Source organism: Vulpes vulpes, chromosome 12, assembly GCF_048418805.1.
Source record: "Vulpes vulpes isolate BD-2025 chromosome 12, VulVul3, whole genome shotgun sequence".
In the NCBI taxonomy this organism is placed as follows: domain Eukaryota; kingdom Metazoa; phylum Chordata; class Mammalia; order Carnivora; family Canidae; genus Vulpes; species Vulpes vulpes.
This window is the reverse complement of record NC_132791.1, coordinates 127,013,026-127,301,383: the sequence shown is the minus strand read 5'-3', so window position 1 is coordinate 127,301,383 and position 288,358 is coordinate 127,013,026. Positions and strand designations below refer to the sequence as shown.

The window sequence follows — 288,358 nt, the reverse complement described above, 5'->3', positions numbered from 1 at the left end:
GGTGAGAAGACAGGAAGAAATGAGGGCCCTCAGATTCATTCAATTCATGTAACTAATATTACTGTGATCAAAATAGACAAGAGATAGTGGAAAACAAAACAAAACCAAAAAAGATATTGACTATCCTGAGCTAAGATTTGTTGCTAATTTCTGCTCTGAGTTCCCCAAATATATTTTTCATTATGTGCATCTCTATGTTTGCATAAAGCTAATGAACGGACTTCATGGTGAGCAGAAGAAAAAACAAGTGAGTTAGAGATTTGGGGGGATCACAAGACATTGTGAAAATTATTATGAGATGAAGGAAAGCCATCTTTACCCCCTGTATGTGTTCAGGCAATGAGCAGAAGTGATGGGTGCAGTGAAGGCAGAAGCAGATGTAACAGAAGTATAATGGATAGTATTTACAAATGTCTTCCATTTATAAATTAGTTTGACATCAGACATGCATGATATGACTTGCTAAATAAAGATATAGTGTCTTCTATGAGAATCAGATAAAATAATCTCAAATAAAAAATGAGATGCATATTAACATATCATTTTTAATATAAATGCATAAACAGGAATAGAAGTTAAATTGGACACTGAATTAATAAAATATGTAGGTACCATGGTGTAAAAAAGAGACAACATAATACAGTGGAAAAGATACTAGGTTTAAAGTCTGTTAATCTGGGTCCAACTCAAATTCTTTCTCTCGTTATCTTTCTAATCTTTGAAGAAATTCTTGAATATATCTGGGTCTCTGTTTCCTAGTATTAGAAATGTGGGTATAATAATACACATGATAAATAATAATAATAATGATCATATTTACTATAGAGTGCTATTTAGATATATATTAAGTGAGGTAATACATTAGAAAATCTTGATATTAATGATCTTTATTTTTTTAAAGATTTTTTTATTTATTCATGAGAGGCATAGAGAGAGAGAGAGAGAGGCAGAGACATAGGCAGAGGGAGAAGCAGGCTCCATGCTGGGAACCTGACGTGGGACTCGATCGCCAGTCTCCAAGATCACACCTGGGTCTGAAGGTGGTGCTAAACTGCTGAGCCACCCAGGCTGCCCAATATTAATGATCTTTAATAAATATCAGATCTCTTCTTTCTCCTTCCCACTAGTTAGAATGCATAGCATTTGGTAATGGGAATATTCACTTTGTAATGAAAATGGTATATCGATAAGGGTAGAACTTCAATCATGATCTTGCCTATACTATAATTAGAAATCACATCTGAGAAAAAACAATAAATTATGATGAATCTTCTTGGTGCTATCACTGGTTTTAGTGTAATTGCTCATTAAGGCTTTAAAATTATTAGACCTTGTTAATTAAAAAGACTTTCCTAAAATGAGGACGCTTATTCATGTCAAATGATTTACAGTGAGATCCTTTCTAATTACAGATGTTACAGCTTCATTTGCATAGTTGGGATAGTTAGCTGCAGTCAGTGTTCACGATAACATGAAGAGGCTCCAGCACATCATGAAATGTGTTTTGGGAACCAAAACAAAAATTGGTAAAGAGAACACTGTTGGGATAGTTTTGTATTAAATCTTAACTACAAGCAAGCTTATTGTTGAAAGAGAACACAGGTCTCAGAATCAAGCATTTTTGATTTTGCTACTGGGGGCATTATCTCTTCCCTCCCAGATGGAGAGGAAAGGGTGAATAAGAAAACCAGTGTTTAGTTAAGGCAAATGCTGTGCTAAGAACTATGTTAAATAATTTTTTTTTTCAGTGTAAGAACCATAGCAGACAATCTCTTACTAATTTATCTGATTCTATTATTCAGTGATGCTTTTAAGAGACTTTATACCCTCATTTATAATTTTTAATGAAAAACTACCATGGTAAATGGGGCAGTACATACACTGACTATTGAGAACCTCTTATCTACCAGGGACAATAAATCACAGAATGGGAAAGGAAATCAAACTTGGGTCAAATAAAAATATTCTGTTTTATATAGAGAAAATATAAAAAGCAAAAATAATTTTCTAATATAATAAATGTTAAGAGCATGCTATTTATCGTACTGTATAAAATTATATTTTCAGGATAATATTGTATATCAAAATATATAAATATCCATTTTTTCTATTCAATATGTAACGGCCTAGAAAAAAAATATTTTCTACTGTATAGAGATGACTAAATACCAGAAAAAGTCTAACAATTTTAGAAAAATGAGAGATTTTATCAGGAATATAGATCTGGTCTGAATAATTTCAAGGTATGAATAATTTCAAGGTATGAAAATAATCTTAAAAGAATGTTAAAAACAATAAGTCAGTTCATGATATACCTTATATATCATATGGTGAAGGATCTGATATATATATATATACAGTGAAAGATCACAGAATCATTTTGCAGTTTTCCTGACAAGAGTGCATGATCTTAATATAGTAAAGAAGAAATAATTAGACAAATCAATTGAGCATCAATTTTAAAACAACTGCCCTGTACTCTTCAAAAATGATCATGTCATGGAAAACAAGGAAAGACTGAAGAATTATTCTAGCATAGAAAAGATATGATAGCCTCCATTTCTTCTCACAAAGGAATAAAGGACTGGATTTAATTTCCTGTCTTAAACAATTAGAAAACTTGACAAAATGTATGAACCAACCACCTTCACACATGAAACAACAGAAATCATAGGATCATGATTCCTGAAGGGAAACAAATGAGTTGAGCCTGATGACTACACTGGCTTTTTGCCCAGAGGCACATTCCCCAACAGGTGGCAGAGAGGGACATTCCAAGTAGTTCATAGTGGTCTTCTGGGGTGAGATGGGGATCAGAGATCAGGGAGTTGGAGTTTGAAGCAGCTGGAAGTTGCAGAGCAGTATTTTGGAGAAGAAGAAATTACACAGGAAAAGAGCTCCATAAATCTGCTAATGCATTTCTATGAATTTTGTTGAAAATGAAGAAATGAGGCAATCAGATGAAACTCTATGAAGCTGGAAAATAGGGTGACTGAGAAATTGTGAGCTGAATGGTACAGAACTCATGCAGGAATGGAAATCATTCGATTTTTTCATTAGCCAGAGGAAAGAGTCCTTGTTGACTATTTGCAGACATTCAGTAAAGGCCTCAGAAGAGCCCTGCTTCAGTAGTGGGGTTAATCTATACTTAAAATAAAGGACACTCTATAACCACCTTAAGAAAGCTTAAAACAACAACAACAACAAAAACAAACAAAACAAAACAAAAAGCTTAAAACATCCTTGAGCCCCTTAGTCTAAACTGCAAATAACTTTACTGCTTATCAGAAAAGCCCAAAACGCTTTAAATAAAAACAACACGGGCAGCCCGGGATCAAGTTCCAGCTTAGTTTAAACTAAGCTCAGGGGATCCCTGGGTGGCGCAGCGGTTTGGCGCCTGCCTTTGGCCCAGGGCACGATCCTGGAGACCCTGTATCAAATCCCACGTCGGGCTCCCGGTGCATGGAGCCTGCTTTTCCCTCTGCCTGTGTCTCTGCCTCTCTCTCTCTCTCTCTCTGTGTGACTATCATAAGTAAATAAAAATTTAAAAAAAAAATTAAAAAAAAAATAAACTAAGCTCAGCAGTTTAAACGCCCCCTTCCGCCCAGGGCCTGATCCTGGAGACCCGGGATCAAGTTCCATGTCAGGCCCCCTGCCTAGTCTGCTTCTCCCTCTGCCGGTCTCTCTCTATCTCTCATGAATAAATAAATAAAATCTTAAAAAAAATAAAAATAAAAACAACACAATCCATGAACTAATATAGCATAAAATTTTTAATGTCTAGCATTTGATGAAAATATCACTGGACATACTAGGAGGCAGGGAAAAATGACTTTCATTGGAGAAAAGTCAGCTAATAGGAATGGGCTCAGAAATAATGCAAACAGTAGAATTAGCAGAAAATAGGAGGATAGCAAGGATAGTAAAGGTATGCACACACACATCACATAAAATGAAAAATTAACAGCAGATTAGACTTGGAACACATCATCAGTAAACTTCAAGACATAGAAATAGAAACTTCCCAAAATTAAGCACACACAGAGAAAGAGACCAAAAGAGATGAATAGAATATCAGTGACCTTTCAGATAAGCAATCTAAATATATGTAATTGGATTCCAAAAATGATACAAGGGAAAAATATTTAAAGAAATAATAAAAAATCTTTGCAAATTTGATGAGAACTGTAAACTCACAGGTCCAAGACACTCAACAAACTTAAGCAGGATAAACAGCAGTAAAACCATAGATAGACACATTTCCGAAAAACATTGATAAAAAAATCTTAAAAATGGCAAGAGAAAAATGACATATTACATACAGAAGGACAAAGAATTACAGCAGAAATTGATAAAAAATTATGCAATCAGAAGATGGAAACCCAGTGAAAAATGTCTTTAAAAATAACAGAAAAGTATTTTTTTCTGAGGTGAAAGAATTAATTTCCAGCAAGATTACACTAAAAACTTGTTAAAGAAATTATTTAATGCAAAAAAAAGTTAGATGAACTTGGACAGAGGAACAAAAAGAATCAGAAATGGTAATCTACTGGTAAATAGTTTCTCCCTTAATTATTGTATTTAAAGTAAATATAATTCAGTGCATTGTTAGCTTCACAACACATGTAGAAATAAACTTTATTATAGCAGTAACATAGAGAATAGAGCTAATATTAGTTGTAAAAGCATTTTAAAATGTAAATGCAAATGTCTATTCCAATTAAAAGGCAGAGATTGTCAGATTGCAGAAAAAAAAAGAAAACACAGGGGATCCCTGGGTGGCTCAGCAGTTTGGCGCCTGCCTTTGGCCCAGGGCATGATCCTGGAGTCCTGGGATCGAGTCCCACGTCAGGCTCCGGCATGGAGCCTGCTTCTTCCTCCTCCTGTATCTCTGCCTTTCTCTCTCTCTCTCTCTCTCTGTGTCTAAAATAAATAAATAAATAAATAAATAAATAAATAAATAAATAAATCTTAAGAAAAAGAAAAAAGAAAATGCAGCTTAAATATAGGATACAGATAAATTAAAAATGAAGATTTGAAAAGGATATACTCTACAAATGGTAATTATAAAACAGTCACAGTGGGTATATTAATTTCAGACAATGTAGACTTTTAGAATAAGGCATAGTACCAAAGATAAAGAGAGGCGTTTTAAAATGATAAAAAGTTCAATTTATAAAAAATGTGTAACAACACTAAATGGTGTGAACTGAATCACAGATTTCACAACATATGAGGAAAAACTGATAACGTGGAAAGAAATATGGATAAATTCATGATTACATTTGAAGACTGCAATGATCCATTTTAATAATTAATGAAACATGTAAACAGACAAGTAGGAGGAATATAGAAGACATGAACAACACAATCAACCAACTTAACCTAAGTGACAGTTATATAGAACGCTTTACCAATGGCATTGCATATTCTTTTCAAATCTATGTGGAACATTTACCAAGATAGACCGTATCCTGGCTGATTAAACAAGTCTCATTAAATTTAAAAAGATTGAAATCATACAGATTATATCCTCTGGCAATAATAAAAGTAAGTATTAAATAATAGAATACCTGTATAACACCAAATATTTGTAAATTAAAGAGTACACAGCTAAATAACTCATGGGACACAAAAGATATAACAAGAAAATTAGGGATCCCTGGGTGGCACAGCGGTTGGGCGCCTGCCTTTGGCCCAGGGCGCGATCCTGGAGACCCGGGATCGAATCCCACATCAGGCTCCCAGTGCATGGAGCCTGCTTCTCCCTCGGCCTATGTCTCTGCCTCTCTCTCTCTCTGTATGACTATCATAAATAAAAATTAAAAAAAAATTAAAAAAAAGAAAATTAGAAATATTTCATATTGAATGAAAAAAAACACAGCATATCAGAATTCCTAGGATGCAGCTAAAGTTGTGCTGTATGAAAACTCGTGTCTTTAAATGTATTTATTAGAAAGAAGGATCCAAAATCCATCATCTACACTTTCACGGTAGGGAATTAGGAAAATAATTCAATTAGTATAATCCACCATATTACCATCTAAAGAAAAACCACGTGAATATATCAATTGATTACGGAATGTAATTTGACAAAATGCAACATCACTTCATGATAATAGTTTTCAGTATACTAGGAATGGAAGGAAATTCCTCAGCCTGATAAAGAGCATCTAAGAAAAACTCACAACTAACATCATACTTAATGATGATAGACTCATGTTTTCTCCCAGGTGGATGTCTAGTCTTGCCACTCTTCAACATCATACTAGAAGTCCTAGCCAACAAAGTAAGGAAAGTAAGGAAACAGACAAATAAACAAAAAAAGCCTCACCCAATCCAGATTGGAAAATAAATAAATAAAACTGTCTCTATTCACAGAGAAGATAATTATTTAGGTAAAATATTTCTACCTACAAAAATATTCCTAAAATGAACAGTGAGTTTAGTAATATTGTAAGACACAAGATGAATACATAAAAAGTTGTACTTTTCTTTTAAAAAAGCAATGAAAACCTTGAAATCAAAATTTGCAAATGATGCCATTTATAATAGGTACTTAAAAAAAGATAGAGGAAGGACCCATATGCTGATAACTATAAAACACTGATGAAAGAAATAAAAGACCTAAATAGTTGAGGAGACATACCATGTAAATGAATTGGAAGTTTCAACATATGTAAGATGTCGTATCTCTCCAAATTGATTTTTCATTATTAGTAACATCCAGTAGATATAAATGAGATGATTCCAACATTTTGTGTGAAAGAAATGGAACTTAAACAGCTTAATCTATAAAGTTGGAGAAATCTAGTCTAACTTTAAATCAATACCAATTCTTCTATAATGACCATTTGCATAGTATATCTTTTTCAAATCTTTAATGCTTGGGTGCGTCTTGTCCTACTGTCCCTGCAGATTTAGATATCATACAGATGAATAGGCCTTGGAAAGACCACAGAGTATATATAATACTCTCATTTTTCAGATGAGGAAACTGCTAACACAGATAGTTAGTGGTTAAAATGAGACAAAAATGCTTTGTACACACTATGATGCCTTTAAAAGATCACATTGTTAAATGCAAAATTGGGTGGTATTGGGTGAATTCCAAAATCATATCTTAATCAATTTGTATTACAAGAACCATATTTCCTTCTATGCTTGAAAATAATAATAATGAGGCCTCTTTATACTTGTATAGCATTTACAATTTATAGGAAACTTTTATTTTTAGAGTGTTTGGTGTGAGCAGTGAGGGAGGGGCAGAGAGAGAGGGAGAGAAAGAATCTTAAGCAGGCTCCAAGCCCGGTGGAACTTGATCCCACAACCCTGAAATCATGATCTGAGCTGAAATCAAGACTCGGGCACTCAACCAACTGAGCCACCAGGTACCCCATACAATTTATGAGAAATTTTATGTATGCAAGCTTGCACAATGACCATTTGTAATAGGCAAGGATTGTTACAGATAGGAAAATTTAGGCTTAAAGAGAAAGCATTTTATCCAAATTAGAATGTTAGTAAATACTGATAATAGGAAAACTATCTTGGATTGTTTTATACTTAATTCCAGGATCCTTTTGCTATATTCTTAAGCACCCCTATAATAAAAAAATTGACTCTGATAAAAGTTGTATTAAAATATACATCAGAATCCACTGCTTAAATGGTTCATGATATAAGTTTTGAGATCTCTGTAACCGGGTAGCTTATTAAGACAGTGAACTAGAAGTTCTAATGTGTTCAGCCAGTCTCAAACCAATTATGTTGTACCAATTTAGGGACCCATGTTTGCCTTACTTTTGTAAGATGAAACGCAAGACTTGTTAATAAATAAGGTCATTGGATCAGGTAAATGATATTCAACATTGCTGTTTCTTTATATGTTTAAGGTATTCTGGAAATATCCTTTCTATTTAAACTCTCTATTCTACCTTGACCTTCTAAATAATTACTTATATGGAATAAAAGATGATTAGAATATTCCTAGTACACTTAGTTAGCACCGCTGATCATGTGTATGGTGTGGTGCCAGACACAGCGTTTCACTCTAAATTTGAGTGCCCTTGAAGGTTTTTAGAGGCTACTCAGTAGAAATTGCACCAACACACACACATATGCACACACATATGCATGTGCGCGCACACACACACACACACAGTTTAGTGGTCATACTGGCTTCCTTTTAATGAGGGGCTAAGAGAGGAAGACTATAATAAACTCCATTCGGGAAGAAATAATATCTTTCCTGCTCCCTGTTATATTCCTAGCTGCATATGCCTTAATAAATAGCTAGATTAATCGATGCAAATATGTAAAATTAGAGTCATTTCCTATTGTCAGTGCAGATCCTTTACGACTGTTTTAGGGGAGGGAGGAACAAAACAGAAAAGACTGAATGTGAAAGGATTAAATGAGTCATGTATATACAATGGCGCTACATGTAGTGCCTTGTATATGTAAAATTGCTAGATTTAAAAATACAGAATGCCCAGTTAAATTTGAATTTCAGATCTTTTATCTGAAATTGGGCATACCTAACTTAAAATTATGCATATGAAATGGAAGATACACTAAAATTTATTCATTATTTACCTAAAATTCAAATTTAAATGAGCATCCAATATTTCATTTGGCAACTCTGGGCACAGGCTAAGTGCTCAGTAAATGTTTGACAATGTTGCTTATGCTGCTACCATCTTGCATCCTGGATTTTATTCCCAACATACTGAAGAATTAAAGTGGTAAGAGATTCACAACCTTTTGAAGACCTTGTGAAGCAATTATCTTGGACCTTCCTGGGTCCTCTGATCTTCCTCACCACTCTCTGTTGCTGTTCTTTTTGTGACAGCACATTGTTTTGATTCTCTTTTGATGCTCTTCCTACCTCTAACATACTTAAGGTTCTTCTTTGACATTTGTTTTTTCTTTCTCCAAGCAACTGCCAACTAACTCTAGGCATTGGCTATGGCTCAGGCTTTGTTTATTCCTTTCGTTGCTTTCTCTTTGAGGAGCACAGCTTCTCCTACAATTTGAGTCATCTCTTTTATGTTGAGTTGTGTGTCACCTAAGCTCCTGTCCTGACCTCTTCTTTCTGCCCTGCGCCTGCATGTCCAGCTCACTACGAAAATGTCTGTGTGGTCAGCCCAAGGGAGTTCAGACCCACAGTTTACAAAACTAAGCAGTTCATTATGCATCTCAATGGCTTCTCCTTCCAATTTCCTGAGTTTCATGATACATTATTAGTTTTGACTTCTCTTTCGTCCTTAACATTCATAGGTAATTGGGCTCACTCTGTATTGTTTCTTTCAGGAGTGGGATGAAAACAAATACAGTCTAAAAATAAAATGTAATTAAGAATAAAATGTAATAAAATGTAACTTGCTGCTTCTGCTTTTTTAGGCTTATGTGTGAGTTTAGGGACAGACTGTGGGGAGAGTAGGCACTATTTACTTTGGGGGGAAACTAAACATCTGCACTGTCCCCCTTTATTTACAGGGGCTTTTTGGATATCTCTGGAGAGGAAGAAACAACCAAAACTGTACTCTCTGGCAGTATATCCATGTCTCAGAATGGATAGAATGGATGGGCCTTGATTTTAATGGGCTTTAGTAATGAATGTGTGGTTGTGCAGATACAGGTCCAGGGCTGAGCAGCAGGTGAAAATGTGACATTTTCTGAAAAATAAAGTGAAGGAATTGAAGGTAATAGAGGCTCAAGGGAGAAAGGGGTCCCAACTATATGGTGGAAAGCAAGAGTCTCCAGAGAGAGCTTCCTCGGGAGGAGCTGCTGAGGAACTTACTAGAGCACAGATGTCCTCACTCATTTAATCAATTTAAATGGCTTGCTTAGCAGCAGTTTATAACATCATTATTGTAAACCTTTAGCAGAGTTTGTAAAACACAAAATGTCTATATCTGTTGGTATGGAGAAGGTAGAAAGGAGCCAAGGGTTCCGAGGCAGGAAAGAGATTTCACTTGAAACAGAAGGGAGCCAGGAATGGAAGTCTTTCTTCCCTCTTGACCACCCATGCACAGCTTCTGTTTGGGTTCTCTGAACTCTAAGTCTGAAGGTCTGTTGCTCATCAGCTGCATGACTGATTGGATCGTTCTGTTTCCTTTACTACGACACGGAAAAACGATAGAGTCAATTCCTGCTTTTCAATATTATGAATTTCTGTAAATGATGTGAGTCAGAGAACAGCTACGTACTGAAAACTGTTTTTCTTAGTTGAAGCCATGACTTTACTGTTTATCTCCAGCAGATGGGGCCAGGGAAAGGATTTTGCCAAGTTCTAAACGTTTGGTGAGGTTTCCTAGAGCCAGCTGCTTTGTCCCAGGTTTTCACATAATCCTTAAAACAGCCCTGTGAAGTAAGAATTACAATCCCTCTTTTATGGATGGGAAAATCGAGGCTTAGAAGGGTTAAGTAATTTGACCAAGGCTGCCTGAACTACTAAGTAGCAGAACCAAGATTAGATCAGGAGTCTTTCTGACTCCAATTGTCACTGTCATGCTCCTTCTAAACTGTGTTTCTTCCCCAGAGAAGGAAAATGCTTATTTCAGCTATGTTCCCCAGATAGAAGAGCCTTGAGCTTTTTTTTTAGATTGCAGGTGAGCTGATGATTAAGCAAATTAATCAGCAAAAAATGAAGTGTAAGGATTTTAGTGAAGTTGTGTGAATGCATCGATGAAATGCAAAGTGACAAAAATCAGGGACTCTGTCCTTGCCTTTCTCAGCTCATGGAATTACTGTGAGAATCAAAAGAAAAAATGGGAAAAGCCCAGAGAGAAATATAAAGAGTGCTCTTCACATATGAGGTTTTATGACTTTAGTTATTATTGTTTTTGAAATTATTCTTTGGGCTCCCATTTGTGTGGTGATTTCTTTTATAATTGAGTTTTTTAAACAGCCGATTAGCCTTCCCTGGGGGGTGTTGACCAAGATCCTACACCAGGCAGTGGCAGGCAGGTGCAATGCATGGTAGCAGCAGCTTTGCAGTAGGGCAGCCGCTGGGACACTGCATGGAGGTTCTGTGGAGATGGGACCTGCAGAGCTACATTTGGGACCCGTCCCACAGGTGACAGGTGGAAGGTGCACGCATTGAAGTCTGCATTGTAGGTAGCACATTTCTTTCTGTAGTAACAACATTTTGTGGTAAGAGCAGGGGAAGCAATCACCACTGAACTCTGTCCTTGTCAAAATCCTGCCGTGTATCCAATGAGAGGCAGAACAAGATTGGGCAGCTCTGGGAATAACTGGATATTGTGCAAATAGATGCAATTTGAAAGTGTGGCCTTTTTTTTTTTTGTAAAAGTAACAGACATTTATTTTTATGAAGCAAGGAAATCCATTCCTATTGACTGAATGTCCCATTCTCCAATTGTCATCGTTCCCTGCGTTGCTGGATGGAAGATTTGATAGGTATTTTTCTCGCATTTCAGTTTATTTTCTCTCCCGCCCTAACTATATTAATATGTTCATAGAGTAAAAGAAACAGATTTGAATGCCTGAAAAAGTAAATATGTGTTTACTATAATTTATTATGTATATATAAACACAAAAACTGGACTCCTACTGTAATTTTTCTAATTTCTGTTCACTTTCCTCTGCGGTGAATGTTTTTGTATGTTAGTATATATTCAGCCCTACTTCATGGTAAAATCAATTTAAAAAGCTAATTTTGAAATAGTGACAGAGAAAATACTGAGTAATACTTTTCAAGGGTTGGAAAATAACGAAGGGGAAGAAAATGAGCAGGAGAAATGACAATGCACAAATGGAATGAGTTGAACAATTGTTTCTCTTTGTCTCTGCTTCTGTCCTATACTCTGCTCAGATGTGTTTTATTTACAAATATGAAGAGCCTCAAGGATGCATGTTTGAGTTCAGTGATTTTTTTGGATGTTTAGTTGTTTGAGGGTTAAAGAAACCTTCATGTAAAGGTCTTAGAGAACAAGAAATAAAAAAGAACATGTAGGAAACAGAAAGCCAGCAATTTTTTTTTTTCTGAATAAGGCCTCTTGCTAGAACCGACCAATCTGTATAGGGGTTGCTTTAGAAATGGGATTTATTCATGTTACTGCTATTGTTTTGCTCACAGTTGAATGGAAAAGCATACTGTGAATTTTGCTATCTAAAAACAAACAACACTGCTGGAAGCATTGGGCATGCAGTGTTTCTACAAAAGGAAACTCCAAATAATTTCCTTAGAGGGAGGAGTCATGATCTCTGACACTTTCTTGATGGAGCTGGATTTAGAATTTCTAAAAGATCCTAAGAACAAATGTAACGTTAAAAATAGTTCTTTGAGAAGGTTTCTGCCTTGGCCAATGAAACAGTCAATTTGAGTGCTTTTTCACTTTCTACTCCTGGACATAACTCTGGAGATAAGATTGATGAGACATTGGAATTACCAGTGTGATAGAATAAATGCCACTGGCCCCTCTAAATATAGCCTTCTTGATTGCAAGCCCAAGGCCAACTGTTTCTTACTATCCACCTTCCAGTAATTTATTCCCAAGGCACTTCTTTAATATATAACACAGCTCTCAAATGGAGACATAAAGAAATGCATCAGGCTAAGAGTTTTCAGACACTTAACTGAACCAGTAGGGGGTGGGATGGACATGGGGTGTGGCTGACCAACAAAAAACTCCGCCCACCAGCCAATGGGCCATCAAATCATCCGTGCCCAGAGAGTACTGAACAATGTAGCTGCAGAGAGCAAGCTAGTGGGAGAGGAATATTTTAAAAAGTCCAACAACTACTTGAAGACCAATGGCAAGATATGGGATTACAGAACATTAATTTGTTTTTCTCTTGTGGTGCTGGTTGTGGCATATTGATTCTCAAGGGGCCTCCAGGATCTTTGTCTCTGCTCTTTTTCCTTTTGCCTAGTCCCTTCCTCTTGAGTGGGAGAAGGAACCCGTGACTTGCTTCTAAGAGAATTCAGCAAGGGGGTCAGGATATCTGGGGGTTCCTCCTTGTTGGCCCCGAAGACCACAGTGCCATCTTATGTACTTCCCTGTGGAGAGAGCAATGTGGCAAGGAACCAAAGGTGATCTCTGGCCAGCAAGACGCTGAGACCTTCAGTTTGGCAGCCTGTGAAGACCAGAGCTCTGCTAATTACCATCTGAACATGGAAGTGGACCTTCCCCAGTCCAGCCTCAGATGAGGCCCTGTTCTGGCCAACATTTTTATTGCAGAGAATTCAACAAAGCAATGGCTGGACTTTAGACTCATAGAAACTGTAAGATGATAAATGTGTGTCATCTGAAGATGCTAAGTTTGTAGCAATATTGTAACATCAATAGATAACTAATACAGGGAGACCTAAAATTTATAGTTTGGTTATCTGATAGCATCTAGTTGTAGCTCATGAACTCTGCCCACAGGGGAAAATAACGCTAGGCTTCATACTAAATTCCCCCACCACCAGCTTAACTTATTTCTGTCTTGTTTGTTTAGAGATACCCATTTTTTTTGTTCCTCTTCTGGGATTAAAAAAACAAAAACAAAAAAACCTACTTGTAGCTCTGGTGGTTCTGTGATACTATCCACCCATGTTCAGGGATGATGTTAGCCAGAGAGGTGAGATTTTCTTTCCTATCCTAGGCATACATATATTTGAGGTGTAAAGAAGTCTGTAAGGCTGAGAATCTGGAGCTGAAAGGTAGCAGAGTGAACTGACATAAGAGTGAGTGCTGAAGAAAATCCATGAGTAAGCCTGAGTTATGGGAGAACGGAACTAGGGCTGTTTCGATGTGGCTGGCCTGCAGAGAGGAGATGGAGCCAGACACAGAAGGAAGGAAGGTGATAGCCTATCAGACAGACAGAGTAGGACTTGGGGATTTTCCAGTTTCCATGAAGTCTGTTTTTTTTTTTTTTTTTTTCAAAAGAGAAAGGAAAGGGACTGGAAAGATTCCTCCTTTTTTAGACAGAGAGAGTGAACAAGGAGAAGGGCAGAGGCAGAGGGAGAGAGAAAGAATCTCCAGCAGACTCCCTGCTGAGCATGGAGCCCCACATGGGGCTCGATCTCAAGACTCTGAGACCATGACCTGAACCAAAATCAAGAGTTGGGTGCTTAAGCGACTGAGCCACCCAGGTGCCCCAAGACTCCCTCTTTCTTTGCAACAACCCTTTCTTTTCTTAGTCTTACAATCAAATTAAACAGGACCAAGATACTATGTTTACTTTTCAAATGTGTATTTTATTTACATAGGGTTTGAATGGGTAATACACAGTCATTGCTTAAGAAATTAGAAAGTGGGCAGCCTGGGTGGCTCAGCAGTTTAGCGCCGCCTTCAGCCCAGGATATGATCCTGGAGACCCGGGATCGAGTCCCACGTCGGGCTCACTGCATGGAGCCTGCTTCTCCCTCTGCCTGTGTCTCTGCCTCTCTTTCTCTCTCTCTCTCTCTCATGAGTGAATGAATAAATAAAATATTTTTTTTTAGAATAAATAAAATATTTTTTAAAAATTAGAAAATACTTGGGGCTCCTGGGTAGCACAGTGGATTGAGCATCCAGCTCTTGGCTTCAGCTCAGGTCATGATCTCAGGGTCCTGGGATGGAGCCTCACATTGGGCTCTGTGCTCAGCAGGGAGTCTGCTTGAGGTTCTCTCTCCCTCTGCCTCTGCCCCTCCTGCTCGTGCTCTCTAATAAATAAATAAATAAATAAATAAATAAATAAATAAATCTTTTTTTTAAAAAATGCAAAAGGATGGAAAATAAAAAGCCTCCCTTCTAATCCATTATTGATCTATATTGTCCCTGCTCTCCATTCCTCTTGAAGATTCCCAATGTTCTCAGTCTCATAAATCTTTCCAGATATTTATGCATATTCAAGCAAAAATATTTTTCCTTCCTTTTTTTCTTAATGTTGTTCTGTAATCCTCTTGTAAAGTTAAGGACTTGCTGTATCAGTGAATAAGTGCTTCCTCATTTTTATAGCTATAGAATTATTTTACAGTAATGTACTCTGCTGAATGTATCTGTTCCCTTATTGACAGGTGTTTTGGGTTGTTTCTATTCATTTGCTATTACAAATGACGTCTCATTGACTCACTTTGTACTTGCTCATTGTTTCTGTAGGCTAAATTTTGTAGAAATGGAATTGCTGGATCAGAGAATACATTTATTTGTAACTTTTATGAATACTGACTAATTTGCCATCCAAAATGGTGTGTCAGCTTTCACTTTCATAAGCAATGATGAGATGGGTTGTTCTCAAAGCCTTGCCAAAAAGAGCACGGACCTTTTAGATGAATATACAGTGACCACTGTGGGTGAAAAATGATCTTTCTGGAAATTTTGATTTGTAATCTTATTATCTGTGAAGTAGAGCACCTTGTCATGTGTTTGTGCATGGTCTTTGATGGCCTTCCATGGCCTCTGCCTATTTCTCTACTAGATTTTTAGTCTTATTGATTTGTAGCATATCTTTTTTTTTTTTTTTTTTTTTTTACTATGATTACCCCTTTGTCTGTGATATGATTTGCCAAAGTAATTTCCCCCTAATTTCTTGGATGTCTTTTGGCTTTATGTCTTTGCCAAGTATAAAAATTTGTATTTTGTGAGCAAATTAATCAAACCTCAAAACTTTATTTTCCTGGCATTAAAGTCATATAACAAAGTTCTTCCCCATATTCAGATTAACAAATGTTTTCTCTCTACTCATTCCAGTTCCCTAAGGTTTCATTATAATATTACATCCACTTCAAATTTATATTATAAGGTATGAAGAACAAAGCCAACTTAATTGTTTTCCAACACAGGGCTTGAGCTCACAATCTTGAGATCATGACCTGAGCCAAAATCAAGAGTTGGATTCTTAACTGACTGAGCCACCCAGGCACCCTTCATTTCAATATTTTAAAGGTACCTTTCCTTCTGTCATGGCTTCCATTATTTTGATGAGAAGTCAGCTCTAATTCTTTTTTGTTTTTTTAACCCTGACTTTAATGTGTCTTCCTCCCATCCCTGATTGCCTATAAGATTTTCCTTTTACCTATAATACCTATAATACACTTATGTGCCTAGGAGTGGAATCTTTCATTTATCTTGCTTGAGATTTGCTAAGCTTGGCAGTGTGGTTAACATCTTTATCCTGTTGAAGAGATTCTCCACCATTACTCCTTCTTATTTATTTTGGGTCTGAGCAGTGCAAGTCTGTAAGATCCTTCCCTGTCTTCCAGATATGTCCCCATGCCACTATTTACTCAGCAAGTTCTTGTAGAAGACAATTGGTGTACAGGAAGCACCAGGTCTGGATTTCTGCTCCTGCCACACCTAACAGTATGTAGCTCTTGAGAGTTAAGGAGGTTTCTGCTCCTTTCCGCAAAGGTAAAAAAAAAAAAATCTTCTACGAAGCTCCTCTTCCACTTCTCCATGTTTCCACCTCCACAGAAGTAACAGTGACTTGCATCTCTGCTCACCTACAGAAGGCTGGTTCCTTTTTATAATTTATTTAAAGATTTTATTTATTTATTTGACAAGGAGTGAAAGAGCACAAGCAAGGGGAGGGGCAGCAGAGGGAGAAGCAGACTCCCCAGCTGAGCAAGGAGCCCAGTGTAAGACTCGATCCCAGGACCCTGAGATCATGACCTGAGCTGAAGGCAGACCCTTAACCAACTGAGCCACCCAGATGTCCCTGATAAAAATCTAATGGATCACAGATCTTCAGTGACTTTAAAGAAAAATATGTTTCCACCCATTTATCTGTGTTTTCATTTTCCCCCCATAGGAATGATGGTCTTTTTCAGCCTTTACATTCTAGGTGGAAATGAATCTTTTTTTTTAACTTTGTTGCATTTATGTTTTATTTTGCATGATTTTATTTTTTCTATACTCGTTGTCTTCTACTTTGCTTTAATTATTGATATCCTTCTTTCTATCTCTCCCATTTCTGTCTTCATTTCTGTGATGGTTTAATTTTTTCTTATATATTTTTTTTCCTGAGCTTCATCAGTTCATGCTTTATCTCCCATTGCTTTCCTCCTCTTTGTTTTCCCTCTGCTATTGCTTTATCTTAGTTCTTGAATCTTGATTTCTTCCTAAATGGTAATATTTTGTTAATTTAAAAATGTATTGTGTAAGATGTCAAATTTTCAACTGCTCTGAGAATTTATTTTTCTTTTTTTCCTTTCTTTATTTGGCTTTTTTCTCTCTCTCTCTCGATTCTATTTCCATTTTTGTAGTGGATTTGAATAGATCCTGTGCTGATTCCTTTTCTTTCTTTTTTTTTTTTTAAAGTAGGCTCTACACCCAGCATGGAGCTCAATGCAAGGCTTGAGCTCCTGACCCTGAGATCAAGACCTGAGCTGAGATCAAGAGTTGGATGCTTAACTGACTGAGCCATCCAGGTGCCCCTAGTTCCTTTTGATTATCGATTTTTGAAATATGTGAGATTTTTCATATGTTTGCCCAAAATTCATCCTGCAGAGGGCCAGAACTCCATTCCAGGTCAGATGAAACAACTGTTGATGCTTTTGTGTGTGTGAGTTTGTTCTCATCAATGGATATAGGGTCTGTGATATTTGTACATAGATACATTTTCCACAATGAAAAGCCTTTTCTCCCCCTCTGTCCCTGGTTCCTACGACTGTGACTTGTGTCTATGTGATTCTCTGTCACTTGTTCATCCTGTTTCTCTCATCACAGGAGCATTTTACACCCCAGGGTGTGCTTCTTTCCTTTCAATTCCTTTCCTTTGAAAAACTTGTTTTTTCTTGTTCTTTCTGTTCCATGTTGGCTTTTCCCCTCAACTTCCTCCCACTCACATGTCTGCTCAATCTTCACTGTTTTTGACAGCTTATATACCTATTTTGACTCTTAGGATTTTAGCTTTTTCTTGTTTTTCACACACACACAAAAAATGGGTTAGTGATTTTGTTTTCCTCATAGGAAATGATTGAATGATTTCCAAGGAAGAGAAAAAGGAAGTGCCGCCTTCAAACTTGTAGTCATTTTATTGTTTATGAATGTCTTCCATATGTCAGGTTCTATAAGGGTGGCTGTTGTAATATGAGTAACAAGGTGTTTGCATTCTGGAAGAATCTGATCTGGGAAGGCTTCTTAAACAGGGTAGCATTTTGAATAATAAGGTATCCCAAATGACATAAAGGTTCTTTTAAAAAGAGAGATGAAGAGCACAGGTTGGAGGCAAGCAGAGTGGGGTACCTGGGTGGCCTTGTGAGTTGAACATCAATTTCTTGATATCAGCTCAAGTCATGATCTCAGGGTCCTGGGGCTCTGCTCAGCAGGGAGTCTGCTTGAGATTCTCTCTCTTGCTCCGTCCCTCCCTCAGCTCCTCCTCTGACTCTCTCTCTCTCAAATAAATAAATAAATCTTAAAAAAATCTTTACATTATGCTGCTTGCTTTGAGAATCATTGAGAAACTACCTATTGTTTCTCTTTAAAAAATGAAACCATCTTTGCTCTTCTGTGCTTCTGTTGGGTTCCTTTTCCCCACCTTTTTGAATAACTTTATGATAGAAAGCATCACTGTGGAAGGGCCTGATTAGTGTTCCTAAACATTGCTTCTTGTTTCCAAAGACTGTTCCTATTTACATGTTCTGCACGTGGGATCTGCCTTTTTTACTGTAACATGGTTTTGTGAACTCCTGTCTAATCTTTCCATGGACCACTCTTTCCTGGGTCCCCTTTCTGCTCTTTCATAAACCCCTGCCTCCCATTTTCTTTCCCTCTGACTCCTTTCAGCTTTCCAGTTCTTTGAAGAGGCCATTCATACCCATAAACACTGTGTGAAGTGTGGGTACCCTGTCATTCTTCAAGGTAAACATATCTTTCTCATGTTGGTTCTGACCCCTGGTTGGAACATAATCCTGGTGAGTGGTGATGCTAGCAAAGTCCCTTATTCACATCCTCCAGAGAAGCAGATGGCTGGAAGGTGGTATTAGGTGTTGTAGGAGATTTACTGGGTAAAGTCCTGTGAGGATAAAGGAGGAAGAATAAGCAGGAGGGTCTTTGGGCCATGACTGAAATCTGAAACCCATGAAAGAAGAGAGAGAAGAGTAGACATGAAAAGTCTCCATCTGCACTGCCATTCTGAGGAGGTTCTGGTCAGGCCAGCTGGGAGTCCCCTCATCACATTTGCTGTTGAGATGATCGTATACTGGGCAGGAGTGGGACAGAACTCATTTCCCTGCAATGCTGTGTCTCTGGCTGCAAGAAGTGTGGCAGGTGCAGGGCTCCAGGGATCACCGGGAGCAGCTCTGGGCAGCCAGTCCACCATGCTTCTTTCAACAGGCTCTTTGGAAGGTCATCTGACTGGATATCTCCCTGGCTGTCATACCACTTCCATCTCTCATCCAAAGATGCTCTAATAGAAATAGACTGAGAGAAGACTAAAAGTTAGGAAATACATGAGAACTCCATCTTGTCTCCTTTGTTTAACTGAAATCAACCCATTTTCAAGTGGATGATTACACTTAAATCCAGAGACTTGGGCGTCTCTAGCATTGTGAGTCCAGGAGACAGGAAATGAGGTTTGGTTTTCAGGAAGGCATTGGCCCAGCACTCCAGTCTAGAGGCAGCATCTGTAACTGGCAGGGCTTAGTCTCTGGCTTCTTGTTTTGTTTTTGTTTTTATTTTTTAAAGTTTTTATTTAAGTTCTAGTTGGTTAACATATAGTGCAATATTAGTCCCAGGTGTAGAATTTAGTGATTTAGCACTTCTATACAACCTCTGGAGCTCATCACATACCGTCCTTCATCCCCATCACCTACTGGACCCATCCCCATACACTCTCCCCTTCAGTGTGTTCTCTGCAGTCAGGAGACTGCATCTTGGTTGGCTTCTCTTTTTCTTTTATTCCTCTTTGTTCATTTTCTACAATCAGTTAGTGCCCTGAGTACATTGGGAAGTTGAGACAATGAGGAAAAATGTAGCACTATCAAGATTAGAATCTATAATCTGAGAAAGATGAGCCTTTATTTTTAATTTTTTAAAAAAGATTTTATTTATTTATTTATTTGAGAGAGAGAGAATGCAGTGTCTGAGGAGGGGGGCAGAGAGAGAGGGAGAAGCAGACTCCCTGCTGAGCTGGGAACCCAATGCAGGGTTTGATCCCAGGACCAAATTCTCTGAGCTGAAGGCAAATGCTTAACTAACTGAGCTATCTGGGGGCCACTGCATATATCTTTTCAAAATAGTATTTTAATTTTCTCTGAATAAATACCCAGAATTGAAATTGCTGGATCATATATATTTTTGATTTTTTGAGGAACCTCCATATGGTTTTCCATAGTTACTGCACCAATTTACATTCCCACCAACAGTACAGAAGGGCTTCCTTTTTTTTTTTTTTTTAAACAATCTCACCAATACCTTTTATTTCTTGTCTTCTTGATTATGGCCATTCTGATAGTTGTAAGATGATATCTCATTGTGGTTCTGATTTGTGTTTCCCTGATAATTAGTGATGTTAAGTGTTTTCTCATGTACCTGTAGGCTATTTGTATGTCTTCTTCAGAAAAATATCTATTCAGACTCTATCCATTTTATTTATATATTTATTTTTAAAGATTTTATTTATTCATGAGAAGCAGAGAGAGAGAGAGAGAGAGAGAGAGAGAGGCAGAGACATGGTCAGAGGGAGAAGCAGGCTCCATGCAGGGAGCACGATGTGGGACTCGATCCCGGGACTCCAGGATCACGCCCTGAGCTGAAGGCAGATGCCCAACTGCTGAGCCACCCAGGGATCTCTGACTCTATCCATTTTAAAATTGGATTGTTTTAATTTTGTTATTGAGCTGTATGTATTCCCCTATTGGATATTCTTACCTCCTTTGTCATAAATTAAATAACCATGTATGCATAGGTTTGTTTCTGGACTCTCTATATTGCTCCATTCATCTATGTGTTTTGATTACTGGGGCTTTGTAATATAGTTTGAAATCAGGGAGCCTGATACCTCTAGCTTTGTCTTTTTCCCCACGATTGCTTTGGCTATTTGGGATTTTTTTGTGGTTCCATGCATATTTTAGGATTGTTTGTTGTATTTCTATGAGAATATCGTTTCGTATTTTAATAGAGATTGGATTAAATCTTTAGATTTCTTTGGGTAATATGGACATTTTAATAATATTAATTCTTCTGATTCATGGGTACAGAATATCTTTCCATTTGTTTGTGTCATTTTCAGTTTCTTTCATCAGTATCTTCTAATTTCCAGTATATAGGTTTTCACCTCCTTGGTTAAATTTATTCCTAGCTATCTTATTCTTTTTGATGCAATTTAAGTGGGATTGTCTTTCTTAATTTCTCTTCCCGATTGTTCATTGTTATTGTATAAAAATGCAACATATATTTGCATATTGATTATGTATGCTGCAGCTTTATTGAATTTATATATCAGTTCTAACAGTTTTTTGGTGGAGTCTTTGTGGTTTTCTATATATAATGTTGGGTTATAACAAGTAATGAGTTTTACTCCTTTTCTTTCCTATAGCTTAATTGGGTTATTTTTATTTTATTTTTGCCATTCAGTTATATGAGTTCCTTATATATTTTTGAAATTAACCCTTTATTAGTTATATGGTTTGCTAATACTTTCTCCCATTCTGTAGGTTGGCTTTTCCCTCTGTTGATTATCATCTTTGTTGTGCGAAGCTTTTTTGTTTGGTGTAGTCCCACTTCTCTGTTTTTATTTGTTGCCTGTGTTTTTGGTGTCATATCCATTAAATCATTGCCAACACCAGTGTTTTTCTTCTATGTTTTCTCCTTAGAGTTTTACAGTTTTATGTTTACGTCTTTAATCCAGTTAGAGTTGATTGTTGTGTCTGGTGTAGGATAAGATCCAATTTCAATCTCTTGTGGATGGATATGCAGTTTTATATGGATATGCAGTTTTCTCAACATCATTTGCTGAAGAGAATGAATTCCCATTGTCTTTTCCCTGTTGTGTATTCTCGGCACTCTTGTTGAAGATCAGATGACTGTACATATGTGGGTTTATTTCTGCGCTTTTTATTCTGTTCCATTGGTCTGTATGTTTGTCTTGATGCCAATACACTGATCGTAGAAATTAAGTAAGACAAAAGTAAATGGAAAGACATTTGTGTTCATGGATTGGAAGACTTAATCGTGTTAAAATGCTCCTGCTACCCAAAGTGATTTACAGATTCAGTGCTGTTCCCATCAAAACCCTAAAGACAGCTTTTACAGAAATAGAAAAAAAACCTATAAAATTCATGTAGAAGCATGAAGGACCAAGAGTGGCCAAGGAAATCTTGAGAAAAAAGAACAAAGCTGGAGGCATCACACTTCTTGATTTCAAAATATATTTCAATGATATAGTATTTGAAACTATATATTTGAAATATATTTGAGTGATATAGAATAGTACTGGCTATCTATTGATTCTGAAATGTGCCAGAACTAGCATGATTGATACCAAGGTATTTTGTCAGTATTAAGCCAGAGGGATAAAGGTTAAAATTTTAATTTAATTTGCTGGAGGTTCATCCTAGAAACAATTTTCACTCAGGCTGATTCATTGTATACCTTTGCTGAGATGTGAGTGGACACCAGAGCATAAAGTTTTATCACTATCTATCTATCACTATCATTTCTCCTTGTTAAAAAGTGAGGAGGGAATTTAATAGAATCCTCCAGAGAGGAACATTCTCCCATGCCCTCTTAAAGAATTTGTGTTATTTTGTGATCATTAGAGAATCTGACTGTACCTATAGCTAGGTGTGGAACTTGAGCAAGTCATATCTTTGCTTGGGCCTGGGTGTGTTCATCTCTGCATTCAAAGGAACAGGAATGATATGTTTTTAGTTTTAACATTTTATAATCTCAGGGCAGCAGACACTAAGGAGGTGGCAACAAAGAGCTGTCTGGGAATAGAAGCAGAGAATCCATACAGGCAGCAACCATGGCCCTTTCTCTGCATGCAGGGCTGAGCATACAGCCAATCTCCAGGTTGATAGAAGATATCCAAAGGTGTTTTTAAAAATGTATTCATGTAAGTTTCTCTTCCAAAGGCTTACCAAAATGGTCAGAAGCTGTTTGTCCCCTTTCATGCCCTGGTAGGCAGAGATAAAATAAATAGAAATAAAATAAACCTGGAGGCACATACAGCAGATTTTTATCTATGGTTTGTGTATTTATTATTTGTTCTGTTGTCTGGTTTCCTGGCTCATGCTTCTGTCAGCATGATACTAATTTTAATACCAATGATACTGATACTAATGATGATAAATACTAAAATAGATGGAAAATGAACCAAGTGCCAGACACTCTTCTGAATACAGACATGTCTCATTGTATTGCACTTCCCCTTATCGTGCTTCACAGATACTGTGTTTTTTACAAAGTTTTACAAAGTTCAGAACTTCAGTGGAGGAAGTAGTTGCAGGCGGGGTGGAAACAGCATGACAACTAGGATCAGAAGTCTAAGGACAGGGCTGATGGGCTACAATCTTGCGATCAAACCTGAACAGATGAGGAGTTGCTTCTTATGGATGAGCAAAGACACGAGTTTCTTGAGAAGACATCTACTCCTGGTGAAGATGCTGTGAAGATTGTTGAAATGACAACAAAGGATTTAGAGTACAGCAAACTTAGAGTTGATAGAACAGCGGGCAGGGTTTCAGAGAATTGACTCCAAGTTTGAAAGAAGCTTAACTGGGATTGAAATGCTAAAAACAGCATTGTGTGCTACAGAGAAATTGTGAAGGCCAATCAATGCAACAAATTTCATTGTTGTTTTATTTTAAGAACTTGCCAGAGCGACCCCAGCCTTCAGCAGCCCCCACCCCAATCAGCCGGCAGCCATCCACACTGAGCTAGGACCCTCCATCAGCAAGAAGATGGTGACTTACGGAAAGATTGGATGATGGTTAGCAGCTTTTAGCAGTAAAGTTTTTATATTATGGTGCATATATTATATGCACATTGTTTTTACATACTTAATAGACTACTACACACTTCATAGGCTATAGTCGAGTGTAAACATAACTTTTATATGAACTAGGAAACCAAGAATGTCATTTGACCTGCTTTATTGTGATAGTGGCTTTATTGCCATGGTCTGGAACCAAACCAAAAATATCCCTGAGGTATGCCTTTTCTTTCCACGAATTATCTCAGTTAATCTTCACAAGAGTCTTATGAAATAGATATTTCACTTATTTTAGAGATGAATAAACTGAAAAGCAGAGAGTTTGAGCAATTTATACAAGGTCAAACTCTAGCAAGTATAAGTTAGACCTAGGTTGTGTGCATCAAGAGCCCATGTAACTCCACTTCACCCTGCTTTCTCCCTGAGTGACTCCAGGCTGTGGGGTTGGCATCTTTTAGTTTCTTGGTTTCTGTACTTAGATGTGACCCAATTATCAATTTTCATGGTTGCCGGCATCCTGCCATTTCTCCCTTTGCAAACTCTGTCCTTTTTTTTTTTAATTATTTTTAATTATTTTTTAATTAATTTTTTTAAACTGTCCTTTTTATCAACACATCGGTGCATGACATATTTCGTCAAGTCACAGTTCTTCTTCTGTTTTTACCATGACGGAACTTGAGTTACAGAGATGGTAAGTGTGTGGTCTGTTACTTATCCATGGCTGCTGTCACAAATGACCACAAACTGCATTGGTTAAAACCCTGGAAAGGTTTTTTCTTGCACTTAGGAAGTCCACACGTCTGAAATCAAGGTGTTGGTAGAGCCATGCTCCTCCAGAGGCTCCAGGGGTGAATCTGTGCTTGGCCTTTCCCAGCTTCTGGTGGCTGGCAGCACGCCTTGACCTGGGACTCCAATCTCTGCCTCCATGGTTATGTTGTGTCTTTCTCTTTTGTCAAATTTCCTTCTACCTCACTCTTTGAAGGACACCTGCCACTGGGTTTAGGGCTCACCCAGATAATCCCAGATAGAAGACACTTCTCAAAACCCTTAATTTAATCACATCTTTTGCCACAGAAGGTAATTTCATTCTTTTACCATATAAGGTAATATTTGCAGGTTCTTCAGAGTAGGATGTGTACAGATCTTTTATGGGGACACCATTCAATCCACTATACATGGCAAGGCAGCAGTCACTCTTCTGCATAATTAGTAATTGTGTCCTAAACTCTGATAAAGCTTGTACCTCGACTGAGTACAGCATTCTAGGCAGCTACTATCAATCGGCTGGTATTTGCTTTGGACATAAAATCAGTGTGTTATTCATAAGATGATCTGTAATGCCTCTCTCAACCCTTATAATTGCTTTTCCAGTACTTTTTTGCAAACTAGAAGCCAACATCAGGTTTTTATATAGTACTTAGAAGGGGTCAAAATGCTTCATTTCTCTTGGATATTGGTAGGAGATAAAAATAATGTAAAGATTTTAATCATTGCTGAGGACAAAAATATTTTTACATGTTTCTAGAAAGCTTCTTTCCTGAATTTGGTGAAAGAACAATACTGTCTTCTCTAGTGCATTTCCTACTGTTACTCTAGATTATCAGGCTACAGGGATCCCAAAACCTGCCCAAGGTTCAATTCATTCTATTCAAATAGAGTGTGGCCTTCACTCTATTTCCATAAAAACAGAATAATAGCTGCTAGAAAACAGAGATCATAAATGTAAAATGTTATTTTTCACAATTTATTTTGGTTCCTCATTTACATAATCTTTCCTTTTTTAGTTTTTGCTTATGTGGTATTGCTTTTAGTTTCTTGTTTTTAGTTGAAAAAATTCATACACAATCTTTTGATAATATAGGTAGATTGTTGTAGGCAAGGAATGTGGTGTGATACTTTGGTATTCAGACAGATGTGAGTGAAGTCTTGACCCTGTCACTTAGTGCCTGGGTGACTTTAGGCAAATGGAACTTATACATCCTCTAGCTTGTGGTGGTGAGGGCCAGAAGTGACATAAATAAAGCCCCTGAATACAGTTCATTGCATGAATGAGTGAATACTCTCCAAGTACTTTAGAGGTAAAAGAACAATAAAAATTTCTTTTGACTTCATAGAACTGAGTGTTTTGAAAATAGAGACACCTACATTTCCATACTCAGTGACAGCAAGTTAACGCAGGGTAAAGCCTGACTATCAGCCAAATGCTGTCTGAACACCAACAAAGCCCACTTCAGCTTGAGTAGCTGTGCCCTATGATTAAACAGTGCCATCACTGGGGAAGAATAATTCTGGGGATAATTGCGTTATGCTGAGATATTTTTGGAAACAGAAATGGTAGAAAACTCATTCAGTTAAAATGACTTTATAGGAATTTCATCGGCAGTAAAACAGTTTGCTCTGTCAGTAGCTGGTTTGTGGGTGATTTTTGTCAAAGCATTACTATTCCCATGTTGACTGTCTCAGAACTAGAACACTCACCTATGTGAGGTGATCAGCAAAATCCTTAATAAATGTGTATAAATCTATGATCCTTTAAAAGACAGACAGTGATGTTTGAACTCATACATTTTCCTTCTGAACTGCTGTCATTCTATTATATTTTCTTATCTCTACGTTTTGCATTGTATTATATTATTTCTACTCCTATTTTCATATTCTCCCCTGTGTGTAATAAGAAGGGACACTCACAGGAAGAACAAAGCTGCATACCTATTTTATTTAGCCTCTGGCAAACTATTTGGAATCTGTTAGGGCACTTATGAGGTACTAACTGCTAATGCTGAGCGCATTGATGTGCTCCCTTAGTGGGAAATAAAGTGTGGTTGTGCCTGAGAAGAGGTGCCAAGCTACATCTAGAAAAAAATCCTGGGCTCTGAAGCCCGCAGACCTGGATATGGACCTTGGCTTTGCTACTTAGCATTGCTTTTCAAACTTGAGAAAGCCACTTACTCTCTGAGTTTCTATTTCTTTATTTTAGAAATAATTATAATATGTGTTGACAGTTGTTTTGGAAGGAGCTAGATGATATTGTGTTTGATTCATGGCAGATGCATATAATCTACATATCCTTCTCCTTCCTTTTGGATAGAAAATAACCACGCCAACACATATTCCTAAAACAAAATAAAATGAAACCAAATGACCTCATATAGGTATTTAGATCTTGCTGTTCACCTCTCTGTGATTTTTAGAAAAAAATTTAAACCCATGTTGCATTTCCTTTCATAATAGAGAAAAAAGAACAATGCAAGGACCATTTGATCAGGTGGCAGTACTGTTTGGTACTATCCTTCAGTGCAGCATCATGCTTTCTGGAATGCACACTCTGCTTGTTGCTTCCTACTCCAGTTTGCTTTATAGGAGTTGTTTGAATAATTTTATGTCCAGGGGATATGTTAGCTACACTGAGTCATTTTAGCCATATGATGCAATCACTCATTCACCACATATGGTTCAAAATATTTGTTAAAGAAACAGAATTGCTGAAAGAGATCCCAGGTAAGTAATTCTGAAAGTAGATTGGATAACATGGTTTTATTCTTCTATCACCACCCTTATTCGCTCTTGCATTCATTCAGGTCTATTTGCATAAGCTGATTAATTAATTTAATACAGATTTATTGTACATGTATGATGCACTAATCACAGCTCCAGTTGCAACGAATAGAATTATAAATATATATTGTATATATATATATATACACACACACATAAATAGACACACGTGTGAACACATATAGACACATTCAGGTATATATCCATAATATATATATTGTATATAATAATATATAATATATTCAATATAATATATATTGAATAAACAAATACGTTTTTTATTTTTTATTTTTTTATTTATGATAGTCACACACAGAGAGAGAGAGAGAGAGGCAGAGACACAGGCAGAGGGAGAAGCAGGCTCCAGGCACCGGGAACCCAATGTGGGATTCGATCCCAGGTCTCCAGGATCGCGCCCTGGGCCAAAGGCAGGTGCCAAACCGCTGCGCCACCCAGGGATCCCAACAAATACATTATATATATAATTTATATATATAATATATATTTATTTATATATAAAATTCAATTGTCCTACCCATTTGGAGAAGGGGCTTGAGGCAGCTTGTAGAAGCTGAGTGAATGACAGTGCATTCCAATGAAGCAGTAGCTACAGTCTCTGGAGTCAGACAGACCTACCTTTGCTTTCTGGCTCTGCCTGTTCTGAAAAAAGTAGGAAATCTATTTGAAGCCTCTCAGTTAAACTACGTGGAATATTTACATGCTTGAGCATGTGTGTGTATGAGTATGTGTGTGCCTGTGGCTGCGTTTCAAGGTTGGAAGTCAGAAGGAAGATTTGGACTCCCAGAGCCAGGATCCCGTGGTATCACTTCCAGCCTCCTGGTTGTCTTCACTTAGGATGACAGCTACTTTACCGAGTTAATTTTCTTTAATTGAAACTAGAGCCTTTGTAAACGTGACCTTTGCTTTGTTTTTGTTCTTACTGGCTCCTCTATGCTAAGTCCCAGCATGACATACAGACAGGCTGGCTCCCGTCTCTACAATGTGCCGTGGACGAATATTACATTATAGAATGAAAATCTGAATGTTGAATTGTATCCTAAACCAGATAAAGGAATCAACTTCTGTAGATGGGTTGAAATGCTGTATTTTGGAGGGATTTCTTGAAATCTATTGTCCACATTCTGATAGAGACCTCAGAGCACCTCATCATGTATCCTCATGCTGTGACATCTTTGCTCAGAAAGGTGTAAAAGTAGATCTTATCCAGAGAGCAACCATAATAATATCTTATTTTTGGAGAGAAAATGTTCTCAAGAAAATTGGGATTTAAAAGAGTTTAGTATTTTTCATTAAGGCAATAGAAAAGCAACTCAACTTAATTCAGCATCTACCAAGCCCCTGCTGTATGTCAGATATCTTAAAAAAAAAACAAAACAAAACACTGGAAAACAAGGATGAATAATACACAAACATATCTTTTGAAAACTAATAATATAGAGAAATAATCCTCATATTTCCTATTTTAAAGTATTCCCCAGGGTATCCAAATAGTCAATGAGAAAGGATTTCTCTTTATAGGGGTATTTAAGCTAATAAATGATAGTAAATGATAACAGGGTCAGAAGATCACATTTTACAGTGCTTTTATGAACTCAGTTGTGTCTCCCCCAAATTCTCATGTTGAAGCCCTAACCCCCAGTGTGACTATATTTGGTGATAAGGCCTATAGGAGGTAATTCAGGCTGAATGAGGTCATAGGCATAAGGCCCTAACCTGATAGAGCTGATGCCCTTATAAGAAGAAAAAGAGACACCAGAGCTTTCTCTCTCTCTTTCTGCCATGTGAGGACAGTGAGAAGGTGGCCTTCCGTAAGCCACAAAGAAAGTTCTTTCCGGGCACCCAATTAGCTGGAATGTTGCCTCTTGGGCTTCCCAGGCTCCAGAACTGTTAGAAGAGAGATTTCTGTGGTTGAAGCCACTCAGTCTATGGTATTTTGTTATGGCAGCCCTGGCAGAAAAACACAAGAGCTTAGTGAAGTAATGATTCCAGGCAGTGATCATCAATTACTGCTAATATCACAGAGAGGACCAGAAAGACTGCATCTCATAACAGAGGTAGATATTACTGCCTTTGAAGTCTTGTTGCCAGCAGCTCTTACCTGTTTCTATTAAGCTTCTAGACCTGATTTATAGAAATACAAGGGGTCAGGGAATGTTTTATATGACAATGTGGTAATAGTTAGCGAAAGCCTGGCTGTGGGAACCTCTTCAAGACAGATAAGACAGTTTCTTCAACACACAAATTACAGGGAAGAAAAAAGAATAGAAGGGAAAAGAAATTCTATGGTTTAAAAAAGAGACGTATTTACTGACTTCAGTTTATGGGCTTTGTGATAATCCTCATTAATGAGCAGTACAACATGTTCCTGAAACAGAGAAATGTGAGTACCAACTGGACATTGAATGAAATTAATGAATTACATAATTACTAGCAGGGATAACAGAATTTTGATTATATTTTATGAAGATAACTACCTTTTAAAGATTCGTGTGGACATATTTGTGGATGGAATGGTACTGATGTCCAGGCACTGTTTCAAAATAATCCAGAGGAGGGGGCCTGTAGGAACATGGACAAAGCAGAATTGGCCTTGAGTTGATAATGGTTTGAGGAGGGTGATGGGTGAGCAGGGTTTCGTGATATTCTCCTCTCTACTTGTTTGCAGATGTTTGAAACTTAACACCACAAATACCTTCATAGAAAGTTAGAAAATGAGTATAACCCCAATCTTGCCCTGAAGGATCTCAGAATATAATAAGATGGGCATGCATGCGTGCAGATTATTGCGATAGCACTTGAAGGACAACCAAATGAAGGTGCAGACAATAGCGCAGCGAGGCTGTTCGTTACTAGAATTTCAGTGTTTTTCCAGCTGGAGGCAATGTGTTCTGCTTGTTGATTTGTGCATTTGCCAGCTAGAGGCAAATTCATAAAGATGAGAATTTTCTTTGAAAAATTTACTTAGCTATTTTCTGAGTTTCAGGAAACTCATAGGAAACTGAAAGATAGTTTTTTCCCCTCCTTCCATTCAATTCTTTGCTAGTGAATGATGTTCATGAAAAGTCCACACAGCAATGGTGGTTTTTCTGTGAAATTGTTGATTAAGTATAACCTTTGGCATCTTATGGTGACATAACCATATTTCATTATGCCCAATGAATGGTAGTTTGCTGAATCTCCTGTCATTTAACCTTACTGAGCCCTGGTTTCTTCATCTGTAAAATTGAAATGATAATGATATAAGAATATTTTGAACATGGTGTGATAGATGTTAGCTCCTCTGTCTCCACAAGGATTGTTTTTTGTGAGCAAATAGTACACTCTTGCTCTTTTAGGAAGGAAGAAGTAAACCTAAAAAAATATATTAGGTAGTCATGAAATACATTGAAGGGTCAGGAAATCAGTCTGGAAGCTAAGCTGAACTTTCAAAATCAACCCTCAGAACCACACTGCAGAACTGGCACGATAACAAACTTGCCTGCCATCACTACTCTTCCCCGTGCCCTGGAAGCCAAGAACCTGACATTGCAAATGGGAGACAGGTGAGGACAGCATCTTCACTGTTCCTGTCACTTGTGTCAAAAGGATGATGGCCCCTCCAAGTCTCTTGCTTCACGCTACTCACTTACAAATTGAAGTTCTGCATAGGTGTTTACAGCAGATGAAAGCTAGGCGTCCTGCCTTCATTCTGCAAGGTGACCAGGGGCCAAAGGAGTCTGGATTCTACCTTAGGGGCAGAATGAGGTTGGGGCTCTCAGAGAGGGGAAGAGTTGTCAGAAGATGCCAGGTTCCTTCTTTCTGCTCTTCCTTAGCTCTAATTACAGTATCAACTTTTCTTTTGTCTACATTTACTAAGTACTTAGCAGTGGGCTGAATGAGACTACAAACAGCCCCACATTGCAGATGAGCAAGTGGAGGTGCAAAGAGATTAGTTTGCCTTTGGTTGGTTAGTGGCAGAGCCAGGATCTGGACCTCCGGACCTCTCTCTGACTGACTCCAAACTCCTAATGGGAAATCCCTATATGGTACTGTCTCTCTGAAGGCTCTTCCACTATTCTTAAATCCTTCAATCTTGCCCTAAGAGCTGTTAAACGTCTTACCCTATCAACTCTCTTCTAGTGCTGTTCATTCTAAGCCAAGCCCACCCAACAGCCCTCCCACCCTGCAGAAGAGGTTTGGGAAAGTGAATCAGATAAGCACATAGACTCATCTGAGGTCCTAATGACCAGAGTATGAGGAAAACCACTTTTGTGTCATAGTTCCCTTCGAGATGCATTAATATTATAGAAACTCTCCTGTGTTTCCTGTCTCTTTTCCACAGGGTTGTGTAGTGTTGAGCAGAAGCAGGGAATGCACCTCACTTTCAGAGTTATGGTACATATGGTCCATGAGATATCTTGCTCCCTCCCACCACCATCCCCCCATGAATCTTAGCCTATTTTGTAGAAAGCAGAGTCTGAGATCCAGCAGACCTGCTAGCACTTCACTGAAGCTGCAGGGATGTTAGAGTAACAGTAACAGGCAAATGAGGCAGGATGGAGGGAAAGCAAGTATAGGAGATGTGTTAGCAAGCTGGCCAGAGCTTCTCAAAACATGCTGCTGGTCCCTCAGCCCCACAGGACACTTCCAGAGAGACCTTGCAGAGCTACTGACCCTCAGAGCAATTTTTCCAGGAAAAGAACAGCAAGCAGTTTAGCAGCTGGATTCTTGCCACCTCCTATTGCTTGTGGATCAAAATCTACCCCCTGAGACATTAACCACTATATTCCTCTGGGATGTGTGATATGGTCCCTCTGGGTAGACCCTGGAGAAGCCAAGTTGCAACCTGGGTATCAGAGCCACTGAGCCTTCTTCCTTGTTGGGCATTCTTGAGACCATGCCAAAGCCCCACTCCCACTTTGGAAGGGGGAATGTGCAGAGACCATGGTGGTCAGAGGTCTGGAGACAGTGTCACTCTTTGCTTTATGTTCACAGGAAAACGCGAGCCCTTCTCCACCTGTTGTCAGAGAAGTGAGGCACATGGCCAGGATCTATGGCCATGCTGAGCACATCAGGGTGGTATAAACTGGGTCAGAGACATTGTTCTGGGGATTAGCTATCTTTGGGGTCATAGTGGAAAGAAGCACTGACCCCTCCACTGAAGCTGGAAACCCTTTCTCAGTCATTCCTGTTGTTAGGGTGTAGGAAGGCTGGATTCTGAGCTATGCTCATGAGAGGCACCCACCCTGGATTCTGACTCAGGAGCTATGATTTGAAGAGAGAAAGGCTGCTCAGAAGCCATTCTGATGTGGAGAGGGAGCCTGAAAAGCTACATCAAGTTCCAGGAGCCCTACTGGCAGGTGCTCAGCAGCAGAAGCATCTATGCCCAGTGTGTGTGTGTGTGTGTGTGTGTGTGTGTGTGTGTGTGGCGGGGAGGGGAGTGTCTTCATGGGATAGGCCAATTTTGTTGTGAAATTTTGAATGCCATTCCTAACATTTCCACACTCCAGGTCTGGTTCTCCCAGCCTCGCTGGAGATCCTGTGCGCTTCTTCTGTCATGTGATACAGTGCCTTCATGTTTAAATTAGCTAGGATTCTTGTATCTAAAATCCTGAGTGACACAGTGATGACAGGAGGATATGGATGAGTGGTAGGGTAATATTTTTGAAATATTAACCATTTTCCCAATTTGCTGTAGTCTCTTTCCAAGCATGTATGTCATTGTGCCTAACTTTTTTGGGCAGGGGTTTGATAGGGATGCAATCATTAGGGAAAAAAATGATAATTTCTGGCCTCCAAGGGCTGGTAACCTTGGGGAGTGTAACAACAAAGCTCCAGCAGACAAAATATTTGAGAGATATCACAAGAATGAGAGAATTGAGTTTCTCTTCTCCTTTAGGCTCTAGGACAGGAACAATCTTTCCCCAGGATAGATAGACGGAAATATGAGAAACTCTTCAAGCTGCCGGAGATGACATCTCTGCCATTTCCAGAGAAAGGGCTCTCAAGGCAGATATGAACTTTGTTATCTGGGAAAAACTAAAGATTTCTGGTACTGGATTTTTGGCCTGAAATTTATCTATGTTACATGTGTGACAACAAAACAAATCCCACAAAAACTTCCATCTACCCCAGCAGAAGCAAGATGTGAGTGCTTCATGAGCAGCACTGTTTTTAGATCACTTATATCTTGTTCGAGATGGAGAAATGCATGCTGTGCTCTGTCTAGTTAGTGAAAGGAAGTGGAGGTGCCTTGGGCAGTGGTGTGTTCTATAGGGAGAGAAGCCTTAATGCTGCTTGGGAATCTCAGACACAGAATCTTGCTAAGTGCATTAAATCAATACCATGCTTGGTTGAAGGGAAAAAACCCAAACCACTCTGATGAATAGCCCATCCTTTTTGTCCTGTGGATTTGTACAAGATGATCACAACAGGCATCTGCTGCTGGACCCCATTTCACGTTTATGCTAATCTGGAGGTGAGTGTTAATGGAGTCTTTAGGGTAAAGCCTATACACTTGACTTGGCTTCTCTGAGAATAGGAGTCTGACCCCAAAGTACATGTGATCCAGGAAGATAATGTGCTTCTGAGACAGAGGAGAAAAGACTCCATTTTGTTCCACACTGCCAATCTGACATGTATTCTAATATTCACTAGGAGAAGTTTGTCACAATATTGTTTATAAATACGAAGGCAGAATGCTTAATTTTGGCATAAAGCAAGCTGTGCGTGTTGGCTTTTGTGCTCTGATGTGGGCTGTTGCCTAGAATTTAAGGAACATTTATAATTTATAGTCATACAATGAAGTCTGTTATTCTTACTTGTTTTTTAAGGATAAATGAATTTTATGCACCCTTCCATAGATCTGTTTGGGTGTTGAAGAAAATAAATGTTCCTTGATTTACCTAAGTTAGGGTAACCAAGAGGCTCCATAGCCAAAATGGCAAACATGTTATTTTCTGTGTCATTTTAATTTAAATTATTTTAATACAACTTAACTTTTTGTCCGTTTTTATTACTCTAATTTAATTTTACCCCTGTAATTGGACTTTTTTGTAATTAAAAAAGGAATGTTTACTTTGAAGACAGCATGGATATTAAATGATATTATGGAACCATGGTTAATTTTTTCAGTGTGGCAACATTATTGCAGTTAGGTATGAAGATATCCTGAGGCAGTCCAGGTTGAAGGATTCATGAGGTCTCATTCTGTCCACAAGTGATTTTCAAATGTTTCAACAAGGAAAATACATAGCAAGAGAGAAAAAGATTAAGCAAATGTGGCAAATGACCATTCTTAAATATAAACAGAGGGTATATGGACATTCATTGTAGAATCCTTTCAAATTTGGAAACATTTCTATGTTGAAGACTTTAAAAAACTATTTAATTGAAGTAAGGGTGGGATATTAAACATGATTATCTTGGCATTCAGTATTATAAAGTCTTTGGAACTTCTGGCTTTCTGATGGGAGATCCCACTTCTCAAGAGGGGATGGAGCCATAGTAGTAGCTACTGTATACCGATCCTGTGCTGAGCACTTCTATGACTGTTTCTTCAACAAATGTGAGAAAGGCCAGAATAAATATAAAAGACCCATAAACATGGCTCCAAGATGAATGAACTCAACATATTGGAGAAGCCTCATAGGGTGCTTCCTTGGGAATGGGAGTCTCAGAAAAACTTGGCTGAGAAATAATTTGCCTGTCTTTATCTTTGGAAAATCACCAGTGACTCTGACAAGTATAAATTAGCTGGCCTGTTTTGGTATTCAGAGAGGTTTATCTAATAGAGTGTAATGGAGAGGTTCAACAGTCAGCAAAAATGGCAAAAAAAAAAAAATGTTATTTTCTTTGCGATTTTAAATTAATTATTGGCTGTTTTTGTTACTCTTATTGAATTTTGCCACTGTAATTGGACTTTTACTTTTTTTAAGGCATAGCCACTCTTAAAAACTTATATTTTCCAGTGAACCACTGGGAGCAGTGAGATGTGGGGCTGCTGCTGCTTCTCTTTGTTCATTTCTGAACACATGCATTCTTTCTGTTGAAGACACAGCATGATAGAAAGGTCTTTGATTCAATGCATATACCTGCATGTGGAAGATGACGCTCATTCCTGCAGAATATTGCCTCCAAAATGGCACGGCCTCCATGCTTTTGCACAGGAGGTCCCAACGGAGGCTGACAGTTTCTGGGTGGCACTGTATGTGATACAACCAGTGAATGCTAGAATTATGGGCCCACTCTTGCACTTCCTTTTGCTGTGAAGTGGGTCCTCTGGTCCGACGTGATGTTATTTGGGATGCTGTGACATTCCATAAGCCTTAGGACAGTGGTACTGGCTGAGGCCTACAGGGCAGAAAAGGCAAACCTATAACTGAAATAAAATTAAGTTTTCTCTTTTTTAATATTAAGTGCTGGCTTTTGCAAGCATGGAATGGGACACTAGGTGGCCACCAACTGGTTCTTTGTTCTCCTTGAGGGAAAATAGCATACTGAGGACTCCATGTTAGTTAAGTGTTGTTTGCAGGTTGGATGTTAGGCAGCAGTAGAAACTAAAGATTGGAAAAGCAAGACTTCATGCTGTTGGGCCCATGTATAATCTCTGCTGCCACAGTGGCTTTGTTCATGTGTTCACTGTGCCATCACTGGTGTTGCCAATGATAGAAGCTGGATGACATCAACTGGCTGAAACATTTTGTCTACTTGGTCATTTAGCACCTTTTCCATGCTCATTGTTTTCTGTGCCCAAAGGCAGATGCTCAACTGCTGAGCCACCTAGGTGCCCCTAAAAATTATTAACTAATTTTTGTTTTTATCAGATGCTTTTGGGGCATCTATTGAAATGATATGTTTTTCTTCAATCTGTTAACATGAAGAATTTCAACAATTTATTTTTTGATAGTAAATCACAATCATGCATTTCTAGGATAATTCTTAAGTGATCATAAAGTATTATCTATTTTACACCTTATTGGTTCTCATTTAACACTTCGTTTAGGGTTTTTGCAACATTGTTCTTAGGTGGTATAAACCATGAAAAAGAGAACATTACATTAAGGTCTGCAAACACTGAAAACATAACAAGAGGATATTACTGATGACCTTATACCAATAAATTTGAAATGTTAAGGTTAAATAAACAAATTACCAGAAAAAATATGTAACTCATGAAAACCAACTCATGAAACAAAATTACTTGAATTTTGTTAAATTAACTGTTGTGCTCTGTGCTGTTAAAGAAAGTGAGTCAGTAGAAGAATATCTTTGTATAAGAAAATTCCAAATTCAAGTGGCTTCACACTGAATACTTAAATACACTCAAGAAACAAATATTTTAATCTTACTGAAATAATTCCAGAGAACGGAAAAGTAGGATCTTTTCCAATTCATTTTTGAGGCTAACATTTTAAAGCTGGTGATTTGAGAAGGTACCTGTGGGACAGTCGGTAGAGAAGAAAGATGGTACCCCACGACAGACAGAGTGCAGAATAGGAGTGTCACCTATGTAGTTTGGGAAAGCTGAGCTCCAATATTGCAAAAATAGAGCAAAGAAGAGTGGGTTTTGGAACTAAAAGACAGAAATCTGACAAGGACAGTATATACTTTATACAATCTAAAAACAGTATTTCAAAAACCCTAAATGAAGTATTAAGTCAAAACCAATAATGTGCAAAATAGATAATACTTTATGATCATGTAAGAATTATCCTAGAAATGTATGCATGAGATTTAATATCAAAAATAAATTGTCGATGGGATGCCTGGGTGGCTCAGCGGTTGAGCGTCTGTCTTCAGCTCAGGGCATGATCCTGTGTCCAGGGATCAAGTCCTGCATTGGGCTCCTTTGGAGGAGCCTACTTTTCCCTCTGTCTGTGTCTCTGCCCCTCTCTGTCTTTCATGTATAAATAAATAAAATCTTAAAAAAAATAAATTGTTGAAATTCTTCATGTTAACAGATTAAAGAAAAAAATGTCATTTCAATAGATGCCCCAAAAGCATTTGATAAGAGCCAAAATTAATTAATAATTTAAAAAACTGTTAGCTATGAAAAATGGAAGGAACTGGTTATTTTCGTATTATTTCCTTAAGAGGCTACTTATCTATAAAGGATTGTTTAATGACACATAAAATGTTGCACAGATGTACTAATATGCATGTTACTTAATGCTTTGATGGGATGCAGTTGAATTCTGTCCAAAGTTAGAATTCAGAGACTTACTAGCTTGTAAGTCTTACAAGGCAGCTGGATTGAAGAGAAAGATAAAGAGGATACAAAGTGAAGAAGACATATGTCAGGGTTTGGGTAGGCTGGCTGAGCTCAGAGTGTGGAACCGACATGAGTTAGGCTCACCGACACTATACCAGTAACTTGAACAGAGAAAGCTTACTATCAAGAATTAACTAGGTAAACTATGTAAACGATGGTTAACTTTAAAAGGTGGAAAAGAATGGGTGGGTATGGTAAAGGTGGCAAGTACAGAAAGTAGCTACTGCCTATAGGACTGAATGAAAAGTAGATGAAGATGGTACTTACAGAGAGAACGTTCCCTGCAAAGCTGAGACCTCTCAGCCCAAGGTGTGGCTGCTGATGCAGAAACATGCCACCTGCCCCTCTAGGGAGGAAGAAGCTTGTTGAAGCTTCTTCCCTGCTTTCTTGACTTCTACTGGGACTAACTCATGATGACCCGTTTGATTGCCACACACAAAATAAAAGGAGAGAAAGAGCGCTCTTTGCTTCCTCCATGCAGGCTCACCCTAGGCTCACCCTTGTGGCAGAACCCAGCACTGACCCAACTGGCAAAGGAAATGTAATTGGCTGTCTGAGCTCCAGAATCAGAGTGAAAAAGGGTGGCGTTTGGAGCTGAGAATCAATAACTTAATACCCGACGTGGTTCGCATGCAGTTTGAAGCAGCGCCTGACTAGCCACCTACTCAATTCTGCAACCTTCTACCTGGACTGTTTATGCAGTCTGGAAAGGAGAAGGCTATCCTGTAAGAAAACAAAACAAAAACGAAAAGGTGTCACAAGAGAGCTGAAGGTTCTCCTGAAATCAGCACTTTTGGAACAAGTGGTCACATGACACAGTAAAGCCCCTTCTGTCAGAGGACGATGGAGCAGTAGGCGTTTGCATGAGATGGGCAGCAGTACCCACAGCACAATGCAGCGGCAAACAAGTGCTCTAGGAGAGGCTGCTAATGGTTGACGAAGGTAACGGTGGGAAAACATGGCAACAGCAGTCAACAGAGCAGAAAGAGGCAGCCCAGAGCACGGAGACTGTAGAACACCAGGCAGCAGCTCCGATCTGCAGCGAGACCACATCCCTTGGCACACAGGCATGCGGGGTTCGCCCACACACCACACCTGCCACTTTCATCCCACAGCACTGCTCTTTCCCTGTACAGCTAACCTGCTCTGAGCACCCTGCCATACTGGGCTGTAGCAAACTCAATCCCAGTGACTTTATAGTATTTCCCTCCACAGGTCTTAAAACAAACTCAGGCTTCTTTTGTATCACAAACACGATGTCCATTGAAGTGAACCATCTTTGAGTTTCTCCTTCTGCTACTTGACATTGCTCTCAGACCCTGGTTCTTAAGCTCTGGTGAAAGATGCTGCTCTGGGAATACTCGGATATCCTGGTCCGAGGAACACACTGTTGGCTGCAGACTCTCCTCCAGGTTATTTACCCTTGCTACTCATCTATTGGCATGGGGTCCAACCTCTGTACTGTCTTATAGTTGCCTCTCACTTAGGATATAGGAGATAAATGCAGGTTGGGTTCCATGTATCACTATTTCCTGGAATCTGGTAGTAAGAGAAGAGATCCCAGGAAATTTCACATGCCTTCTCAGATTAACTCATATAGTTCAACTTAGACTTCTCTCCACCTTCAAAACATTGGGTGATTACAATCCATTGCATGGCCAATAGTTTGTGCTTTGAACTCTGTGTCACCCATGTGAGTATGCCACTCAGATCTCCCTTCAAGAAAGAATGTGATGCAAGGTGAGGTGATAGCTTTCAGCGGCAATGCCATCACATCCCACCCAGTCCTATATTCACACCAGTGTCCTATGCTCCTCAGGCTGCTCCTTGCCAATAACTGAGCATGGTAGGGGTACTAGGGCTAGGCCCTTGGTGCCCTGTGCTGGAATTCTCCAATGGGCAGTATTTTTCTGGGATGTCCCACTGGCTTAGGTAAGACTCCTATGAGCTGCTGTGTGGTCTGAGACTCTTCTCATCCAATCCTCCATCATCCCTTTCTTCTTCTCTTCTCATGTATGTCAGACTTGCATTGCATTCTGACACTCTCCAATTTACCTCTACGTCCTCTCTCCTTTATCCTTTACAGGATAAACTTGGACTTGGTGTCTGCATTCCCGAGGATCTGAACCACCGTACTCTGTAGTATAAAATTTACAATCCTCTTACCTCACCTGTCTCTGCAACCATTCCTCAAAGGTGCAAGCCATTCACATTCCCCATCATAAAGCTTGGCTACTATCTTTTACTGGGGGACAAAGTTAGACTACAACAGTGAAAACAGAAATCAAATTAATATCTCATTAAATCATACTGCCAAATAGGCAAATTTAGTACATACTCACAACAATACATGTTAAGACATATAAACCAAGGTAATTTTTACATTTTTATGTGGAGGTGGGAGAAAGAAATAAGAGAGACAATGGGAATAAGAAAATATTACACTCAGTCAGTGAATGTGTGGTTTTAGAGAATCTCTTTCTCTAACAAAAATTAATTTTAAATTGAAGAGATGCGACAAATAAATATCAAAATGAATGTTGAAAAAAAAAAAAAAAAAACAAAATGAATGTTGATAGTCTGAATCCTGTTATAACTTCTAAATGATGTCATTCTGGCAATAACAGAAGAAATGTCAACATTTGAAATTTATGAAAATTATTCATGGGACAGGAAACAATGAAACAAAGTACAAAGTCATATAGAGACAGAAGGAAAAATGAATAGTATTATAGATAAAAAGTGTAGAGTGATCCAATAAGAGTGACTGATATTTACTTCAAAAGGTACAAAGCAATTGAGAAATTGGGGACAAGATTAAAAGGGTATGTATCAAGGGTAAATAGATAAGGCTTATCAATCAGATTCTTTTTGCCAATTTACCTGCATAACAGTGATGCACGGCTCCCACAATAGATAAACCATTTCATTGGTGGTGGCACTCTTCATGGCACTACAGGGTAACAAGAAACAGAGAGGAAGCTCACATTTCATTCCCAAGGAGGGATCTGAGTTTACTTCTCTGTCTAGCTGTTCTTTATGTTTAACCTTTAACACCATCAGCAGAGAAAAAAAAATCAGACAAAGGATACATTTTAAATTCCGAAAGCTCCAAATGAAGCTTCTCTTTCTTTGGGAAAGAGAAGAAGAAAAATTTTAAAAGCCAAAAAGGAAAACTTACAAGAGGATGCAGAGAAGATGGCAGAGTAGAGGGGTTGGGACAAGGGCTGATCATAGGAAAAATAGAGGGGTATGTGAAGGGAAATAAGGGGTAGTGGACAATACGAATATTAAGGGCTGCAGAGAGCTGATCCGGGATAAAGTGAGTGTGCCATGCCCTGTGCCTTACCTACATGGCCTTAATCAAGGTCAAGATCAAAATCTCAGGAAGGAGAGATATAGTCTTTCCCAAGAGAAGGCCATTGGAAGGAGGAAAGCCAGTAACACACACTCCCTGAATTACTCAAAACAAAACAATTGGAATTAGTTAAGTAGGATTATGTAGGACAAAGACGGAACAGGTAGAGTTAAGTGAAGAGCCTTATGGCCCTTAGATTAAGACAAGAATGAGCAAAACTCCAACTTGGGAATTATGACTTTCTGGAAGAAGGGACACATGGAAGTCTGCAAATGTATAAAGAAAAATAAAATACACAGCTCAAAGATACCTATAATGTACAATGGTAAACTGTGTTAAGTGAGAGCAATGATAATTTAAACGTTTGTAAGAAATGGATGTTCAGTATTTGTGGAAGTTTAGTTGACATCAAATCCTTAACAGAGTCTGAAAATGTTAAGGGGAAAAAAACCCAAAGCCTCCCAAACAAATCCATATAATCCAATAAGCTTTCTACTCTATATAACTGACTCAGTTTTGAGTGTCCAACAATGAGAGTCCAAGATGAAAGTCACATAATATTTGAGGATGGTATGTTTCACGCTCTGTACTGAGGTGTATCACTTTCCTATTGCTGCTGTAACAGATTGCCACAAGTTTAGTAGCTTGAGAAAACACAGAATTGTTATCTTATAGTTTAGAAGTCCAAAATGGCCCCAACAGGCCAAAATCAAGGTATTGGCAGACATGTGTTTCCCTGGAAAGAATCCATTTCCTTCCCTTTTCCAGTGTTTACAGCCTGCATTCCCTGGCCTCTCTCCATCTTCAAAGCAGGAATGGCCAGTAGCATTTCTCAGACTGCATCTCTCTGACCCTGACTCTGTTGCCTTTCTCTTTCACTTATAAGAACCCAGTCCACCCAGACAATTCATGGTAACCTCCCCTGTTTTAAGGTCAGATTATTTCAATCAGCAGTCTTGATTCTCTCTTGCCATCCCACGACAGATTCACAGGCTCTGGGAATCAGGACATGCACATCCTTTGAGGCCATTCCTCTACTTAGCACATGAGACAATTCCTAAGATACAGTGTGTGTGTGTTGGGGGGGAGACGGAGTATTGATTTATTTAACAAATATTTATTGACCACAGAGTAAGTGTGCCTGGCATGCTTTTGGCACATAAACATTGCAGGCTTCTTCATTCTTCATGTAACAATGAGAACTTTTGGAAAGTTTTATGTGAGGAAGCGATGTAATCAAATCAGCTTTGTGTTTCAGAAATAGATTTTTATTTCAATGCATAAGACATTAACAATAAAGGATAGACTGGAGATACAGAAGTCAGTTAGGAAAGTATTGCAATGGCATAGAACAAGGAGGTGAAGTAGGAGCAATAAAGAATAAAAAAAAAAATAAAGTAAATTGGGAAGTTCAGTTTTGTCCACGGGAGGACATATGGAGTTTTATATAACCCATGGGATGTCTAATCAACAGTTTTCAGTACTTGCCTTTATCTCTAAGTGTAGACCAGAAATACATTTTCCTTTAGATTGATTTCTAACAGAGAAGGAAAATGGAGAATACCACTAGTAGCTCCTTTGTATGGTCCTTCTAGCTTTCCCTCTGTGGTCTCCCTCCCAGAGAAGGGAGACTTCCCCACTGTACTTGCAAATGCAAATCATCATGTTGTATTGAAAATATATGTTTCCAAGTCTGTGTCTTTCCCCTGGACTTTAAACTTTTGTAAGTCAGTGATTGTGCCTTATGTGTTGTGGCTTTTTTGGCATGTAGCATAGTATATTACTCAGAGTAGTTCTCTGGACAACATTTTAAGGAGAAAGAATGAATCCAATACAAGATGGGGCTCTGCCCCATTTACATACCATTTAAAAGAGAGATTGAGTAGAGCAAAAGCCAATTAGGCCTAGAGTTACAAGAAAATGAATTATAGAATATCCTGAGTGAAGAGATACTACAAAGAAGTTGGGATTGAGTGGTTTCATTATCAGCTTCCTTTGGAGCATCTAAAAATAAACAAAGAACTCTTCTAATTAGTTTCATGAACATGTCTTGAATATCTGGATGGATGTCATAGGCATTATGTCAAAACTCAAATTCTGCAATCTAATGTTTATCAGGAAATTAGACAAGATCAGGGGATTTTAAGTCAGACTAGAATTTGGACTCTTACAAGAAATCCACATTTGGAACATAAGATGATCCTGTAAGCAAGTTAAGTGGATTAAACAGCTGTTTGTAGAATAAAAGGAATATAATCATTGAGCATTATTCATCTGTCATGTAGCTATATCCTCAAATATATTACAATCATGTCATGACTAACTAATGGCACATTAGATTTGTTTTGAATCTATATTTTCTAAAACAGCACTAAAGAAATCGCTGTTTAAAGATAAAATTACATAATCTCTATGTATTCTGTGGGACTTGCCCACTATTTTTGCAGTGACAGAATTTCTCTTAAAAAAATAAAAGTACTTCTGGGAGCATGTCTTCCTTGTGTGCATGGCATAAGGGAGTCTGCAGTCCTTTTGGATATCAGTAAACCATGGACGAGGCCTGTTCCGGAAGGTTCCCCAATGTGTGTGGTAGCTAAGATGCAGATTGACTTTGAAGAAGACAAGTAATAGAGTCAAAAGCTTTCCTCCTATTCACTTGGCCAGGAGAATAGTGGTCAGGATTCAGTTGTCACTGGCTGTTGCTTCTGTAGGTGAGTCGGTCTGTCTGATCATTCTAGTCAACTGAGTCATGCTAGAAAGTCAGTTTGCCAATTGCTTGAGCAACCTCGCGAGGCCCAACAATGTGTTGAAGGAGTCTTCATTGCTTTGCTCTATGTGCTCACCCATGTAAACACAATTTCTGTTTTACAGCCGTAAGAGGAAAGGAGACACTTATACTTTTTTAAACATTTTAATTCTTATCTCTCTACAATAAGATGAAGAATGTTTTGCAGTTATGCTCTGGCTCATCCTTGTCCAGCTTCTACCAATTAGCAGAGAAGTCTAAACAATTCTTTGTGCTTTGGAAGTTGTGATGAATCATCATCTTTTCGTTTTCTTGTGTTATATATACTTTTGGTTGTCTTCTGAGTCTCTTTGAGAATAGTTTCTGTGGTGTTTCAATTTCAGTGGAAGATTCTCAAAACCATACCGTACTGGGTGGATCAAGTAGAAAGGGGGTTAAACTTACTGGTTTGGGCTCTTAAGAACACAAATAGTGAGGTGTGTGTCAGTTCATTTTGAATTAAATTAAGAAACATGTATTGAATGGCAATTATATGTTAGCTAGTCTGCTGTGCCTGGAGATACAAAGATGAATAATAATCTAACTCCTCTCAATGATTTTAAGGTTTGGTAGGAAAGTCAAGCAAATTGAACAATAGGAGCATAATGAGATAAAAGCTTCTTAGAAATGTCCACATGACACTATGGAAACACACAGACTGATCAAAAAGTAATATCTAGTTTAAAAGTTCAAAGATTATTTTTCCTCTATGATTTAATGATATCTATCCCCAAATCGGATATTCTTCTCTGTAAGAAACTTGATCTCCTACCACTGGAGATCTGCAAGTTGAGATTAAACTGGAAGGATAAAAAATGGGAAATGGGATGGGAAATGGGTCAGCTGGGACATTGATGATCTTTCTAAGTCTAAAATTCAGGATTCATTCAACACCAGGGCAGGGCTGAAGTTCAAGTAGTAAATCCCTGTATAAACTCAATAGACCCCTCAATGAAGTGGAACTCCTCACTGCCTGGTAATCCCACTCTCACCCCCACTCACCTGCCATAATACAGCTAGCGATCATTTTCACCAAAGAGAGCTTTGAGGTCTAGAGCATTCTACTCCTGTCTTGTCACCTCTTCTACTTCTAAGGAGTCCCTGACTGAAATTCCATCACAACAATCTTGTCTAGAAACACCTTTCATTGCCATATTCACAATGATTCTATAATCCTCTTCTGGGTATTTATGCAAAGAGGATGAAAACCCTAATTTGAAAAGATATGCACCCTTATGTTCACTGTAGCATTATTTACAAAGGAGATTACCTAAACATCCATTGATGGGTGAATATATAAAGAAAATGTGGGATATATACATATACAATGAAATAATATTCATCCATAAAAAAGGAAATCCTACCATTTGTTACAATGTGGAAAGAGCTTAAGGACGTAATGCTAAGTTGAATAAGTCAGAGAGGGAAAGATAAATACCACATGACCTCACTAATATGTGGAATTGAAACAAAACTCAAAAACCAAAATTCAAACTGAGCTCACAGACACAAAGAACAGATTGGTGGTTTCCAGAGGCAGGGGCATGGGGGAATGAGTGAAGCCAGTAAAAGAGGTCAGAGGGTACAAATACTTCCCGTTATGAAATAAAGAAGTCATGGAAATATACAGCATGGTGACAATCGTTATAATACTGTATTTTATATTTGAAAGTTACTAAGAGAATAAATCTCTAAAGTTTTCATTATGAGAGAAAAAATTTATAACTATGCGTAGGGATGGGTGTTAATTAGACTTATTGTGGTGATCATTTTGCAACCTATACAGAGAGTGAATCAGTATGTTGTACACCTGAAACTATTAAGATGTTACATGTCAACTATACCTGAATTTTTTAAAAAAAAGATGCAGTGTGTGTTAACATGAGAAAATACTCCTGTACCCTATATTTAGGCTTTTCACTTCATATCATTTACATCCAAAAGCAGTAGGGATTTTTTCTTTTTATGACATCCTCAAAATTCAGCCCAGATCACTACAGGTCTTATTTTTTTCAAGTACAGGATATTGCTTTGAGATAAAAGTTAGTCCCTAAAACAGCAGTAGTATTTATTGCCAAAGGGGGCTCATAAATAACTCTTTTAAATTAGGTTTCTCTGGCTTTTTAATAAGATACAATTTCTGCCTCCTATCTGTTTGCTCCTGAGACTTTTGATGATTTTAACTCAGGCTGACAAGGGGGAGATACAAATCTAGATTTTGTTCCATAGATTTTTCTTACAATGTGCCTGAGATAGAACAGAATGAGGAAGGGGGAGGGGAACAGCAGTTTTTATGGAAGAGGCTTTGGCACCTGTGGGAAGTCTGCATCCATTCCTTCATCAAGTATTGACTGAGAAAACTTTATGTGCGAGACTCTACTAAATTCTGGCCAAGTGTAGGAAAATCATGGTTCCTAGTGCCTAGAAGTTCACAGTCTAGGCCAACACAGGCTCTTCTTCCTACATACTTCGTAGGAAATGAAAGAAAAGGACTGGAGCTGGTACATTTCAATGTCAAGTTAAGATATGAAGCCTAATGATACAACTCAGAATGGAGAAGGAAAAAATTGCACACTAAAATCAAAGTATTAGTTCATGAGAAATACAATATTCCCCTACCATCCCTCTATCCACAGAACCAGAGCTCATCCCTGACTCTCTTCCCTCCAACCCTTGCTGCAAGACACCATAGACTAGAGCCAATCTCTCTGCAGAACAGCAGGAACTGGGCGGAGGAGTAAATCATTGATGTCCTGCAACTAAGAATGAATATTTCATAATATATAATAAAGAATCGGTGGAAACTTGATTAATTTTGCAGGAATGCTTAATGGAAATTGGGAATAAAGACATGTAGAGCAGAGGGTAGGAACTAGGTTTATAGGGATTAGCCTTTCCCAGTAGGCAGAAAATCCCAACGTTGTGTAGTGGTAGAGATCTAAGTAACTAAATGCATGACATGATGCTGGATTAACTCTTCCCCCACTTGCATCCGTTCTGTGAAGAACAGCTTAAACCACCATTGGTATCCAGAAACTACTTAATTCAGAGAAACACAGAAGAGGAAGTATAAGGAATATCCCACTGGAGAAAGAAAATAATCTATTCAGAGACCTAGACTCAACTGAAAGAATTATGAAATGATGCCCTAAACAACTCCCTTTCCGGGGAATGGGTAGGGAAATGTCCTGTAGGATTCATGTTTATGTTTGAAGACTCAGCTCAGACATCACTTCCACCGGGAAGCTACCTCCAAACTCCCCAAAGTGTTAATATTAATCCTCCTCTGAACTTCCATGGTACATCATCTATAGTGCAGATTAATGTGGTTGTACTGGTAGGTTTGTTTACCTGTATCCTATTCATTTGTATATCACCAGAACCTGGCACAGTGCTTGATATATAGTTTCTGCTTAGTAATTATTTGTTGAATGAGTGGATTGCAGGAGTTGAAGGATAGATGAGAAATGGAGATACTGGACACTAGATGTACATAGAAGTCAGGGCAGTTAAAAAAAGTTCTCTAAGTGCAAATTGTGATGGCCTGAACTAGAAATGAATGTGACAGAAATAGGCAAGGCAACAAATAAATAAAATTTGGCAGGCCATCGTTATGGGAGAGGAGAGAAAATGACCTGGCAGACAGAGAGCACTCTGAGGTTGTGAGTCAGAAGACTGAAAGGCAACCAGCCTCCAACACACAGACATGCAAACTTGTTTGGTGGGAAAGCTGTGTTCAGATTTGATTTTGCTGGGTTTAGAGTATTGTTGCAATGTTCAGTTGTATGTGTCGCAATCGTGTATGTGGGACTTGAGCTTTAAGTGCATTCATGGTGAGTGATGAAGATTTGGTAAACACCTGTTAGGATATGGTATTGGAAGGCATGAGAATTTATGGATTTGCTGAATAATAAAATACATACCAAGAAGAAAATGAGGTCAATGATAGTACTTTAGGCAATTTGGGCATTTCGTGGATTTGAGGATAAAAAAAAGACCTAGAGGAAGTATGAAAGAGGTCTAGAAAGAACTAGAATTTATTTTGATTAAAGACAAAACTAAACTTCCTCAGGCAGGTAAGTAGCCAAACAGGCACCAGCTGGGCAGAGGAGGGGTTAAATCTCAAGATTCAGTCTTCTTTCTGTTTTGCACTTATTGGGAGAAATTTTTAAGTCTTTAAGCAAAAGAAAAAGACTAAACTCCTGAGGAATCATAGGTATTTCTTTCTAATGGTGGTAAGAATTAATTAATTGCTTACTAAAGAATCCATTTTTTGTTACATTTATATCAGGCTCACTCTAAGAACCACGGAATATTGGAAAGATTATTGGCTGTGATGCCAAATTTGCCAGGGCTTGAAATTTCTCAATACTAATTAGTTATATGACATCAAAAAATTTATTAAAAATATTAAAATATTTTTGAATCTCATTTACTCATGGATAAAATGGAGATCATAATGTTTACCACGCATTACTGTTGTGAAAATTAGATTGTATATATTAATTACCTAGCATATCATTTATAGTAAATGATAAATAAGCATTAGTTGTCAATCCTTTTGCTTCCTGAGTCCCAAAGTCATTTAACTCTCATGGAAAATCTCTGAAAACACATCTGCATGCTCTCTTGCCTGAGTATAGAAAACCACAAAGAGCATTAATCAGGACTTTATAGAAAGATGCTGGAGAAATTTTCAAAAGTGAAAGACAGATGAACTCTGGAAATGTGCCTAGTTGGAATCTGCCATTTCCCGGTTTCCAAGGGCAAAATGTGGTGTGCAGAAGGAATGAAAAGTCTGCAGAATGGGAAGAATAAGTATTTTTCAGGAGCCACTTCAGCCCTCCCTTAGAAAGACTAGAACCAGGGACATTAGTACTTATAAGATGCTTCTTCTCTTTTATCTGTGCTCATCTGTACTTGGCTTCATTTGCTTCTACTATAAGTGAATTTGCATTTAAGGGATGTGGTTGTTTGCAGCCAAGTTAATTACCTTCTAGCTCTGCTCTGTGAGTAAAGAGCCAGCATTACAAAAATACTGTTCTTGAAATCTGAGTGTGCTCCTATTTTGTGGACAGACCAGAACTCTGGTTGTTAAAGCCTTGACCACAGGGTATTTTGTGGGAGAAACAGGATTCCTCCACCTTCATAATAGTTCTATACAAATAGATTCCTGTCAGTATAATGAAAGATTTCTCTCTACTCTCTCATTGTATTCCAGATTCTGATCGGTCCTCATAAGGGGTGGAGAGGTGAGCATGAACTTGCTTGATCTGTAAGTAAAGGGAATTGAGGCAGGCAAGAGCAGTCTGGGAACCTCTGTGTAAAATAATGCTGTGTTAAAATAACACATTGATTCTTTTAATTCCAGTATAGTTAATATACAATGTTAATTTCAGGTGAACATCTATTAAAAAATTCTTTTTAAAAAATATTTATTTATTTATTCATGAGAGACACAGACTGAGAGAGAGGCAGAGACACAGGCAGAGGGAGAAGGAGGCTCCATACAGGGAGCCCAATGCGGGACTCGATCTCAAATCCTGGGAAGCATCCAACCACCGAGCCACCCAAGCATCCCTATTAAAAATACTATATGTTACTCCCTCCTCAACGTGATGTGTAGTCACCATCTGTTACTGTAAGATGTTAATACGGTATTATTGGCTATATTCCCAATGCTGTAACTATTCATCTCTGGCCCTTGGTTACTTTCTAACCAGAGCTGGCACCTCTTAATCCCCTTTATTTTCACCCTTCTCTCTACCCATCTGCCCTCTGACAACCATCAGTTTTCTGAATTTGGGAGTCAATTTGTTTTTTTGTTTTGTTTTTTTAGATTCTGTACATATGTAAAATTCTATGGTATTTGTCTTTTATCGGTCTGACTTGTTTTACTTAGCATAATACACTTTCACTTCATCAATGTGGTTGCAGATGGTAAGATCTCATTCTTTTTATGGCTGAGTAATATTCCATTGTATATACACACCATGTCTTCCTTATCCATTTGTAGTGGATGGGCACTTGGTTTGCTTCCATATGTTGTTATTGCAAGTAATGTGTATATCTTTTCAAATTGGTATTTGGTTTTATTTAGTTAAAGATCTAGTAGTGAAATTACTGGATCTTATGGTATTTTCATTAAATTTTTTTGAGGAACTACCATTCTGTTCTCCACAGTGGCTGCACCAGTCTGCATTCCCACTAACACTGCACGAGGGCTCCTTTTTCTCTACATCCTTGCCAACACTTGTTATTTCTTCTCTTTTTGATACTAGCCATTCTGACTGGTGTGAGATGATGCCTCATTGTGGTTTTGAATGGCATCCCTGCTTAGTGATGTTGAACATCTTTTCATGTATCTGTTGGCCATCTGTATGTTCTTTTTGGAAAAATGTCTATTCATGTCCTCTGTCCATTTTAATTGAATTATCACATTTACATATTTTAATGGTTATTGGTCTGCTCAGATTTTTTAACTCTATTAATGGATTTTAGTAGATATATTTTGTAGATAATAGCCTTTTGGTAAGTTTTTTTATGTTAACATAAACTTATTTATAGCATTTATTTTTGGATTGTAAAAGTTCTTTATAGTTAGTTTCTGTTTTCCAACCTTAATATTGTCTTTTCTTCCCTTAATATATCTTCCTAGATATTTGCCTATTTTATTTTATTTGATATTTTAAAGAACCAATTTTTTGTTCTTCTGATCATCTGCATTGCTTTTGTTTTTTAAATTATTTCTATAGCTTTTAGCTTTTATCATTCTTAGATTTTCTTAATTTTCTTTGTATTTTTGTTAATTTTTCTTCTTTGAATAGAAGCATAACTTGCTTATTTTCAATCTTTCTTGCTTTCTAGTATTTTTAAAGCTTTAGGTACCACATTAGCTGCACCCCCAAGGCATTTGATATGTACTAGGTTTGGTGTCTTTCTTTTTAAAAAAAATTTTAAAAGATTTTGAGAGCAAGAGAGAGAACGACAGGTAGGGAGGGAGAGAGGGAGAAGCAGACTCCCTGCTGAGCAGGGAGCCTAATGTGAGGCTTGATCCCAGGATTCTGGGATTATGACCTGAGCTACCCAGGTACTCTGTGCTGTCATTCTGTTTGAAATCTTTTGTACTTCCCTCTTCTGATGTCCTTTACAAAACCATGGCTGAGGTAGAATTAATTTTTTTGGTTTGTAAATGTATAGGATTTTGAGGTTTACTTTTTTTGATGTTTATTGATAATTGTGCCATGATAAGTGTTAACAATTGTGATTTGTTGAGATCTCCTTTGATATTTAGTACATGGTCAATATTAATGATTTTGCTTGCTACAAAGCATGTATATTTCCTATTGGGTGTCTATGTATTTTATTACATTATTAAATATATTTGTTTCATGCTTTGTCAATTTCAAAGAGGTAGTTGAAAATCTTAATTTATTATGATCTAAACTGTGTTAATTTGGTTGGTACTTTTCTAGTTTAACATTTTCCAAAAAAGTGTCCTTTTGTTTTGAGTATTTTTCTCTTTGTGTGTGTGTGTTTTGGGGGAGAGAGAGCACACTAGCATGTGAGCATGTGCACAAACAGAAGAGGGGGCTGTTGGAGATGGGTTTGGGGCAGGGGCAGAGGCAGAGAGAGAGAGAGAGAGAGAGAGAGAATCTCAAGCAGACTCCGCAGCGAGCAGGGAACTTGATGTGGGACTTCGTATCACAACGAAGATCATGACCTGAGCCAAAATCAAGAGTTGGATGTTTAACTGGTTGAGCCACCCAGGTCCCCCAAAATATTTTATTTTAAAAGATGCACTTAACACTTTAAAATATGTTATGTGTAGTGATAAACTTGGCTTTCTACCATCATATTTTGTACCCTGTGATAATTCTTTTAGTCTCTTCCTGTTTTCTATCAGACTGCTTGAACCTTAAAATAAAGTTTGTACTTCCTTTTTCCCTTTTAAATAGTTTAGAAGTTAGATTTTCTTTAAACTAGAGGCTATTTAAGCCAGGGTAATATTAAAAAAGAAAACCATATCTGGGGGCATCACAATGCCAGATTTCAGGTTGTACTACAAAGCTGTGGTCATCAAGACAGTGTGGTACTGTCACAAAAACAGACACATAGGTCAATGAAACAGAATGGAGAATCCAGAATTGGACCCTCAACTTTATGGTCAACTAATATTCGACAAAGAAGGAAAGGCTATCCACTGGAAAAAAGACAGTCTCTTCAATAAATGGTGCTGGGAAAATTGGACATCCACACACAGAAGAATGAAACTAGACCACTCTCTTGCACCATACACAAAGATAAACTCAAAATGGATGAAAGATCTAAATGTGAGACAAGATTCCATCAAAATCCTAGAGGAGAACACAGGCAACACCCTTTTTGAACTCGGCTACGGCAACTTCTTGCAAGATACATCCACGAAGGCACAAGAAGCAAAAGCAAAAATGAACTATTGGGACTTCATCAAGATAAGAAGCTTTTGCAAAGCAAAAGAAACAGTCAACAAAACTAAAAGACAACCTACAGAATGGGAGAAGATATTTGCAAGTGACGTATCAGATAAAGGGCTAGTTTCCAAGATCTATAGAGAACTTATTAAACTCAACAGCAGAGAAACAAACAATCCAATCATGAAATGGGCAAAAGACATGAAGAGAAATCTCACAGAGCAAGACAGACATGGCCAACAAGCACATGAGAAGATGCTCTGCATCACTTGCCATCGGGGAAATACAAATCAAAACCACAATGAGATACCACCTCACACCAGTGAGAATGGGGAAAATTAACAAGGCAGGAAACCACAAATGTTGGAGAGGATGTGGAGAAACGGGCACCCTCTTACACTGTTGGTGGGAATGTGAACTGGTGCAGCCACTCTGGAAAACTGTGTGGAGGTTCCTCAAAGAGTTAAAAATAGACCTGGCCTATGACCCAGCAATTGCACTGCTGGGGATTTACCCCAAAGATACAGATGCAGTGAAACGCCAGGACACCTGCACCCCAATATTTATAGCAGCAATGTCCACAATAGCCAAACTGTGGAAGGAGCCTCGGTGTCCATCGAAAGATGAATGGATAAAGAAGATGTGGTCTATGTATACAATGGAATATTACTCAGCCATTAGAAATGACAAATACCCACCATTTGCTTCGACGTGGATGGAACTGGAGGTTATCATGCTGAGTGAAATAAGTCAATCGGAGAAGGACAAACATTTTATGGTCTCATTCATTTAGGGAATATAAAAAATAGTGAAAGGGAATAAAGGAGAAAGGAGAAAAATGAGTGGGAAATATCAGAGAGGGAGACAGAACATGAGAGACTCCTAACTCTGGGAAACGAACTAGGGGTGGTAGAAAGGGAGGTGGGCGGGGGGTGGGAGTGACTGGGTGACAGGCACTGAGGGGGGCACTTGATGGGATGACCAGACCACTGGGTGTTATTCTATATGTTGGCAAATTGAACACTGATAAAAAATAAATTAATAAAAAAATTAAAAATAAATAAAAAATAAACTAGAGGCTATTTAAAAAATATTTCCTAACAATGTCTGAAGTTTGTTTATTCTGAATAAGTTAAAATCTTCAGCTTACTTTTACTCTCTTTGAGCTATCTCTCCAAAGTTTCCAAGTAAATGAATTTTAAAAATTACATGCCAACCTGCTGTAATACCTCTGAAAATTGTCATTCATTTTATATCTTATTTCTATTTTGTCACAGATTATACAGGTTTGTTACAATTTTTATTGTGCATTTTTCTTGTTGAATATATTCTTCTATAGTTATATTGTTGGGGTTCGTGGAAGATAAATTGAATTTTTCAGTCCTGAAATATCTCTATTCCTCATTCTGGGAATGGCTATTTCGATGGATATAGAGTTCAATGTTCTGAACTATTTTTCCCACCAATTTGAAGATAAATTTACCCATCATCTTTTGACATCTAATTTTGCTGGTGAAAAAAGCTAATATTAATGTGACTGCTCTTCTTTGAAGGTAATCTGTTTTCACTCTCTAGTTATTTTTATGATTCTCTATTTTAAAGGTTTTACCATAATGGGTCTCTCTCTCTCTCTCTCTCTCTCTCTCTCTCTCTCTATATATATATATATATATATATATATATATATATATATATATATACTGGAAAAATAATCCTCCTGGTATTTGAAATTTTTTCAATATTTAGGACTTGGGCTTCTTCTATACTGGGAATTCTCAGTATTTTTCTTTAAACCTTGCCTAACTACCACCATCCTACTGTTTCCTGATAGTTTTACTAGTTATATTGGAACACTTGGTCTTGTTAACTTGTATTTTTCTCTTCTTACTCCTGTTAAAAAAACAAAACAGGGATCCCTGGGTGGCACAGCGGTTTGGCGCCTGCCTTTGGCCCAGGGCGCGATCCTGGAGACACGGGATCGAATCCCACGTCGCGCTCCCGGTGCATGGAGCCTGCTTCTCCCTCTGCCTGTGTCTCTGCCTCTCTCTCTCTCTCTCTCTCTGACTATCATAAATAATAGTAAAAAAAAAAACAAAAACCAATGCTTCATTCAATTTTATGAAAGACTGCCTCAATTTAATTCAACAGTTTGGATTTGCCATTAACTTTTTATTGAATGGATCTGTGGCCTTTTACTGATACTTAAACTTCTGTTGAAAATGACTCATTTCTAAAAATTTTTAATGGGTTCTATAAAATAATCAATCATTCATTTTCATTATCTATTTTTTCATTAGCCTTCTGTTTTCTTTTGTTTGCTTGCTTCCCATGGACTACTTTCTTTTTTCCCCCATGGACTACTTTATTTTTTTAATTTTTTTCCCCCATGGACTACTTTAAATCAGAAAATGTTTAAAGTATTTATCCTAAAGTTTTTAGTGTTCTTTATTCTGATTTCCTTGAGTTTTAAGTGCTCATGTGTTAGGAAAATGTTATTTGATTTTTATGGTGCTACTTTTCTTTGCTGTTTGGTAATTGTTTAGTTTTAAGTTTATCTTAACTGAAAGGTATATTCAGCATGTGCCAAGAACCTGCAATGGTCTTAGGGATTTTAGCATCCAACACATGGAGTATGACCTCAACTAGCCTTGGGTGTGTATCTTAGCTTGAGGTTTCTGATCTTTAAAGATGACCTTTTATTCCTACATCAAGTGATTCCTGTGTTCCTATTCATTTATTGCTGGGTACAAATTCACTTTTCATGGCTTCACCCAATTTCTGCCATCTGCATCAGCTGAGGACTGGCTGGGACATCAGGTCTCTACTCCAAGCCTTTGGTCCGATTCTTTTCCTGGTCCACTGTGAAACAGTCAGCATTCATCTCTTTTAACCACAGTGGCTTTAGGTATGACCACCCCTTTTTGGGAACAATGACTTTTCCTTGTTTTTAGGAGAGCTTAGGTGTTGTAAAGTAACCCTGTGATATTAACTTTGGAATATAACTTTTAATATTTATATTTAAACCTATTACTCATTAAGATGTATTTTATATGCTAATATAGGGATCTAGTTTTGTTTCCAAGAATGGTGTGCTATTTGACCAGAAACCCTTCACTGATTAATCCAAGACTCCCTGAATGTCAAGTTTATTAAACACTCCTATCTCCTTATTCTCTTGGTCTCATCCTTTTCCTGCATCACTTGGCAATCTCTATGAGAATTTATTTGTTTTGACAGCATAAATAATAAAAGCCCAGCTAAAATTTGTATGAAAAATAAGGAAAAGCTATCTTCGTATAATATATTGAAAGGCAGAGTTCTAGGGTGAATTTGGTGACTCAACTCTGTCATGGAGTATGCAAGTATAATCTGTCCTGCCATCTTGTCTTTGCTGGGATGTCATGCCTGATGGTGGCAAGATGGCTATGGTAATTTCTGTTATCACTTAAAGGCTCAACCACCTCTGGTAATAAGAAAAAGTGGGTTTCTTTCCCCATACTATTTTGTTAATGAGAAAAATCTTTCCCTAAATCTCAAGCAGATTATTTCTCATTGGCCAGGATATTATGTGTTCACCTACAAATTCACCCATGGGAATGAAAAGCAACAACTCTGATAGATGCTAAACTAATCCTGATTTACTCTATGAAGCTAGGGATGGTGTGGTAACATTCTCTGAGCAAATAAAAAGGTGAAGAACTGAACCAAATGAGAGTTGTGTCTATTAAAAACAGGGGCAAGGGTGTAGAATGACTGTTGATAGGAAGTAATGTGTGCCATAGGGTGTTCCCACCTCTGTTTTTTCTGCAGAGTTCATCAATAGACATTGATTTCTCCAAATGCCTTTAGACAACAACTGAGCTTATCATACCATCTTGCTCCATTGCCTTTTGATAGGGAAAAAAATATTCTCTAGAATTGAACTTTTTCCTTTCTTTAATGAATCTAAATTGGTGATTAAAGGTAAGTTAAAAATTTCTCTGGTTTATATTTGCAAGTTAGTGTATAAAATATTTGTAAGAGTGTCAGCATCATGACAGCATAAGATAGCCATCATTTTTTAAACCTCTGAACAAAAATATGGTATCCATGCACAGACAGCTGTGACTGAGGGAGCTGTGAGATTCAGCACCAAACACTAAGGGACCAGGAAGAATCTTGCCCATTGGAGTATTTGGATAACAGGCAGACAGACCTTGGTCCTAGATGTGGATTCTGAAGTGCCTATTAAGCCAGCTCCAGGCACTTTTGACTACAGTGCAGGTGCCCCTGGAAAATATCACCTTAAACAATCACCCATGGACAAGAGAGCCTTGTGGAGTTAATTTCTAGAGAAGTTCCAGCACACCACGGGAAAAAAAAAACATGAGTTGGGGTGCATTGGAGTCCATGAGAGGAACAGTTTTATTTTGCCCACATCCTCCTTCAATGTTAGAAGTTATTTGGACAGTTAGGCAGTCAAGGCCAGGGTACTTAGAAATAAAATGAGTCAGGACAGCTAAAATAAAGCAGCACTAACCTTCTCTTCTGCAGCTTAGACAGGACCATGCTAATATTCTGCTTTTCAGCCTTTCCAGAAATCACTTCTGCAAAGCATCCTAAAATAAAGCAATTAACCACAAAGCATTTGTCAATATCACGGCAAGGGATAGTTAAGAAATAAGCCCCCAGATATCAGCAAAAAAAGACCATCAGCACATTGATATTAACATAATAGGTAGAGAGATACATGACCAAAGCTCTGATTGGCACAACTCTGCACACCCTAATTGCTTATGATAGTTCTGTAGAAGAGCTCATAAAATCCCCTAAGCTTAGCAACTCCAAGACAACCCTCTTGGCACCCTCTCCCTCTCCAGGAGCTTTATACTTTTGCTCAATAAACTTTGCTTTGCTGCCTGCCACTGTTCCTATGGTCTACCTCTTCATTATTTGAAGAGGTGTGACCAACAACTGTGGGCACTAAAGGTAGAGAAATCCAGCAACACCAACACAGAAAGGTTAAGGCCAAGAGCGCTCTTCTGCCCATGATTCCTCTCACAGGGGGAAGAGCCCATGTGAGTACCCAGCCTCCCCCTTTGTGCAGGTTGCTCCTGAAGGGGCTCATTCCTCTCCCCTTCCATCCTGAGTACTGCATCATGAGCTATGTGACTGGAGGGAGGGAAGGAGATGGGAGAGTGGCAGATGGGATGCTCAGAAGGCATTAAAGGGATGCAGATCCTACCAACTGCATGCCAGACTTCCATCAAGAAGTTGCCAGTGAGCCTCACCATGTGTTTCACTCCCATTCTGTGATAGTCTCCCTGTGCATGGTCCCAAAGGCAGTGGGTGAGAGTGAGTTTTGGTATGCAGTTGTTAGGCAAACACAGATGGCCTGAGCCCTGGCCTGGGTCAGGGCACGAATGCAAGCTACTTGGACTTCAGACTAGCTTATTGGAAAACAAAAGAGAATCTCTGTCAGCATTGGATTGGTGCATTTTATCTTCCAGGGAAGGCATACAAGCTTAAGAATTCTCCCCCATGAAGGAGGAAGTGTGGAGTACATGTTACTCATAGGAGATCTGAGATTGCCTCAGAATCATGTTAAGGCTGACATAAAGTGTTTCTCTCTGAAAAGGAGTAGGTAAAAACTGAAGGAGGGGACTACTTCAAATGCAAAGATACCAACACAACTTGGAGAACATGAAATGGTGAAAGGAATAGCACCTCACCAAAAGATGACAGTCTTTCTCCAGCAACTGAACCCAAGGACATGGAGATTAGTGATTTATCCAATGAAAAGCTAAAAATAATTGTTTTATTTTCCCCAAGATTGATTTATTTATATGAGAGAGCACCCACATGAACACATGAGTGGAGAGAAGGGGGCAGAGGGAGAGCGAGAATTTCAAGCAGACTCCCTACTGAGCATGGGGCCTGATGTGGAGCTTGATTCCACAACCCTGAGATCATGACCCTAGCTGAAAACTCAAGGGTCAGATGCTCCTCCCACTGCAACACCCAGGCATCCCCAAAATAGCTGTTGTAGGGAAACATGAGAGGCTGCAGGAAAATACAGAAAAGTAATTCAACAAAATTAAGAAAACAACTTATAACAAAAGGAAATTTTACGAAGACCTAGAAATGATGAAAAAGTGTCAAGGAAGATCTGGAGATAGAGCTGCTGATCTGTCCTAAGACATGGGCAACTCTGGTTCAGCCCTCCCACCATGTTGCCGGAATAGGTTTTCAAGGACAGCTTGATCTGCGCTTCCCAGATTATTAGAAGCAGAGAACTGCCCAGAAACAGAAGATGACTCCCCACAGGACCATAAACACTTAAGGACAGGGAAGAGTTACTCTGAAGTCAGTCTCTGAAGTTGGTCCTTTTCAGAGATTTGCCAAAAAAGAGCAGAGGAGGAAAAATGATCAGTTGCAGTGATTCAAGTGCTTAATTTCATTTTTTGTGCAACTTGAACAAAACAGAAAGGTAGAACTGCATACAATCAGCACCCAGTATTCACATATCAGGGAGGCAGAGTGGAGCCACAGAAAACTAAGGCAGCATGGAGCAAATGGTTCAGGGATAGTGTTTTGTGTTGAAGGGTGTGTTTCCTAGGGCTGCCAGGTCAAATTACCACAAGCTTGAGGATATAAAACATCAGGGATTGATTCTTACTGTTCTCAAGGCCAGAAGTCTGAAATTCAGGTGTTGGCAGGGCCATGCTCCCTCAGAAGCCTTTTGGGCAGAGTATTTCCTTTCCTCTTTGAGCTTGTGATGGCTCCTGACATTTCAGGGCTTGTGGCAGCCTAACTCCAACCTCTGCTTGTGCTGCCACATGGCCATCTTCCCTGTGTCTGTGTGCCCTTTACTGTCTTTTATAAGGACATTGTCCTTGGACTCAGGGACTACTCTGATTTAGTATGATTTCATCTGGATCCTTACCATGACATCTACAGAGATCCTATTTCCAAATAATATCCTATTTTGAGGTTATAGGTGGACATGAATTTGGGAAGGACACTATTAAACTTCCTACAAAGGAATTGCTAAGATAGAGTCCACTATTCTGTAACTTGAATTTTTTTTTCAAAACATAACTAGTTTCTCTGCTTTAAGTCTCCTGAAACAGAAATTTAAAAATGTGCTGAACTGAGCACTTTTCTAAGGTTGCGAGGAGAATCCATTTCCATGCTTATTCAGGTTGTTGGCAGAGATCAGTGATCATGGTTGGTGGAATGAAGTCCCATTTTCTTGCTGGGTGTTGATTGGGACTCCTTTTCTAGAGGCTACCTGTGTTCCTTTGCTCCTGGTCCTATCCTCGCATCTTCAAAGCTACCAATGGCAGAGTGGGTCCTTCTTACACTTTGAATTTATCTTCTGGTATCTGATCTGTCCAAGTTCCCTTTCCACCATATGTTTCTGCCTCCTCCCACTGCATCTGTCACTCCAGTCAGGGAATATTCTCTACTTGTAAAGCTCATGTAATTACATTGGGTCCACATAGACAGTTTAGGGGAGTGTTCAACCTTGATGATAATAGAAAATCTTTTTTGCATTAGGATGGATCTGTTCAAAGTGTCCAGAGGATTAGGGTGTGAATGTCTTCTGGGGAGCAGAAGGCATTCATTATTGGTCTACCATAACCTATTAAAGTATTTTTGTGGTTTTTATAACTACATATATTTTTAGACTTCATATTTGTAATTAGACTTTTGCTCATGGAGTCCCCTGATTTTCTTTCACTAAAAGCACATTCTGAATATTGATAATACCTTTGCTTTTCATCTTAAGACCTTTTTCCTTCCCTTTGCACCAGTAGGCCTTTAATGGACATTTGTGACTGAGAGCCTGTAATAGAATATTAGTAGCCCTCACTTACTTCTCAGGGGTGCTTTGAAGCTTCATGCACCATAAAAATTCTAAAAGAAATTTTTAATTACAGCACATATGTGAATTAATGAGATTGGGCATCAGATATCCTATTTAGCTAATCCACTAGATTTCCCTCCCAAGACCATAGGACTAGTCATTTTCTTGCCTGAGAAAATCCCACAATATACAAATTTGATGTAGTCTATTTTTCTGTGTATTGAACAATGTGAATGAAAATACTAAATATTATTTATAATTATTAGAAGAATTATTTTTATTTGTGTAAAAACAGAAGAAATTCAAACATCTACAGTATAGATTTGGGGCTTATCTTTGCTTGTTTCCAATGACTCTGTCCACTATTTCCACAGGGCATGACTCATATGGGATATGAGCCCAGTTCACCTGCAGTTAGTAAAATGTACAAGTACACTTGCTCAGTAGTACAGGCTTTAATTTTGGACTTTATTATGTCTATTTCAAAACTTACCAAAAGCGAGTTTGTTCAGTTAAACCCATCATAAAACCCAACTCTTAAAAATAAAAGTTGGATACGAATATAGCGGGAATCATTATTGCTATATTTTTAAAACCATACTTGGCATCTAAATGTTTATTTGTAGGACAAATGCTTAAAAATTGGTATAAAATTAGGAGCTGGAACATTGCTGTATGAAATTCCATTTTTATTAACCTCCCCCCCCAAAATTTTTTTAATAAAACCTACTAAGTACATGGAAATTGAAGAATGGGTCAAGTTTTATGTCTGGCTTTTAGGGAGAACTTTCACTTTGTTTGTGTCATGTTTCCAGGAAGAATGCCTTCCATTGGATAACACTGGCTCTATCCAGGGGCAGAAGAGTGACTTACCTGGTAGGTGAGATGGAGAGAAGAAATGCATTTAAAGTCTTCTGGGTTCTCTTCTTATTTTTCTTTAGAACCAATCTTCCAGCTCTCTCATTTAGTAAACTCACAGAGAAAGGCTGGGAAGAATGGTGGCTTTTGATTTCTGAAGGTGACTTTTGATTTGTGAAAGATGGATTTTAGAGATAATTAGTAAACACATTTGGCTCTAAAGACCCTTTCTACAATAAGCTTTATTAAGCATTGTAACTGACATTTTGACATCTGTCTTCTCTAGGTATCAAGTTTCCTCATGTGTCCTAACCAAGGAAGGACAGATGTGATCCATTACTGTGTTTTTAAGGTCTCAATAATAGGCACTGTTAGATGTATCAAAGAAGAAAGCTAGAACTCAGGGGCTGACAGGGCTTTGGGACTGTGAAACATCCCAGGAATTCTGAGAAACTGTCAGGGACGACTGTAAACTTAGAAGGCTATGGAAGTGAGGCTTAGAGGCAATTTTAATCAGACTTTGGTCAAGTTGCTTAAACCTTAGACAATCTAGTTTACTTATCTAAAAAATAGGAATAACAGCACCAAGCACAAAAACTATATATACAGGCACAACTTTGGAAAGCAAGTGTTAGAGGTCTACACTGGTTATTTATTTGGATTATTATGATTGCTATTACAAGATCAGAGAGGCTTTCATTGGTAGCTACATTGCCCCCAAATCTAAAAAGTACAGAAATATTAATCGACATTTATCAGTTATATGGGCAAGCACTGAGTGCATCTGTGAGCTTTTCTGGCAAACTGGCAAACTGGCCAGCATTGGGTTATGTAGCTATTGCCAGAGAAAGAACTAGCACATGTTTTCTAGAGATAGTGTTTGATTTCTTTGGCATAGAAGACACATTTTCTATTCTGGCAACAAAACTTGGTCAGACTATTTTTGGTGAGAATCTCAGGGCGATGGGGGTGATCCCAAGGATCTTATAGAACTAGTACATGCATGGTTCTGAAGGATACCTTTGAATACTCCAGCTAAGTTGGTGAATGAAAGGCATAGTTACCAGAAAAAGTGTTGTGTATCCAGCTGGGAGAGGGGATCACAGATAGCAAAAAGGCAGGAGGATAGGTAGAAGATTTGGGGAAAAGAGTAAGATGTAGATCAGATGAATTGAGACTATTCAGGAACAAAATCTAGACACTGGGAATGAGGTGGGATGTTTCTGGTATGCAAAACTTACAAGTGTTTGCCAGAATGGCAACAAATCCTTGATGATACAACATGGGCTTTCTGAAGAAGACGAAAATCTTTTACTAAGTCCCTCTTTCTCCTTCTCTCTCTCTCTCTTTTTCTTAAGATTTTATTTATTCATGAGAGACAGAGGCAGAGAGAAAAGGAGGCTCCCTTCTCACTCCCCGCAGAGCAAGGCACCTGATGTAGTACCCGATCCCAGGACCCCAGGATCACGACCTAAACTGAAAGCAGATACTTAACCAACTGAGCGATCCAGGTGCCCAGGTTCTAGGTCTCTTAATAAAATATGCATTCATTTCCCACTAAATATTCACTGCTAGACGCTGTGCGGATGTTGGTGAAGCAGAACACAAGTATATTAGGGGGTGACTAGGTGGCTCAGTCAGTGGAGCATGTGACTTTTGATCTCAGGGTCATAAGTTCAAACCTCACATCACATATGGAGCCTACTTTAAAAAAAATCAGAATACAGGTGTATTAACCTTCAAGTAGTTTAGTTCAGTTCTACATTGTCTGAATGTCCTATCACTGATTATGTTTTGTGGGGAGCACAAATAAAAAAAACCTGTTTCTAATTTCCTTGGGGAGAAAAGCACCTGGAAAATCAGGTCAGCCATTGATTTAGCTACATCAAAGTTGAAATTAGTTTTTTTTTGTAATATTTGAGAGGAAGAGCACTTAATTCTCAAATTAAAGGTAATTACATATTTATAATATAATTATAGTAGCTAATATGTAAGTATACACTACAACATATAATTTTAGTATAATATATTATTAGCTATTATAATTATATGTTAAACAAATATAAAAATATGTATATGATATATAAAATAATGAGTGCACTTGCCACAATGAAAAATGTTTCTACAGGTTGCTTTCCCATGCTGTGGTGCTTCTGTGCTGCCTTTATCATCCTTGGATCTTGATCTTAAGACCTAATATAGTCTTCCAATGCACACATGAAATAGTCTACAGAACTTGTACAGACTTAAAATACTCCACAGAAGCTGAATATGAGCTAAACAGCATGGTAAGTGTTATGTGGCATCTCGTCTTTTGTTGCTTATTTCCATGAAGGGCTTGCACTCCTCTCTGAGGTGTGAACTGACTTGTGGCTTCCACCTGTTCCTCCCCTTGGGAGGCATGACTGGCACCCAATAGGTCATGCAAGCCAAGAGGTAGGGCCATTCTATTGTAATGTGGGCAAGATGCCATTGCTCTTGCTTTGTCAGTCCTGCCTTTATTCAAAATGGTGTGTGTTGTTCTTGTTCCTTGAGATGGCAGATGAAATAAGTCTCCTTTTTGGCTGGTCAGCTCTTTTTCCTTTTTTTCCCCCCCCACTCTCCAGCTGGTGGAGACTTCTATGTCCTGTGCATTGCAAGGCTAGGCTTATGGAGGGGAGAAGGAGGCCCCACTGTGCTGCTCAGTTTAGCTTTGTGAGCAACCGATACTTGTAAATATATTTTGACCCACCTGTTTTGTTCCTGGGGTTTATCTGCTCTTCGTTAGCATCTAGGTGGGGGAGAGGGAGTGATGGGTTAATAAGTGTCTCCTGCACTTCCAGCACAAAATATAAAAGAAGTTTTAACCTTGATTCTGCCCATGCTGTGAGATGTTGGACAGGTTACTTATAGGCCATGCTTATTTACTAAAAAATAGGGCATGATGCAGGTGAAATGGCCATCCCAGGCAGCAGCTCTCAGTTTGATGTTCACAGAGATGGGGCTCCCTCTAGCTGGTGTTCCTTTAGCTCTTTCACTGTAGAGGTACCCATCCAGCCTTTTGGTGAGTGAGCTCTGGTTTTCAAACTCCTCTTTGCATTTAGGAATGATCAGCTGGGAAAAGTGATGTGTTTCAGGTCTGTCTGCAGTGCCAGGCACATGAGAGGAAAGATAATCCAAAAAACCAATAACAGTCCCCGACTATTCCTTAAAAATAAAACTGAACTCAATTCCAAGTTTTTGACATCTTAAAACATTTCATTATTTTTACCCCCAAGCTTCCTAGGGTAATTCAGCACTTAAATTCTCACAATAGATGAATATGATGATATGTAGGTGGAAATCTTCCCTCAGCTGGAACCAGAAAGTCATTGAAAGCTGATGTAATAACTGATTTGTTGTAAGCATTGGATCTTTTTGCTCTTTCTCCAGAAATGAATAGTTTAGAAGTTATTTTTCTGCAATAAAAATACTATCATTTTCTCTGCAACCACAATTACATTGTTTTTCTAACATCAGGATTGAAAACATTTTACTTAAAACCAGAGATTAATTTCATGGAGGGAGGCCTAGGATTAAGTGCTGTTTCTCAATTTAAAAAAGTAAGCAAACAAATGTATGGATATATTGGGGGATGGTTTTCTTGGGGTAAGCCTTCTTTGTCTGAAAGATTTTATATATTTTTAAGATTTTAATAATTCATGAAAGACACATAGAGAGAGGCAGAGTCATAGGGAGAGGAAGAAGCAGGCTCCCTGCAGGGAACCCATCGGGGGACTTGACCCCTGGAAACTGGGATCCCACCAAGAGCCAAAGGCAGACACTGAACCACTGAGCTACCCAGGCATCTCAAAAGATTCCATCTTTAATTATCAATGTATCTAAACCTGTCCCATTTTCCAATACTAAATAAGAACCCATTTCTTTTTTTTTAAAGAAAACTACTTTATTTATTTTATTTTATTTTTTTATTATTATTTTTTATTCAAGTTCAATTTGCCAACATATAGCATATCACCCAGTGCTCATCCCATCAAGTGCCCCCCTCAGTGCCCCTCACCCAGTCACCCCAACCCCTGCCCACCTCCCTTTCCACTACCCCTTGTTCATTTCCCAGAGTTAGGAGTCTCTCATGTTCTGTCACCTACTCTGATATTTCCCACTCATTTTCTCTCCTTTCCCCTTTATTCCCTTTCACTATTTTTTATATTCTCCATATGAATGTTTGTCCTTTTCCGATTGACTTATTTCACTCAGCATAATACCCTCCGGGTCCCTCCATGTCGAAGCAAATGATGGGTATTTGTCAATTCTAAAGGCTGAGTAATATTCCATATTATACATATACCACATCTTCTTTATCCATTCTTATTTTGATGGACACCAAGGCTCCTTCCACAGTTTAGCTATTGTGGATATTGCTGCTAGAAACATCAGGGTGCAGGTGTCCCAGCGTTTCACTGCATCTGTATCTTTGGGGTAAATCCCCAGCATTGCAATTGCTGGGTCATAGGGCAGGTCTATTTTTAACTCTTTGAGGAACCTCCACACAGTTTTCCAGAGTGGCTGCACCAGTTCACACTCCCACGAACAGTGCAGGAGGGTTCCCCTTTCTCCACACCCTCTCCAACATTTGTGGTTTCCTGTCTTATTAATTTTCACTATTCTCGATGGTGTGAGGTGGTATCTCATTGTCGTTTTGATTTCTATTCCCTGATGGCAAGTGATGCAGAGCATTTTCTAATGTGCTTGTTGGCCATGTCTATGTCTTCCTCTGTGAGATTTCTCTTCATGTCTTTTGCCCTGATTGGACTGTTTGTTCCTTTGCTGTTGAGTTTAATAAGTTCTTTATAGATCTTGGATACTAGCCCTTTATCTGATACGTCATTTGCAACTATCTTCTCCCATTCTGTACATTGTCTATTAGTTCTGTTGACTGTTCTTTTGCTGTGCAGAAGATTTCTATCTTTATTAAATCCCAATAGATCATTTTTGCTTTTGTTTCTTTTGCCTTCACGGATGTATCTTGCAAGAAGTTGCTGTGGCCAAGTTCAAAAAGGGTGTTGCCTGTGTTCTTCTATAGGATTTTGATGCATTCTTGTCTCACATTTAGATCTTTCATCCATTTTGAATATATCTTTGTGTGTGGTGTAAGAGAATGGTCTAGTTTCATTCTTCTGCACACGGCTGTCCAATTTTCCCAGCACCATTTATTGAAGATACTGTCTTTTTCCAGTGGATAGTCTTTCCTGCTTTGTCAAATATTAGTCGACCATAAAGTTGAGGGCCCATTTCTGGGTTCTCTATTCTGTTCCACTGATCTATGTGTCTGCTTTTGTGCCAGTACCACACTGTCTTGATGACCACAGCTTTGTAGTACAACCTGAAATCTGGCATTGTGATGCCTCCAGCTATGGTTTTCTATTTTAATATTCCCCTGGCTGTTCGGAGTCTTTTCTGATTCCACACAAATCTTAAGATGATTTGTTCCAACTCTCTGAAGAAAGTCCATGGTATTTTCATAGGGATTGCATTAAATGTGTAAATTGCCCTGGATAGCTTTGACATTTTCACAATATTAATGCTTCCAATCCATGAGCATGGAATATTTTTCCATCTCTTTGTGTCTTCCTCAATTTCTTTCAGAAGTGTTCTGTAGTTTTTAGAGTATAGATCCTTTACCTCTTTGGTTAGGTTTATTCCTAGGTATCTTCTGCTTTTGGGTGCAATTGTAAATGGGATTGACTCCTTAATTTCTCTTTCTTCAGTCTCATTGTTCATGTATAGAAATGCCACTGATTTCTGGGCATTGATTTTGTATCCTGCCACATTGCCGAATTGCTGTATGAGTTCTAGCAATCTTGGGGTGGAGGTCTTTTGGGTTTTCTATGTACAGTATCATGTCCTCTGTGAAGAGGGAGAGTTTGACTTCTTCTTTGCCAATTTGAATGCCTTTTATTTCTTTTTGTTGCCTGATTGTTGAGGCTGGGACTTCTAGTACTATGTTGAATAGCAGTGGTGAGAGTGGAGATCCCTGGCATGTTCCTGATCTTAGGGGAAAGGCTCCCAGTGTTTCCCCATTGAGAATATTTGCTGTGGGCTTTTCATAGATGGCTTTTAAGATGCTGAGGAATGTTCACTCTACACTCTGAAGAGTTTTGATCAGGAATGGATGCTGTATTTTGTCAAATGCTTTCTCTGCATCTATTGAGAGGATCATATAGTTCTTGGTTTTTCTCTTGTTGATATGATCTATCACGTTGATTGCTTTACAAGTGTTGAACCAGCCTTGCATCCCAGGAATAAATCCCACTTGGTCATGGTGAATAATCTTCTTAATGTAATGTTGGATCCTATTGGCTAGCATCTTGTTGAGAATTTTTGCATCTGTGTTCATCAGGGATATTGGTCTATAATTCTCCTTTTTGGTGGGGTCTTTGGTTTTGGAATTAAGGTGATGCTGGCCTCATAGAATGAGTTTGGAAGTACTCCATCTCTATCTTTCAGAACAGCTTTAGTAGAATAGGTATGGTTTCTTCTTTAAACATTTGATAGAATTCTCCTGGGAAGCCATCTGGCCCTGGACTTTAGTGTCTTGGGATATTTTTGATGACTGCTTCAATTTCCTCCCTGGTTATTGGCCTGTTCAGATTTCTTATTTCTTCCTGTTCCAGTTTTGGTAGTTTGTGGTTTTCCAGAAATGCGTCCATTTCTTCCAGATTGCCTAATTTTTTGGCCTATAGCTGCTCATAATATGTTTTTAAAATTGTTTCTATGTCCTTGGCATTGGTGGTGATTTCTCTTTTTTCATTCTTGATTTTATTAATTAGAGTCTTTTCTCTTTTGTTTTTAATAAGGCTGGCTAATGGTTTATCTATCTTATTACTTCTTTCAAAGAACCAACTCCTCATTTTGTTGATCTGTTCCACAGTTCTTCTGGCCTCTATTTCATTGAATTCTGCTCGAATCTTTATTAACTCTCTTCTTCTGCTCGGTGTAGGTTTTTTTTTCTTTCTTTTTTTTTTTTTTCGGTGTAGGTTTTATTTGCTATTCTTTCTCCAGTTCCTTTAGGTGCAAGGTTAGCTTGTGTATTAGAGTTTTTTCCAGTTTTTTGAGGGATGCTTATATTGCAACATATTTCCCTCTCAGGATTGCTTTGGCTGTATCCGAAAGATTTTGAATAGTTGTATCTTTATTCTCATTTTTCATGTATCTTTTTTAATTCTTCTCTAATTTCCTGGTTGACCCTTTCATCTTTTAGCAGGATGGTCTTTAACCTCCATGTGTTTGAATTCCTTCCAAATTTCTTCTTGTGATTTAGTTCTAGTTTCAAAGCATTATGGTTTGAAAATATGAAGGGGACAATCCCAATCTTTTGGTATCAGTTAAGACCTGATTTGTGACCCAGTATGTGGTCTATTCTGGAGAAAGTTCCATATGCATTTGAGAAGAATGTATATTCAGTTCGTTTGGATGTAAAGTTCTGTAAGTGTCTGTGAAATCCATCTGGTCCAGTGTATCCTTTAAAGCTTTTTTTTCTTTGGAGGGGTTGTGCTTAGAAGATCTGTCATTTACAGAAAGCACCATGCTCACGTTTCCCAGTATAAGTGTATTATTATCTAAGTATGTCTTTACTTTGGTTATTAATTGATTGCTATACTTGGCAGCTCCCACATTAGGGGCATAGATATTCATGATTGTTAGGTCCTCTTGTTGGATAGATTCTTTAAGTATGATATAGCGTCCCTCTTCATCTCTTACTACAGTCTTTGGGATAAACTTTAATTTATCTGATATGAGGATTGTTACCCCTGCTTTCTTTTGAGGACCATTTGAGTGGTAAATGGTTCTCCAACCTTTTATTTTCAGTCTGTAGGTGTCCTTAGGTCTCAAATGAGTTTCTTGTAGACAGCAAATAGATGAGTCTTGCTTTTTTATCCAGTCTAAAACCCTGCATCTTTTGATGGGATAATTTAGCCCATTCACGTTTAGAGTTACTATTGAAACATATGAATTTAGTGCCATCATAATACCTATTCAGTCCCTGTTTTTAAGCATTATTTCTGTGAGTGTCCTCTTTCTTTTACAGGGTCTCCCTTAATGTTTCTTGCAGAGCTGGTTTGGTGGTCACCTATTCTTTCAGTTTCTGCCTATCTTGGAAGCTCTTTATCTCTCATTCTATTCTGAATGAGAGCCTTGCTGGATAGAGTATTCTTGGCTGCATGTTCTTCTCATTTAGGACCCTGAATATATCTTGCCAGTCCTTTCTGGCCTTCCACGTCTCTGTGGAGGGGGCTGCTGTTAATCCAATATTTCTCCCCATATAAGTCAGGGATCTCTTGTCTCTTGCTGCTTTAAGGATCTCTCTTTATCTTTGGAATTTGCAAGTTTCACTATTAAATGTCAGGGTGTTGGATGGTTTTTATTGATTTTAGGGGGGATCTCTCTATCTCCTGGATCTGAATGCCTGTTTTCCTCCCCACATTAGGGAAGTTCTCAGCTATGATTTGTTCAAATATGCTTTCTGGTCCTCTGTCCCTCTCAGTGCCTTCTGGAACCCCAATTAAGCATAGATTTTTCCTTCTGAGGTTGTCATTTATTTCATTTAACCTTTCCTCATGGTCTTTTAATAGTTTTTCTCTTTTTTCCTCAGCTTCCTTCCTTGCCATCAACTTGTCTTCGATGTCACTCACTTGTTCTTCTATCTCATTAACCCTCATCGTCACACCTCCCCAGTTTGGATTGCATCTCATTTTACTGATTTTTAATTTCGGCCTGATTAGATCTAAATTCTGCAGTCATGAAGTCTCTTGATTCCTTTATGCTTTTTTCCAGAGCCACCAATAGCTTTATAATTGTGCTTCTGAATTGGCTTTCAGACATCCAATTGTAATCCAAATTCTGTAACTCTCTGGCAGAAAGTACCATTTCTCATTCTTTCTTTTGTGGTGAGTTCTTCTTTCTAGTCATTTAGCTCAGTGCTGAGTGGCTAAAAACGAGTTGTACTGGAAAAAGGAAGAAAAAAAAGACAAAAAATGGAAAAACAAACAAACAACAACAACAACAAAAAACAGAAACAAAAACAAAAAACAAGGAGAGGTATCCTCTGGTTCTATATAATGTAAATCCCTCTACCTCTTCTGGAGCTTTCCAGGGCTGCACTGTCATGAACTTGCTCTTACCCTGTCCTTCCAGCTGGTCTTCTGGGAGAGGGTCCTGCTGTGCTGATTCTCAGGTGTGTGCACCTGGGAAGCGCCCTGCCCCCCTGCCAGGTGCATGGCTCAGTGGGAGCTGTTTATCCTGTGAGGCCCCTGTTCCCTGGCGGCCCTAATCCTCCCAGACACAGGTGACACAAGGAGGAGCAACACCTGTCAGCGGCCAGGTCTCCAGCCCAGGAGTCAGCTCCCGCAGTAACTATCGCAGCTCCCAGTCCACAGGGGCCTGGATGCTTCCGCGGTGGCAGGGCACTCACCTGCACAACCTTGGGGGCGCCCGGCGGCAGGAGCGTCCTGGCTGTCCTGTGCCCTCCCGGCCTCCTCCTGTCCCGGGGGTAACGCAGGATCCTGGGCTGTGTCCCCCGACGCCAGGGACCCAGGGGCCTGCGCCGTTGGAATCACACTCCTGGGCCGGGCAGCCCCCTCCGCGGGAGCCACAGCCTGAGCCCCTCAGAGCTGCTCCGGGGTCCCCAGCCGCCCCGCACTGCAGCCCTTTAGGGAGCTCAGGCGCAGGGCGTGGTGTGCCCTCCCCCAGGGCGCAGGTCCTCCGTTAGTGACCTGGGAACCTGGGGGCTCCACTGCCCCTCCTGGGATCCTGCTCGTGTTCCCTGCGAGCACCTTTCCATCTGGGAAGATTTTTACATTTCTTGCCTCTCTAGGGATGGGCTTTCCTGTCCTGGAGGCTCTCGCCACCCAGCCTAGCCCGGCTCCTTGCGGTGGGGGAGCGGGGAGGGGTCCTCCACTGGATTCTTTTTTATTTCGTTTTTCCCCGTCTTCCTAACTTGATAGAAGCACGAACTCTTCTCACTGTAGTGTTCTAGCTGTTTTCTCTTTAAATCTCAGGCCGAATTTGTAGGTTTTCACGATGATTTGAAAGTTACGTAGGTAAGTTGGTGGGGACAGGTACCTTGGGGATCCTACTCTTCCACCATCTTGCCCCGCCCCCAAGAACTCATTTCTTACATGAAACTTTGTCTGATTCCAGACCAGCTGATCCTCAGCTGAATTCCTTTTGAACCTATAGTCAGTTGTACAAAGAATGGTCCAACAGATAATGTACTTCTACAGTCAGATTTGTGTTCAAACCTTGGCTTTCAGTTTGCTAGCTGTGGATCTTGGGGAAAATCAACTCTTGTAATGATTTTTTCAAATACAAAATAGGGATAATAAAAACTATTTTTGGGGAAAAAACTTTGCTGTAGGAATTAAATAATGACATAATATATCTGAAATACCCAGAAGAGTTACTGATCAAAAATGTTTGACCTATTTCATTCATTAATTTCATTCTATAAATACGTGCTAGATAACTATGTGCTAAGTATTATGCTAATAGTGATGCGAAGTTAAAATAGAAAAGCCCTTTCATTCAATAGCTCACCACTTAGTGGAAGATAAATTAGTAAACAAGAAAATTAGAGTATGCTAAAATCTATGTTGGATCTGTGATGTATTATAGATGAACAACTGAGGATCTGTGACAGGTGAATAATAAATGGATACATAGGGTACCTAAGCCAGTATGGGGAGGAGTCAGACAGGAAGAAAGGAAGAGAAGATCATTATGTGTAAAGGGCACTGCTGTATGCCAAGAAAGAGCCTGTCTTATTCTGAGAGAATGGCACAAATTTTAGCATGGCTAGAGCATGGGGAAATTGGCAGTGAATGAGGTTGGAGAGGTAGACAGAAGGCAGTTCGTGAAAAAGCTTAAAAGTCACATTCAGTCTTTGAATTTTATATGAATGAAAAATATTGATGCATTTTAAACTGCAGAGATGGTGTGTTTGACCTGTATTTTGACAGTGGTGAGTATTTGATTGGTAGAGCATTGACTAAAATGGAGCCAAAGGGTAGGTACGGAGATGAAGTTGTTAGGGTTGATGTTTGGATGAGGAGGGCCTGATTTAAGATACTAACATTGGATCAGATGGAAGAGGAGAGATTCAACAAAGAATAAAATGTTGGTGAGACAGAAGGGAGAATAATGAGGGAAGAATGATTGATATTAATGTACTAGATGATGTAAATCAGACCACCAGAGGTCAGCATTATTAACCCTTCCAAATCCCAAAATAAATTCCTGTTGCTTAATTCCAGATGCATCTTGGGTTAACTCTGAATTACTTGCAGTATTCTTAAAGGGAGAGAATGTGCTAGTTGTAGGTGCTTGGGACACAGTGGTGAGCAAGATTCCTGCTCTTAGGGAGCTTACAGTTTAGTGACAGTGCTAAGAGGGTAGGCAGAGAACTGAGTGAAATCGAGAATACTTGTTGACAAAGCTAATAACAGGTAGAACTGGCATTTGGATTTCAAAGTTGAATTTTCACATTGTTGACTAATACTAAGTAGGCAATACAAGCTCAATTTGAACTCCTTATTTTATATATAGAACCGGGGGCAGGGAGAGACCATGGAGGAAGTGACTATAGGTTTATAGTCACTTGGACCTTTCCCTCCCCCAGAGCTGGGCTCCAGAAAAGCAGAGACAATCCCCCCAGTCCTTCTGTGTCTTAAAGCCTCATGCTCTGAGCCTTCCCCTCTGTCTGACTTTTTAAAAACTTGCTGTAGGTGGAAGATGTGATAAACTCAGGCTCAGTAGGATGTTAATGACTGACAAAGCTTAATATACTGGTTTCCTAGGGGTATTTGAAATTTGGGAAATGCAGGAAGTCACAGCTTAAAGGAATAAATCTGTGAATTTTTAGACCTCATTAAGCAGATGGAGACATAATTTTAGGAGGGCCAGAGATGTCTTCTTGTTGACCCTGAAACTATATCACAAAAGCAGCTGCTAAGACTCCCTGTTTTTGGTGCCTAGACTTTAGGGACTGGTCAAGATAAGACTGAGCTGTGGAACTATACAACCTTTGGAAAATCTTTCATGTGTGGACAACATGGGACAAGCCTCTTACCAAAATAGCTCAGAAATCTGTGTCATGCTGTTACAGTGAACACCCAAGAGCCTTCTGCGTAAACCACAGTAGCCTTCTGAGGACAGAGAGAGGAGAGCAAGAAATAGGGTTTATAGCTTTTATGTAGATTGGCTACAGAAAGAAGCTGTCCAGGCTGGGTCCCCAAGGATGGCAGCATTTTTGTGGGTCCCGCATGTTCCAAGCTGTTCTTGAGTTGGTCAATTCCTTAAATTTACCTGATTGATGTACTAGATTTGATGGAGTGGATGTGGTCTGAAAAATCAGATTTCAACTCACAAGGGACTGTTTTACAGCCATATAGAATTGTTTATTTTACAGAGACTATGGTTGGCCAGAGGACCTGAATACTAATGACATATGGTCAATGCATTCTCTCCCTGTAAGGAAAACTTTGTAGGAGGTGCCATAATGGAACTTGTCATTTCAGAATTTGCACATAGTGTTACAGAGCCAGACGATCCTGGCTTTGCAAACCACTTACCTCATGAGCTGCAGTTTTTCATCTATAAAATGCATTTAGAAAGAGTACGATTAGAGAAGAAAAAGGATATATGTGTGCAAAGTAATCTTTAAAATCTATAATGAATCTATAAGAAGACCCAAAGGAATTAGGTAGAGCACCTACATGGTGTCATTGTTCTATAATCTACAGAATCATGCCTTCTAAGGGAAGCTGGTCTTGTCTGCTGGTCAGGTCCCTATCTTCTCTCCCATGTCAAAGACACATTGACCTGTTCCTGCTCATTGACTTCCTTCTTTTGAGCCCCTTGTGCTGACCACAGCACAGGCGTCAATATGTTAAATCAGAGTGTCCACTTTGTTGAATGCCAGTTCTAAGCACATAAAGCCACATTGATTGGCGTTGAGTGGGTCCAGGATACTGGTAAACACCATATTCCCAACACTATCTGAAGCAGAATGATTTAAGTAGTCAAATCTCACCATGGTATGTATGGTCATTCTTAATATTTTTACATACAGTGTGTGTCTGTTTCTGACAAACTCAGTTTGGTTCAAAAGATGGCAATAAGGTTTAGTTACAGATAATAAAAATGGTCCTGGGTAGTTTGAGCAGACAGGGACTTCATACACGATATTAGTTTGCTGTAACATTGTTCAAAATCCTGGAGAAGCAGCCCTTAGGCTGAGCCTCTGGGAAGGGCTGCAGAATAAGAGTGATGCTGCAGAGCTATCCCAGTAGGATTGCTGCTAGCCCTGTCACAGATACAAGACCGGGAGATCAGGAAGCTGCTATTCAAACTGCTGGTCCCAGAGTCATCCTCCTTGGCCAGAATCCAGCAAGCCACTATTGGAATTGTTGGCTCAAGCCCCATGTGTCCACTGAAATCCACACCCCTAAGGAGTGGTTCATTGACTACTTCTGTTTCCATTTAACCCATTTCTAAAACAATTCTTAGGTTATGCCAATAACAAGCAAATACAGAATCACTTTCATATTGAGACAAACAATGGAGTCTGAAGAATGCTGTTAAGCTTTCCAACCTTGCAGGATAATACAAGGAGTTTGGAATAGATGTTGAGTGAACCAGTCACCTGAACACACACCAGACAAATACCTGTGTAAAGTAATAGGTCAGGTATGGAGAATGTAAAGATGAGTAAGCCAGATTCTATCATTAAGAATTATAATTTAATAGGGGAAAGGGGACAAGCCCAACATCTTGATATTATGGAAATGCTTCCTTGTGAACCTGAGAGGATTTCGTTTCTAGGTACTCACAAAGCCTATTTTTCCTATCACGATTTTTCACACAGGATTGTAATTGCTGGTTATCTCATCTGTGAGTTCAATGGGCTGTGAGCTATAAAAGATAGGGACCATATATACCTTGCTTACTGTTAAATAGCCAATGTTTAAGCTTATGCCAATAGATATTTGTTAAATGATTGGATAAATGAAAGGATATTTTAAGTAGGAGCCAAAATGATAACCTCTAAGGATTAAGTGCTCATTTATTCTAGCCTGTTTTCTTCCTGCCACATCCTAGCCTTGTCTGTAGGCTAAACTTGAAGACTTTTAAGCAATAAATTGAACACTGATGTTAAGAGAATATATTTCTTCATTATGATTAACCTGTCCTCAATTCTCCCTAAAGGACAACTATATCTGTGGCTGGAGAAGCTGACTACATTTAATTTCCTTTTGCTATTGTGTGAGAAGTTAACACAGAGAAAACTCTGAGCTACCTGAAAGAAGCCACTTGCTAGTTGATATTAAAATTAATTTCACAGTCAAGGTTTGCCCATTCTCAGTTACTTCTTGGGAACAGGCAATCTTAAATATTCCTGGATCTGGGATGATGTTCTGTTTCTAAATACTATTGGAAATACCACTTATTGCTGTGTCTGCTACTATTAACATTGGAAGTATATAAGAAGGGTGAATCCTAGGGCTTGATACTTGATACTCATGATCTCATGTAACTTAATTGGAAATGACACCAGCTCATGAGGTGAAGTGCTCTTTTACCTCATTTTACAGCTACTGGAACTGAGGCTTGATAACTTGTCCAATATTAATGGAGTTAGTGATTTAGAAAGTGGCCTCTCAAAGTTAGGTCTCTATGATCCCAAAGTCAGCATTCTTTTTTTTTTTTTTCCAAAGTCAGCATTCTTAACTCATAAATGATTTTCATTGCAAGTTTTCCTTGTTCTGTAAGAAAATTCTTCTTATCACAAATATTAAGAATATATAGGAATGTCCAACTGAAGTGATGCTTTTCTGCATGGTAACTGTTATCAATCCTCACAATATCTGTGAAAAGTATTCCTATTTTCATTTCTCAGATCCTAACATGGAAACTTAGAATGGCTAGAGTTAAGCCTTCAGTGGAAGTATTCTGACTCTAAATGCCGATCTTGAGGTTTTTCATGACCCTCCCTCCCACAAGGAACAGTGAAGATCTGCAGGATACCAATGTTTTCCAAATGAGTCTCTGGGACTTTATGTCCACCAGAGCTGATGACCTGATTCTTGGTGACTATAAGTGCAACCATCACAGCAGAAGGAGCCTTGGAGAGGGATGTGTACATTGAATGCCAATTAAAAAAATACGTGCTTCTCTAAAATGACTTGCTGTCTTTTTCATCCTCCTTCTGTAGTCTTTCCAGACTTTCCAAAAAGCTGTTATTTTGAAAGAAATTTGATCTAAATTCCCTTTTTATCATTAATTCATCATTGAAAATATAGAATATCCAGTCACTGCCATTAAATCTCATCTTCTTATATGCTCTTGAAGAAAGCCACCAGTTGAACAGAGCTTGCTCTCTGGGAATGATTTTTGAAAATTTTTTTTAAAGATTTTATTTATTTATTCATGAGAGACACACAGAGAGAGGCAGAGACACAGGCAGAGGGAGAAGCAGACTCTCTGCAAGGAACCTGATGTGGGACTTGATCCTGGATCCCGGAATCAAGCCCTGGGCCAAAGGCCGACCTCAACTGCTGAGTCACCCAGGTGTCCTGGTTTTTGAAATTAAAACACAACTGTCTTAGTACTTTTGAGAATGCTGATACATCTTAAGAGATTTATGGTAGATGGTACTGGTTAGACCAATTGAGTTTTAAGGAATTGAAACTACCTCAAATTTTCTAAAACAGGAAACTATATGAATGCACAGGTATGGGGCTTGAGAAAGAGCCAAACAAACTGAGTTGAGCAGGAGCCTGAGTGTGGTTCTGGGTCCCAGGTGGCTTAAGTGACCTCAGCATTTGGATATATGGGTTTTCATCCTAGGACTCCAACTTAATGTTATACTCCATATGTTTTGGCTTCCTCATCATTTTACATTTTACTTTACTATTTATCTTATTCTCTTTATATTTCTTAACTCTTATGCACGGAAGCAACAACATAAATTTCTTACAGATTTTATCCCAGTCTTAGGCCACATACTCAGTCTTTATCTCCTAATATGCCTCTTTTCCAGTCACCTGGACCTGCTGAGTGGTGGGATTATGGAGAGCAAAATAGGGTGGTCCCTTCAGCAGAGGCCATGGATGAAATTATTTCCATTAGAAGGGGCTGAGGATGGCAGAAAATATGCTAAGAAAAAGGCAGTTGTAAAACACACCCTATTGATTCTCTCTTGCATATAGAGCATGTATCCATTGGCCTCTCTCAATCCCCATCATCACAGCTATAGTTGAAATTACCATCATCTCTTGTTTTGGTGAGAATAACTTCCTCATGTACAACCCCACCTTCTGTGCTGTCCCATTCCTTCCATTTTCAATTCTGTAGCCAGAGAGAACTTTCAGGCACATAAGGCAGTCTGATTTCTTCTGTGCTAAAAGGTCCCAGTGACTTAGGATAAATCACACATCCTCTAACATGCCTTGTGAGACCCGTGCTTGCCTTACTGAAATCCCCAACTTTCTCTCTAAATTCCTCTTCTTTTATTCTATAGTTCATGCATCTTCCCTTTTTTACCTTGGACCTTCTCCTAATCTGTTACCTTGACTTGTAATGCACACCCCCCCTCCTTCACCTGGCTGCACTCATCCACCTTTAGGTCCTGGCTGATGCTTTCCTGATCTCTCAGTCAGGTGTCCTTTCTACCTCTAGCTTCCTGCATTTCTCTGTCATATAATTTAATCTTAATTACCTGTCTGTTGTGTTCTGATGAAGACTCGAAGTCCCCTCATGCAGGGACCATCATCTGTTTACCGGCTTCCCTAGCACTTACTATAGTGTTCCTGGTAGGTGGTGAGTATTCTGTCAATATGTGTTATAGCAGCAGAAGAAAAAGGTAAACATATCTTCCTAGGATGGTGATGAAAATCCTTATTGTGGGCTGTCTCATCTCATCCACACTGTGCTATCCATCTTGGTTCTGTTCTGATTTTCCTCAAATTCTTTGTGACAGTCTTTCTGTGCTGTGTTTACTCTCCTGTGCTCATACTCTTTCCTCTGCCAGGAATACTCTTCTGCCTGGGTGGCTGCCACATACCTCTCAGATTTTAGCTAAGTTGTGGCTCTTTCAGGAAACATTTTCTGGCCTCACAGCCCAGGCTAGATAAAATGTGCTCATTATGTGTTTTCACAGCATCATATAGTTCTTCAAAAGGATCATCCCAGTTTTAATCTCAAATATATTTCTGCAGTGATGTCTGTTTATGGATATTAAGTTCAGTCCTAGCATCACATGTAATAAGAGAGGAAAAATACTTATTTAATTAAACAATTTTTAAAGTAATGCTGCTAGATAAAATCTACCATGGACTTGATGGATAAGGTAATGAGAGCATCAAAAATCTTCAGAAGTCATTTACTAGGTACAGTGAAAAGACTAGTGAGAGTTAGACATCAAGGAGTTGAATCTCCACTCAGCCATAAGCTGGTTTTGTGGCTGTGAGCTGTTGCATCATTTCTTTTAATTTCATCTTATGTGGTAGTAAAATAGAGATGATAATATTTTACCCTTTCTGAAAATTAAAGGAGATGAAACAGGTAAATATCCTGAAAACTGCAGTATAAAGCTTTATATATATGACCTGATACTGTCATGACAAAATTCAACATCCTTCAAGGTGAAGTACAAGGAAGAGATTGAGAATATATATTTCTTAAAATTCAAACTTTGCACTATGGTAAGACAGTAAAAGCTGAGAAAGTGTTTGTTTAAAATAGTAAAAAAAATATGCATTATGTTTTAAGACAACTTCTTTGCATGACAAATCTGAATTATACCATTTGAGTTATTTCAAATGGACAATATAGATGTATTTAGCTCTCTGATAACCCATTTAATGAAGGAAAAAATGAATGCTTAATGAACATTTCTTTGTTATTGAGAGTGATGAAGGGGATCTGGGAATTCTCAAGAGTTTAGGTATGAGTGAGATATCTGTCTTCCTCAGCCCTATTAAAAAATGGTAGACTCTATGAAATTGAAAAGTGGGAATTTAAGAGTAAATAGGTATTTAACATATCTTTAATTTGAAGAGCTCAAAGCACATTTTATATTAATAAAGCAATGTATTGAAAATGCTAATCCTTAAACTGGATGATTTACAGTATTCATGTGGTTTAATCCTCACCAATCCTTAGAAGGGGGTACTATTGTCATTCCAACAGGACATGGAAATGGTAGATGAGAGATGAAATAACTTACCTTCTGTGTCCAGGGCTCAACCATCTATGGCAAGTAGTAAGGAAGAACTTATGTGTGCTTGCCCTGTGTTCACTAATATGAGAATTAAAGAAGTCTCAAACAGCCTCACCTGGAATTATTAAACACTTTTCCAGTCAAATCCTATATTTATGTTGCAGAAGGAGAAACTGAAATCTGATAGGTTCTGTCTATTGACTAAAGTTACATAAAGGTCAGAATGTGCATGTGTCACATCTAGTACAGTACATGGAATATAGAAAGGAATCAAATAGGTCTTAAGTGATGGATACAAATGTATCTTCCTCTTAAGAGAGCTCTGGGATCTGGTGAGAGATGTAGTGCCAACTATCAGAATCAGGGACTCTGGCTCCTGTGTCCTTAGAGTATGTGACTTTCCTGCTGGATTCCCACATACCCAGGCTAATGTCAAACTTGACACCAGTTCCAAATCTGGGCTTTGTGAATCCTCCTTTCAAAATTCTATACAGCTCTGAAGTGTGATGATGGTTTTCACATTAATTAAAATTGGACTCTGAAGTTTTTGTGATGGCAGTAAGGCACACAAATAGCCTTTTGGAGGTGCCATGAAATTTACATTTATCAATGTTCACTGACTAATTACACAGTAAAATTGGGTCCCAGTTTTACATAAATACATCAATCCATTTTAGTAATCAACCTTTTCATTCAAGGAACTCTGTGTGCATATCATTTTACCTTTGGGGATTATGGAGGGGGTGGTAAGTGAGTCTCCTATTCAGTTCTCCTTCTCTAACTGCTGTGTAGCCTTCAGCAAGACTGAGGTGGAATGGCATGGGATGGATGGTAAAGCAGGTGGTTTGTGCAGGAAATGCTCAGGTTCAGTGGTCCACCAGATATCAGTTAGAATCTCCTGAGCAATTAACTTACCTACAAAGAACCTTAGTTCCTTCTCTGAAGTGGAATTATAAAGTCCTCTAGTACTCTGTGGGTTCAGTTAGTTAATCCTATAAAGTCCCTAGCACTTGGCAGGACTGTTACTGAGTTTCTGCTAAGAAAAGGCCAGTATTCTCCTTTCCCCTTTATTCCCTTTCACTATTTTTTATATTCCCCAAATGAATGAGACCATATAATTTTTGTCCTTCTCCGATTGACTTATTTCACTCAGCATAATATCAGAAAGGGAGACAGAACATGAAAGACTCCTAACTCTGGTAAACGAACTAGGGGTGGTGGAAGGGGAGGTGGGCGGGGGTGGGGGTGAATGGGTGACAGGCACTGAGGGGGGCACTTGATGGGATGAGCACTGGGTGTTATTCTGTATGTTGACAAATTGAACACCAACAAAAAATAAATTTATTAAAAAAAAAAGAAAAGGCCAGTATCTTGATGAAGTCCCAATAGTTCATTTTTGCTTTTGTTTCTCTTGCCTTCCTGGATGTATCTTGCAAGAAGTTACTGTGGCCAAGTTCAAAAAGGGTGTTGCCTGTGTTCCCCTCTAGGATTTTGATGGAATCTTGTCTCACATTTAGATCTTTCATCCATTTTGAGTTTATCTTTGTGTATGGTGAAAGAGAGTGGTCTAGTTTCATTCTTCTGCATGTGGATGTCCAATTTTCCCAGCACCATTTATTGAAGAGACTGTCTTTCTTCCAGTGGATAGTCTTTCCTGCTTTATCGAATATTAGTTGACCATAAAGTTCAGGGTCCACTTCTGGGTTCTCTATTCTGTTCCATTGATCTATGTGTCTGTTTTTGTGCCAGTACCACACTGTCTTGATGACCACAGCTTTGTAGTACAACCTGAAATCTGGCGTTGTGATGCCCCCAGATATGGTTTTCTTTCTTAAAATTCCCCTGGCTATTTGGGGTCTTTTCTGATTCCACACAAATCTTTTTTTTCTATAAATTTATTTTTTATTGGTGTTCAATTTGCCAACATATAGAATAACACCCAGTGCTCATACCGTCAAGTGCCCACATCAGTGCCCATCACCCAGTCACCCCCATCCCCCGCCCACCTCCCCATCCACCACCCCTGGTTCGTTTCCCAGAGTTAGGAGTCTTTCATGTTCTGTCTCCCTTTCTGATATTTCCCACTCATTTTTTCTCCTTTCCCCATTTATTCCCTTTCACTCTTTTTATATTCCCCAAATGAATGATGAAGCTTTTGCAGAGCAAAAGATACCGTCAACAAAACTCAAGGACAACCTACAGAATGGAAGAAGATATTTGCAAATGACGTATCAGATAAACGGCTAGTTTCCAAGATCTATAAAGAACTTATTAAACTCAACAGCAAAGAAACAAACAATCCAATCATGAAATGGGCAAAAGACATGAACAGAAATCTCAGAGGAAGACATACACATGGCCAACAAGCACATGAGAAAATGCTCCGCATCACTGGCCATCAGGGAAAAACAAATCAAAACCACAATGAGATACCACCTCACACCACTGAGAATGGGGAAAATTAACAAGGCAGGAAACCACAAATGTTGGAGAGGATATGGACAAAAGGGAACCCTCTTACACTGTTGGTGGGAATGTGAACTGGTGCAGCCACTCTGGAAAACTGTGTGGAGGTTCCTCAAAGAGTTAAAAATAGATCTGCCCTATGATCCAGCAATTGCACTGCTGGGGATTTACCCCAAAGATACAGATGCAATGAAACACCGGGACACCTGCACCCCGATGTTTATAGCAGCAACGTCCACAATAGCCAAATTGTGGAAGGAGCCTCGGTGTCCATCGAAAGATGAATGGATAAAGAAGATGTGGTCTATGTATACAATGGAATATTCCTCAGCCATTAGAAACAACAAATACCCACCATTTGCTTCGACGTGGATGGAACTGGAGGGTATTATGCTGAGTGAAATAAGTCAATCAGAGAAGAACAAACATTATATGGTCTCATTCATTTAGGGAATATAAAAATAGTGAAAGGGAATAAAGAGGAAAGGAGAAAAAATGAGTGGGAAATATCAGAAAGGGAGACAGAACATGGAAGACTCCAAACTCTGGGAAATGAACTAGGGATGGTAGAAAAGGAGGTGGGCGGGGGTTGGGGGTGACTGGGTGATGGGCACTGAGGGGGGCAGTTGATGGGATGATCACTGGGTGATATTCTATATGTTGGCAAATTGAATACCAATAAAAAATAAATTTATTTTTTTAAAAAAGGCCAGTATTCCGACAGAAGGGAGGTAGGGGCTGGAACATTTGGAATGAGATGTCTGGGGGCCTGAGGCCTTCATTCTCTGCTGGATTTCTTGTTCTAAACCAGAGCATAATGCACTAGATGAATGACATTTTATGATATTTTCCCTATTACCCCCTGGAAGCGGAAGTAATGAAGAGCTCTTGCAGTGGTGGGAAAATCCACACTCAAATTTGCACTTCCGGGGGGGCCTGGGAACTCCCAGCCTTGAGGATTCTAAATCACACTGCAGCTTCTCCTGGATCAGCTTTCCCTTTTCCCCACTTGTAGGCAGTGGGATGGGAATAAATTTATCTTTGTCTCTCTTCATACATCATCAATTTTTCCCTTTCTACTGGGTCATTCCTATCAGCACACAAACATGCTGCTATTTTCCCCATATTAACACAATGTTGGTTGGTGATCTCATGCAGTATTAGACTTTAAACACCCCCAATACATTGGTAAACACTTAAACTGAATCTCTCAATTCATACATATGTGAATGTATATATAAATCTGACTCCTCAATGTCTCTACTTGGATCACTGATAAATCTCTTGTCTCAAACTTAACATGCCCCAAATCCAAATCTTGAACTTCTTTCCCCAATTCCAGTCCCCACAGTTTTCCTCAACATTGACAGTGGGCTTACTATGTGTTGGGTTCTATTTGAAGAACTATATATTAGCACTAATAATCATCAAAAACTTCTTATGAGGGAAATAATATTATTATGCCATTTTATAGTAAAAAACAGGGAGAGCTACTATTAACTTGCCGCCCTGTGTCACATGGTGGCAGAGCTGGCAGGGCCTAACCCAGCCTTCGCACTAGCATTCTGAAGCCAAACATTCTGAAATCATCTGTAAAAACAGATTTCTTTTTTATGTCCACTTCTGATCCAACAGCAAATCCTGTTGGCAATATCTTGATCCAGAATCTGACCAGTTAGCTCTGACATTATCATAGTCTTGGTCTCGTCATTATGCCACATTGCTTGGACTATTATAAATATTTCTTTAATTTATCTTCCCTCTACCCCAACACAGCAGACAGGGAGAGGCAGATCATATTACTACGTCTTCTGCCCAAGGTACCCAGGGGTTTGACATCTCACTCAGAGCAAAAGACCGCATCTATATAACGACCTGCAAGGTTTTAAGCCCTCAACTCCCCTTTTTCCTCTCTAATCTCATGTTCTGCTGATCTCTTAGCTCATTCCACTCTACTTGTACTGGGCTCCTGGCCTTTCCTGGAACTTGAACACATTCACTCTTGTTCAGTCATTTCCACTTCCACTTGGCTTTCCCTAGAGTGTTCTGCATTCACATTTCCACATGCCTTTCTTCCTTAGCCCCTTAAGATCTTTTTGGTGAGGGTTTCTTTCTTTTCTTTTTTTTCTTTTTATGACTTTTTTTTTATGGGTGTTCAATTTGCCAACATATAGAATAACACCCGGTGCTCATCCCATCAAGTGCCTCCCTCAGTGCCCATCACCCAGTCACACCCACCCCCCGCCCACCTCCCTTTCTACCACCCCTTGTTCGTTTCCCAGAGTTAGGAGTCTCTCATGTTCTGTCTCCCTTTCTGATATTTCCCACTCAATTTTTCTCCTTTCCCCTTTTTTCCCTTTCACTATTTTTTTTAATTTCCCAAATGAATGAGACCATACAATGTTTGTCCTTCTCCGATTGACTTCTTTCACTCAGCATAATACCCTCCAGTGCCATCCACATCGAAGCAAATGGTGAATATTTGTCGTTTCTAGTGGCTGAGTAATATTCCATTGTATACATAGACCACATCTTCTTTATCCATTCATCTTTCAATGGACACCGAGGCTCCTTAACAAGACAGGAAACAACAAATGTTGGAGAGGATATGGAGAAAGGGGAACCCTCTTGCACTGTTGGTGGGAATGTGAACTGGTGCAGCCACTCTGGAAAACTGTGTGGCGGTTCCTCAAAGAGTTAAAAATAGACCTGCCCTATGACCCAGCAATTGCACTGCTGGGGATTTACCCCAAAGATACAGATGCAGTGAAACGCTGGGACACCTGCACCCTAATGTTGGTGAGGGTTTCTATTTAAATTGTCACACCTTACTCCATTCAAATCATTATCTTTGCTTCCTTGTTCTAAATTTCTCTGCTCAACACTCTGATTTTACCCCCGCCTCCCCGAAAAAAAAAAGTGTAAATTTCAGGGCATCAGAAATTTTTGCTATTTGGGTCATGCATTGCTAAATATCTGGTAATTATGAGCGTAGTGCATATTATGTGCTGAATAGATGTTTGTAAAATATGTAATACCTGTAAACAGTTTTATAAAAGAACGGATAAGCAAATATCTTTCAGAGATGGAGAGATGAAATAATTAGGATTCCTAATAACTTAAGTAATAGTATAATTTGGAAACAGATGGAATTTTGAATTTTATTAGGAACACCTCATTTAACATTGAAGAGAGGGGACCTGCTCAAAGCCAATCTCCTGGCTAAACCTAATACTTCATGGACTGAAGTTTAATTATCCAAGGATGATCTTTGCTGTTCCTTCCCATAACTCTGCTTCTAAAGTTAACATCAGGGTCTCTCATTAAAACAAACAAACAAGCAAAAGCAAAACAAAACAACTTTTAAAACATTTTAAGATAAGCTTATTTAGAGATTACCTGTCATATTTGTCAGTGGATTTTCTCCGTGTTTGTAGTCAAAAATAGCCAGCTCCCTACTGATAGCTAGACCATCAGTTGCATAGCAAAATTTATTTGATAGTCCAATTAGTCCTAATCCACAAAAGGTTACTGTTCTAGGTTACTAGAATTACTAGGTTACTGTAATATCTTATGTTAAATGATTTGTTAAAATAGATTCTGGAAGGAGAGCAGGAGATAGCATATGAGATTTATAGTCTTCAAATCTTTACTTCAAATAAACGAAATATAGACTTCTCCCAGATCTGAGGTTTGACTTTAATTCTAGACTATGAATTCCACGGGCTTCATTAGTTTTAGATATTGGGATTTTAAAATCTAGAGCAAGAACAAAGATCTGAGCCCTTATCATTGCCAGTGTAAGCCTTTCAGTGCTCATTAAGGTTTTTAGATTTAGTTTAGGAAACTAGCTTTTTATGGTCAAGGTTGCCCCAAGTTTGGTGGGCTATAACTGGATGATACAACTTGAAACTATAAAGTGTCACTGTGAGGACAGTCTTCCCCAGATTTTTACTTTCATGTGAGCTTCAAGAGGCTTGAAAACAGGAGTGCCTGGGTGGCTTAGTTGTTAAGCATCCAACTTTTGGTTTCAGCTCAGGTCATGATCTCAGTGTCATGGGATTGAGTCCTATGATAGCCTCTGCCCTCAAGGGGGAGACTGCTTCTCTCCCTCTGCCCCTCTTCCCATACACACACACACACACACACACACTCTCTCTCTCTCTCAAAATAAGCAAAGTATTTTAAAAAGAGATTTGAAAACATTTTAAGTGTATTTTTGTATTTTTATGTAGCATCATATTCTAAACAAAATTGGTCCTCATTCATCTTTTTCCACATAAAATATCACAGAATAATATTTTAGATACATTCTCCACAGTTTGATCTTTCTTTGCAGTTGTTCATTCCCTAAGCTTGATGATCAAACCAGCACTTGTTACATATTTTTTCCTAGTTACTTGTTTTTCTTTTTAGATCTACCTGTAAGATACATATCTACCTATGAGACAATGCTTAAATTCCTCTAAATATTGCACTTTAAGTTTTAGAAAAGTACATGCTGCAGGATTGGTATTGGATTTGCTCCTTGCTTCTGATAGGATCTATCTGCTTTTGTGGAGAGAAGCCTAGACCAGGGGATTGAGTACAGAAAAGGAGTACAGAAAAGGGTTTTTATGGGAATCATCAACCATAGGAGAAAAAAAAGGTGTTTTTTTTTCTTCTGATTCTCATTAATGTGTCCCCAAAGTATATTTTAAATTTAGCCTACTTACAATCTCATTCAGCCATATAGCAACCAAATCAAATAGGTATTTCTCTTTGTTTTAGGTAGACAGGCAACTAAGGTTGAGAGTAGTTACTATAAGCCACATCCAATCTGTGACAGAACAAGTTTTCAAATTCAGCTCAGGTTTTGCTCCAAATGGTAAAGGTCTAATCCATTACATTGTACTCTGTCTTTTTATTGACTTCTAAACTTTCTTTTTAGGTCAGACAGGTGTTTTAAGCTTTATTAACATATCTTACCAATTTTTTTCCCTTTTCTTTGGTTCTAGGTGTCCATGCTTGACACTTGAATGAGTTGGATGGCCCTTTGAGGTAGAGAGACCTCTTGCTTTCTCTGTGCCACTTCAGCACTTTTTATAAAATCAACTAGTTTTAACACACCTAGAATTTTGCATTATTGTTACTTGCATGTCCAAATGCTGCACTTGAATTTGAGCTTTCTTGGAGGCAAAGGATTATGACTGAGTCCTATTTGTGACACAAAGAGAAACCATCAGGAGCCACTATTTGGAAACTGAATTGATGACTGAGGTCATAGTGTTGAGGTGGTATTGTGAATACTTTTCTCATAGACACTATAAGAAGTGATAGTGAGATCATGCCCAAACTACAGTATAACTCTCCCCATTGAGATGAAATTATCTCATATTTAACATTTACTGAATTCTACATCCAAAAGAGATCAAGGGTACCAATGTGGTATATTCTAAAAATAGACCCAAGCTGTTCTCCGCATCTCCACAATAGAGTAGTCCAAGAAATTTTCTGTTATCAGTGTTTAAAAATAGCTACTCACACACAAGTTATTTGGAAATGTAGAGTGTTCGGTCTGGGAAAGACATAAGCATGACCCTATTAACCCAAAGGCAAAACTGAATTCCCAAAAGGCAATTTCTTTGTGATCACACAAGCTATTTATACATTAATCTCATTCCTGTTGTTTCTGGAAAATTTATTATTTTACTATGCTTTTGAAAGTCCTATGGTTTTTCTGGAATCCCCTCGTGGGTGCTAATACTTCCTAATAGGGAGCCTCTATTTTAACTTATTAACAGCTATGGCTGAGCCATCAGAAAACTCTTTCTGATCTTAGTAGATCAAATTAAAGTCAATTAAAAACAGTTACTTTTGTGTCTACTAAGCACTGTGCTAGGCACAGGGGAGATTATAGAGTGGAATTTATTTTAGTACTTCTTGGAGATTGTCTTCTCTCTCCCTTCATCACTCTATTTTTCTTGGTTCTATTCACATTGTTAGATTTAACCTTTTAGAATCTATGTTCTGTTTGAAGTAAAAATCCCACTTCCTTATAATTCCTTCTCTACTGTCTGAGATCTACCACTAACTCTCATTATGATCTTGAACATGTCACTGCAAATCTCTCACTGTGTTCCATCCCCATGGTGGCAGAATAAAAAGGACCAAACACATGATGCTGTCATGTAGATGGATCCTGTTGAACTGTTTGAGGATTACATTTAAGTCTTTGCAGTCAAAATGTTTGTCAAAACAATGAAAACATAATAGAAGGGACACCTGGGTGGCTCAGCAGTTGAGCGTCTGCCTTGGGCTCAGGTCATGATCCTGGGGTCCTGGGATGGAGTCTCACATCGGGCTTCCTGCAGGGAGCCTGCTTCTCCCTCTGCCTCTCTGTGTCTCCCATGAATAAATAAATAAAATCTTAAAAAAAGAAAACATAATAGGAGCTAATAACTCACTAGTGCCGAAGGTACTCTACAGTATTCTAAAGAGAAATGAATATATGTTCTTTTCCACATTCACTCTTTAAAAATATATATAGGAGATCCTGCATCTAATAAGTAGTTGGATTCTTGTCTCCCTGATAGCCTGCTTCTCTGTACTTCTGACTTATATGAAGTCATGCAATCTGTTGGCCCCTTAGTTTTTGATGAAGTAGCAGGAGATAGAGGAAAATTCATGCCATCCAATATCAATTGACTGCTTTACTACTTTGGGATTCATTAGTCTCAGTTATGAAAAGAGGGAGAATTAACTTAACCAAAACAAAATTTAGGGTCAGGTGGTAGGGAGTCCTATTCTATCTAAATATTCTTAAACTTGAGAGAGAACTAATATCTTTGATGCAAGATCCCTTAACCTGGCTGTTTTTTCCTATTTCAGTCTCTATAAAATATTCTTTTAAAGATCAGTATAAATAACAGTGTTATAATAGATTCAGGTGTGCAATATAGTGATTTAACAGTTCTATACATACTCCATTTTTACCATGATAAGTGAATTTAATCCCCAGCACCTATTTAACCCATTTCCCCACTACTTCCTTCCCCTCTGGTAACTATCAGTTCTCTATATTTGAGAGTCTGTCTCTTTTTGCCTTTGTTTTGTTTCTTAAATGTGAGTGAAATTATAAGGTATTTGTCTTTCTCTGACTTATTTCACTTAGTATTACACTCGCTAGATCTATCCATGTTGTTGGAAATGGCATGATTTCATTTTTATGGCTGAGTAGTATTTCATTGTATATGTACACCACATCTTTATCCATTCATCTGCTGATGGACACTTGGGCTGCTTCCATAATTTGACTTGTAAATAATGCCACAATAACACAGGGGTGTATACATCATTTTGAATTAGTGGTTTTGTGTTCTTTTCGTAAATACTCAGTAGTGGAATTATTGGATCATATGGTAATTCTATTTTTAATTTTTTGAGGGATCTCCATACTGTTTTCCAAGGCAGGTGTACCAGTTTGCATTCTCACCAACAGTGCATGAGGGTTCCTTTTTCTCCACATCCTTGCCAACACTTTTTGTTTCTTTTTGAGTCTACCATTCTGACAGGTGTGAGGTGATTTCTCATGTGGTTTTGATTTGCATTTCCTTGATGATGAATGATGTTGAGTATCTTTTCATGTGTCTGTTGGCCATCTGTCTTCTTTGGAAACATATCTATTCATGTCTTCTGCTCATTTTCTAATTGGATTGTTTTTTGGATGTTGAATTGTATCAGTTTCTACATATTTTGGATACTAACTCCTTATTGGCTATGTCATTTGCAAATATCTTCTTCCATCTATAAAACATTCTTGATGATCATATTCTTAAGTCTCTGCCATGTTTTGGCTGTGCTCTGCGGGTTTATATACAATTAGAACTAACATTTCTAATTACTTCCTTTTATCTTTGTCTCAAACTTTCCTCCCCACCTTTCAGGATGCCTTTTGTTTCCACTAAAAGTTTCCCTTTTAGGGTCAGGTGGTAGGGAGTCCTATTCTATCTAAATATTCTTATATAAAAGCAGCGCTTTCACACCAGACATATATAGGACACACTAAGCGAGTTAGTGACAATTCTGGGTAATGGAATCTTTCCTGACCTCCGTACAGCCTCTAGAGATTACTTTCTAGATCTGATGGGAACATGATTTCCCATTGTCTATTGATGTGTTTTGGACTGAGCTCAGTGTCCCACATGGAGGTAATGATGGAGGAAGTGATTCCCAGCCAACATCTTGCTTAATAGCAAAAGGAAAAGAACTTTTAAGACCTATACAGAATTCACTCAGAGTTTGTTAATGCCTTAAAATTCCAAACATTGTTCACTGACACTGTGCCACTGAACTTTTCCAGTTGTGGCAGGTATCCTGGAGTTGGTGTGTTTTTCATCAACTGCAGGAACACCTCACTGTAAAGAAGACTAGCAAAATGAATGAAAAACAGTAGATTTGAGCACATGAAAAACAGTAGATTTGAGTCTACACATTTCTTTCATGAGGAGCTTCAGAGGCACTTGTTGAAGAAGTCATAATCCATTGAGGATGACAGGAGAAAGTCACCTTGATAAAATGTGGCTTTGATGTTCTCCTATCTTCCTGGTCACAGTTCTTTGCTTTCCTTGGCACCAGAGTATCTTCCCAGTGGTTCATTTTAAAATCTTAATTGGTTGTCAAATCCCCAATGGTGTTAGCTCATGAAGGGCTTATCAATACACAAAAATGTGATACTAGTGTATTTTTTTCAAAGTTCTTTCATTTTATCTTATTTACCTTTTGCAAGAACCCTATAAAGTATTTTCATCTACAGTTTAAAGATATGGCAGCTAATGCTCAGAGGCGATTTACCCAAGATCATGATGTCAAATGTAACCCAATTGTTTGAATTCTTATGCACACTGTGTTGTCTCCCTCTTTGGACTACTTTCAGAATGTTTTCATTTCAGAGGAAATACTGAGCCTTGGAAGGAAGCAGTAGGTGTGGAAAAGTGAGGGGTGGGGGAGGAGGAACATCTTTGCCAGCATTCCTTTAAATCTCTTGGGCATCAGCTGACAATGTCTGCCTTTCTCTGCTTCTGTGGCTGGCTCCACCCCTGTAATTTCCATTGGATCTCTTCAGTTGCTGAGGCAGAAGGTAATCAGCATTTTGGGGCCATTGTTACCACTCAAACAAGTCTTTAAGATAATTTTGAATTGAAATCTATTTATCCATGATGGTAAATGTATTTCAACTCCTGGCCATTCCTGATAGATGATTAGTGGTTACCTTCTTGTAAAGGCTCCTGAGGCTGTGTTGAGCTCAGTAGAAGCTTATCCTAATGGATAATTGATGTCTGAGATCTGTGTGGAGGAAGCCATAGGTATCTCAGGTTGTGTGTTATTGCTGAAAAATAGAGACCTAGTATATGAGCCATAGGATGGGTCCCAGAGATCATTAATCTCCCTGCTTTACAAATGAGAGAACCAAGACAGAGAGGGGGAAGAGCCTCATCTCAATCTCACTGCCCTGTTGCTGTGTCATGGAAAAGTATTGTACAATTTTGATCTAGTATTCTAGTCTGATTCCTTGACTTCAGAAATGCTGAAGAAATGCTGGCAACCTTAAAGGAATACATGGTCTTCATCCTCTTAGATTACTTCTGAAGTTATCTTGCTCTACTGATCTTATTTTCATACTTCTTGGATTCCAGCTTTCTAGAACTCTTCTGCCCTTTCCCTCTGTTGCCTGCTTAGATCACCTGAGCTCACTTTTATGTACAATGCCTCCTATTGCTGACCTACATTCCCTACCATATCCATCAGGGCCTATCTCTCTTAGGTCTCTCATATTAGGCCCTTGCATCATACACACATGTATTAAAAGACAAGTGTTGCTTTAATACTTTACTCCACTTGTAGACTAATTCAGTTATAAAAATGGGATTGCTAGAAGCACAATGCTATAATCCTAAGAGAGAAATCCCAAAAGATTGGAATTGGGGTATGAGAGGAGGCCTGTTCTTGAGGAACATGAGATACTTGGGCAGAAAGCCCTTGAGCAGTAGTCATCAAGTCAGGTCTGGTCCTGATTACATAAATATGTCAATGGATTTTGTTTCATCACCTCACATTCGGTGAACCTTCTAAATCTTTGATTCCCACACTTTTGTATGGCTCATAGTACTGCTGAAGAGTTGTCCACCTTTGACAGCTAGAGAAATCAAAGACCTGCAAAAGGGATGATTTGCCCTTGGGCTTTTGGAAAATTAAAGGCAGGGCTGGGAAGGACTGCTGCTTGCAATCACACAGCTGTCCCTCCCTGCTCCTTAGCCCACAGAGCTCTCCTGCTGTTCTTCCTACTTCTGTCAAAAACTGATTTTTCTCATGGGTCTCCTTTACAGAGGCTTAGCACATTTCACTATGATCTGAAGGTATTGTGTCCCTGTAAATGATACTTGATTTTCAAACCTTCAATGACTCTTTAGTAGATATAGTGTCTAGTTTAAGCTTCTACTTTTTATTTAGTCTTTCAACAAAGCCTCCTTCCAATATGAAGACATGTGCTGAAATATAACGTTCTTTGTAGTAGTACTGGAACAAAGTACAAGTGAACAGGCACGATGTTTGCCTGTCAGCCATTTGAACCCCTGTGTAGAACAAGTTCCTGAGTGTGCCGCTGTGATAGGATGTGTGTTTTGTGCAGGGATCACAGACCTTGAGTTAATGTCAAAGATTACCTGCCACAAAACTTTTTCACAACAGAGGTTGTGGGAATGGGATCTGCTAATACTAAGTGTTTATTGGTAGTTGAAGGGGTAAGTCTAGAGCCAAAAGTTATCATTTTAAACTTACAGGGTATGTAAATATAAAAAAGCAAATGTGTAGTGTCCCAAGTTAGATTTAGAGACTCCAGAATAATATTATTTAATAATATCTTCCATATAGTAGACCTTGTAATAGATACTGTTCACATAGATATTTCTAATTCAGATAGCACATCTCAAACTACATATATCTGTTTAAAATGTGAAGAATACAAACCTCAGGGATGTTACATTGATCAAGGATTTATATTACCCATTAAAAACATATTCAGAAAAAAAATAAAAATAAAAACATATTCAGAATTTGAACTCCATTCTCTTGGATCCAAAGTCTTGTTTGTCTGTTTTTTAAGATCCTTATTGATTTATTTGAGAGAGAGAAAGAGAGAGAGAGAGAGAGAGAGAGAGAGAGAGAAGAGGGAGGGAGGGAGAGAGCATAAGCAGGGGGAGGGACAGAGAGAGGAGGACAAGCAGGGCTCCAGTCCAGTACCCAAGGATCATGACCTGAGCTGAATGCAGGCACTTAACCTTAGCAGACTGAGCCACCCAGGTGCCCCATAAAGTCCTTGTTTACTCTGACTCCTACAATCTGTATGCTACATGTTTAATCCCTATGTTAAAAGAACAAAAGAAATGCTACAGTTTCCTGCATTGTATTTTTAAAAATTAATTAATTTCCTCAGCATTCTGTGGGCCAGAATAAGCTGTGAAACATAAATGATGCTGAGCAGGGTTGAACCAAGAAGAAAATGGTGAACATGGAGTTCTGTGTGATTCAATTACCATGGGAAGGTCACTCTTGCCTCAGTACAGCCTCTCCTGTTACCACACCTGGGACTTTCATAAAGTCGACTGCCAGAACTGGAAGATACCTCACATATCGTCCATTTTGTAAGTGAGGAAGGGGGCTCAGATTTCCAAAGTGACATCTCAAGATCCCATAACCACTTAGTGTACAAACAAGAAGTCATGGCTTAATGCATAATAAAGCTTTTAGGTATGTCAGGGTCCTGATGAAAAACCGAAGTACCTAAGATAAGTATTGAAAATAGATTTCCTCCTATGACAGCTCAGATTCACAGGTAATAGCTATTTGAATTATTATGTTGACAAGGATTTGGAGGTTGCATCTGGAATCACTTGGGAAGAGTGCCGTGATTCATAATTGATGTTTGTTCTACCTATAGGAAGTGGAATTTAATAGCACATGTAGGATGTATTATATATTTCTGATTTACGACATGAAAAACCTAGTTCCTTATCAAAAGAGTGGAAAAATTCTAGCCTTAGCATCAGAAGAGCTGTTCTCATGTCCTAATGGGTCTGTGTCCTTGAATGAATCATTCAGTGTCCCTACACCTTGGTTTCCTGTTATTTTAAAATGGACTAATTATTGCTGCTTTTCCTACTTGAGATGATATCCGTGATGATTATAAATAGGTAGTACCTGAGGATGTATGTTGTAAATGTAGGAACTATTCTTTATAATTGCAAGCTGAGAAATTACCAGGCCCAGAAGGAGGGAAAAGGAGCTCAAATCGAAGGCAGGAAGATACTACTTTCAAATTCTATTGCAGGTAGTCATGTTTGCCAGAGTCGATCTGAAGTGCAGGCTTCTCCAAGAAGGGACAGAATTGTGATTGTGTCAGTGTGAAGAATTTAGACCTACTGAAAATGTTCTAAGTTTTATCTGATCAAATAGTTGGAGGAAAAACAAAATAACTCTTTGAGAGGCTTGATTAGTTCTTGAGATTCTTTTCAATATAGACACTAATTTCTTTAGGAGACTGATATTTTCACTCCTTTCCCAAATGGAGGGTGGGGTGGTTGGGATTTTCTAATGCTGTAATTTGAATCAATGAGTGCTCTTCTCTGACCTAGCTGTCCAGGCCCTCTAGTGTCTGCTTCTGGACTTTCTTGCACATCAGTCTGGAGTCCCTTACTCACCAGCCACAGGCTCTTTAAAGAGACCTTTATCTTTTCCACACCATCATCCTTTACTGACGCCCCTCTCTCTTCCTGGAAACCAATTGGTTTTTTCAGAAAACTCAAAGTCAGCCCATTCAAAACAAAACTTACCACGATTCTCTCTCCTCTGCCCTCCACCTTAGATCTCTCCCAGTCTTCTTTTTTTCTGTCAGGAACTTGAGAAAACAGAGCTGCTCTCTATACTACCTCATCCCGCATACCCTTCTGTTCTGTCAATTGTCACATTGTGTTGATTTTTACTACCACTTATCTCTCCTGAATCTGCCCACGTCTCTCAGCTACCACTGCTATCACTGTGGTCCTGGACCCCATGACATGTCACTGGTGTCATAAACCTCATTGGTCTCTTGGCTGCCCAGAGCTGGAGCACTCCTTCACAAAAACAGACTGATGGTGTTATACCCCTGTTGGGTTGGCTACATGACTCTCTGGAAATTGGTTTGACAAGTCCATTCAAGGTCCGTCTCCAGACATACCTGTTAGTACTTCTTCATGCTTTTGAGCTAGCTAGCATTCTGAGTTTAATTCCATTCCTGGAAATCACACGTTCTCCTTCACTTCTGGATGTTTGCATATACTATTTCTTCTGTCTGGAATACTTTACCTGCTTCTCTTCATTTGAGTAACTTCTTAATCTTCAGGTTTCAGCTTAATCATAAGCTACTCAGGTTGGCCTTGCCTGATGCTCTAAAACCAATTTGGTCCTCTTTTTACATTTTCTCAAAGAACCATTTATTTCACTATTGGCATATTTTATTATAATTACCCACTCATTATTGGTCTTTGTCACTTACTCCATTAACTCTATTAGGGCAGGGAGGTATGTGTGTTGGGTTGATCACTATATCCACAATTTCTGGTTGGTTACTAGTATTCAGTAAGTACTTACTGAGTGAGTGAATGAATGAATGAATACCTGAATGAATGGACTCTTCCAAATTTCAGTGAGTCATAATCCTCTTCAAAGTTCATCTTAAAAGTCTAATATATAAACATTTACTATAATTCCCTATCCTTATGTGATAATTATGTAGAATTCTTAAGTATGTGATTATTATTTGTATGATACTACGCCACCCCCCCTTGTTGTTGTTGTTTGTTTGTTTTACCATTTTAAGTGATTGTTACTGTCTGTCTGATTTACCTTGATATATCTTCCCACTGCCTATCTCAGAGCCTAGTACACAAAACATTTAAGGAATACATGATTGCTTAAGTTATCCTCAAGAACTACTCTGGTAGGACAAATTAATGAACTGCATGCATCTTACAGAAGCCAAGCATTTTTAGGAAAATAGTTTTTTAATACATAAACATGACTGGAATTAAGATGATATCGCTAAAACATTTTTCCTGATTTTGGAATTTTCATAACTATCTAAGACAAAAAAGGGATAATTACACTTTGAAAATAGACCTTCTAATATAGAACAGCTCTCTAACTCAAAAAAATCATTTTAAGAATAAGCAAGTACTGTTTTTTTTTTTTTTTCTTCTGCCGTTTAAAGGTTTATTCTAAACATTTCATTTCTGGTAATTTTTCTTCACCTGAAAATGACTATGAACCTTTGTGCATACACAAGAGAGTCCTGTACAGAATATTTTATTGCCTCTACTAATGTGTATCTAGAGACTAAATGAGTCTCTAAGATTCCTTCTAAGAGTCCAGGATTCTACACACTAATTTATTCAAACAGGAGCTACCCTATGCATTTGGAATGCATACCAGAATCAGAAGACAAGAGTTCAACCCCCAAGTCTGCTTACTATCATCTTAATATTGGCTACATTCATGCACTTGATATTATTTATTTTGACACACATACTCTGATCCAGGAGCTGGGGCAGGGCTGTATAGATAGTTTACTGACACAATAACATAGCCTCTCTGAAAATTAGTTTCCTGATCTGTAAAACCAGATTGAAATGACATGTGGGCTGCTCTGCCAGACAATTGGCTAATAAGGCTTTCAGGATAGGCTTACAGATGTTTGGGAATTAAAACATGCAGCTGTTTAGGAATTAAAATAGGGGCTTACTCAGTTAAAAAGCACTGTAGCTGGGTCTATTAGTGTTTTGGGATCCTGCAACCAGTTAAGTTATTGAGTCTTTTTCCCTCCTTTTAAGAAGCATGTCTTTCTCTTTTTTTAAAAAAAAATATTTTATTTATTTATTCATGAAAGAGAGAGAGAGAGAGAGACATAGGCAGAGGGAGAAGTAGGCTCCCCCAGGGGAGCCCCATGCGAGACTCAATCCTGGATCCCAGGATCATGCCCTGAGCCCAAGGCAGATGCTCAACCGCTGAACCACCCAGGGGTCCTAAGAAACATGGCTTTCTTAATCACACATGAACAGAAATCTCACAGAGGAAAACATACACATGGCCAACAAGCACATGAGAAAATGCTCTGCATCACTTGCCATCAGGGAAATACAAATCAAAACCACATTGAGATACCACCTCACACCAGTGAGAATGGGGAACATTAACAAGGCAGGAAACCACAAATGTTGGAGAAGATATGGACAAAAGGGAACCCTCTTACACTGTTTGTGGGAATGTGAACTGGTGCAGCCACTCTGGAACACTGTGTGGAGGTTCCTCAAAGACTTAAAAATAGACCTGCCCTACGATCCAGCAATTGCACTGCTGGGGATTTACCCCAAAGATACAGATGTAGTGAAACGCCGGGACACCTGCACCCCGATGTTCCTAGCAGCAATGTCCACAATAGCCACACTGTGGAAGGAGCCTCATTGTCCATCGAAAGATGAATGGATAAAGAAGATGCGGTTTATGTATACAATGGAATATTCCTCAGCCATTAGAAACGACAAATACCCACCATTTGCTTCAATGTGGATGGACCTGGAGGGTATTATGCTGAGTGAAGTAAGTCAATTGGAGAAGGACAAACATTATATGGTTTCATTCATTTGGGGAATATAAATAATAGTGAAAGGGAATAGAAGGGAAGGGAGAAGAAATGGGTAGGAAATATCAGAAAGGGAGACAGAACATGGAAGACTCCTAACTCTGGGAAATGAACTAGGGGTGGTGGAAGGGGAGGAGGGCGAGGGGTGGGGGTGAATGGGTGACAGGCACTGAGGTGGGCACTTGACGGGATGAGCACTGGGTGTTATTCTGTATGTTGGCAAATTGAACACCAATAAAAAATAAATTTATTATTTAAAAAAAATCACATACGCAAATTCTTTGAGGTAGGGACTTTATTATTTATTTATTTATTTATTTATTTATTTATTTATTTATTTATTTATTTTTGCTGACCCTTGCTTATGTTGAGTGTTTAGTAGATTATCCCATTTATAATAGACATCTAGTACTTGCTGGGGAGGGAAAGAGTGGAATTCTAGCGTGCTTGCAGAACTGGTAGAGGATCTGTCTTCTCTTGCTCTGCTGTGAGACTGACTTCAAACATATCAGGAAGTTTGAGTCTTCTCAGACTCAGCTGTTCTATAGTAGTGTACCTTTTTTTTTTGCTCAAAGAGGAGCAATCTGAGTAGCAAGTCCTCTGCCTCATGACTAGGAGGCAGCACAAAATAGGTTAATCTAGACAGCCCTGGCCAGGGGACTCTGTACCATGGATGGAAGATGGGGATTGGCCAGCTCTGCCTTGAAAACTTTCACCGTGGGACTGATGCCACCCTCACACTTGTGATCACAACTCAAGGCGCACTTTGCCCATGTTCCTGCTTTAGACATGATATGCCTAGATAGGCTGCTAGAAATCTATGCCCCTCAGCAGCGGCCAATTAATTGACATGCTGAGATGGCGTGTGACTGTTCTTGGGGTCACCTAGGCAATAGCAGAAGAATGGAAGCAGAGAGATTCGACTTCCAGTTTCTAGCCAGAGTACTAGAGGCTCAGACTAGGCAATGCCAGGGATCAACTGGGGCACATTGTTTAGATACAACAATATAAAATGACTCCTTTGAACAGAAACAATTACAAAGTGCTGTACAAGCTGCAACGTCGTTTACAAATCTACAACATTAAGTTGAGGTCCATTTAATGGTGACACTGCACTATTAACTAGTTCTGTCTTGATATCCTATCTTACCCTGTGCCTATTTATCTCCTGCCCTCCTCAGGGCATAACTGCAATGATGGACAGACAGACAGAAAGATAAAAGGTCTGTGTGATAAAGAAATAATAAAACCATTTTTCTGGCACAGTTATTAAGGTCATTTCTTTTTCTGTTTCTAGAGTTTACAATGCTTTAGTGCCTCTGAATTTCTAGGCTACCCTAAGTGGTTTAACTTCTGAATGGTTTTAGTTAATCCCAGTTGATTTTAGCTGTGAGGAAATGTATTGACCTATTTCTGTTCCAGTGGTAAAGTAAAGGAAAATGGGAAAATCCTCACATTTGAAGTGAAGTTTATATTTCTCCTACTCCCATTTCTTTCTCTTTTTTTTTCACGTTTATTAGTTTGTGTAATTGTTGCAGCAGTCCTGCTACATTAGTATTATCCTGTTTATTTCCCAAGAGATTAAACTGAAGCCCTAAGGAGTGTGTTGCCTTGCCCATGATTGCACAGATGCTAAGGAGCAGGAGGGAGATACACACCCAGACTTCTAGTCACTGAGTCCCAGGCTTTTTCTGAATCACAAAGTTTTGTTGCAATTGTTCATTACAAATCTACCTCAGCTAGTGAGAGACTCTCCATCTGCTCTTTGCTTTGGCTGTCAGTTTTAGAGTACATGACTTTGTCCATGAGGAAGGAGAGAGGAGAAATCCTGCCAGCTACTGAACCACAGTTGATCTGAGTGTCTGGAGACCAAAGTTACAGGGAAAGCACTCAAAGCTAGCTGTCAACAGCCTGGAAAGGGAAATTTAGGTGCCAGGGTCTGACAGAAACCAGAGAATCAGCAGCATCCCACGTTCAGGGGTGTTGGGCTCTGGGCATGTGACTTTCTGTGACAAGAGAGGGTGTCACTAAACTTCTCTAAGGAGCTTACAAGAGATTAGAAACATGTCAGAAAATAGGGATATTTTAAGTCAAATAAAAGGACTTAGAAAGTAATTGGACATGTATAATTTAAAAAAAAAAAGCTACTTGGAAATCATTTTAATGAGAATTGATCCCATTTTGGAAAATGGCTGTATCTTGAGTTCAATAGTAATAGTAAAATACATCATTTGCTTCAAAGGCATTTGAAATGTCATTTTTTTTTTAGCATGGCATTAAATTAATTTAGGTGGAGAAACTAAAATAATACCTTTTAGTCTCCTTTCACTCCTAACAATATCACGTATCATGAAAAGGAAAAAGATGGCTAAGTTTCAAGGTTCTCCTTCATTTCAAACATAACTTCTGAGTAGCTTCTCTGCATCTTTAATGACCCAGTTTTGATAATGAAGATTTAAAATATTTTTTTAAACCTAGACTCTCTAAATATTAAAAAGTATAGGCAAATTGAGAAAGCACCCTTTAAAAAACAGCAAGGAAACTATGGAAAATCTTTGTGGGAAAGTTAATTAAATAGAGAGGAGTTTTAATCTAGAACTTAGGAGTAGCTTGCAGGAGATTGGCAGTGCTGAGCCCCCATGGGTACATAAATAAAAGGTGACATAGTTTCTGCCATTATATGATTTATGGTCTATTGACATGAGCATGGATATAATTAAAATGTAATGCCATGCAGAACTGGATTACATTTTAGAGAAATGATATGCAGTAGTCAGCAGAGGAGAAGTGGCCATCCTTGGAAGGAGCAGAGAAATGCTTCATGGATCAGGGTGGTTTCAAAAGAATTTTGAAAGAAAGATAGGATGAAGTCAAAGAAAGAAAAGGACTTTTCAGGCAGGAGGATTCAGGATAAGAATGTTCCAAAACAAGTGGCTGGCTGGATTGGCCCAGCCAGTTGGGAGCAGCAGGGTATATATGCTTACGAAGGAGGCACATGGTGAGCCCTCATTATGTATTTGTTGAGTGAATATGTGCCTTATACACATATTCTTTCCTAACTCTGTGTAATTTTAGAAAACTTAAGCTCTTGGTTTCTCTAATTCCTCATTTGTAAGTGAGGATAAAAATAAATTAACTTCATGATGCTATTGTGATCAGCAAATCTACACAGAGTGCTTAGTGCAGCACTCTGGCTCAAAATAAACACTGAACAGTTATCTGGTTCTCTCCTGTGTTTGTGGTCCCACAGAGCTTCCTGAAACTTGCTGAAATAGTTTTATTAACTAAAAGTATTCATGAAGCAAGCAAAGGCAGAGATATGCATATTACAGGCAGGGTGAATAAATTAGTTTGATGGAGGAAAGGGCTCACAGGAGAGGATTGGATCATCAGATTTCAGGGACTTGATTTGGAAGGGCTAGGCCTTGGGCATGGCTCAAGATGTTCATCAAGGACACTGCATTAACAGAAGGAAGGGCAAGAAAGAAATAATCTGACATGGCCCAGAAGCCGGCTCCAGTGACCCAGGAACACGTGAAGAGCAGAAAGATGATGCTTTTAGGTCAGAACAGTGTAAATTGTCTTGGGTATCAGCACTTCCAGAGGTCAGCTTTCCTCTGTCCAGCTCAGGAAGAATGGTGGAGTATGGGCCTGTGAACCTTCCTTCCAGAACAAAGCTATGTTATTACTTACCCCTCTTCCCCACAATTGGGCATTTAAAAATTCCTTCTTGTGACCTACCATGATATTGTAGGCCATTCTAATTATGCAGATTTCAGTGGTTCTTGCTTCTATCCTCCACTCCTGAGCATAGAAATTCCTCGGGTAGGTGTGACTGCTTTCCTGTGTCGTCCTCTGCCTCCCATTCCACACAGGGTGTTTATCATCACCCTTTCCAATAAGATCACCCCTTGGCTCAGAGCACTGCTCCATACCAAGCAGGACCTTGGCATTGGTCTCTTCTGTCAGTTGGCCCAACATTGAGCCTTTCAGACAAGCATTGTGCAAAATGAAATACAAGACTGTCATTCTTTCACTTATTCCACACATTCTACAAATATTAGTAGAGCATATACAGACTTATTTGTGCTGGTGTTGGAAAGAGAATAGGAAATAAAAAGAGACGCTTCTCTATCCTCATGAAACTCACAATCTTGCTGGAGTCATAAACAGTTGAATAGATTGCAATTAAACATAAATTTGCAACTGTAATTCTTTATTAACAATTATAATCTCAAAAAATTGGCTATCCCCAGCCAAATGAATATAAGATTAAAGTTTTATTGAATCCTAAAACTGATTTTTTTGTGTGTCATTCTTTAAATAAGCATGTATTTTGAATTTGAAAAGAGAAATTAATAGAAGTTGATTGGTTGGATTTATTAATCCAAGATTATTCACTCAATTATATTCCAGGCTGTATAAGCACAAATATGTAGAATGAGAAGAGAAGAGGGCCTGCAATAGGATCTCTGGGGTTGCAAGCTTCTAAGGGGAAAGATGTCAAGAATAGTTAGAGAACTAATATTGTATCATGGAAGATGAAAAAGGAGAGCTTGTCCAGATATGAATAAACTGATTTATCAAGTACTATATAAAAAAGTCAAGACATGAACTAAAAAAGTACCATCTAGATGAACAACTTGGAATCCATTAATAAAATAAGAGTATTAACCAAATGGAATTTTTTTGTCTTACCAAAGAGAGGATACTGATCATTGGTTGATGATCAATCAATTCTGATTAGATAAGAAATTGCAACTCAATGATAAGTCAATCACAAACCCTTAAAAAAAATTTCTTGAACAGGATTGCATCATGTACCACCTGTGATTTCTTAGAGTTATTACATAAAACAGATCATGATTCACATTTCAAAAGGACCTATGTTTTAGCTGTGCTGAACATAATTTTAAAAATTATGTCCCTAAACATCTTGTTGATCTACACCATCTTTTGTCCATATTTTCAGGTACCATTCCTCTTTTCTAGTCAAAGCTTCCTTTATGGCAGTGTCTCATGAATGCTAAGGAAAACCACCCTACAAGTGACCAGATCAGTAATTACAACTTTAGAGGAAGTTCTTGCTTTACACTTAACTTGCTTTCTTCCTGACACATTTTAAATCAATTTCCACTGGAGACATGTAGCCTCGTTGTTTATTCTCTTTCTTGATTTCCATAGTTTATCTCCCACATAAGTATGCTATTTGAATTTAATGAGCTATTGACTCCAGTTTCTTAGATGGAGTGACAGGTCTCCCACCTCCTGCACAGTGGATGTTTCCAAAATATATTTGCTCAGAGGGGATGCCCAGGCACACACTGTCTCTTCGTTGTTTTCTGTTCTGTGAATATCATTCTCAGTGCCAAAAATGAATTGTTTGTAACTGCCTGCCTGTCAGCACCTGGAGCAGCAAGAAGTACACATACTCCTTACCAGGATGGTCTTGACAGCATTTCCATGTTAAAGTGATCTAGAAATGACCTCTTGCCTTGAATGCAGAGGAACAGTTCTCTTACCTGGCTTGACTCATGTGCAAGTATTCAGATTGAGAAATGACCTCCAATGCCCCCAAAATATAATAATTATGTTTTCCAGTGTTGTTTGTACTGATATATCCATATTCTACTTCACTATTACTCTTTTCTGCTGCATGGTCAGTGGTCACACCATGAATGCAGCTGGCCTAAATTTGGAGGAAACAGCATGCAAGTGGTGATGACTAATTGGAGGGTTCACCTCTGAGTAGATGAAGAGGAGTAAGGAGTATTAAGCATCAGTGAATCAGTGAAGGGCTGGTTGTTTGATGGTACAAACTCCTATTTTCTCTCCATGACCATTACTCTTTCTCTGATCATGGCTAGAGTCTCATCTAATTGGATGAGACTTCATGGTTTTTATTATCCCATTGCTCTCTGGTTTATCATTGCTAATGGTTACTATCAATCTAAGACATCCAGCCACAACTCATTCCTATTTCAGAGAAAGGAGAAACTCTGAAGTGGAGGCTTCCTTTAGTGTCTGCCACCAAATATACCAACTTATTTGCATTTGTATCCATCCTCTTTTTTTATTTTCTTCCTCCTATAGTGAAACAGCCATCCTTCTTTTGCTTTTTTAATGCTTTTTAAATATTTTATTTATTTATTCATGAAAGACGCAAAGAGAGAGGCAGAGACATAGAGGGAAAAGCAGGATCCTTGCAGGGAGCCCAATGTGGGACTTGATCCTGGCCTGAGCTGAAGGCAGATCCTCAACCACTGGGCCATCCAAGCCCCCTCAGCCATCCTTCTTTTAAATCTCTTTCTCTGTTTTGTATCCCATCTACTTACATCTGCATAAGGAAACATTCAGTGTTTTCCAGGCAGTGTTCTGGGTACCAGAGACAATACCACTGAATGGGACAGATAAGGTTGAGGAAGGAAGCAAACATACCCATGAGAAAGACAATTGCATAAGGTGCTAAGTCTTGTAAAGAAAATAAATTTGCTGCTTTGTATTAGAGCAATAGTTGAAAAATGAGGGAAACCTTTCGTAGGAAGTGACCATTGAAGTGAGACCTTAAGATGTAAATGTGCCAGCCAGGAAACTTGGGGGCAAGGCTCTGCTGGTAGAAGAATAAGTGCCCTGAGTTAGGCAGAAATGAGCTTTTCATGTTTGAGCTCAGAATTAAGACCAGTGTGGCTGGAGTGTACAATGTTAGGGGGGGATTAATAAGCAATGAGGTTGGAGTTGCAGGCAGGGAGGAATGGATTATTCATAAGGGGCTTTTTAGATCATGTTAACTTTTATTTTATTTTATTTATTTATTTATTTTTAAAGATTTTATTTATTCATGAGAGACACGGAAAGAGAGGCAGAGACATAGGCAGAGGGAGAAGCAAGCTCCTAGAGGGAAGTCTGATGTGGGACTGTATCCTGGGACTCTAGGACCACACCCTCAGCCAAATACAGACTCTCAACCACTGAGCCACCCAGGCATCCCAAGTTTACTTTTATTTTAAATGCAATGGAAAGCCTTTAAACATTTTAAATGCCATGTTTCAAGTAGATAAGTGACATGATCTAATTTTTCTTAAAAAAATCACTCTTGGCTTAGTGAGGAGAACAGATTGTAGGGATGGAGAAAACAAAGAGGACCATCAGGTGGGAGGCCACTGCACTTGTCCAGATAAGAAATAATGGTGGCTTGTATAGGGTCATTGTAGTGGAGGTGTACAGGTTTAGTTGTATCTTGTGTGGCAAACCAAAAAAAACAAAAACAAAAACAAAAACAATTACAGATAGGATATTTGGAAAGGAAAGGAAACAGGAAGATAAATCAAGAATGCCATAAAGTTGGCTTTGGGAGATGCTCACTGCTGAGGATGTTCACTCAGATGATGAAACCTGAGGGAGGGCTAGGTTGATGAGTCATGGGATAATAACAGGCCCTGTTTTGGATATATTTGAATTATCAATTAGATAACTCAATGTCAAGTAGGAGAACAACTATATGTGAAAAAAACCTAACAGTTATTTGTACATGTGTTATTGTAAGCCATGGTGGATTGGAATGTGGATGGAAAAGGGAAGAAGGCCGAGGACTAGGACTAGTTTTGGGGTACTCTGTCATGAAAGCCTCAGTAGAAAGATGGAGAAGGACCAGCCAGTGAGGTAGAAGGAAAATCAATACTTGTGGTATCACAGAAGTCAAGAAAATGGAATATTTGAACAGGTTCCGATGTTGCTAAGTCTTCGGGATGAGGATGGCAAAATGATTTTTCATTGACTTGGATGAGATTGAATCCCTGGTATCACAATAAAATTATTTCTGGGGCGTGATGGGGGCAGAAGTGGAATTAAGGTGAACAAGGGGAAGCAAAGATGATAGATCTCTTACGTGAGAAGTTCTATTATGTAAGGAAGCAGACAAATGAAATGATAATTGTAGAGATATGGTTGGGGGGCATAGGTCAACAATCTTTTTTTTAATATTAGAAAGTTCTTACAACTCTCCATGTCCTGAGAAATGGGGGAAAAGAGAAATCGATGAAGATGACTTCTGCTTCTGAAGTTTCTGCTCTCCTCTATATTCAACCTCTTTTTCTCTTGGCACAACATTGTATCAAAATTTAACCCGGAGGAGGGGCAGGATGGCGGAAGAATAGGGTCCCCAAGTCACCTGTCCCCTCCAAATTACCTAGATAACTTTCAAATCATCCTGAAAATCTACGAATTCGGCCTGAGATTTAAAGAGAGACCAGCTGGAACGCTACAGTGAGAAGAGTTCACTCTTCTATCAAGGTAGGAAGACGGGGAAAAAGAAATACAGAAACAAAAGGCCTCCAAGGGGGAGGGGCCCCGCGAGGAGCCGGGCTGAGGCTGGGGCGAGTGTCCCCAGGACAGGAGAGCCCCGTCCCGGAGGAGCAGGAGCTGCACCAACCTTCCCGGGCGGAAAGGGGCCCGCAGGGAGTTAGAGCAGGACCCAGGAGGGCGGGGATGCCCTCGGGCTCCCTGGGACACTAACAGGCACCTGCACCCCCGGAGAGTGCGCCGAGCTCCCTAAGGGCTGAAGCGCGCACGGCGGGACCCGGAGCAGCTCGGAGGGGCTCGGGCGGCGGCTCCGCGGAGGGGGCTGCGGGGCGGGAGCGCAAATCCAACAGCGCAGGCCCCGGAGCACAGGGCACCGGGACACAGCCCAGGATCCGGCCTCCCCCGGACAGGCAGAGGCCGGGAGGGCCCAGGACAGCAAGGACGCTCCTGCCCCGAGCTGAGCAGATCAGCGGCCCCGCCCCGGAGCCTCCAGGCCCTGCAGACGGAGAGCCCCGGAGCTACTGCGGGAGCTGACTCCAGGGCTGCAGAGCTGCCCCCGCCACTGTGGCTGTTCCTCCTGGGGCCTCACGGGGTAAACAACCCCCACTGGGCCCTGCACCAGGCAGGGGCAGAGCAGCTCCCCCAAGTGCTAACACCTGAAAATCAACACAACAGGCCCCTCCCCCAGAAGACCAGCGAGACAGACAAGTTCCAGGGGAAGTCAAGGGACTTAAAGTATACAGAATCAGAAGATACTCCCCCGTGGTTTTTGTTTTTGTTTTTTGTTTTTGTTTTTGTTTTGTTTTGTTTTTCTTTTTGATTTCTGTTTGCTTTCCCCACCCTTTTTTCCCTTTCTTTTTCTTTCTCTTTTCTTCCTTTTTTCTTTTTTCTTTTTCTCTTTTCATTCCTTCTATCCTCTCTTTTTCGCCTTTTCCCAATACAACTTGTTTTTGGCCACTCTGCCCTGAGCAAAATGACTAGAAGGAAAACCTCACCTCAAAACATAGAATCAGAAACAGTCCTCTCTCCCACAGAGTTACAAAATCTGGATTACAATTCAATGTCAGGAAGCCTATTCAGAAGCACTATTATACAGCTACTGGTGGCTCTAGAAAAAAGCATAAGGGACTCAAGAGACTTCATGACTGCAGAATTTAGATCTAATCAGGCAGAAATTAAAAATCAATCGAATGAGATGCAATCCAAACAAGAAGTCCTAACGACGAGGGTTAACAAGGTGGAAGAACGAATGAGTCACATACAATACAAGTTGATGGCACGGAAGGAAACTGAGGAAAAAAGAGACAAACAATTAAAAGACCATGAAGATAGATTAAAGGAAATAAATGACAGCCTGAGGAAGAAAAACCTACATTTAATTGGGGTTCCCGAGGGCTCCCAAAGAGCCAGAGGGCCAGAATATGTATTTGAACAAATCATAGCTGAAAACTTTCCTAATCTGGGAAGGGAAACAGGCATTCAGATCCAGGAAATAGAGATTCCCCCCGCTAAAATCAATAAAAACTGTTCAACACCTGGACATTTAATAGTGAAGCTTGCAAATTCCAAAGATAAAGAGAAGGTCCTTAAAGCAGCAAGAGACAAGAAATCCCTGACTTTTATGGGGAGGGGAATTAGGGTAACAGCAGATCTTTCCACAGAGACCTGGCAGGCCAGAAAGGGCTGGCAGGATATATTCAAGGTCCTAAATGAGAAGAACATGCAACCAAGAATACTTTAACCAGCAAGGCTCTCATTCAGAATGGAAGGAGAGGTAAAGAGCTTCCAAGAGAGGCAGGAACTGAAAGAATATGTGACCTCCAAACCAGCTCTGCAAGAATTTTTAAGGGGGACTCTTAGAATTCCCCTTTAAGAAGATGTCCAGTGGAACAATCCACAAAAACAAGGACTGAATAGATATCATGATGACACTAAACTCCTGTCTTTCAATAGTAACTCTGAACGTGAACGGGCTTAATATCCCCATCAAAAGGCGCAGGGTTTCAGACTGGATAAAAAAGCAGGACCCATCTATTTGCTGTCTACAAGAGACTCATTTTAGACAGAACACCTACAGCCTGAAAATAAAAGGTTGGAGAACCATTTACCATTCAAATGGTCCTCAAAAGAAAGCAGGGGTAGCCATCCTTATATCAGATAAACTAAAATTTACCCCGAAGACTGTAGTGAGAGATGAAGAGGGACACTATATCATACTTAAAGGGTCTATCCAACAAGAGGACTTAACAATCATCAATATATATGCCCCGAATGTGGGAGCTGCCAAATATATCAATCAATTAATAGCCAAAGTTAAGACATATTTAGATAATAATACACTTATGCTTGGTGACTTCAATCTAGTGCTTTCTACATTTGATAGGTCTTCTAAACACAACATCTCCAAAGAAACGAGAGCTTTAAATGATACACTGGACCAGATGGATTTCACAGATATCTACAGAACTTTACATCCAAACTCAACTGAATACACATTCTTCTCAAGTGCACATGGAATTTTCTCCAGAATAGACCACATACTGGGTCACAAATTGGGTCTGAACCGATACCAAAAGATTGGGATCGTCCCCTGCATATTCTCAGACCATAATGCCTTGAAATTAGAACTAAATCACAACAAGAAGTTCGGAAGGACTTCAAACACGTGGAGGTTAAGGACCATCCTGCTAAAAGATGAAAGGGTCAACCAGGAAATTAAGGAAGAACTAAAAAGATTCATGGAAACTAATGAGAATGAAGATACAACTGTTCAAAATCTTTGGGATGCAGCAAAAGCAGTCCTGAGGGGGAAATACATCGCAATACAAGTATACAAAAGCTAATCTTACACCTAAAGGAGCTAGAGAAAAAACAGCAAATAGATCCTACAGCCAGCAGAAGAAGAGAGTTAATAAAGATCTGAGCAGAACTCAATGAAATCGAGACCAGAAGAACTGTGGAACAGATCAACAGAACCAGGAGTTGGTACTTTGAAAGAATTAAGATAGATAAACCATTAGCCAGCCTTATTAAAAAGAAGAGAGAGAAGACTCAAATTAATAAAATCATGAATGAGAAAAGAGAAATCAATACCAACACCAAGGAAATACAAACTATTTTAAAAACATATTATGAGCAGCTATACGCCAATAAATTAGGCAATGTAGAAGAAATGGACTCATTTCTGAAAAACCGCAAACTACCAAAACTGGAACTGGAATAAATAGAAAACCTGAACAGGCCAATAACCAGGGAGGAAATTGAAGCAGTCATCAAAAACCTCCCAAGACACAAAAGTCCAGGGCCAGATGGCTTCCCTGGGGAATTCTATCAAACGTTTAAAGAAGAAACCATACCTAATCTACTAAAGCTGTTTGGAAAGATAGAAAGAGATGGAGTACTTCCAAATTCATTCTCTGAGGCCAGCGTCACCTTAATTCCAAAACCAGACAAAGACCCCACCAAAAAGGAGAATTACAGACCAATATCCCTGATGAACATGGATGCAAAAATTCTCAACAAGATACTAGCCAATCGGATCCAAGAGTACATTAAGAAAATTATTCACCATGACCAAGTAGGATTTATTCCCTGGACAGAAGGCTGGTTCAACACTCGTAGAACAATCAATGTGATTCATCATATCAGCAAGAGAAAAACCAAGAACCATATGATACTCTCATTAGATGCAGAGAAAGCATTTGACAAAATACAGCATCCATTCCTGATCAAAACTCTTCAGAGTGTAGGCATAGAGGGAACTTTCCTCGACATCTTAAAAGCCATCTATGAAAAGCCCACAGCAAATATCATTCTCAATGGGGAAGCACTGGGAGCCTTTCCCCTAAGATCAGGAATAAGACAGGGATGTCCACTCTCACCACTGCTATTCAACATAGTACTGGAAGTCCTAGCCTCAGCAATCAGGCAACAAAAAGACATTAAAGGCATTCAAATTGCAAAGAAGAACTCAAACTCTCCCTCTTTGCCAATGACATGATACTCTACATAGAAAACCCAAAAGCCTCCACCCCAAGATTGCTAGAACTCATACAGCAATTTGGTAGTGTGGCAGGATACAAAATTAATGCCCAGTAGTCAGTGGCATTTCTATACACTAACAATGAGACTGAAGAAAGAGAAATTAAGGAGTCAATCCCAATTACAATTGCACCCAAAAGCAGAAGATACCTAGGAATAAACCTAACCAAAGAGGTAAAGGATCTATACCCTAAAAACTATAGAACACTTCTGAAAGAAATTGAGGAAGACACAAAGAGATGGAAAAATATTCCATGCTCATGGATTGTCAGAATTAATATTGTGAAAATGTCAATGTTACCCAGGGCAATTTACACGTTTAATGCAATCCCTATCAAAATACCATGGACTTTCCTCAGAGAGTTAGAACAAATTATTTTAAGATTTGTGTGGAATCAGAAAAGACCCCAAATAGCCAGGGGAATTTTAAGAAAGAAAACCATATCTGGGGGCATCACAATGCCAGATTTCAGGTTGTACTACAAAGCTGTGGTCATCAAGACAGTGTGGTACTGTCACAAAAACAGACACATAGATCAATGGAACAGAATAGAGAATCCAGAATTGGACCCTCAACTTTATGGTCAACTAATATTCGATAAAGGAGGAAAGACTATCCACTGGAAGAAAGACAGTCTCTTCAATAAATGGTGCTGGGGAAATTGGACATCCACATGCAGAAGAATGAAACTAGACCACTCTCTTGCACTATACACAAAGATAAACTCAAAATGGATGAAGGATCTAAATGTGAGACAAGATTCCATCAAAATCCTAGAGGAGAACACAGGCAACACCCTTTTTGAACTCGGCCATAGTAACTTCTTTCAAGATTCATCCACGAAGGCAAAAGAAACAAAAGCAAAAATGAACTATTGGGACTTCATCAAGATAAGAAGCTTTTGCACAGCAAAGGATACAGTCAACAAAACTAAAAGAAAACCTACAGAATGGGAGAAGATATTTGCAAATGACCTATCAGATAAAGGGCTAGTTTCCAAGATCTATAGAGAACTTATTAAACTCAACAGCAGAGAAACAAACAATCCAATCATGAAATGGGCAAAAGACATGAAGAGAAATCTCACAGAGGAAGACATAGACATGGCCAACAAGCACATGAGAAGATGCTCTGCATCACTTGCTATCAGGGAAATACAAATCAAAACCACAATGAGATACCACCTCACACCAGTGAGAATGGGGAAAATTAACAAGGCAGGAAACCACAAATGTTGGGGAGGATGCGGACAAAAGGGAACCCTCTTACACTGTTGGTGGGAATGTGAACTGGTGCAGCCACTCTGGAAAACTGTGTGGAGGTTCCTCAAAGAGTTAAAAATAGACCTGCCCTACGACCCAGCAATTGCACTGCTGGGGATTTACCCCAAAGATACAGATGCAATGAAACGCCAGAACACCTGCACGCCGACGTTTCTAGCAGCAAAGTCCACAATAGCCACACTGTGGAAGGAGCCTCGGTGTCCATCGAAAGATGAATGGATAAAGTAGATGTGGTCTATGTATCCAATGGAATATTCCTCAGCCATTAGAAACGACAAATACCCACCATTTGCTTCGACGTAGATGGAACTGGAGGGTATTATGCCGAGTGAAGTAAGTCAATTGGAGAAGGACAAACATTATATGTTCTCATTCATTTGGGGAATATAAATAATAGTGAATTGGAATAGAAGGGAAGGGAGAAGAAATGGGTAGGAAATATCAGAAAGGGAGACAGAACATAAAGACTCCTAACTGGGAAATGAACTAGGGGTGGTGGAAGGGGAGGAGGGCGAGGGGTGGGGGTGAATGGGTGACAGGCACTGAGGGGTCACTTGACAGGATGAGCCTTGGGTGTTATTCTGTATGTTGGCAAATTGAACACCAATAAAAAATAAATTTATTATAAAGAAAAGAATTTAACCCTATGCAACTCTTTCCTCTGTTCAAAAAAGACCAACTTCTCAAAAGTAGAGATGATACCACATTTTTCATTTTCTCACCACTTTCTTTCCTTGCTCAATGCCTCAATATTCTAGGTTCAGCCCCTAGCAGAGCACTAGAATTAACTGTTGCTAAATCTAGTGCTAAAGTTTCATGCTAAACTTTTGGGTGCTTATCTTGCTTAATACCTCAGTATTTTTTCTTTTCTTTTTTGAAATTTAAATTAGCCAACATGTAGTACAACATATAGTTTCAGATGTAGTGTTCAGTAATTTACAATTGTGTATAACACCCAGTGCTCATCCCATCACCTGTCCTCCTTCATGCCCATCACACAATTACTCCATTTCCCACCCCTCTTCTCCAGCAACCCTCAGTTTGGTTCCTATGTTTAAGAGTCTTACATGATTTGCCTACTTCTTTGATGTCTTCTCATTCAGTTTTCCCTCCAGTCCCTTATGATCCTCCGCACTGTTTCTTATATTCCACATATGAGTAACACTATATAACTCTCTTTTTCTGATTGACTTATTTTGCTCAGCATAATACCCTCCAGTTCCATTCATGTTGATGTAAATGAATACCTCAGTATTTTAATCTTTCTTCCTTAAAAGCACCTCTTCCCTTTGCTTCTGTGTCATTCTTCCTCTCTGGTTCTCTGATTCAGCCTTCTTAGTAGGGTCGCTTTTCCTCATATATGTTGCTCTTCAGACTCTATTTCTTATTTCACACATTATCCTTGGACAGAAAATGACTTCAAGAATAGTCTATAAACTGGAGCCCCCTAAATCTATTATCTATAAAGCACAAATTTTTCCTAAGCACATGCACATCTGAATTTTCCTACTTGATATCTTTGTCAACTTCACACAAGTACTTCAGTCTTAATACATGCAATTCATCTTCACCCTCATTCTGTCCCTCCTTCTTGCATCACTACTTCAAAGAAGGACACCACAATCTAAACAGTTAGTCTAGTCAGTAATGCATGCATCTTGGTGTCTCCTCCTTCATTCACCCCATCCATGCAACCATCCACAAAGCTTTGTTAAAAATATTTCCTACATATCTCTTGACGTTGTGTATTGCTCTGTCTGAAGTAAAAGGCAGAGGACTAAGGATAAGAACTATTTTTCATGTGGGCCTTGTTGTAGGTTCTCAGAGTCAAGTAACTGATAAATATTGGTCAAGCTACCTTCTGTGTGCCTTTCAACTTTCAGGGGGATAACACTACAGAAATAGGAACGAAGTAGACTTTTGAATAAAGACTATAGTATATTTTGAATTAATAATAAAGTACAGCTCAATTTTTAAAATCTTTGTATTAATGGGGAGCCAAAGAAAATTTAAAACAGAGTGACTTACTTGGATTTTGAACAATAAGGATGTCAATATGTGAAGAATAGATTGGAATAAATTTAGGGAAAAGAGTTGCTTGGCCAAAGATACCAAGATAGTAAGAGGGCCTGAATTTGGTATGACTATGATCTTTGGATGTTATAATGGAAAACTTCCTCTTATTTATATTAATATACTTACTAAGTTGCATGGAACATATAAAATTTACTTTTCATTTCTGAAAGACACTTCTGATAATATATTTCTTTGGTCAGGTTTCTTTGAGATGAGTAGATTTTATCTTGTTTATCTAGATTCTCTCCCCTACCCACTCACATATACACACTTTGAATAATTGCTGAATGAATGAAAACATTTTAATTTTTTCAAGAAATTCAGAGAACATAATTAGAAACCCATAGCTACTGTGCAGACTTTTGACACTGCCTGGAAGATACCTCAAATAAATTATCAGAAAACACAAATATATTTTTATCTGAAGCCAAAGTACACTTCAGAATTTTCCAAGTATTGTGCTCATTCTAGTTTAAATAAGAAGCCCTTCTCAGCATCAGCCGTAACTTCGTATTTTAAAAAGTGCACAATTTTTAAATGTTCGGCTCCTATGAACTATGAATTCTCTAGTGTTTATTTATTTATTTAGATTTTATTTATTTATTCATGAAAGAGAGAGACAGAGACTCAGTCATAGAGAGAATCAGGCTCTCTGCAGGGATCCCAATGCTGAACTCAATCCTAGGACCCCGGGATCACGACCTGAGCCGAAGGCAGACGCTCAAGCACTGAGCCACCCAGGTGCCCCTAGAGCTCAGTTATTTAAAATTCAAAATAAACCTTGAGAAAAGAGGCACAAGAGGGTGTAAATTCTTTCTACATAAAGTGTTGGAAAACCCAGGAACTCTAAGTGTTGAAGGGTGGACAAATAAGGAAGAAAACATGGGAGACTCTAACTGTGAATGAGAATTCTGAGTTGAGAGTGTGGGTTTTATGCAGAAAATACTTACCCCCATCATGCAATGTTAATCTTGGATTCTGAGGAAAGTTGCATTACTTACTGTGAGCTCAAAATTAGAGAGAAATGTCACTGGACTACTTTCTCGTATTCCATGGATTTTGAGTCCAGTCAGTTCACACCATGGTCCTATCAAAATTTCTAGAGTGCAAACATTGAAAATTTACACAGGAGTACTCCAAGTCAACTGAAGGGGATGGTGGTTGGCCCACATTGGGTCTTAGTACCTGAGAACTGAGGACCATTACAATTTGCTCACTCCCCTCAAGTACATGGATAACAGGAGGCTGTGGGCTTGTGTGGGAGATGTATAGGAAATGAGGCTCAGGGCAGGGTAATCTTGGGAGGCTGATGTTACAAAAACAGGGCTGGCCTTTGGATAATACCTTAGAGACACAGTTTATAGTTGAAATATCAGCAGTTACCTTAAATAGGTCTGATGAAGGAAATAAGTATAACACTTTACCTTTATATTTTATGCTTTCCAATAAATTTTATTATTGAATTTTACTTGTATGCTTCAATGAAGTCATCACTTTTAAACCTGAGACCCTTATCTGTGAACAGATACCTAGTGAGTGCTTATTGCTTGAACAAATTGGGTATAATAAAAGCAGAATTAATGTTTTTCTCCTTCCTTTTTGAATATACTAGCCAAGCCACCTGTTTCCCTCTGTATAGTAGGGTCCAGCAGGGAGACAAAAATAAACTAAGCATTTCAGACAGAGGTGATCTGATACAAGGGGTTAGTTACACAGGCTTTGGAAGGCTGAAGGAGAAGGAGGAGCCCTAAGGGAGGGCAGAGAGTGACTGCTGGAAGCAGCTAGGACCCTTAGGAATTCGCTAAGGAGTGGGCTGAGGTTTCTGGAGCCTAGACGCTGGGACATCTGAGGAAGGGACATCCCTGGCTGTCACTGACAGCTCTGAGGGTGAGTAGTGCCAGGGAAGCTGGAGGCTGGACGGAAGCTGACAGGAACAAGAATAACTAAGAAGGAAGTTCCTCCTCATCACTTCCCCCTTTGAGCCCACTCCCGGGTTTCCTGTCGGTGGAAACCAGTAGGAAACCAGCTACTTCCAAGCCAGTGAGTAGCAGTTTGCAGGGTCAGAGTAGAGGGAGAGAGATGGGTTTGGAGCTAGAAAACAATGTGTAAAATCCTGATCATTTGTTGTCAAAAGGGATCACGACCACCTTGAAAATCATACCAGCAATAAATTACATGTGAGGCCGCATCTGCCTCAGGGGCTATTTTGTGGTTGAATTATCACAGCTTCTATTGAGTTGAGTTACCTGTGCTATGACAACCCCCAATATTAATTATTTAGTGACCCTGACTAGCTCTCCAGGCATAAAGGCTCTTTCTGCAGGTCTTTTTCTTCTGAAATCCTAACATCTTCACATGGCCACAGTATTGAAGTTGCAATCACTCTTCTAGCAAAGACAGGTCACCTTGGATTATAGTATCCTTAGAGACTTCCTCCCTCTTCAGGTTGTCAGTGGACAGCTAACTGTCCTTTCCAAATTGTTGAACTTTGATACTGCCCTCTTCTCACTATTTTCCAGCTGTAGGATGCTAACTGCATCCACAGCTGTCTCTTTGGGTCCAGCCTTTGCCTGATCCAGCCCACTCACTTATCTATTGAATGTGGCTACTTTCTAGAGCTTAGTTTCCCCTTGATTGGAAGTACAGCACAGCTGAACAGATGAGTTTAATAAAACTCAAAAGATTATTTCACTTTCCAAAATCTCCAAAAACATTTTGGATTATTTCTGGGCCTCCGAAATATTATGCCTTGCATAATTAAACCAAGATGTTCCTTCTAAAGGAAGGATTGCCTTGTCAAACTGAGTGCACATTCTCTCAGTTGTCTGGCTTCACACTGGTAGAAATGGACTTGCAGGATGGATAAAACTTAGAGTCAATCTCCAGTCCCCATTTTACCTAACAGGTACTTTCATCCCATACAGAGAAGCTCTGGGACTTTTATCAAAATGGCTTAATATTGGCAATATGGTCCATTGGTCTTAACTAATGCATAAATAGATTAACTCTCTGGAAATCAGGTACTTTAGATTTTAGGATTTTTTCTTTCTGTTAAGCTTTCTGGAAGGGAATATTTTTCAAGCCCATCTGGTGACCAGAATTAAAACCAATGGTTTTAAATGTTGGCTCAGTATCAAACTAATACATGGAGCTTCTCTAAGAATAGATGTCCAGTTTTCATCCCAGACCCACTAAAAAGAGTATCTGAGTGTCAGGACCCAAGTGTGTATGTAAAACTCTATAGATTGTTTTGATTTATAGTCAGAATTGAGAATTGCAGTTGTCTTTCCCCAGGGGAAGTGTAAGCTTTATTTAACTAGTATTGACAGCTCTGTATTATTAATGTCAAACCACTGATTGAACAAATGTTAATCTAAGGATCTTACTACCATTTAGCCAGGTTTAAGTACCAAAGACTATTTTCTTTATTGGTTTGTTTGCTCATTCCTTGTAGTACTGCTGTTAGCTTTTACACTTTTAGATGGCTGAGAATCAAGTCATGTTCTGATACATATCCCACTTGATTCTTCTGCATTCACGAAATCTCTCAGGTGGGAAGGATGGAAGGTAAAAGCTACTTAGCTGTTCTGGACTCCCTGATAGGAACTGGAATCCAGGTTGAATTACTCAGTGGGTGGTTGATGTACACTTAATGAGCTCTGCAAAAGCTCACAGTCTAAGTACAGAGCCCTAAAATCTCCAAAGGGAAAGCCATTTCTGCTCTGGGAAATAACTGGTCATAAATGTGGCAAAGGATCTGCTCAGTGTGCAATAAATGGAGAGCAGGCAACTATTTTAAAGGAGTTGAAGAAGAGAGCCTCTTATGAAAATAGAGAAACAAAAGCAGCTGCTTCATAGAATAAAGGAAAGTATGTAGCATCAAGAAAAAGAAAACAGATTCACATGAAGTTCTGGGTTCTGGGAGGAGAGGTGTTTGGGAATCTTCTGCTTATGGCTGGAATTACCCGTTTCCAACTATAAGCCACTGGGCCAGCTTCAGCAGTAGATTCTCCAAATTGTCTGTCCTGTTCAGAGATGTAAAGATGGTTTAATCAAGAAAATCAGTGCATATAATATAGGTGAAACCAATGTTTGTGAGATGTTAATAGCTCCTCAGAGACATTCACTAAAAGTAATTCATTGATTTAAAAAATTCCATCCAGCAGTGCTCACAAGAGTAAAGTGGAATGGAGTTTCATTCACTATGTCAATGTAGACTGGTTCAACAACTTTGGAAAGCATTTGAATATATGTCTCATGAGATACAACTTTTTTGACTCATTAATCCAAATTTTTTCTTTCTTGTTTTCTAAAGAAACAAAAAACACCACAAAGTGAAGATGGAATTCTAAGCACAGAGATGGAAGTTTGAGAATTACTTTTTATGATAAATGAAAAATGGGAAGCAAACGAGGTAAGTCATAGCCAAACTATCTGAGCATTTATGCCTTAGGGTAAAGCAATATTTGAGCATGGATCTCCTTTACATATCTAGTTACTTTGGTAAAAATTATACACATGTATATACATGGTAACATGTAAAGCGAACAGGCAAACACAAATAGAAATTGAAAGATGAATTAAAACATCATTGTCAGTACTATTTACTTTTTAGTTAGATCATTATGATTGACTATACCTTAAATTTTTAAAAATACTGGTTTAACATTTTATGTTTTGACAGTTCCATGGTCTGCTCTTTAGATGACTATCAAGATAAGTTTACTGAAGCAAAGTTTGCATACAGTAAAATTTGCTGTTTTTAGGAATACAGTTTGTTTCAACATATGTATGCAGTTCTATATCCATTACCACAATCAAGATAAAGAACGTTTCCCAAACCTTATTAATACCTCATCCCCCTCCCTGTACCAGACTTCTTTATAGTCAATTTGTTCCCAGACCAGCCCCTGGCAGTCATTGTTTGAATTTTTGTCCTTATAGTTTTGCCTTTTCCAAAGCCACAGACGTTGTACCATCTTTTGATGTCTTCTTTCACTTTACCCTTTTGTATTTGGATACTTTCAAAAAAGCATACTGTGTTTGATATTATCCAGGTTGTTGAATGTATATCAGTACTTCCTCTCCATTTACGGTATTATTCCTCATTGACTGGTTGATCTTGTTTCCTTTAAATTTAGGGCTCTTTTGAATGAAATTACTATAAACATTTGTGTTCAGTATTAATTGAAATGTATGTTCTAATTGCTCCTGGGTGAATATCTAAGAGTGATATTGCTGGCTCATATCATAAGTGCATCCTATTTGGAATTCCCATCAGAGTAAATAAGAAACCATTTCTTTACATACTCACTAGCCCTTCATATGTCTGTCTTTTTCCTTAAATTGTTTGTCATTTTGGTGGGTGTGTGTTATCGGCTGAATTGTGTGTCTGACCATTGCCCCCACCTTCCAATTCACATGTATAGATCTTACCCCTCGGACTTGGTGAATGTGGCTGTATCGTGAGATAGGGCCTCTACAGAGGTAACTAAGATAAAATGATGTCCTAAGGGTGGGCCCTAAAACAATGTGATGCTTATCCTCAAGGGAAGGGAAGATTAGGACACAGGTATAAAAGAGAGGGAAGACCAAGTGAAGACATAGGGAGAAGATGGCCACTTGCAAGCCAACAAGAGAGGCTGCAGAAGAAACTAACCCCGTGGACAGCTCTTGATCTCATGTTTCCAGCCTCCAGAACTGGGACAAAACAACTTTCTGTTGTCAAAGCACTCCAGTCTATGATACTTTGTTATGGCAGCCCTAGAAAACTAATAGAACTTATAAAACTATCTTACTAAAGTTTTTTTTTAAGATATTATATTATATTTATTTATTTATTTATTTATTTATTTATTTATTTATTTATTTATTTATTTTAGAGAGAGCACAAGCAACGGGAGGGATTAAGGTAGAGGGAAAGAATCTTAAGCAAATTCCCTGCTGAGCAGAGTCTGATCCAAGGCTCAATCTCAGGACCCAGGAGATCATGACCTGAACCAAAATCAGGAGTCAGATGCTTAACTGTCTAAGCTACCCAGACACCCTAGTCTTATTGATTTTTTTTTAAAGATTTTATTTATTTATTTATGAGAGACACAGAAAGAGGCAGAGACACAGGCAGATGGAGAAGCAGGTTCCATGCAGGGAGCCAGATGTGGAACTCCATCCCAGGACTCCAAGATCACACCCTGGGCTGAAAGAGACATTTAACTGCTGAGCCACCCAGGTGTCCCAGTCTTACTGATTTTTAAATACACTTTACATATTCTCAATAGAAGTACTTATTATATGTGTGTTTTACAAATATTTCCTAATGGTTTGTGGCACTTCTTCTGAATTTCTGTAGTGTCATTTAAAAAGTAGGATGTTTTAATTTTTATTAAATCTAATTCATTTGCATTTATTGTTCATACTTTCTATTATTTTGGTGTTTTATTACAACTTTATTGAGATGATTTTTACTTTGAGATAAGCTGAAGTGTTGGATAATATGTGACAAATACTCCCTGGAAACCATCACTACAGTCAAGATAATAAATATTTCTATCACTCTCCAAAAAAAGTTGCTTCTTGCCCCTTTGCAAATCATCCCTTCTTCTATCCCATCTCCAGGCAACTAGTGATCTGCTTTCTATCAGTATAAATTAATTTGATGAGATTTTGTTTAAATTAAATCACTCAATATGTACTTTTTTTTTTTTTTTCTGCAGGGCTCCTTTCACTCAGATAAGTGATCTTGAAATTTATCCAGGTTGATGCATGTATCAATAATTCATTTGTTATATTCCATTTATTACCATAAATTGTTAATCTAATCACCTGTTGGTTCACATTTGGTTTTAATGCTTGTCATCCTTGGAAGAGTTAACTCACAAAAAGTTATGTTGATTGAAATGGAATGTAATACTGATTCCATTTGTTGAATTGTTCTACTCATTTTCCAAAGTATTTGCCAAATAGATAATTGGTTTTGCTGACATTTCAATCTGCCCTCATGTCAGTCTGTTGACATTACAAATTAATTATAAGTCATTAAATGATTACATTTATGGTAAGTATGTAAAATCCACTGAAGCTCTTTATTGAAAGCTGTTTTCTACTGAAAGATTCATAAGCAGACTAGAAAATTCTACTTCTAAGTATTTTAAGCATATAGATATGAGAATTTTATAGGTGATACACGTTGTTTTGGGCATTAAAATCACTTAATGATTAAAACATTTCCAAACATCCTCCCAAAAACATACAAATTCCTTTTGAGAAGCAGCTATTCTATTTTATTGGTAAAATGTCATCTTCAACTTTAATATTTAGTGTTTGTTTTTCTGAAATTATTTGGTAGCAGATTATATACTTTAATTTTTGTTATGGGTATTAACAAAATCAAATTACCTCTTTTTTATAGAACAATAGTCATGTACCTTCATTTGCTTGACAAATCTCTTAAGTAGTTGTGCACAAATCAGCCAGAAAACCTCTTTGTTAAAGAAAAAAATTTTAAGGTTGTTTCCTATTTATTATTATAAGGACTCTATATAATTTGAAGACCTTTTTAAAAACATAAAATTAATTACATTGGTAACATCCTGTAGCACTTTCTAAATGTTGGGTTGCAACTTGTTTGTTGAAAGAACTGACTAATGATAAAATAAGTTAATTTTAAATAAACTATTACAGCTGCAATTTTATCCAGAACAATTTTGAAAGAAAACTTGATTGAAATCTGTTATATCAACAGTGATGACACTTCCATTTTTTAAATATTTTTTACTCTTATAATATATTCTCTCTAATATATCTTTCCTTTAATAGCTCAGAAGAAGCTATTGCATTCTTAAAACAGTTTCTAGCAAATATCATAAGCTGAGATATTATTTTTAACTTTGAGCCTACTCTGCAGCAAACCTCCCACACTGTAAATGTTCTAATACACGTTTGTTCAAATCTTTAGCAATGTTTTCTATGAATCTTCAAACACTAATTAACAGCCAAAGAAATGTTTGACTATATTATTTTCTGCTTATCTCAGTCATTTTTATAAACCATGACAATGCAGGAAAAGATGTACATCCCCAGCGATATGTAAATTTTGTCTCTAACTGAGGAAGACATCCATAATAAGGTTCTAAGCATTATTTTAAAATGTCATGTAATTTTGTAAATACTGAATTGATTTTGCATGACTACAAACACTGGTGGGGGAAAGCTTTTGTCATTATTTTGCAAAAATTATGTCAATTCTAGATTATTCTTGGTTTTGGCATATGGAATGTTGCTGAAGAGTTTGTATTAGGAGTAAAGCTGTCAGTCTTGCTTTTAGTTGACCACAGATCAAGAAATTCGACAGGGAGGAAATGTGTATCCATTCACTGGCATCTTGTTTAGCTAATATAATTACAGGTATGTTGCTACACAAGAAAATGTGTGACATTAAGTGCTGGTCAAAAAATTGGTAAATTTTTTGTACATTATAAGAACTAAAAAAAGATGAGAGAAAAACATATTTTAATAAATTCTTCAAGAGTATTAGGATTAAAGATATTTTGTGTTTCCCCTTAGTTGTCAACATTTTATATTTTAATTAGAATTTTAAGGAAACAGAGTTGTATCATATTTACCTCTTACAGAAATTTCTAAATCTGTGTGAAAGTTAACTTACCTTCCATATATAAGCATTCACTTGACTCTGACCAATAATGGATTTTATAATTGCTTTCAATTAATTTGATGGGAAAGGAAATTATATTGCAATATTTTCTTAGGTATTTCTATAAATACTGGTGTTTTTTCTTGTATTTTTTATTGAAGTGTAGTTGACATATAAAATGCTATTAGTTGAAGGTGTACAAAATAGTGATTTAATGGTTATATACATTGTGAAATGATCACCATATTAAGTCTGTTTACCACCTGTCAGCATATATAGTCATTACAATATTATCAACTTTATTCTCTATGCTCTACTTAAGGTCTTATGGTTTATTTTATAACAAAGTTTATATCTCCTAATCCCCATCACCTCTTTTACCCATCCCTCTACTCACCTCCCCTCTGGTAACCATCAGTTTGTTCTCTGAATGTATTTATGAGTCTGTTTCTGTTTTGTTTTTTGTTTGTTTGTTTGTTTTATTTAGATTCCACATCTATAAGTGAAATCATATGATATTTGTTTTTATCTATCTGACTTATTTCACTTAGCATAATATCCTCTCTGTCCATCTAGGTTGGCATTTGACAAATGGTGAGATATCATGGTTTCTTATGACTGAGCAACATTGTCTTGTTTTTTAGATTCCATAGACAAGTGAAATATGTTATTTGTCTTCCTTTGACTTACTTCACCTACCATAAAATAGGTTTATCTATGTTGTTGCAAACAGCAAGATCTCATCCATTTTATAATTATATACATATATACATGTCACATGTTCTTTATCAATTCATCTGTTGATGGGTGCTTATGTTTCTCCCATATCTTGTCTAATGTTGATAATGCTGCAATGAACATGGGTGGTTACATCTTTTTCAATTAGTGTTCTCATTTTCTTCGGATAAATACCTGGAAGGGGAATTGCTGGATCACACAGTATTTCTATTTTAAATTTTTTGGGAACCTCCATACTGTTTCCCAATTTACTTTCCTACCATTAGTGCATGAGGGTTCCCTTTCTTCCACTTCTCATCAAAACTTGTTACTTCTTGGGACACCTGGGTGGCTCAGCAGTTGAATGTCTGCCTTCGGCCCAGGGCATGATCCTGGAGTCCACGGATCGAGTCCCACATTGGGCTCCCTGCATGGACCCTGCTTCTCTCTCTGACTGTGTCTCTGCCTCTTTCTCTGTGTCTCTCATGAATAAATAAACAAAAACTAAAAAACAAAACAACAACAAAAAACAAACTTGTTACTTCTCATCTTTTTGATACTAGCCATTCTAACGGGTGTGATGTGATATCTTACTGTGGTTTTGACTTGCATTTCCCTGATTGATGGTGATGAACATCTTCTTGTGTGTGTATTGGCCATCTGCATGTCTTCTTGGAAAAATGCCCATTCAGATCCCCTGTCCATTTTTAAACAGATTGTTTCTTCTTTTAGTGTTGATTCATATAAGTTTTCTTCATATATTTTGAACATTAACCCTTTATTAGAATATCATTTGCAAATATATTTTCCCATTCAGTAGTCTGCATTTTGTTTCATTTTTGATTTCCTTTGCTATGAGAAAGCTTGTTAGTTTGATGTAATCCCAATTGATTATTTTAGGTTTTGTTGTCTTTACTTGAGGAGACAGATCTAATGAAATATTGCTGAGATCAATATCTAAGAGGTTACTGCCTATGTTTTCTTTCAGGAGTCTTATGATTTTCGGTCTTAGATCTTTAATCCATTTTGAGTTTATTGTTGTATATGGTATAAGAAAGTGGGCCAATTTCATTATTTTCCCTGTAGCTGCCTAATTTTCACCATTTGTTGAAGAGACTTTTCGCCATTGTATATTCTTCTTCGTTGCAGGTGTACAGGATGAGTGTTTGAGTTCATTCTGTCCCATTGATCTCTGTTTCTCTGCCATCACCATACTGTTTTGATAACTATAGTTCTGGAGTACAGTTTGAAATGAGAAGTCATGATACTTCCAGCTTTGTTATTCTTAAGATTGCTTTGGCTTTTCAGGATTTTTTGTGGTTCCTTACAAATTTTATGATTATTTGTTGTAGTTTTGTGAAAAATGTTGCTGGTACTGTGACAGGGATTGCCCAGCAAAGTGTTTATAGATAGACCATTTTATTTTATTTTTGTTAATTACTGGAGTAGAAGAGGCCTTCTTTAACTACCTTCAACAAAATAGTTCTCAGCTTCATGCCAGTGCCAGGCTTATATTTTTACTTTCCAGAATACTTATTTGAGTTCCATTTATATATATATATATATATATATACATATATATATATATATATAATATAGTGCTTAATATATAATATATATATTTTTAAAATGTGTGCTTCTATTTTCTATGGTGTCAAATTTGGATGACAGGTGACATACGGTAGATGCCTAACAAATGTCAGCTAAGAATAGTTGAAGAGGGTCTGATAAAATCACTCAACTTGCTTATTTATATAGATATGCAAGAAAACTGGTTCCTCTATGCCCTGGGAAATTTCTTCCACAGCATGTGTTGTCTTGCTTCCACTTTTATGTTAAATCCTGAAAGTTCAGGAGCATATACTAGAAAAGTATTCTTCCATCCCTGGAACCACCTGACCAGGAGGAAGGAGGGTAAGCAGTACTCCAGTTCCCTTTTAGGGTATCTTTATTCAAACTGTTGAAATATTTTGATGTTTCGGAAAAGGGAAAAGACCTGCCATTGGTCAGTATATGTTTGGCAATAGGTCCCATTAAATATGACACAGAGGTTTCTTTACTTATGATCTTTCTCTGAGATAGATATTTATAAACATGACATAAATCTCACATATGGACCCACACTTTTATGTTGTGCTACATTCCCCATGAGACTCTAAGTGACATCCTGCAGATGCCAAATCAAATGGGCCCATTGTTTGTTGTTTTGATCTTTCACACTGAGACCTAAAGCACTTTGTCATAATGGGATTTTTTTTTTAATGTCATAAAAAAAATCAACCTTTCATGGCTTCCTGCTACACAAAGGCCTGAGAGTCACAATGATCACAGTGCAAATAAATGAATCTAAATACGGTGCTTCTATAGTGAAAAATAGCCATGGCCTTGAAAACAAATCACATTCTCCTGAATGGAACTACCTTTGAGTAGGCTCCCATTTCATTCCTTGTAGCTTTTGGAGCCTACTTGCCATCTGCTGTCACTGTTGACCATGCCAGGCAGGCAGACACAGCTTGGAGTGTCTCACAGCCCATCGGGGTGCCCTGCGACAGCTGCCTGGGCTGCACGAACTAGTTGTCAAAGGAAACCAGAGGCCTGGGCTTGCAGGCGAGATTTTAGAAATGAATTTGGAGCAATGCCTGTTTCTCATGGTTCTTCTTTCCCATCACCTCCGCATTGTATCCTCTGCAGTGTGTACCTGGGTTTGAACGACGTCTCCTTTTCCAACTTAATATGAAGTTTATTACAAAGGATTGGCTCTGTTAAGATGTTCTAAACAATCCTGCTCAGGAAATGAAAGGGCATGGTCTCTTGAATTCTGTTAGGAACGAACAGTTGAGGGATTTTCATGTATAATAACAAGAAAAAAAGTCATTACATTAAAAAGTTTACCTTTTAACAGCTTAGTAAGTATATGAATATTTATTGACTGCCCATTATTTTTCAGGCACACTTGGTAAAAATCAAAGGGTGGGAAGAGGGGATGAACTGAGTTCATCTCCTTTGTTCAGTTTCATGATTTACTCCCTAGAGAATGGGAGAAATCACGGCTACTTATTATAAATTATCTCAGATACTTAGTACAAGTAGGTGAGTATAAAATATCCTATACAACGAGTATTTGGATTTTTCTGAATTCCTTTAAGATCAATGTCAGGTGAAGTTGTCCTTAGGCTTATCTTCCAGGGACTTGGTATCTCACTCACCTGTCCCAAGTGAGCTCTGGAACCACTTACTGCATTTCCTCTCTCATCTCTGCTCTCCTGCTCCTTCTCCCACACCTGGCTTCCTCACATTGACCACCTTCCTCTTCCTGGAACCCACCCAGCTCTGCCTCAGATCTTTGCACTTGGTTTCCTCTTTGTTGGGAAAATTTCTTCTGCAGATATCCCTCCCTTTCTGCATATCTTGCTCAACTCTACTTATTGGAGAAGACTCCGTAACCACTCTATTTAAATTTGTGACACTGAGGGGCACCCAGGTTCAGTTGGTTAAGCATCTGCCTTCAGCTCAGGTCATATCCCAAGGTCCTGGGATTGAGCCCTACTTTGGGTTCCCTGCTCAGCAGAAAGCTTGCTTCTCCCTCTCTTTCTGCCCACACTGCCATGCCCTCTCTCTCAAAATAAATAAAATCTTAGCCTGGTATACTCCCTCTTGCTCTGGACACACTTCCCAATGCTCCCTTCTGCTTCATTTTTCATGACGACCTTTATCATAATCAGGCATGATTTAGCATATACTTATTTGTGGGTTTACTGGTAGACTCACTCCCTGGAAAGTAAGCTCAGTGAGGGAAGTTTGATTTTCCTCATCATGGTATCTCTAATGCCCTTAATTATGTCTAGCCATTAAATCTGTTTAAAAAAAAAAAAAAAACTTATTTGTGGGTTTACTGGTAGACTCACTCCCTGGAAAGTAAGCTCAGTGAGGGAAGTTTGGTTTTCCTCATCATGGTATCTCTAATGCCCTTAATTATGTCTAGCCATTAAATCTGTTTAAAAAAAAAAAAAAACTTCATGCAACAATTCAAATGCCACTCTTAAAAAAAAAAAAAGATTTATTTTGCTACATATGTTTGGAATGATTCTAAAATTTGATTCTAAAAACAAAGTAACCAAATCTTCCTGAGCTCTAGACCACCTTATAGAGAACACCAAGATGAATTCATGCTACTGCTTATAGCTTACTGGCTTGGAACAGGTTGAAGGTGGTCAGTAGTAGTAGTGTCCAAGTAATAGCTAGTTATGACTTAATAGGGTAGAAACAGAGGTAATGGAAATAGTCCTGGGTGTTTTTCACATCAGCTTGATTTTTGTAAGTAGAAACAAAAAGTGGGTAGAACAAGAATAGAGATAACATTTATATCTTTTATTATTACTAAATGTCTGCCTAAATTCTAAAACTGTTAAGAAAAAACTTCAAATGACTAAAATGAAAATGATTCTAGACATGGGAGGGCAAAAATACTGTGAATATTCTATTCTTGTGGGACATTGTCACCTTTGAAAGCTATGGGCCCTCTCTCCAGAATATTGCACATAAACACATATTATACTAAAATTAAAACATTGCATGGGTTCCATGGATCCTTATATTTGTTTTTTTTTTAATTTTTTTTATTTATGATAGTCACAGAGAGAGAGAGAGAGAGAGAGGCAGAGACACAGGCAGAGGGAGAAGCAGGCTCCATGCACCGGGAGCCCGATGTGGGATTCGATCCCGGGTCTCCAGGATCGCGCCCTGGGCCAAAGGCAGGCGCCAAACCGCTGTGCCACCCAGGGATCCCGGATCCTTATATTTGTGTGTCCCAGTGTAAACATCTCTGGTGTAGAGGAATAAGGAATTATAACTCAAGGCAAAGTTAGTGTAATTACTGTGATTCAGCATTGAATTCTCCTTGAAGCCTACTAACAAATTAAAGAAAAAATAGACAAGGATTTATGTAAGAAAAAGAAATTGTGGAAAAAGAACAGTTGTTATGCAGCGAGTCTGTACCTTATTTTACATTAGGCTTTTAAAATACATTCTGTCTCTCTGAATTTCTATAACACTCATTTGAGGAAGTTCTTATCTGTGTTTTATATATAAGGGATAAAAGAGCAGAAATGGAATTTAAATTCAGGTCTTTATAATTTCAAAAGGCTATGATCATTTTATGGTGAAGATGTGTATACCAGTTTGTCAGTGAGGAAAGACAGACACATTGGGGTGTGTGTGTGTGGGGGGGGTACTAAATCCTGACAGAATGACTAGAACTTTCTATAGGCTAGGAAAACAAGGACATTTAAAATTTCCTCTGGTCTTCCAGATTATATACCTAAGATCTGGGGCTTTGTAATGTTGTATCTTGCAATTAATTTACGTGCTATGTTGATGGGTGCTATGTTTTTCTTTCTGATATATTTTCTGCTCCATCAAACTACCTTGCTTGGTATATAGAGACCCTTCAGGGCACAGTGGACAATGGATGATTATATTGAGATAATCTCAAATGGCTCAGGATCCAGTCTATTTTAAATAGCTGAGAAGTCTCTTACATTCAGAATGAGTCTTGAGAAATCCAGGTATATAGCTACAGTCCATAGCAGCCAGCTTGTACATGATTAATGTTAATTGAGCATTACTAAGTTCTAGGCTGTGTTTAAATACTCTTCATGAATTTTTCTTTTAATTTCCAAAAGATTTGTTATTTTGGCCAAAACAGACTGGTTAGTTCTTCCAAATTTTATTCAAAAGAAATAAATCATCCAATAAATAATGGAAAATAGACACAATCTTAAATATATTTCTGAGAGGCCAGAGTAGAACTTATTTATATACTGAAGTTTCAACTATTTTGCAAAGACCCTGGTTTCAGACGATTCAGATGATGGCAAGGCTATGTAGAAGTCACCCTGCCTTACCACACTGGCCTATCAAACTTTCTTCCTAGGAGTTTGGCATCTCTCTAAGCAGGTTGTGCAAGATCAATCAAAAGTAGAGCAACTGAGGGCAGAGGCTCCAGGGGGCCTCAAATACCAGCTTTCCATGAGCATAACCTGGCAGGTGATGGGCTTCCTCTGGAGACTTGGCAACTCTACATTGAAAAGGGCAATTGTCATGTTGCAGGGTTGATTTCAAAGGATCTTGGCATTTTGTTATTTTATTAAGAGGAAATCATTAGCGAGAGTAACCTTTTGATATTAACATATGCTATAAAACTAATTAATGCTGAAATTCAGCACTCTACATTGTAAAGACATTTGCCTTCGTTTTGGCTTTAAAAAAAAGATGGAGTTCCATCATAACTGTATTTGGCTTCATGTGAGACACGAACTCTAGCTGTCTAACCACCTACTATGCTCATTTAAATGCACAAAAAGCAATTTCGGGTGGAAAATGTCTTTGTAGTTTCACTGATTCCTGAGAGTTTTTGAACAGACTCAGCACTGAGGCTGTGTTGTTTAATTTAGGGATTTCTAGAATCACCTGGAGTCATTTCTGGCTATTCCTGATTTATCTTGCAAGTCTATGCCTTTAAGGGTCCTGTTCACCTCAGCTGGTAGACCTGCAGACCCTCTCCTGCCTCATTCGAACAGTCACAGATGGAACTGTAGGGGGTGCCGTGGTGCTGGGTAGGGGATGGTCAGTTAGGGTGGGGTGGGGTTGGGTAAGGATAGGGGGAGCTGCCTTAGAGATGGGTTGGCCTGTGACAGGAGGAGCAAAGACCAAGTGACTGGAAACTCACTGTGTAGAAAGGCTGGCACAGCTGCAGAGCAGATTCCTGATAAAATATTCTTGCTGATGGGGGAGGTGCAGCTCAAAGGGAGTATTGTCAAGCTGCAAAACTGTCAGTTTGAAGCGTTGCTAGGGAGTTTTATCATAGTCTGTGATTCCTTCTCTAGAGCCAATCCAGTATTAGGAAATAAGACTTCACTTTTTTTTTAGATGTTAGGATCAAATTATAGTTTTATGGCTGAGCAGAAAGTTTACTTTTTAAGCATAAGAGAGTTAAATAATCAACTTGAGAAAAAAAAAGGTGAATTATCTGGCATTTTGTTACTCAGGTATGATGAGGTAAACAAAGGAGGAAATGAATACTATTGAAAAGATAGTTTATTACTCATGTCATTTATTTGAATGCCATTGAAAAGTTCCCAAGAAGGAGAGGACAGGCCATGCTAGCAAGTCCAAGATTGGCCACAGGCAGAGAGAGCAAGGGACTGTGGAAAAGCCTTTCCTGTGTTTTTTTTCTGGGAAGGAATGGGTGATGCCTGGTAGGCATGCTATGCAGGGGTAAGGCTGGATACTTTGAATAATTTTAGGCATATTTGGAGGTTAGGGGTGGCATCAGGATTGCCCTTAGTTGTCAAATGCCTGGCCTGGAGTGATCAGGGCAAAGGAACGTCTTACAGTCAAGTGCAGGCAGGAAGAGAGTATGAGCTTTAGACAGTCTCTGTATAGAAGGTACATCTCAGGAAGAGTCACTTTGCTATCTCTAGAACTTGATAACCATGGGAGGAGCAGTCTGTCCCTGGTCCCTGAGTCCTCAGATGACAGACATCTCATAGCAGAAGGAGATAACTAGCTAATCTAGCTACATGCAGGATTCCCCTGTCTCTCTTTACACAAGAATAAGTGTGTAACTAGCAAAATAAACGTCACTATCTCCTAAGGGTCTCCTGGGTGTCTCTGGAGGGAGAAAGCCAGTGTTGAATGGTTTCATAGCAGAAGAGTAACAGTTTCCCTCTGACTTACCCAGAGGTTGAGCTTGTATCTGGGTGGCTGTTGTGGGTAATTCAAAGAGGGTAGAGGTCTTCATTACCAGTTAGGAGCCGATGACAATTGTGCCATAGGAACAGTGTGCCTTATAGATATGACTTCAGCAGTGACACTGCCACTACCATCTGAGAACATTTTCCTGAGACCTACAAAGCAAACCCTCATGTTTCCATCATCACAAAATTATCAAGAAGCTTTTGAAAGATATTCTTAACCCCAGGCTTGCCTCTTCCTTGGTATCTTCCTTCCATGCTCACACTCCTTCCCCCATCCCATCCTTAAGTCATTTGTGTGATGTTTCTATTTCTCCAGTTGCTTTTATATATATTTACATGGAGGAGTAATGTATTCCATTACTACCTAAATTCTATCTGTCTTTCCAGACACAGCTGGAAGTTTTACTTCTTTGAAGTCGTTCATTTACTCGGTTGATGTTAATTGAAAACTTCGTCTGTGCCAGCATTGTTTGAGGGTGAAGCCAGGAACAAAAAAGACAAAATACCTTCCTATTCAGTGCTGACATTCTAAGGGAATAGTCAGATAATTAAACAAGCAAATATATAGGGTGCCAGATGGTAAATGTTACAGAGAAAACTAAAACAGGGTAGGGGAAACATAGAATGTAGATTGGAAGGGAAATGCTATGGTATAAAGAGAGTAAGGGAGGGTTTTGCTCATAATGTGGGCATGCCCTTCTTGTAGTAACTTTTCCAATCAGAGGGAATACCTTATGTAAATGCCTTGAGACAAGAATGCATTTGGGGTGTTCCAGGAAAGCAAGGAGACTCCTGTGACTGAAACAAGATTAAACCAGAGAGTGATAGGTAGTGGATTAGAAAAGGAAGGTGTTGAGCCTTGCAGACCTTTCTAAGGACCTGAGTGAGAAGGAATGCTACACACAGGCTTTGAGCAGTAGAGGAGAAGGGAGGGATTCACATTTCAACAGGATCATGCTGGCTTCAGAAAATGGTCCACAGGGGTTAAGGACAAAAATGAGGGGGCTTTTGTAAATTTCCAGGTGAAAGATGGTGGAGACTTGGACTACTGGTAGAAATGGACATAGGAGAAGAAAATAATTTTGGATATATCTTGAAGATAGAGCCAACAGGTTTGCTTTTGGCTCAGGTGTGGAATATGGCAAGGAAAGGAAGTCTAAGGGTGAGTCCAAGGTTATTGCAGTAAGTTTGCACTGATTGCTTTGGGCATGCCTGTAGGAGGACCTATTTATTGTGGAACAGGTAGGAGGTTGGGGTTTGGAGGTGAGAAGGCTGAGGAGTTAAGTTTTGGAGTCATTGAGTTGGGATAGTGGTTAGACACATGAATGGAAGTGTTGAATAGGCAGCTAGACATCCAAGAGTGAAATTCAGGGGAAAATATAAATTTGAAAATCATATATAAATATGACTCAGCCATTAGAAACGACAAATACCCACCACTTGCTTTGACGTGGATGGAACTAGAGGGTATTATGCTGAGTAAAATAAGCCAATCAGAGAAGGACAAACATTATATGGTCTCATTCATTTGGGGAATATAAAAAATAGTGAAAGAGAATAAAGGGGAAAGGAGAAAAAATAAGTGGGAAATATCAGAAAGGGAGACAGAACATGGAAGACTCCTAACTCTGGGAAACGAACTAGGGGTGGTGGAAGGGGAGGAGGGCGGGGGGTGGGGGTGACTGGGTGGCGGGCACTGAGGTGGGCACTTGATGGGGTGAGCACTGGGTGTTATTCTGTATGTTGGCAAATTGAACACCAATAAAAAATAAATTTATTATTAAAAAATAATAATAAAATATAATTTCGAAAAAAGGAAAAAAAATATGTCCATGACACAGAGGAGGTTCAAGGACCATGCCCTGTGACTAGCAATATTTAGATACATAATAGATTGAGAAGAGACAAAGAGTTTAAAAAGGAATACTCAGCAACTTCCTCAGAAGCCAAGTTAAAGTGTTTTCAGAAGGAGGGAACAATGTAAAATGCTGCCTTAAGCTAAGGTAGATGTAGGAAACAGACTGACCATAGCACTTAGCAACATAGAAATTATTGGAAACCTTGATGAGAACTGAGAACTGTTTCCACAGCAAAGAGAGGGGCTTGACGCCTGTTTGGGGAGAGTTCAAGGAACAATTGGAGAAGATTTGTGGAATACAGGCACAGAGTTTGGTTTTCTATATTTTTGGGTGGCAGGTGGTTGGATTTTACTAGAAAAGGGAGCACAGAAAGGGATGATTGTTGAACTAAGCATGTGAGTCAAGAAAGGAAAATCTGCCTTGAAGATTCTGCACCATGTATCTTTCTAAAACCAGCTCAGCATGGATGCTCAGTAAATGTCCACTATGAGAGTAAGTGCTTACACTGGAACCTATATTTTGTAGTATGCTCTATGGTACTATTTTGAGGTAGTTTCATGGACGTTTTTCTTGTATAATCAACACTGGGCTGAGAGCCACTAATCTGACAATGTACAGAAAATAGGAACAAAGTGGGTGCTAAAATTGCACATGATATATTTATTGTGCACACAATCCTCTTAACTAGTCCATACAATCCTCTTAACTAGTGCAGAGAGCAAAAATAAGATGACTGGCTTGCCTGCCCAACTTCCTTCTCAGTCTGTAATTCCACATTGCCAAGGGCCAGGCCTTGCTGGTCTCTGTATCTTTAGTATGCAAACAGTATCTTGTAGATTAGAGGCCTTTGAAAATTAGTTATTGGCAAACATGAATTAACAAATGATTGAAGAACAAGTAGTACAATGGTCTGTTTAGAACCTATCATATGAATACAGAATTCATAAGGAACAGCTCCTTGAACTCTCAGAAACTAATTGCTAATGATAATACAACAGGACAGAATCTTTGAAGAAAAGTCATTCATAAAACTCAAGGAGGTCTTCTACACTTGAACTGGTTTATGAACACCAAATACAAAGAAAAATGATTTTAAAATTGAGCCTGAGAGATGGTTTTCTTTAACTTTATCAGACTTTGAAAATTCTAATATATGAAGCACTTTGGTATAATTGTTCTTCACGATTCACTGATCATAATGATTTAATTTATTATTAACAGGACCATCACTCACTGTAGTCAGAATTCTATTATAATCCAACACTAATAAATCATTTGCCATGAAAGTATCACCAAAAATTCTAATTAAACAAAGTTAATGCTCATATCCAATCTTGGTCCCCTAATGACGGAGGGCTTTGGTTTAAGCCTACTTTTATTACTTTGTGATCAATTGATATCCAGTTCAAGAGGAAAATCTCGGGTTTCACTGTTCACTTTTCAGTCTATGGCTAGGCAGTGACTCCACCAAAATCTGGTCAGGAGCATTTTTCCTCAAAAAGAGAAGCGTTATTGACCAGTGAGGGTGTTGCTTAGCCCTAAAAGTCTTAAGAAACTGTACTTTGATTCTCCTAGTAATATTTGCTAGTATTTGGATTTGCTACAGATACCTCCATCCCCACTGGGTCTGCAGGCTGAGTTCCCAAACAGCAAGGCAGTTCCTCTTGCTCCTGGCAAACTGAGCTCTTCAACTTGACTGGACTTTGGACTCATGTCTTAATGACTATACATCCTGGTCTCCCTTTTCTTAGAGCATTTACTTGAGAAAACTTGTAACTATAATTTTTTTCTGCTCCCTTTGAGACACCAATTTTTTCCTAGTCCCCTAGAGTTCTACCATTATGAATGTCTTTCTGAAGGACATAGGGACCATCACTTTGAGACACAGAATCATCAAAGGAGATAACGTCTCTGTCTCACAGGCTCTGTGGTGTACAAAAGCCTGACTTTGATAAGCAACAATCAGCAAATGCAGATAGTCTAATCCCAGGGACCATCCTCCCAACAAATATCTTCTAGTACTTTTCCACTGACTTACCCCAACTCTTTGTTTCAGTAGAGTTGAGTCCTCTCCAATCCCATAATACCTTTGAATAAAATCTTCTTGCCAATGTAACTCAGTCCTGTATAATTTGTCTTTGACCCTGTTGAGAGCTCATCTGTTATTTGGTAAATGGGTCAAAGCAGTATGATTGAATGTTGTGTATGTTGCCTAGAGATAAAAACAAAATTTAAAAAGACCACCCAGTACTGTAACATGATTCTGAGTTGCTTGAGCAAGCATATTGAACCCAGAATCTTTGCTAAGTTCCCTACTGATAAATTCTGTTCAATGTCAAATTACCTTCCTTCTTGCTTTGTGTAACATGCTCAGGATCCATCCTCACACATTTTCTTGTTTTCTACTGATAAAAATTAGCAGAATTTTATAGTCCTTTTGTTGAATATGTCTTCTTAGAGGAGGGACTCTGTACTTGCTTCTTTGGGGCATGTCTTGATCTGACTCTGGATATAGGGCTGGAGAAAATAAGGGTGGTTTTTTAGGTCTAAGAGCAGTTGATGTCCTTGGGCAAGAAAATTAATAAAGCAAGGTCATTGCAGAGTTGGAAGCAAGACAAGACCATACTATTCACATAGGAAAGAAGAGGTGGTTTCTGCTGATAAGGGGGTTATTGGTTCAGGATGTTCAGATTCCTCTGGATTATCTCTAATCACAGGTTCACACTCTTCCACAAAACTGTCTGCTTTTCATGTTAGAGAGCTGTGGGGGTAGTGACTTCTGCTTATATCGTAGTTAAGCATTTTTGGATTCCACTCTTTGTCTAATTTTTAAATGACATCAGCCCTGTAACTGCAAGAAATAAGGAGCTCTTTGGAGAAAATAATAAAACCTCCCTGTCCTCTTTTGACCTTGCCTTGAAGGGAGGCAAAATCTTACGTTTGCTGTTTCCTTAGCTCTGGCTGCAGTGTGAAACAGCCAATCGCCCCACAGCATTTATGTGTCGCATGATAATTGTTCTATCCAATGTCTTTTTAAAGTACATGTTTAATTGACAGGGCCCTTGATCACATAATTGAAAGTGTTTTGCCACTTTAGGGCTTAGACTGTTCCTGTCCTGTTATCTCCCAATAGCTGAATTGTCATGGCCTTTAAACTCAAGCAAGGTAACCAAGTAAAAGTTGAGACCATTATTACCAGTGGGTGTAACCAAGAAAATTTTAAACAGAGATATATTTTAGGAATAAGGAAACAATCTCAGAAGGATGTCTGAAAAACAGAAAAGAATAGCGAGGAATAAAATGGGTAAATTTCATGTAAATTTAAACAGTGGTTGGAGAAGAAATATAATTTGAGGGATTAAAAATACTGTGCAGTGGTACCATGTAAATCATAAGCAGGGTGATTAGAGTTTTATGTTCCAGTGTCTTTATTGTTTGGGAGGCTGAGGTATTAGTTACCTTCAGACTTGGTTAACTATGCATGTCTACACTTGAAGGAGAACCATTAAAATAATAGAAATACCATATAGGTTCCAAATCATAAAGGAAAAGCAAATGAAATATGAAATCAAACACCATGTTTTAATCTAATAAAGCCAAGAAAGGGAAGAAAAACATAAATAAGGAGAACAGGAAGTGCTAAGATGGTAGAAATATCACCAAATCTATCACTAATTACATTTTTTTCTTAATTTTTATTTATTTATTTATGATAGTCACAGAGAGAGAGAGAGAGGCAGAGACACAGGCAGAGGGAGAAGCAGGCTCCATGCACCGGAAGTCCGACGTGGGATTTGATCCCAGATCTCCAGGATCGCGCCCTGGGCCAAAGGCAGGCATCAAACCGCTGCGCCACCCAGGGATCCCTATCACTAATTACAGTATGTATAAATATAGTAAGCTCACTACTTAATTTTTTATTTATGAAAGAGAGTGAGTGGGAAGGAAGGGCAGAGGGAGAGAGAGTTTCTTAAGCAGAGAATCCACGCTGGGCATCAAGCCCAACATGGGGCTCAATCTCACAACCCCAAGATCAAGACCTGAGCAGAAATTAAGAGTTGGATGCTCAACTGACTGAGCCACCCAGGTGCCCCATTTTCTCACTACTTTAAATAGATTCAGGTCAGCCGGGGTGGCTCAGCGGTTTAGCGCCGCCTTCAGCCCAGGGCCTGGTCCTGGAGACCCAGGATCGAGTCCCACATCGGGCTCCCTGTATGGAGCCTTCTTCTCCCTCTGCCTGGGTCTCTGCCTCTCTCTCTATCTCTGTGTGTCTCTCATGAATAAATAAATAAAATCTTAATAAATAAATAAATAAATTCACCTACTGCTTTGAAAAAAAAAAAAGTGACCATATTCTAAGAACTACATGAGGGGGAACAGAAGAAGGTGGTCCAAAGGTACCAACTTTGACTTTTAAGATAAAGAAGATAAAAACATAAGTATGAGGGATGTGATGTACATGATGACAATAGTTAACACTGATGTCTGGTGTATTTCAAAAGTTTTTTAAAGTATATCTGAAGAGTTCTCATCAGAGGGGAAAGCTTTTTGTCTTTCTGGACCTATATGAGATGATGGATGTCAACTACAATTATTGGGGTCACCATCTCACAACATATGTTAGTCAAATTATGCTCTATACCTCACACAGTGCAGTGCATTAAATACCAATAAAAGTGGGAAAACATGCATAAAGACTCAGATATGTGGAAGCAGAAGTATGACAAATACTACCAAAAGAAAGATTTAGTTGCTATATTAATATCAAACAAAATAGCCTTTAAGAAAAAAGCAAAGATGAAAGAGAATCACTACATAATTATAAAGGATTCAATTCAACAGGAAGATAAAGTGCTAAATGTGTATAAAAAGTGGAGCCTCGGTTCGCCTGCGCGGCCGGGGCTGCCGCGGACCGACTGCCCGGTCCTGGTCCCCATCCCCGTCCCGGTCCCCGTCCCCATCCCCGTCCCCGCCGCCGCGCCCTCCTCCAACAGCCACACCACGTTGAGGCTCCGCTTCCCGCCCAGGAGGATCCCGACCTCAGCGGCCTCCACAACCACAGGGCCAGGGTGCGGACCCCGAGCTCTAGCGGAGCTGCGCGCCCAGAGCACGCGAGCGGCTTCCCGCTGGACGACGTCACCCAGCCCCGCGTGGACAACCCGGGCCACCCCTACATCGTGACCGCGGGCTGCGTGGCAGGCGACGGGGAGTCCCACAACGTGTGCAAGGAGCTCTTCGACCCCATCCTCGAGGACCGGCCCGGCAGCTGCAAGCCCAGCGACGAGCACAAGACCGACCTCAACCCCGACAACCTGCAGGGCGGCGACGACCCGGACCCCAACTATGTGCTGAGCTCGCAGGTGCGCACGGGCTGCGGCGTCCGCGCCTTCTGCCTCCCCCCGCACTGCGGCCGCCCTGGCAGGTGACCTGGCCCCGGTACTACGCGCTCAAGAGCATGACCGAGGCGGAGCAGCAGCAGCTCATCCACCATCCACGACCACTTCCTCTTCGATGAGCGCGTGTCGCCCCTGCTCCTGGCCTCGGGCATGGCCCGCGACTGGCCGGACACCCGCGGCATCTGGCACAGCGACAATAAGACCTTCCAGGTGTGGATCAACGAGGAAGACCACCTGCGGGTCATCTCCATGCAGAAAGGGGGCAACACGAAGGAGGTGTTCACTCGGCTCTGCAACGGCCTCACCCAGATGGAAACACTTTTCAAGTCAAAGAATTACAAATTCATGTGGAACCCTCACCTGGGCTGCGTCCTCACCTGCCCATCCAACCTGGGCACAGGCCTGCGGGCAGGTGTGCACATCAAGCCGCCCCACCTGGGCAAGCATGAGAAGTTCCCGGAGGTGCTCAAGCAGCTGCGGCTTCAGGAACGAGGCACAGGTGGTGTGGACACAGCTGCTGCGGGTGGTGTCTTTGAGGTCTCCAACGCAGACCGCCTGGGCTTCTCAGAGGTGGAGCTGGTACAGATGGTGGTGGGCGGTGTGAAGTTGCCCATCGAGATGGAGCAGCGGCTGGAGCAGGGCCAGGCCATCCATGACCTCATGCCTGCCCAGAAGTGAGGCCCCAGCCCGCATCTGCCACCACCACCAGCCCGCTGCTTCCGAACTTATTGCCCGGGCAGTGCCCACCATGCACCCCCCTATGTTCCCCACTTGGCCGGCTGAGCCCTTAGCCTCGCTGTAGAGACTTCTGTCGCCCTTGGTAGAGTTTATTTTTGTGATGGCTAAGATGTTGCTGATGCTGAAATAAACTAGGGTTTGGGCCTGAAAAAAAAAAAAAGTAGAGCCTCAACATCTATAAGGAATAATGGATACCAGGGTAATCAGGCATATCATTCATACTAAGGTATTTCAGTGTACTCCTCACCACTTAATGTAAGTCTCAAATTCAGCTCTTGGAGCAGGGCTGGATCTGGATTTAGCCTCTCCATACCCAGAGGGGGTATTAGCCTTTGCTTCCAGAAAGCTCCCTATCACTAACTCTATACAGTTTATTTTTTCTCCTAATTTATTTTTTTGACAATTTGCCTTGTGCTCTAGTAGTATGTTAAAAAATAGAAATGCTTTTGGTTTTCAGTTACCAAATACCAAAAGTTTTTATATTGTATTTGGTTTTTAGTTACCAAATACCAAAAGTATTTGGTTTTTAGTTATATTGGAGAAAAAAAGGGGCTTTCAGAAACTCTAATGTGTCCTGATGCTGATGCTGGAAAACAATGTCTTCTCTCATTTCTTCTCTGCCTCCTTGTTTATTGTCCTATTCCCTTCCTAAAATTATCCTTATTTGAAGGCTAAAGTGATCCTTCTTCCTCTTCCTCCTCCTCCTCCTCCTCCTCCTCCTCCTCCTCCTCCTCCTCCTCCTCCTCCTTCTTCTTCTTCTTCTTCTTCTTCTTCTTCTTCTTCTTCTTCTTCTTCTTCTTCTTCTTCTCCTCCTCCTCCTCCTCCTCCTTCTTATTCATTCTCTGCTTCTCCTTTTCTTCTTCTTTTCCTCCTCTTTTTCTTTTTAAATAAGTTGGACATGGAGCCCAATATGGGGCTTGAACTCATGGGTGTGAGATTGAGACCTGAGCCAAGATCAAGAGTCAGATGCTTAACTGACTGAGACTCCCAGATACCCCAGAGAGTGATCTTTCTAAAATGAGAATCTAATGATATCTCTACCCTGCATGACTGTCTTCTGTGTCTTATGACCACAAAAGATTTCTCCAGGCATCTGCCTGTTACACCAGCAACTTCTCCTTTGAGCTCAGGGCTGCAAGGTTTAAACTTGAGACCACTTGGAGTTCTCTGTGGTCACTCAGTGCTCTGTATGTTCAGATACCTTTAAATTTCTCCCTTACTCAGGATGGATATTTAGTGCCTATGCAGCAGCATGGCCATGCTGGCTAAGATATCACATACTTTCATAGGGGAGGGTAAATTATCACCACTCTTCTTCCTGAAATTCTCTGTTCATTCTCCTTTCTCTTCCCAGCGAGTCTCCCACATGACAGCACAACTGTCAGACTTTGCTGGAGAGCTAAGTCCTGATTCATCAATGCCTGGGCTGTCCAAGTTGCTAAACATTCTGATCATTAGTCCTACTCCCACCTTTTTTTCTAGGGGAATCCTGTTTGGGCCTCAAGGTTCCAGCAAAGCATTCCATGGCTTTCTTTCCTTTCTCCTCTTGTGCTGGACTGGCTCTCTGCATGCCTCCACCTTTTCCTGTCCCACACTATATTATGAATGTTTCTCCTACACGTATGCACCTTGAGGGCAAAGCCATGACTTATTTATCATAGCATGCACTGTTCATAGCATAGTGTTTGGTATATCATCAAACCTCAGTAGAGCCTCAGATTTTGCAGTGTGCATTTATATGGGCTCCACTTTTGATAATTCTACAAAAGAGACTGAAAACCTGATCTAACTTAATATTACTTGGAGCATGAATTTAGCAGCTGCAAGTGGTACCAAGCCTCCATTTTCTAGGAACAGAAGTATAAGTAATAAGGGGAAGTGCCTCCTCCTGGATGTGATTCTCCTTGCAAATTTGAGCAGAAAAAGCACACCCACAGAGCATACTCTGTTTATATTTCATATATAAAAATAATTCTGAGTGACTTCTGATTCTTTACCGAAATGCTGGATTACCAAAAGGATGAAAAAGGTAGATTGTGTGCAAAAATATTGTACTAGAAATTTGATTTTACTTTGGGAAGATTAGTAATTTTGAAGATAATTCTCCTTATATCTCATTCCTTACTCTAATTGAAAGACTGTACCACATTTTCATGTTGCTTTTATTTCTAGTTATTGCCATGGTAACAGTCTTATTCCAAAACACACGCATTTTGAGCTAATTTTTTTCTGGAGAAAAATAATAAGGAGAATAAAAGGTAAGGAAAAGAAGCAAATGACTTCTGTTAAATAGGTTTTGTGATGTTCACCCATTAGTTTGATACCAAATAAAGCAAGTAATTTCTCTTTGGGGTAATTAAGAGAAGGACCAAAATGTGTTTATTTTAAAAGGACTTGTAAAATTTACAGGAGTGAAAAAATATGTTACTTAGAATTATAAACGAGAAAACAGAGTATAGTACATAAAGAATCAGACTGGAGAAGGGCAGGGCAAGACAGCGGAGCAGTAGAGTCCCCAAGTCACCTGGCCCCACAAACTTACCTAGATAACTTTAAAATCGACTTGAAAACCTATGAATTATGCCTGAGATTTAAAGAGAGAACAGCTGGAATGCTACATAGAGGAGTTCAGGCTTCCAACAAGGTAGGAAGGCAGAATAAAAAAGTAAAAATAAAAAAGAATCAAGTAGGGGAGGGGCCCCACGAGGAGCTGGGCTAAGGACCGCAACGAAAGCCTCCAGGACAGGAAAGCCCAGCCCCGAGAAGCAGGAACTGTAAAAATCCACACCGGATACTTTCCAGACCAAAAGGCACTGCAGGGAACTTGGGCAGAACCGCAGGAGGGGGCAGTGGGGCCTCCAGTCTCCCGGAGTCACTAACAGAGGGAGAGCGCACCACACACCGCAGGCCGAGCTCCGGAAAGGGCTGGAGCGTGCGCCCGGGGGACCTCGGGGAGAAGCCGGTGGGTCAGGTGGGGGCTGGGGGTGTGTGTCTGTGCCCTGCTGCCTTCAGGAGCCGCACCCCGGGAGCACAATTCCAGCAGCACAGGCCCCAGATCCCAGGGCTCCGGGGGACACAGCCCAGGATCCTGCGCTCCCCCCACCCCCGGGACAGGTGGAGGCAGGGTGGGCACAGGACAGCGAGGATGCTCCTGCCACCAGGTGCCCCTGAGCTACGGAGATCAGCAGCCCCCTGCCGCCGGGAGCATCCGGGCCAGTGCAGACTGGGAGCTGCGGTAGTTACTGCGGGAGCTGACTCTAGAGCTGGAGAGCTGGCTGCTGCCAGTGGTGTTGTTCCTCCTGGTGTCACCCTGTGCCTGGAATGGAGCGGGACCTCCAGGGGAGGGAGGCCTCACGGGGTTAACAGCTCCCACTGAGCCCGGTACTGGGGGGACGGGGCAGCTCCCCCAGATGCACACCCCTAAGAGTCAGCACAGCAGGCCCCTCCCCCAGAAGACCAGCTCGAAGGACAGGGGAGGAGCAAGTTCTTGACCCAGTGGCACTGGAAAACTCCAGGGTAAGTTGAGGGATTTACAGTATATAGAACCAGAGGATACTCCACCTTGTTTTTGTTTTTGTTTTTGTTTTTTGTTGTTTGTTTTTTCTTTTTTTTTCTTTTTTTCAGTACAACTCATTTTTAGTCACTCTGCACTGAGCAAAATGACTAGAAAGAACGCACCACAAAAGAAAGAATCAGAAACAGTACTCTCTGCCACAGAGTTACAGAATTTGGATTACAATTCGATGTCTAAAAGCCAATTCAGAAGCACAATTATAAAGCTGCTGGTGGCTCTGGAAAAAAGCATAAAGGATTTTGGAGATTTCATGACTGCAGAATTTAGATCTAATCAGGCCAAAATTAAAATCAATTAAATGAGATGCAATCCAAACTGGAGGTCCTAACAATGAGGGTTAATGAGGTAGAAGAAAGAGTGAATGACAGAAGAAAAGTTGATGACAAGGAAGGAAGCTGAGGAAAAAAGTGAAAAACAAAAGACCATGAGGAGGGCAGCTCAGGTGGCTCAGCGGTTTAGCACCACCTTTGGACTTGGGCATGATCCTGGAGACCAGGGATCCAGTCCCACGTCAGGCTCCCTGCGTGGAGCCTGCTTCTCCCTCTGCCTGTGTCTCTGCCTCTCTCTCTTTGTGTATCTCTAATGAATAAATAAAATCTTAAAAAATAAAAGACCATGAGGAAAGGTTAAGGGAAATAAATGACAGCCTCAGAAGGAAAAATCTACTTTTAATTGGGTTCCAGAGGGTGCCGAGAGAGACAGAGGACCAGAAAGCATATTTGAACAAATCATAGCTGAGAACTTCCCTAATGTGGGGAGGAAAACAGGAATTCAGATCCAGGAGATAAAGAGATCCCCCCTGAAATCAATAAAAACGTTCAACGCCTCGACATTTAATAGTGAAACTTGCAAATTCCAATGATAAAGAGAAAATCCTTAAAGCAGCAGGAGACAAAAGATCCCTAATTATATGGGGAGAAATATTGGATTAACAGCAGACCTCTCCACGGAGACCTGGCAGGCCAGAAAAGGCTGGCAGGATATATTCAGGGTCCTAAATGAGAAGAACATGCAGCCAAGAATACTCTATCCAGCAAGGCTCTCATTCAGAATAGAAGGAGAGATAAAGAGCTACCAAATAGGCAGAAACTGAAACAATATGTGACCACCAAACCAGCTCTGCAAGAAATATTAAGGGGGACTCTATAAACGAAAGAGGACACCCAAAGACATAATCCACAAAAACAGACTGAATAGATGTTATGATGACACTAAATTCGTGTTTCAGTACTCTAAACATGAATGGGCTTAATGATCCCATCAAAAGACACAGGGTTTCAGACTGGATAAAAAAGCAAGACCCATGTATTTGCTATCTACAAGAGACTCATCTGAGACCTAAGGACACCTACAGCCTGAAAATAAAAGGTTGGAGAACCATTTACCATTCAAATGGTCCTAGAAGGAAAGCTAGGGTAGCAATCCTCATATCAGATAAATTAAAGTTTATCCCAAAGACTGTAGTAAGAAATAAAAAGGGATGGTATATCATACTTAAAGGACCTATCCAACAAGAGGACCTAACAATCATGAATATTTATGCCCCTAATGTGGGAGCTGCCAGGTATATCAATCAATTAATAACCAAAGTAAGACAAACTTAGATAATAATACACTTATAATGGGAGACTTCAACATGGTACTTTCTGAAAATGACAGATATTCTAAGCACAACATCTCCAAAGAAACAAGAGCTTTAAATGATACATTGGACCAGATGGATTTCACACACATTTACAGAACTTCACATCCAAACACAACTGAATACACATTCTCCTCAAGTGCACATGGAGCTTTATCCAGAATAGATCACATACTGGGTCACAAATCAGGTCTAATCTGATAGCAAAAGATTGGGATTGCCCCCTGCATATTTTCAGACCATAATGCTTTGAAACTAGAACTAAATCACAAGAAGAAATTTGGAAGAAACTCAAACACATGGAAGTTAAAGACCATCCTGCTAAAAGATGAAAGGGTCAACCAGGGAATTAGAGAAGAGCATAAAAGATTCATGGAAACTAATGATAATGAAGATACAACCGTTCAAAATCTTTGGGATACAACAAAAGCAGTCCTGAGGGAAATACATCCCAATACAAGCATCCCTCAAAAAACTGGAAAAAACTCAAATACACAAGCTAACCTTGCACCTAAAGGGACTGGAGAAAGAACAGCAAATAAAACCTACACCCAGCAGAAGAAGAGAGTTAATAAAGATTTGAGCAGAATTCAATGAAATAGAGACCAGAAGAACTGTGGAAGAGATCAACAAAACCGGGAGTTGATTCTTTGAAAGAATTAACTTAATTAATTAATTAATTAATTAAAAAGATAAATAAATTAATTTTAAAAAGATTCAAATTGATAAAATCAAAAATGAAAAGTAGAGTTCATATCCAATACCAAAGAAATACAAATGATTTTGAAAACATATGATGAGCAGCTATATGCCAATAAATTAGGCAATCTAGAAGAAGTGTTGGGATAGAGGGAACATTCCTCAGTATCTTAAAAGGCATCTACGAAATGCCCATAGCAAATATCATTCTCAATGGGGAAACACCAGGAGCCTTTCTCCTAAGTTCAGGAACAGGAAAGGGATCTCGACTCTCACCACTGCTATTCAACATAGTACTAGAAGTCCTAGCCTCAGCAATCAGGCAACAAAAAGAAATAAAGGGCATTAAAATTGGCAAGGAAGGAGCCAAACTCTCCCTCTTCACAGATGACATGATATTGTAGAAAGAAAATCCAAAAGACTCCACCCCAAGATTGATAGAACTCATACAGCAATTTGGCAATGTGGCAGGATACAAAATGAATGCCCAGAAATCAGTGAATTTCTATATACTAACAATGGAACTAAAGAAAGAGAAATTAGGGAGTCAATCCCATTTACAATTGCACCCAAAAGCATAAAATGAAATGGGTAAAAGACATGAATAGAAATTTCACAGAGGAAGACATAGACATGGCCAACACGCACATGAGAAAATGCTCCGCATCGCTGGCCATCAGGGAAATACAAATCAAAACCACAATGAGATACCACCTCACACCACTGAGAATGGGGAAAATTAACAAGGCAGGAAACAACAAATGTTGGAGAGGATGTGGAGAGAAGGGAACCCTCTTACACTGTTGGTGGGAATGTGAACTGGTGCAGCCACTCTGGAAAACTGTGTGGAGGTTCCTCAAAGAGTTAAAAATAGACCTGCCCTACGACCCAGCAATTGCACTGCTGGGGATTTACCCCAAAGATATAGATGCAATGAAATGCCGGGACACCTGCACCCTGATGTTTATAGCAGCAATGTCCACAATAGCTAAACTGTGGAAGGAGCCTCAGTGTCCATCAAAAGATGAATGGATAAACAAGATGTGATATATGTATACAATGGAACATTACTCAACCATTAGAAATGACAAATACCCACCATTTGCTTTGACGTGGATGGAACTGGAGGGTATTATGCTGAGTGAGGTAAGTCAATCGGAGAAGGACAAACATTATATGGTCTCATTCATTTGGGGAATATAAAAATTAATGAAAGGGGATAAAAGGGAAAGGAGATAAAATCAGTGAAAATACATTGAGGGTGACAAAACATGAAAGACACCTAACTCTGGGAAACGAACAAGGGGTAGTGGAAAGGGAGGTGGGCAGGGGCTTGGGGTGACTGGGTGATGGGCACTGAGGGGGGCACTTGACGGGATGAGCACTGGGTGTTATGCTATATGTTGGCAAATTGAACTCCAATAAAAAATTGTAATAAACAAATAAAAAATAAAAAATTAATTTGGTAGATGTATACCTGTGACCCCCACAATATCACTATAGGATAAAAAAAATAGGAATAAACCTAAGCAAAGAGGGAAAGGATCTATACCCTAAAAACTACAGAACACTTCTGGAAGAAATTGAGGAAGACACAAAGAGATGGAATAATATTCCATGCTCATGGGTTGGAAGAATTAATATTGTGAAAATGTCAATGCTACTCTTTTAATGCAATCCCTATCAAAATATCATGGACTTTCTTAAGAGAGTTGGAACAAATCATCTTAAGATTTGTGTGGAATCAGAAAAGACCCCAAATAGCCAGGGGAATATTAAAAAAGAAAACCAGAGCTGGGGGCATCACAATGCTGGATTTCGGGTTGTATTACAAACCTGTGATCTTCAAGACAGTGTGGCACTGGCACAAAAACCGACACATAGATCAATGCAACAGAATAGAGAATCCAGAAATGGGCCCTCAACCGTATGATCAACTAATATTTGACAAAGCAGGAAAGGATATCCCCTGGAAGAAAGACAGTCTCTTCAATAAATGGTGCTGGGAGAATTGGACAGCCACGTGCAGAAGGAATGAAACTAGACCATTCTCTTACACCATACACAAAAATAAATTCAAAATGGATGAAAGATCTAAATGTGAGACAAGAATCTATCAAAATCCTAGAGGAGAACACAGGCAACACCCTTTTTGAACTTGGCCACAGCAACTTCTTGCAAGATACACCCATGAAGGGCAAGGGAAACAAAAGCAAAAATGAATTATTGGGACTTAATCAAAATAAAAAGCTTCTGCACAGCAAAAGAAACAGTCAACAAAACTAAAAGACAACATAAAAAATGGGAGAAGATATTTGCAAATGACATATCAGACAGATAAAAGGCTAACATCCAAGTTCTATAAACAACATATGAAACTCAACTGCAAAGGTCAAACAATCCAATCAGGAAATGGGCAAAAGACATGAACAGAAATTTCACCAAAGAAGACATACACATGGCCAAGAAGCACATTATAAAATGCTCTGCATCACTTGCCATCAGGGAAATACAAATCAAAACCACAATGAGATCCCACCTCACACCAGTGAGAATGGCGAAAATAAACAAGATAGGAAACAACAAATGTTGAAGAGGATGTGGAGAAAGGGGAACCCTCTTGCACTGTTGGTGGGAATGTGAACTGGTACAGCCACTCTGGAAAACTGTGTGGAAGTTCCTCAAAGAGTGAAAAATAGACCTGGCCTACAACCCAGCAATTGCACTGCTGGGGATTTACCCCAAAGATACAGATGTAGTGAAATACTGAGCCCCCTACACCCCGATGTTTATAGCAGTAATGTCCACAATAGCCAAACTGTGGAAGGAGCCTGAGTGTCCATCGAAAGATGAATGGATAAAGAAGATGTGGCCTATGTATACAATGGAATATTACTCAGCCATTAGAAACGATGAATACCCACCATTTGTTTCAACGTGGATGGAACTGGAGGGTATTATGCTGAGTGAAGTAAGTCAATCGGAGAAGGACAAACATTATATGGTCTCATTCATTTGGGGAATATAAAAAATAGTGAAAGGGAATAAAGGGGAAAGGAGAGTAAATGAGTGGGAAATATCAGTGAGGGTGACAGAACATGAGAGACTCCTAACCTGGGAAGGGAACAAGGGGTAGTGGAAAGGGAGGTGGGCAGGGGGTTGGAGTACTGGGTGATGGGCACCGATTGGGGCACTCGGCAGGATGAGCACTGGGTGTTATCCTATATGTTGGCAAATCAAACTCCAATAAAGGAATATATAAAAAAAAAGGAATCAGACTTGTCTTATAGTCACAGTAGCAAGTGTTAGAGATAAGCATTTTTTCTTCAAAATATGACCTTGTGAATGGCAAACAAACAATACTTAAAGAGGCATGGCTGAATTTTTGTTAGAAAAGGTCATACTGGTTTATTTGCATATTGATGTATTCATGTTAAATGCTCTTTATGCTCCAGGCCCCATAATAAAATCTGGGATTTAATAAGAAACCAGTCCCTGCCCTCACAGAGTTCATAGTCAAGTAAGAGAGGCAAGCATTAACTTATAATTACTCAAATATGTAACTAGATACTATGAAAAGCACCTGAAGGTAGAGGATCTACAACTAAAGAGGCCCATAACATGTAGACTTAATACAGCCCAAGGAGTCTCCCTCGTAAAGTTAAATCTGATAATCTCCAAAATTATCAAAGTGCAGAGAAGGCAAAGGAACATGCAGGCAGAGGAAACCAATGCAAGGTCCTTAGAAGAGACAAGTGTGATGTAACTAGGGCACAGAGTTCTGGGGTGCATGCATGATAAGTGTTGGAGAGGGTGTTAGAGATAATGTTGGTTGATAGGAAACTGAAGCATCAGAGGAAACACATAGTATAGCATCCTTAGGGGCAAATTATGGATTTTGATTTTGATCTTGAGCTCATTGGGAAGCCATTGAAGAGTTTCAAGTAAGAGAAAATTAGGATCAGATTCATGGTTCTAGAGTGCTCATGCTAGCTGCTGGTCTGGGCAGGAATAGATAGAAGAGGCAGTTGGGGCATTTTTTCAGTAGTCCATGCAGTAGCTAGCTGAGAGTAATTTTCCTAAGGAGGTGACAGTGGTGTTCTGTTTGTGGCAAATGATGCTCAATGACAGAGATTGTCTTTACCAACGATTTATTTAACTCAGGTTCACTGAAGGAATTATAATATTTTACAAAGCAGTAGCATACAAGATAATGTCTATTAAGACAATAAAGAAATCATGTAGCCCAAACCAATGATAGAGTAATTTGCACTGTTGTTCCAGGCAAAGAGGAGATAAAAGAAATGGAGTCTAAATTTAGTCAAAGGGCCTCTTTAAAAAATTACTTATTTGTTTAATAGAGGCAGTACATGTGAATAGGGGGGTGGAGGGAGTCTTCAAGCAGATTCCTTGCTGAGCATGGAGCCCAATGGCCTGGGGCTTGATCTCAGGACCCTGAGATCACGACCTCAGCTGAAACCAAGTCAGATGCTTAACAAACTGAGCCACCCAGGCACCTCTGAGGTATACCTTTTTATGAGTTGGTTCTCAGTAGAGTCCATCCTTTCAACTAGAAGCTGATATGAGCTGCAGGCTTAGGTCCCTGACTGCTGAGACACATAGCTAGCCAGGTGATGATGGCATTGCCATTGGCAGGCAAGGTGGGCTGTTCTGAAGATTGTTACTCCAGGAACCATTACACAGATACTGCTTATGAGAAGCAGCTCTACCAAAGCATAAACAGATGTCCTTTCTCTTCCTGAGACTGCTGATGACCAAGAGTAGCCTGGCCATGGCAGGAGCAAGTTTCTCAAGATCTTTGGATAGCTATTTTCATCAGCAGAGAGTAGCCTTAGTCAGACTGAACACTCAAGTTGCTGGTCAAACTCTTGGTTTTTAGAGCTTACAGATCCAACACATGATGGACAGCACAGCCATTACTGTGGTGTCCATGACACAGTGGTCATTTCCATTCCAGGTGCAAGAGTTAGATGAGGAAGTCCTAATACCCAACTTCAGAACAATTTCATAAAACAAGTTATTCAAAACCAGTTCAAACTATAAACAACTGTGCCCAAACAAGCTTCCAAAACATGGATTTGGAATAGTAAGTCTCTACACAACAATATACCTTGGGATTTCAGATGACTTACACTTTATGTATATATGTATTCCAAAGACCTAATGTCCTTAATAAATCTAAGTTCATATATGTATCGATTCGTCCTGTGATTCTGAATCACTTATAATCTTAATCCCAAACCTTCAGTCATACTTTTTTAAGATTTTATTTATTTATTCATGAGGGACACACAGAGAGAGGCAGAAACATGGGCAGAGGGAGAAGCAGGTTCCACGCAGGAAGCCTGATGCGGTACTCGATCCTGAGACTCTGGGATCACACCTTGAGCCAAAGACAGATGCTCAGCCACCAGCCACCAAGCCACCATCCCCCTTCAGTCATATTTTGTGGGTGCTTTCCCTTGACATATATTCTTTTACACTTTAATGACCTGTTTAAGTGACTGTATTCCTGGTATTATCAATACAAGCATAGTAGAGAACTGTAACATGATGCCATATCCAATCACCAAATGACCAAAAGCTAAGCTCCTTATAAACCAGTTAGTTAACTTCCTTGACAATTAGGTTTACAAGCAAATATTTTTATAAAATTCCAGTTATACATTTGCATAGCATGTCTAAGCACAGGCTCAATTGCCATTATATCAGAATTAAAAGCTGTCATAACTTCAGGAGAAGCATGTTTTTATTCTTTTTTCAATTCCTGAAAACTTACTTTTATTAGTCTCATCTTCCAGATGTTCTTTTACTTGTCTAACATTTTCTAATGTATGATTTATATTTTTTTACATCAATTTTAAGAGGTTCAATGTGGAATATGTCTCCAGGTATTTTGTGTTCCTCTATTTTCTGTCGACTTCAAATAATAACTTTTCCCTTCTATTGTCACATTCCTTACCTGTTCTGTTTTTCTACATCCCATCATGTTTGCTCCTTCTAATAGGTTAGGGTAAGGTTTGACTTAGAGCATGCTATTATGGTCCAATTTCCCATATAACATACAATTGGTTGAGGAGATATCACGGCCATAGTCATGGGTACTTATGCCACAGGTCTATCCAAATATCTTGCAGTGACAAAGCTATTTTGGTTCCATTCCATCAGCATATCCTTAGGAACATGTTGTCCCTTTACCATAATGGAACTCTTTGTGGCCTGTGGGTTCCACCCACCCTTTTGACATTGGGGAACTACAAAAATGCAGTAGCACAATGTTCTGCCTCCTTCTTTAAGTGCCAATATCTTAATTTCACAGTTGCCCAAGGAATCACAGCCATTAGGATGTGTGGTATCTACCATAGTTCTGCTTAGGTTGTTACCTCAGGTGACCAGGATTGCCCCATGATTATAGCTGTTTTAAGAGTATTCCACACATCAACCACTTTTAACTGCACCAATTGAAAGTCTACTCTTAGACAAACATCTTTTATGTCGTTGCTTAGTATTTTATTATTTTTAGTAATTTCTCCAACTGCTTTATGTAGAGTTTCTGTTGCTCTTATTTCCATCTGAAATTTGTTTTATAATATACTTCTAATTTTACCCATCTGTGTACTCAAAGAGACCAGAGCTGCTATTGCACATGTGTTAAATTGAGATGGCTTAGTTTCAAAGTTTTAAAAATTGAATACGATTTGATCAATTTGGAATTGAGAAAACATAGCTGCTATTGCACCTCCAATTACCCCTACCAGTTCAACAAGGAACTGTAAGGCTTTCTTTTTTTTCAACAAAACTATTTTTGGTATAAGTTGTAAACTGAGCACAAATGAAGCTGGATAAAACTGAGTACAATTTGAGGATCTGTGTCCGGTTTGAAAATCAAAATAAATTTCAAGTTACAGGCTACTATTGTAGGTTCTAATATGATCATGAAAAGCTTTATTAGCATAGATTTTCATATTCTTGGAGTAGAAATCTGTGTTGTGAGGTAGAAGCCTGATTATGTCACCAAAGATAATGATCTGTGCTATGTGTGTAGTTTCATATGTGACCTCTATACACTTTAAAGGTATCACTGCTTTTTTTGTAACACCTGGACATAGTGTCTATGGATCTATTGCTAACTTTCTAAAATATGACTATAGATTAAACAGTGTAAGTTGAGGATGTAGTAAGTAATCATCGTTAGGCATATTTATATTTAAAGATATAATTGTCCAATTGGCATGTGGATGTGATTTGACAATGTCTGTCCCGTGTCTGGGAGTACTTATTAGAGTTCCACGTGGTAAATGTATCTTTATAAGTTTTTAGTTTTTTTAGGTTGTCCCAAAATCTTGTATTTAATATTTTACTTCTTGCTCTTGGTTTCTGCTAGTCATCTATTGATTCTTGACGTATTCTATTCCATAAATACATTATGATTCTGTTCTAATTGGTAATTTTTAGTATGTTTTCAGTATAATAGATGTTTTAGACACAGATATGGTCAAGATCCTATCCCTTATCTAGTGATACTTATACCTACACTGTTCTTTGTATTTCCCAATGCATGTACATGCATGTTCTGAGATTTTCCTTCATCACTTAGAGGAGCCCTCTGCCTATGATTGATTCTTAGATTGTATGTTATGTCACATATTCTATTCAATACCATGTTATTTGTAAAATTGAAAAGTTCATAATGACTTTACTCATGGGCCATTGTAATATTTGGTTCACAGTTGCATTGTTTGGTGCCTCCCTTTATGGTGATTTAGTATCATTTTGTAGAGTAAAGATCAAGTCTTGATCTACGAATGGCACTGAAGTATTTATATGTGTTTTGTTACAGTACTATGTTAATAATTTATATCCCTTCAGTATGAGAATGAAAGCTCAGATACACTCTGGTCTTAGAGAGACCACTCTATGACAAGAGTGATTGCCACTGCTAGCACTCCTCCCAGCAAGAGAGCCATGCATGAGGTTATGCAAAATACATTCCCAACTATAATGCCTCGTGTGAATGTCTCTGTTAAGTGTCCTACAGTCATAAAGGGAGTCCAGGTACTAATAAGGTGCACATGCAGGTATCAGGAACTTAAATCCAATATTATCAGTAAGCAATATAAATTTATATTCTTCACACCTGTAAGTTTTATGGAGGCATTAAATCCCTTTGTCTGGTGTAGTACACCTTTATTTTACCCTCTGTTACCCAGTAAGTGTGATTGGTAATTTTTGCTAAAATGTTACTTATATGTGCCATTTTGTTTTTTATCAGCACTTCTCTTTTTCAAGTAGTGTTTAGGGTACTATTAGTGTGGGGTACACTAATAGTGTGAGGGGTACCTGTGAGGGGTTGCAGCATGGATCCTAGGGGTTCTTTGTCATTATCTCTATAATTTAGTAAACTTCCTTCTTCCCATATTGCTTTAGTCTAAGCTTTCATGACTAGATTGCTGGTAAGCAAGTATGCTTTGGTTCAACAAACCATTATATATTCCAATTCATCCAGAGGTGGTAGGATTATATGGGAGGGGTAGTTCCACATTATGTCTTGGTCTTGCCTCATTCTTGTATTGACTTTTCTGTGAAGTGAGTGCTCTGATCCGATTCTGTGATGACTGATGTGCCGCAACATGCAATCCATATTTTTAGAACTTTGATTGTTGACCTTTGATCATACTTCTTGCAAGGATAGGATAATCTTTTTTCTGACCATGTATTTACTATGATTCATGCAATGTTTTAATCCACCATGACCATGTTGCAAATTCTTGTCAGTATAGGTATTCTAGCATAGAATCAGAGTCTTTATTAGCTGATGCCAATAAGTTTAAAGTTCTGAAAGCATTTTTCAAATAAGTAAAGCCTGCCTCTTGAGTCTGTCCAACTAAGTTCCTAATTCTTCCTAGTTGCTTCATGGATGGGTTTTAAAATTATCCCCATATGTTATCCCCATGCTGTTATCAATATTCACAAAGTCCTTTCAATTTCTAAGATTCTTCTCTTATGTAGGAGTTGGGATACAAGCTATCTCGTTTGTGACTGAGTCTGTTATTTTCCTACCTTCAGAGAACCAAATTATGCCTAGAAATTTTACTGCAGTTTGAGGTTCTTGGAACTTACCTGAGTAAATCATCCTTTGAGTGCAAGGAATTCCAATAACTCTATCTTGACCCTAGTCTGGTCTTCCAAGTTATCATAATAAATAATGATGTCATCAATATAGGAAATAATGGTTTGTGTTTGCTTTGTGTTTTCCTGAAGGGCTTGGATATCTTGTTCATGACAGTTGTGGACTGTCACTGGTTTGTTATCTTTGTAGTGAGCTAGTAAACTGATATTTTCTACCTTCCCATGTGAATGCAGTCATGGGTTGGCTCTCTCACCAATGTGCGTAACAAGGAACATGTCAGATGAGTCTATCATCGTATAATAAGTTACGATCCAGTGGTTATACTGTTTGTGTTACTACCTGTATCTGGGAGTGCTCTTTGGGGAGAGTATTTAAATTACTATACTCTACTATAAATCTATAGTAGGCAGAAAATTTTGTTCCTTCAGGAGCTCCTGCATTTCTTCCTTGTATGTGTCCTTCTCTAAGATTATATTGGGGTATATTTGTTAATTTAGAGGGACATACAGCTCAGTTGTAGTCATTTTCCTGTAGCTAAGCTATTCTTGGTGGTCAGGGAGCTGTATTTTTGTTGTTCTCATGTTGTCCTATTACATCTATCCTGGATGTTTTCTAAATTGGGTCCTATAAGGTATTTTGACTTTCCTGGTTGTGGTCATCATTTCATCAATTGTTGGAATCTATCTACCCATGTTCCTGGGGTTAATTTTCCTCCTAATCCTTCAATTGACCATATCTTGTTTTTTAATCTTTCTGTCTTAATGGTTTTTCCCTGTATCATTGTTACTTGGTACCCTGTGTACCATAACATGGTGTAGTATATAAGGTATTTTTTATTTACAAAAGAATTTCCATAGAACTTACCACTGTAAGATAAGGGCAATTTTCTCTGGCTTGGACCAAGAGACAGGCTGTTGATGTCTATAGGAAGCTCATTGAACTTTTTCTTACTTAATTTGTCAGTGGTTCATCTATAGGTTTTGTGAATGGGTTGTCATAATGGGTTAGTGGGTCTATTTCCTCTGAAAGGTTGGTTGTTTCTGTTTCTTTGCCACTGCAAGTAGTTTCTAGGGTTTCTATTTGTGTTTCTATTTTTACAGTTAGGATTAAAGCATGGTGGTCTAGTAGGCTCAGTGGTTGAGCCTCTGCTTTCAGCTTGGGTCGTGATCCTGGGGTCCTGGGATTGAATCCTGCATTGGGCTCCCTGCGGGGAGCCTATTTCTCCCTCTGCCTATGTCTCTGCCTTTCTCTGTGTGTCATTCATGAATAAATAAATAAAATCTTAAAAAAAAGAAGCATGGTGCTCTATATGGATTAGATGACAAAAAGGGCCTTACAGGTTTTGTTCAATCAGTTTTTTTTTTTTTTTTACATTACACATAGGCTTTTTTTTTGGTCTATATACATTAGTGCTAAAGCTGTAGCTTTTATCTTGACTCAGTTCTTCAGCTGTTCTGACCAAGTCAATGAGTTCTGTGTTTCTGGCACCTTTAAATACTGGAAATAGTGCTGTTCTGTCCTGTAGGGCACAGCTTTTAAATTTGTTCCTTTGCTGTAGCACATAACATGTCTGTCCCCTGCCATAAATCATAGCCAGTAGTCTAAATGTCATTATTAATAGCTTCTCTTGCTGCTTCTCATTGAGATGTCTTAAAAGGAAATATATTAAGTATAGACAATTTTAATCTCCAGGATGCTTCTACCAGTAAAAAGATCATTGTATATCAGGATAATTTTCTCTAAATACTCAAAGGTGAGGAGTAAATTCAGCATCGGTGGTAATGGGTCTGAATTGCACAACCTCTGCTCCTATAAGGATCAAGTTTTAATCCCCTTTAGTCCATAATTCTAATAGCCACAGATTTTCAGTGTCCAAATCAGTTTGTTGGAATTCCATCCTAGTTTTTGTTATCTCTTGTCTAGTTGAAGCTTTCTTTTCAATAACTCTGATTAGTTCCATATTATCATTTGTTGTATTTTTGTCTATTCTCCTGGGCTTAATTTTCTAGCAGGTTAAAGTTACCAGAGTCAAAAGAGTTATAATAACAATTGTCTTCAGGGTGTCACCTGGTACCTTTGGGAGCAAAAGAGTCTGGGTTTCTTCCTACTCTGGAGATAACATTTCAGTCTATAACCTTTATTTTCTGTTTATCTGCATCAGTGTTGTCTGCATCCTAATAAGAGTCCTGGGATTTCTTCATTATTTGCTCTTTTTAATATAGGTTACAAGTCACTGGTTTAGTTGATTAGATGGACATCTGGAGTTTCCTTAATTTTAAGTTTTGGTTGGACTAAATCTTCATTACATATTTAGGGATACTCCAAAGTTAATAAATAATCCAATCTACTCCTCAGGTACCTCTTAAATAATTTTAGTTAGGTCACTGAATGAAGAATATTCATTGTTGTCCTCCTGCCTTTCAGAACACTGTTCAAAGTCTATTCTATTATAGAGATGTTTAACAGAATGTTCCAAATTATTTATAATATGGTGTAAAGCAGTACTAAGAAAAATATTGTGAGCAATGTTAGCATCCAAACTATATAATAGCTCTATCAATTTTGTCCATTTATAGCCTGTTAATTTCAGTAGGATGTCATAGATGGTAAATAGTATGTAAAGCTTAAAGTTTGTCAATCCAGCAATGAGCTTTACAAAATTTTGGTTAATTATAAATTCAACATAATTTACCAGCCTGTTTTTCAACTATGACCTGCAGGATGGTATATCCCCTGGGGCTGAACAATTTTAATTATTAGTTTGAGTCATGTCAAATTATTTTGTTCTGGGCAAATTATGCTCAGAGAGTGAGATTGTGTTTGCTAATAATTTATTTAACACAGGTTCACTGTGGGCATTACAATAATATTTCATAAGTCAATAGCATGCAGGATAATGCCTCTTAATAAGCCAGTAAAAAAATAACATATCCAAAACAGTGACAGATTATTGTTTCAGGAAATGGAGAGATGAAAGATATAAAGTACCCAAATTTAGTTGAAGTATACTTGTTTACAATTTGGTTCTTAGTAGAGTCCATCCTTCTAACTGAAAACTGGGTGTTAACTGCTGCCTTCCTCACTGCTGGGGCATGTACCGGTGGGTCACAGGCACTAGAGTTGGCATACAAGGTAGGCTGAGCTGAAGATTATAACTCCAGGGACTCTTACATGGCTTGCAGAACTACCTATGAGGAGTAACCCTGCCAAGGAAGAAACAGATATTCCTTCTCTATGGTTTACCTACACTGCTGGCCATGAGTAGTGTGGCCAGGGCAGGAGCCAAATACCTTAGAATCTTTGGAGAGCTACTGAGGTGAGCCAAGAGTATCCTTGTTCAAACCAAACACTTTCAAATTGCTAGTTGAACCTTTTGGTTTTTAAAGTTTAAAGATCCTCCTGTGATGGACACCACTGTCCATACTATGTTGTAATGACCCTCTTTATATCAAGTGGGAGACTTTGATGAGAAGGTCCTAACATCCAACTTCAAAACAATTTCATAAAAACAAGTTATTCAAAACAAGTTCAAACTATGACCAATTTTGTCTAAAACAAGCTTTCAAAACATGAGCTTTTTAAATTTTAAATTCAATTTAATTAACATATACTGTATTATTAGTTTCAAGGGGAGAATTTAGTGATTCGTCAGTTGTACATAACACCCAGTGCTCATTACATCAGATACCCTCCTTAATGCCCATCAACCGATTCCACTCCCTCTCCTCCAGCAACCCTCAGTTTGTTTCCCATGATTAAGAGTCTCTTATGGTTTGTCTCCCTCTTTGTTTTGTCTTATTTTTCTTTCTCTTCCCCTATGTTCATCTGTTTTGTCAAAACATGAACTTGAAATCATAATGTCAGTACACAACACGTGGAGAACAAGTTAATTGGATGAATTAAAAAGGTATTTTGGAAGTAAACAAGACTGTTGGGGAGTGGGAGAAAAGAAATCACAACAATAGGTTTTTTTTTTTATATATAATCAAACAGACTGGACAACAGAGTTAAAGCTGTTTTATATCCCTTAGCCTTTTCTTGACTGTAAAATGTTAGGCACAACTTATCAAGAGAATTTCTCATAAGACCTTCCTAGAAATTGCTATTTAGTTTCTGAGTTGATGTTATTGACATGTCAGGAGAAGCGTTGGGTAATAAACCTTTTGCTAATGTTTATAAATGCTGTTTATGAAATAGAATTAGCAAAAGTTTGTTACTGATGCATGGACAAACCTGTTAGGTACCCACTTAGGTTTTTTTTTAGGAACCCCCTATAGTAAATAGTACATCAAACTATTAAATTCATTTTTTAAAGATTTTGTTTCTTTATTTGAGAGAGAAAGACAGAGTGAGAGAGGGAGAGAGAGAGAGCATAAGCAGGGGGCGTGGCAGAGGCAGAGGGAGAGGAAGAAGCAGACTCCCCACTGAGCAGGGAGCCTGATGTGGGGCTCAATCCTAGGACCCTGGGATCATGACCTGAGCTGAAGGCAGACACTTAACCGACTGAGCCACCTAGGCAGGCACCTCTTAAATTCATTTTTTATCATCTTTCATCTTCCAAAAACATTTCTAATGGAGGTATAACCAGGTATATGGTTAGTTGAATGAAAAGCCAGGAAAAGACAAATACATCCAATAAAAGGTTTTAGCACTTTCTCGATTTATACCTTTGTGTTTGCCAATCTGCCTCTGCCAGCCAGTTGAGACACTGATCTCTCTGACTTTACTGCATCCAACGAGCCCAAATCAACACCAACCTTGGTTTAGTCTCTCATCACTGAGACAGTGGTTCTCAAAGCAGGGTTCCTGGAACAGCAGCATCGAAACCTCTGATGCTTACTCAAATTTGAGAACTAGTCTAAGACAAACACAAGTTGAGGGAGAGCCTGGATCACCGGGGATTTGTGGCCCTATCACTGCCACGTTGGTCACATTTTGAAGCATCCCATTTTCCCGAGTGTCTGCAGACTGAGTTGACAGGAACTGAGAACCCCTCCCTCATTCCAAAGGAGTATTGCCTTTGCCTTCTCTCTCCTCTCCTCCATCTCTTCCCAAGGTCACCATAAACAGGCCCTATAGAGCCCTTGCTTACGCTGCCCACACACTCCTCCTAAAAAAAAAAAAAGGTATAATATAGGTATAATATAACATACAACATTATATTATTTTCAGGTATACAACATAATGATTAGATATTTGTATATACTGTGAAATGATCACCACAATAAATCTAGTTAACATCCATCACCTTACCTCACTACAAAATGTTTTTATTGTGATGAGAAGCTTAAAATTCTAAATGAAGTCCACATTAGGAACAAAGTATAAAAGAGGAAAACAAATTAATGTCCTTGTCAAAAGTAGCTTCAGTTGTGTGTTAACAAGTAGGAAATGAGAAAGTGGAGGTCATAAGCAAATTTTTCCAAGTGGCCTGGCTGTAGTTGTAGGAAGTGATTTAGATACATATGGAAATATCTGTCTCAAAGCAGACAAAATGTAGTTACATGTATGGATAGTCATAATTTAGGAGAAGGTTTTAATTGATTTATGTGGTGAAGCTCACACATACAATTGTGGGGGTGGAATAGGAGGAAAGAGAAAAATATATTGATAAAATGAGTCTGATGGTGAGATTTTAAAAAGGGGAAATCAAGGATACAGGTGAGGAAATTATCTTGGGAAGAGGAAGGGATGTTTCTTTGTACAAAACCACAGAGAGGATATTGGTACAGAGCTAATACAGATAAATAATGGTTTAATATCATTTGATTTCCAGTAACTTGAAATGCCCTGAATTTCACTGCTATCTTTTGGGGAAAGTTTAAAGGAAGTTAGGTACAGGCTCACTTTTCTACTTTTCTTTTTCAAGATACAGTCAGGTTGATTAATATCTTGCAAAGCAGCAAGTCATGTGCTCTTACTCTGACAAATTCCACTTGTTTTCTGATTATTATTATTTTTTTATTGGAGTTCAATTTGCCAACATATAGCATACCACCCAGTGCTCATCCCGTCAAGTGCCCCCCCCCCAGTGCCCGTCACCCAGTCACTGATTATTATTCAATCTGAAGAGGTGGGTTGTGTCTTTGTTGATGTAACTCAGCAAAGATTAAAGTTCAGTGCAAACCTCTTTGAGTTCTGCTAGGTATGCCATAAAATTCAAGCTTGTGACTTGAATTTACTTTTCAAACTTTCAGAAGAATGACTCAGAGCCTCCAAATACATACCCTTCCTCCTCTAGTTTTACAAGGACAGTTTGGAGATGTGTCCAGGGGATGCTTAATAGCCCCTATTTTTTTCTTTCAGCTTTAATTATCCATCTGGTTTTTCAGACAATTTAGTATACTCTGAAAAATCTGAACAGATGGGCTATAGCAATTGAAACAAGAATAAGCAATGGGGAGTTCAGGCGAAGCAAAGGCTGAACCCAGAGAGCACATAACACGTATGATATTACTTAATTCCCACCACATCCCAGAAGTAGGCATGATTATTATTGCTGATGCGAGCCAACTGTTGGGATCAAGTTGATGTAAGTACAGGTTGAGGATTGGTGGGACAGGCATGTGTTGGTTCACATGCAAGGAATGATGCTTGTTGGGAGGGTATACTGATACTAGATGGGACATAATAATGTATATTATAGGGACATAAGAGAAATACAGATATGATAGAGTTCTATTTAGTAATACAACATTTAAAATATGGTGCTTTGGATTCAGTAGCTGAAGAATGAGAATGCAATTTTTCATTTCCTCATCTAAACCATAGAACAACGAGATCCTGTGTTCTGAATGCTCTTGTCCTGGAGGAACATTGAGTCTTTCTATTTCAGAGCTGAAAATTGCCAGATAGAGCCAGACTACAAAAGATAACTTTGCTGTGTAATCTTTATGGACAAGATCTAGGTCAGGGAATCTATGTTACCTGGACAACCAGGTAACACAAATGAATGGGGGAAAAAAGGGAATGTGAAACAATAGGCAGTAGTGAGGACTGTGGAAAAGTAGAGTGTGTGTGCCACAGATTGAAGTGCCGCTCAGTTACTGCTCACTTTTAACATGTAGAAATATGATTCCAGCTGGGCAGATCTCTTGATTTACTAACAGAAGTCACAAATAATGAATTCTAAAGCAAACCTCTTCTAATTGTTAATATCTGTTTGATATCTGTTCCAATGTTATAAACTCCTTTGTGGATGAAACAGATGCATCTGTACTTAACTGACTAATTCTGTGACTTCTGGTCTGTGCCCTTCAGCTTTGTGAACTTAGATCTTCTGAAGCACGGAGGAGGTGGTTATAATGCTATTTCCAAAAGAGAGAGAAAGGGAGTATAAGAGGGTGGAGTGGTCATGAAGCTCCTTAAGCCTCTGAGGACTGAAGAGTGGTAACCTGCAAGTGGCTGACCCAAGTTCTACTCACCTCTAAGAGCTCCTTCAGAGGTGTTGGTACAAAACTCTTGGAAATCTCAGCAGAATTCCCAGAGCAAAGATTGGTTTAGCAAGAACAGAGCTACTATAGGAAAGCAGCCAGCCTTCTTGGCCTGAACAAGACACAATGAAATGTGATGCCCTAGACTGAAAACCAGGGCTTCCCCTTGTTTCTCTCAAAGTATGGAGGCTCCCAGAGTCAGAAACAACACAAGGGAAGGAAAGGTAGCCATAAAAGGATCAACCCAAATTTCTGGATAGCTTTGGGCAGTGGTGGAACTTGAAGAAGATATTCTGTGATTAAGGGAAATGTTAAAAAATGTGGTATTGCTTGCACTCCAAAGTTATAGGTCAGCTGAGGGTTTGTGGCAGCTCCTGGGTGGGCCATCCCTAAGGACTCATTGTGAGCTCTGTGGAGAAGAGGATTGTGGCAGAAGCTGGAAGAGTGAGTTCTTTTGGAACCTGTGAGACAGAAGACCACATTGTGTTGTCTAGAGTGATAACAATTGAGTGGAACGGCAGTCTTCTCAATTTCACTTTGAGATGTCCTGAGGCGCTGATGCCTTGATGACTCAAATGAAGGAATGTTTTGCTTGCACTTGATACTCTGGATTCTCTAGCAACAGGAGAGGTTGAAGTTTCTAAAATGTTAGGAGGGAGAACTTTTGGAGTGGATGTGAGGGTTTCCGCAGCAGCACTGGGTACAGGGAGGGTTCAGAGAGCACAGATAAGAGAGCAGGTGACTATTTAGTGCACTATAGCTAGCAGATGTGGTCTCCGTCCTCTTCGACACCCAACCAAGGACTTCCATAGAAAACAGGATAAGTCTTTAGTGAGGTCTTATAAGAAAATGGAGGCAAAATCAATGAAATATTAGTGATCAGTCAATGTAGAGCAATTGTACCTGTGTACGAATGACATCAGAGGAGAGTAATATTTTTGTTTTATAGCTGAAGAAACACAGTCATCACAGTTAAGGTCCTTGTCCAAGGTGTCCTCAATGTTTTGTGATGAAGCTCAAATTTATTTATTTTTAATTTTTAAAAAAATTTTAAAAAGATTTTATTTATTCATAAGAGACACACAGAGAGAAGCAGAGACATAGGTAGAGGGAGAAGCAGACTCCCTGCAGGGAACCCAAAATAGGACTCATCCCAGGACCCCAGGATCACGACCTGAGCCAAAGGCAGACGCTCAACCACTGAGCCACCCAGGCATCCCAAAGCTCAAATTTAAATTCTGACTCTTGATTTCAAGTTCACCACCTACTCCATGATACCTTTGCTACCTTTCACCCATGTTTATCAATTTATTGCTTCTTTATCTCCAAACATTCCTTTATGAAATGTCTTATAAAAGAGGTATAATTGTAAATACTTGCAGGTCACTTAAAAACCGTTAGCTATACCTATTGTCGTATATGTTAGTACAGTTTGAATACTGTGAATAAAATGGTTTATTTACAATTTAACAGAAAAACAGTAAATAAATGGAGTGTCAGAAGCTGTAGGCTCTGCTTCCAGAAAAATAATTGTAATAATCACGAAATGCCACATTAGCATAAATACAATAGAAAGCAGGAAATAGAGATTCTTAAACACTTCAAAACCTGAGCAGTTGTGATCATCATGCAAATCGAGATTCGTCCCTCTCCACGGAAATATTATAACTCCTCTCTCTTTGGGTGTTGACACTTCTCTCGGATGCTTTCTCTTCAAATAAAAAATGTCTCACTTTTCTCCTAGGTTTAGTAGATCTTTGCCTGTTCCACATCTACAAACTCTTCAGGCTCAGTAGCCCTGCCTTCTGACAGTTCCCAATGAACACTTTTGTTGTTTATGATGATGTTCTGCTGTCCACCTACATGCTTCCTTCCCCTCAAGTGTGTCTTAGCTGAGTCTAAGGGGACTCAATGAGGAGTGGCCTTCACGATTGCTGACCTTGGTCATCAAACTTGTTGCCCAGAACTACCTTCATACTTACCTTGTACCATAGGGGCGTTTTGCACAGGGCTGAACAATCCAGCAGTGCTTGCAATTCATAATTATACTCCTTAGATTTTTTTGACATTAAACAGTGTCCTGAAAGAGGAAGGTATTTAGAGGAAAGCAAGTAACAATCTATCCTGTTGGAAAGTTATGTAAGAAGAAGTAGCTTTTCACATTTCAGGTGTGAGTGTCACCACCATACCTTCCTCTTTTTAAGCTCACAAACCATATTCAAACTCCTATTGCATATTATCAGATTGGAAGCACCATTTGTTTTTTTTTTAAGATTTTATTTATTTATTCATGAGAGACACAGGGGAGAGAGAGAGAGAGAGAGAGAGAGGCAGAGACATAGGCAGAGGGAGAAACAGGCTCCATGCAGTGAGCCTGATGCGGGATTCAATCTCAGGACCCTGGGATCATGCCCTGAGCCAAAGGCAGACGCTCAACCACTGAGCCACCCAGGTATCCCGGAAGCACTATTTGTATGCAGCCTCACTCTACTGACTTCTACTTACCTGTTATTAATCTGATGAATCAATTGCTAAACACTGGGTCTCCCATTAAGACATTCTATAATAATACAGATACCTAAATAATTAGGTTGCTTTACTTTGGACTGAAAATAGGTAATCAATATAGTATGTTTTGAAAAAATATAAACAGTAGAAAGAATGGAAAGAGAATCTCAGAAGACTTCACTTCTCCAGATGTTAGTCTCTTTATCCACTAAAGTCTAATGACTGGTGCACAGTAGGCCTTCAGCATGTTTTGAATGAACAGATGGGTATACTATGGATAATGAATAATTCATTCAATTATGATTGCTTGGCTTAATTCCAGAGCTGGGATAACGATAAACTGAAATAAAAGTTGAGTATATGCTGAAAAAATTATATTTCTTGTCAGACAGACTTGGATTGAGATCCTGCCTCTGGCATTTACAAGCTGTACCACGATGAGCAAGTTGCTTAACCTTTGCACAGGGCCTAGCCCATGGTGAGTGAGTGCTCAACAGGTGGATGTTCTCATTTGCAGAAGTGCTGATGTGTAATGCAGGGTGTTTTTTTCCTCATATTTGTCATCTGGCACTTTGGTAATCTGATAAATGTTTCTCTACAGGCCTAGCAATCTAATTCCACACATCTTTTTTAAGTGACAGAGAAAGAATATATTTTATGCTATAAATATTGTTCCCCCAAGCACAAAAGTGAAACATTCTAAAAACGAAGACAATAACTAGAAGATATAAGACACTGATGGTCTGGTATCATAGGCTGGCTATCTGGATTTAGTAAATAATTCTTCATGAAGCTCATTATAAGTGGGGAGCTGTCAATCATCTTTGTGGCTCAGGCATTTACAGAGCAGAGTCTGGTGATTTAGCACCAAAGGTTCAGGAGAGGGCTGGCTGTATGGCTTTGCACAGTCCCCTCATAAATATGCAATGTCCATTATAGGAATTGTTGAGCACAGTGTCATTCATGTGAACTCATTTGTCATTTGAAGCAATTTTGAAGAAAGGAATATGAATTCTACCTATTGCATAGGTTTGTTTATTTCTAAGCACAGAGGGCATTTGAAACAAAATGGAGCTACTGGTTCACATGTGTGGATAGAAACATTACCCTTTTATGTCCTTCTCCGTCGTCCCGTGAATTTTTCATTTCTTACTAAAGCCTTTTTATTAATCTTAAAGACATTCTTTCTACTCTATTATTACAGTGCTGCCCAGGGATCTGGGGTTGTCAGCAAATAGGCTGTGTTACACATAATGTTTCTCATGTATCTGAAATGAAGCCCTTTGGGGGCCAGTTTGTTGGAAGAGGAAGCCAGTTAACTCAGGTAAATGTGGATTTTCCATATCCTATGCCATCGGAAATTTCTCCCATATTCTGAGCGTAATATCTGATAGGGAAAGTGTGGTATGTTCGGTTGTTTTTTTCCTATAATAAAGTAAACAAATAAGAATCTCAAACAATCCAAATACTGTGACTTCAAATTGCTGATTTTGCCTTCTCTGTTTTTTCATGTTTGTTGTTTTTCCTGACTGTTCTCTCCATGTGAGGCTGTAAATCATTACCTTTGCTCCTGCCAGGCCATTTACCTCTCATCCTTTTTGCCTTCCTTTTCCTGATTTACTGTTGGGTGTGTCTCCTTGCTTTCCTCCCCCTTTTTTCCCCCACTTTTTCTCTCTTCCACAAAGTGTCGAGTGCCCACTATGGACATGGGCTGTGCGTGATGCCCATGGTGCAGTGATGCACTGACCCTACTCCTGCCTCCCGCCGCACATGGTCCTGATGGGAGCACACTCACAATGGAAAGACAACATCCTATGTGCTAAGTGATTCTAGACACAGTCCACTGGGGGAGAGACTGCTAATAGATAATTAAAATACCATAAATTAATTGATTGTGGAAGTGCATATCAAGTGACAAAGCAGCATATGGAAGACAATGTGTCTGGATAATATATCCAATAGAAGCAGAAATGTTTAAAGAGCTAAGAAGTTTTTCTCAGATGAAAATACCACCTTTAGCAAATAGATGTTAGGACAGCTCTTTTGTCTGCTTTATCTATTTTGCTTTGCTAATCTCCTGAGTTACCTCATTTCCAGAGTTTTATGTGGTTGGGCAATTGTGACGTGATGTTATACCACTTGTTTGCAATAGAGTTGCAATCTCGTCCTTATTTTTCTTTGCCATTCTCTACCAGAAATCACGGGCCCCATTAGCCAGTATGCTTGCCTCCAGGGATGATGTGTTTTAAAGTTAGAAAATCATGCATCATGTCTTTTGTCACTCTGTTGGGACAGAAATGAAAAGTAATTGAGAATTATGATTATTTCTCACAAGTCCTAGCAATTATAAAAAGTCTAATATACATTTCATTTTCTCCCATGTATTTTACATTTTAGATATGATCTGAAAAGTTATTTTAGTTTTACGTTTCTGTCTCTAGATAGTTTTACATTTTGAAAATACAGTTATAATTGAGTTTTTAAGGCAAACCAGTATGGAATGTCATCCTGATAGATAAGAAAGTATTTAATTGTGCTGTTCAGTTTCAATGCCTAACGTTTCTTCTTCCAAATCAGGCTGAAAGTATTTTAAATAGATGTCTTAGAAATCCTGTGGTCCTGCAAAGCAATTCTGGGTTTCTTGTTGTTATACTCAGTCCTGATTCCTGATACTCTAGTATCCCTACGAAGGAGATGATAGATGGGAAAACAGAATTATTGTCCATTTTTATTACTTTCTTCTATTTGGGGGGGAGGGGTTATCTGTTATTCATATTCAGATTTAGCTAATAAAGCTCCAGTCATTCTTTTATTCTAATATCTAAGGAGATATTTTCTTTTATGACCTTTGCTGTATTCTCCAAGTTTTGATGTTCAGAGCTATCACTGTGACTTAATTCTAAACATTAAATTCCATTCTGTTTGTTTTGACACAAATTTTTTTGAAGCTTTTATTTATTCATGAGAGACACAGAGAGAAAGAGAGAGAGAGAGAGCAGAGACATAAGCAGAGGGAGAAGAAGCAGGCTCCATGCAGGGAGCCTGATGCAGGACTCAATCTCGGGCCCCTGAAATCATGTCCTGAGCCAAAGGCAGACGCTCAAGAACTGAGCCACCCAGGCATCCCCAAAATGTTTTTCAAAGATGTGCTCATTTTGATTTGATTTCCAATTTCAGTACACTTTGTTCAGACAACATGATTTCGTTATATGTATTCTTGCGTATTTCTTGAGAATTTGGCGATCAAGTACATTCTTTTTAATTAATGTTTAATTAATTAAACATTTGTGTGTTTGTGAAATGGACCTGTATCTTCTGTTTGGGTTACAAGGTTTCAGAGGCATCCATTGTATTCAAATATTCCATTAACTTGATATTATCAAGATCTTTAAATTGATCAAGCTTCACCTTCATTAGGTTCTATTAGGGAATGAATCATTTCACCACAAAAAGCAGGTACTGATCAAGGTGAAATAGAAACTTTAAAGGCCACAAAATATGAGTCAGGTTGTAGTGTCACAGCAGCGCCTGGGCTTCTCCATGTAATGTGGGATGAGGATTCTCTGAATCTCACCTGTAGAATGCAAATTGTGCATTTGCTCTACCTTCTTTACAAAATGGTGAAGCAAAAGGCAAGCTCCATAAACCCAATTCTGTGAGGATAATTTAAATGGCAAGGGTGTTTGGGGGGCATGTTCTTTACTATTTGATCTGCTTTACTTATGAAAAATGGGACACTACTAAATTATATATAGATGCTCTCCTTAGGAAGTTTTTTTTTTTTTTTAAACACAGGTTTTCTATTTTGTTTAGTGAGGAGTAATACAGGTAGAAAAAAATGAAAATGATGCAAGGTCATTCTCACAAAGGACAGGTAATAAGACACTTTTGTGTTTTAGTACAAGTACAAGGTGATCACAGCTGGTCTGCAAATACAAATATGACTCTATTTGGAAGTAGGGTCATTGCAGATGTGATCAAGTTAAGACCAGATTGTCATGAATCAGAGTGGGTCCTAATCCAATGATCTGTAACATTATAAGAAAGAAATCTGGACACAGAAACATCCTGAAAAAGCCCATGTGAAGAGGGGATGGGGCAAGATGTGGAGGAGTAGGGCCCTCAACTCACCAACTTACCTAGATAACTTTCAAAACATCCCAAAAACCTACGAATTCGATCTGAAATTTAAAGAGACAATAACCGGAATGCTACAGAAAGAAAAGTTTTTGCTTCTAGCAAGGTAGGAAGATGGGAAAAAATAAATAAATAAAAAAGAATCAAGTAGGGGAGGGGCCCGGAGAGGACCTGGGCTAAAGCAGAGCTGGGAAAGCCTCCTGGACAGGAAAGCCCAGCCCCGGAGAAGCAGGAACTGTAAAAACAGGGCTGGATTCTTCCCAGATGGAAAAGCGCTTAGCAGGGAAATCAGGCAGAATTGCAGGAGGGGCAGTGGAGCCTCCAGTCTCCCGGAGTCACTAATAGAGGAGGTTCCCCCCAGGGGAGAGCTTGCCTCACACTGTCGGCCGAGCTCAAGAAAGGGCTGCAGCATGCCCCTCGGGGAGAAGCTGGTTGGTCAGGCGGGGGCTTTGGTGGGGAGCTGTGCCCTGCTGCCTTCGGGAGCTGTGCCCCAGGAGCACGATTCCAGCAGCGCAGACCCCGGATCCCAGGGCCCCAGGGGACACAGCCCAGGATCCTGTGCTCCCCCCAGGACAGGCGGAGGCGGAGAGGGCCCAGGACAGCGAGGACGCTCCTGCCGCCGGGGCCCCCAAGCTGTGCAGATCAGCACCCCCGCCTCCCCAGGAGCATCCAGGCCCGTGTGGACTGGGAACTGTGGTAGTCACTGCAGGAGCTGACTCCAAAGCTGGAGACCTGGCTGTTGCCAGTAGTGTTGTTCCTCCTTGTGTCACCCCGTGCCTGGGAGGGGTGGGCAGCCAGGGGACAGAGGCCTCACCGGGGTAAACAGCTCTCGCTGAGCCGTGCGTCTGGCAGGGAGCTGGGCAGCTCCCCCAGGTGCATAAACCTGAGAGTCAGCACAGTAGGCCCCTCCCCAAAGGACCCGCTGGTAGGACACGGGAAGAGCAAGTTCTTGACTGAGCAGTGCTGGAAAGCTCCAGGAGAAGGCGAGGGATTTATAGTGTATAGAACTAGGGGATCCCTGGGTGGCTCAGTGGCTTGCCGCCTGCCTTTCGCCCAGGCCATGATCCTGGAGTCCCAGAATCGAGTCCCGTGTCGGGCTCCCAGCATGGGGCCTGCTTCTCCCTCTTCCTGTGTCTCTGCTCTCTCTCTCTTCTCTCTCTCTCTCTCTCTCTCACTGTGTCTTTCATGAATAAATAAAGAAAAACTTAATATAGTTTATAGAACTAGAGGGTGCCTCCCCTCTTTTATAAAAATTTTTTCTCCTTTTTCCATTACAACTCATTTTTATATCGGATTAAAATTTTCCAATTTTTTTTCTCTTTTCCCACCTTAACTACAATATTTTCTGGTCTCTGACCTCATCAGAATCATCTAGGGTGAAATTTACTTAGTTCGTGGTTGATATTCTTGACTCAGCCTGCTCATGCAGCCACTCTGCACTGAACAAAATGACTAGAAGGAAGAATTCATCACAAAAGAAAGAATCAGAAATAGTACTCTCTGCCACAGAGTTACAGAATATGGATTACAATTTGATGTCAGAAAGCCAATTTAGAAGTACAATTATAAAGCCACTGGTGGCTCTGGAAAAAAAAGCATAAAGGAGACTTCATTACTGCAGAATTTAGATCTAATCAGGGCAAAATTAAAAATAAATTAAATGAGATGCAATCCAAACTGGGTGTCTTAATGATGAGGGTTCATGAGGTAGAAGAAAGAGTGAGTAACATAGAAGACAAGTTGTTGATAAAGAAGCAAGCTGAGGAAAAAAGAAGAAAACAATTAAGAGACCATGAGGAAAGGTTAAGGGAAATAAATTATAGCCTCAGAAGGAAGAACCTACATAAAATTGGGGTTCCAGAAAATGCCAGAGGGCCAGAGGGCCAGAAAGCTTATTTGAACAAATCATACCTGATAACGTCCCTAACGTAGAGAGGGAAATAGGCATTCATATCCAAGAGATAGAGAGAACCCCCCTCAAAATCAATAAAAACAATAAAAACACCTCAACATTTAATAGTAAAACTTGCAAATTACAAAGAGAAAATCCTTAAAGCAGCAAGAGACAAGAGATTCTTAACTTATATGGGGAGAAATATCAGGTTAACAAGCAGACCTCTCCACAGAGACCTGGCAGGCCAGAAAGGGCTGGGAGGATATATTCAGGGTCCTAAATGAGAAGAACATGCAGCCAAGAATACTTTATCCAGCAAGGCTCTCAATTCAGAATAGAGTGAGAGATAAAGATCTTCCAGGATAGGCAGAAACTGAAAGAATATGTGACCACCAAACCAGCTCTGCAAGACATATTAAGGGGTACCTGTAGAAAAAAGAGGAAGCCAAAAGAAATAATCCACAAAGACAGGGACTTAATAGGTATTACGATGACACTAAATTCATATCTTTCAATAGTTACTCTGAATGTGAATGGGCTAAATGATCCCTTCAAAAGATGCAGGGTTTTGGACTGATAAAATAGCAAAACCCATCTCTTTTCTGCCTACAAAAGATTCATTTTAGACCTAAGGACACCCCAGACTAAAAATGAAGGGGTGGAGAACCATTTACCATTCAAATGGTCCTCAAAAGAAAGCTGGGGTAGCAATCCTCATATCAGATAAATTAAAGTTTATCCCAAAGACTATAGTAAGAGATGAAGAGGGACACTATATCACACTTAAAGGGCCTATCCAAAAGAAGACCTAACAACCATGAATATTTATGCCCCCAGTGTGGAAACTGCCAAATATATCAACCAATTAATAACCAAAGTAAGACATACTTAGATAATAATATGCTAAAAGTAGGAGACTTCAACATGGCACTTTCTGCAAATGGCAGATCTTCTAAACACAACATCTCCAAAGAAACAAGGGTTTTAAATGATATACTGGACCAGTTGGATTTCACAGATGTATACAGAACTTTGCATCTGAACGCAACTGTATACACATTCTCCTCAAGTGCACATGTAACTTTCTCCAGAATAGACCACATACTGGGTCCCAAATCAGGTCTTAACAGATACCAAAATATTGAGATTGTCCCCTGAATATTTTCAGACCATAATGCTTTGAAACTAGAAGAAATTTGGAAAAAATGGAAACACATGGAGGTTAAAGAGCATCCTACTAAAAGATGTTTGGGTCAACCAATAAGTAGGAGAAAAACTAAAAAGATTCATAGAAACTAATGAAAATGAAGGTACAACCATTCAAAATCTTTGAGATACTTCAAAAGCAGTCCTCTAAGAGGGAAATTCATCCCAATACAATCCTCCCTCAAAAAATTGGAGAAAACTAACACAAGCTAACCTCGCACCTAAAGGACCTGGAGAAAGAACAGCAATTAAAACCTACACCAAGTAGAAGAAGAGAGATAATAAAGATTTGAGCAGAACTCAATGAAATAGAGAAGAACTGTAGAACAGATCAACAAAAACAGGAGTTGGTTCTTTGAAAGAATTAATAAGATAGATAAAGCATTAGCAAGTCTAATTAAAAAGAAAAAGATTCAAATTAATAAAATCAGGAATGAAAGAGGAGAGATCACAACCAATACCAAAGAAATACAAATGATTTTAAAAAGGTATTATGAGCACCTATATGCTAACAAATTAGGCACTCTAGAAGAAATGGATGCATTTCTGGAAAACCAAAAATTACCAAAACTGGAACAGGAAGAAATAGAAAACTTGAACAGGCCAATCACCTGTTCAGGAGGAAATTGAAGTAATTATCAAAAATCTCCTAAAACACGAAAGTCCAGGGCCCGATGGCTTCCCAAGGGAATTCTATCAAATGTTTAAAGAAGAAACAATACCTATTCTATGAAAGTTCTTCCAAAAGTTAGAAAGGGACAGACTTCTTCCAAACTCATTTTATGAGGCCAGCATCACCTTGATTCCAAGACCAGACAAAGACCTCACCAAAAAGGACAATTATAGACCAATATCCCTGATGAACATGGATGCAAAAATTCTCAACAAGATACTAGGATACAACAGTACATTAAGAATATTATTCACCATGACCAAGTGCAAGTTACCCCGGAATGTAAGATTGGTTCAACACTCCTAAAACATTCAATGTAATAGATGATATCAACAAGAGAAAAAACAAGAACCATATGATCTTCTCAATAGATGCAGAGAAAGCATTTGACAAAATATACCATCCATTCCTGATCAAAACTTTTCAGAGTGTAAGGATAGAGGGAACATTCCTCAGCATCTTAAAAGCCATCTGTGAAAAGCCCACAGCAAATATCATTCTCAATGGGGAAACACTGGGAGCCTTTCCCCTAAGATCAGGAACACGACAGGGTGTCCACTCTCACCACTGCTATTCAACATAGTACTAGAAGTCCTAGCCTCAGCATCAGACAACAAAAAGAAATAAAAAGAATTCAAATTGGCAAATAAGAAGTCAAACTCTCCCTCTTTGCAGATGACCTGATACTGTACATAGAAAACTAGGAGAAAACCCAAAAGACCTCCACCCCAACAATGCTAGAACTCATACAGCAATTTGGCAGTGTGTCAGGATAAAAAATCAATGCCCAAGAATCAGTGGCATTTCTATCCACTAACAATGAGACTGAAGAAAGAGAAATTAAAGAATCAATCCCATTTACAATTGCACCCAAAAGCATAAGATACCTAGGAATAAACCTAACCAAAGACGTACAGGATCTATACCCTAAAAACTACAGAACACTTCTGAAAGAAATTGAGGAAGACACAAAGAGATGGAAAAATATTCCATGCTCATGGATTGGAAGCATTAATATTGTGAAAATGTCAATGCTACTTAGGACAATTCATATCTTTTACATGAATTAGCACATGTTTCAAATGAAAAATTATCAATTAAAAATTGTTTCCTCTCTCTACTGATTGTGAACCTCTTTTTATAATCTGTATATTTTTGGCAGGCAGCACCCCCCCCCACAAAACCCTCCAGATCAGTTTGTTTTCTTGTTCCCAATTATCACAGTAAAGCAAAAAGGAAGCCTCTCTCAGTTAAAATTTCCCAAGAAGATTTAACAAACATCACACATTTATAGTGTCTTCTCACAGTAAGATGCTTTGTTTCTGTGTCAAATGGTAGGACAGCACACAGGCCATATATGCAATTAGCCTCCACACATTTGCTGAATTGTGTGTGCTTAGTGGTAGGCAGACTATACTTGTAGATAACTTGTGAAACGTTTTAGGGTGGAGTGCAGGTGCTTTTTCACAGATACAGATGACAGGGAAAGTGTCCTTGTGCCCCAGGTTTGAACAAAACCCTTGAAGCTGGGCCAAGGTTCTGCTCCTCTGCTTAAGGCCACTGCATGTGAAAAGCTGGAGCTGCCCAAAGAAGATGTTCTCACAGGTGGATGTTCACTGAGAACCCTTAGACTGCTCAGTAATTCTTAAAGGAAATGTTAAACTGACTGTTGTAGCTTCAGTGGCATCAAATGCAATGTATTCATGCCAAAGAGGTTCAAAGGCTGGCTCTTCTGAACTTAACACATTATGTATTGCTTAATGCCCAGAATGGGTGGATTTTAAAGAAATGCCTATTAGTGTTGTAGATCATTCGATGTCATATTTTTGTATTCATTCGAACTTCTTTGCTGTTAAAATAAATACTTCTTATGAAGCTAATGCATATTCATTAATAGAAACTCCAAACTGAATAAAATGACATTCTTTATGTTGCTTATTCAAAGATAATGCATCAAGCATGGAAAGACATTAGAAAGGCCAACAGCAAACGAGTAAAATTATTTTAAAATGGATAATGTTTACAGAGAAGAGGCTCAGGCTACTTGAGGCAAAGGAGAGGTGACTTAGAATGATTTTATATTACATTAACTTCTGCAACAAAAAAATTTACGTTATATTCATCTTACTGCTTTAAGGAGACTTTTTAGTGGAATCAAATACTGCTCTAGTTGTCCTCACAAGTACTCCTTCAGGCAAGGTGACTAAGTTCTAGGGTAATACTGGGAAAGCACATCACCTCTGTGAGTGGACCTCAGCTCCGTCACTTGGGTGTCTGAGGCCATGTGTAAGTCTGAGCATCTAGGATGCAGGCTGAAGAAGAGAAGCGGCCTGCCTCTTTCTGAGTGCTCATGACATGCCAAGCCCTGAGCTGAGCACTTCCTTTACATTAGTACATTGGATCTTCCCTGCAGCCTTGAGTGGCAGGAGCTCCAGCAACTGTTCAGCTGGTAAGTGTGAGAGACAATATTTTAATAAATCTGTCCTGGGGATCCCTGGGTGGCTCAGAGGTTCAGCACCTGCCTTTGGTCCAGGGCATGATCCTGGAGACCTGGGATCGAGTCCCACGTCAGGCTCCCTGCATGAAGGCTGCTTCTCCCTCTGCCTGTGTCTCTGCCTCTCTCTCTCTCTCTCTCTCTCTCTGTCTTTCATGAATAAATACATAAAATTAAAAAAAAAAAAACCTGCCCTACTTAACCACTATACTAAGCTGCAAGCCCAGTGAGGGGGAGAGCTGAGTTGAAAGGTCAGAAGATTTTTTTAATTAAAAAGAACTCCCCTTCTTTTTTCTTATATAAAAAAAGAATATGTTATCCAGGGAAAAAAAAATGTATTTCTTGAGGAGTTAAAGGGAATCAATATATGCCTGGGACTCAATAGCAGAAAATATACTAGAGTAGGCTTCAGAACACCTGATATCTCCTCCCCAATCTGGCATTAACAAATGCTGGTATTTGGGTAAAGCCAAGTATCTCCTCCATGCCTCAGCCTCCTCATTTGAAAAATTGAAACAATTTTGCCCTGTTGAACTAAGTGAGACAGTGTATGCAAAATATAAAATGTTTGAAATATAAAGCAGTAACGAGGTTAATATTTATACACACATTCCCTCTTCAGTAACCCTCCAATTCCTATCCTCCCCTTTGACACTTGACAGGGGAGAATGGAAAATTTTCATGGGTGACCAAGGTAGGTGGTATGAATATCTGAAAAATTAGCTCTAATTTTATCTGTGCATCTGGTAAATTAATCTCAGTGGGGCAGGAGTTTCTGGAGAGCTTTAAGCTTGGATCTTGATGCAATTAGATGTCCAGTGACAATTTTTGATAGGTAATAGTTTAAATTAGGCCTGAAAAAAAATGTCAGGGGGAAGGGAAGAGGGAGTGATGACATCACTATATTGCTCATGCAATTTCTCTATTTTTCTTTGTTCTTTGTCGATAATTTGTCAGTGCGTGATACAGGCAGATCCGATATGATGTGTAATCTCCTTCACAAGTTTCTGCTATAGACTGGATGCTTCTGTCACCTCCTCGCATATTCATGTAATGAAACCTAATCCGCAATGTGATGGTATCTGGAGGTGAGGCTTTTGGGAGGTGACTAGGTCATGAGGATGGAGCCCTCCTGAATGGGATGTGTGTCCTTGTAGAAGAGACCTCAGAGAGCTCCCTTGCCCCTCCTGCTGTGTAATGGTTGCCTGTGAACTGGGAAGCAGGCCCTTACTGGATGCCAAATTTACTCGTGCCTTGATCTTAGACTTCCTGGCCTGCAGAACTCTGAGAAATAAGTTCCCGCATTTATAAACCACCTAGTCTATGCTAATCTGTTAGAGCACACCAAATTGACTAAGACAGTTCATCAATAACACTAAATTTTTCATGTGGACTGGGTTATATATAATAACAATAATATAAATCCTATTTTTCAGCTACGATAGCTAGAGATAAAGTTAATCTCAAACAAATATTGCTCCGAATTGACCAGTGAAATGTGAGATTCAGCCCTAATAGGTGAGAGGGGGATGTCATGGCATGAACCAGCCCCATCATTTTCTTCCTGAGGGTTTGTATTCATTTCTGAAGGCTGCCATATGAAAGTCCTGCCATGGTTCAAAACAACAGAAATATGTTCTTTCTTTAGTTCTGGAGGCTAGATGTCTGATACCTAGCTTTTTCCTGTGCTCTGGGGGGAAAGGATCCTTCCTTGTCTCCATCAGACTCTAGTAGCCTCACTCATCCTTGGCCTTGGGCAGCATGCCTTCACCTGCACCCTTGTGTTATTGTCTTCTCCATCTTTACTTGACATTCTCCTCTGTACACATCTTTGTCCACATCTCCCTCTTCTTCTCATGGCACCAGTCATATTGATTTAGGGCCCATCCTAATGACCTCAGTTCAACTTGATTGTATCTATAAAAACTCCATTTCCCAGTAAGGTCAGATTCAGAGGTAAAGGATTAAGGACTCCAACATAGCTATTGTTGGGATATAATTCAGCCCATAACAGAACTTTTAGAGGCTTTTGTTTTATTTGTTTGAAAGGCATGGGGGAGTTTAAGAAAGTTAAATGAGGAAAGAAAATAAGAGATTTCAAGGTAAAATTGCCTTCTGGATCTACAGAAATAAATGTTTCTTACTTACCATTTAGTGTGACTAATTTTTTCCTTGTTGGCCTGCATAAAGTCCAGAGATGAAATTTTCAGAGGACTTCTGGAGGCAGAGAATTTGCTATGAACATATCTCCAATACAATTTAGGAAGGGGCTAAGAGAAGGGGACTGACTGGGAATCCGGTAGATCCGGACACCAATACTGCCATTACTAGTGGTGTGACTTTGGCCAACCTAACCAACTTGTCCATGGACCATTTCCTTCATCTAGTGAGGAGATAGTTAACAATATGTGCCTGTGGGGTTTTTTTCTCCCCTCCCTAAGGATTATTTGAGACAAAGCATGTAAAAAGCTTATAATAGTGAAACAATTCAAGCACTAAAAATGTTGCATATAATTATTTCTCCAGACCCTCTACTAGAATATGGATTTTTATCTTCTTAATCAGACCCCTATGCATGTGTGTGTTATAATTTGTTAAAATACTAATTTAACTGTAGTTATAAATAATAGTTTTTAAAATATTTTGAAATATAAACATGCTTGTTAGAAATCATGGGATCATAATTTTTACAAGAAAATCAGTGTTGAAAAGGCTATTTTAGGGGTGCCTGGGTAGCAAAGTCAGTTAAGCGTCTGCCTTCACCTCAGGTCATGATCTCAGGGTCCTGAGATGGAGCCCCACATCAGACTCCCTGCTCAATGGAGAACCTGCTTCTCACTCTCCCTCCGCCTGCCACTCTGCCTACTTGTGCTCTCTCTCTCTCATTCTGTGAAATAAATAAATATCTTTTTAAAAAGACTATTTTATTAATTAGATGTGAATTCAGAAAGTAAATGGGACAAAATTTAAAGCTGTTTTTTTCTTTTTCTTTAGTAATACTTAAATCACCAGTAGCAAACAAAAATGATTTAGCATAGGACAAGTATTTCTCTAGAGGTATTGTGTCAGTTTCTTGTTCCCTGTAATTTTGAGAAAGTGTTATGATTTTTTTTCAATTTTCACTTTCTTGGGTTACATTATATGAATGACAAAAACCATTTCATTGTGATCTTTGTTCTGTCAAATAAGAAAGAAAAGCTTTGCAAAGTTCTTTTGAAATAAATTATTTCCAGAAGAAAGACATAAGTGAATTTTAAAATTATAAATTATTACCCCTATTGAAAAGGCTAATCTAGTCTAAAACATAAAATATATTCATTCGTAATGTTTCAAAATGTACTTAATAGAAATTGTATTTTGTCCTGAGGAAAAATTAAATTTGTCAGAAGAGGAATACGTTATTGCAGATAAATAATTAATAAAGAGAAAGGCTTTGTGCATCTAACAGTGGCTACAGAGAGGAATTTTAGGACACAGAAAAATCTAGCAACTCTTATTATCTAATTCTGTTTGACTGAGCATATTAAGATGTCATTGGTATTCTCTGCATTCTCTGAAGCCAAAATTGCTTTGAGCTGAAAGATACAGTCGTCTTTCCAATAGCGATGTGTTCTACTGATTTTTCTTCTTGTTTTTGCATCTCTGTATTCACTTAGAATACAGAGCTATTCGTGATACAAAGAAAAAGGAAAATTCATCTGTTTTTAGGAAAAATCCTTTAGATACCACTTTCCATGCCAAATAGGTTATATTCTTGATTTTAAAATACTTGCTTATGTTCATTTCAAAAAAAGAATTTCTTGTGATTTGCTTTGATTTATTGACTTAAGGATTATGGAAAGATTTTTTTTTCTCCTGAAAATCACTGATTTTCCTTTGCCAAAAAATGATCTTCGGTGACACCACATTAACTATTTGAAAGGATATTATTATAAGAAACACAAGTAGCTCAAATTTCATTGTGTGCTTATAGCCATGTGGCATGTGGCAGGATCTTCCTGTTGTTTTTTTTTTTTCTCCCAAAATCTCATTTCTATCATCACTAATCTATGTACTCCATGAAGGCAGGGAGCACGTCTATCTTGTTTACTAGAACAGTGCTCACACAAAGTCAAATCTTAAAATACATATGTAATTTACATCTGTTCTCTCTTTAGGGCAAGAATGCATGAGCAAAGCCAAAGTATCTTTAAAAAGTATCTTTGCAAGTGACCTTGTTTAGAGTCATGCAAGAATAACAGAATATTGGATTAATTAGTTACCTACAGTGTACCTGATTTTTTAATTCATGTAGATAATAATATTTAATTACCTGATACCAATGCAGCAATAGTTGGGATAGGGCCAATAACGGCCTCCCCTATTGTCCATGTGTAAGAAGTGGGTAAAAGACCACTTTTGACTCCTGAAGGGCTCAAATAGTTACACAACTGCATAATAGCAATGAAATTCCTAATTCCCCCTCACTTGATAAAATTGAACAGAGAATGTACATTCATTCCGTCTGGGGGACCAATGACCTATGATGGATAGTAAATTCTTGAGCAACTCTAAGAGGCTCTGCTGATAGAATGAAGAAATACATTATGGAACATTGATATAATTCTTTTGTGTTGTATAGTTCTCTAATTTCCTATTTCTTTAAGCTCTTCCTGACCTGAGAAATGCCAGCATGACACTGTGCCATAGCATAATATTTGTTAAGAAAAGTTGTGACTGTCCAGGTGTTTTGATTGAGAAGACTTAGGTCACAGTTCCTGCACCTCATTAGGTTGTTACCATTAATATTGATGAAGACAGGAGTCAACATTTTTTTCTTTCCCAATAAAGCTTGTTTCAGAGCTGAGAGTTGGAGAACACAGAGAGAAATGGGCTGAATGAATAGCAAATATCATCAATGTAATGTATACATAAGTCATCAATTTCTCTTCCAGGTGGCTTTTTTCCTTCAATTTTAAACACTTCCAGAAATCAGCATTATCTACATCATGTGACTGCTCCAGAGAGCTACCAGAAGGTAAGGGTAAAAACCACTGCTACTTTCAGTAGATAGGATTATATTAATTGACTAAAAAATGAACATGCTTAACTTTTAACATGAGTTTCTGTTTTAAAAAACAAACCCACTGGAGAATACCTTTTATTTATAGCTCCCTCTTGCTTTACAATTTAAGCTCCTAAGCTGAAATGTTGCTGTGTATGGAAAAGTTTTCATTTGGGCAACATGATATGAAACAAGTCTTGCCCAGGGGCTAGGTGGTCTTTGTGTCTCTGCTGTCCGACTCTAACATTTTAATGGCAATACCCATATCTAATAGAAATTCTAAAACCTGCTATGAGTATCTTCATGATTATCTTCTTTCTTATACAGTTGTGGAAGACATTTGGGAAGTTTCCAGATGTCTAGCGTTTTAGGAAATGATCTTCAAGGTAGCAGTCTTGAATTTCCTTTTCATTGTCATACTATGGAACTATAGCAATGAAATTTTCCACGTTCCACAGTAGATTGATTTGTGGAATCTTTGAAGGCTTGTGTTCTACTTTGAAAAATGAAGACACATTAAAGGGCTCAAGCTCTTAGAGATAATCCTGTATCTCTGGACTTTTCGAACCTTAGGGAAGGTCACTTGAGGGGGTTAACACTGATGGACAGCTTCTTCTCTAGCTCTGTTAAAAAAACGTTGGCTTTATCCAAAGGGCATACTTCTCTTCTATCTCCAAGAATTGATCATTAAGTTAAAAAAGACTTTAGAAATCATATCCCTTAATGGAAGAGGCATCCCAGATAAGGGAAGTGAAATTTCTCTAAGTTTACAAAACTAAAAGGTAGAGCCAAGACTGAAACCCAGACTTCCTGGCCAATTAAATGGGTTCTTTACATATTTGTCATAGGTGGTAGGATCTGGACCTACCATCTTTGCCTCATTTTAGTGAGATTAAGGCCTACATAGGGCTCCATGCTCAGCAGGGAGTCTGCCTGAAGATATCTTTCTCTTCCCCTCTGCCCACTCATATGTATTCTCTTTCTCTTTTAAATAAATAAATAAATATTTGAAAAATAATTAAATTGAGTTTGTAAACTCATAGTATTGTCCAGCATCTTTGCTGAAACCTTAAAATTCTAATAATTTTTTAAGTTTCTTGAATTGCTTTGTGTAGATAATGTTATTTGTCAGTAATAACTTAATTTCTTGCTTTTTTACTTTAAAATGCTTTGCTTCTTTTTATTTTCCTACTTCATTGGATGATATACTATTAAGTAGAAGTGGTAATATTCCTTTTTTCTGACTTTACATACTGCTTGTAGGTTTCACCATTGAATATAAGTCTTGTTACAAGTTTTTGGTTACTTTGTGGTGCTGTCTAGAAAATGTATTTTTTTGTTTTTGCACAATTTGGACTTTTTGAACAAATTTTACTGTAATTTGGGGCTTAGACTAAAAGAATACACTTTGGAAGTTAGTTTATAACTGATTTGATAGTGAAAGATTATCTGGAGAAATTTACTTCCCCTGATGAATGTGTTTATTTTCCAAGTGGGGATTTAGATTCAGGACCACTGAGACCACCTTTTGGTGGTAAAGCTAAAGATCTTGTTTCTCTCTTGCTCTTCTAAAGGGAATTATTTACATTCAAAAGGCTAAGAATAAAGACTTAGTATCCTGTCCCAGGAGAAGAGTTTTCTCCCTTCCTTTCAGGGGAGAGAGGAGGTGGTTGTTTGTCTCCTATACAAATGCATAGGTTCAGAGTTTTGTGGTTTCTTGCCTGCATTAGACCCCAAAATGTGTAGGATTTATTGTCAGGCTCTCACTGAGTCACCTCAATGATAAGAATTGATGCTAATAGGAACCAGTGCAATTATTTATTGCAAAGTAAATAATAATCTTCTCTGCTTCAAAGACCTTCTATTTATATTCAGTATAATATTAATAAATGCAGATATTAAAAGTTTACTATCTTATCAGATTAACAGAGTTTCTATGTCAGTTTGCTGCGAATTCTTGTCATGAGTAATACTAAATTTTAGCATTTACTTTTCTGAATTATTTGAGATGATCCATAGGTTTTCCAAAATCTTAATACTAAAATTTCAGTTTCACCTTATTTGTATACCTTCAACATTAGCATATGATAATTCTTATTTTACATAATTCAATATTTGTTTAAATTTTTAAAAATATTTACCTATTGATTAGACTGTGATTCTCTTTTGCACCTCAAGTCTTCTAGATTCAATTTCCTTTTTTTTTTTAATGCTATCTTTGGTAGATTGACTCAGAAACCACTTAGTAGCAGTATCTTTCACTATTTGTTTATTTTAAAATGAGTTTGTTTCCACTCACAAAAGTGAGTATATGCCCATACTTTAAAATCATGTGCGAATAGGTCTGTGATTTTCTCAAGGAGGTCTTTTATTTTATTTTATTATATATATATGCATATATGTTCAAATATGTGTATATGACCAACTGCCTTTTCTGAATAGACAAACATCTCTGATAACAACTGTGGTTGTTATGGATTATCTACTCCTTCTGTGGCATTACACCATTTTAAGGATTAAGAAACTTTCTAGACATTTCAGTTCCAACTCTTAATCTTGCTCAAAACCAAGGCTTATTTTCCTATCCTCATGTAGCCGCTACAAGCTATGTTCCTTGGTACCCAAGGCTTGAAAAGTCCCCAGGGTGGCTCTGATGTTAGTTTACACTAACCACTCCAACTTTGGGTTTTTTTGTTCCTGACCTCTGAGGATTTCTCTTGCTTTCTTGACATCCAAAATGTGCATTTAAAATTATATTTGCAATGTTTCATCCAGTATTTTGAAAGGTGCTTTTCAGGGAGTTCAGTTGATCACATTTCTAGAAACAAAAGTCCAAAAGCATGTATCAAGCATTTTCTCTGCATCATTTACTGAGGAAACAGATAAATTATAGATTTTCCTTGCTTGATGTAATGCAAATTCTAAGGTAGATGCAGAAACACTTAATTGTGCTCAAGAGTGATCACCACTCTGTGAAAGGCTAGTAAACACTGCCATGTGAACAGAATACAGGTAGTTATTCATTCCACTGGGACAAAATGGGGGAAGGCATTACTAAAAATGCAGTGGTTGATCCAAGCTTAGAATTTGTAGCATGTTGCCAAAAGGAGGAAGAGGATTTTTGTGTTCAAAGGCTTGGAGACATGAAACCCATGTGTAGGAAAGAGTATGCAGATTTACATGCTTGAAAGGTTGTGCCTTGAGAAGAAGGAAGGCATGAGAGCAGCATAGCTGAAAAAAAAAATGTAAGAGTGGAAGAACCAAAAAGACAAATTTTCTTATTTCAAATTTTATGTCAATCCCACCCTGAATGCCAGGTAAGAAATTAGGGTTTAAAGAAGCCTACTTTTCTTAGAAAACAAGGTCCACCGGCTGTGGAATCCAGTTGGTACTACGATCTTTACAAGTTCCTTCCATAACAACCAACTGGAACTATCCCTGAAAAAGACTTTGAGTTTTCTCTCTATGGTTTTAAGCCCTGTCTACTGTGATTCTCTCTAGGGTAACCAAGCAGCTTGATTAACCCAAGACTGGGGGACACAAGACTTTGAGTTTTAAAACTAGCAAAGTCGTGGGCAAACCAGGAAGAGTTGATTACATTAGATATTCCATTAGAATATTAGTCTCTTCAAGAGCAGCAAAATGTTTAGAACACTGCCTGGCAGATAGTGGATATTAACAAATATTTGATAAGTGTATGAGTATTTTTTGCCACACAGGAGAAGCAAGAAAAATCATTAGACTTCATGCAAGGGAAAAACAGCCAAACTGTTAACTGTTGAACTTGCAGTGGTTTAGGCCAGCTGCTCCTAGGGTCCTCTGTGAGGCAGAACACAGACAAAAAGACTCTCAGCACTTGAGCAAATTTGCTCACACAATGAGCAAATTCAGAGAGACATTCCTATGGACTATTCGGATTATTTGGAGGAAGATTTCGACATTTTAAAGGATTTTTCATGAAGGCTTCTCCTAGTCTTCTGATGAACAAGTGAAGTTATACCTCTATACTTTCTTCACCAGTTTTATCTAATTTTGGTGAGTTTAACAACTAAAGGAAATGGAAGCCATTGTAAAAATTAGTATCTTCTTATGTAATATAAACCTAGGAGGATTGTGATGAATTTTCCTCTTTCCAGAGCACTTGTTATTTATATAGCCTTGAATTAAGTGCTCCAGGATATGACGAGTCACAACAGAATAGGGTGGAGCAGAGAGATGTGTGGGGTTTTGTCTTGGCCATAGCATATACATTCTGAACTGTTCAGAAGAGGAGGTTCTATTAGGAGGGATAGGTTTCAAAATGGGATTTGGGCCCTGGTAATGGAGTATAGTCAACATGAGAAATAGACCATTGATCCCACACTGTGCTTCAAAAACATCTTATAAAGATGTAAGAGTCTAGGCAAATTTAGAAAGGGAAATAGGATTCAGTTCAGTCCTATTTGTCTGTCCAATGCTGAGGATTCCTTATTTATCTCCTCAGACATTATATTCTTTTTTGGAAATAGTATTATCCACTAATAGCATTACCAACTGGGACATATGGTCCTGGTTCTTAAAAGAGGTCCCAAATTAATCTGAATGGTCATCTATACTTTGATTTATATTATTTAATTCTGGAATAGCTGAAACAAATACACACATACACGTGTATATACATGTACGTGTGTGTGTGTGTGTGTGTGTGTGATCCCTGCACTCAGATCAATCTGAAAATTTCTGCTTGTGAATTATACTGTTTTCTAGGCTGATTGATATTGAACAGCATGAAAGGAGGATTTATTGGCACAATTTAAAAACTTCTCAATTCATTTAAAGAGACCAAATAAATCCCTTTCTCATTTATGTTTTTCTGAAAATAATTCTCTTTTTTCATCATAAAAAGAAGGTGTCCAATTTAAAAAGAATGTTAGAAATGCATATAAGACATGGAAATGTGGTGAGTCCTACAGTGTGCTACAACCCAGAAAACAAGGCTATGCTTCCTGCACAGCGCAAAACGGATGTGTTGCAAAATCCCTTGTGAGATAGCAAGGAAAACAGATATAGTCAGAGCTGAAATGGAAATAGTGTTTAATCAAATACAGATAGTGAAAGAAAAAATTCCATCTATAAACCATAACAGGGCAGCATGACAGGCTGGGTTTTAATCTTATTACATGGAGAGAAGGTACATGCTAAGCTGGAAATTATTGTAATTACTTTCTCTGGTGATTTACAGGATGGGTGAGAAAAAAGTAATGAAACCAATTTCTTTCTCACTTGCACTTGAGGCTTTTCTCAGGTCTTTGAATGTAGAGAATGGTAGACAATTACAGCAGAGGAATCTAATATTACAAAACACTGCAAGGGCATTAAGAAATCAAACAAAATAATCAGAGCAGAATAGGAAAAGAGCGTTAAGTTAAAAATGAAGGAAGTCCTGTCTATGAAACCCTTTTCTACAAGAATTTCCAGGCCATCCATCTGTGCTATAGAACTCCTTCTGCTCCTCCAGCCCTTCATCCAGCAGAGTGTGTAGCATTCCATCAGAAAAGATGGCATGATGAATGCTCTTTGGGCGTGACATCCACCACTTCTCTCTCTGTGGATCTGACTTGGGAAGGTCATCTTTCTCTTGGCCACTATTATGGTTCATAAAATAGACTTTATCTTGTGTTTTCTAAGCTTGGTTTTCCTAATGAGATCTTTTCATGTATTCTTAAATCATTCTTTGCTAGGTGGAAATTAAGCAGTACTATGTTTGTGAAATGAATCTGAGTTGAAAGGAAAACAAGTGGACACTCTCAGATGTTGATCCTACAGTCACTGCCTTAATCATCCCCTTCCAGGGGCACCTATCTCTTGGGTCCCAATTCCCTGCTTGTGACCTGCTAACTTTACCCATTTGGTCTAGTTCCTATACATACACGCTCCTAACGTTGATTTCCCCCTCCCATGACTGGTATGCATTCTTCTTGAAGACCTGGCATCGATGAATCTGCCTCACTACTCTGCCTTCCTTTTTCTCCCCTTGTCCTTCTCCTCCTCTCCCTGTGCCCGGCCACCACACTCTGTTTCCCTCACTCACAGGGAGCCCTTCACAGCCAGCTAGCATTCTTTAGATATGGTCAATGTCTCCTCTCAACAAAATTCTTCTACAGGCTTGCCTTTGCTTAGACCTGTTTGGAGAAATGCAGAACAACTTATTTTATTGTATCATTTTATAAGTTTTTTTTTCATAGAGTTTTTTCAGACCCCAGTTCTGTATTTTTTATCCTGGCTCTGTCTGCCACCCCTGTCCAGAACACTTTTCTCCCTGGGGGTGAGTCACAAACTCCCAGGAGAGGGAGATGGGAGCCATACAGATAGGGGAGCTCTGCCCAAGCCTATGAACTAGTTATGCTCCTTAGACCAATAAAAGGCATGTGTTCCCCAAGTTTTTAAATTGTGCCAATAAATCCTCCTTTCATGCTGATGGAGGAAAATAAATTAACAGGGAGAATATGGTTTAGTCCAAGAGTTCCTGAGTTGCTCCAGTGGTTGAAAATTCCATGTCTTTCTACCAATTATAAATTTATGATCTTCCAAATTAGTTTCATGTCACACCTGTCACAGATCACTTAGAAGAAATTAATACCAAGTTTGAGTATGGTTGGGTAGTTAGAAGAAGGTTGATAACCTGCCTCTGGAGTTCTTCATCTTATAAACTTGACTAAAGTATAGTTGCCATTGACTGTAGGACTTCAAGTGACTCCTGGCTTGCTGCCATAATCAAATCTAGAGCATACCTGTGCCCCATGCTGTCAGTTAAATGACAAAGGCTTTCTTGTGAGATGCTGGCCTCTAAAGCGTTGGTGGCTCTACTGTTCATGTAACTGAGGCCTTTATGCCACCATTTTGTTGGGGAATCTGTTCAAGATCTCCCCAAGTCACCCAACAGCCACCACCAGTGGCTCCCTTTTTGCCTTCCAAGTTCCTTAGATACAGTGACCAAGCAGGATGACAAGAGCTGGTGAGGTAAGGTTATTTTGTAGGTCTTTTTATTGTTGTGCTATTGTCTAGGTGAATGTAAAGAATAATAATGCTTCACTTCTTTTATTTTGGTGGAATATTTCTTTGGATCACACCTGTCTAACCCATCCCAGGAGACTTTATTAGGATCTGATTTAGCAATAACAGGAATTGAGGAAATTTGAAACTTAAATATAATAACTACCTGTCATGACTGGTTAAAAATATGACAGAGATGCCACAGTACTGTGATACTTCACACTAATCAGAACATCTTCTTCCCTAACTTCTGCAGTCTAATTAAAATCAGCCTCCACAGTGATTGCTCTACCATCTTTTCCTCTTATCAGGCCATTAGAACTTCTAAGACTCTAAAGCAGCTTCAGACGCCAAGGTCAAGGTATGCTGCCCTAGTCTGAATACTCTAGCCCAGCCAATCTTCAGTCACTTGCTCACATCCAATTATAATACAGTGGACTTTCACTTAATTAGAGGTTATTCAGTCCATCAAAAACTACCTTATGCTTAGAAGAAATAAACACACTTTACAAAATATAATGCTATGAAAACACCTATTCTAAAAGAGAGAAACATTTTGTGAAAGTTGTAACGAAAGTTTAAAAACAGGCCTGAATTTCCTGTTTGTTTTTTCCCCCCAGAGTGAAATAGTGCCTGAAATCCTGAGATTCAGAATCCCCACAGGATGCTAATTATATTTAAATTCCCCAGGCAAGGGGAGTGGGATGGGAAGGAACAGGGTTCTGCTTGAGCTGGGCTTCGGAATGTTGGAGTGTCACTTGCTTCTAAGGAGTGGCATTAATTAGGGTGCCCAGAGTAGAAGTTAGTAAAATCTAGAGTCAAATGGCTAGACTGAACAAACATTGATCTGAAGGTGAGAAGGCAAAAGAGGGAAACTGCTCAAAGGCCCATGCACTATGGTTGGAGACAGTGTGACAGAGCGAGTGGGGTTTTGGTAAGTGGGTGGTAGGCAGAAGACTCCTATTGGAAGGGTGCCTCTGGCTATTCTTGAGAGATGAGTTTCTCCTTTATTTAGACTCCAGGCTTAGGCCCTGTTTAAGAGTGGAATGTATACCAGGAAACTAATTTTAGCTTCAAGTCATACCTTGAAAGTTCAATGGCATAACTGTATTTGAGACACATAGGATCACTATAAGCGGACAGAGAGACTCACGGGAAAATCAGGCTTGGGGAGAAATGCAAAGTGGTGAGCTTTTGTCAGAGTTGTTCTCTTACCTTTGTCTTGATTCGCCAACAGCATGTCACTTGGGTGGAGGCATGGGGAGGAATCCAAAGGCAATTCTTCATCCTTTGGCTTGAGGATTCCTGAAGCTTTTTCAGAGAGCTTACAAGGCCAAAGATATTAATAATAACACGAACATGTTACGTACCCTTTTCTCCTTCTCAATTTCTGAGTGTACAATGGAGCTTTCCAGTGTGATATGCTAACAGATTAAATACAGAAGCAGATGAGAAATTTATTCTTTTCTAATAAACCTTTTATCATTTGTAAAATGTAAAATAATGTCTCTTTTCACCATATTTTTTCTTTGATAAATTTACTCATAAAAATATATTGTATGAACACATTATTGTTAGTTTTAAGTAAATGTGTAAAAATATTTTTCAGGTTTAATTTCAAATACAGTTTACCATATGACAAAATCTTTGGGGGTCCTCAATGATTTTTCATAGGTACAAAGAAGTTCTGAGACCAGAAAGTGGGAACATTACTTTGGGTCTGTGCCTCCCTATGCTTCTTATTCTCACAGAGGTAGAGTTAACATCTGGTTCTGTGATCTGGTGTTGAGGACTCCATGGAAGCTCCTCTTGGAACATCTCCCTATAAGCCCATCACTGATGTCTGATTTATGACTCTTTGTAATTTCTTCATTTGGGGTAAGGGATGTACCATGCAGATAACCCTAAAATGTAAAACCTATTAAACCTCATCAGCAGTTAGCATCCTCATAATCATCAACACGTGTAATAAGGTCAGCAGTTGGCAAACTTCAGATGGCATTAGATGGAGGTTACTCATCCCTTGTCCTTTGGAATAGGGTTTGGAGGATGTAGCTCAGAAATCTGAATTTTCACATGGTCTTCAGGTTATTCTTAAATAGACAGCTGGATCTAATGTGATAGCCTTTTTGATGTGATGGCCTATTTGTCTTGCTCACTACATCATCACTATCTACAGCAAAGTACATGCCATAGAATGAGATTTAAGTATCTGCTGCTTGCAAGAATGTGGTAGTACTGCATCAGGTGCATAGGATAGAGAATTTCAGCAGCTTACTGGTGGGTCTGATTTCAAGAGGAAGGTGAAGATATTGAAGTCCAGAATCCAGGGCAACTTTAGGACATGGTGAGCCTCAGGAAGGAAGGAAAAGGAGAATAGGGAATATAGGAGACAACAGAACCAACTGTGGTGACAGTCCTTACTGTAGGTCTGATGTAATACTCAGACCTTATATACTTCACCTTGATTCTTACAACTTTGAGAGAGGAGTATTACTATCTCCATCTTTCTGGCACAGACATTCTCTCCCCACCTCCTACCTCCAGGTTTTCCTAGAAGTACAAAGGTGTGAGATGCCTGACTATAACAAAGCCAACATCTCATTAATACCTCTGTACCCATCCTCTTCATCTGTCAAACAGGGAGGGGGTTCAGATGGAGGAATCAGATGGAGGAATTTTGGAGATGTTTGGTTGTCTCCCAAACATCCATTTTTTTTTTCCATTTTCTCTAAGCTTGTGCACTAGTTTTCTGGCTGTGGATCTGTGCACCACTGTTGCCAAACTCGTGGGTTCCTGACACTGTTTTGAGTCTATCCTTGTCTGTTTGGTTAGACTGACCACTTGCTCTGCTGTAGGTGGCAGATGAGTGGTCCTCCTAGTCCTGTGCTGGGGATGACTCATTTCTTACTGCTTCTGTCTCCTTAGTTATGGTTCAAACCAGTTCAAAGAAATCTACTTTCTTCTCTCCTTCAGATACAACTGATATATTTAGCAAAACAAATGACAAAATTATGAGTTTCAGATGAACAATATGTACTTTCTTAGTTTAACTTTGTCCCACACAACATTTGGGACATACTATACTAAAAAATACTCTTTGTTTATGTGAAACCTCAAATTTAACTGAATTTGTGAAACCTCAAATTTAATTGAATCTCCTAAATATTATCTGGTAACTTTCCAGGAAAATATTGTTCCACAATTCCTAACTTTCTTCCCAAGAGAGCCACCAATTTCCCTTCTTTGTTATCCATATTCTAAAAAGAACCTGCGTATGTTGGGGAGAGACATTTACCATATTATTCCTGGAGAAACTGAGGATCAGAGAGGTTGACATGCCCAAAGTCAGACACTCAGCATGTGGTAGATCTTGTATTCAAAGCTGGATGTGCTCTAAAGTCTGTTTTCTTTCCACTGCTCTTTCTCTATACCCCCATATGCAACAGGGAGGATAAAGAGTCCATCAAATTTTACGTATTTTTCACAAAGTTTCCTTTGTCTCTCTGTAGTAACTAGGGCATGTTTGAAGTTGCTCCAAGAGACCGAAATGAAACATTACAGTGATGGGTGGGCAGTTCAGGCTTCAGGAGATCAATCAAACATCCAGATTTCTTCCATTGTGTGGCTTTGCCTTCCTTTGGATCATTACCATGCCCACATTCCAGATCAGGGAATAAGAAAAGAGTGAGCATTCCAGAGTGAACAATTTTAGTTTAAAAAGTTGTGCAGAAATTGCATTTTGCACTTAGGAGGCATACCATCTAGTTACACATAATTGTCCTTTCTAATCTGTTAATGTAATTAAATTGATTAACATGTTTTCTGGCATTGAACCAATCTTGCATTCCTGGAATGAATTCAAATTAATCGTGATGCACTATAGCTTTTAAAATATAGTTCCATATTTAATTTGCTAATAATTTGTTAGCATGGTTGTACTTGTATACATAAAATAGTCTACTTTTTCATATTGCCTATAACTAATTTTGTCACCAGGTGATAACAGCCTTACAGTTGTGTGGTGGAATATTTTGTTTTTCTTGTCTCAGAAAGAATTTATGTCAGAAGAATTTATTTTGAGAGTTTGGTGTAAGTCCTCTTGGATTGTTTTTGAATGACTACTTTTCTTCAATGTCATAAGAATTGTTTTTTTTTTCTATTAAATATTGAGACTGTTTTAGAAATTTGTTTTTCTAAGAATATAGCCATTTTATCTGTCTTCTGATTTATAGCATGAAGACTGTTATAGTATTAACTTATTTTTAAATTTTATTTTAAATCTTTCTAATTTATTTATAATACTGTGGAAAGTCTTTTAAAGCTTACCTATTTACTGTTTATATGTGTCATTTCTCTCTCCCTTTTTCTCTCCTACTCTTAATCAATCTTACCTGAGGTTTGGCAGACAAGTTCTATGAATGTTTTCAACACATTGACTTGGGTTGCTTGGTCCTCTCTCTTTGGGGGAATTTTCTTTCTTTTTAAATAATTATTCCCCCTTTTTAAATTTAATTCTCTCTATCCTTTTTAGTTGATATTTTTCTAACTTCTCAAATTATATGCTTAGCTTCCTGACTTCTATCTTTTCTACTTTTCTCAAATAAACCTATAAGGTTTTAAATTTCCTTTAGTATTGATTTAGCTATGGTTCAGAAGTTTTGCTATAAAGTTTTTCATTATATTTCCATTATAAATATTTCATAATTGCCTTATGATTTCTTCTTGGCCTTTGGGTCAATTTGTTGTGTGCTTAAAGATTTCCAAACTAGGAATGTTTTAAATCTTTTTCTTCTTACCAATGAATACCCCAATCATATTAAGAGCAGAGATTAGAGGGTGCATAATACTGGATATTTAAAAATCTTTGCAGGTTTTGGCCCAAACTTTCACTCATAATTTTCTTAAATGACTCTTTAATTTAGAAACATTTATCTCAAAAAGGAAGAGGCATCACTTCAAATTCCCATGGAACTGTTGTATGCAATGCTTGGACTTTGTAAATAATCTCCCCCAATATTACACACTATATCTCCCTTCTTTTTTTCTAACTTTTCCATAGTAGCTATCTACATCTTGACACATGCAAGATCTAAGCAATGCTCCATTACCACTGTGGTGGCAGTGTGCTAATGCACAATCTTCTAATGCAGCTCTCCACCCAATTTCCACTCAGGGTTCTCAGGCCAGCTATTCCATCTATGCCTCTCCATCTGGGGTCACCACTGAAAATATTCTTCGGGTACCCTGTTCTTTCTCTCCCATCCTAATTACCCTCTGCTTCTTCCCATCCTCCACCAGTTCTCACCATGATATCTTCCTAAATCCCAGGATTCTCTTTAACCCTAAATGATGAGCCTCTTCAGAGTCCTCTTGCTAATCCCTATCACTCCCCCAGAAACTGTCAATGAAGAGGACTTGGGGACTAACACATAAAAGATTGTTGGTTTTCTCTTTTCAGGCTGCAGCTCAATCCTGTCAATTGGTCCCTCTTTTTTTTTCCAGTTTAATTGAAATATAATTGACATATAACATTGATAAGGTATACACAATGTGTTGATTTGATATATATTGCAATATAGTTACTACTATAGTTTAGCTAATAACTCCATCATATCAAGTGATTACCATATTTTTTGTGTTGAGAACGTTTAAGATTTACTCCCTTAGCAATTTTGAAGTATATAGTATAGAGCTGTTTTTATTTTCTATAGTAGCATTCATCATTTTTGTTTTTTTTGTTGAAATATAACAGGTATACAACATTGATTCATAATTCTCTATATTAGTGCTCATCATGGTATATGTAGTAACATCTTTCACCATACAATGTTATTAAGTATATTGATCATATTTCCTCTGCTAAAATATTCATCTCTGTGACTTATTTTATAATTGGAAGTTTGTACCTCCTAATGCTTTTTTTTCATCCCTCACTCACCTCCCCTTTGCCAACCATGAGTTTGTTCTATATATTTAAGAATCTGCTTTTTTATTCATTTGTTTTGGTTTTTAGATTGGACATATAAATGAAAACATATGGTGTTTGTCTTTTTCTGACTTACTTCACTTACTGTAATACACTGTAGTTCCATCCATGTCATTGCAAATGGCAAGATCTCATTCTTTCGAATGGCTGAGTAATATTCCAGTGTGTGTGTGTGTGTGTGTGTGTGTGTGTGTGTGTGTGTCTGTTCTTTTACTGATGGGCACTTGGATTGCTTCCCTATCTTGGCTATTATAAATAATACTGCAATAAATACAGAAGGGTCTATATTTTTTTAATCAATGTTTTTGTTTTCTTTGAAAAGAGAGATTTCTGGGTTATATAGTATTTCTATTTATAATATTTTGAGGAACTTCCATACTATTTTCCATAGTGTCTGTGTCTATTTATATTTTCACTAAAAATATAAATTTTTCTCTACATCCTCGCTGATGCGTATTACTTTTTGTGTTGATGTGAGTTGAGATCTCAACTGAAGCAGTCATTGGCATTTCCTTGATTGGTGATGTTGAGCACTTTTCATGTGCCTGTTGGTCATCTGTATGTCTTCTCTGGACAAAGGTCCATTCAGTTTCTCTGTTCTGTTTTTTAATTTTTTTTAGTTTTTATTGAGTTGTGTGAATTCCATATGTATGTATGTGTATATACTTATATATGTATACATGTATGTGCTCATGTACATAGATATATGTATATATATTAACCCCTAATCAGATATGATTAGCAAGTATTTACTCCCATTCTGTAAGTTGTGTTTCTATTTTGTCAGTTGATTCAAGTCTTACATTTATGTCTTGAATCTACTTAAAGTTAATTGTTGTAACTATTGTAAGCTAGGGGTCTGATTTCATTTTTCTGCATGTGATTGTCCAGTTTTCCCAACACCATTTATTGAAGTAACTCAAGGGTGCCCCACTGTCAACATTTTTACTGAACATAGTATTGAAAGTCCTAGCCAGAGCATTCAGGCAAGATAAATAAAAGACAGCCAAATCAGAAAGGAAGAAGCAAAATTGTCTCTATTTGCAGATGATATGCTATTATATATAGAAAGTCTTAAAGACACAACCAAAAATCTCTTGGAACTAATCAACAAACTTCCCTCTCAGGACTGCTTTTGCTGTATCCCAAAGAATTGAATGGTTGTATCTTCATTCTCATTAGTTTCTATGAATCTTTTTAATTCTTCTCTAATTTCCTGGTTGACCCTTTCATCTTTTAGCAGATTAAAGTTGCAGGATATAAAATCAGCATACAGATATCAATTACAGTTCTCTACATGGACAAAATACCTGAAAAATGCTAAGAAAACCCATTCAAGTAGAATTCAAAACAATAAAATATTTAGGAATAAATTTAATCAAGGAGGTTAAAGATCTGTATACCTAAAACCGCAAGACTTTGATGAAAGATATTAAACCTGACACAAAGAAATGTTAAGATAACCCCTGCTGATGGAACAGAAGACTTGCTATTGTGACAGTGTTCATACTACTAAAAGCCATTGTAGACTCAATGTCTGTCAAAATTTCAATGGCAATTTTCACAGAAATAGAAAAAAAAATCTTAAAATTAGTATGAAATCACAAAAGACCCTGTATAGCTAAAGCAATCCTGGGAAAGAGCAAAGGTGGAAGCATCATACTTCCTGATTTCAAACTATGCTACAAAGCTATTTTAATAATCAAAATGGCATGGCATGGCATTAAAAAAAAAGGACACATAGAACAATAGGACAGAGTAAAAGTAAAGAGCCCAGAAATAAACTCCTGCATAAACAGTAAATGGATATTTGACAGGGAGCTATGAATATTCAGTGGAGAAAGATGCTCTCCTGTCCAACTTTTCCAAACCATTGTAACAGACCTTCTCACTTGTCCATGGAGAGAGATGAGGAATATTCCTGATTACAGGCCTGAGCAACACAATCTGTCCACAGATGACCGAATTATGGGCAGCACAGGAATGATGTCTTCTTGTATAGGTGTCAGTTCCTGGGCCAATCTTTAGATCTGTCTCACAAAACTGAGCTGAAATCACCCTTCTGACAATTCTGACAATTTATGTAGAGTTCAGGTACCTTTATTTCAACATGTTTTATTTCCAGAGATTTCTCTTAACCAAATCCATTCACCATAAGGCATTCTAGATCATCTTTTTTAAATGTAAAACTATTTTTTCCCATCACTTAAAATTTTTCAGTCTCTTGAAGGCCCCCAAGGTAAATTGCAAATCCCTTAAGAAGACTCTGCAAGCCTCTGCACCATGTAGTTAAGGCTTCTCTCTCACATTGATTTCTCCATTGTTTCATGTTTTTGCTCCATCCATGTTGAGTTCTTTGTAGTGCAACATCAACACCTGACTTTTTCTTCTGGGTGCAAATGTGCTGGTCCTTCTACCCGGAATGCTCCTCCTTACCTGTCTATCTGATGACTCCCACTGATCCTTCAGATCTAGACCTAGACATGCTTTCCTGCAGGAAGCTTTCCCTGATATCACTTCCTCCCCACTGGGTCTGGAATAGGTGACTCTCCTATGTGATCTGAAAATACCATGGACCTCCCATATCAGTGTACTTAATACACAATATGAAAATAAGATGCTCAAATGCCTCTGTTGAACTCTGCATGAGTAGTGCATGAAAGTAGTTCACTGTTGTTCTCCTTGTGTTTGGCACACAATAGATGACAAATACTTGACAAATAGGTGGTATGTTCAAAATTCTAATAGTATAATATGGTATGGGAAAGATTTGTTTAATCAGCTTCAGGTATAAGAGAATAAGGGTACTTTTTTATAGTTCAGCTGGATTGAGTTTTTAAATCACCTAACCACTGTCAAACTCCATTTCATACTCTATAAGATAAGGAAATAAGTGATTTCCTCACAGGAATACTGAGAAAATGGAATGAGATAGTAAATATGCTTTATAAAGTAAAAAAGTATGAAATACTCTAGAAGTGGAAGGTGTTATTATAATCAAACATTTATTCTAGTTAATTGATTGACTGATTGCATTAAACCTAAAGATTATTTGCAACTAAGTGCTTCAAAAGCAAAGTGTTTCTATTTTTTTTCAAAATTACTAATTAAAAAAATGAGGTTTAGCACTTAAGAGAATCTTGGGCATTAGAGAGGATTTTTTTTTTGAGTAGGCAGAATAGATTGTGGGGTGGAGATCAGGAAATTTATTCACCTCAGCCGTCTGACATGAGAGTATTTTGGGGAGAGAAGCATGTCTCTTCTTCCAGGGCATTGTTTATGTTCTGCCCTAGCACTGATGGGTCAGTCAGCAGACCTCTTCTATTCCTGATTTTTCTCAGTCTTTCTCTTTGTGAATGGGGCATAGTTTTCCCTCATATCTGTCACCTAACATTAAAACCACCTACTGTTTGTCCTCTCATTTCCATCTTCTTTCACTATATATCATTTTCTGTTTGATTTTTTTAAATTAATTTTTATTGGTGTTCAATTTACCAACATACAGAAAAACACCCAGTGCTCATCCCGTCAAGTGTCCGCCTCAGTGCCCGTCACCCATTCCCCTCCAACACCCGCCCTCCTCCCCTTCCACCACCCCTAGTTCGTTTCCCCGAGTTAGGAGTCTTTATGTTCTTTCTCCCTTCCTGATATTTCCCAACATTTCTTTTCCCTTCCTTTATATTCCCTTTCACTATTATTTATATTCCCCAAATGAATGAGAACATACACTGTTTGTCCTTCTCCGATTGACTTATTTCACTCAGCATAATACCCTCCAGTTCCATCCACGTTGAAACAAATGGTGGGTATTTGTCGTTTCTAATGGCTGAGTAATATTCCATTGTATACATAAACCACATCTTCTTTATCCATTCATCTTTCGATGGACACCGAGGCTCCTTCCACAGTTTGGCTATTGTGGACATTGCTGCTAGAAACATCGGGGTGCAGGTGTCCCGACGTTTCATTGCATCTGAATCTGTTTGATTTTTTAATTTGAGAAAAGTAAATAAATTGACCTGTAATGTTATATTAGTTTCAAATGTCCAACATATTGATTTGACAATTCTATACATGACTCAATGATCACTCAGTAATGTAGTTACCATGTTACAATATCATTGACGATATTTTTATGCTTTTCATTTTCATAACTTATTCATTGTATAACTGGAAGTTGGTACCTCCTAATCCCCTTTATCTATTTCACCCATCCCTCCACTCACCTCCCCTCTGCCAACCACCAATTTGTTCTCTGTACTTACAAATCTGAGTTTTCTGAGTTCATTCGTTTTGTTTTGTTTTGTTTTGTTTTGTTTTGGATTCCACATATTAGTGAAACCATATGGTATTTGTCTTTTTCTGGCTGGTGTATTTGACTTTGTGTAATACTATGGATGTGCTGCAAATGGCAAGATCTTTTTATGGCCAAGTAATATTCCATTGTATACATGTACCACTTCTTTATTCATTAATATCCCAATAAACATTTAGGTTGCTTACATATGTTGGCTATTATAAATAATGTAGCTATAAACATAAGAGTGCATCTATGTATATAAATTTTTTTGAATTGGTATTTTCCTTCTCTTTGAGTAAATACCCAGTAGTGCATTTCCAGGATATTCTGAGGTATCAGTATCAATATGCATATTCATTTGATATTATTCAAGATAGAATTTCAAGAGTTTTTTAATTGTCTGCTCTTATAATTGATAGCTTAGGACATACCCCCATGCTCCTAATACAAGTTCTTCTAGTATCTATCCAAGGATTATTTTCCATCAAAGAGAAATTACACTGTTGTAAACATTTATCACTTGGAGCCAAGTGGAACCACTTGTGTGGTAAGCGGAAAACTTACTTTTGGACTTGGCCTTCATCACAGAAACTCCAGACAGAGAAGTGTGACAACTGGCTCTACCCCATTGCTCTCTTTCTCCTCTTCCCTCTCTGATTCAATTAAGGGGAGGCTGGGCCTGAGAAATATGGCTTTCCTCCGGTGATCCTTGCACTCTAAGACTGCAAGTTCCTGTGGGACCTTCACCTTATCCCTCTTACCCTTTAATTCTGTGGCTTCCCTCTGTGCGGAAGACTTTAACACCCAGTAATCTATGGTGTAGTTATGAGCCATTTCATTCTGTTAATCAGACATGTGGTTTATCTCTAGCCCCATGGTGGCTAGACACGGTCTGGGGTTTTGAGAACCTTTTTACTCTGGTGCTCTGTACAAATAGTACCATTTTTTTGTGTTTTTCTTGAGAATGATTGCAGTGCAATGTTTAACTGTCAATACTTATGTGGCAAGTGGTTCAAGAGATCCTATTTGTATTTTTGCTTTAGCAGCTCTACTGGGTTATGATGGGGCACTGGGTATTCTATTTTTTATGGTAATCCTACATGTTGACTGGAAGAAATGCTGAAGCAGGCTTTGGAACCAAAGGCTGAGCTCTAAAACACTGTGGTTTATTTTTTATTTTTTATTTTTTTAATTTTTATTTATTTATGATAGTCACAGAGAGATAGAGAGAGAGGCAGAGACACAGGCAGAGGGAGAAGCAGGCTCCATGCACCGGGAGCCCGACGTGGGATTCGATCCCGGGTCTCCAGGATCGCGCCCTGGGCCAAAGGCAGGCGCCAAACCGCTGCGCCACCCAGGGATCCCAACACTGTGGTTTAAAATCCTACAGAAAGACCAGGCATGAGCCAGTAGTGAAATAAAAACGTGAAATTTTGAGTCTGTTGGGTAAACAGGAAATGGATGCCAACATTAAATAAAGTAGAAGTGTTTGACCTCTGTCTTGTGGCAAATATTGGGGTCAGTAGGAGGGGTCCTATTTAGTTAGGTACTTGCTGATTTAACATTAATATTCTGTAACTCAGCCTTGGAAGATTTTGTTCTAAATTGTCTGGGGTGGGGGACAAACAAATGAGCAAAAAGAAAAAGGTTGTGAGAAAACTTACAGTCAGAATATCTTTGGGAAATTAAAGTGCTACAATGCTTGTAGGAATAACTCTTCTTCATTTTGGAGGAAGGTTTTTCAACCTCTGAACTATTGACAATTTGGACCAGATAATTGGATGAGGCTGACCTGTGCTTTGCTGGATGTTTAACAGTATCATTGGCCTGCTCACTAGATGCCAGTAGCAACTGTGTGTATTCTCCCCTATTCCTGACATTGCAATGTGTCTCCTGGGGTGCAAAATTGCCCCTATGTTGACAAGCACTGCTATGGAAAAATTTGTAGCAAAGCTCACACTCTGCCTCCACAGAGGCAGCTCTAGTAGCAGTGCTGATTGAGATTACCATATCATGAAGATGAGAAAGATAATATCCACAGCATCAGGGGAAACTTAAATGGCACTGAGGAAAATACATAGGCCACAGAAAACTTTGTGGGACAAGAGGGGATACACAGAGGCTGCATTCCTGATAACCACACCAAATGAGGTTTGGAATCAAACACTCAGAACCTTGACTGACAATCCATTGTCCCCTCCCTAGCAGTGTGGCCTGGGGACACGACAGTCATATACCTTCTATCACCCATTCACTGAGTATTGAACACCACTAGAAGTCCAGTCACTGTGTTAGGGACTGAAGCCAAAATGAATGAATATGTTTTTTGTACCTAATATGGACCTCCAAACAATTATAACATATATTAATAATTGACATCATGGCAGGTGGCATAAGGTACAATGGTAGAACAAGTATAATACCCTATTATGCCTGAAGCCAACAGGGAAATGTTTGAAGACCATGTAATCCTTGACCTGAGACCTGAGAAAGAGACGGCAAAATGGCGAAATGGCAAAAATCTGGGAGGAGGATTTAGAAGACCGGGGAAGGATACATAGGCTAAAAGGGAAGAGCATATGAATAGCCCTGAAAGGCAGCAGAATGCCCTCCACTCTTGGTTCAGCACATGGTTACACACTGCAGGATGGTCATCTTTGTGAGGGAAATTTAAAATGTTTAGGGTTACAATGTTTCTAGCAGCAATGTCCACAATAGCCACACTGTGGAAGGAGCCTCGGTGTCCATCGAAAGATGATGGATAAAGAAGATGTGGTCTATGTATACCATGGAATATTACTCAGCCATTAGAAATGACAAATACCCACCATTTGCTTCAACGTGGATGGAACTGGAGGGTATTATGCTGAGTGAAATAAGTCAATCGGAGAAGGACAAACATTATATGGTCTCATTCATTTGGGGAATATAAAAAATAGTGAAAGGGAATAAAGGGGAAAGGAGAAAAAATGAGTGGGAAATATCAGAAAGGGAGACAGAACATGAGAGACTCCTAACTCTGGAAAATGAACAAGGGGTGGTGGAAAGGGAAGTGGGCAGGGGGTGGGGGTGACTGGGTGACGGGCACTGAGGGGGGCATTTGATGTGATGAGCACTACATGTTATGCTATATGTTGGCAAATTGAACTCTAATAAAAATTTAAAAATTTTTTAAATTAAATAAAATATAAAAGAAAAATAAATAAAAATAACATGTTTGGGGTTAGATGGGTTATCTGCAATTACTATTCAAGTTTTTATTATTTCTGCCTTCATGGGAATATATGGTCTGCTGGAAAGAAGCCTAGATACAGACTCAGTGCTCCCTGAGTCTGGGATTCCAGATGCTTATGTGGTGTGGACATGAAATGGGCATACAAAAAGGTAGGGAAGCCAGTTTCTGGTGGGACCTTGGTCACTAGGGCAAGTCATTGTTCTGAGATAGCCACATGATTCATATACAGAGACAATGGGAGAGTGAGGAGTCAAACATCAAGACAGAACCATCATCACGGAGAAAAGATCACATGAACGTCCAAGTCCTTAGTGAAGTGTGCCAGAGTTCATTCTCAATGTAGCAGCTAGCTTTCTAGCCCATGTTTCTAAAGGTATTAGTGCTATTGTGGCTTTTTCATGAGGGTCTGCACTCATGTTCTAAAAAACTGCAGAATCATTTGCCAACTTTCCTTTATTTCTAGATGGCCCTCTTCTGTTCACTTTCCATCAGTATGTAAATTTGTTTCTCAAATGAGCCAGAAAAGATGAAAATGTTAAATTCCTTCAAAGGACTTAGTCACATAGCTCTGAAGAAAAGTACCCGTATCCTGAATCAGCACAGAAACTTGAAAAAAAAAGATCACTGCTTTTATTCACCCTAATGAGGGGAAATTATATTGTAACAATGGAACAGGAAAATATCCTGAATGCACATAGTGATCCGTTGTCATGTCTGTCCAATCATCCCATCGGGTCCTCATAATTCATGTTTACTCAGGGATGGGGAAATGACAAGGACCTGCAGGCAGGTGTTATTTCTGACCTACTTTTTTGATTGGGAGGAGATTGGCACTTACTTGTCTCTATCCTGCCTCCATTATGTTACCTTGTAACAGTTAAAAAAGGGACATATTCCGACACCGTAATTCTGATGCTGTATATACTTCAGGTTGGATGTGCTCATAAAATTACCTTTTAAATATAAACTTCAGCTTAATTTCCAAATCATTTTCTCCACATACAAACTATCTACTTACAAAATGCACAAGACTGAGAAGCTTTATATGAATAAAAATCAGAATGGGAAAAACCACGCAGGGTTAAAAATTAATTAGGTTTTACTAATGGTTATCATGTTTCTGTGTCAACCTATTTTCAGACAATTTTCACAATAAAATTGTCTATCACAATATCTATTTTAGAAGACTTTTTACAATAGAATTCATTAAGTCTAATATTCTGCCACCAAATATATTTCCATATTTATTCAGAAGAGTTTTGAAGGCTCTGTCACATAGCGATTTTTCCCTTTATAGTTGTACTTGCTAATATTGAATAGATAAGATTATTTTCTCACATTCCAATTGATTTTTTTCCTTTAAAGGTTGTTGCATGCAATATGGCAAAATATGTTAAAAGAAATTTCAGGTTTTGACACGAATTATAAAAGAGAAAATCCAATGCTACTGTTCAACTACACCCATTATCAGGCCAGCCTCCCATGCTCTCCTTCAGAGATAGCCTTCTGGCATGTGGGGCCTTGGCTTCTAGGATTTTCCTACAGTTATAATTACTTTAAATGAGTGTCTCTCCTAGAAAATAGTCTTTTTTTTTGCCTTTGAAAAGCTCAAGGCCTATATGCTGCTCTGAATTCCCTCCTGAGAGCTCTGCGGTGGAGCAGTCACATAGCTCGCTGCACTTATTATGAAAAGAACAGACCGCTTTTGAGTTGCTCTGTGCTAGAAGCAGAGTGACTATAACACCATTGTTTTATGGAAGGGGACACATGCACATTGCCCACACACAATCCCTTCTGGCGTACTGATCTCCCTTTCTTACCTGACAGCCACTGATACAATTCCTTCCTATTCCCATTGGTGAATCCCTAGCACCTGGTATAGAATAAAGAGAATTACTTCCTGTGTATGTGTGAGACTGGTTCTGCCATTTGAGGGCTAGATACACCCATTCTTTTTTCTGTAACAGAATAATAAACAGGAGTTTCAACTGTGGGATTCAGAAAAAAGATGTGGATTTCCAAGATAAGGTGCCAGGCCAGTATACAGATTTTCAAAGAAATATTTGACCATTGATGTAACAGTTCTAGAAATGATCATCCAAAAAAGGGAGATAAACAGGTGTAGAGAGTGAATATTATAAGAGCATCTTAGAAGGTAATATCCTTGGCATATAATATTAAAAGCATGACAAGTGTTCCCTGCAGGTGGCAGGTGCAGGGATTGGTGTATGTCTCCTGGCTTATGACAGCAACAGAGGAAAGGATGGTGCCAGAGAAGGTCTTGCACCTGTAACATCACCCAGTTGTCCTGTGACTATAGGTGAAAGATACATATGTCCCAGAGAGCAGACCTGGAACCACCAGTGGGAAGTTAACCCAACGGTATGTCTAAAAAGTCAGGGTAAGGGGACCCTGGAAACTATGGGTTTTGAATCAAGGGTAATGTTGAGTGGATGGAGGGGGACCAGATGGTAGAGAGGTCCCAAGTACAACAAAGAAGTGCAGCATTGAGGCCTCAGCACCACAGAACCTTGAGACGTACCCATGAGACAGTCAGAGGAGCCAGAAGTGAGACCTAGAATACAAGCCCACCTTGTTCCTTCCAGTAGGCTCTGCTCTGAAGGCAGGGCAACTGTCTGCATGTGGGGCAGCCTGCATGGGTCTTACCTTTGAACAGAGGTTGAAGTGTGTATTGTGTTGAAGCCTTAATTTCTTAATTTATCCATTCTGTAATAAAGTATTGGCAGTGTCTCAGTGCCATAGTTATGTAAGAGTGATCAGAAAAGTCAATGGTACATGAAAGACAAAAAAGAAGAAAGAAAGAAAGAAAGAAAGAAAGAAAGAAAGAAAGAAAGAAAGAAAGAAAGAAAGAAGAAAGAAAGAAAAAAGAAAGAAAGAAAGAAAGAAGAAAGAAAGAAAGAAAGAAAGAAAGAAAGAAAGAAAGAAAGAAAGAAAGAAAGAAAGAAAAAGAAAAGAAAAGCCAATGGACAGCCCGAGTTTCCATCCAAAGTACAGGGGGAAGACAACTGTCACTAAGGAGGGAACAGTTGGGGGGGGGGGGGGGACAAATTAAATGTGCTATATTGGTTTTACAACAGGAATCCATTTGGTCATTTTTTCCCCTTGTGATACTAATTTGATTCACTGTCTTGTATCTTCATGTCTCAAGAACACAGGAACATCAATTCCTAGGCTTTTTGAGACTCTGCATTGAGCAAGACATTGTCCTACATATGTAAGTCAACGTCTGCAAAACCTGCTGAGTACAAACCATACCTGACAAGTGGTGCCTGCTCTCAGGGACAGAGGGCTAGAAGGTCTCAAAGGCACATCCAGAATCAGTTACTATTAGCAGCCATCTAGGAAAGAGTGCTAAGGACTTTATTTTTTTAAAATAAACTATGAATACATGCCTACAGATAAAAATCTAAGCACACATTGTAAATCACTGAAAAATACCTTCACCTCTAAGATGGTATTTTCCTTGGACAAGTTCTCATCTCCTTCCCTCCCTTCTGCTCTCCTTCTCTTCCCTTTTCCTCCTCCACCTGCATCCCAAATTTGGTGTTCAAATGGGCATAGTCAGGGCTAGTAATTAAAGCTGTGGTAGAAAAAAGGTGGCAAACTAATAACCTCAACATTTATTACCAAGTTTAAAGACCTTGTGCAGGGATGCTTGGGTGGCTCAGTGGTTGAGTGTCTACCCTTTGGCTCAGGGCGTGATCCCCAGGTCCTGGGATCAAGTCCTGCACCAGGCTCCCTGTAGGGAGCCTGCTTCTCCCTCTGCCTATGTCTCTGCCTCTCTGTGTGTCCCTCATGAATATATAAATAAAATATTTTTAAAAATAAAGACCTTGTGCACTTTTGCCATACCTAGGACAGGAACTTTATTTTTAACTGTAAAAATTAAAAATCCTTATATGTATTTAGTGACCGAACACTGTTGAAGACATCTTGTGGACCATGTCTCCTCCTACTGGAGCTCCAGCATTTTGAAGAACTTTAAGGGACAGCTTACGGGTTTAACTACCACGAGTGTGGGTAGCATCAATGTACATGCTCTGCACCCCAGCCCAGGAGACCAGAAACAGCCGGAGTCAGTGTGGGAGTTTGTGTGTAGTTAAAAGTTGGAGTACCAGAGCTCTATGTGTTGGATCCTGGCTCTACAACTTGCTTCTGCAACTTACATAAACTCTGTGCCCTTTTTTCCTCATCTGCAAAATGAGTATGTTAACCATAACTCACAACTTTAGAGAGGTTTAAATGAAAATTGTTAAGAATGTTCTGGCACCTGGCACTCCTAAAATGTTCTTTTATCACGGTTCTGTGGCACTTTCTCTGTGAGAGGAGGTCATTAGCCTCTTGGATTTTGACAAAATGGAGCCCTGGGGGGAAGAACAAGAAAAGAAAGACTTCTAGGATTCTTATGGTCAAGCGGATGTCAGGGCTTGGAATTTCCCTCTGAATGGAGATGTGGGGACACATCAAACTGAATGGGGCTACGAATGCCTGTGTTAGGGCTTGGGGACTCTGAGAAAGACAATGCCGTGTCAACCCAGTTAAGAGAGGATGGCTGGCCTTGCCTAGGGTCTTCTAAGAGCCCAATATAGGCATTTGAGGGCCTATTGTTCCATATTTGTATCTTAAACTCAGCTTCGAAGTAATTTGTATGTTTCCATTTTGTAAGAAGTCTCACCTCCTTCTGTCATGACTGCTTCCATGGGATGATAAGGAGGCTTTCTCCAAAGTGCCATTGAAAACATCCAGGTGCCTTTTGTTTCATTTGTAAGTACTGTGGTGAAAATAATGACCGATATCCACAGGCTAGCTGGAGGTAAGAACAGCTGGATGCACTGCAAGGTTTCAGAAAGAAAAAGAAATGAAGGTTGGCATCTGGCAGCATCTGTTTGAATTCATTTGGAGAAGCCAGATTGGAGCTGCTCAAGGGGAGAGATTTATAATTCTACTTTCCCCTTGCAGTGCCTGACATGTCCCTGCTCAATGAATATTTGTGGGTATATTTGTGGAATTTGAGTCATTGTTATAAGGAGAATGAAATAGGGTGGAAGTGGGAGTCAGAGTAAGAAGATTTCAGGCTGGCCAGAGACAAGGAGAGGGAAGTCATATTGCATGGGAAACTTGTTCATGTCCGAAAGAGTAAGACTTCCCATATTCCTGCTTAGCACAGTGTGAAAGGCAGAGCAGCTTCCCAAGAGTCTTCCTAGGAAGAATGCCAAGGGAAGCAAGAAGAAGGCAATGAGGAAAAGCACAACTCCATTTTGGAAAGACCTCTGAAAGTTCTGCCTAAATTTGGAATCTGAGAAAAGAATAGTGTAGAATCTGTAACAAGGGGCAAAAATGAAGTGATCAGTGGAGGTGAGACCTTGCATTTCCTTGAAGCAAGAGGGAACAGTGAAGTTCAAACAAAGAACCGTGAAGCTGCTATGAAAGGGGAGCTTGTCCCAGGCACAGTGCTTCCTGTAGGAGGCTACCCATGGAGGATACCAAGAACATAGAAGAAAGGAATTAAAGAAACAAGAACACAAGGAAGTAGAGTAGTACTCTGTCATGTCGGTTTGGTACTGTCAGCAAGGGTCAGTGGATAACCTATTTCCCTCCCTCCCTCCCTCCCTCCCTCCCTCCCTCCCTCCCTCCCTCCCTTCCTTATTTGGAACTTTGGTAAGCTTTATTCTAAATATACAGCATGGAAATTTAGCTTCTTAGAGTAACCTACCACTCATGAGGACATATGTGTGACTTTAGTTTAATGAGTATAAATGTGAATGTTCAAGGTGGTTATTAAGCCAGGTCTGAAGACTGAAGACCTTCTTTCTCATCTTTATCTAGCTCCCAGAGAAGGGGTGTCTTGGGCTAAGTCCACATGACCTAAGGAGAATCAAATGTAAAGTACTGGGGGTTTTTTTCACTGCAAAAATTACTTCAGAGTGAAACTGTAAAACAAAAAGCCAAGTTTTATAAAGACCTCTGGGTGTAATACTAGCAGTATGATGGTTTATGAAAATACTTGGGGGCAGCTGCATTCTGGCCGGCTGCCTGAATCCACACATATCCCCCTTGGGTCTCTGACTCGGACCTGACTAAACTAATTTACTCTGACCATGAGGCACACTATTCACATCAAAAGAATATACTTAAGCAAATAAAATGGAGCTTTCCCCTGCAGCTGGTTTTGTTTTGCTCTAGACAGGAGCTTGGCTGCCATCTGGAAAGATGTCCTAACTTTACTGTGGAGCCAATAAAGCCCAAGTAATGTGAAATGGCATAAGCTTTTAAGTAAGTCTGTTGGAGAGGAAAGCCTGCAGTGGGGGGTTTATCAGAAGGCCAGTGGCAGAAGAACGCTAGAAGTGCAGTTCCAGCCAAGCCAGAAACTTAGCTGAATTTCACAAATGGGATCGCTCCTGAATAGAAGAATAAGGCAATATTTATGGCAACAGACTTTTAAGTTTTTAAATTGCAAGTTCAAATCCCAGCAAATCCTGTCTCTCACATGGCCAAGCTACTTACCCTCCCTGGACTAGTGTTCTCCTTAAGGGAGGAAAATAACACCAACCTCGTTTTTTTTTTGTTTTTTTTTAAGGTTTAAAGAAACACATATGTAAAGCATGGAGTGCGTGGTTTTCAACTCTGGATCAACTGGGGGAAGATTTAAAACAATTGCTATCCCCCACCTCAGTCCAGACAGACGCAGTTTCTGGAGTTGGGACCTGGGATTTGTATGTGCTGAAAGCTCCCAGGTGCTTCTCATGCACTATGAGGGATGAGAACCAAACACTCAAGAAAGGATAGCCACAGGAGAGAGTCTTCGGTGACAAAATGTTGGAAAAGAACTTCACACAGTGCTTAGCCTATAGTAAGTGCTCAGAAAATGATAGCTGCATTCTACTCACCCTAATTTTGTTAAGGCATATTAATATTGATTTATACTTGCTTTTTAGTATGGGGTAATTAAGCTAATGTATGGGTGGTACAGAATACAGAGTATAGATTTCACCCTGGGGAGTGTCAAGTGTGGTAAGAGAAAGCCTATCAAACCTTTAAGATTTGGGGTAAGGGGGTATGTTATTTCTAAGTGCAGTGCCAAATCGCCGTCATAACAAGTCAGCATTCATAGTTTCTTATGAACTTGATTCTTCTAGAGACAGGGAGCACAGCGGCTAATGGTGTGGTATTTGAGGCTCACTCTCCAGGTTCCAACCTCAGCTCAGTCACTTATTAGCTGTGTGAGCCTGGGCATGGTATCTGACCTTCTCGTGCCTTAGTGTCTGCATTGATAAAATGTGTAATAGTACCTGCATCGGGGATGTTTTGACAAGTAAATGAGTTATTAGAAGTAAACTACTCTCAACAGAGTCTGGCATTTAGTGATTACAAAACATTAGCTAGCAGGAATAGAAATATGATTTTAAGTGTTCTTGAATTTCCCAAGATCTCTGTGTGTCAGAAGGTGATTGAAGTATGAAATAATATGCTATGGTTCTCATACTTTGATATGCTTCAGATTTGCCTGGGAGTCTTGCTAAAAAAAAAATCAGAATTTTGAGGTGAATCTGATACACACAAAATTCAAGAATCTTTACTGTTATAGAAATACTGGATGTTTTAGTCTCGGTTCCACAGAGGAATAGAGCCAGTAGGAGAGAGCTTGATGGCTCTGTATCTATCCACCATAACTGTCTATCTGTCTATCTATCCATCTATCAATCAATCATTGAAAGATATATTTGCCATAAGGAATTGGTTCACATAATTGCATGAAAGTCCAAGATCTGCAGTTGCAAAGCTGGAGACCCAGGAGAACTGATGGTGTAGTTCCTTCTCAGTACAAAGACAGGAGAACAAGGAGAGCTGGTGATGTAACCTTCAGTTCCAGTTTGAGTCCAAAGGCTGGAAAAAACAAATGCCCCAGCACAAAGCCAGCCAGGCAGAGAAAATAATTATTTCTTATTCAGCTTTTTATTCTACTCAGACATTCAATGGATTGGATGAGGTCCACTTACATCAGGGAGGGTGACCTGCTTTAATCAGTCTACTGATGAAATAAGTGTTCATCAAATCTGGCAACAGCCTTATAGGCACACCCAGAAATAATCCTTAACCAAATATCTGGGCATCCTGTGGCCCAGTTGTGTCAAGATTTAAAATTAATCCTCACACTAGATTGGGAATCACAATTTGGTTTAGGATCTCAATGCTACCCATTATTGTCTCCTGTTAAGTATTGAAGGGAATTATAATCTATTGTGCCCCAATTTCTCTTTCTTGAAATGGGGATGATATTCTGCTCTAACTCAGGTTCTTGTGAGGAGTAAATGAGATAATCACAATTTATGCAAAAAGCAAGTTTGTATTTTCTGAAATACCCTAAGAAGTTAACAGCATTTTCTTATTATTTGCATATAATAAAATTTCTTGGTTATAATTATTTGTTATCTACTTTGTTTTAATACAGTACACAGTAAAGTAACCACACAGAGTCCCAGTAAAATGATGTTTCCACCGACACATACATATTTGACTATTTGGGTCTGATAGTCAGAAATTTAAAAATTGAGTTTAGAGAGAGTTAAGAAAAATATGAAAAGTTTGGAAGATGAAGATTGATTAATACCTTTTCTTGAAATATAGGAACTTTGCCTCAACCTCAAGGGAAAAAGTCTTTTAAAACTTTCTTTTTCTTGGTTTATACATGGAAATTTTGCCTGTCTTGAGGAATAATAACAAGTATGGAATTAAAATATCATGAAAAGTGAACTGGGAGGAGTTTAAATCTTGACTACATCATCTCTCCAATTCAGTGCTAGAGATGTGATGTCTTCAAACAGAATACTTGGAAAAGCTAGACCATCCTATAGTTTCCTTTTAGAATGTGTCTAGTGATTCTCAGCGTTAGTTCTTGGTTGTTTTTGTTTGTTTGTTTGCATGTATGCATGTATGTGTGTGTGTACATTCATGCACGTATGTGTGTATGTATATGTGTACATGTGTGTATGTATGAGACAGAGAGAATTCAGCCTCATAAATAGGCCATATTTAGCTAACTTTGTCTTCAAAACTCAATGCCAAACTAGTCATTCCTGTGATCTAAAAAGAGCCAGAAGTCTGGAAATTAGAGCATTAGGGACCTCTTCTCCCCAATTCAAAGATGGAGAGTTGCATGGCAGGGGGGAAGTCATGGTTATTTGGGACTTCTAAAATCTTTCAGAAATCGTTTGCTGAGCAAGGTGTATGACTCCATAGGATGGAAAAATTCTTTGGGCACCAAAAGCTCCTGAGGAAGTTTTCCAAAAGTTCTTTGATTCTTTCTATATCTTTTCAAATTACCTCTGAGCCCTAGAGCCTTTTTTATAGGTGACTAGTCCCTAGCAGGTATAATAAATACTTCAGTCTGCTTCAAAGCCTTTCCTAAGAAGGTGACTTGTGAGTCCCCTTTTTGCTCAGTAGTAATTAGGTTGGCAATCAGATGGCTGGATCCTGATTAATCAGGGTTGGAGGGTCTGCCTCACTGATTGTGCGGTGCTGAGCAGTACAGGACATGATGATTTTATCAGAAAAGTGGAGCGAGGGAGATCATGTACACCTTCTCCTGACCCCTGCAAACTCTACAAAAGGAGAAAAAAATATTTCAAAAACAATATAGAACAACCAAAATTATATAAAACACCCTATAAATTGTGAAGCATAAGTTAAAAATCCATTCTGGAGCAGTATGTGGATCATAAATATTTCAAGATAGAAAAAATTATGAAGAATAATGTAGTAAAAATTAACGGAAACAATATTTCAATCCTACTGCTTATGGAACAGCCGACCTTACCTGGTGCATGTTATGTGTCTTGCAAAAGGCACATCCTTCCTTGCCAAAAACTAGCCATGCTGCACCTTTGAAATATAGAAATTACTCTTTCCTCTAAAGATGGCACAATCAATATTTTTTAATCTGAAATTTAATTTAATGCAGGAGGTTAATTTAATAAATTTCATCAAAATTCCTAATAAATCATTTTGTTTTATTTTAATGTTATATCATCTCTGTCAAATTATAACTTCACATTTATAATACTGTATGGAATTGTCAAGTATTCATCATTTTACTGATTTTGAATCTTTTGTTCTATGTTCTATCACGAGATGTAATTCCTTTTTTTCTTTCCCCAAATTCTGAAGGTCACAGGCTTTTTATTGAACTCGTTGAAAAAGTCCAGCACCGCCACTTATTCTGCTTATCTCTCAGGTTCTGTTTGCCCTCATTTCCACCCAGATCCTAGAAGGTGGTGCCTTCTCTCTATTCACATTTTATTTAAAAATTATAAATCTTGTTTTGATAGAATCCTATGACTCCTGAAAAGGTAGCAAATGAACTTTTGACTTTTCCTTGTAGCAGCTTGGGAAGAAAGAGGTTGATGAATCCCAAAACTTAATATAAAAAATTCTGTAAATATTCTTTTTTCAGCTCCCTGCAACTTTGAATGATACCTGTTTTGTTCAGAGAAAAAATATATTTTAATACAGAAAGACAAGTCTGAGTACATTTTACTAAAGATTGTTTTTCACCGAAGTAGTTGTAGATTCCAGATGATTCTATGGTTTCTAAATCCTAGTCATCAGAACCGAGACACTTGCAAAATCAAATAAATATTCATACAAATGAACTTCGTCATTTCAGTTGATGCTCCATCATTTGGAGTATTAGTTCAGATTATCTCTCACCTGAATTTTTATAAACTGTAGTATCAGAAATGAGATGGAGAATTTCATACCAAAGCACTTTACTTGAAGGGGCATGGCTGAAGCAGGCTGAAGTACCAAATGTTGGGTAGTTACCAAACTGGAATAGGCCACACAGACTAAGCTGTGTGTAGATGATCTGCCCACCCTAGTAGTTGGGTTCCCATGGCTATGACTGCAATATCCCTTCCAAACAATACATTAAAAAATGCATATCACAAGACTCTAAATGAATATTTGGAAAAGTACACCATGAATACAACTAAGCTTATATTGTACAAATGGCTATGTAGGAAAAACTAAACTTTAAAATGTGCAAATAAATGAATAAAACTATACTATATATTTGGTGTTATCTGTTGTTTTTGGTTTTCCTCTGCTATAATAAAACACCTGGGAGAAGCTGTTAGCAGGTTTCAGCTAATATGAATAAATCTGTTGTGTACAGGTCTTTATGTGGACATATTTTTAAAATTAAAGATTTATTTTGGAAGAGCTTTATATATACAGCAAAATATGACAGTACAAAATGTTCACGTGCAGCTTTATCTCACCCTTTTCTAGTGTTAACATCTTATATAACCGTGGTGCCTTTGTTAAAACTATAATTAACATTGATATAGTACTATTAACTAGTTTATAGATTTTACTCACATTTCACCAGTTTTTCCAGTGATGTTCTCTCTCTGTTCCTGGCCCCAATCCAGGTACCATCATGCATTTGGTTAGTAATCATGTCTTCCTAGTCTCTTGCAGTCTATGATTGTTTCTCCATCTTACTTTTCTTTTGTAGTCTTGACAGTTTTGAAGAATGCAGGTCAGGTCCTTTATAAAATGTCTCTCAAGTAAGGGACATGGTCTGATGTTTGCTCCTGATTAGACTGGGGTTACAGGTTCTTGTGAAAAATGCCAGAAAGGCAAAGTGCCCTTCTATATAGTATCGTATTAGGGATTGTACAGTATCAACATGACTTCTTACTGATGATGTTAATCCTGATCACTTGATGTTAATCCTGATCACTGCCATATTTCTCCACTGAAAAGTTATTTTCCCCTTTCCATACTCTATTCTTTTAAAAAAAAAAAAGATTTAATTTATTTGTTTGACAGACAAATAGAAAACCAGAGAACACAAACAGGGGGAATGGCAGAGGTAGAAGGAGAAGCAACTTCCCTGTGGAGCAGGGAGTCTGACATGGGACTTGATCCTAGGACCCCAAGATCATGAGCTAAGCCAAAGGCAGACGTGTAACTTACTGAGTCACCCAGGTGATCCCCTACTCTATTCTTTGAAAGTAAGTCACTAAGTCTAACCTATACTCAAGGGTGGAGGAAGTAAGCTCCACCTCTCTGATGAGAACATATTACTTAGAACTCTTTTGTAAGGAAGATTTGTCTTTTTTCTCCCCACTGGACTCACGGTACTTATTTATTCTACAGGTTTGCATTAGTTTCCCTTTTGCTGCTATAACAAAATACCACAAGCTTAGTAACTTAAAATAACATACATTTATTATCTTACAGAGGTCAGAAGTCTGCAAGGGTCTCATCGGATTCAAGTCTAAGGGTTAGTAAGGTTGCAGACCCTTCTGGAAGTTCTAGTAGAAAATTTGTTTTCTTACCTTTGTAGCTTCTAGGGGGCCACCTACATTTCTGGGTCCTTACCCCTCCAATCTTCAAGGCAGCAATGTCCACTTCAGTCTTTATCACAGTATAATCCTCAGACACTGACTCTCTTCCTTTCCTTTTCCACTCATAAATACTACTGTGATTACATTAGGTCTACCTACAAAATCCACGATAGTTCTCCATCTTGAGGTCAGCTGATTAGCAGCTTGAATTCCCTTTGCCATGTAATGTCACCTATCCACATGTTCTGAGGATTAGAATATGGTCATGTTTGGGAGATAATTATTTTGCCTATTACAGGGTTATCTAATACATCATTTATTTTGTTGCTTAAATAATTCCAGCTTTGGCTCCTTCAGGGGAGTTCCATTGTTCTTAAGACATGTCTCCATCACTTTTTAAAATGTCATTTCTTATTTTCTGGCATGACAAGATGCTACTGGTGTATTATGTATTTTCACTATCCCAGTCTTAGAATCAGCCATTTCTCTAAGGTATCCTGCTTCCCTTTATTGGAGAATGGTAATTAGAAACCAAGATCTGGAAACGGGACATGCTTGTTGCTTCTAGGGTATCATTGTCCTCAGTGGACAACTCTGGAATATATATATATATATATATATATATATACACACACACACATATAGTTACCTATGCATACACTCACATCTGTAATTGGATATCAATCTGAACTTATATTAAAGTAAACATGTGTTCATAGTTACTTTTCCAACTCTGATTCACCACTACAAGGTTTGTTCTAGATTCCTCCCCTCACTTGTACCTTTTTTTTTTTTACTAACAGTGAGACATCTGGCTCCCATTATCTGTAATTTATTTACTTATTTCTTCAAACATAGTATACATATAATTTCAGAATTGCAAACCCAAACCTGTGTGAGAAACAAATTTGTCAGATATAGTACATTGTTTATATACAGTCCTTTTGTCTTTAGCCAAACTGACCAAAATATCATTGCCAAAGCTTCTTAGGTCAGATCCTTTTTTTTCCTCTAATACTTTCAGTGACATTGTCTTATGTTTTAGTAATGTGCTAGATTTATTTCTCACTGTTTGCATTTTACCTTGGTATCCCCTCATTTCCCGGCTAATTTTTTAAAATATTCCTACTATAGTGTTGATTCTTTTTAATGTATAATTTTGTGGGCTTGACAAATTAATCAAGTCCTATATTTAACTCACCACTACCATACAGAGCTATTACACCTCTGTAAAGATTGCCCTGGAGTAGTCCCTCACTCCTTCCCACTTCCAACCCTTAACAGCCACAAAAATGATTTTCTGTCCCTGTAGTTTGCCTTTTCAATAATGTTGTCATATAAATGAAATCATACAAGACAGCCTTTGAATCTAGCTTCAACCCACAAAATGTGTTTAAGATCGTTCCATCATGTTGCATGAATCAATAACTTGTTCCTTTTTATGGCTGTGTAATACTCCATCACACAGTTTATCATAGTTTGTCTATCATTTCACTTTTGGATAAATTTCTAGATAGTTCCCAGTTTAGGATTACTAAAAAAGCTGCTATAAACATTTACATGGAAGTTTTATTACTATTATTATTATTATTATTATGTGTGTGTGAACATGGGTTTTCAATTCATTTGGATAAATACCTGGGTGCATGATTGCTAGGACATATGGTAAGTAGATATTCAATGTTATAAAAACTGCTAAACTGTTTTCCTAAGTGGCTATACCATTTTGTTTTCCCATCAGCAGTGAATGAACACTTTTGTTGCTTCACATCCTTGGCAGCATTCGATCGTGTTTTAAAATTTATTTAGATGGGTAGCAGTATCTCATTTTGATTTGATCTGCATTGTCTTAAAGATGATATATCATGACCAGCCCTTTATAAGCTTATTTTGCATTTTCATACAATTTTTGTGAAGTCTCTGTTTATATCTTTTACCACTTTTTAAATTGGGCTTTTGTTGAGTTCTAAGTGTTCTTCCTATGTGCTGGTTGTGAATCTTTACTCAGATATGTGATTTGCAAATACTTTCTCCCACTCTGTGGCTTGTCTCTTATTTTCTTAATTGTGCACTTTGCGGAACAAAAATTTTTAGCTCTAACAAGGCTCGGTTGATGAGTTTTTTCTTTTGTGGATCATGCTTCTGGTGTCATATCTAAAAAACTCATTGCCAAACTTGAGATCACAGATTTTCTTTTGTTTTCTACAAACTTTTTAAGTTTTACATTTCAACACCATTTGTTGAAATGACTCTTCTTTCTCCACTGTATTGCCTTTGTACCTCTGTCAAAAATCAGCTGACTATGTGAAGGTCTATTACTGTGTTGTCTGTTGTGTTCTATTGATCTATTTGTTAGCATCACACTGTCTTGGTTAAAGTAACTTTATACTAAGTCTTGGATTTAGACAGTGTAACTTCTCCAATTCTGTCTTTTTTCAGAATTGTTTGACCCTGCTGTGTAACTTTTAGAATCAGCTTGTCATTATCTACTAATCCTTGTTGGAATCTAACTGTGATTGTATTGAATCTAAGAATCAAATTAGGGAAAACTGGAATCTTAATAATATTGAATCTTCCAAGCTACAAAGTATGTCTATTTAGATCTTTTTTTGATTTCTCTAATATTTTGTAGTTTTCAGTATATAGATCATCATTGTATTTTGCTAATATCCTTGAAATATTGAAGGGCAGAGTTACCTAGGTAAAATGAGGGTACATGATTAGACAAAAATTGAATTATCAGAATCTTGGCTCCAATGAAATTTCTTGCCCTCAAATTTTTAATAGTTTTCCATGTACTATAGGATGACTTCAAACTCTTCAGTATGGAATTTATATTATGACCCCTAATGTTCCATTCTTAAGTTCTGTTGTGTTTTTCACATCTTTGACTTAGTTAATATGATTAATGTGATAAATAATTTTGAGTGCTAGTGTAATGAGACAGTATGTAAGTCTTTGTCTTCTGTCATTTCAATCCAGTGAGTCAACAGGTAAAATACATACTTAATATTATTAATGATAACAGTACCATTTATTTACTGAGAAGGTACAATGTAAATTTGCAACCTACTTGTTAACATAATCCTGCAAAATAATTTTTGAACTTTTTGGCAAGAAAACAAGGTTCAGAAGAGTAAGGTAGCTTGCCATAGGGCACATGCTGAAGTGATGGATTTAATATTCCAATCTAGATCTATCTGCTGAAGCCTGTAATCTCTCTGTAGGCCACACTACCATTCAATACACGTAAGTATAGGAAATACACTTGGGTTGACTTGGGGGACTCTGAGATTTCATAGAAAGTTAATACTTGAGCCTCTGATTGAATGGGATGAAACGTTTGGCAGACTAGCAAGAGTGATGAGGCCAAGAGCATTTCAGGAAGTGAGCATTGCATGTGTTTACCATCAGAGGCCTTGAATAGCATGAAATGAGGAGAGAAAAACTTATCATTTAGCATGAGTGTCATACTGTGCAGTGAGTGGAGTCAGCTAACCTGGGTCCAGGAAACAGTTATAGGTCAAATGGAGAGAGGCACTGTGTGTCAAATAGAGTTAGTGGCACTTGATTTTGTAGTTAGGACATAACCATGGAAGAGCTCCAAATAGAGGAACTATTTGAATAGATACATGGTTTGGAAGCAGTATGGAGAGCAGGAATAAAATGTGAGGCAGAAGTCAGCAGATGATTTAGGAGACCATGAAAATATTGCAGTTTGAACAAAATGATCAGATCTTGTAGGGATGGAGGAGAGAGGGGAGATGAGAGAAGTGAGTAAGAATTAGTATAACAAGGACTTAAAGTAATTTGGTGGTGAAGGCATGGTTGAAGGGAAAAGCTTAAGTTATCCAAGGGTTTGGGCCTGAGTAAAATAAGGAACAAGGAGTTGATTTGAGGGATATAGAGAAAATGAGATGGTTTAAGCTAATGGCTCTTGTCGTATATATAGGGAAAAAGATGTCCAATGGAAAGTTAAATATGTGATAATGTTTCAATCCAGTCTTACCTTTTTAATTTAAAATAATGTCCATTCCATCAACAAAAGATATCTATTCTGAAAGCACATTCTGGATCTAGAAATGTAGTCTTATCAGGTACAATAGTGTAGGGGCTTAAGCATGCATTGCAGCAGAAGATTTCTCTCCTCCTAGCAATTGCCTAGTAATACTTTCTCTATTGCCAGTCAAGGCTATCAACTTATGCCCAGACACATACTTAGGCCTGTCTGGAAGTGGCCTTTCTCAGTCCTAAGGCTCTCTGATCAACCTTCTGTGTGCCTAAACAGTGGAAGACCCACAAGTAAGGTATTACCTTATCTGAGTCCAGATCTCAGACCATCTGTGGGCAGCATGCCCCTCCATCCTTACCATTGAGATATATTTTACCTTACATCCCTATTTTTTCTAGGATAATTGTATTCAAAGGCATTTTATCTCCAAAGACTGAGTGTATATACATCTCCCTTAATGGAGCTGGGATAACTTAGTAAAGATGCAAAACTGTTCATTTCACTTTTCTGATTAAAAAACCTTTTAATGGCTCCCCATTTCTCATTGGAGAAAGTCCAAATTCCTCAACACTACGTGTAATACTCTGTGAGAGTCCTAGGCTTTCTCCTCTACGCTCATCTCTTACTAATGATATGCTATGATCCAGTCAAATGAATTTTCTCCTAACTGTACAAGATTGTACTAAGTGCTTGTCCTAAGGGTCCCTCTAGTCTCCCTATTTTAGCATATTTCTGAATTGTGATTTTTAAAATTTCTCTGTATCCCCTCTTGCACTGTATGTTCCCTATGGGCAGAAGCAGTGTCTTTTTCCCTGATACATCCACAGGAGCTGTCACAGTGCCTGGAAGATAAATACTTGTTCAATTTTTAACAATGCATGCATGAATGAATGAATGAAAACATCATTGTCATTATTTTCATAAGGTTATATAATCCAATATTTGTAGGGATTTTTATTATAGTTCAGGTCTTCAGATTTTTCAGTCTGCTGCCAATTCATTGCAGGAAGTCACACATAGAGAAATGAAAAGTTTAGAAGCATTTTTATAAAACAAGACAACATTTTCAGTGCTCTCATTATATTACATGACACATAAAGAGCAATAGTAGCTTAACTGGCCCCCCATGTAATGAACCTGTGTCCTTCTTGTCAAAATGACCTTGTAGGACTATGTGGAGCGATATTGCAACCATAATAGCAATTGAAGAAAGATCAAAGGCCCAGGACTCATAAAGAATAGATGAGACATAAATTGGAAGCAGGCATGTGTGGCACCCATATTTAAGAAGAGGACAGAAATGAATTAAATAAGTAAAAGTGAGATCGGCTATATTGTCTGTCCTATAGTTGACACTACTGCAACAAGAGTCATCTTAGAGTCATCATGACAATGCTGCATAGAGAACAGTTGAAAAGCAGTGTGAATAATGGCTCCTCATAATTAATTAGGATTAGTCTTAGTCAAACAGAAATTTTATAGTTGCTTTAGGTTTCAAGGTCCAAAGGTTCATATACACAAGTTTCCTGAAGGCATAGCAGTTTTTACTTTCAGATGTATAATCAGATAAACAAGTCCATATATGACACTTATGAAAATATTTGACTAAATAATTGTAAGAGTTTATCTAGCTTAGTGGAATTAAGTGTATATTTTTGAAGTTTTTAATGATAGTTTTAAATTGTGTCTCTACTTATAAACCATGTGATCTTTGAGCAAATTCTTCAACCACTCTTGGTTTTCTTGTCTGTAAAATGGGACACAGTGGATCTTCCTTAATGGTCTCCTGTGATAATTCTGTAAAGAGAGTACTGAACACATGTTCTTATTCAGGGCAGACACATGACAAAAGTATCATAGCAGCTGCAAGCATTTCTTGCAATTTAGCTGCTTCTGAATCTTTTCTTTCTCCTCTCCTTAAAAAACAGACATGTTTTCCAACAGCAAAAAATTTCCCCGGAAACTTATTTGCATGGATGATAACAAAATAACATTATATGGAGAAAGTGAATGTTACTTAAGTTTAATGCCTAATATCTGTTAGATCCTCATCTGTTTTTCTTTCTTCCTGTTTTGTGGCCTCTCATACCACAGAGCATGTGGACCAGTTCTGTCCATAATTCCCTGGGGCATTTTCATTCTACAATGAGGGCTAAAGTGAACTCAGATAAGGTTAACCTGACTAGAAAAGAAGTGCTATAGGTTCCTGATTCCTGATACTCATGACCTTTAAGCTTCATTTTTCTGAGTTCTAGAAAATGTAAAACCAGTTGAAGCTATTGTCAGTTACTGACTTTTTAGTATAAATCAGTTTCTGATCATTTCTTGAGGGCTACTTTTAATAGATAAAAATGGCAAGAGCACTGGTTCAGAAGGGAGTCATCCCCTTAGATGTGGGAGCTCTTCCACAGTTGCTCAGGATCCAAGTTGGTGCCACCTAAAGATGCTATACAGCGCTGCTGTAGGTTTCTCCACTCACAGCTGTATTTCAATCCCAATTCAAAATACCAAGTGCAAAAAATGGTAATCAAGTTATGGATTTGTGAATAAACTGTTAGTACTTTAAAGAAAAAAATTGAAAGCTACAAACTTTCAGTTTACTAGAAGACTCTCTAATGTTAGTAGAGTGTGATCTATTTCTAAATTTGGGGGAGTTTTTGTTTGTTTTTTTAGAATGGCAACAGTTGTATATTTTCTTATCTTGCCTTTACCCAACCATTATTCAATTAAATACACATCTAGGTAATTACTATCTATGTATTGTCATGTAACCTTGAGAGGTGGCATGTAGTGAGAATTCAGACTTGAGCCTTAGTTTCCAGAATCTGGGCTTTACCCTTTGGTAATATGCTCCATTTTCTAATAGCACTTTATTGTCCACTTATGTTGTTGATCTGTTAGAGATGTCCTCTACATTTTCAAATCTCCAAATTACAACACATGTTGTAACTGAGTGCAATCATGTGGCACATCACTAATGCTGCTGGTTGTCTTATTGTATAGGATATAAAGGACCATATTTTATATGTACTGTGAATCTCAACACTCAACCCTATATATATTTGGTCAAGCACTCAACCCTATATATATTTGGTCAAGCACAGATTTATCACATACAACATATAAAAAAAATTTGTTACTCTGTATTAAAGACGAGGCTGTGAATCCTAGAGAAAATCCTAGAGAAAATACCAAGTCAAATAGCAGCATTATTGTTTTTTAATGGACTCCATTTCTGAGGACAGGATAAATGTAATAAATACCATGAACAATTTTTTAAAATATAAATCAACATTTCAAATTGAGCTACACAAGTAATTGACCATAGAATCATTTGCAGCTTCCTAGTGTCTGATTTGCTCTTATATTTGCAGTCAGTCATTTTTCATAAAAAACTTAGATACTAGTATCAGTTCAGTTTTGCAGAGGAATTAGTTATCTGCACCCAGTGATCAGTATTTCCTGTATTGTAATTATAGAAGAAGGAGAAGTTTGTCATTTGTGAGCCTATGAATAGTTTTGTATTCTCCCCACGGCCCTCCTTCCCCTGCAATACATACTCACATTCCACCCACCATGTTTCTATTTACCCATCACACCTCAACTGCCACCCACCCTTGCCTGGAGCATCGCATGCCTTCTCAGAATATCTCTGGAAATTCTGATGAACACAGGTGTCTCAAGTTCCCTATAGACTTCACAAATCAGTAGTGGGTATAATCTCACTAACTCTAGAGACATAGAGTTTTCTGATCAGTTTGGGAGAGACTAAATGACATTTCCAGGACATATTCTGTTGAAAGGGTGACCAGCAGCATCCCAGAAAATCCCTCAATGGCTAGTAAACTTGGAGAATTGTTCACTCTATCTACTAGGTATTGTGATAAGTTTGAAAAAAAGAAACAAAGATTCAGAAAAATTAATTTATCCAAAGTTACCAATGTATCTTTTGCTAACCAACATATTTATCTAAGCAGATAGTAACAGAGCTGAGATTCAAACACAGCTTAAAAGCTGTTTCCAATATATTTTCTATTGGATGATCAAATATGCTCATACCTCTTGTGAAGCTCGTTATTATTTACTTTATTTCCAAATGTATCATGTGCTACCATTATTGACACACTTACATTTTCTCCTTTTCCAAGTGATTTAAAGATTTAAATAAATCTTCTTCTCCATACCTGTTCTCTTACTAACAAACCTACCCCTACAAGTTCCGAGGAGGATTGTCTTAATCTCCAAATCTCTCTTGAATTCTTTTCTTTTCATCTCTTCCAATGGCCACTCTTTTCCTTCATCATTTCTCAACTGGACTAGAATGATGGTCTATTCCTACATCCTCACATCTTAAGCCTCTCTCTTCTGTTTAATATTTACTGGTAGGACCATTATACCTCCTGATAATGCCTTTCACAGTCATCAACACCACCACCACCACTACCATCATCATCATCATTACTGCTGCTGACACCATCACCATCACCACACTGTCATCATCATTACCACCATCATCATGACCCCCACCATTTTGGTCTTATCATTCCTTCTACCCCTTCCGTCCATACTAACTTGTTCCCTTTCCTTGTATATGCCTTGTTTCTTCATGTCTCTGTATATTGTCTCATTCTCTCATTTTCCAGGAAAGCTCTTTGTCATTTTCCCCCTAGACTGTCTTGTCTGTCCTCACCTCTCTGATTAAATGTCACTGTTCCATAGAAGCTCTCCCAATGCCCTAGTCAGTGCCTGATATGCTTTCCTTTCTTTTCATATTTCCATAGCAATTTGAGTATATTTTATATAGGCACTAATCTTTCTGAATACTTTTTCTTGCTTCTTGGTATCACTAAAATATAAACAAGAAAAGCACAAGGGCAGTGTTTGGTCATCTTTGTCCTTTCCTTGAGGAAGCTGACACACACAGGGTGGACAAGGAGTGTTAGAATGTACCTACTGAGGCCAGGAACTGGAATGACACATGATTTCTATGGTGTATTTATTTCTTCCAAAGCTACCTTTCCCCAGGTACACAGTGGTTTTTTTTTTTTTTTCCTGCATCAGTCTAAGGAATTGTAGGAATATAAAAAGAATCAACATACTCATTAATGGAAAGTAGCACTAGAACGATACCAAATATCAACTTTCTAGAGAGGATGTGATGCTCTAGAGATCAAAGTCAACTGAAATTTGATTGTCTGTTTTGAATTACTATCTTTTCAGAAACTAAAATGGTTGGATTTTATTACAAATAGTGAACACTTAGAAACATTGCAAAATCCATATTGTTCCCTCAATTTTATCTGTATGAAGTAAGTTATTTTGCCTGAGTAGACTTAACAATTTTTGGTGAGGTAAGACATGCTCCTAATTGGAAGCTTTACTCAAGATATATATTTGAAGAGAACCAGTGAGTTGAAACCTTGTAGAATTTCCATTATTCTAGGGTTGATTGCTTTTTAATTTTGTAAATATTTGCCAGTTGTCAAATTCTCTCTTTCATTTCTTTTTTTTTTTAATTTTTATTTATTTATGATAGTCACACAGAGAGAGAGAGAGAGAGGCAGAGACATAGGCAGAGGGAGAAGCAGGCTCCATGCACTGAGAGCCCGACGTGGGATTCGATCCCGGGTCTTCAGGATCGCACCCTGGGCCAAAGGCAGGCACCCAACTGCTGCGCCACCCAGGGATCCCTCTCTCTTTCATTTCTTGTGGGGTTTAATGCTCATTCTGAATTCTTAAAGCTAGAAGAAGAATAAAATACCATAAGCAACTCCAACCTTGTTTAAAATTACTGTCATTGCATGGGTTATTACCGCTATTTGATCACATAATCCTAAAACACACCAGGGACCCTTGGCCACCAGCATTTGTTTAGACCACTTCACAGAATAACCCATTTCCATTAAGATCACTAGAGTTTAGGTGGTATGTAAGGGTCTAGGATGGGGACACAAAGAAGCCTGGGAGTTTCTATAAGGAGCCTGGTACCTACTGTGGGAGAGATATCTAAACAAATCATGGTGAAACTGTATGAAACTTCTCTTTGACTGACTGAAAGCAGGTCAGTAGCTAAAGAGAAGACAAAAGTAACCTTTAACTAGAGAAGAGAGGAAAGTATCTTATATGGTAAAGGGCAAAGGAATGTGATTCAGGACTAGAAAAAAACAAAAACTAAACTGAGAATCTCTTGAGAGTAGCTTCTGAAAAGAAAAACATGTCCTAGCTAGATAAACTGGGAAGAGAAATCATAAAGGAGTCTGCAAAGATAGGAACAGCAGAGAAGCTTAATTATATAATAGGATCTCAAGGAGATATGACTGAAATGAAGATTAAAGTTTTGGGAGAGAAATTCATATTCTGGAAAGGAGAAACTGTTCACTGAGGCATACCTTTTATTGTGAATGAAGAGGAGCTGGCAGTGCTGCCCGAGCAGGCAGGGACAGAAGGCAAAGCAGTCTAGTGAGTTGGAGAGTCCAACGTTCATCTTTAGTAGAAAAATTCTAACAGAAAAAGTCCTCATTGAACTAGAAACCTAATTATAAACTTAGATATAACAAAAACAGAAAATTACTATTTCTTTTACCCCTTGCCTAAGTGGGCAAGGGCTTTCCCTCCCAGTCAGGGATGTACTTGCCCATTGTGATGTCCAGAAGGCCTTGGTCCTTTAATTTACACTTAAAAAAAATATCCAGTTCAGACAAAGGGAGCTGAAATTGCAGTTCTTCCCTAAACTGCAGACCCTTCTCTGCCATACATAGCCCTTGGAAATCATTTCACAATTATACTTGAATGTGATGGGTCTAGGAGAGTCACAGTTGTTTCCAGATTTTATTTTCTTATTTTAAAGATTTTATTTATTTATTCATGAGAGGCACAGAGAGAGAGGCAGAAACAGGCAGAGAGAGAATAAGGCTCCCTGCGGGGACCTTGATGCAGAATTCAATCCCAGGACCCCAGGATCATGCCCTGAGCCAAAGGCACATGCTCAACCACTGAGCCACCCAGGCATCCCTGTTTCCAGATTTTAAAATTAACTTTTCCTTGAACTTTGAACTGGGAATGGTCTAGACATAGAATGATCGATTTTTACCAAAGCTATTCTCATCTTCTGGATCAGCATGATGTGATCTTGTAGACTGGAAATAATAAGGGCAGTTCTCCTTACACCATGAGCTGGAATTGGACCTAACAGGACCCCTGGTGTCCTGCTTTCAAAGCTGGTGGAAACTCAGGTTTCCTGGTGGCTGCTGGTACAGATGCTGCTCAGGATGGGGAGAGCAAGACTGGGAGCTGACAGGTCAATCGCCATTCACCAGAGCAACATGCTATGGCCTACTGTCACCTGCGCTGCTTCACTTTGTATACTTAAAACTGTGGGTCCAAAGGGATTTCAGAGGCAGAACTCGGAGTGTGAGGCAATAAAGTCTTCTATTTCCATGCAGAAGAATTAGCCCCGTAATTGCATAAATGTGTACCTTTTTTGTACCAGGCACTATTGGGCACTGGGAAGAAAATGCTACACAGGACAGAACCTCTGCCAACAAGGATCTTAAGTGTAGTGGACTCCTATAGGTGAGGAACAAAGAAATTTACATTGCAGCCTACAAGGTACAACACAAGATACCAGTATGTGAGCTAAGTGAGTCGTTGGGTAAAGAGGATAGCTCTCCTAAACATAGTGGCATCTCACACAAGAATGAAGAATAAGGTGTATTGGGCAGCCCCGATGGCTCAGCGGTTTAGCGCCGCCTTCAGCCCAGGGTGTGATCCTGGAGACCTGGGATGGAGTCCCAGGTTGGGCTCCCTGCGTGGAGCCTGCTTCTCCCTCTGCCTGTGTCTCTGCCTCTGTGTGTGTGTGTATGTGTGTGTCTCATGAATAAATAAATAAAATCTTAAAAAAAAAAGAATAAGGTGTGGTTAGTTGGGGATAGGTGGAGGGAGGGTGCTAAGCAAGTCAAAGGTGAAGAAAGGAGAGAGATCACGGTACATAGAGTCAAGGGCCTAGTGCAAAAAACCATTATAGCTAAGCTTAGAGTGGGTCTGAAGGTGTAGCAAGTGTCACTTTTCTTTTTAAGAGAAACTAAGAGGTCCTGGCTGTGAGTTCTGGGAGGTAACCATGAACTGAGAGTTGGATCCAGTGTATATGAATCAAGTACATTGGAGGGGTTAGTCTGACACACAGAAAAGCAGCATACTAAGCCAAAGTCTTTACAGAACAATGAGCCTCAAAATCCAGGGAGGAAAAAAAAAGCCAACTCTGAAGATTGTGATAGTGAATGGGAAATGGAAAGTAGACCCAAAATCGGGAAACTTAATGGACACGTTAAGAATACTCGTCGAGGGTTTTATATGATTCCTAGAATCAACGTCATATTCTTGGCTTGTAAATGTGCTAAACTGGCTAATGATTGAGCTGAAACTGTTTGTATTTAATATTGTATACTGTGTTGGTTTCATTACCTTGTTTTTATTAGTCTGCCTTTTTATTGAAATACATCCTCTTGCTTACTAGTTAAGCAATATCAATGGTGGATTGGGACTTGCTCATTGAGGAAAATGGGAGGAATTTGTTAAATATTCAGGAATTTTTAGAAGCCAGTTGGTAAACCATTGATAGCTTAAAATCAGCCATGGTACTTACACCATGGAAATTGGTAAATACTAGTAAATCAGGGTTGTTGTTGTTGTTGTTTTTAATTTGTTTTCTACAAAGCTAGTTTATCAGTGTACTACTAATATTCCATCACACATGAATTTATTTTCTATAGAAATCCTGTGAGATCCAGACTCAGGATCCACATTTTTCAGGTAAAGAAATTGAGCCAGAGAGAAAAGATGTAGTACCTCCAAGGTCACAGCTTGTGAGTGGAAGAGTCAGGCAGCCATTATACCCATTTGGATCTGATGCCAAAATCTGCAGTTTTAACTACAGAGCTAGGGGGCTTCTGCATTACAAACTCATACTTTCTGCATTTTTTTTCATGGAGAAAGTATTTTATGAGCAGGGTTTTCTTCTATGTACTCTCTTTTCTTGTTAGAAGGAATGTTTTTGAAGTACTCACTTGATGTGTTTTGGTTTGTTTGTGTGTTTAACCTTTAACAAAGTGATAGATGGAAGAAGAAATGGATATATGGATGAACTTCAACTCACTTTCTGCATGCCTAGATCAATTATCTTTTAAACCAATTCCATTTAGCATTTTCTTTGTACTAGGCACTGTTTTAAATGTTGGAGTAAAAGTTGGAGGTTATATTTTAATAGGGCAAAAAATTAACACTATGTATCAAATTGTGTTATAAAAAATAACATAGGTAATGGGGTTGAAACTCAGAGGGATATAGAAGAGATGCAGGCAGCTACATGGAAATTGAGAAAAAATGTTCCAGGCATTGAAAATAGTGAGTGGAAATAACCAAGAGAGAAAACAAAGTTAAGATGTGTGAATGCTTTAAAAAAGGCCAGTGTCATGAGGAGGATTAGTGTAGAAGAGGCAGAGCCAGGAGGTAATAGGGGTCCCCACAGACCATGGGAAATCACTTTTGGTTGTTTTCTGCTGTTATTGGGAAACCACTGAAGGGTTTTATTAATCAGGTATAAAACCATGCCACTTGGGCCTTGAGAATATCCTGGCTATAATGCAGAGAATGAACTTTGTGGCGGTAGGTGGGAGAGGGGGGCAAATGAAAGCAGGCTTGATCATAGTGGTTCAGTTGAGAGATGATGATGTTCTTAATGAGATGGGGTTTTGCAGTGGGGATGGTGAACCTGACTCTATTCTTGGTGAGATGTCAGACCCTGGGAAAATGACCCACTTTCTCTGAGTCTCCAATTCTTTACCTATAACATAGAATACTGTGCCTCCCTCACAGACATGTGGAGATGGTGAAATGAGGTAAGGTATGTGAAAGGTCTGGAACACTGTCAGACAACAGTCTTTAATTCACAATCCTTCCTCAAGTATGTATCTCCTTTACCTTCTCAACAGAACTCTTAGGTTTAATATGGGGAAGATGTCTCCTGAGGTGCAGTGCTAATCACTAAGATACAACGAATAATTATGTGTGATAATTATGGATGCTGTTCTCAAGATTTCCAAAAATCAGGCCCACCCAGCAACTTTCTCAGAACATCTTTCATGAATGAACAAAATACAAAGCTATGATCCAAGAATAAATCAGATTGTGAAAGTATGAAAGGAATTCATTCTCTCTTAAATGTCCAATCTAAGAGATGAAAAATCTGTGACCTGGAGTGGTTTTTGAAAGCATAGCAGACAAAAAGCAAACAAATACACACAGAAACAACTGGTTAATCTACATCTAGTACTTCATGAAAGGGCACACTGTTACATGAGTTTAAGTCAGTACAGTTTGATTAGATCTTTGCAAATGCTTAGCATTGGGCTAAATAGTTTTCAAATAATAATTCTAAAAATGAGAGAATGGAGTTTAGAGTTTCCCCACTTCCCTCTAACCATATACCAGTTGTTCACATGCTTTTATTTAAATCATTGTTTCATAGATCACTAAATCAATCACAGTATTTCTACCACAAATACTTCTCCACTGATTGCCACTCATCGGTCCTAGACCACCTGGCCAGCACTGTGGGTGCTGTCATATGAGTTACTCTGTTCCATCTGGTCTCAGCTAGAATAAGCACTGCAAAAATACCAAGTGATGGGCAGTATCTAACTTCTTTTCTAAGGAGTATTCTTAAAATAAAAATATATTTGGACTAACACTGAGGTGTCCAGTCATCTTAATCCAAGCATTTTGTACAAAATTGCCTTGGGAGGAATATGCTCTCCAGAGGACATTCTTGCCTTGAACCAGAATCAATTTGGAATTTGAACTAAAATGAATCCAGTGTCCCAGCAGTATTGTCACTCATAGAGATACATTCATCAAACAACCTCTTTGTTCACCTGAAAAGTTCTGTGATTTTGAAGCCAATGTCCTGGCCCTCTAGGAGGAACCCAATGTGATGAGAAGGGGATGAGTTGCCCTTCCATCCTTGCTCCTGCAGTGCAGGTTAGCCGCCCATTGCTGCTGGGAGTGTTACATTGACAGGCAACTGTCCTCATCCCAGAAAATCTCAAATAAATAAAAATGTCCAACTGAAAGAAGTTATTAGGCACATCTATACAACAGGCTGGACATTAGACCCCACCCCAAAACCAACTAATAAGTTCAAAGTAGGGCGTCTATATTATACAGCTTTTGCTGATGATAACAAACCATCTCAAAACTTGGTGCCTTAAAATGAGTACTTAGTATGCATCATACCTCTGAAGGCTCCCAACAGAGATGGATGAAATATCTGGAATGGCTGGGTCCTCTTTTCACACTGTCTTAATTATCAATCAGCAGGCTAGCCTGGACTTGTTCACAGAGTGGTACAACAGTTCTCAGCATAAAAGAAGAAACAGTGAAGTCTCTTGAGGCTCAGACTTGGAAGTCATGAAATGATTTCTTCCTATGTATTCTGTTGATCAAAGAAAGTCACCAGCCCCACCCCACCACCACAAGATTTAAGAAGCAGGGAATGAGAGACTCCACTTATTGATAAAAGGGGCTATAGGAAATCTAGGGCCATTTTGCAATCTATAAAATCATTCATGATTTTTGTTCTTAAAATGGATGGTCCTGTCCAGGGAAAATTGTCTTTTCACAAATAATTTACACACAAGCTGTTTATCATAAAGTATTTTGCACAGGTTAGTATATATTTCTGTAAATAGGAGAACATAAATCCAGCATAGCTGGTATGTCTCACCACTGTCATAGTTTTGTACATCATCAGATTCTGAAAATGGAAGTAAACATACTTTTGAAGCCCAGGATGGAATCCATTCCTCTTGCGACAGCCTCTGGATGATGGCCATCCTATTAATGACAAAGTAGATCCAGAAATAAAATTCTGCCAAAAAACAACCCCTTCCCCCAAGAAAGCCTCTTGGAAGAATTCTGTATTTTTCCTGAGTGAAAAAAAGAGAAATAGAAAAAACCCTTGGCTTTATTCTTTGTAAATCAGCCATACTAACAGCAAGACTTAAAAATAAAATGTCAGCACTTTTAGCTTCAGGTGTTATATCATGATTTCATTAGTGCTCATTGGACAAAAGAACAGATTTTCTCACTTTCTAAAATTCTCCTTTATCATTCTTAGACTTGGCTAGCATTTCTGGCATCTTATTGCCTTCAAATTGACAAAGCTAAACATTAACGCCTTCAGAAGTTATTCTAGGCCTCTTTTGATTAAAAGGTCTCTTTTGGCACTTCAGGATATTTTCACAAGTCACTTAGTCTCCTTTTCAAAATCCACTGTTCCCAATCTTTACCACCAGAGAAGCACAAATATCTTTGCCATCCATTTTCCTCAAGAGCTCAGTAAACACAGAGTTATATTAAGTATAAAGTAGGAATTTGCCTACTTTGTGTGATTTGAGGGCATCATCATCTACCTATCTACTTATATATTGTTATGATTCCTGATATTTCCTCTATTAGAGGAGCATTCTTTCTTTTGGATTAGTCCTGCGCACTGCAAGGATTAGAACATGAGATATTAAGTAATGCAACCAGTCTTGAGAAAAAGGACACAGAAAAAGTGATGTGGAGAGTATGAAGAGTTTGGAATTAAACATGGTAGAACTGGGTTCTATATTGAGTAGGGTCATACTTGAAGGGGTAACCTGTGTGAGTCATCCGCAAAATCAGGGCTGTGAACAAGGAGAGCACTGTGTTTCTTACCATGGGTGTGATGAGAACATGCATGAGAAGATGAACCAAGAGCAGGAGTCAGTGCCAGGGTGATGCCTACTGGAGGTCTTGATGGGTGTCCTGGCTGTCAGGGGTCACACTCTATTACTGGACCCTAAAGACAAGGATTCTAATGAGAAGATAAGTAGTAAGGAAGAAAAGATATTAAATATAAAGCAGAAAAATTATATTGTCCAGTTTAGCAGTTACTTACTGAGCACCTACTATGTGCCAGACTCTGTACTGGGTAATGAATCTGAAAGTGCCCCTGACTCAAAAAAATCATAGAGAAACTTATAAAAATAGCTAATAGCAAAATATTATTGCTACACAGTGAGCCAGCTATTTATCCTGAGTAATCTAAGCATCTGGAGGAGGGACCAGGGAATGACTGCTGTAGGAGCTCACAACTAACAAGGCCTTGAAGGCTGAGTGGGAGTTAGAGAATAGAGGAGGAAAGAACATCCCAGAAGAGCATCTGCACAGAGAAGAAAGTAGAAAAGCCAAGGTGCTGAGCCATGAACAACGCAGTGAATGTACATGTAATGCTTTGACAGTAGGCTTGCAGTATAGCTGATCAGACTCAGGGCAAAGGACACCACGCTTCTAAGTGTGGGAGGAGCAAGAAAAACCATTCTTTCTCAAAGTGTGTTCAATCCTGGAGGGTATTGCCTTGTGTTTCTGCCGTCTTACTCCCCGGGTCTCAAAACTCCAGCTGCTTATTTCTAATACATGGGTAGAAGAGTTAGCCACATAATAATCTCCAAATCCTTGTGTTAACTTTATGGGTTAGGAAAATTTGCCTGAAGTCTGGGGACATCCTTTAAGATCGTGTGGTGTTCTCTGAGCAGGGAAGCCAGAGACAAAATTGAACTGAGCTAGAAACCAGGGCTCATTTCCCCGGCTTCAGCAACCTGCTTATCACTAAGCAGTTTAATTCAAACTTAAATATTTAAGAGCTTCTATGATATTAAAGACATTTAATTCTGAAACTGAACTTTCATTTCACCTCCAATGTGCAGAGAAATTAAAAACTCCATTTCCAGATGTCCACATCATTCAGGGTATGCTCTCAGAGGTAGGCTGGCAGCCTGGAATTCAGAATCTGTTAAACATGCTGAGAAAAATCAGATTCCAGTGTACCGGGTATTGCTGATCCCCACAGCTCTGCAGTTTAAGGATTAGTTAGCTACTCTGTTTTGGAATTTGCTCTGTGCCCAGCACTGTGCTAGATACAGGTGAAACTAAAAAAAGAATAACATCTGGTCCTTGGTATATAATATGTACCTGATTACAAGAGAGGCAAGTCTTGCCCATCTGAAACAATTAGACAAGAGTTTTTTAAAAAGATTTTAGTATATTATTACTTAAGCCCTTAATTTAAGGTAATCTCTCACTGGTTGGTGAGAAGCCCAGAAGGAAAACAGAAAACAAACAAAAATAGGTCAGCTATACACTGTTTCACACATTGAATCTGAGCCAGGTAGAGTGCTTAAATAATAGGGAGTAATATGAGTTTTCTTGATTGAGAGGTAAGGTCAACTTTCAGATGTTCGTGGAAAGGGATGAGCAGCAAAAGGCATCGTTGGTGTCACCTGACATCTCTACCTCCCAAGTTCTATTAAATGTCTACCTTAATTATTACTTTGGACCACTCATTTAGTCATTTATTCAGTAAATATTTGTGTAGCACACTCAACGCTGCCAAGTGCTGGAAAGACCAAAATAATAAAAAAAAAAAAATTCTGAGCTTCAAGATTTTGCATTCCACCGAGGGAAAAGACAAGCAGATGGTAAGCACAATACAGTATGAAAAACACTACAATGAACACAGATTACCAGGTGTGGTAATGCCCTGGGGGAATGTTGGCTAAGCTCACTTAGTCATTGGCAGAGATACAGTGCTTGAGCTGAGCATAATTAACTAATTAAAGGAACGTGTTCTAGACTGAGAAGTGACTGGAACAAGACAGTACTCTGGAAATTCCACATACTTCAGGATGGATGGAGTGGAGACGTTTGAGGGTATGGCAGAGATGAGGTGGGAAACCAAGGTGGCAAGGCTCAAGGTATGATGAAGGCATTGAAGCTGCTTCTGAAATGCCAAAGTTTGGAGGGAGAAATAAACATGAATTAACTACCATCCACTTACACTTTATATCAGATCAGCAGATATCTTAACTTGTGTTAAATGAATGTCAAACAGTAATGTTTTTGTGCAGCCTTGGAAGGGACAAGAGGCTGGTAGGGCCTTCTATACCCATGGGGCCACTACTGAGCCCTTGGAGTCTACAATGGAACGGGCTCCAAGGAATGGAAGCAATGCAACCGCACTCACTTTACAATTGGAACCAACCTGTTGTCTGTCGAAGTGTTTAAGAAGACAGACACATCAGCTCCTACAAGAGCAAAGTTTCTATTGGTAAACCACTCCTTTGTGATTCATCAATTTAGTGTAATTTCTAGTTGTATCCAAACTGGGTTTCAAGATTTAGATGTAACTCTCAGGGAAACTCTTCCCCATGAGTGCAAATTTGTGGTGAATCACCTGACTTGCTCTTGACCTTTGCCATGTCTTTCTCAGATGGCCTACCATCTGTCTAGGTCTTAAATCCCCAGCTCCTGCCTGGAGCCTCAAGGAACTCTGCCTCTTCATTCATTGGACAATATGGTATGTGGATGCAAAAGTGTATAATGTGAAAGTCCTTCCCTCAAGAAGTCATTTCTCAGGGAAGAATATAACAGTGCAAACAGGAAATTCTAGTACAAAGCAACACAGGCTATAAAAATGTGGAAGGAGAATTGGAAGGGAGAGGGGAGGGAACAGAGGCAAGGAGGCCAGCCAGCAGGCTGCTAAGCTAGTCACAAAATAAGGGTGTGAAAAGGGTGAAAGTGAAGAGAAATGGGGTGGATCTCAGACTCTTAGAGTTGTCATGTTTTAGATTATAACTCTAGCTTAGTGCTTACTAATACATGAATCACACCTCCCTTCTAGTAACTTCTTACACCAAGTGCCAAAAGGTTAAATCACAAGGAATAGAAACCAGAACAAATTCATTAATGTTTCCCTCTAAAAATCATCAGACCAGGAGATCAAAGTTATAGAAGTATGGAAGTTCCTAGAACTGACTGATGGAGAACACAAAAGACTGAATCTGATGGTCCTGGTGTCCCATTTCTACAAAACTGTACATCTCTTGGCCATGCAATTGTGATTTTTACAGCACAGTTTTGATTGATTCCATCTCTACTATACTGTTAAGGGCTGATAATCTCCTAGAGATTTAAATTTAAACTTTTGGCAGAATATTACTGAGAGGAAATTAATGCAACACAATGCAATATGGCTTATGCCACCTAAGTATGAATTTTTTGCCACACACCATCTGCCTGGTATCACCTAATTCACAGCCTGCCAGTGCTAGATGGCGTGGACTCTACTTTCTGTCCAGGTTGTGGGGCACTGTATCTGTGTGTGTATGTATGTGTAACTGTGCTTGGAAGGTACTGTGTGCAGTGGGAGGATAAATCTCTGAACCCCAGCAGCCTGTACATCATACATCTAGATTCATTTCTGTTTGATCAGGAACAACTGTTTTCTTGTCAGCACAGGCTGTCACAGAAAGATAATCCATGTGTTCACAAAACTGCACTATTGTTTTCATCACTGGGGTGTCATTTTTGAAGTTAAATCCAAGACAATGTAGTATTGTGTCCTTTCTTCTCTGCCAGTCTTCTCTTTTGGATTTTTCACACAATTTAATGTAATAGAATGGGCAACATGCTGAGGTAAATGGCCATGCTTTCCATGCCGTAGCCTAGCAGTATCTTTGAGCTTGTCATAAAATGTCAGAAGTGACATGGGAACTGCCAAGCAGCATTTAAATGCCTTCGCATAGGATGAAAGGGTTTTTTTTTCCACAAATCATGCCTCCTCATGGCAGTTTCCCTCTCTTCTGTCAGAATTGCTGACATTCTGCATCATGACATCACTACTTACCTGCTATAATCAGGGGACCCAGCAACAATATTGCAGCAAGATCATAAATTTTGTTTTTCTACCATTTTGTCCTACTGCTTTGATCAATAAATTGGGGTTATTAAAATAGATTATAATTTATATCTCTCTAAATTCTCTAGAATCATTGAAATATTTTTGGCATATGGTCATGTCAAGCATTCTTACTGTTTTTATACAATTTTGTAAAACCTCATTGTTTATTGTTTTCTAGTACATATAAATTTTAAATAGTCATTCATATTGCTCCCATTTAAAAAAATTAAATAAAAGGGAGGATGATAGCACAGACACAGTAAAAATAGTGTTTAGCAATAGTGACAACAGTCAGTGAGCAGAAGGCAGCCTGGAGAAGTAAATGAGAGAATGTGGGACATAAGGAAATAAGTTATGTCATAAGTCCCTTCATAGTTCTATGATAGCTTTGCTTTTAGTAAAATACTTCTCCTGTTTGCATTTCCTTGGTTGTGCTTTTTTGGGAGTGTTTTTGTGCGCCAAGAAACTGCTAGGATGGTTTTTACAAACCCTGTTGGGATACCTGGGGTGAAATTCAATATTGCTGTTTCAGTTTTTCAGAATGTGACTAGATGTCCCTCCATTTGTTTGATGGTTTTGTGGTATGTGTGTGTATGTGTGTGTGTGTGTGTGTGTGTGTGTGTGTGTGTGTATTTGACCAATGGTTATGGTTAGGAGTGTGAGTCATGAATTTGGAATTAAAATACCTTTCAAGATAAAACAAAACAGAAAGGAGCTCACAGACACAAGAAGCGAACTATTGGTTACTACAGTAGGAAGTGTTTGGGGAGCAGATGAAATGGTGAAGAGAATTAAGAGGTACACACTCCCAGTTATAAAATAAATAAGTCACGGGGATGTAGCACATAGCATAGGAAATACAGCCAATAATACTTAATAACTGTGTAGTATGGTAGACTTACTGTGGGTATCATTTCATAATGTATAAAAATATTAAATCATCATCATGTACACCTAGAACTAATAGTGTGTATGTCAATTATAATTTAATTAAAATGCATAGATATTCCCTTAATAAACATTTATAGAATGATCTCTTTCTGGTAGTTATCTTAAAATTATTGACTTTGAATTGTGTATAGGAAAGCTATGTCAGGACTTTATTGTCCAAAGTGCATTTATGTATCATTTATTTAACCCTCTTTCCCCACTGTGTTAGGCTGGGTTCCCTGGAAAAAGACTTTATACTTTTATGTGCATGCAGGTGGTGTAGTGGGACCTGCTATGAAGGATTGAGGGAAGCCAGAAGGTGTAGGAAAAGTTGAATTCTGGTACAATGACAGAACTTAGCCTCACAAGGAGTTTTGGAGCTGGATGGGCCTTCAGAGTTTTATCAGTTGGGCAGTAGTACTTTCATGTCCAGCAGTAGCTGGATGTAGACTGCCCCTGAGGATGAGGGGCTAGGCAGTTCTCTTTGGTTGATGGCAATTCCTGGGAGGAAACATGACTGTGAACTGCCAGAAGCCAATACTCCTGGCACTTCGAGGAATATGCACCTTTGTCCTACAGGGAGCACCTGGTAGCCCTATCACAACATTCAGTACACACACTGAAGACCCCAGACATAGTACCATTCCTTTTGGAGGACTTTTTATTATATCTTGTGGAAATGTGAAACTGACAACTTTTAACTGAGAAATTCCATCACATTGCATGTTTCAAAATCAGTTCTTTTAAAAATGTGGTCTGAGACGCACATGGAATTAGTGGTGGCTATAAGTTCTGATTTTTTATTTTCCTCTTGACTGACTTCATTGCATTGGTCATGGCTCCTTCAGAAATGCTTGAGGCTGTCTTTTAGTTTTGTTGACTGTTTCTTTTGCTGTGCAGAATATTTTTATCCTGATTAAGCCCCAATAATTCATTTTTGCTTTTGTTTCCCTTGCCTTCATGGATGTATCTTGCAAGAAGTTGCTGTGGCCAAATTCAGAAAGGGTGTTGCCTGTGTTCTCCTCTAGGATTTTGATGGATTCTTGTCTCACATTTAGATCTTTCATCCATTTTGAATTTATCTTCCTGTATTGTGTAAGAGAATGGTCTAGTTTCATTCTTCTGCACGTGGCTGTCCAATTTTCCCAACACTATTTATTGAAGAGACTGTCCTTTTTCCAGTGGATATTCTTTCCTGCTTTGTCAAATATTAGTTGACCATAGAGTTGAGGGCCCATTTCTGGGTTCTCTATTCTGTTCCATTGATCTGTGTCTGTTTTTGTGCCAGTACCACACTGTCTTGATGATCACAGCTTTGTAGTACAACTTGAAATACCCACCATTTGTTTCAATGTGGATGGAACTGGAGGGTATTTTGCTGAGTGAAGTCAATCAGAGAAGGACAATCATTATATGTTTCACTCACATGGGGAATATAAGAAATAGTGAAGGGGATTATAGGGGAAAAGAGGGAAAATGAGAAGGAAAAACTAGAGGGAGACAAAACATGAGAGACTCCTAGCTCTGGGAAACAAACAAGGAGAAATGGAAGGGGAGGCGGGGGGGGGGGATGGGGTGACTGGGTGATGGGCACTGAGGAGGGCACTTGACCACTTGACCGGATGAGCACTGGGTGTTATACTATATGTTGGCAATTGAACTTCAATAAAAAAAGAAACACTTGAGGCACTGAAAATGTTTCTACAGTCAATTTGGATGAAATGGAGTCTATTGTTATTTCCTGAGAAGTGCCATGGTATAGGCACTTATTAGAATAAATTAATTCAGTAATAATCCTAGCAAATCTAAGAGTTTAAGAAATCAGTTTTGAACTAATTTTATTTTGTATGAATAATAGGCAAATTTCTGGTCATTTAACAAACATATATTGGATATCTACTGCATGCCAGGAACTATGGGGGATTGAGAAATGATTTCTCATTCCTGGAGAGTATACAGCTGTTTGTGACCATGACAGATTTATGTCACTAATCTTGGTGGCCCAGAGAAAGATGGGATTGAACCATATTTAGGTACAAACTGAGTTCAGAAGAAGGATGGATAGGCCAGTTTATTTCAAATCAGCAAGAAGTTCTTTGGAGAAATATGGTCTTTGATTAATGCAGAGGAACTGAATGTTTGGAGTCAGGGGGAAGTCAGTCTTTCTAGATTTAGGAAAGAATTGGAATTAAAAGGTGACAAAAGAGGTATGGGATTTTCAGATCAGCTGGGCCTCATAATATTTAAGGAAAGAAGTAATAGACAAGGAAAGGAATGCCACATCACTGAGGACCTCCAGCGCTGAGCTATGGATTCTGAATTTTTAATGGACAACTGGGAACTATTGACAATTTATGACCTGAGGAGTGAATAGAATTCTCTTGGATTAAATTACACATGGCTATGTTTGTTTTTCCCAATAATGCTTAGTCATTTGAGACCCGTAAGTCTTAATTTCAAACCACTCAACTAGCATTTGTTACTTACTTACTACGTGTGCTTAGAATCTCAAGATCAATTTCTAATATAGTTTACCCTGCTACATAAAAAAAAGAACACTTATGTTTCTAATTTAAATACCTTCTGAATTAATTTTGTAAAGCAATATCACTGGCACTTGAAAGTCAACATGTTCCAAATTATCTGTAATTCTCATAGGTAGCAAACATACATGCACTCATACACTCAGACACACTCATATACCCCCACCCCTTCCATTGCGCTGGTTCTCAGAAGAATTAATAGTATAATGGAGAACAATGCAATATTAAGAAAGCCTACCAGTAAGCATTTCCAATGTAGAAGTTATGAGGGGTGTGTGTGTGTGTGTGTGTGTGTGTGTGTGTGTGTGTTGGAGGGAGTGGAGGGTCTGAGGTGGGAGGGAAGCAGAGAGACAGGTTGTGGAGGCATCTGCTTTTTTTGTTTCTTTCCTGAGAAAACACTGAAATGGCTTTTCTTTTTTGCCAGTACAAGCCTCAAACTGAAACAAAGAGCAAAATTTCTCTACACAATAAAGGAAGAGGCCATCATCTTTAGCTGGGAATATTGTTAGGACTTTAATCATTCTTCTCCCAAAGGACAGGCTATTTGGGAATTTGATGCGATAAGTCCTTGTGGGTGATGGATAGATAGCTGTGGACTACATGGATGAACAGCCCAGGAAAGTAGGCAGGATGAGGTATCACCATTTCATAATTGAGGAAGGTGTGGCATAGATTAAGTACCTTTCCAAGAGCATTCAACTAGGAGGTGGCAGATCCAACACTTAACATAGTTGGTCTGACCTACCAGCTCTTGCTCATAACCACACTGCCATTCCACTTCTGACAATGGAGCAGGAGGGGTCAGTAGAGCAGCCATAAACAGCAGTCCTGTTGCAGATGTGACAAATAAGAGAGGACTGGACTTTGTGCAGTTAGATACCATGGGAGCTTCAGATATTGTATTTGTTGTTGTTTTTTTTTTCTTTTTTAAAGATTTTATTTATTCATGAGAGAGACAAAGAGAGAGAGAGACAGAGACATGGGCAGCGAGAGAAGCAGGCTCCATGCAGGGAGCCCGATATGGGACTTGATCCGGGACTCCAGGATCCCGCCCTGAGCCGAAGGCAGACACTTAACTGCTGTGCCACCCAGGTGTCCTACAGACATTATATTTTACAATTAAATGAAAGAATGATCCTGAAAGAATGGGACACTTGGCACCCTGGGATCACCCAGGCCAGAGGGCCGATGTCATATTTACCATTGTGTTCCCCTCTCCTGTGCAATCATTCATCTGAGCAAATCCACTCATTCGCCGTGTCTTCCCCGGCCTCCTCCTTGTTCCACAGACACGGCTATAAACACGATGCACTAGGATGGTTTTGATGACACACTATGTGTTTATCCCCAGACTCATCTGAAGCATAAACACTTGCCAGAGTAACCTTCCTCTCCGACCTTGCACAAGTTCATGCCACACATACTCCCACGCTTGAATTTTTTTCTCCTTTGCCAAGTTTCTTGAAAGTCCTTCAAAATTTTCCATCCTGCTTTCCTTCCTGGCTTGTTGGAGAAACAGGATTTCTTTCTTCCTAGGCATTTCTTCTACATCTTTATCATCATCGTCCTCTATCTTAAACTAAATCCTTACATTAGGAAGGTTACTGCTTAACCACATGTCTATCATTTCTCACTTTTATAATCTTTTTTGACCAAAGTTCTGTCTTTTATCATATTAGATTTTGTCTATTACTTCAGCCTGCTAAAATGTTTGATAATCTTTATTTTGTTATGCAGTAAACTCACTGCCCCACTCCGCTCTGAGTTGTTTGATAAGAGTTCTATTTGAACATCTATTCAAATTATCTAACAAAAATGCCAAGGTTCTGGGGGAGGTGGACTAGGAGCTGAAGATAGAATCAATGTGTACAGGACAGACGTAAGTCTGGTTAGAAAAAATGCTTTTAGGGGCTACTTCTTCTTCCACCATTAATGTTCTCTATCCCTCTTTTTTCATATGTAGATTAGAGAGTTTGATAGGACCTACCTTAGGTATAGTGGACATTAAGTGAGATGATGCAGGTAAATATTACATGTTTACTACTTTGATCTTTGATCTTACTATTACAAGTCTGATCTTGCTATTTAGTACAAACACCACAGAAAGTCTGGCAGGCATGAAAATCATGATTTTGGCAGGAAACGTTTATCCAGAAAGTTTATATGAGTCTAGTTTGGTTTTATTACAATGTAATTTTTATGCTACTTGCACAGGGAACTGAAATCATTCCCCCTTCCTTTCCCCCCCATAGCTTGCTAAGCATGCAAAGTCAAGGAACACAAAAAAGAAATTGACTACTAGAATTTTACAAACCTTCTTTGTTACCTGAAAGTATAGTTTCCCTTTGACAAATCTGGTTAATTTGTCAAATAATATGAATCACATTTCCCCAAGGTCAGTGTTATATTTCCATTTGCAACATTTACTTATTCCATGGACTATTTTTGTCAATATTGTCATTTTGAATTTTGATTAAGCATGCAACAGAAAACATAATTGCAATGTGAATACCTTCAATTCACAACCATATTAGGGTCCTTTCCTTTACTAAGCAAAGGAAGGAAAATTACTTTGTTACTTGAATACTAATATGAGCACTCTGGTTATCTGTTCAGTTACCATAGAAGAGAACTTATGAGGAAGGTTAACATAACAGGCATCTTGGAGATTGTGTTAGAGATTTTCATATTTCCATATGAACATGTTATATTGATATCATTTTAAACTAATATACATGTTTCACGTTTATGATTTATATAGATATGCAAAATTAGAGTGGAAAATTAATGTCTCATTCAATATAGCAGCTAAAGAAAAACATTGTCTTCTGCATACTGTATTCTAATTTATTCTAACAACATTCCAACAAATTAATAGGTTAGACAACCCAGTCGTATACAACATGCAAGGGAAAATACGTACCATGAATAAAAGTATCTACCACTTATTATCTATATATCAGATGCACATGGTCTTTATACATATTCTAAATAACATGAGAAAACTTTTATTATTTCTATTTAAAAGTGAGAAAATTATGGCTCACGGGCTATTAGTAATTTGCCCAAAGTCACAACCCAAAGATTTAAGATATTTATCTGAGTTTAAAACTTGCATATTAAGGCAGCCCCGGTGGCGCAGTGGTTTAGCGCTGCCTACAGCCCAGGGCGTGATCCTGGAGACGCTGGATCGAGTCCCACGTCAGGCTCTCTGCATGGAGCCTACTTCTCTCTCTCTTCTCCCTCTGCTCTCTCTCTCCTCTCTCTCTCTCTCTCTGCATCTCTATGAATAAATAAATAAAATCTTTTTTAAAAAACTTGCATATTATCCATTAAAACGTGATACTTCCTTTTCAGAGAGGGAAAGAGAGTGGGGGGAAGGTCAGAGAAAAAATAGTAAGTAGCGCCCCCCCCCCCCCCCCGCCCCCAGCACAGAGTACTACACAGAGCTTGATCTCACAACCTTCAAATCATGACCTGAGCTGAAATCAAGGTTTGGAAGATTAACTGAGCACCCAGGTGCCTCCAAAACATGATATTTCTAATTTCATTTTTGACCTTCAAAAACAGAATTTCCTATGATTTAGCTAGAACTTTCCTAATACCTTTCTGACTTTTACCCGTGGTAAAAGGAATTGGAAGTAGTATAAAACGTAGGAGTTGGGAGGGTACCTGGGTGACTCAATCAGTTAAGTTTCTGACATCTCATGGTCCTGAGATCAAGCACTGCTTCAGGCTCTGTGCTGAGTGGGGAGGCTGCTTGTCCTTCTCCCTCTGCTCCTCTTTCCCCTGCACTACTTCCCTTCTCATAAGTAAGTAAATGAATAAATATCTTTTAAAAAATAGGAGGTGGGCCTGAATAACAAACTGGATTTGCAAAGAACCCACTTGCTACAAAACACCTACATGTAGCATAAAATATATTTTATTGCTTTGCTGGGCCACAGATCTAAGGGAGATGGCAAAGGGGCTAACAGCCAAAACCAGGAAATTGATTGATGCTTGATGAGCAGTAATCTTTAAATCAAGTTTTCCCTGGAGGCAAATAATAGCTCTGTAATCAAGAGACTAAGCACTGGATTAGCCACAGAATAGAGCCATTGAACCTGAGCCTCCAGAAATGGACTCAGAAAGGTAATACAATAGTCCTACTCTACAGCAAAACCAGGCTTCAAAAGGAAACAGAGGTACACCCCCACTGGAAGAAGCATCATAACTTTTGTCTTGCAGGTTTTCCATAGATTAAGATCTATGGTTCCAAATAATCATCATACACAAACGAAATAAAAAATCATGAATGAAAGCCAGGAGAAAACCAAACAATTAACATAGATCTCCAAAGAATTTAGTTTTTTAATTTTCAGATAAAAATAAAAGATTTACAAAAAAAGTTTGTGAAAATGATCAAAACTGATAGGAGACCGGTTGGAAAATTATAACATAGAACTTTTAACATAAAAAAATGTCATAAAACAAAACTAAATGAGATAAGATGTAGCTGGAGAGAAAATTAGCAAACTGAGAAATAGATGTGCAGAGATAGCACAAAACACAACACAGAAGGAGGAGATGAAAACCATTACAGATTGAGATATGTGGAGGATAGAATAAGGGTTATAATGAATGCTTAACTCAATTCCCAGAAGTACAGTATGGAGAGAATAGAAGAAAGGCAACATCCTTAGAGATACTGTCTGTTAATCAGTCTAGCCCATGCTGTATAAAGCAATCCCCATATCTTAGTGGTTTAATACCACAAAAGTTGGCCATTAGTCAAGGTGATGGGCTAGGAGAAAACAACTTTCAACTTAGAATTGTGTTCCTGAAAAATATCAAGAGGAAGACAAACTAAATATATTTTCAGATGAAACACAAATATTTTTTTATAAATTTATTTTTTATTGGTGTTCAATTTGCCAACATTATATGTGCTCATCCCGTCAAATGCCCACCTCAGTGCCTGTCACCCAGTCACCCTCACACCCTGCCCACTTCCCCTTCCACCACCCCTAGTTCGTTTCCCAGAGTTAGGAGTCTTTCATGTTCTGTCTCCCTTTCTGATATTTCCCACTTATTTTTTCTCCTTTCCCCTTTATTCCCTTTCACTATTTTTTATATTCCCCAAATGAATGAGACCATATAATGTTTGTCCTTCTCCGATTGACTTATTTCACTCAGCATAATACCCTCCAGTTCCATCCACGTTGAAGCAAATGGTGGGTATTTGTCATTTCTAATGGCTGAGTAATATTCCATTGCATACATAGACCACATCTTCTTTATCCATCCATCTTTCGTTGGACACTGAGGCTCCTTCCACAGTTTGGCTATTGTGGACATTGCTGCTATAAGCATCAGGGTGCAGGTGTCCCGGCGTTTCATTGCATCAGTATCCTTGGGGTAAATCCCCAGCAGTGCAATTGCTGGGTCATAGGGCAGATCTATTTTTAACTCTTTGAGGAATCTCCACACAGTTTTCCAGAGTGGCTGCACCAGTTCACATTCCCACCAACAGTGCAAGAGGGTTCCCCTTTCTCCGCATCCTCTCCAACATTTGTGGTTTCCTGCCTTGTTAATTTTCCCCATTCTCACTGGTGTGAGGTGGTATCTCATTGTGGTTTTGATTTGTATTCCCCTGATGGCCAGTGATGTGGAGCATCTTCTCATGTGCTTGTTAGCCATGTCTATGTCTTCCTCTGTGAGATTTCTGTTCATGTCTTTTGCCCATTTCATGATTGGATTGTTTGCTTCTTTGCTGTTGAGTTTAATAAGTTCTCTATAGATCTTGGAAACTAGCCCTTTTTCTGATGTGTCATTTGCAAATATCTTCTCCCATTCTGTAGGTTGTCTTTGAGTTTTGTCGAGGGTATCTTTTGCTGTGCAAAAGCTTCTTATCTTGATGAAGTCCCAATGTTCATTTTTGCTTCTGTTTCTCTTGCCTTCATGGATGAATCTTGCAAGAAGTTACTGTGGCCAAGTTCAAAAAGGGTGTTGCCTATGTTCTTCTCTAGGATTTTGATGGAATCTTGTCTCACATTAAGATATTTCATCCATTTTGAGTTTATTTTTGTGTATGGTGCAAGAGAGTGGTCTAGTTTCATTCTTCTGCATGTGGATGTCCAATTTTCCCAGCACCATTTATTGAAGAGGCTGTCTTTTTTCCAGGGGGTAGTCTTTCCTGAAACACATATTTTTTTAAAGATTTATTTATTTATTTATTTATTTATTTAATTTAAGAGTCAGAGAACATAAGAGAGAGAGGGAAAAGCAGGTTCCCCACTGAGCAGAGAGCTTGATGTGGGGCTCAATCACAGGATCATGACCTGAGCCAAAGGCAGATGCCTCACCAGCTAAGCCACTCAGGTGTCCCAAAACACATATTTTTTATATTTATAAAGAGTTTACTGCAAATAAGTCTACATCAAGGAATTTGCTGAAGAACTTATGTCAGATAAATGATCTCAGAAGAAAGGTCCATGATTCTAAAAGGAGTAGTGAAAATAGAAATGGATAAATATGTAGTTAAATCCAAACAAATGTTTTTAAGTAAAATAATATCTAACTTGGGGAATTTTGAAAAAGAACTGCACTGAACAATTGAACCGAAAGGTGCATGTAAAATGGAAAATATTGATTTGAATGTGGTGTTAAATATTTTCTTACACTGTTTAAGGATGAGAATTATGTTACCTTCAGACATTAAATTGGAATGTATAATGAGCTTCTATGATAACTAACCAAAAAAATAGAGCAGATATAGTCTTCTAACGAGTAGAAAAAAAGAATGGTTTAAGAAAAATAAAGCAACCAAAAAACTCAAAATGGCTAAGGAGGAGAACAAATAAAAACTCAGAACAAAATATGAGGTATTGATTCAATAATCCCTCCAGCTCCTTAGAATCCCAGTTCTATGTTACTTATAAATACTCATGAAAATATAGAAATAGTAAAAGGATGGAAATGTTACATCAGTCTTAAATACTAATTAAAAGAAGCTTGAGGAGAAATATGAAGTTCAGACAAAACTGACTTTAAGATAAAAGGCAGTTTTACATATTGTAAATTTTAATGCATAATGCAAAAACTTTGAATCAGGAAGGTTAAATGGTATAAATGTGTATGCATCTAAAATTACCTAAAATATATACATATATAACCAAAAGTGCTTTGAAAACCATAATAAAATAGTTGAACCCTGTTACATTTAAGAATAAAAGGGAAAAGATAGGGGTAGTACAACTGAAAACTGAGCATGACCACCGGCAGTAGAGTGTAAAAAAATAGGAAGACAACTGTATGCCAACAAAGTATATTTTGACAAATTACTAGGAAAAAATAACTTACTAGTGGTTATTTAAAACAAATAAGGCTAATACGTTAACAAGTGCTGGTGAAGATGTGGAGAAGAAGCCACTATGGTGCACTGCTGTTGGGAATGCCAACTCGTGCAGCCACTGTGGAAAACAGGGTGGAGATCCCTCAGTAAATTAAAAACAGAACTACCATGTGATCCAGCAATTCTACTTCTGTATATAGATATGAAAGAAATGAAATCACTATCTTGAAGAGATATCTGCACCCCTTTATTCATTACATTGTTATTACAGTAGTCAAGACTTGGAAACAACCTAAGAGTCTGTTGATAGATGAATAAAGAGAATGTGTCGCACACACACACACACACACACGTTATTCAGCCATAAAAATGAAGGAAGTCCTGCCATTTGTGACAACATGGATGGAACTTGGGGATGTGATGCTAAGTGACATAAGTCAGACATAGACAAATACTGTATGATATCATTTGTATGTAGAATATAAAAAACCTTAACTCACTTAAACAGATGGTGAGTGCCAGGGCTGAGTTCGGAGATTTGGGTGAAGGTGGCATAAAGGTAAAAACTTTGAGTTACAAGATGAGTAAGTTCTGGAGTTTTGATCTACAGCATGATGACTTTAGCTAACAGAACTGTATTGTATATTTCGGAAGTGACTAAGTGTAAATCCTACCTAAAAGTCTTGATCTCTCTCCCATATCCCTCCAGTTAAAAATAACTATATGAAGTAGTAGATGTGTTAACTAAATTTATTGTGGTAATCATTTGGCAATATATTCATATATCAAATCATCAGATTATACATTTAAAGCAAACAGCATTCTATGTGGATAGTATCTCACTAAAGCTAATTTTTTAAAAAGAAATAGGCTCAATCACCAAAAAAAAAGTGAATAAGTAGTAAAAAAAAAATCCTCTCACAAAGAACTAACTAGCCCACATGGTTTTATAGACAAGTTCTAGCAAACTTTCATGAAACAGATCAATCTAATCCCCTGCAAAACATTTCAGAGAAAAGAAAAAGTTTATAGTTCCCTATTCATTTTAATAGATGAGTTTAACATTTATAACAAAATACACAAAGTGTGACAAATAAAAATCACAGCTAATCTCACTCATTAATATAGATCAACATTGTAAACAGAGATTCGCAAATCTGGCCAGATAAACATAATTCATTATGTATAAGTTGGGCTTATTCTTGGAATAATTTCATTCAACACTAAAATTGTTTAAAGAAAAGAAATACAAATATCTCTAGGCATGCAGCAAAATATTTTTATAAAATTCAATTTCTGTTTATGATCAAAAACCCTATAGCAAGTATCCATTCTTAATATATGAAATGTCAGAGGCATTCTTGCTGTAGCTGCTTCTAGTCAACATTGTATTAGAGGTACTAGGGGTACAATACCAGCTGGTGAGGTAAAATAAAAACAAGGTGAAGCTGTAAGCAAGAATTGAAGAGAATTTAACAATTATCTCATAATCAAAATATGATCATCCTGGGGTGCCTGGCTGGTTTAGTCAGTAGAGCATGTGACTTTTGATCTCAGGGCTGTGAGTTCAAGCCCCACATTGGGCATAGAGCTTACTTAAAAAAAATAAAATGTAAACTGAGATTTTAAAAAATATCTGCATAGAGAACCCCCAAAACCCTACCGACAAATCATTACAAATTGTAAAAGAGGTTGACACATTAATTGCTTGTGAGATCAATATACTTAAGTCAATTTTATTTCTATATATAACATAATAGAAAAAGTAATTTTAAAAATATATCATTTAAAATTACAATAACAGCCATCAGGTTCTTGGAATAATTTTACGAAAAGACAAGACTTTTAGTCGTGAACTTATAAGCTTTGTTGAATGACTCAACAGTGTTAAAAATGCAGTTATTTTACTTTACTGAATAGGGAAAATGTCTTGTACTTTTGATTGTTCTGGTAAATTGTGTTATCCCAAATAATTCTCTCTTTTGTATAGGTTTTTAACTTTATTTGCCCTGAGCTATGCAAAGTAGCATCTTGATTTCCTCACTGAAAAATAATCAGTATTCATATGTTAGTGTATTTCTGATCTTTTTTGAAGCATGCCTTGCAATCATCATTTAGTGCATTTTATGCTGGTAAGAAATTGCCTTTGAGGGGTCCATTTAGAAATTTAAGCTACGTCCTCCTCCCTGCAACCCCAATCTTCTTGGGCATCCCACTCTCTGGCCATCTCCAGATCATTGGAAAACAGTTGTCACAAGATTAGTGATACACTTGCTTAAATCTTTAAAAGTATGCTTTTTCCAGCCAGTGAAATATTGAAAAATCATCATTCACTAAACCAACACTTAGCAGAGTTTGCTCATTAGTCCTTAGATTATGCTTTCACTAAATTTTTCCCACATTGGCAATTGAAAAAAGAATGGAAAAGAAATCATGAACCAATTATAATAAATGCAGAGCAGCAATTTGCTGGAGGAAAAAAAGTATTTTTCTCAAAGGGAAGTGAGTCTCAAGCTTAAGACTGACTTCTTCTTATAAGGCAGTCTGGGAGAAGCCCTTTTATAGTCTGGTTACAATGAACAGATGTGATTTTTTTTTTCTATCAAAACAGCAGAATCTAAAAATTAGGCTGGGCAAATCCCTCAGAATGCAGACTGGTAAATTTACCAAAAGCAACTCCTCTTCTCCAAATTAGATACATTTCAGTGCTTATAGGAGCAATTCTTTCCCAATGCAAGCATAGCTTTCACACTGAAAATAACTTTATAATTTTTATCTTTAATGAGCTTTAAATTAAATCAGAAAAGAAAATAATTATTCACAACAAGCATCCTTAATTGTTAAAACTGCATATGCCCTATCTTAAAGCATGGCTGCTAGACAGAGGGGAGGGTAGCCCCAGGCAAACATGTTTACCCATTTCATGTGCATACATGAAGATACCCAGCATGACTGCATGGGTGCTTCTGTCTGGCTGCTAGACCTAGAAAACATTCCCTGGTGTCCGGGGCTCTGATGCATAATGATAGCATTACTGATGCATACACTAGCAATGCTTTTGCTTAATATCTAAACAGCAGTGAATGGGCTTAGTGATGCCTACCCAAACTAAGGGAATCATTAAGAATGTGTATATAGAAATCAGGTAATAACAACAGTAGTAATCATCCTAATGATAATATTTATTTATTTATTTATTTATTTATTTATTTATTTATTTTAAATTTATTTTTTATTGGTGTTCAATTTGCCAACTTATAGAATAACACCCAGTGCTCATCCTGTCAAGTGCCCACCTCAGTGCCCGTCACCCAGTCACTCCCATCCCCCGCCCACCTCCCCTTCCACCACCCCTAGTTAGTTTCCCCAAGTTAGGAGTCTTTCATGTTCTGTCTCCCTTTCTGATATTTCCCACTTATTTTTTCTCCTTTCCCCTTTATTCCCTTTCACTATTTTTTATATTCCCCAAATGAATGAGACCATATAATGTTTGTCCTTCTCCGATTGACTTATTTCACTCATATTTATTTAATGACTGATTTCCATATGCCAGGTACTGTGCTAAACATTCTGTTTGCACTGTCCCATTTAATCTTTGTAAATCCCTTAGGCGCAAATATGGTGATCCCTGTTCTTCATAGGACAAAAATTGAAGCTTCCAGGAGCAGAATAACTTGGCCTGGGTCACACAGCTAGTCTGTGGCAGAGGATTCAAAAGCTTCTCTGTCTGACTCTGAAGCCTGTGCTTCACCACGATGCCGCCTTGATATTTAAAATACATACATAGATAAAGAGAAAAAATATGACAAGAAACCAGAATGAGAAAATATCAAAGACATTTTTCATAGGCTTAACACCAGACTATATAGTGTAAATCTAAACACCTGGTTTTACTGAGGTGGCTATTTCTCTCTCTTTCCTGTCAGTCTATAATCCATCCATATATGTATATTTATCAGTCATTCATAACCAGCCAATCATCTATCAATCACCTCTCTCCCTCCCTATCAGCACAGTTATTAGATCAGTGATGTGACGTGGGCCAAGCAGGGCCAGGCAGAGTCCTTTTGACAGGACTGATGTGGGCACAGAGGGAGAGAAAGCATCCTGATCCTTTTAAGAGTGTAGGTGCTAATGCATAATTTGGAACTGCCCTGAGTCATCTTCACTGTTCAGAGACAAGGTTTGCTTACTCCTGAGGCTGACAGAGACCAGAAAATGGGCTAAAGAAATAAGGGTCTCCTGATATTTGAGTCCTGAGAGCCAGCTCTGTTAGGAGCTCATGATGCCTCTAAGGTATCTCAGTAAGATGAGTTGAGAAATACCTTTTTTCCCTCCTTAAAAGTTTAGTTTGAGTTGGGTTTCTGTTTTCTCAAAACAAACACAAAAATGCTGACTCATTTCCATTTACACTGTGTACTTTTACGTTTTGCTGAAGATTTTATACTCCTTTCTATCTCTCTTTTTGTGTGCTATGATCTCTCTCTGCATTGCCAATTCCTGATCTTTCTTCTGGAAAAGGTGAATAATATGAAGTATCCATGATAAACAATTTTGGTGCCTTTTAATGAGACTTAATGTATATACTGAGCTGCATGTAATGCATACAGGTGATGTTCTGTGTGTGTGCTGGAGAACATAAAAGAAATACCGTAACATTAACTACTTATTATCCCAAATGTCATGCTACCAGGATTTCAAGCATTAAACTCTAAAACACAAATTATTCAGTGAATTCAGTCAAAATATGTTTGAGCCTGCTCTAGGTACCTACCATCATATAAGCCTGATTTAATTCCTTCAGGCTGCTGTAATGGTGTTTCATAAATACCTACTCTAGAATTCCCTAGTTACACTATTCTTTGTGTGACACTCACCCACGGAATCTGACTCTGATATATAATAGAAATCTTTCATAAATTAACTCATAGCTTAGCTTAATAAATTTCTCTATCAGTAGGACTTAAATAAATTTTAACACTTTAGTGGCCAGTTCAGTACAATTTGGGCTACTTTATTAATATTTTTTCTAATGATTTATATATGGTTATACTAGTGGAATGAAAAGTATGTCCCCCTGCAGGCTTTCTGTAGTATTGCAGGAGGTATATAATATTAGATGAACACACATTTAAAAAGTAAGGGAACTAAAAATAACATGTATAGTACTTGACAATGAAAGTTTTTCTTGGATGCAAGTAGAGTGAATTAAGAAAGTGTTTTGGAGGAGGGGAATTTTTTTTCATAAGTCAGATTAGGAAATACAAGTTTATGGCTTTGAAGAAATGTTGGCTCAATTTAATTTAAGATCTGGAAAGGATTTCCATGTAAGAAAGGGATACTTTCTTCATGGAAAAAAGTCAAAGAGGATTAATCACTGGTGAAATTTAGGAATCGAACTTGCAAACTCTGTCAATCTTGGCTATTTATGAAAATTATTTCTTTACAGATTGTGTCTGAAGTACTTCCAAATTGCTTGAGCAAGTTGAGTAATTTCAGTTAAAGTCATTCTGTGGGTCATTTCTGAAGATCAGTTGGAGAACAATAAAGATAAGATGAAAATACGAGTCAGGCAAAAGGGCATGTGGAATTCAGGGAAGATGAAATTGTTCTGGGAAAATGCTTCAGTTTATAATCTCACTGGATTTCAAATCACAGAAGTGGGTAGAAGCTTCCCTCCTTAGAGGAGCTGAATGAATTTTTTTTCAAGTGGAGGAAAAGACATTAGAGACTTAAAATTCAAACCAATAGAAGGAATATTGTTTGATATGTAAGGTGGTATAATTTAATATACAATTTTTATGTTACATAACTCTTAGTTTCTAGAATATAAGAATTGAGACAACTTTTCCAATAAGCCATACATATTTGTCCTTTTAATATATTTTTTTTTCTAGAACTTTTCTGTTTGGGGTTAGAGAGAACTAAATAAATCAAGAAGTCAAGCTTGTATTAAATAGCCTAGTCAGGTATGCCCTACCCCCTAGCTTCCCACTGACATTTCCATTACCTGAAATGTGTAAAGTAAAGAGTTTTTGAGCTTTTCAAAGATTAGGCAGTATATAAATAGCAGTGCTATAGAAGGGAGATTGGAAAGTTGAAGGGAGAGAATGTAAAATATGTGCTGTTGACTTGATCTATGAGCACATTTTAAAACAATAAATATCCCTGTGATGGTTATCAGCTTTATGCAGATTGCACCAGAAAGGAAAGCAATCATTCAGAGCAGCCAAGGAGAAAGCAGATCATAAGTCAGAAAATGGAACTTTAAAATTAGAAATGTAAATATCTCACCAAAAAATGAAGATGGGAATGGTCTTGTCAGTGACCCTTGAGTTTAGCCACATAGACACCCATCCAAAACATCACGTCAAACATAAAACACTGGATTGAGTGACTATGAACACCCCTGACTTACTAGATCAGCACTGAGGAATATTGCCTTCACAAACTTCTGTAGAGCCTGGGAAAATGTTCTTTCCCTACCTCCCTGTTTCTACCAGCCCCTCAATCCTGATTTGGAATAGGCACAAAGAAAAAAAGTTTGCCTTAACAAAAGTGGCTAAGAATAGATTCTTTTTTGCACAAGTAATCTGAGTAAAAAAAAAAAAATTAAAGAAGTAATTTGGTGAGATCTTTAATAAGAGAATCAGTTTCAACTGAGAATATTAGACAATATTTCCCCCAAAGCATCCTTTTGAATACATACAGATTTGGTTGTTATCTACCTTGTTTTATCCATTGCTCTGTTAAATGACTTTTAAAAGGGCACCAAAAGAATGCATTATCTAAAGCGACAGTTCATATATTTATGTAAAGTGAGGAATTACTTTCCTATTCCTATTTCATATTTATTTTTTATGAGCTGTTCCAGAGGACAGTATTTTAATATTCTTCTAAGTGATTAGATGTAGAGATGAACTAATATGGTGAATTCAGCTGTGTGTTATTAAATAGAGATTTGAAATTTAGTTATAGATGTTTGTCACATCTGGGCACTCTAAAGCCAAATCTAGAAAGTTAAGGGATAAGAAAATATCAATTAGTAGTCACCAAGATGGTTTTTCTCCTGGAGAGTTCACCGAGCAATATTTTATTTGCACTTCTAGTCTTTTTCATTCTAGGATCTTTGTATTTTATTTTGAAAATTTTTGAATCTAAAGAAAACATAAAAAATAATACCATGTATGTTCATATATCCCTCACCTAGGTTCATTATAACATTTTGCCATATTTGCTTGTGCTTTCTTTCTGAATTATTTTTTATTGATTTTTTTATTTGAATAGAAAATTAGGCCAAGGGAGCCATTCACACTAGCCTCTGTACACGCCCATAAGCTCTTTTTTTCTTTAACTGTTTGAAAGTAAGAGTCTGACATGTCATCTTATTAAAAACATATTCCAAGAATAAGATGAGCTTTGGTAGAACAGGCACATCATTTTTGCCATTGTCACACTTAAGAAAACCACGCAACATTATCTAATATACAATCCATATTTAAATTTTCTCAGTTGTCCACAAAATGTTTGTGTTTTGTTTTGTTTTTTTTCATGATACTGAAAGTTTTTCTGAGTCCAGACCAGGTGGTTCATAGGACATTGCATATTCCACATATGAGTTTGTATGATTGTTTCCCCCTGTTGACCTTCTGGTTAAAAGATGTTGGGGAAAACACTTCTTATGTGATGTTTTGTTGTCCTACTACTGATGCAGTAAGTGCCTAATGAGATATGATGCTAGGTTACCTCGTATTGGTGATGCTGAGGTTTGTCATTTCATTAGGGTAACGTGTGCTACAGCTCTTCATTTTAAAGATGTTTTTCTTTTGTAAGTAACAAGCTATCTATTTGGGAATATTTTGAATGTGTGTGAATAACCTTCTATTCACCATTGGATTTTCACCCAATGAAAACATGTGTACATGTGTCTGTTGATTTGGATTTATAGATTCTTTATTCAAAAATAACTTTTATGATTCTTTTTGATTTTCAAAAGATTCTATAGCCAGTGGAAGTCCCTTCAGGTGGGCTCACATGTTGTTCCAACAAGACTTCATTAGTTGTTGAGTCCTTTCTTGCTTTTTGGCAGGACCGTATGTCCTCGGCTTGTCTTGTACTTTTCTTGACCAAGAACAACCATTTTTCCAAGGGGCCTTGGTTTCTTTTAGTAGGGATTGATACATAAAAAGCATGTCTGGGCTCTAAGTAGACTTATTGTTACTAGATATGCTTATTGTTACTAGATGTTTTCAAGAATTAAAGAGATTAGATGAATTTCCAATATAAATTACAAATATTCTCCCACTTAGATGTATTTTGACTTTGCTTTATTTTATGCCATAATATTTTACTACTACATGGCAGAATTTAGCAGGGTTTTTTTTCTAGATTTTTGAATCAAGTTAGGAAGGCTTTCCTCATACTTAGACTCGCACCCAGTTTTAAAAGGATGCCTTTTGCTACTACTGGTATGGTTTGCTTTATTCCATTGAGATCTTTCATTCATTTGAAGTTTATTAGAATATGATCTGAGTTATGGCCATGGTGTTACTGTTTTTTATTTTTATTTTTATTTTTTTTTATTTATTTTATTTTTATTTTATTTTATTTTTTTTTAATTAATTTTTATTGGTGTTCAATTTACCAACATACAAAAAAACACCCAGTGCTCATCCCGTCAAGTGTCCACCTCAGTGCCCGTCACCCATTCCCCTCCAACACCCGCCCTCCTCCCCCTCCACCACCCCTAGTTCGTTTCCCCGAGTTAGGAGTCTTTATGTTCTGTCTCCCTTCCTGATATTTCCCAACATTTCTTCTCCCTTCCTTTATATTCCCTTTCACTATTATTCATATTCCCCAAATGAATGAGAACATACACTGTTTGTCCTTCTCCGATTGACTTATTTCACTCAGCATAATACCCTCCAGTTCCATCCACGTTGAAGCAAATGGTGGGGTGTTACTGTTTTTTAAATGGCTATTTGTTCCCGCCTACTTATCGAGAAGTGGTTGAAAAACCCCTTTATTGTATAGTAAATTTCCAAATATATTTGGGTAAATTTGGGGGACTTCTGGTCTGTCTGTTCATGTGCCAGTTCAATACTGTTTTAAATAAAGAGATTTTGTGGTGTTTCAAATCTGGTAGAGCTAGCCACTCTTCATTGCTTTTTTTTTTTTAATTCCACAGTTTATTTTCCTTGCTATCATTGCATCACACACATACTCACTTTCCATGAGATTTGTCTAGCTCCAGAAAATAAGCACTAACTCGCTCATTTTTTAATAGAAGTGGCATAAATGTACATATCAACTTGGGGAGGATTGACATCTTGACAACTTTGAGTGATTCTAAGAGTAAGGGTGTCTTTCTTGTTCAAGTCTCATTTTGTGTCTTTCAGGAGTATTCTGTTTTCCTTCCAAGTTTCCACATTAAAAAAAAATGTTACTATATTTCTTTTTTTCTTACTACTTCTTTGGTCACTACTGTTGTTATTATGGGGTTTTCCTCTTTTGCTGAGCTTATAAACGGGTTATTAAATGTTTAAATGAGTGCGATTGATTTTTGTAGTTTATTTTATATCCTGCTTCTTTATTTAATACCTTACTTTTATTAGTGTCATCATGGATCCTCTGGGGTATTTTAAAGTTTACTATCCGATACAAACACATATGGCTGTACTTCCTCTTTACCTATTCTGTCTCCAGCAGTTTTTTCTTGTCTCTTTTTATTGACTTCACCTCCAGCACATATTAATAACTGGTGACAAGTGCCCAGATAGTTTTCATTTTGATGTTGTTTGCCTGAGCACTGTGAAAATGAAAATGACTCTATGGTTTGTAGATGATAACATAGTTAGCAGATTTTTTAAAAATAAAAAATAGTGTTTAATTATATCAAGACTTTTAAAGTCTCTATCATATGGTTTTTCTCCTTGGATATATTAATATGTTGAATTATAGTTATTTAAATATTGAACCATCCTAACATTTTAGGTACATATCTCACTTGGTCATGGTGAATAATTATTTACATGGTATTAGATCATATTTGCCAATATTGAGGAATTTTGCATTGATATTCATATGTAACATGTAGAGTAAAAGTATGAAGTGACAACTTCATCGAATTTGTCTTTTTCTTTGCTCTTGGAAGATTAATGACAGTTAGGATTAACTCATCTTTGCACATTTGATAGACACCCTCTTGTAAAACCTTGAGTCTTTATGGGGTATTCTTTGATAAACTCTATTTATTAAATGAAAATTACTCTGCTTCAAACTTTGATTGATGTTAACCTGAGTTTTAATGATGAGCCTCAACGTTTTTCCTTATTAACTCAATAATGCATAGAGGTTGAGAGCATGCATTCTGAGAGTAAATTTTGGCCTAGGTTAAAATGGAAAGGGAGGTGGGCAGGGGGGTTGGGGTGACTGGGTGATGGGCACTGAGGGGGGCACTTGACGGGATGAACACTGGGTATTATATGTTGGCATATAGAACTCCAGTAAAAAATTAAATACAAAAAAAAATTCCAATTTCAACCATTACCACGTGACCTTGAGAAATAAATTACCTCTTGAAGCCTCACTTTCTTGGTCTGTGTATTATCTACCTCATGAAGTTGTTGTAAAGAACAGACTTACCAATATGTATATACCTAGCCCAGACTAAGTTCTCTGAATTAGCTAGTATCGTTCTTCTCAATTACATTCATTCATATATTCATCAAACATATCAAAACAACATTGAAAAACTAAAAATGTCAGGTATTGCGACTAATGTGTAGGGTACAAATATGACAGTTAATTTATATGTCTTCTATGCTAATTTAGCTTGGGAAATTTTTAATAATACCTTAGTTTTAATTTTTGTTTTAGTCCCAGACAGAATATCAACAGCTCAGATTAATTGCTACAGCTAATGTTGAAAGAGAAGGGTAAAGTGAATGTAACTCAAATGAGTGCCATTGTCACCAGAAAAAACAAATGTAAAAGAAAAGTAAGATTTGCAGATGAGTTATCTTCTGGTCATAGCAAGTTCAAAATGTAAAGTTCTCTAGCAGCATCTAGGAAACTTTCAGGTCCAGGCTGGAGATACAACTCAGAATCATCAGCTTATTAGCAGTGCTGGCTGAAGCCGGGAGAGTGGACAATACTTTCCGGGGAAAGGAATGTAAGGGAAGAAAGCAAGATTCAGGAAACCTCCACAGCAGGAAGGAGAAAGGAGTGTGCAAAGAAGTAAAGCCAGGTAAGGCACAGAACCAATGTGTGTGTTTTGAAAGTCAGGGGAGCAACGATGTCAAGAGAGAAAGCATTGCTGGAGGGGATCAGATGCTTCAGAGAGATCAGTGAGCCCCTAAAACTCCAGGATGAGGACCACCAGGTTGCTGCTATTGACTTTCAGAGAACAGTTTCAGTGGGATGCTGAGAGCAGCAAACCCACTTCTCCTAGTTGAGGAGGGAAAGAAGACAGGTAAGCAAGAGGACTCCACACATAGGAGTGACCAACTGTTTTAAATTGTTACAGACCAGGGGAAGGAGATATGGCAAAGCCTTTGGAGGGATGTGGCTGGCATGTGTTAGAAAACCGGAGACACGTGAGCCTATTTTATAAACTGAGAAGCAGTTGGAGGAATAGGAGAGAAGGAGACAAGAAGCGGCATTAGATGAAGCCCAGGGCAGAGTGGGGCTTCTTTTATTCTGAAACTAGCATGAAGAAAGGAAGCAGGTGTGCAGCACAGATGCATTTGAAGATTAGGGGTTTGGGAAATAGAGTGAGTCTGTGCCTGACCTTCTTCATTATTTCTGTGCAGTAAAATGGAGAAGGTCATCTCAGAAGGAAAGGATTAAAGAATTTAAATCACTAAGTGCTGAACAAATGATGGCATGCCTCTGTCACTCCACCCTGTTTAATTGTGAGTTGACAGGAAATCTCCATTTTGTAAAATACAATTTGTCTTGAAAGGATACAGACCTTTAATATATGATGACACCAAAACAGGCCTTTCTGCAGATTTTCTGTTTTTCTCTTTTCCTCACTGGTGCAGCAGCTCTGCTGGTGTGCTAAGTATGCGCTCACCCCTACTTGTCACGCCATCCTACAATAAAGGGTTTGGGAAAAGCCACAGACGTCTGGAGCAGCTGCATTCATGATTAGAAAAGGTGGGGGTGGAAACATGTAAAGGCGGTGCAGATGCAGAAGGTCTTGGCAAAGCTTCTACCCTAAACCTTATTGGAATTTCAGTCCTTCAGGCTTGGTCAACAGCACTTACATGTATGAAATTACTGGGGCGGGGGGAGGGGGGGGGTCGTGCAGAGCCACTGGCTCAGACTGCTTGTGAGGGATCATTTCATTCAGGTCCAGTCTGAGTTCCTACAAGCCACCAAGGCCTTGGTGAGATGCTCAGAGGGAAGGAAAATATTCTCATCCTAAGTAACAGATTTAATTTTTTGTGCTTATGACCAGCCTTGTTTTAAAGATTTTACATGTATTAACTCATTCAGTATTCATAGCAACCATATGAGACAGGTACTATTATTAGCTTCATTGCAATAAAAGGAAACAGAAAAATGAAAATCTAAAATAATTTGCCCGAGGCCAGAACCTGTTCAGTAGGGTTAGGATTGAAATCCAGAAATTCTCTTTTTCCTTGTTAAAGTGAGAAAGAAATGAGAAAATGTGAACTAGCATGGAGAGGTTTAAGATAAAAGCTATTTTCAGGGCGACTGAGTAGCTCAGTCTGTTGAGCATCTGGCTCTTGATTTCAGTTCAGGTCATGATCTCGGGGTTGTGAAATGGAGCCTCACACTGGACTCTGTGCTGGGCATGGAGCCTGCTTAAAGAATCTTTCTCCCTCCCCTTAGGCCCCTTCTCCTTCCCATTACCTCCTCCGCACATGTGCTCTTTCCCTCTTTTTCTCAAAAAAAGCTATTTTCAATAAAAAAATATATGGGAAGGAGAAGGAGGAGGAGATGGGTCAGCTGTTGTAGAATACAATAGCGAGAACCTCAGCTTTGACATTGCCCTCAATGTGAACAAAACAAGGCATCTAATTCACAGGCAGAGAGGTTAAGATTCAGAAGTCCAGCAATGTTCATTTCTCCCTGTAAAAAATAGATGAAGCAATAATGAGGGTCTAATTACTTTAAATCAATGCCCTGTGACACTTTCCTGGAGTTCAGTTGCCCTGGATGTGTTTGGTTCCTTACTGTGGAACACTGGTTGCCTGTTTGGGTTAGATGCCTGCCTGACACACAGGGAGAAAGCCCAGCAGCTCTTGAAAGCCATCAAGAGCTCACTTCAGAAAATTCTATTGGTTTGCCCACTCAGGTACTCATGATCCTTTTACTTATGATTAGCAGGTTGGGAAGGAGAGAGGGCCACTTAAGAAAAAAAAAAAACTAAATAAAAACTTGAAATCACATAGATTTCTTATTCTAGAAAAAGAAGAAGGGTCCCAGGAGGGCAGCAGTGGGAATGGCTCTCCCTTCTCTACTTTTTGCCTTGGAGCAATCTCTATCAACCTTGTGATGACACCGGGTACCCTGCCTACACACACTCCGACATGTCCTTCCACACCATCTGTAAGATTCCCAAGACGGCCTTGCTATTCTCCCCCTACTCAGCTTATGTTGGAGTTCATGTTAGTTTCAAATTAAAATCCTACCTCCTCATGAGGCTTTGCTGATAATCTGCAGGGAGAGGAGATTTTTCTCTTCCTCTCTACTCCACTAGTATTTAATTCATCGCATTTGTGCAGCATTTAACAAATTCTGCCCTTTCTGTGACTCTGTAGAGTTTGTACAACTGCCTTTGGAGTAGCAAGTGGTGGTTATGGCTCTTGCTTGCTCAATGTGCCATGTGCTGGGGGTGCCAACTGTGTGTCCTGACCCCCCATTCCTCCCAGCTCACACGCCTACCACCAACAACCTTGAACGGAGGATAAGTAGTCCCATGGCTCAGGCAAATGGGAAGCTTCTCCCGGATCAATTTATTAACAATTTTTCTTGATTTTTTAAATTTAAATTAAATTTGCCAACATACAGTACATCATTAGTTTCAGATGTAGTTAAGTGATTAACTTTTTAGGGAAATGAAATACCTGGGAAAAAAAAAAAGTTGGTAGCCATTCTGCCAGGCATTGATCAAGACCAGTCTGAGAATGACATGAGAGAAGCAGAAACCAGGAGAGAAAAGGGAGACTGAGCCCTGACAACACTCTTTGAGCTCCTGGAATAAGGCTTGTCTGGCATCTGTTACCCTGCACTTCCAAGTTCTGAGTTTTAATTTTTTTCCCTTTTTTGCTGAAGAAGAGTTGAATATTTTTGTTTTTATCAAGAGTCATGGTTAAAAAACTCCAACAGATTTGTAGGGTTCGTTCAGATCAAGATTGAGGTCTGTCCTGTGTCTCCTTTATTCCAGAGTTTGACATAGGTAGCACTGAAGAATGAATGAATGAATGAATGAATGAATGAATGAATGAACAAAGGAATGGTGTCTCCAACTCCTGCCTTTCATTCTCCCAGTTGCAGGACAGCACACACCATACCCTTCCTTCAAGGCATAAATTATAAATTATATTTATATGATTATAAATTTATAAATTTATATTATATATTATATTTCTCTTGCTTTTTCCTGGTTTCTTTGATTCTCTCACTCTTGATAGTGTTTTTTCCACTTCTTGATTCTTTATGATGGCTTTATGAGGTTCATTTCATGTCCCATAAAATTCACCTGTTTAAAGTACATGGTTCATTGATTTTTTAATATACTCAGGGTTATAGAACCATCGCCACCCTCTAATTTGAGAACCTCTTCATGACCCCAAAAATGTAGCCCTATATGTATTAATGGTTACTCCCAAACCTTCAACATCCCTACTCCCTGGAAACTTCTAATCTGCTTTCTATCTCTGGCTTCCTGTTGTAGACAAGACACATCCATAGAAACATGTAATTAAGTGGTCTTTTGTGAGTCTCTTCCTTCATTTATCATAATGTTTTCAAGGTTAGCATGTGTCAGCACCTCATTCATTTTTATTGCCCAACAGCATACTGCTGTATAAATATACCACCAATTTATTTATCGGTTGATACAAATTTAGGTTGTTTGTACATTTTGCTGTTATGAATGATTCATGCACACTTATGTACAAGTTTTTATGTAGATACATGTTTTAATTTCTCTAAGTTATTTATCAAGGGATGAAATTACTAGATTATATGGTAACTCTATTTTTCACTGTGTGAGGAATGGCCAAACTCTTTTTTCAAAGTGACTGCATCATTTTACATTATCACTAGCAGTGTATGAGGAGGCCATTTTTTCTACCTCCTTGCCAATAATTGTTGTCATGTGTCTTTTTTATTTTAGCCATTTTGGTGGATGTGAAGTAGTAGATTTTGGCTTTCATTTCCACTTTCCCTAATGACTAAAGATGTTGAGTATCTTTTCATTTGTTTATTGGACATGTGTATATCATCTTTAGAGATATGTCTATTCAAATCCTTTGCCACTTTATCCATGGGATATTTGCCATTTTCTTGTCTAATTGAAAAAGTTCTTTATATATGCTGGACATAGATCCTTTGGCAAATAAAAGATTTTCAAATATTGTCTCCTTTATGAAGATTGGTTTTTCACTTCTTGATGATGTCTTTTGATGCACAAGTTTTTAATTTTAATGAAGTTAAATTTATGTATTTTTTTCTTTTGTTGCTTGTGCTTTGGGTGTTATTTCTAAAAAGCCATTGCCTAATCCAGGGTCAAAGTCATGAAAGTTTATCCTTTATTTTCTTCCAGGAGTTTCATAGTTTCAGATCTTACATTTAAGCCCATGGTCCATTTTAGTTAATTTTTTTTTGTGTGGAGTGACACAGGGCCCAAATTCATTATTTTCCATATAGATATCCAGTTGTACCACAAAAAGTTGTTGAAAAGATTATTCTTTCCCATTTAATTTCCTTGAGCTCACTGTCAAAAATCAATCACCCATGAATGAAAGTTTATATCTGGACTATCAATCTGTTCTATTGATCTATGTGTCTATCCTTATGTCTGTATCATATTCTCTTAATTACTGTAGATTTATAGTTTTGAAATTGGGACATGAAAGTCTTCCAACTTTGTTCGTCTTTCTGAAGATTATTTTGGATTTTCTGGGTCACTGCATTACATATGAACTTTAGAATTAGCTTGTCAATATCTGTAAAAAAAGACACATCTGGGATTTTGATAGATTATATTGAATATGTACATCAATTTGAAGAATACTATAACCTTAACAATGTTAAGTTTTCTGATCTAATGTTTTTCCACTTCTATACATCTTTAATTTTCCCCAACAATATTTATGTAGTTGTAGGTGTATAAATCTTACAATTTTTAAATTAAATTTAATTCAAGTTACTTTTTTCCTTTTGCTACTATAAATGCAATAGTTTTCTAATGTTACCTATGTGTTTTCATACATATCCTGTATCAGGTTGAGGCAGCTCCTTCTGTTCCTAGTTTGTTGAGTATTTTTATCGTAAAAGTATATGGGATTTTATCAGATGCTTTCTCTGTATTTGTTGATTTTCATATGCTAACCCCACATTGCAATCCTCTGATAAATCTCACTTGGTCATGATGTGTAATCCTTCTTTATGTTGTAGAATTTGATATACTAGGATTTTTGCATATATATTTATAAGGACATTGGTCTGTCATTTTCTTGTAATATTTTTCTCAGAATCTGGTACTAGTATAATAATGGTCTCGGAATGAGCTGGGAAGTGTTCCCATTTCTATTTTTAAAAGAATTGAGCAGCCGGTGTGGCTCAGCGGTTTAGCACCGCCTTCGGCCCTGGGTATAACCCCAGGGACCCAGGATCGATTTCTGCGGCAGGCTCCCTGAGTGGAGCCTGCTTCTCGCTCTGCCTGTGTCTCTGCCTCTCTCTCTCTCTGTGTCTCTCATGAATAAATAAATAAAATCTTTAAAAATAATAAAAGAGTTGATGAAGAAATATTATTAATTCTTTATTAAATGTTTAGTATAGTGAAGTCTCTGCATTCCTTTGTTGGAAGTTCTTAAATTATTCAGTCTCTTTGGTTATGATACATCTATTCTGATTTTTTAAAAATCTCCTTTTGAGTCACTTCAGTAGGTTGTGACTTTCTAGAAATATGTCCACTTTTTCTCATTTACCTCATTTGTTGTTATACAATTATTCATCATATTCTTTTAGAGTCCCTGACATTTCTGTAAAGTCACTAGTTCCCTCTTGTTTCCTGATTTTAATAATATGAGTCTTTTCATGAGTTTTGGTTTTGGTTTTGGCTTTGGTTTGTTTTTATTTTGTTTTGTTTTGTTAATCTAGTTTTGGTTTTGGCTTTGGTTTGTTTTTATTTTGTTTTGTTTTGTTAATCTAGTTACAAGTGTGTCTACTCTTTTTATTTAATCTACTCTATTTTAAAAAATTTATTTATTTCCACTCTAAATAATTATTATTTCCTTCTTTCTTGTTGTTTTAGCTTAATTTTATTTTTCTAATATTCTAGGGTGAAAGGTTAGTTTATTGACTTGGATTTTTTTTAATGTGGGCATTTACAGTTATAAAATTTTCTCCAAGAACTGCTTAGCTGCTTTTGATAAGTTTGGTATGTTCAGTTTTTGTTTTAATTTGTCTCAAACTATTTTCTGACTTCCCTTGTGATTTCTTAATTTGAGCTTTTGGTTATTTAGGAGTTTATTTATTTTCCACATATTTGTGAATTTCCCAAGTTTTCTTCTGCTGTTAATTTCTAATTTAATTTTAATGTGGTCAGAGAGAACATACTTAGTATTATTTCAGTCCTTTAAGTTTTATTATGCCTTATTTTCTAGTATATGGTCTATCTTGGAGAATGTCTTATGTACAATTGAGAACAATCTATGTCCTGCTGATTGAGAGGAGTGTTCTATGTATGTCTCTTAGATCTGATTGGTTTATAGTGTAATTTAAATATTCTATTTTCTTGTCTATAATCAGTTTCATTGCTCATTTCATTATTGAAAGTAGAATTTTGAAGTCTCTAATTATTATTATCAAATTATCTGTTTTTCCCTTCCATTCTGTCAGGTTTTGTCTCATATATTTTGGTGCAGTACTATTAGGTACATGTGTGTTTGTAATCATTATATCTTCCTGATGAATTGACCCTCTTATCATTATAAAATATCATTATAAAAACTCTTTAAGCAAGAGTTTTTATCTTAAAATGCATTTTGTCTGATACTACTATTGCTTCCCCACCTCTCTTTGTTACTTCCTACATAGTTCATCTTGTTCTACTCTTTCACTTTTAACTGATTTCTGTCTTTGAGTCTAAAGTGTGTCTTTAGTGGGCAATGTAGAGCTAGAACATATTTTAAAATACATTCTTCTAGTCTCTGTCTTTTCTTTGTAGAATTTAATACATTTACATTTAATGTGATTATTGATAAGGTAAGAAAACATCTACTATTTTGTTACTTGTTTTTTTGGAGGTCTTTTTTTTTCCTGTATCCCTGAATTTGTGTCTTCCAAACATTAAATAAATATTATATAGTGTATCCTTTTAACTTCTTTTTTTGTTACTTTTAATATATTTTTGAGTTATTTTTTAATAGATATCCTGGGAGTTACCATTAACATCTTAATTAAAACCTAAATTAAGGGGTTCCTGGATAGCTTAGTCAGTTAAGCATCTGCCTTCAGCTCAGATCATGACTTGATGTCCTGGGATCCAGCCCCATGTCATGGTACCCTGCTCAGAGGGGTGTCTACTTCTCCATCTGCCTCTTCCTCTGCCCCTCCCACCACTTGTACTCTTTCTCTCTCAAGTAGATAAATCTTAAAAAAAGGGATCCCTGGGTGGCGCAGCGGTTCGGCGCGTGCCTTTGGCCCAGGGCGCGATCCTGGAGACCCGGGATCGAATCCCACATCGGGCTCCCGGTGCATGGAGCCTACTCCTCCCTCTGCCTGTGTCTCTGCCTCTCTCTCTCTCTCTGTGACTATCATAAATAAATAATAATAATAAAAAATTAAAAAAAATTATAAAAAAAAATCTTAAAAAAAAAACTACAATTAAAATACACTTTAAAATATTGCTCACCTAATTTTAGTAGTAAACAAAAAACATTGCTGTAATATAACTCCATTTCCTCATTTCTCCTTTGTACTAATATTATCACATCATACAAAATATATATATGTTATAAACACTTCAATACAAATTTGTAATTTTTAAATGAAATTGTTTTTTAAAAATAGAACAGTTATAAACAAAAATATATTTCTGTTGTCTTTCATAATACCTATATAGCTAGCTCAATTAGTGCTCTTATGTCTTCATATGAATTCAGGTTACTGTCTAGTGTCATTTTATTTTATTCTGAAGGTCTCCTTTCAACATTTCCTGCAAGGCAGGTATGTCAGTGATAAATTCTGTTTTAATTTATCTGCTAATGACCTAATTTTTCTAAACTTCTGAAGGATAGTTTATCTGTATGCAGAATTGTTGGGTGATAGTATTTCTTTAAACATTTTGAAATGTGATTGCACTGTTTTCAGGTTTCCATGGTTTCTGATAAGAAAACAGCTATTATTTTTGAGAATCACTTGTATTTCATTTGTGTTATTTTTTTCTCTTTGTTTTCGTGATTTTCTCTTAAAATTTTAAATTTTGTCAATTGGATTATGTACATCATATTCTTTGATCTCTTTGAATTTATTCTATTTGGATTCCATTGAGATTTTTGAATGTGTAGATAATTTTTTCACAAAAATTGGAAAGTTATGGATCATTATTTCATTCAAATATGTGTGTGGGTTTTCAACTTTTGTGGGTTTTTTTGTTTTTGTTTTTGTTTTGTTTTGCTATTTTCTCTCTCTTCTTTTTCTGGAGTCTCCTAATTTCTTCTTGGTTCTTTTAATAATTTCTGTGTGTTTATTCATATTCTCTAGTGAGACATCATGACCATATTTTCCTTTAATTTTTTAGACATGTTTTCCTTTAGTTCTTTGAATGTATTTGTAGTAGCTGATTTTAACTCTTTGTATATTAAATCAATACTTGGGGCTTCCTCAACAACAGTTTTGTTGACTGCTCTTTCCTTTGTGTATGTGGCATACTTTACATTTGTTTGCATATTTCAATTTTAGGGAAAACTGGACATTAACATATTATAATGATAATATTCCTCCCCATAAGATTAATTGTTTTTGTTGTTATGTTGTTTTAGTTTATTCTGTTGCTGTTTGTTTAATTACTTTCCTGGACTAATTCTATAGATTCTGTCTTCCTTCCTATATGTGGCTATTCATTTCTCTGCTAGATTTTTAGGAAAGGTTTTTGTCTTTATTTTTAAGCCTAGCTTCCTGGAGGAGACTTGTTGATCAATATAATTTAGTGATCAGTCAATGATTGGCCACAAGATTTCCTTAAATGCCCTTCCTGTATGTCCTTCACTTTTTTGCCAATGGTAGTTTACATGACAACTTCAGTTTTCACTTCCTCTTGGTCATGGCTTCAAAGTCAAGGAAAGATGAGTGACTAAGGATTTTTCCTTTCTTAGATCTTCCCTGGGTATGCACAGAGCCTTGTAGATGCTCAGCCTTTCCCGTCTCCAGGGATCATGTAGGAGCTTTTAAAGGTTACCTACTTCTTCCTTGCTTTCCTGCTGAGCTGAGCTCTGTGTCAAATCAAATAGCCATCACATGCTGAGAATAACCATTTTCCAGGGATCTACATGTTTGGACAAAAGTTCAGTTTTGCTTGAGGATACTTTTCACAGCTCAAAAAGCAATCAGATCTCAGTGTTGTCTGCAATTCTGCTGCCTTTTGGCTACTGAGTTCCTGAGCTGGGAAGGGAAGGGAGATGGGGTTAAAATGTTACAGAACGTACTATGTCTTATTAAGGTTCATTTGTTCTTTTGGATAGATGATTCTCAATTTATTTTGTACCTTTGGTTAATGGCTCACACTCTGAAATGTTTTATTCTCATTGTTTTGCCCATATTTTCATTGTTACAGGAGGAGAGGAGTTCCCTGAGCTCACTGCCATTTTGGAAGTTGATTGCCAGTTCTTGTATCTTAATCATTTATTTTTCCTATGTACTATTGCTAAACTCTTCTTTTATCTATTTAGTATTTTTCAAGGTAATTCTCATATCAGGGAGTTACAATCCTTTGTAGTTTCCTTATGTGCAGTGCTTCTAGTAGATGTCCAACAAATAATTGAGTGCTCTATACTATATATTGCCAAGTGTCCCATGGGGAGAAAAGTCGCTCATTATGGGAAACCATTGATAAACATTATTGCATTAAATCCTTCTCACAGTTCTGCTGGGTAAGTATTGTTATTTCCATTTTATGGTGGCCTAGAGAGCTACATAATGTCTCACAATGTCACACAGCCAGTTAAGTGGCAAAAGTTGCATTTAAATACAGATTTCTCTGACTCCAAGGCCAATTTTAGGGATAGTTTATACATTAAGAGGAAGCATTTTGTCATTTTTATTTTTCTAAATTATGACTACCTAAGGTCTTATCAGTTTCTAGGATATTACATTTTATTCTATAACTTTGGCCACAGGTTTTGGACATTATTACAATTTGACTGAGCTTTTATGGCCTTATTCATTGAGCACTCAACAATGATACTAGGTTAACTTGGCCTTTTTTCTCCAACGCAGTGACCTTGAACTTAGCATTACTGGGTTTGTGAAATGTAAAGTGCTCACACAAGTAATCAGTGACATCATTATTCCAAACTTACTCTTGTTTTAACAGTAGCCTCTCAGAGGAGGCTGGTTTTGAGTTGTGCACACTCACCCACATCCTGTTGTCTTGTCAATGGAACACAGGGAGAGGTATGGTGGTGCCCCAGGCAGGCTTTCTCACATCTTGTTACCAAGGCAACAGTGCCATGATTCCCTGTATTTTATGGCTAATAGAGCAGCAGGTTGTCACCCAAGGAAACTTCACATGCCCAGCTGTGTCTTACTATCTTGGGAAAGCATAAAAAAACTTCTTGAGTTTGTAGTCATGGTCAGGATTATTAGTGATTAAGATTGCATTTGGACAACTGATGCATTTTGATGCTTTTTTTTTTTTTGTACAAAATTCTATTGACAAAAGAGAGCGCCTAACCAAAGAGCTACTAACCAACCAAGTACATGTACTGAAACTCGGATTTTGTCCCTGAGTAGACAGTCTTAAACTGCTTTTCCTAAGCCTCAGTTTTGCCTTCTCAGGAAAACAGAATTATTGTCAAGGAACCAGAATATCCTGTCCTACTAGCTGGACTAAGAATCAGATTGACAGGAGATGAATTAACAGGAGAAAATCAAACAATTTTGTATGATGGGAAATCCACACAGACATGGAAATCCAAGGACAGTCAAACAAAATGAAGTAAATACACTATCCTGAACTACAGAGAGGGGTCTAGGAGGTCTGGAGCTTCAGAGCAAAAAAGTGCATTTCATGGGGCACGTGTTTAGTAATGAGACATTTGCTGTACAGATGGGTCACTCAGATGAAATTTATCTCTGATAATAACCTAATTTTGGGAAAGACTCCCAGTTTAGATTCTTCCAGATAGTTAAGGGAGAGGCAAAAAAATTTTTCTGGAGTCCACAGGATGTGGATTGCTTTCAGCTCAATATAATCTTTATGCCAAACTGGCCGATCTTGGGGCAATCTGCCCTTGGCCTCTACAATATCAGTTAACTCATTAAGTCACACCAAAGATAAAGAGAGTACAGATGAAATTAATTCTTAAAGTTATTCAAATGCCAATTTTAATTGTTTAAAGGCCCATGCTTCCATTTTGATATTGCTTTATCTCATGTGAAGAAAGTATTCAGTGACAAAGGAGAAGGAATGTTGCACTGTTTCAGGTCAAGAGTCCTATTTCTAAGAAGCATAAAGTACTTCCTCAATTAATGATTATTCATGCCTGGATATGGGTCCTTAGAGTCATTACACGTGGAGGAGCCAGGCTCAGCAGGACTCACTAGTGAATACCACAGTCATGAACACTGTATATTCTTGTCTTCAGCATACCTCAGTAGCCCCTTGCTTCCAATGTAAGCTTTGTAGCCATGAATATAAGCATTTATGGTAGATTTGTTTGTCACTTTCTTTAAGGAACATTTGTGTGTATGTTTAAAGTCCCATCATTATGATGTACATTAATATTTTATTCAGTTAGATTAGGGATGAGCCATATTTTATGAATAATCTTTGATGAACACACACACAGCTGTGTTTACTCTAAGCTCTACACATTGTGATTGAAGGGAAAAATGAATAAAAGTTTCTATGCTATGAGGCAAAGAGTAACTCTAGCTTTTTTGTATTTCCTAAGCCATTTCAGTCCATGAAGAGCAGATCAGAGATAACTTTATTTGGAATCCATGTGAGCCAATTATAAGGATGGATGAAATTATAAGGATGAGAGTATATCTTAGTAATGAGAAATTTGTACTACATCGCGGGAAGTTTTGCACATATCATTTTCAGGCAAGGTCTCAGTGCCATTCTATCTTAAGCTAGTATATTTAATGACTTTGGAAAACAATATTTACAAAATTCAAAAATATAAAAGTTAACAACTGCAAAAAATCTATACAAATAATTGACCATATTGCTTATGACCCCCTTTGAATTCAAGAGTGAATTATTCTTTGCCTATAGACAAGGTAAACACCTATCTCCATTTAATAAACTCTGAGACAGCAGAGACCATTTTAAATGATTCAACTTGATGTGTAGTAGAGCATCAGGTCCAGATGAAAAGCAGTCAGTAATTTATTTTTATTATGAATGGTGTCAACACTATTTCTATTTCTTAAAAAGGCAAAATTTTCACTACCTAGATGAAAAGTAGACAATAAATGTTTGCTGATTAAAAAGGTAACACAAAAATTAAAAAGCATCAGAGAGTGAACATACTGAATCACCACATGAATAAGCAGTAACACAATATCTTCATCAGTGACTTGCATTTGCTTATGCATAACAGCAACAAAAGGTCATCTCAAATGCCTAAGGAAATAAAGATTCTCACAAAGACTATTTTTCCCAGTATATGTAGTCCTGGGAAAGAGCTTTAACCTGAAGCACTGCTTACAATCTATTTAATATTAATATTGTGATATAGGATTAAATAGGAAATTTACTCAGAAAGTATAAATGTACATGTGTGCAGATGTAAGCATTGCCTTTCAACGCATTAACAACAGGGGCTATATTTGGCTTAACATTTTTCTTGTCTGTTATCCAACAGAGAATCATATTATTTCTTGTCAGGGAATTGGCAGCTAGTCATCAATTTCAATTAATCAGAATGCTTCAAATAATCTAGAATGCTTTTGCGTTATTCCAACAATACTTGAGACATTCCCTTTTATGTCTTCAGAATGATTTAGCATTCTTATTTTCGAACAGATTCCCATGTGTGTTCATCCTTCCACATTGAATGTCTGTTAGTAGGGAAAAGAAGCAGCAAAAACCATTTCTTTCTGACTCCATCAGCTGGCTTAACCTGAATCACAGTAGCATTTGAAGTAAGTTCATCTACACCCATTCACAGGAGCAGGGGGAAAGAGTGGTCATAAGGATTTTCTTTGAGTAAATACTAAAAATACCATATGAATTCCATTTTCCCATGACAACATGTTTCCATCTACTCTGGTTAATTAATGTCTGTTGAGTAAGCAGCATTTTCTATATTTAAACAGAGAATAAAAGTTGTTGTAGGTTTTGTCAGGGGCTCACTTTCAAAGCATCATATCTTTTGGTATGCAGGATGGACTCTGTAAAGCTATTCTTCTGGTCATTATGAATTTGGCTTGAAATACATTCATATTTCATGTAATGTAGATCTTATGTAAAGAATAATTTCTTTTTTATCTGTGAATGATAATTCTGATTCTGTTAACTTAGTTAAAGTTCTCTTTTGAAAGTGGCATGTTGAAGCAGGTATTAAATAAGAATAAATGGATTCTTATGAATGGAAGATGCAAGACTGTCGAGGCTGAGTGAATGTGGAATGGAGAATAGCTTGGAGCACTCAGGAGGACACTTGATGGGATGAGCACTGGGTGTTATATGTTGGTAAATAGAACTTCAATTTAAAAAATAAATTTAAAAATTTTTAAAAAGAAGGATAAAATAAAATGCTATGCCATAAAAAAGAGAGAATAGTTTGGAGTCTAAAGTGAAAATAAATTATACATGAGAAGTTTAAAAAGGCTTGCTCTATTTCAGAAAACTGTAAAATCATAGGCCATGGTGCTCACTAGTTTGCTAAAATGCATGGCTCCATGATGGCAAATAATTTGCTGGAAACATTACTATGTCTTCAGTGCTGGGGACAGTACTGTACACACAGTAAGTCCTCAATAGATTTGTACCAAATATATGACTTCACTGAGACCATTATGTAGCCTTCCCCTGAGGCTTCCTCTAAAGAATGGAGGTTCATGGTGAGGACACAGAAAGTAAGAGAAATGGGGCCCAGAGTGAGGAATACTGGTCTGGGATGGGTATGCTTTCGACACAGTGAATTTGTCTCCTACATTTTATTCCTTTTAGTGGCCATAATCAAATTTCTTTATGCAAGTAATGACTAAATATTCCTTGCCAAGCATGAACCAGAGATGCAATGTTGGCATTAAGGAGGATAGAATTATTTGAAAGAAGAAACACTTAAATTTGGGGGAAGAGAGCAAAATATAGGCAAAAAAAGACCTGAGCATGACTGAAGAAGAGAACTACAAATTCTGCTTCTCAATTTACTCTTATCCCTCTTCTGACAATTACCAAAAATGAATATCTAGATGAAAAGTGTCTGATAGAATTTTCTGTTGATAACAATGTTCTGTAATCTGCATTGTTAATAGCCACTAGCCATGTTGACCTATTGATCACTCGAAATGTGGCTTGTGCTGTTGAGGAACTGATTTTCAAATTTATTTAATAATTAATTTGAACTCAAATAGTCACATGTAGTTAATAGCTACTGGATTGAACAGTGCAGGTCTCCATCTATGTCACCTACCTGTTTATTGCTGTGGTGGAGGACAAGAGGCCATGACCTCAGAAGTACTTTTGCTAATTGATGCCAAGGTCAAAGAGGGCTGGTGCTGGGAGGTACCACAGTTCACAGCTCTTAGAATGGATGCTCTTTCAAATAGGGAAGTTATGTTTCTTTTACAAGAGGAAAGCAAAATCAATCTTTCCCTTATCACATAGTAGCAGGTCATTACACAGGACCCAGAGAAGAATACAATAAATCAAGGGTTCCCAGAAGTCCATTTAGTAAAAGAGAACAAAGAAGGTTTGTGATGTTTCTGATGAACAGGGAATGTTTGGCTTTCTGTGTCGAAAATAGCACTTGGATTTGCAGGCTTACCTCTGACCTTCAGATCTGATAAGCAAGATAAAAAGAGTTTATTGCCAAACCTCCGAGCTGTCAAGTCAGGGTCAGATGAAGCATGGCATTCCTCCCTGATAAAGAATAAAGTGTCTGCACAGAAAAGGGCCAGCTGCATTAGACCACACACAGAGAATTAGGTGGGAAGAATTGCAAGCAGCAGTCTGGGAAGGGATAGGATAGCAAACTAGCAGGGGAAAGTGAGTAAGAGTGACTCTGTGTGTGTGTGTGTGTGTGTGTGTGTATAAGAAATAAGAAATGAAATGGAAATTACCGTTTTTATTGAGAACGTGTCCCCAGGATATGTGGAGTCTCATTGACTGTGTGGCTAAGAGGGGAAAGAAGTACCTCACTGCAGGGAAATTTGCCAGTAATTATCTAAGAACGATCCAAATGTATATATGTTTGACCCAGCAATTCCACTTTTAGAAAAGTATCCTAAGAAATAATCAGGGCAGGGGCACCTGGGTGGCTCAGTTGGTGAAGCAGTCTTGCTTTCAGCTAGGTCATGATCTCAGGGTCCCAGGATCAAGCCTCATGTCACGCAGACTTCATGCTCATGGGAAGTGGGCCTGAGATTCTCTCTCCCACTCCTGCTGTCCCTCCCCCTGCTCATGCATGCACGCTCTCTCTCTCTCAAATAAATAAATAAATCTTTTTTCAAAATGTCATTAGAAATAATTAGAACTGTGCAATGTACAACTAAAGGCTGTTCACCGAAGCAGTAGTTATTGCAGCCTTAATTATAATGGAGAAAAGTTATAATTGAATGTACAAGGTTGGATAATTAAATTTTGTTACTTCCATACAAAGGACCTTTATGCAATCATTAAAAAAAAATGAGAGATGTCAATAAATGCATGCGAGTTTATACATTCATATATATTACTATTCTTCTTGCATCGCTATATTTTATATTTTCAAACTTTCTTATATATTTTCAAACTTTCTTAAATATATTTAGAATTTTCAAATACATTAACTGTATAATTAAAAGAAAAGGTTTTTCTTTTTCATCATTATGGTTTTGTTTTACCAAATAGGTTTATAGCTATTCAATGAATACCATCTGATCTTAGTTGTCAAGGAGATCCACTGTATCTGTTATCAGATAAAGATGATAGTGTGCAAAAAAATAACTCTTTTTGGCACCTCTTGGAAGATCTGCTGCCCTACATGTCCAAGAGAATCTTAAGCCACATAAGCAAAGTATGTAAGCTGCTTTATCCATTTATGTTTTCATTTGACTTATGTGCTTTACATTCTCACCCTCTTATCACCATGCACAGCTACTATCCTACAATTACTTGGTGCTGATTGTTTCCTATTTCTCCTTGGAGAGATCTGGTTCCCTAACTGGATGACTGGAGGAAACTGTACATGGCTCCAGTCTGGTGGGTGAAACTTTGCAATGTATCTTCCAGAGAGTATGAAGTCAGGGCATGATGGACCCACTGCCTTTGTCTCTGCAACCTCATTTTGACTTCTCAGTTCTTTCTAACAGTAGTAAAGGAACAAGAAAAGGAAAGAGGAAGAGAGACAAAAGCAAAGACCAATAAAACCCTGACCAAACAAATTCAACCTATAATTTAGATGTGTAAGGGTCATGGGAAGGACTGGAAACAGAAGTCTGAGTTCATCCTCATTTGTTTTGATTGCTCATATTGAAAACCACAGCCAGTTTTCCCATCTTCTACCTCCACGCTGGCTGGGTTAACATGGTATACATTAGGAAGCTTCTGCAGAAATAAACTTATAATGCCAGAAATGGACCCGGAAAAAATGTTCTCATAAAAGGCCATGTCAGGTCTTTATCATTTCTTTTGTGGGAGCCAAGTCTCATGAAACAACGACATATCTATTCCCAGGAGTGATAGGACATGCCTTTCCTATCACTGTCACTTTGGACAGAATATACACAAGTCGTGGGAATATCCAGAAGGAATTTACTGCGCAGATGCTAATACAACTTAGGCCGCCTGGAACTCATATCCATGTTAGTATGTAGTATGGAGACTGTAGGTGTTTTCTTAACTAATTTTATGAGACAGCCGAAGGTGTCACCTGGCAGTGGCTCCTATGTCACTCACATAGGTCCTGTTGGTAAGCGTCCCCAGAGCACTGCATATCCTGCAGAGCGTATACCACATCTGAAATCACTTGCTGAATGTCTGTGTTTACCACATGACATTCAGCAAGTGCATCCTGCTCTTGCTTGCAGGAGCTATGCCTTTTTTGTTCACTATTGTACCCCTGGGGTTTGGCTTTGTGCCTGGGGTGTAGTGGACATTCAAAATGTGTATGTTGAATGGACAAATGAGAAGTGTTTAAAGAAACAGAAAAAAAAGAAGACCTCACTGAAAGGGAGGATAAGGGCCAGTGCTAATAGAATGGCATGTCCAGGACAAAGTGCTATGGGTCTATTTGCTGATGTTCACCACTAATCTGCACCAAATAATAACACCAACATCATTAATAATATTAATTAATATTTACTGATAATCTCCAATGTAAGCCAAGGCCTTTCCATTCTTGATGCTGTTCAATTCTCGTAAGAACTATGCAAGGCGGTGATTATGTGTGCATGTTGTGGATCAAACACTGAAGTGCAGGGTATTAGTGTTATTCAAGGTTACAGCTACAGTGCACATAGTAGGCTCTTGCCAAGAACTTATTCCAAAAAGGAATAAAATGAGTGAACCCAAATTGAATCAGTTCTTTGAATCCCAAAGCCTATGTACTTTTCATTCACTATATCCCACTCCTTTCCAGAAAGGGAATTGAGATGAATTCTACATGTAGAATGCACATACCTGTATGATACTGAGCTAGCTACTGCTAAACAGGTTTCTGCAGAAACGGCTGAGTACTTTAGGAGTGATCCTCAGAGTATGATGATGATGATGAAATGGAGGTGCTCTGAAAGATGGAATAAAGCTCCCCTGAGAATAAAGCTTAGGGCTGTTTCCTCTTTCCAAGAGATAAATAGAACAAGAAACTCTGCTGAGGGTTTCAGCACCTTCCTGATGGGGATGAAGGACAGCTCCCAGGCAGCTCATCCCCGAAGGAACAGCAAGGAAGAGGTGGCAGTAGCAAGACCAAGACCAATGTGGCCAAGACCACATCTGGGAAAGTGAAGGAACAGATGTGGGGTAATAACCTCACCTGGGATCTGCTGACTCTCAGACAAATGCCCAGAGCAAAGTGCCAAGTCCTTGACATCTACGTGTGATTAGCTGGATTTGTCATTTTCTGACCCCTGGTGGAAAATGTGAAATCCCAGCAGATTTCTGACATTGGCACTCTAAAGCCTGGCTCTTGAGTCTTGGAAACTTGTCTGAAGGAAGCTGACCTTGAAGGGATGGGTGGTTTGGGGCAGAAACGCAGCTTCTATGGGGCAAAGTAAACTTAATTACTGTGTTTTCTTTCCTCCGTGCTTAGATCCAGGTCGTTGAAATGTGCCGCAGGAAATAATAGATCCTTGCAGGATAGGACCTCCACGTTCACCTTATGGGTTGAGCTTATCCTTCCATGCTAGTCCACTTCCATGAGACAAATAGCAGGGAAGGATCTCAATGCTTACCAGGACTGACTTGAAACAGAGACCCATGACTGATAGCTGAACTGAAGTTAGTGGGTTTTTTGGGCTGAATGGTGTCCCCTAAATGTATACATTCAGCATACTTCAGAAGGCAACCGTATCATGAGATAAGGTCGCTAAGGAAGTGGTTAAGTTGAAATGAGGTCTTTGCGATTGGACCCTAATCTACTATAACTGGAGTCCTCATCACAAGGGGGAGATTAGGACACAGACATGCTTGTAGGAAAGACCATGTGAAGACAAAGTGAGAAATCAGACATTTGCACACCAAGGAGGGAGGCCTTAGAAGAAACCAACCCTGCTGACAGCTTGATCTTGGACTTCTAGCTTCCAGAGCTGTAGGACAATACATTTCTGCTGTTTAAGCCCCCAGTGGTTACTTTGTTATAGATAAGACTGATATAGTGGTCCAAGGTTCTAAAAATACTAGATGAAGGTTTAGGACAGATAGAGCAGGGGGAAGGGGAATTGCAAATCATCTCTGACCCCAAATTTTGCTTACATAAATGAATTAAATCATTAGATTTTAGTGTGCTTTGAACTCATGCAAAAACAGAATATATGCTGTTCTGTTCATATATAAGAGGAATGATAGTAATGGCTATTTATAGCCGTTGAAGCCTGTTGTTTCAAATACTGTACAAATATCCACTCAATCCTCACTGTGGCACTCTGAGATGAGTGGGGTAACTGTCCCCATTTTATGGGTAAGGAAATCATCTTAGAAGGTGGAGTAATTTGTTCACAGTTACCCAGTGGCGGGGGAGGGGGGTTGCGGTGCAGGGCTCAGGCTCTGACAGAGGAATAGGCTAAATTAGGCTCAAAGGTGTTTAGTAGTTGTTGAGAGTCATAAGACAAGCAAAGAAGTAGCAGAGCTAGGGCTTCTCATCAGCTCCTCTGCATTCAAATGTCTTTTCACTGTTCCTCTTAGACTGTAGTGAGTCAGACAAATGGTGTTATTATTCAGCCAATGTGTTTTCACCACCCTTTAGAAAATGAACAGCCTGTTAAAATCAGGAAAATTAAAACATCGGTGGTGATGGTTAAAGATGGTCTTCTTCAACTTCATTTTTGCTCAAAACTTTTCATCCTCATTTTTGAAACTCTTCAGAGAAAACCTTCAGCTTATGCTGAGTATTTATTACACATGATTGATCTTACAACTGGAATTATGCCATGATATAAGGCTGCAGTAATCTTTAAACACTGACTCATAGGCCCAGCTGGTGCTTAATTTGTATTTGCAATCAGCAGTGCAGAAACACTTTTTTTTTTTTTTTCCAGACTGAGTAAACATGTGAATCCAGGATCAATATAGATTGGAGACTGTTTACAATGAACAAAGCATGAGTTCTATGATATTGTGGGGATAAGAAAGGAGAAGAAAAGGAGGAGCTCTTAATCTAAAATTCCTCCAGGTGCTCTCATGTTAAAATGTCTGAATAAATTGTTACAGAATTGGAAAATTGTATATAAAAAGGTCTTTTGGATGCACCTGTGTAAAATATATACACATACAGGGAAAGAAGCTTTTGAGAACAAATATTTGTTTCGATTAAGGATAAGGCATTTGATGAAGGTTCAAATATTTGCCAAACACCCTACAAATGAGCTTGAAGATGACAAGTATTTTGTATGTATGTATCTTTATCCCTATTTGTGTGCAGAATAATGACAGTGCATTCCATGTGTTCTATGGAAACCTTTCAGACTTAGGCTGACCTTTCAACTCTATATTTATTCAGTCAGTCAATGTCCTATTCATCCATTCAAAAATATTTATGGCTTGCCTACTGGTGCTCAGAACTGGAGATATGACAGCGGATATGACAAAACATGATTCTTTGCCCAAAGATCTGTGTCTAGAGAGGCAGTGAGTCATCAAACAATCATGGGAATGCAATGTTGATGAATACTATGAAGAAGTTAATGATAGTCTAAGTACAACAGCTGAGCCTAACTCCAAAACTAGAATTATTTCCCAGATGTGTTTGTAGAGGTGACATGAAATGCCAATAACTAGGGATGAAAGTTTAAAGAGAATAGTCATGCACTGTGCCAGAAATGTTTCCTTTCACTACATTTAGCTCTGTGTTCATTATTCTATAGAACTGATTCTATGGCTTCTGGGAAAAATAGAATATTCTAGCTCTTACAAATTGCTTATTTACTATTATTCACACAGCCATTAAGTTCCCATTAGACCAAGAGAGGGAATAATTTAAAATGTTCTCCTGTTTTGTCTTCTGGCCATCCATTGCCATCCTTGGGATGTGTCAGAGCAGAAGGGAAGTCAGGAAAAAGGTTGGAAACGTTGGCTCTTTTCAACTCTTTTGAGACTCCACTCATTGTTCTCAGATCTTTTCCTCCTCACTGAGCTGTTGTTTAGATTATGTTGTTTGGACATATTTGTTCCTGACTGAAAGGTATGGTTAAGGAAGAGTGAGCGCCTTCCTAAGAGTTGAGAGTTAATTTAGACTCCTTGAAAACTAAATTGATATTTTTTCATGTGGAAACAATGAGTTCACTCTGTCTCAACTTATGAATAGAAAGTCATTTAATGACTATAAAGTCATTTAGCCAGTAAATTTATGAAGCTACAAAAAAGGCATAAGGGTAGTAAAGGGGAAAGGAACAGAAGATTTTGAAAACCAGTAAAAACTACTGTAAGCAAAAGCATTTCTTGTTTTCAGCTAGTTGACTTTGCTCTGGCAAACTGGACTCTAGCCAGATAATCATGGCCACTGTATAGTAATGGAGACTTTTTTTTTATTGTGCTGTGACATGACTGAAATAAATTTAATTAGGACTCATTATCAGCATACAGCTTACATAGCAGGAGAAGCTTAAATGGTAATAAACCAGTATTTTTATATTTTTTCCTCAGTATTTTTTAGAATTAGTGTCCTTTATCGATATCAATATCTGAAACCTGTTCTGGAAAAATAAGCAAAAGGGAATAAGAGTTAAAGATATTTCCATATGATAGCCAGTTTGTAATTTTAAAAGCCAGGAAGTATAGAAGATAAGACTTCTCAGGTTTTCTAAATCTCTGATGCCTGGTTGTGAATCCTATTTTTTTTTTTAAGATTTCATTTATTTATTCATGAGACACCGAAAGAGAGAGAGAGGCAGAGACATAGGCAGAGGGAGAACCAGGCTCCATGCAGGAAGCCTGATGTGGGACTCAATCCCAGACCCCAGGATCACGACCTGAGCCAAAGGCATCTGACGCTCAACTGTTGAGCCACCCAGGCATCCTCTGAATCCTATCTAAATGGTTAATATGTGGCATGAAGGGAAGACTGATAAATTAATCACACTTAAGAGAGAAAAATAAGAAAATATTCAGACTTTAGGTTCCAGGAGGCTGGAGAAGATGTATTTTTATGTTGGCTAAACTTTAATCAATATTAAGTTAGAAAATCAGACATATTCTTAGAGAACAAAAGAAAATCAGTGAAAAGACAAGAGTGTAAGTGCATGGAATTCAAGCAAAACCATATCTAATTGTTATGCTGAGAAATTAGCTCATTGTGAATTATTTTATATGAAATTGAAGAGACTTGTAGTTTATTCAATATTCAGCATTGTTCAAAATGTTGAATATTAGAAGTCACTGTTGTACTCACTGTTTTGCTCCATGGGAAGGCAATTAAACAAGAGTCATGAAGTTTAGAAATAGGAAATTTTGAGGAACAATGATCTTATAATAAAATTAATAAATGAAGTGTAAGAAAATACATCCCGGACTAGAACTCAGGAATAGAAGCTAGCTGGCATTTTTTTTTTTTTTTGTCTTTTTAAGTTCACTTCAACAAATATGAAAAATGGAGCTAATTATGCTTTTCTACCCCCTGTTGCACCAAGGACAAACAAACCAATAAATAAGATGCCCTTCATGGCCCCCAGGGGAAAGGTAATGTAAATTCACAGGACAACTTCAAGCCTTCAGTTCATGGTAAATGGAAACACTTACCCCTTGTTTGGTTAACTCTTGACTTGGAAGCCTGGCAAGATGTCCTCTTGGGATACCATTCAGGATTAAGGAAAGTCATGGACTATAGGATAAGAAAAGAGAAAACATCTATCATGTAACTTTTAGAAAAGCTCTTGGCTTGGAAATGTTCTCCAAGTTATATAGCCATATGAGACAGCTCAACCCAGGAGTTCTCTTTGTAACTGTCTCTAATCATCTTCTCCTGTCCTCTGGTAGCCATTTTTTGCCTGTGGAAATGTGGCCTCACATGATTTCCCTATAGTTTTATAAACTCTAACTCTTCTTGTAGTCAACACAGGCCTGAATAGTAGATACATAATGAAAGTCCAGGCCTGTAGGATTTACTCAGCCAGAGATATATCTCCACAGTTGCCTACCACATAGACAAATGCAATAGATGTTTGTCTTCCCTCCTCACTGTTGGAGATATTTGAGAGGACATGAACCCTGAAGAAAGAAAATCACCTACTGAGTTAGGAATTCTTTATAGGAAAGTGCTTTGCATCATGTCTTGAATCTGTTAAGTTGCTATAACTCTTTGGGAAAGGAATTGGTGGCTAGGTAACAAGGATCATAAAAATGCTTAAATCTGTCTATTTAGTCATCTCATTTATTCTAAAGTAATAGTTTAAGAGAATATAAGATCATATGCAAAGGATACTAGGTTATATGTTTATTATAAATTTTGGTATAATACAATACAAAGTGGAAGTAAATTAGATACCCAGAAATAGCAGTACACTCGTGCCACTCAGAATACTAAGCAGTCATTTCAAGTTATCATTATAAAGGTTATGTGGCTATGAAAATAAATGTGTACAATACTTAGTAGAAAAGAATGTAAAAATTATATATGCAAGGTAATTGCAAATATATAAAAATATTTATTCAGAGGAAAAATGAAAAGGAAACAAATGCAAAAATGTTTGCAAAATGTTGACTTTGTCCCAGGTCCTGTTTGAGGAACTGAGATATCAGTGAAAGAAAAAAACAGATAACAGCACCATTCTGTTGACTTTTACATTTGGTGGAAGGTAATAACAAACAAATAAGTGTATATCAGATAGAGTGACAAATGCATTGAAGAAAACACAATTTGATAGAGTGTAAATATTATAGATTATAGGGAATGGGTTATTCCAGATTGTAGAGTCAGGGAGATCTCTCTGAGGAAAAGGACTAATATCAGAGATCTTGAAACTCTTGTTACCTTTCCCTCTTCCATGCTTTTCTCAGCTGCCAAAAGGGAAACATAATCTTACCTCCTTCTGAGAGGGGATTCCTGAGAGTGAGGTCCTTCTTTATTCAGGAGCTCAGATTTTCTCCCATGAGAAGAGAATGCCTTCCCTCCTATATGGTATTCCTCGTGGGCCCTTTGCTCATCAGTCAGCTTTTGGAGGCCCATCCAATGGTATCTACCAATATGAGTGTGAGTTCTTGAGTTTCCAGTTCACATAGTCACCCATCTTGAATTAAAATGCTAATTCTGTGTGGGGAGCACTCAACCTTGTCCAGCATTTGGGATCACTTCATTTTCCTTCTATGCCCCTGCTGTCCTTCCTGAATGCTGCTTGTGTCTAGCTGCTGACCCCAATGGGGAGCTGGGAGTAGGGAGGTTCAGTCCTAAGAATTCCCTCACTGAGGACTCCTGTGCTAAAGTGCCCTGCCTGTCTCTTTTATGGGCAGACTATGTGTGGGGCCTGGGTGCAAGGAGGACCTGCAGTAATTTGCCCCGTTGAGCCTCTAGAGCAGGAAGAGTAGAATGAAAGGTCTTTTTCATAAGACTGGATCTTTCCCCTTCTCTCCCATAAATAGCAGATCAAAGGCCATGTGGTCATAAAACCATTCTAACTGCTCAAGTCCAGCAGTGAGGTGACCTTGCTTTTGGGCTTCTGTCCGGTGCATAGGTGGCAGCAGCCCAGGTGACTGGACTCTTATCTTGTCAAACTCACAAATCCCTCTGTCTTTATGACTGTAACAGGCCTGCAGTTCTGCAAAGAGAGAGTTGATAAACGATAACTTTACAGCCACCCACTAGACTGGGAATTTGCACAGAGCTGTGAGCTAAGTGGGTAGCCAGTTGCTGGTATTGCTGGGTGAAGGGTTCATCCCTCATTTTCCTTGAGATTCGTACTATATTTAAGAGCATGTAACTTGTATTGGGGAAGAGACACAGCACTCCTGGTGAATCTGAAGATTAATATAAGGCAATCTCCTTCAACCTTCCCAGACACACAGAGGCTCTCCACTGGTAGCTAAACCAATGTGTGCCTTAGCTGCAGAGACAGATTGCTCTCACCCTGCACAGCACCTTGTAGGGAGGAGGGAGTTCCTAGATGGACATTGGGATGGAGAAGGAACAGTAAGAGTGCCATTATCTGGTGGTTGTATGTTCTGAAGGAGGCAGATGAATCTCCCTATATAGATCTGTTTAGATAAATTACTGACCCCCCACCTCATCTCCCTGGTAATGTGGGAATGAATGTATATATGTGTGTGATCATCTGCATTACATTGAAAGCCACAAAACTAACACGGTGCTCCTACCACTTAATATCATTTGTCATTCTCTAATCCTATCTCATCTTTAACAACAATAATAATTCTAACAATAATCTCTTATTTGGTTGGACTTTTAAAGTAGCTGTTTAAAAAAATAATTGTACTTGAAATACCTAGATAATTAGAAATTTCTTATACTTTCTGTGCAGGAAGCATCCTATTCCTAAAGCAGCTTTGAGATTGAATCTACTTGAGACTATCCACCCTGAGTAATTTTAAACATTTCCTTGTTTATCCTTCCCCCTTTATCTTTGTCTTCCTATCTGTTTCTCAGACCATGCTTGCCTCACACCTGCTTGGTATTCCAGCTTTGTCTCATCTTATCAGAATGCTAACATTGTGCTCACTGCAGCCTCTGGCCATGACTTTTAAATAACCGTATGGAATTGCTGCAAGGATATATGCTACATTGCATTGTCCAGAACTCCCCCCCCCCCCCGCCCCCACAAGATGCTCTTTTGGCCTCTATAGATCTTTCTTAGTGTTATTTTATTATGAATATAATGTACTCTATAAATCCACGACTCATTTCCAATCACTCGACAAGCTGTGTATTTAAAAATTGTTTGGCAAGGAACCAACATAATGCATATTCAGTCATCTGCTCCACCATCTGTCACAAATATGTTACTTGGTTACCATTAAAGTTTGATCCAAATTGATTCATAGGGCTTTATAAGAATCTACTTAGAACAGAACCTTAAAATATAGTCTGTCTGATTTGCTCCAGCTTGTCTTTACAATAAAACTCACACATGCACACACACACACACACACACACACAGGCAGCTTTTTCTATGCTCAAAACATCAACTTGGGCAAATATCACTATTATGGATTACAGTCTGGTTTGCTTGTATTAAATAAACATAAGCTGACTGTTACCTCACTACAGTTGTTCAATCTGTATACCATCTCAGTCACATGAAGCTTACATTACCTCCTCCAAAAAGTCTTCCATAATCTTGACCTTGTTCTAATAATTTTTGACCATATATTAATATGCACCTTGACATTCATTGCATATGACATTGACCTAATGGTAAGATTTGGGGGAGGCATTACTAAATGGTCATATCTATAGCTTCACTATACCAAAGGTGTGATCTTCTATGGGAGTTTGAGTGCAAAGAGGGCCTGCAACAATTCTTCCCCTCTGTATGTTCATGCTGATGGTCACATCAAGAGGTAGAACCTATTTTCTTCTTCCAAAATAGAAACTAGCCAACGGAAAGCAGGGAAATGGCATAGTGGGAATTCTAAGCCCAGGCACAAGAGGGCTTCCTTTTGAAGTACTTGTTATCAGAATGATCCCTCTTAGAACCAGTCTCCATACTGTGAGAAGCTCAAGTTACATGGAGAAGCCAAGTTACTCCAGTTGACATCTCACATGAACTTCCAGCTGAGATCCAGCATCAGTTGCCAATCCACGTGCTATTTCAACTGAATAAGCCCCCAGATGATTATGGCCCCTTGCTGAAATCATATGAAGCAGAAGAACCATCTAGCTGAACCTAACCAACCCAAAGAACCATGACCTAGAGAAATAATGACATAATTGTTCTTTTACAGTATTAAGGTGGACACTTAATAGCATTAGATAAATAAAATGCCTTCTAAGGACCCTGTGCCTACCACAAGGCAGGATCTCCATTGAGCAGGTATCTTCCATGGGAAAAAATTAGCCCCAGCCCTGAGAATAAGATTGACCAAAGGACTTCCCCAAAACTCTGTCAAAGTTCCTCACTCTAGGACAGGGAGAAGCAGATGGAATTCTATGAATATCTATGAAGATTCTGTGAATTCTTACTCTTAACCAATATCATTCAGACACTAGTTGATATATCATTTTTATGTTTGTTTTGTAACCTTTCTGCATATTTTTCCTTATTTGCATTGAAAGCTATTCAGAAAAAAAGGGAGCAGGGGTACCTAGGTGGCTCAGTCAGTTAAGTGTCTGCCTTTTCAGCTCAGGTCATGATCCAGAGTCCTGGGATAGAGCCCCGTGTCAGCTCCTTGTCTGCTTGTCGCTCTGCCCCTCACTCCGCTTGTACACACTCTCTCTCTCTCAAATAAAGAAATAAAATCTTTTTTAAAAATGAAAATAAAATTAAAAAAAGAAAAGCTATTCAGAATAATGGGAATAACTGTGGGCTTCTTCTCATAGTATAATCTTGACACTACATTTGGCTCTCCTGTAGCCTGTTTTTTTTTTTTTTTCTGGAAGTTGGGAATAATGATATCTACTTTGTGAGATTGTTGTTAAGATCAAGTGAACAGAACTGAGTGTTTTCTATAATATCCTAAATATACATAGAATTTATGTTTCATATCTAGGGTTTTGCTATTTTTTTCCTTCTTATTTTGCTTTGTCCTGTATTACAGAAATGTGACATGTTTAAATGATAAAATGTTGATTTAAGCTTGGAAACATTGTGATATTTATCAATTTTTTTTCCTGGAGGATTTTCTGGCAGTGTATAAATGGGTACTTTCCCTCAAATAATAAATTATAGCACCACAAGAGACTGAACAGTCCCAAGGCAAATAGTTTCCTGAAGTGAATATGATTAAACTCAGCAGGAGGGTGACAGATCGCTGACTCTCTTAAGTTTGGATATACAACTATTAGAATGGCCTTCCTGGTCAGGCAAGTCTGAAGTGTTACAAATGGCTCCAATAGATAAGTAATGAAACTGAATATAATAAATCTATTCAGGAAGCAGAAGTTTAAAATGGCACCCTATTATAACCAAGTTCAATACTGAGATTTGTAGTTTCTAATTGTCTCCTATTTTCACTTTATTTAGAAATGAAATCCAGTTGAGTAGATGACTTAGATAATGGTGTCTTGTGAACCATGCATATAACATCTTAAAAATGAACTTTGCAATACTTAGTATGCTTCTTTTGGCTTAACAGAGTAAATCTTGTAAGAACTTATGTGAGGAGACTATATTTGTGAACTTCTCAGTTGTTTTGATGTTCCATATCCCAGGAAACTGACTTTGAAGGAAAACTATGTCCTGGGATGTCTTGACTTGCATGCCATTAAAGATAAGAGGGTCAGCACCCTTACAGATTTTTACTGCTCTTAAAGGAGCCTGATAAAAGACAATTTAACTGAAAAGATGAAACATGAAATTGCTTTAATATGGAAGAAATATTTTTCTTTTGCTCTTTTCAATAGAAAGTTTCCTCAAGGCTTTTGAAACTGAATTAATTTATGAAAAATGTGGGGAACACCCAGTTGTTTTCAAGCGTGCCTTTGTATTTTATAGCTCAAAGTTATGTAACTGCAAATAGCTGTGTTACTGTCTAAGTGTTTGGAAGAATGGATGAGTATGGACTACTTTCCCAAAGAATGTAATCTGGAGGCACACAGGGAGATGAAATAGGAAGTAAATCACAGGAATCACAGGACTCACTATTCCTGTGATTAATTTGCTTCTGGATTGGAAGTGGGAAAGGTCTTTCTCTCCTCCTGTCCCCAGATCCTGAACCAACACTATGATGTACAATGAAAAGCTAAGAGGCTCTTTGCTGTGTCAGGGCTCTCCACCTGCTCTTCTACCTATCTGGAATGTTCCTCTTCTTTCTTACCCCGGTTCCTTTCATCTGTCAGGTTTCAGTCTGGATTGTCTCCAGGCAGAGAAGACTTTCATCTGAACAATATCTTCACCCTCTTCTGTGTCACACTCTCTCTCGATCGTCTAACAGGTATTGCACTCTATAACTGTTTAATTTATCTATAGTCCATCTCTGCCACTGGACTATGATCTCTCCAAAGGGAAGTAGATCATTCTAGGGAAATAGATGAATGAGCCAATTTCAAATAAATGAATGAATAAATGAGCCTGAGGTAGACTTAGAAGTATATGCCTTCAGGATATGCTTATAAAACTACATTGTATACAGGATCATGAGGGAAAGGTAATTTATGGATACACACATTCTTTATGTAGACAAGATTCATTTCCTTATTTTCTGCACGTGGGTAACTTATCTTGTGGATTTTTTCTGGCTAGCTTTAGATTCCAGAACACTTCCGGCTACCACGTATAACAGGTCTTGATTGCTTTACTTAGTTCTGATTTGATATATGCTCTCTGAACACTCATTTTAATATCAGTTAAGCTAGACATAATTGAGAAGGAAGATGAGCTGCTACGGGTACAGATGCATGTATCCCCAAAACAAACAAAAATAATGAACAGAGAAAATTCCATGCATTTCCAGGAGGAAAAAAAAATTCTCAGAAATGAAAGATTGGAGTTTGAGATCTTGCGTCTTCCCTTAATTAAGTCACATGGTCCGGAGATGCAATTTCCTTGACTATTATGTGCAGATAGAGAAACTGCCAGAACTTGGCTCTCAGAGTTTCTGTGAGACATGGAAGGCATGAAAAGCCCTTGGAAAACTATAAAGCTCTCTATCCATAAAAGGAATTATTTTTAGACTATAATTTGGATATTAAGCTCCATAATATATAAACCAAAACCTGTGAAGTGTGGGCATAACATACACATATGCAATGTCTTATATGTTCTTATACAGTCAACAAAACTAAAAGACAACCTACAGAATGGGAGAAGATATTTGCAAATGACGTATCAGATAAAGGGCTAGTTTCCAAGATCTATAAAGAACATATTAAACTCAACACCATAGAAACAAACAATCCAATCATGAAATGGGCAAAAGACATGAAGAGAAATCTCACAGAGAAAGACACAGACATGGCCAACATGCACATGAGAAAATGGTCTGCATCACTTGCCATCAGGGAAATACAAATCAAAACCACAATGAGATACCACCTCACACCAGTGAGAATGGGGAAAATTAACAAGACAGGAAACCACAAATGTTGGAGAGGATGCGGAGAAAAGGGAACCCTCTTACACTGTTGGTGGGAATGTGAACTGGTGCAGCCACTCTGGAAAACTGTGTGGCGGTTCCTCAAAGAGTTAAAAATAGACCCGCCCTATGACCCAGCAATTGCACTGTTGGGGATTTACCCCAAAGATTCAAATGCCATGAAACGCCGGGACACCTGCACCCCGATGTTTCTAGCGGCAAAGTCCACAATAGCCAGATTGTGGAAGGAGCCTTGGTGTCCATCGAAAGATGAATGGATAAAGAAGATGTGGTTTATGTATACAATGGAATATTACTCAGCCATTAGAAATGATAAATACCCACCATTTGCTTCGAAGTGGATGGAACTGGAGGGTATTATGCTGAGTAAATGAGTCAATCAGAGAAGGACAAACATTATATGTTCTCACTCATTTGGGGAATATAAATAATAGTGAAAAGGAATAGAAGGGAAGGGAGAAGAAATGGGTAGGAAATATCAGAAAGGGAGACAGAACATAAAGATTCCTAACTCTGGGAAACGAACTAGGGGTGGTGGAAGGGGAGGAGGGCGGGGAGTGGGGGTGACTGGGTGACAGGCACTGAGGGGGGCACTTGACAGGATGAGAACTGGGTGTTATTCTGTATGTTGGCAAATTGAACACCAATAAAAAATAAATTTATTATTTTAAAAAATTTTTTAAATAAAACAAATAGTATCTGTGTCATTATCAACACTTAATGTCATATACTACCCCATTGCTCACCATAATCGTTTGATGTTCACATACCAAATGCCGTTTATGTATAAAAGTATAGCTTTCACACTTTCTCCTTTTTGAAATTTCCAATCTTTACAATTAGAATTTATGTCTCTCTCCTCAACTTTGATTAGCACTTTGTTTAAACCTTTATTACTCCAAAACTAAATTATTGTCTAGCTTGTAACAGAGTATTTATTTCCCTAATATACAGTGAACTCCTCAAGAGCAATTTCCATATCTCATTTACTTTTATTTCCCAGGACATATTAAAATGACTGATATCCATAATATGTTTGTTGGAATAAATGCTTCTAGATGACCAGTTACTGTTTCTAAATTGGTCTTATCCTTCTACCACTTAGCACAACTGTGATAAAGATACTTATGATTTGATAAGGAATAAGGATACCAAAAAAAATAAAATAAAGTCAGGAATTAAAAACAGAACATAGTGACTAGAATCTTCATGCATTTTAAAACTTTTTTTCTAGTTATACAAAAAATAATTAGTACCAGAAAATGTCAAGAGGAAAAATATTTAACAAAGTTAACACTTGCGTATATGTATATATACATAAGAAAATGTTCTTCTTATTTCACTTAGTATTAAGTTATTAAACCCTTCCAGTAAAATTTAAAATCTTTTTGCAAACATTATTTTTGATGTCTACATAGACAACCATGTCCTGTTTTCTTCTCTAATCTGTATGCTGTTTATTTGCTTTTCCTACCTCATCATGCTCACTGGAACTTCCAGTATTAAGTGGAGAGTCTTTAGAGGGGAAGTCTTAGGGGGAAAGCTTTCAATTTTTTACCTTTAAGTATGATATTAGCTAAAAGTTGGTATTGTTTTTAATAAAACTGAAATTCTTCTATATGTCTACTTTTCTGAGAGATTTTATAAATGTATGTCGAACTTTTTTTCTGATGCTTTTTGTGGGTGTGTGTTTGCATTAGTCGATATGATCATATGATTTTTCCTCTGTAGCATATTATTATGGTGGAATGAAGTGATGTGTTTTCAAATATTGAAAAACCTTGCATCACTGGAATAAATCTAATTTGGATATTGACTGTAATTCTTTTTGCATATTGGAGAATCTTATTTGTTTTTGTTTTTTTTTAATAATAAATTTATTTTTTATTGGTGTTCAATTTACCAACATACAGAATAACACCCAGTGCTCATCCCGTCAAGTGCCCCCCTCAGTGCCCGTCACCCATTCACCCGCACCCCCTGCCCTCCTCCCCTTCCATCACCCCTAGTTCGTTAAGAATACTTGCCTCTCTCTCTGTATCTCTCATGAATAAATAAAACATTTTTTAAAAAATCTGCACCTATATATGTGACCATATTAGTCTGCAGTTTTCCAGTTTGGGGCTGTGCTGGTCTGGTTTTGGTATCAGGGTAATTCTAGTTTCATAAAATGATTTAGGAAGTGTCTCTTGCATTTTCTTGAAGAGACGGTGAAAGACTACTGTACAGTTGTTTTCTAAACATTTGGCAAAATTCTTCAGTGAAACCATATCAATCCGGAGATTCTATTAGGAGTTTTTAAATTATGACTTCAAGGTACACCTGGATGGCTCAGTGGTAGAGCACCTGCCTTCTGCCCAGGGTGTGATCCTGGAGTCCTGGGAGGAGTTGCACATCCGGCTCCCTGAGTGGAGCCTGCTTCTCTTGCTGCCTATGTCTCTGCCTCTGTGTGTGTGTGTCTTTCATGAATAAACAAATAACATCTTTTAAAAAATAAAATAAATAAATTATGACTTCAAATTCCTGATTAATTATAAAGTTATTAAAATATATTCTTCATGTTCTGTATTTTCCCTTTTTCAAGAAATATATCTGCTTCATTTTAATTGTCAGATTTATGTGTGTAGAGTTGTTTCTAGTATTTCCTTAATACCTTCCATGTGTCTGTGAGGCCTGTATTGATGTCCTCTAATTCCTGATTTTGGTAATTTGTGTCTTCTTTTTCCCTCGTCACACTACTTTTGTTGGTGCGGCTGGGAATGGGCTCCCAGTTTCCACCCCCATGGTATTTGGCTAATGTGCAGTAGTCGCTATCTTACTATGTTGCCTCTCTCCTGGTCCTTAAGAGAGAGCTGGCTTTACTCGGACATTTTATTTTTCCTTTGGTCTATGCCAATTAGTATTTCTGATTTGCTGGATTCTTCAGTATTTGGGATATGTAAGTCAAAAAGGAAATCCAAGGAACTCACCACTATCTTGTTCCTTGGTATCAAGTTCCCTAGCTTGTCTTCATTCTTCTCTCTGCCTTTCAGAGCCTTCATATGTTTGTTTTATATATAATGTCCAAGGTGTTGAGTTCAGCTTAAGTGAGATGAAAAGGGAAAAGTGCATCTATCTACCTTCACAAAAATGGAAAACTAAACATAAATATTTGTATAGGATCTATATGTTAACAACTATAAAACACAGATGGAAGAAGTCTAAGGCCTAAGTAAATGGAGCAATGTACAATGTTCATGGATTGGAAGACTTAAAATTGTTAAAAACATTAGGTTGATCTATAGATATAATGCAATCCAAATCAAATCTGAGTAGGATTTTTAATGGAAATCAAGAACCTCATTCTAAAATTCATATTTCAAAAGAAAGAATCTGGAAGAGCTAAATAAATTTCTTGAAAGAACAAAATTGAGGAATTCAATACTATTGATATCAAGCCTTGAGATCAAGCTATGGTAATCAGTACAGTGTTGGCAAAAGAAAAGATATATACATGAATGAAAAATAACGGAAATAGAAATAGATCCACACATATACGGCTAATTGATTTTCATAAAGATGTAAATGCA

The 288,358-nt window shown here is 38.3% G+C and overlaps 1 pseudogene; it reads left to right on the top strand.

Moving 5' to 3' along the window:
- Positions 1–136,927: 136,927 nt before the first annotated feature.
- Positions 136,928–138,234, top strand: LOC112925910 (creatine kinase B-type-like; annotated as a pseudogene).
- The last annotated feature ends 150,124 nt before the right edge of the window (positions 138,235–288,358 follow it).